The 288,358-nt window shown below is 40.1% G+C and overlaps 2 protein-coding genes and 1 long non-coding RNA gene across 3 annotated transcripts; 1 reads left to right on the top strand and 2 right to left on the bottom strand.

Moving 5' to 3' along the window:
• Window positions 1-6,894: 6,894 nt before the first annotated feature.
• Window positions 6,895-16,274, bottom strand: LOC132824247 (uncharacterized). Its single transcript, XR_009645651.1, has 2 exons — window positions 16,216-16,274; window positions 6,895-8,609 (listed from the first exon to the last, which is right to left on the bottom strand). It is a non-coding gene; the product is annotated as an uncharacterized LOC132824247 (long non-coding RNA).
• A 46,177-nt stretch (window positions 16,275-62,451) lies between these two features.
• On the top strand, window positions 62,452-191,192 carry LOC132824314 (coiled-coil domain-containing protein 73-like). Its single transcript, XM_060838660.1, has 19 exons — window positions 62,452-62,502; window positions 70,128-70,286; window positions 90,603-90,674; window positions 101,122-101,193; window positions 107,690-107,725; window positions 108,326-108,400; window positions 110,305-110,343; window positions 112,366-112,501; window positions 117,038-117,117; window positions 126,448-126,576; window positions 127,823-127,882; window positions 131,049-131,195; window positions 133,732-133,836; window positions 155,536-155,646; window positions 163,725-163,865; window positions 169,185-169,404; window positions 176,978-178,552; window positions 183,585-183,715; window positions 190,863-191,192. The coding sequence occupies exons 1-19, from the start codon at window positions 62,452-62,454 to the stop codon at window positions 191,190-191,192; spliced, it is 3,669 nt and encodes a 1,222-aa protein (XP_060694643.1).
• A 178-nt stretch (window positions 191,193-191,370) lies between these two features.
• On the bottom strand, window positions 191,371-247,240 carry eif3m (eukaryotic translation initiation factor 3, subunit M). Its single transcript, XM_060838569.1, has 11 exons — window positions 247,149-247,240; window positions 239,726-239,858; window positions 239,389-239,527; window positions 235,632-235,755; window positions 235,116-235,210; window positions 208,640-208,723; window positions 207,535-207,634; window positions 203,745-203,826; window positions 195,904-196,047; window positions 192,465-192,525; window positions 191,371-191,599 (listed from the first exon to the last, which is right to left on the bottom strand). The coding sequence occupies exons 1-11, from the start codon at window positions 247,188-247,190 to the stop codon at window positions 191,479-191,481; spliced, it is 1,125 nt and encodes a 374-aa protein (XP_060694552.1). The 5' UTR covers window positions 247,191-247,240; the 3' UTR covers window positions 191,371-191,478.
• Between the last annotated feature and the right edge of the window lie 41,118 nt (window positions 247,241-288,358).

The following is a 288,358-nucleotide window of genomic DNA, read 5'->3' as shown; positions in this document are numbered from 1 at the left end:
CTTCAGAAATGGGGAATACAGAGCTAGAGGAGGGGAGGAGTCAGAGATAGACCAGTTGAACTTGAGGGTGGGGTGGAAATTGGAAATGAACTTTTCTAATTCTGGATGAAAGAGGGAATTTATATCATCAATTTATTAGAGAAAGAGTTATAGGATAGGGTGGAATAGAACTGGAACAAGGAATGTTCCATGTACCCTACAAAGAGATAGGCATAACTAGAGCCCATGCGGGTACCCGTGGCCACCCCTCTGACCTCAAGAAAATGAGAGGAGTTAAAAGAGAAGTTGTTCAAGGGGAGGATGAGCTCACCCAAGCAGAGGAGGGTGGTAGTGGTGGTGGATGGGGATAGTTCAGACCTTTGCTCCAGGAAGAAGCGGAGAGCCCTGAGACCATCCTGGTGGGGGATGGAGGTATAAAGGGATTGCATGTCCATGTTAAACAGGAGGAGGTTGGAGCCTGCAAACTGGAAATTCTGAAACTGGCGTAAAGTTAGAGAGGAATTACGAATGTAAGTGAGCAGGGACTGGACTGGGGAGAAAAGACCGAGTCAAGTTAGGATACCTTATCAAATAATCTGTCATTACACACACCATTGTTAGCCACTAACAATCTTTCATTAACAACTATTCACACTTCCAGTCAGATCATGATCAATCCTTTGTCTGTCCAACTGTCTTCTCTCTCTTTGGGCTCTGTCCCTACCTATCGTAACTCTGATTGCTCTCCATAAATGCTGCCGGACCAATTGAAATCATGTATTCCTCTCTCACAAAGAAGTTAATTGGAAAGCTGTGCCTAATTCTGGTGGGATTGCCTTTTAATGACCATGCATGATATGCAGTTACAGACAAAAATACTTCTTCACACTTGCCATTGGCAAGTTCATCTTGCCGTGAATTATCCAACAACTTAAAAATGTTCCACGCTATAAACAAACACATAGATCTAGATGCCATATCAACCCCTCAGAAAATGAACAGGAAATGACATCACTACAAACCCCAGGAACCCCATCCAGGAGAAAGATATAAATAGAAAGCAGGAGACAACAGCTTCACTTCACTTGGAGGTTGCCGCTGATGATGTTACCTAGCCAGGTAATGAAACATCTGGATATCAAACCTACAGCTCAGCGAGCAAACCTACACCCTAAACTGTTCCACCCTGGCACCGGGAACTTGATTTTTGCAATCCAGATAAGTAACAGCACCACCTGCCAAACATTTCACTCCCAAGAGCAGAACATGATTCCACCTAGGATTCCACTTTCACATGGTTGATGAAAATATGGAAAAACTCTCCTCCATAAGATTATGCAAGTTGCAAAAATTGGATGCTTCAAAATTGAGATTGAGAAGTTTTCTTTAGGTTTGAATATTGAGTGATATTCAGAAAGGACACATTGTCAGAACAGAATTGAGGAGGTGAATAGCCTATTTGTGTGTTTATGTTCCTCATGGTTTTAATTCTCAGTTTAACGACTATAAAAGGAGATAGTTTTCACTAACATGCTTTGTTTTTAAGAAGGCTTAAAGTCATATTTTTATTAATAGTATCTGATAGTTTAAAAGCAGAGATCTGATTCGTTATTGTGATATTTAAATTTTATTTTACATTTTGGACCAGTTTAATTCCTAAAATAGCTCATTAATATTTAATTGAAATAATATGTAGCGAAGCATTTCCACAATATTTTCTCCAATTATCATGTTGTCAAAAATGTAATTTCAGCTCAGTTGGCAATATAAGGTTTTTGGTTTAAATCTCAATCAGAACCAGGAATACAAAGAACAATGCTGAATGAAGACATTCAGTACGGCTGGAGATGCTGTCTCAGGTGAGATGTAAAATTAAGTCTCCAAATTCTTGTTCGGTGAATGCAAAAGATCCCACGTTGCTGTTTCAAAGAAAAGCAGGGAATATCTTTGGTGTCCAGACCAATATCTACACCTCGATCAATATTACTCAAAAAACAGATTATTATCATTATCACATTGCTGCTTGCGGGAGTTTGCAATCCAGATAAGTAACAGCACCACCTGCCAAACATTTCACTCCCAAGAGCAGAACATGATTCCACCTAGGATTCCACTTTCACATGGAACTGACTGCAGCCATTCCAATATTGTAATAATGATTACACTTCAAAAATACTAAATTGGCTTTAAATCACTTTGAGACATCCAATCATTGTGAAAATTATTATATAAATGCAAGTCTTTCTTTTTAATTACACTTTCTTTCATATGAACACTTTCTTTTATAAATCCCAAGTATAAATGTATGATGGAAATTGCCTTCTTTACGTACTACATATCTTGATGATTAGATTAGATAAGGTTCTCCACAGTGTGGAAACAGGCCCTTCAGGCCAACCAGTCCTCTGAAGAGTAACCCACCCAGACCTATTTCCCTCTGACTAATGCATCTAACACTATGGGCAATTTAGCATTGCCAATTCACCTGACCTGCACATCTTTGGACTGTGGGAAGAAACCTGAGCTAACCCACACAGACACAGGGAGAATGTGCAAACAACACACAGTCATCCAAGGCTGGAATTGAACCTGGGACCCTCGTGCTGTGAGGCAGCAGTGCTAACCATTGAGCCACCTTGATGACTACGATTGCAGTTAAAACATCGAACAAATTAATTTCATTTCCCACAATGTGATTGTAGCAACTACAATTTGCAAATACCTAATATATTTATAATACAATATCTGTAGACACTTCTGCCAGTTTGGAAAGCACAAAGTGGAGGCAAGTAGGGCTGGAGAAATTTATAGCTTACCAGTTAGAAAGTAACACATTTGGAGAAGCAAAGGATGTGCCAGAACATAAAAGAATTGCATTACAACTCGAGTGGTGAATCTTTGTAAGTTTCTGACCTAGAGGCTGTGAAGGCTAACCCAAGAAGATCTGGGATTAAAAGCCCAACGCTGACTATTGTCAATTGTCATAAAATCAATTTCAGTCACTAATATCCTTTAGGGAAGGAAATCTTCCATGTTTATTTAGTCTGGCCTCCCTGTGTTAGCAATGTGTTTGACTCTTAACGGCCCTCTGGCCTAGCAAGCCAATCAATTTTTAAAATTATTAAAAAGTCTCCAAAAACTAATTAAACTAGATGGACCAGATCACACTGACCTAGGCAGTGGAAAAGGCAATGATACATACAGTCCTACAGAATCGTCCTTGCTTTGCTATTGCCAGACAAATCAAGCAGCAGCAAATGTGTTGCTGGTCAAAGCACAGCAGGCCAGGCAGCATCTCAGGAATAGAGAATTCGACGTTTCGAGCATAAGCCCTTCATCAGGAATAAGAGAGAGAGAGAGCCAAGCAGGCTAAGATAAAGGGTAGGGAGGAGGGACTAGGGGGAGGGGCGATGGAGGTGGGATAGGTGGAAGGAGGTCAAGGTGAGGGTGATAGGCCGGAGTGGGGTGGGGGCGGAGAGGTCAGGAAGAGGATTGCAGGTTAGGAGGGCGGTGCTGAGTTGAGGGAACCGACTGAGACAAGGTGGGGGGAGGGGAAATGAGGAAACTGGAGAAATCTGAATTCATACCTTGTGGTTGAAGGGTTCCCAGGCGGAAGATGAGGCGCTCCTCCTCCAGCCGTCGTGTTGTTGTGTTCTGCCGGTGGAGGAGTCCAAGGACCTGCATGTCCTCGGTGGAGTGGGAGGGAGAGTTAAAGTGTTGAGCCACGGGGTGATTGGGTTGGTTGGTTCGGGCGGCCCGGAGGTGTTCTCTGAAGCGTTCCGCAAGTAAGCGGCCTGTCTCCCCAATATAGAGGAGGCCACATCGGGTGCAGCGGATGCAATAGATGATGTGTGTGGAGGTACAGGTGAACTTGTGGCGGATATGGAAGGATCCCTTGGGGCCTTGGAGGGAAGTGAGTGTGGAGGTGTGGGCGCAAGTTTTACATTTCCTGCGGTTGCAGGGGAAGGTGCCGGGGGTGGAGGTTGGGTTGGTGGGGGGTGTGGATCTGACGAGGGAGTCACGAAGGGAGTGGTCCTTGCGGAACGCTGATAGGGGAGGGGAGGGAAATATATCCTTGGTGGTGGGGTCCGTTTGGAGGTGGCGGAAATGGCGGCGGATGATACGTTGTATGCGGAGGTTGGTGGGGTGGTAGGTGAGAACCAGTGGGGTTCTGTCTTGGTGGCGGTTGGAGGAGCGGGGCTCAAGGGCGGAGGAGCGGGAAGTGGAGGAGATGCGGTGGAGGGCATCGTCGATCACGTCTGGGGGGAATCTGCGGTCCTTGAAGAAGGAGGCCATCTGGGCTGTGCAGTGTTGGAATTGGTCCCCCTGGGAGCAGATGCGGCGGAGACGAAGGAATTGGGAGTATGGGATGGCATTTTTACAGGGGGCAGGGTGGGAGGAGGTGTAGTCCAGGTAGCTGTGGGAGTCAGTCGGTTTATAATAGATGTCTGTGTTGAGTCGGTCGCCCGAGATAGAAATGGAGAGGTCTAGGAAGGGGAGGGAGGAGTCTGAGATGGTCCAGGTGAATTTCAGGTCGGGATGGAAGGTGTTAGTAAAGTTGATGAACTGTTCAACCTCCTCGTGGGAGCACGAGGCAGCGCCGATACAGTCATCGATGTAGCGGAGGAAAAGGTGGGGGGTGGTGCCAGTGTAGTTGCGGAAGATGGACTGTTCCACATATCCTACGAAGAGGCAGGCATAGCTGGGGCCCATGCGGGTGCCCATGGCAACTCCTTTAGTTTGGAGGAAGTGGGAGGATTGAAAAGAGAAGTTATTCAGGGTGAGGACCAGTTCAGTCAGTCGAAGGAGGGTGTCAGTGGAAGGGTACTGGTTGGTGCGGCGGGAAAGGAAGAAGCGGAGGGCTTTGAGTCCTTCGTGATGGGGGATGGAGGTGTACAGGGACTGGATGTCCATAGTGAAAATAAGGCGTTGGGGACCGGGGAAGCGAAAATCCTGGAGGAGGTGGAGGGCGTGGGTGGTGTCCCGAACGTAGGTGGGGAGTTCTTGGACTAAAGGGGACAGGACCGTGTCGAGGTATTGGGAGATGAGTTTGGTGGGGCAGGAGCAGGCTGAGACAATGGGTCGGCCGGGGCAGGCAGGTTTGTGGATTTTGGGCAGGAGGTAGAAACGGGCGGTGCGGGGTTGTGGGACTATGAGGTTGGAGGCGGTGGATGGGAGATCCCCTGAGGTGATGAGGTCCTGGATGGTCTGGGAGATGATGGTTTGGTGGTGGGAGGTGGGGTCGTGGTCAAGGGGGCGATAAGAGGAGGCGTCCGTGAGCTGGCGTTTGGCTTCAGCGGTATACAGGTCAGTGCGCCATACAACCACCGCGCCTCCCTTGTCTGCGGGTTTGATGGTGAGGTTGGGATTGGAGCGGAGTGGAGTGGAGTGGTAGAAGCAAATTACTGCCGATGCTGGAATCTGAAACCAAAAGGGAAAAATCTCAGCAGGTCTGGTAGCATCTGTAAGGAGAGAAAAGAGCTGATGTTTTAAGTCTAACTGACCCTTTGGATGTAGAAGTTTGCTTTTCAGACTGGAATGCAATGGTGTTCAAAACGCATTGATTCTGGGTTCTCTTTTGTTTGCCATTTACTTAACTGATTTGGATGAGAATATAGAAAGCATGGTTAGTAAGTTTGCGGAAACACCAAAATTAGTGGCATAGACAGTGAAGAACATGTTCTAAGATTTCAAATGGGTCAGTGGGCTGAAAAATAGCAGATGGAGTTCAATTTGGGATAAATGTATTTTGGTCCAACAAACAAGGACCTTGGGTAGTATTGCAGAAGAGTGACCCAGGGGCTTAATTACATAATTCTGTGAATTCTCAGTCACATATCGACTGGGTGGTTAAAAAGACATTTAGTACGCTGTCTTCATTGCTCAGTCCTTTGAGTATATGAGTTGGGAAGTCATGTTGAGGTTGTACAGGACATTGGTCATGCCTATTCTGGATAGGAAGGATATTCTTAAATTAGAGGATTCAGAAAAGATTTAATAGGATATTGCTGGGAATGGAGGGTTTGAATGAGAAAAATAGGCCAGGACTTTTTTCATTGGAGTGTAGGGAGTTGAGGGGTGGCCTTAAAGAGGTTTATAAAATACTGAGGAGCATAGAAAAAGTGAATAGCAAAGGTCTTTTCCTGAGTGTGGGAGAGTTCAAAACTAGGGGGGCATATTTTTAAGGTGAAAGGAAAAAGTTTTAAAAAGGACATGAGGGAAAATCCTTTTACACGAAGAGTGGTTTGTGTGTCCAAGTAAACAACATCTACTGCTCTCCCCACCTTTTGATAACTTCCTCAAAAACATTTTGTGAAACACGGCTTTCCTCGCACAAAACCATGCTAAGTATCCCTGACCAAATTTTGCCTCTCTAAATGTTTATAAATTCATTATCTTGTACAGTGATTTTGCTTAAAACTTTATGGTGTGACTATTTTAGTTTAAAACCTGAAATTGAAATTTCTTTGCAAAAATTAATAATCTCCACTATGATCATACCATTTTGAAACATACATGGAACCTTCCAGTACCATACAATAAGAAATTATCTTTTATCTTAAATAGGTTTGGTCAGTTAAGTACTGACTGGCAAGAGAATCTCTGAATTTCTTGGTGTTTCTTAGGACAAAGTCTGATGAAAAAGCATATTCTTTGAGCTAATGTGTGCATATACAATTAACACTAACTGGCAGTGAGAGAACAGACATTTTAAGAGTGAAATTTCTTTAAGATTTTTTAGTTTTTGTGGAAGGTGGAGAAAGGAGAAGACAAATTCTATGGTAATATAAATTAACTGACTTGTATGCAGAAATGCTTTTCTCCCATTGATTACAAAACTATAATTAGCATTGTTTGTTAGAATGCATAAGTAAGATGCTTAGAAGTCTATCAGACAAGTGCACACTTGCTCTGTTGCAAAGTTGAACTTGTTTAATTCTTAATTTACATAACACAGCTTTAACATGACAATAAAAATTGTGAAGTTTTAATCCCAATGGTATCAAGAAGCACCTTTTGGAATTACTTGCATAGAAAACAGCTCTGCAGCAATATTTAAAAAGACTAAGGTACATTAATACATTTCACTAAAGTGTTTTTATGTCCCTTCAATGGAACTGAACAGAGGCTTTTACAAAATTGGAGCACAGAATGCCATCATTGACACTGAAGGGCAGTGAGAAGGTTAATTGTAAGCAATACAGAGAATGTTATTCTTATGAAAGAACATCTTGCTGTTTCTCTGTCCATACATCCTGCCATTTTCTATTTTAATTAGAGAATATCCTGATGTATAAGCAAAAAAAAAGTAAACTTTATCCACTAAGGCAGACATGTTTACCAAATTGATCAAAGTCATCACAATGACATCTGTGCATGCAATGCTTCAACAAGATTAAAAAAAAAACTTTAATACATTTCTGGCATTATTCTGAAGTTCACTGTTTAACATAATCCCTGGTTCATAAGTGAGAAAAATAAACAGCATGCATGATATTATTTTATGAGATAACATACAAACTGCTTTTCATACATAATTGAAAACACTTTTCAAGCAAAGCATGCAGAATAGTTAAAATGTTAAAATTCTTGTTATTCATATACTGAAATTATTTTCCATGACCTCTACAAAAGATTTTAAAGATTGCATAAAGATCCAGGAATGTTTTTTGGAGCACAGACCCTTTGAAAACATAGCAGAACTTTTTATTATAACATCACAAGATATAAAAATTAAAAAAAAAACAAATGTCTCAAGGTGATTACATGCGCTTCACCTGTGATGGCCATTTTTTTCTCTACAAGATCAGAAACAGTCAGTCACACTCAGTAAATCAAAACCAATTATTTGACCTCAATATAAAAATGATACACTATGGTGCAATCCTCAGTTTTGAAAATATGCAAGCAGCAAAAGAAATGCTGTTTAATTTGACTAAAAACCTCATACATTGCAGCTGGCGAGTGTAACAGTGCAAATCTTTTGGAGATTCTTAAGGTTATAGTTGTTTACAACTCCTTTTAAGGCTTAAAGTATCAGTAGAGAATATCCACAATGTTCTTCTTTGGTGAAGGTTTGATCCCAACATAGTGTTAGATCACAATTTGAAAATATAAGCATTAAGCAGCATTAACTGAAATCCAAATATTATTCCAAAAATGGCTCCTCCAACTTGATATTGATACATCATGCAATTTACTATCTGGAAGATTCCAATAACTGCTCCTAGGATAATCCCTGGCATCAGATTCTTCCATTTTTTGATCCATCCTAAAAGGCCTTCTGCATTATTCGCTTCCTGTTTCTCCAAACCCTTAATTATTAAAGAACTGAACTTCAATTTTAATGGGCATGAGCATAGATTTCTGGATGCTTTTAAGATTAGACAGCAGAGTTTTCGACCCAGAAAACTGAAGATGAAACTGATAGGAACAGAAATAATGAAGAATCCAGCCCACCAACACACCCACCAGCCATACCAAAAACCCAGCCAGTGGCCACAATTCTCTTCCACAGATGGTTCTTCTTCAACAACAGGTGTTGGAGATGTCTTCTGGTTAGGAATCATCAAAAAAACAGGCTCAGTTTTTGCGGCCATTATTTCTGCAAGCTGTGCTTAAGGCTTCATCTGCATAAAAATTACAGTAAAAATCTCAATACATCTTTCTGCTTGATGCTGAATACTAGTCACAAACATGGATTCTCTGCAAATGATTATGGATGAAAGAAGTTGCTGATTTAGAGGAAATGCTCCTGAGAAATTATTTACAATTATATCTAGTATCAACACATCACAAGACATATCAGACACTGGCTGAGTCAACTCTGAATTTTATCACTTCTGGGACAGAATAAGCATAGGTGACTTGCCTGTCAAGGTTCACACATTACTCTCATTTGTGTGTTATGACACAGGGTAAACCCCTCTGCTAATTTAAAGCTGACACACTAAAAAGAGTGCCGTAATTTGTGAAAACTCGAGAGGCAAAGAACTATCCCAAAAGTCATCATTTAAAGTAAAATTTTTGAAGTCTAACAGAGTTAACTAACAGCTATTTACAACTCATTTATCTAAACTTATCTTTTACCTACCCCCCTACAATACTGGTCCAATAAACCCCCCCCGATTAAGATTTAAAGAAAAATTCAAATTTCAAAACCAGCCAGCTGTTGAATCTTCTCTTGGTGTCTTCCTCTATGGATTTGCTCTCCAGTCAGAGGTGATCTTTTTCCTGTGCAAACTCCTTCTCTAGACAGGTACACCTCAGAGAGTTCTTACTAGCAGCCTACATTTGTTGATCTTTTGTCCTCCAATTGTTCAAATTTTTTTTAAAGTTTTATACCCCAAAGCATCGGATCATTTCATTGGTGTTAATAGTGTCAAAATACTAAATTCAAACTTGATTGGAGTTTCGTATCTTAGAGCATAATTTAAACTGATTGGCCGAATTTGAATGTGTTTTTGTCTCCAGGAAACCCAGTTATTCTAGCTGTTCAACTAAATGCTACAATGTTACCATGTTCAGAACACTTGGTGCTGTATCAGATAGTTCTGCTAGCTTTTAACTCTCTTAAAGGTATTGTACCCCTTACATATTCATAACATATGTTTCAGTGACCCATTCAGAAAATTTTAGTGATTCCTAAGAGAGGTTGGCTATCCTTAGAATTAGAAACATAGGAATAGGAGTAGGTCATTTAGCCTCTTGAGCTGTTACAGTTTTTCAAAGATATCACGACTGATCTGTGACCCAAATCCATATTCCCACCATTGTTCAATATTTCTTAATAGCTTTGCTTCACAAAAATCTGTCAAATAATAGATTCAAAATTAACAACTGATCAAATACGGAAGGGAGCTTCAAATTCTACTTGCAGTGGAGTGTGAATTTCCCTACCTCTAAGCCAGAAGGCCAGATTCAAGACCCACCAGCTCCAGAAGTGTGTCATGATATCTCTGAGCAGGTTGATTAGGAAAATATAAAATTCCACTTGTCTTTGTGTGCAAGAGAGTTTCCTGTCTGCAATACTGCTCTCTGTCTCTTCCTGACCTGTAACCATTTACCACCATACTACTCTGTCTGGCTGAGCTCATTCTTTCTTTGAGCAATTTCTCATTTAACCCCTCTCACTTTCTTCAGAACGAAGGTGTGGCCATGGATACCTGCATGGGCTCCAGTTTTGCATGTCTCTTTGTAGGGTGACATTCCTTGTTCCAATCCTACTCCTCAAGTCCCTCCGCACAACTCTTTATTCTGTTACATCGATGACATCATTGGTGCTACCTTCCTCTCTCATGCTCCCTCCCGACCTGGAATCGGACAAATTTATCAATTTCGCTTTGAAGTTCCACTCTGCTCTAACTTTCAGCTGGACCATCTCTGACTCTTCCCTTCCTTTCCTCGACACCTGTTTTGATTTCTGGGGGTAGGCTGGCCACCACTACAAACCCACGGTCTCCCACAGTTATCTGGACTATACATCCTCACATCCTGCTTCCTCTAAGGACTCCATTCTGTTCTCCTAGTTTCTCTGTGTCCATTGCATCTATTCTGATGCTGCCACCTTCCACAGGGGGTCTCAGAAATGTCCATCTTTCTCAGAGGATTCCCACCATCATATATGATATGACCCTTAACTGCATTAGACCCTTTTTCTGGAGTTCCACACTCACAACCTCTCTTTCCTCCCACAACACCGATACACCCTCCCTTCTCCTCATTTTCCACTCCACCAGCATAATTTCGGCCACCTCTCCCTTGTCAGAATTCCAAAGGGACCATTCTCTCTGGGGAACCTTGGTTCACTCCTCTTCCACTCCCAACAATTCCTCACAACAACTTCCCATGCAATTGCAAAAGGTGTACCATCTACCCATTTACATCCTTCCTCTTCACTATTCAAGGCTCCTGACACACCTTCTTGGTAAAGGAGTAATTTACCTGCACTTCACTCAATTGACTGTAATAGATGCTCACAATATGGTTTCCTCTGCACTGGGAAGACAAAACACAAACTGGGTAACTATGTTGCGTTACTAGAATGACCCTTAGCTTCTGGTTGCCACCATGTACCCTGGCCACTCTAACAAGGCACAACGCAAGCTGGAAGAACAGTATCTCAATTTCCATGAGGGGATGCTGCAGCCTTCAGGGGTCTATCAAGTTCAATAATTTTAGGGCCTGAACACCTTGTTCCAAGCCTCCATACCCCAGGTCTTCTCATAACATGGGCTGCTTTCAGCACTGCCGATCCATTTTCACCTACAAATGGTGGCTATTATCAGCTTTTCTTTCTCCAATGTTTACCATTATACATCCTTTTGCCTGCCCAACAATTTTTCTCTCCCACTAAGCTCCACTCCCATCTGTTATGTGCTCCGTTCAATGTCTCCAAACCCTAACTTCAGCGCATATACTACTTCTTCTTAGCTTCCCTCAGTTCTGAAGAACTACTGAACGTGAAACATTAACTCTGCTTGCTCTCCACAGATGGTGCCGGACCTGCTTAGTTTCTCCAGCAATTTCTGTTTTTGCTTCAGATTTCCAGCATCCACAGTTCTTTATTTTACAACAATATTGCAATCCCTGGCTCTAACTTCAATACAAGTTCTCTAGTTCCAGACTCTCCAACCAACAAAAATCATTTCCCTTTACCTGTTCCATTAGTTCCTTTAATTATCTTGAAAACTTTGACCAAATATTGTTAAACCTACTAAATTCCAAAACAACCCTAGTTTGTGTAATCTCATCACTCAACGTGTCCAAGTATCATTGTGGTAAATCTTCACTGCACTCCCTTCAAAACTAATATTTGCTATCCACTCAAGAAAAGGTGACAACTGCTCAGTATTGTCTAACACGGATTTTGTACAGCCATACTTTGACTTCTAGAAGATGAGAATACAAAGGGCAGCATTCTATTATCTTTTTCATTACATTTTGTACACTCTTGTGACATTTGAATGATCCAACTATCTGAAACCCGAAGTATTTTTATTGTTTCTAGCTTTTCCCCATTTAGAAAGTAACCTGTTCTATCCTTTTCAAGGCCTAAGAGTTCACATCTGACTACACTGAAATCCATTTGCCATTGTTTTTCCTTATTCACTTAAGCTATAAATATCAATTTTGTGTTTTGCTATGCTGCTTACAGTTTTCCTATTATTAGAATACATGGTTATGTAGCAGCAGGGTGGAATGAATTGGATCACTCTTTCAGACAGCCATGAAGGTTTGGATGGCCTATTTTGATGCTGAAAATTCTAAAACAGCACACTAATGAAATTAATGTGACTATCTTGAGGTAAATGGGAAAGGAAATGGAATACGTTTACCTCAATCTGTAATAATAGACAACTCCCTCATTTCCAAAATTTAGGTCATTTGTTACACTGATTACAAAATCCTCTTACAAAAGTAAAGATTAAAAATGCATTACCCTCATATATTTACTCAGGCTCTCCAGGTGTTCACTTACAGCTTCAGTTACCTCCCTTTCTCTTGAAGACAGTCACTTGGTTCTGACATACGATTCCACAGATGATGACAACCTAGATATCTCACAGAGTATCCATTTTTAAATTCCCAACCGTGGTAAATGCAGACAGGCCAACTCACCAAAAAGGGCATTACAACCAAACTCAATCTCAGACAGAGAAAGTAGACCAGTGTACCCACCTATCTACTGTTGGAGATTAATTTAGCACTGACCATGAATTGAAACTGACTTTCTGGTATGTCTGATTCAGTGTCTTTATACAAACATGCAATGTATGAAAACAAACAATGAATTGCAAGTGTAAATTCAACTTGTATGGTATGACATGGCAGCTATTACTGAGTCACAGCTAGAAATTGATCAAGTCTAAAATATACTGAGTTCTCAGATTTATAGAAAGTTAAGAACAATGGTTCAGGTGAAGGGGTAACAATTAAGGATGAATCAATGAGAAGTATGCATGCAAGGGAGATGTTGTGGGTAGAATTGTGAAATACAACAGATTAGAACATGTCAAAAAGATGGTGAATTTCTTGACTATGCTTGGAATAGCTCTCTGGAACAACATCTTGGAACCTGCAAGGCAACTTCAGATTTTGTGATGAACAATAAATTAGATTGAATTACTAGCTTAACATTTCAAGAACATTTATTTAATAATGATAATATGACTGATTTCAGCATTCTCTTTTGGAGCTATTTTAAACTTTAAAGTCATACAGCATGGAAACTGACCCTTCTACCCAAATCATCCATGCTGAGCAGGTTTCCTCAATTGCACTAGCTCCATTTGGCAATAACCCTCTAAACGTTTCCTATCTGTCCAAATGTCTTTTAAATGTTGTAAGTGTACCCATCTCCATGTCTTCCTCCGGTTGCCTATACACACCACCCTCTGCGTGAAACACAGTGCTCTTCAGGCCCCTTTTAAAATTTTTCACCTCACCCTAAAACCTCTAGTTTTGGACTCCCCCACCCTGGAAAAAATCTTGGCTATCAACCTTGTCTACGCCCGTCATTATTTTATAAACCTCTATATGGTCACTCCTCAACCACCTACACTCCAGGGAAAACATTCCCAGCCTATCCAACCTCTCCTTGTGACTCAAACGTTCCAATCTCAGTAACATCCTTGTAAATCTTCTTTGCACCCTTTCCAGTTTAATAGCATCCTTCCTCTCACAGGGTGATCACAATTGTATGCAGTACTCCAAATGTGACTTTACCAACGTCTTGTACAGCTTTATCATGATATCCCAATTCCTGTACTCAATACTCTGACTGATGAAGGCAGTGTGGCAAATGCCTTCTTCACCATCCTGAGGTTAGTTAGGCCACTTTTGGAGTATTGTTTGCAATTCTGGTCTCCACACTATAGGAGCAATGTGGGGGCTTTGGAGATGGTACAGAAGAGGTTTGCTAGAATGTTGCTTGCATTGAAGTGTATTACCTACAAGGAGAGGTTGAATTACTTCACTTCAGCGTCAGAGATTAAGGGGTGATCTTTTAGAATTATGTAAACTTATGAGAGGAACACAGTGTAAATAATGGCAGTCCTTTTCCCAGGGAGAAATATCAAAGACTAAAGGGAGTAAATTTAAAGTGAGAGGGAGAAAACTAAAGGAGATATGCAAGGCAAGGGTTTTTTATACAAAGGTTGGTAGAGGGTGGAACGCACCACCAGGGAGGTGATAGAAATAGATATGATAGCCATGTTTAAGAGGCATTTAGGCATACATGAACAGGCAGGGAATAGAGGGATATGGAATATGTGCAGGCAGATGGGATGATAGAGTCATAGAGATATACATCATGGAAACAGTCCCTTTGGTTCAACTTGTCCATGCCAATAGATATCCGAAATAAATCTTGTCCCATTTGCCAGCATTTGGCTCATATTCCTCTGAACCCTTACTATTCACATACCCATCCAGGTGCCTTTTCATGTTGTAATTGTATCAGCCTCCTCTACTTTGTCTGGCAGGTCATTTCATACACCCATCACCCTCTGCCTGAAAAAGTTGTCCCTTATGTCCCTTTTAAATCTATCCCCTGTCACCTTTAACCTATACCCTCTAGTTTTGGATTCCTCCACCTTGGGAAAAATACCATGTCTATTTATCCTATCCATGCTCCTCAAGATTTTATAAACCCCTATAAGTTCATCCCTCAGCCTCCGATGCTCCAGGGAAAATAGGCCCAGTCTATTCAACCTCTCCCTTAGCTCAAATCTTCCAACCCTGGCAACATCCTTGCAAACCTTTTCTGAATCCTTTTCAAATTTCACAACTTCTTTCTGATAGGAAAGAGACCATAATTGCACGCAGTATTCCAATACTGGCCTAAGTTTAGAATGGTATCATGGTCAACGCAGACATGGTGGACCAATGGGCCTATTTCAGTACTTTACTGTTCTGCATTCTCCTATCCTGCAGATTTCTAACCAAACTCTCCTGGTATGGAAGTTTCACAAACTAAACTCTTTTGCTGAGATGATGTGGAGGTGCTGGTGCTGGACTCGGGTGGACAAAGTCAAAAATCAGACGAAACTGGGTTATAGTCCAATAGTTCAAGTAAACCTGTTGGACTATAACCCAGTGTCATGTGATTTTTGTCTTCTAAGTGAGAAACTAAACTTGTTGACATCAGGTAGATACCACAACTGTCCACAACCACAAAAAAGTCATATTTGGAGAGAATGGTATTTGTCCCCCTAACTATTCTGTTAGTTGCTAGTTCTACATTCCTTTTTACCACTATCATCTGAATGGTCTCCTGTATCACACTTGCTATCATTCAGTCTGCAGGCACAAAGTTACTCACCACTGCTCTACTCTTACCTCTCACCTTCTTTTCCCAATCACCAATTCCTCACCATAACACTTTCTGATACAAAATCTTGTCCAATTTCTGCTTCAGCATCAGGTAGGGTTTTATTAATATGTACCAATCATCCATGGGTACCTGCTGTGATTGTATAGTTCCCTGCATCTATATAAAGCAACTCTGAAGTGCTGCATTGTCAGAAATGTAATCTTTTGGACGAGACCTCCAAAGGAAGTTCATGATAAGGAATCAATGGTTTAGAGGATGTTCGAGAAAAAAAAATTCAAGAGGGTGGTAGAAATATGGAACATGCTGCCTGAGAGGGTGGTGGAGGAAGGTACTCTGACAACATTTAAGAAGCATCTGGAGAAGCACTTAAAATGCTCTGGCGCAGTTGGCTATGGACCAAGAGCCAGTAAATGGGATTAGCGTAGTTGGTAGCTGCTGGTCGGCACAGACATGGTGGGCCGAAGGGCCTGTTTCTATACCATATGGCACTATAACTTCCAAAAGAAGGCGCTCCATAAATGTAAATTCATTTCCTTTTCAGTTGGAACGTACTTTCTGTTTTCTCTCGCTAGAGGGCTCGCTGACGACTAAAAACATCAGTAAAAGCGGTTTCAGAGGCAATGATCATCACTTCTATCTCCTGACCAATACTAGACACCCACCCCGGGAACATCCGGGCTTTCAAGACTGGCCGCTCAACCGGCTAACATCCGGGCCTTCCATTGTCATAGCAGCAATGCTCAAGGTCATTTTGTCTGCCCGATCCAACCGATCAACAGCCATCGGCAGTCGGCAAACAGTTGGTGAAACATGCTGGATTTTGATATCCCTCTTTAATCCGTCCACCATTTCTATCTAGAACCTCGCCGGGCCCTGCTTGCCTGCCCCGATATACTCACCGTCGGCTCCGCGCCCTCACTGTTGTTTTTCGGTGGACGCGCGAGCACGTCTAGGCAACTGCGCAGACGCAGCAAGCGCCGAATTGCGAAATATTGATGGAATGAATTTTAAATTTACATAACCATGTAAACATAGGAAACATCACAACTAAAGAACCATACATCGGCAATCGTACAACAAAATAATTACAAACATTTGAACAACTATACAACTAAATAATCATGTCAACAGAGGCAAAAATAAACATTTTGACGTGTAATCCCCAACTCTAAACCAGGAGACCCAGGTTCAGGTCCTACCTGCTTAGGAGGTGTGTAGTAACAGCTGATCAAAAAATATCATAAAAACATGGACGATATGAGCAGGATGGGGCCATTTGGGCCCTTCGAGCCTGTCTGTCATTCACCATGAACATGGCTGATGATCCAACTCAATAGTCAAATCCTGCCTTCTCCCTTTGATCTCATTCAGCCCAAGTGCTATATCTAGCCATCTGTTGAATACATTCAATGTTTTGGCATCAAATACTTCCTGTGGTAATGAATTCCAGAGGCTCGTCATTCTTTTTGGTGCATAGACCATGTCCTAAATGGTCTATCCCAAATCCTCAGACTTGACCTCTGGGTCGGACACACCCACCATCAGGAACATCCTCCCTGCATCCATCCTGTCTAGTCCTGTTAGATTTTATAAGTGTCTATGAAATCCCCCCCTCATTCATCTGAACTCCAGTGAATACAATTCCAACCTAGTCAATCTCTCCTCATACATTAGTCCTGCGATCCCCAGAATTAGCCTGGTAAACTTTCGCTGCACTCTCTCAAAGTTTAGAGGCAGTGGCTGAAGACACTGTGGTACATCTGTAAGGCTGAGACTCATGTGGATAGCATGTCTAGAGAGGTGGTCACACCTCAGGCTGAAGGTACTGGAGGGAAAATGTGAATGGGTTACTAATAGGTAATCAAAGAGGTAGTGCAGGAGTACCTGGCATCCTGTTTATCAATCAGAATGCTGCTTTGGAAGCTGTGGAGGATTGTGGTACCTCAAGGGAGTGCAGTCTGGCACCACAAGCAGCCTGACTGCACAGGAGGGGTGGAAGAAGAAAGGAAGAGCAATTAGTAATAGGTGATTCAATAATTAGGGTAACAGACATATGTTTCTGCCGCTACAGATGACTCCAGGTTGGTGTGTTGCTTGCCTGATGGCAGGTTCATGAATGCCATTGAGCAACTGCAGGGCCTCATAAAGAGAGAGGGTATTACAGAGGTTGTGGTACACATTGGTACCAATGATATAGGTAGAAAGAGGTATGAGATCTTGCATTAAGAGTTCAGGGTGCTAGGCAGTAGATTCAGAAGGGCCCTGAAGGTTGTAATCTCAGGATTACATCTGACGCCACGTGCTAGTGAGAACAGAAATACGAACTAGAACAGATGATGCATGCCTCAACAGCTTGTGCAAAAGGGAGAGCTTTAGATTAACTAGGATTATTTCTGGGGAAGTTGAAACCTCTATAGGCTCTACAGGTGTACACCTTAATCAGAATGGGATTAACATCATTGTGGAGGGTTTTCCGGCACTGCAAGGAAAAGTTTAAACTAGTTTAGTAGGGGGTCACTGCATTACTGACACAGCATAAATTATAAAAGGAACCAAGGCAGAGTGAGTTCTGCCATGTGTGTCTCAAGGGAATAAGGCAAGGCTGTATGGTTTCTACTTAATGCAGGCATATGAGAGTCAGATAGACTAGTTAAGAGTGTGGATTGACATGTGGAATTATAATGTTATTGCCATCACACTGATGTGGTTGAAGGAGGGAGAACAATGGCAATTCAATATTCTGGAGTAAAGGATCTTCAGGCAGGGCAGGCGAAGGTGCAAAAGTGGAGGTGGTGTTGCAGTATCAGGGAGTGAGTTACTGCAGTAAGGAGGGATGATGTCTTGGAAAGGTTGTCAAATGAGGCTTTGTGGGTAGTTTAGGAATAAATGGGGCCAGTTACACTGTTAGGAGTGTATTATAGACCCTGAAACAGTCAGCGGGCAATTGAGGAGCAGGTGTGTAGTCAATTCACTAATGTGTGTAAAAATAAAAATAATAATAGTTATATTAGGAGATTTCAACTATCCCAATATTAATTGGGATAATCATATTATAAAGGGGTTAGAGGAGGCAAATTTCTTCATCTGTATTCAGGAAAGCTCTTTATATCAACATGTAGGTGATCCTACACAGGATGGTGCAGAGTTGGATCTAATTCTAGCAAAGCTGGACAGGTATTTGAGGTGACAATGAAGGAGCATTTTAGTGATAGCAAACAGAACACCATACATTGTAAGTTTGTTCTGCGAAAGGAGACAGATGGTATGCAAAAAAAGGGTTTTGAATTGAGGTAAGGTAAATTTGATTAAAATAAGGCAAGATCTGGCCAAAAAGATGGAACAGCCATGGAAGTGTAAATTATAGAACAGTGAGAGATGTTCAAAAAAGGTACTGGGAAGAGTACGGGCCCAACATGTTCCCTTTAAGATGAAATGTAGGAGTAACAAGCCCAAAGAACCCTCGCTATCTTGGAATTTTCATGCCTGAATAAAATGGAAAAGAAATGTATAATAGTTACAAAGGGAGAAAAATAATGGAGGCACCAGAGGAACGTAGAAAGTTTCTTGAGGATCTCAAGAAAGCAATAAGAAGAACAAAGGGGGACATGAGGAAACATTGATGGGCAAGATTAAGGAGAATTTCAAGATATTCTACAAATATATCAAAGCCAAGAGAATAACCAGGGAAAGAGTAGGGCGATTCAAGACCAAGGGGGAAATCAGTACATGATATATTGTTATGGGGTCTTGGGTGCACATGAAGGAGTTTGGGGATGGAAGATTGCATAGTAGGGCATGAGAGAGAGAGTCCAGTTATGCAGCAGTAGGGATAGGAGATTCAGTTTATTACTGAAAGATAGAAATGCCTGAAAACATTTGAGAAACCCCATGAAAACTTGGGTCTAGCACCAGAGAGGGTGTAGAAATATTGTTGGTGGAGTGGGATTGAGATGCAAGAGTCAGTGTTTGACAACTGTATACATAGAAGCATTAAATACCAGTTTTGTAGAAACTTACAATTAAATAAAAATGGTGTAATTGCCTAGCCTGCATGAACCAGATTCTTAAAGGACTTGACAGAGTAGATGCTGAGAGGTTATTTCCCCGATGGGAAAGTCCAGGACCAGAGACCATTATCTCAGCCCAACGGGTTGTGCATTTAAGAAAGGGGTGAGGAAACATTTCTTCTCTTGGAGGGTAGTAAATCTGTGGAATTCCTGTGGGATTTCCTGTTAGAACTCCTGATGCACACACCCACTTCTTCAGCTTCATCACCATCTGGACACAGCCTGCTTTCTCCTTTAGCATGGGTGGTGGAGGTCCCCAATGGAGAAGCTCTCAGTATGGGAGTCCTTCTGCTTTCCATTGTGGGTCTGGTGTGGAGGGTGTTGCATTCTGCAATCCTATACAATTGTAGACTGAGCTGCATCACTGGTTCCCAGTACTGATCATGTTCCATGTCTACATTGGTTCTGGGAGGTTATACAACCTCTTTAGTTTCTCAGGAATCTATTTTTAGATATTTGTTCACATCAGCCCCATGCTGTTGATCTTTTGGCATTCTGTGCAGTGGGGCTGTGGAGCATGTCAGATGAGTAATTTGGAAGCTTTCCTTCTTAGTTTGTTCCTGGGCCTAGCCAATATGGTTAATAATAGGTCCAGGTCAAAATTGCTAACATCTTTCCACCCTTTCGTGGCTATGTCCAAACCCAAGTGCCTTAGCCAGGAAGTTGTCTGATCATAGACCTGAGCCTGTTTAGAAACTTCAGGCACCAGTGAAGCTTGATTGTATTCTCTCCCCCTCAAATGAAAATCTTGATTTAGCAAGTGTTTTTAAAATAAGGTTTCAATATCCCTAAAAGGGCTGCTTTGTTTCTCTTTCATTTTTGATTAACTAATTCATATATTAAAGAGAGAACTGGACTCTTTCCCAGTGGGAAGCTGGCTTCTGAACAAGGAAAGGGCTTGAAAGAGAAAGGTGGAAACTCTTGTTTATTTTAAACTTTAGATATAAAATAAAGCTCTTGTAAATCTCAGAAAGTATTTTGCAACCAAATTTATCTTATGGATTTTGATCTGTTAAACAAGTGAGAATTCACTTGGCATATTGTGTATAGTTTTTGTCAAATTTCCTAAGGAAGGATTACAAAGACCACGTCTTTTGTGTGTTTTGAAATTGTGGACTGAAATGAGAAAAAAATTACTTTAAAACTGAGGAATGAAAGGTTGCTGTGTGGTTTGGAAACAAGTAACTTGATACTCTTTAGAAACACTATTTACAGAGCTTGGGTTACAGTGCTGGTTGCTGATAACGTGGAACAGATAGTATGTTGATTCTAAAACAAAAGGACAAAAATCTTGGAAAAAGAGTTGTGCCATTTAAGAGGGGATGAAGAGGAATTTATTCAAAGGGTGATGAATCTTTGGAACTAGACGAAAGTGAGGACTGCAGATGCTGGAGATTAGAGTCAAGAGTGTGGTGATGGAAAAGCACAGCAGATCAGGCAGCATCCGAGGAGTAGGAGATTCGACGTTTCGGGCAAAAGCCCTTCATCTGGAATCTTTGGAGTTCTCTTCCTCAGAGGTTAAGCAAATTCAATTGTTAATCAGGTTCAAGGGTGTCTGGAGAATAATGAGATGAAGAGATATGGAGATAGTATAGTAAAGTTGCATTGAGATGATCAGCCATGATCTAAAGTGGTGGCTCAGACTTGATCAGCTAAATGGTAGAAGGTTGTGTGTAAATGGAGATTCAATTGGCAATAAGAAGCAGATTGTTTTGTGGACTAATTACCATCTACTAATGATAAAAGTCTTCTGCCTGCCAGCAATTGTGTAATTGTTTCTCAGGTAGCTGAACAGCTTTGTGCTGTGAACAAGATGCACAGAAGCCCTCAGGTCACCACCAGATTAGGAGCTCTCTCCATATTCTCTGCAGTGAAAGCCACTTGTACCTGAAGAAAACCAGTTTATCTTTCCTTAAGCAGTTGTTGTAAGGTATGGCCTTTATTTGATAAATCAGAGACTTTTTTGTAAGTGAATCGGCTACAGTATGGCTCCTGCAAACCAGTGGAAGCATCCAAAGAAGATGACTGAGAGGCAGCATTTTGACTAGCGCAAAAGTCTTAAGTGCTATCTCAGCAACCCTTATGAACAGGAATTGCTGAACTGTTTTCCCAGTTTTCCCTTCTATTCATAACTTAGTTTTTTTCCTGTCTGTCTCTGTTTATGTGTGTAAGAGTGCGTTTATAAGGGGATTAGAGTTATATTTATGAGTTATATGTTGTTGATTCATAATTGTATACTTGTAATTAGAGACCAATTATTGTAAGTAACAGTGTTTTGGGTAGATAAGGGATATCTTCCCCATCAGTGGGGAGATATAGGGAGGCAAATGATGGATATCAAGCCTGCCTGTGGGGGAGTGGTGCTGTCAGGTCCTGGAGTGGAGAGTGGTGTCAGGTTTGCCAGGGATGTCAGTTCCAGGCAGTGGGCTAGAGGGAGTGTGGCTTCTTGATAGGGGTGGGCGCCAGGTCCTTGGAGGGCATGAGGTGTCACTCTTGGTGTCATATCACGGGCCATGTCGGGTCTGGCATTGGGGGAAGAACAGGATATCCTGTTAAGTTCCAGGATGGGGGGGCAGTAAGAGATCTGCTGAAGATATAATTGGGGTGATTAGAGAGTTGGCGGGTCAGTTCACCACTTGCCCAGGAATTAGACTAGTTTCTTCTACTCTTGTAATGTTTCCTTGGTAATTATTAACTTAATTGCAACAGCATCCTCAGTCTAATTCAAATGACTAATATTGGAAGGTTCCATGTGCAAGGACATCTTCAGTTTCCTGGGCAATTCCCTCAGAGCTTGCAACATAAGTGATTTTGCAGGGTCCAAATGCACAATTCCATTATTCCTTGTAGAAACGAATGTCTATCCATAGGAAAATCTGGCACATTAATTAAGGGATCATTGGTCAAGAACTTGGTGCATACATATGGGGAACAAGTGGTAGTTTGTGGGGTATGAACTAGAAATAAAATGCTGATTCGAGAAATATATGAGTGGACTGTGTTAACCAGCATTTTACCCACTACTATTTAACAACAGTTGGAATCATAGAATCCCCTAAAGTGTGGAAGTAGGCCATTCGGCCCATCGAGTCCTCAGCTGTCCCACTCAGACCCAGTCCCCTCCCCTGACCCTGTATTTCCCAGAGTCAATCCACTAACCTGCACATCCCTGGACACTATGGACAATTTAGCATAGCCATTCCACCAAACCTGTACATGCACTGTGGGAGGAAACTGGAGCACCTGGAGGAAACCCACGCAGGGAGAATGTGCAAACTCACACAGACAATTGCCCAAGGGTGGAATTGAACCCGGGTCTCTAGTGCTGTGAGGCAACAGTGCTTTCCACTGAGCCACCATGCCGTTCTAAGGCAATGGGCAATAAGTAAATGGGCAAAAACTTGGCAGATGGAGTATAGTATTAGAAATGTGAATTTGTTCACTTTGGAAAGAATAGAGGAGCAATGTATCACTTAAATAGAGATAGACTGCTTCTGATGACCTAAATAACATTCCTCCCTCAATAACATTACAAAGACAGATTAACTGGACATTCTGTGCAAATGCCATGTTTACTTGCAAAACACAGGTTCATTAATGTTTGGATTGTTCTGAAACTTCTGAGTATTGTGATAATATATTATGGCGCTCTTCCTAGATTACAACATTAACAAAAACATAGCTTGACTATCTGGTTATTCTCATTCAGGCCTATAAACCTGCGATAACTGAATTTCCCCAAGTCTTCATTTAATCATTCCAGCACGGGTGACTGTGCCTTCAGTTACCTGTGCCCAAAGCTCTGGAATTCTCTCTGTAAACCTCTTCATCTCTGTACTCCTTAAAACCTAACTCTTCAACAATCTTTTGGTCATCTTGTATCCTCATGTATCTCAGTGTAAAAAATATGTCAAAATTATCCTTTATTTTTCTGATATTACTAGGCATTGAATACAAGTTGTTCTTATAGCTTATAGTGCTTAGCTAACTCAAGATGACATTATCTCCTGAAATCATGTTTAAAAGTCTTGGTGATTTTTTTATTTTCATTTTATTCCATTTTCATGATTTGTTGCAAACAAGTGTTATGCTGCAAACAAAAATTACTTGCTGGGGAAACTCAGCAGGTCTGACAGCATCTGTGGAGAGAAAACAGAGTTAATATTTTGAGTCCAATGACCCTTTTTCATAAATATTGTTGTATACACAGTGCCAAGATACCCACATGTTGATATTTAATGATATCAATCACATGCTGTCAGCTGTGGCTCAGTGGTTTGCACCTTCATCCTTCAGGCAGAAGATGGTGCGTTCATAGTCTGATTTCAGAGACATTAGCACAAAAATCTATGCTGACAGTGCATGCAAAGATTACAATACCTTTCACACGGGATTTTAAGTAAGGCCTTATCTGCCTTATTAACTTGATGTACAAGATATCACATTTTTAAGGACAAACAGAAGAATTTATCTTAGCATTCTGGGCCATGATTTATCTTGAAACCAAAACTCAAAAATAAATAATCTGATTAATATCAGGTTGATATTTTGTATTAGAACTCTGTAAATTGCATCTTTCTGACATTAGAACTGTACTTTTATTTAAAAAATACATATTTGCTGCAAAACACTGAGAAATTCTGAAGTTGTGAAAGGCATTAATAAATAGAGGTCTTATTGACATTAACCAATTAATGACTATGGTCTATTTATTATATTTTGTCATAATTCAGTGCACTACCAGAAAACATCATGATCCATATATATAGCATTCAGTAAAGCTGTACATGATGATGTTTTGTAGTCACATGATAGTATTTGAAGGAAACATATTTTCTATGACAATAATGGTATTGCTGTTCTCTCTACTGGCCATGCAGGAAATTGAATGACATTTACTGGTGAAAACATAAAACAAAAAATGGCAGCTAGCAATGGGCAGCAAATCTGAAAATGTAGCTGTTTATAATGTATGTCTGCTCGACATGAAAGATTTTGAAATTATTTATGCACAATTAAAATCAAACATTTTTTAAACTGATTAATGTTTTTGCTGTAAAAACTTGCATAAATAATGACCATCAAACTATTACTCATTAATGATGCAGAAAGTAAGTGTCTTTTCTAATCCACGCTATTGTCATACAGTAAACACCAAATAAAATTAAATATAGGTTCCAATCATTAAATCAGTTGAATGAAAATTTGAAGTATCACTGAAAATATTTATAAATTTTTAGGAATATATATAATATTATATATATAATACATGCTATATACTTTTCTTGATATATATCATGACCTAGGTTTGGTATATAGGACACAACTTCAAATGGCACAAAACTTGGAAGTACTGGAAGACATACACAGATTGGTGGAATGGCTGGACCAGCAGGAAATGACATTTTATGCAAAGAAGCACATTTTATTAGAAGAAAAAAAGTGATAGAAAATATGAAATTCAAAAGGAGATGTAAAAACAGAGTTTTGGCAAACCATGGACATTGAGAAACCTCAGTGAAGACACTTCTTGCAGAGAAGTGCTTTACTGCTTGATAGGTCATTGCAAACTTCTTATGCAACTTTACCTTCTGACTCTGTCAAGGTGAACAGCAGGAACTGCAACACTAACAATTGCTCTCAGAACAGGACTATCACAATCAACTATTTTCACAGTTCCATGTTTCTCCATAGTGCTGAAGAAATGCTCACCAAGGTCCAGTAGAAAGGATGTGAGACCCTGCCAACAGGATCTGCATGAAGGAGATTAGTTCTCTAGACTTGTCTGAGAACAAGTTGCTCAAATTCTTTCAGCAGATTCATGGTGACACCTGCAATCTTCTGGAATAAGACTTCTTCCAAATTAGTCAAGAAGGCACACATTGTCAAGGATTGACAAGATATATTTTAATGGAGGGTAATGTCTCAACATTTCCCTGTGCCTTTTGCCAATTTGCATACTCTCTACAAGGAGAAGCAGCAGTGACAAGAAAATATTTGTATTGGCTTATGTGGTGAAGAAGAAATGTAAGAAGGATGCACGTTTCAGAGAAGCATTATCAAATTTTATATAAGCTAATAGATTTCTCAAAATAACTGAAAATGCTAAAAGCTGCTTTTGCATAGACCAGCAAGTGCCATTGGACTGTGATTAAAAAAACACTACAGGCTTTGAGGCCTTGTGCAAAGCTGTTAATTCTTTCGGACCTTCAGGTGACCATCCTCCAAGGTGGACTTCGGGACAGGCAGCAGAGGAAAGTGGCCAAGCAGAGGCTGATAGCTAAGTTCGGTACTCATAGGGAAGGCCTCAAACCAGACCTTGGGTTCATGTCACATTACAGGTGATCACCGTTGCACCACACACACACACACCCTTAAAGACACACACACTCCCACACTCCCACATGCACCCCCTCACAGACTTAAGACACTCTGCACTCAGTACACACACACACTTTCTCACATTCACAACCCCCACCCCAGACAGACACACACACACAGACAAAGACCCACATGCACACATATATTTTGTGGGGTGAATTTGTACTTGCAGAGTTACATTGCACTTTGCTCAAAAACTGTATACATTCATGTAGAACTCTGAGCTCAAAAACTGCATGAATTTATGTAAAACTCTGTTATCTCACTTTCTAGATTGGAATCAATCTAAACATCAGGTCATGGACAGAGAACACAGGAGGCTAACACCTTCAACATATTGTCTAGCTATCACCATTGTTAACAGTTAACCCGAGAATGCAACTTTAAAAAAAAAGGTTTTGTGATTTACAAATGAAAGAAGTGAAACTATCACTGTATTCTAACAGATGAAAGGCTTAACAGACAATGAATTTTTCAATGTATAATTTCAGTTACATCACACTGCAAATTTTTGCTATAAATTCTGTGTTACGATCGAGCCCTCCACTATCACCTGATGAAGGAGCGTCGCTCCGAAAGCTAGTGTGCTTCCAATTAAACCTGTTGGACTATAACCTGGTGTTGTGTGATTTTTAACTTTGCTAATTCTTTCAGTTACATTGGGCCTAATTTTCTAGGGGCCTGTACAATGTGGGCTATGGTGAGAAATGTGGCAGAATTGTGTGAGAAATACAGCAATGTTTATTTAGATGCTGGAAGCAATTTGCTGCATTTTTTAATTGAATTCTGGGAGTTGTGGTGACATTCTCACGAGGGAACAGTCAGGTGCCTGTAAAGGTGCCTGGATTGTTGCTTGTTAATGAACCTATTAACTGTATATCTCACCTCAATAATATGTAGTTTCCTTTCCTAATACCTACTGTGAACAGACTAGAAACCAGGAATTCTCAACTCAGAGTGGGTACCTGGCAGTTCAACTTGCATCTTGCTCCAAAGGACCTCCATGTTGGACACCAGCACAAACATGTCAGGGAATACTCTGTGGGCCCCCAACTTCATGGACATTGGAAGACAACACGTGCCAACCTCCAAGAATCTCATGTCACATCTCTGATCACTTATAGTACACTTCTGCACATCAATGCTGCACCTCTGGTGCAAAAACAACTACCATTTGTCATGCTGCTGCAACGAGTCTTTGTGCTCAGGGACATGCACTCAGCTCATGGACCAGAATAGACTGCATTGCTAGCCGTTCACTTGCTCTCTTCGCAATTACTCACTTGCAGCCTACGTGGATGCTCACAACATCCCTCCCTTTCCTTGCTTTTTATGTTCTTTGCCCCTCAGCCATAGATACCAGTCACACAGTATCCCTGTATTTTATTGCCATTTACCACAGACAAAAAGCCAGAATTTTTTTTTTGGTTGTCAGCAGTTTTCAACAAGTGAAGGAACATAGCCTTTAATCAGGGAGTCATGGCACAGTAAGTCAATGGTAGCCACCAATACCAGATGCCTGTTTGGCATCCAGGTATTGCAGCTTCACTGAGTTGGGAGTTAATTTTTATGGTCCTGGGACTGCTCCTGCCATGCTGCTATGACTCTCCATTGAATCTGGGAGAATACCACCTATCTGCTGACTTCCTCCACTCCCTGCTTCCCCCACAACCTAGTCTTCAGACATAAATATCAATCTTTCCTAGCTGCTATCAGTCCTGATGAAAAATCACCAGATTGGAAACATTAATTTTGCTTCATTTTTAAAATCAGATGGTGCCAGACCTGCTTAGTTTCACCAGCAATTTCTGTTTTTGTCTTAACTGCTTCTTTTAAGTTCTGGTCCTGTGAACTATGAAGATCTTTTCTTTTGACACTCTCTCAAATGAGGTTATAAACATTTTCAGCTTTGAATAACCAATGCAGATTTCTTCCCAAACATTCCTGGTCTTTAATCCTTCACACTCATTCCTGGTGCCCATCTCTTTGTTTTGGAGGAGAAGAGGTTTCTATTTCTTTCCCCACCTCCTTTTTCCAGAGGTGATATTTGTTTTTTTTTGTTTTCTTTATTGTTCTTTGTGTGCGCTTGTTAAAAAGAAAGAAAAAAAAAGACCAGCACTCATAGAAGGGCATGGCTTGTCACTGGCCACCCTGGTGTTTCCTTTCTTCCTGGGAGTGGAAATTGAATAGAGATTTGTACACCTGTTGTCTTTCACTGTCTCACATGTGCACACATACAACATGGGTGCTGGGGAAAATATAAGCACTACCACAGGTAATGTGGTGGGAGGAAAAAAAAACACCAGCACTTATATGCCACTAGTTTAAAACCCAAGCTTTTTAAAAAAAACTTGAATTTTTCACCACATGTGGCATTGCCACATAACACAATGGAGGATATCTTTTATATAAAGACAGATCTTTGTCCCCACAAGAGCATTAAGCTGTTCACTCTTACCAACATTGTCATGGTTAGTTGCATTTTCAGCAGATAGATTAACGAGAACAAGATCATGTAGGTCATTCTGTCTTGTGGCTTTTTCACGACTTGCCACAGATCCCTGCATAGCAGCCATGTCACTTTAGATAGTCATGGGCATTGAAGTTCCCTTCTTAACATATATTTAGTGTCTTTTTAAAATTCATTTTGTGGGATGTGGTTGCTGCTGGCTGGTCAGCATTTCTTGCCCATCCCTAGTTGCCCTTGAGAAGGTGGTGGTGACCTGCCTTCTTGAACTGCATATCATCCGCCATCATTTCCGTCACCTCCAAACGGACCCCACCACCAGGGATATATTTCCCTCCCCTCCCCTATCAGCGTTCCGAAAAGACCACTCCCTCCGTGACTCCCTCGTCAGGTCCACACCCCCCACCAACCCAACCTCCACTCCCGGCACCTTCCCCTGCAACCGCAGGAAATGCAAAACTTGCACCCACACCTCCTCCCTTACCTCTCTCCAAGGCCCCAAGGGATCCTTCCATATCCGCCACAAATTCACCTGCACCTCCACACACATCATCTATTGCATCCACTGCACCCGATGTGGCCTCCTCTATATTGGGGAGACGGGCCGCCTACTTGCGGAACGCTTCAGGGAACACCTCTGGGACGCCCGGACCAACCAACCCAACCACCCCGTGGCTCAACACTTTAACTCCCCCTCCCACTCCACCAAGGACATGCAGGTCCTTGGACTCCTCCATCGCCAGAACATAACAACACGACGGTTGGAGGAAGAGCGCCTCATCTTCCGGCTGGGAACCCTCCAACCACAAGGGATGAACTCAGATTTCTCCAGTTTCCTCATTTCCCCTCCCCCCACCTTGTCTCAGTCGATTCCCTCGAACTCAGCACCGCCCTCCTAACCTGCAATCTTCTTCCTGACCTCTCGCCCCCACCCCACTCCGGTCTATCACCGTCACCTTAACCTCCTTCCACCTATCACATCTCCATTGCCCCTCCCCCAAGTCCCTCCTCCCTACCTTTTATCTTAGCCTGCTGGACACACTTTCCTCATTCCTGATGAAGGGCTTATGCCCGAAATGTCGAATTTCCTGTTCCTTGGATGATGAATGTTACTTGCCACTTGTCAGCTCAAGCCAGGTTATTGCCCAGTTCTTATTGCATTTAAACATGGATTGCTTTAGTATCTGAGGAGTCGCAAGTGGTGCTGAACATTGTGCAAACATCGGCGAAGATCCCACTTCTGACCTTATGATGAGGGAAGATCATTGATGAAGCAACTGAAGCTGATTGGATCTAAGGACATTATTCTGACGAACACCTGCAAAGATGTCCTAGAGCTGAGATGACTAACATCAAACAACCACGACCATCTTCCTACCAGTGGAGAGTTTGCCCCCAGTTTTCCATTGTTTCCAGTTTTGCTAGGGCTCCTTGATGCCACACTAAGTCAAGTGCAGGCTGATGTCAAGTGCTATCACTCTCACCTCACCTCTGGGATTCAGCTCTTTTGTCCATGTTTGAACCAAGTTTGGATATACTGAGCAGGTCTGGGCAGCACTTGTGGAGAGATAAACAGAATTACCATTTTGAGTGTGTTATGTGCCTTCTTTAGATTGAAAGGTATTAGAAAATAGTTTTTTTTTTAAAAAAAGCTTTTAGTATGGGCAGAGGAGAAGCAAGAGGGCAGGTGATGTATTGGCACAGTGCAAAAGACAAAGAGGTTGTTAATTATTGAAAAAGAGGAAAAAAGAGTTGTAAAATGGGTATAAGTTAAGCTCAACACAAACTCAAGGAACAGTATATAATCTTTTGATTAAGCAAATTCATATCATAACTGCAGGTTCTATTTTTTTCCAGACAACAGCTATTGGTGATTCTACTTTTTTCAATTTGTCCTCACATTGACCTATCATTTACTTCTTTACTTGATCTATTATTATCTTTTGTCGTGCACCATCATAATATTGTCATTAGTGTCACCTGCCTTCCATTACCTCACATACATTCTCTTTTGTTTTCTCCTATTTTTTCCTGTCTCAGTAATTACTTTAAACCTATTACAACTCTTAGATTGTTCAGTTTTGATGAAATATTGATGTTCTGAAACATTAAGGTTATTACTTTCTCCAGGGATGCTACCAGACCTGTTGAGCATTTCCAATAATTTCTTCATATTTCTTTCCCTCAGATTTTCAGCAAGTGCCCATTTTTCTTTGGTATTAATTTATTGTCAGTGTTTATATTATAGCAATTTGTACACATATATTCATTTCCTGCCTGTCACATAACACATATATATTCTATGTTGTACTCCTCTATTATTCTTAATTACAGGCAAAGTCATTCTAGGCAAACATTTCTCAGCTCATATTAATTTTTCCACTAATCTCTTAAGAGAAGAAAACCTGCTTTTTGGAAACTACAGGGCCCTATCAATTTGGGAAGCAGATTTCTGCCATGTAACTTAAAATAATATCTTTAACAGTCATTTTTTTCATTCCTCGGGGATCTTTCCATTAACTTTTGGCTAAACAATACTTCAATTTTTCTTCAAATTCTCACAATCTGGATTACACAGTTCAAGCATGGGTTTCCGTAACTCTCACTTCAACATTTGGAATGCACCCTTTGTTTTCAAGAATCTGCTGCTATGGTTTCAAAGTGGAACCAAGCTGATTTTTTCCAGAACTTGCACCGCAACAAGGTTCACTGTCTAATTGCTGAACATTTCTTGCTTTGGTTTCCAGCCAAACAAACTTCCCGTGGCTTGTCTCCTAACCAACATTGTCTTCAACTGAATACCAGCTTCAACTTGCATGCTGCATCAAGGAACAATAAAACTAGCATTTATTCTAGGTGCACACCTATCATCTATTCTAGGTGCAGATCTGGCATTGTATCTCCTGAATCTCAAAGAGTTACCAAATACATAAGACCAAAACATGACAGTCTCTCAGCCACTTTCCAAATATCAATCAATCTTGTCTTTTGGCACGAACACAATTCAGAGTTAAATTCAAAACAAGGAATCTCATTAAGCTCTATCCATCTCCATAGTATTGAGATTCACATGGCCTGTTCCCAGGAGGAAATACAAATCAACTATATTTTAATTGCAAAACTTTCCTTAATTCTGTGAAACCACATGAATAACTGATAACATTTACTGGAATAGCTGCAGCCATTATGGTTACACTTCTTCAGCCAAATAAACTCACCAGCCATTTTATGACTCTCCCCTTTTTATTCTGTCCTTATCCAGTAAAAGCAAGTTATCTCTTGAATTGAAATTATGTAATATATAATGTATGTGCTTTGCTTGCCTAATATTTATCAGGAATTTTCCCCACTGAACTTAAAATTTCTACACTTCTAAAACATAAAAAGTATGGCATTAGGCAGATGTAACAACTTGCTGACCCATACAAAATTATGTCTTGTTACAGAAAATGATCCAGCTTGTTGTACTGCAATACTTCAGAATATATAACTTTTAATTACAACCAGAGCCTTCCACATATGACTTTGCTATCCAATACAAGATTTACTGCAGCAGCTAACTAGATTTACTTTAATTGAACCTTCCAGTTCTGGACCTTGAAGGAAAAGGGAAGGAAATGCATGGAAACACGACCACCATCAAATTTCCTTTTAAGTCACATACCATCCTTGCTCGGAACTATATTGCCATGACTTCATTATCAGTTGATGAAAATTCTGATGCACTCTGTGATAGCACTTTGGGTGTCCCTGTAATACGGGGACTGCAATGGCGAAAGAATCTAGCTCACCAGAGCTTTCGGATGTTGCCTGACCTGCTGTGCTTTTCCAGTACCACTCTGATCTAAATTCTGGTTTCCAGTATCTGCAGTCCTCACTTTTGCCTTCATTCCAACTCAGCCTTGCTGACCAGGTATCCCAACCCAATCTAGTCCCACCTGCCAGCACTTGGCCCATATCCCTCCAAACCCTTCCTATTCATATACCCATCCAAATGCCTTTTAAATTTGCAATTGCACTAGCCTCCACCACTTTCTCTGGCAGCTCATTCCATACATGTACCACACTCTGCATGAAAAAGTTGCCCCTTTGGTCTCTTTTATATCTTTACCCTCTCACCCTAAATCTATGCCCTCTAGTTCTGGACTACCCAAACCCAGGGAAAAGACTTTGTCTAGTTATCCTATCCATGCCCCTCATGATTTTGTAAACCTCTATAAGGTCACCCCCCAGCCTCTGATGCTCCAGGGAAAACAGCCCTAGCATATTCAACATCTCCCCATAGCTCAGATCCTCCAACTCTGGCAACATCCTTGTAAATCTTTTCTGAACCCTTTCAAGTTTCACAACATCTTTCTGATAGGAAGGAGACCAGAATTGCATGTAATACTCCAACAGTGACCTAACTAATGTCCTGTACAGCCGCAACATGACCTCCCAACTCCTGTACTCAATACTCTGACCAATAAAGAAAAATATACTAAACACCTTTTTCACTATCCTAGCTACCTGCGACTCCACTTTCAAGGATCTATGCACCTGCCCTCCAAGGTATCTTTGTTCAGCAACACTCCCAAGGACCTCACCATTAAGTATATAAATCCTGCTAAGACTTGCTTTCCCAAAATGCAGCACCTCACATTAATCAAAATTAAATTCCATCTGCTACTTCTCAACCCATTGGCCCATCTGATCAAGATCCCGTTGTAATCTGAGGGGACCTTCTTCGCTGTCCACTGCACCTCAAATTTTGCATCATCTGGAAACTTCCTAACTATATCTCTTATGTTCACATCCAAATCATTTATATAAATGATGAAAAGTAGTGGACCCAGCACCAATCCTTGTGGCACTCCCCTGGTCACAGGCCTCCAGTCTGAAAAACAACCCTCCACCACCACCCTCTATCTTCTACCTTTGAGCCAGTTCTGTATCCAAATGGCTAGTTCTCCCTGTATTCCACGAGATCTAACCTTGCTAACCAGTCTCCTATGGGGAACCTTGTTGAATGCCTTACTGAAGTCCATATAGATCACTTCCACCATTCTGCCCTCATCAATCCTCTTTGTTAATTCTTCAAAAAACTCAATCAAGTTTGTGAGACATGATTTCCCACGCACAAAGCCATGCTGACTTTCCCTAATCAATCCTTGCCTTTCCAAATACACGTATATCCTGTCCCTCAGGATTCCCTCCAACAACTTGCCCACCATCGATGTCAGGCTCACTGGTCTATAGTTCCCTGGCTTGTCCTTACCACCCTTCTGAAACAATGGCACCACGTTAGTCAACCTCTCCTCTTCTAGCACCTCACCTGTTACTATCGATGATACAAATATCTCAGCAAGAGGCCCAGCAATCACTTGCCTAGCTTCTCACAGAGTTCTAGAGTCCACCTGATCAGGTCCTGGGGATTTATGTGTTTCAAGCCATCCAGCACTGCCTCCTCTGTAATATCGACATTTTTCAAGATGTCACTATTTTCCTACATTGTATATCTTCCATGTCCTTTTCCATAGTAAATACTGATGCAAAATACTGATGCAAAATACTCATTTAGTATCTCCTCCATTTCTTGTGGCTCCACACGAAAGCCACCTTGCTGATCTTTGAGGGGCTCTATTCTCTCTCTAGTTACCCTTTTGTCTTAATGTATTTGCAAAACCCTTTGTATTCTCCTTAACTCTGTTTGCCAAAGCTATCTCACGTCCCCTTTTGCTGGACATCGGTGTGCATCTGGGAAAATGAAAATATAGTGAAATTCACAACAGATCTTGGAGCAACCTGTTGGGAGAGGTTACAGCTCAGAAACAGATAAGTGGATGTTTTAAGCGTGGCCTTAAAATAAGTCTGCAGTAGTGAGTAGAGTGGATTCTTCTTTGGTTATATGTTTTATTGAATTATGTCTCTTGATTAAACTTAAAATATAAGCCATAAGTGTTAATTTAACCTGGAGCAGAGTTTTGTAGAGGAATAAGACAGTGCAATTTTCTGGGTCTGTAGATTGAAAGAAGCAAAAATGGCCCTTCGTAGAGTGATATGCTCTTCTTGTCGGATGTGGGAGTTTAGGGAGAGTTTAGATCTGCAGTAAATGCCGTATCAGATCAAATGGATTGGTTGGAGAGGCAGTTAGAGGCAATGAGGAATTTACAAGAGCAAGAGGATGTGATGGATGGCAGTTATAGGAAGGGGGGAAAGTCTCAGATACAGTCACATAGATGGGTTAACTCCAGGAAAGGTAAGAGAGGTGGGCAGGTAGTGTAGGAGTCTTCTGTGGCTATCCCCATTTCAGAGCTGAAAATGTGTTGCTGGAAAAGTGCAGCAGGTCAGGCAGCATCCAAGGAACAGGAAATTCGACGTTTCGGGCATAAGCCCTTCTTCAGGAATTTCCAGCGCTTTTCCAGCAACACATTTTCAGCTCTGATCTCCAGCATCTGCAGACCTCACTTTCTCCTCGAACCTTTCATCCCCATTTCAACCAAATATACTGTTTCGGAAAATGTAGGGGGTGATGGATTCTCAGGGGAACGTAGCATGAACAGCCAAGTTTCTGATATTGAAACTGGCTCTAATGTAATGAGAGGTACGTCAGGTTCCAAGCCATCACTTGTCTGAGGTGCCTCTCTAGGCCGAGGTACAGGCAGATGTTTCTGAAAGCTCCCTACACGCCGCGCTGTCGCAGAGGCTCATGGGATGTGGTACCTTCCCGCCGCTCGACATGGACTGGCGACGACGACGGCGGCGACGACCGAGTGATTCAGGCAAGTGTGGAGAACAGTGCTTGAAACAGTTGTAGATGATCCATCAATTCTATCCCTTCGCCGTCGTGGCTTCTCTTCAGTCCACCATCTACTTGTAGTCCTCCGGTCATATATTTTGTACAGTTGGCCGTAAGATGGGATGTTATTAATTCTCCCGGACTGGCCTGGCTCCTTCGGAAGATGACTCACCTGTGCACTGTTGCTGCAAGTTAATTCCCAGGAAGAAAAATCTAGAAATAATTGATTGTATTCATACATTTCGGTCGTTTAAAAAAAATTGAGAAATCATGTTAAAAAGGTTGTTAGAGTAGCTGAGGGTCATGTGCAGAAATCTCCAGGATTACATGGAATCGGAGTTGGTAACTCGATGTAAGAGCTCCTCCGCCTCAACTGTTTGGTCTCTCCAAAAGATGAAGGCAGTAGGAGCCGATACAGGTCGAGAAGCCCGCAGCCCCATTTTTGTTCCGTTTCAAATGTCTGTACCTTGTCCCTGATATTCTAAGTTTGAAATCAAATTTTAAATAATACTTTGTTTTTGCAATTCTATATGTCGGCATGTTTCTGCCAATATTTTTCTTATTTGGAAATTGTAGCATTGAAGTGAACCATTTGAAACTAATTGGTTTGTATTGGTTTTAATGTTTCACTTAAAATACCTCTGAAACTACTTTATTTCACTGTATCAGTTTTTTCCTTCAACTCCTTTCTACTGCATAGTTATCTAACTTTCTCTTAATAAATGCATTTGTGATATTTATCTCAACTACTTCATTTAGTATCAGACTGTCAACAGTAAGTCTGAGTTCCCTTCCACAATGGACTCAAGTTTTATCATTTTATTTCCAGAGTCTTTAGCTTTTTTCCAGAAGCATCTTAGTTTTGAGTTAATTTGAAAGACTGCTTTTAATATAATAATCTGTGATCATAAAAGGTGCTATCTAATTACAATTTTTTTTATTTTCAGACTCTGAGCAGTGGGAGGATAAGTGAAGGTATGATCTTAAAAATACCCTTGTGAGTTAATTCTTAATGCCAACAAAGTGACACAGCTTCAAGGAAGTTCTAGAATGTTGATTAATGTCTGAAAACACACTAATAATGGAACAAAGATAGGAAGAAAGGGGACACTTTAAAAAGTACAGTGCGAGTACTGTAGTGCAGGGCAGGAAGAGGTTGGCTGGGATGAGGCCATACAGGGATTTATCAGAGGACAATGATTTTAAATTCATAGAGTTGGCAGAGGATCCAAATAATAAGGAAGTGTGCTGGATAGCAAAAATCTGTGTGTGAAGGGTGTAGAGATAGTGTGTTGTGGTATGTTAGTCTTTGTTGAAAAAGGTTTGACCAAAGATGTCTTGCTTCACTTGGGGAAAAAACAAAACTGGCAAAACTACAGCTGGAGTGTTATGTGCAGGTTTGACCCCGTTACCTAAGAATATAAATTCCATAGAGGAAATGCAGGAAATGTTCTCCAGACTAATTCCAGACTGTCTTATGATATCTTTAGGCTTATATTCTCTAAGAGTTTAGAAGACTGAGATGATCCCATTGAAATGTACAAAATTCTTAAAGGGCTAGACAATGTGGATGCAGGATGCTTCTGATGGTGAGTGAGTACATTATCACCGGGGACACAGGTCAGCATAAGGGGCAAGACATTTGGGACTGAGATGAAGAATTTCTTCAGCCTGAGAGTAGTGAATTTATAGAATTCTCTATCCTTGAGGATTGTGTTATTTGGTTATTGAGTAGGGTCAAGACACATCGATAGATTTCTAGATACTAATGGCGTCAAGGAACATGGAGATGTGGATATATGGTATTGGGGTAGATGATCAGCCAAGATCTAGAATGGCAAAGCATACTTCAGGGGACTGAATGGCATGTTCCGTTCTTATGTTTCTGGGGTACAGAATTAGCCACACAGAAATTGTAAGTGCAAAGTAAATTTAGTAAACTAGTTTTTCTTTAATTCTAGAGATCTGTGTATGACCAGTTCAGTAACATTACCACTGTTACCGGATTGCGAAGTGAAGAAGACACACCTGGTGGACTGTAATCCAAATGTTTTACAAAGGGGACTATATCTCCACTTTCCTAAACAATACATATGTCTATATCTTTTAAAATATTTTCATTAGGAAGATCTTGCCTGTGTCCTGATCAAATGTGAAAAGAGAGTTGGAGTTCAGAAGAGAGCATTGGAAATGATAGCGGATACATATGTCAGAAATGGGGTTTATAAATGAGTATAATTCCAATTTCATAGGAAATACAATGCTGCGGTGCCTGAATTTTGGAAGCTTTTTTGTTTGAAGCTTCAAAGGTCAACTTATTTGTAGTTATCTACCCGTGATGCTGTGGGGTGTATGAGATTGAAGGGAGGTTCTGTTCTCTTGCCTCTGGTTGGGAAAGGCAGCCTCAGGTAAAACAAAGCAGGCATGACTGGAGATTGCAGAAAAGATCAGCAGCATGAGTATAGTGTTTTACTCTGGACACAATGCTGCATGTGATTCAATGATCTGACCAGGCTAGGAAAGGTGAGTGCAGTGGCACACTCAAGTAAACACCCCCTCAATCTATCTTGCCCTGCCTCCTTCTGTGCATTATTTCTCAGGCCAGTATGCCTTTCAGGTACATTCAAGTCTCTGAAGGCATTTTCATACATTCTCATTGAAGTGGATGAAGATGGTCCTCCAACCACTTCAACTTTGACCGGTGCAGAAATAGAGACAATAGAAGTAGGCCAGGTTTCATCATACCTGGCTATTAACAATGTAACAGGGGTCTCCCAGCAACATGGTAGTCATGTTGTCAATTTAAATCATGTTCTTCATCCACCCTAGGTCCTAAAATCGTCTCTCAAGACATGGTTTTGAATAGAGGGACAAAGATTTCTTCGAGGAAGTCAATGTCACAAAACCCTCATGCACATTCATCAGATAAGATATGGCTACCTTGCTGGGGCTACTGTACATTGCTGATATGACCCTAAAAATGCTATCTCTTTTTTCTCTGGCTTGGAAAATATCATAAAATGCTGTAAGGTCCTCAAAGAACTTTGCTTTTAATGAATATCTTATACTTTGCTTTTAATGAATACTTAATGTACATTTGGTGAAGCACATATTACCTATATATAGCAACAGATGATGGCAGCAGGAACATCCTTGAAGAATCCCACGAAAATCATAACTCCAATCTCTGCTCAACTGGATGGAGAGACTAAAACTCCTGGACTGTCAATGAAGACAAGTATTCTGAACCTGTAGCCTTCTGTTGGCTGTTCCAGAGACACTGGATACGATTGGAAAGAGATTGTAGTAGTCCAGCTCTAAGATGAGTGCCATATTTTGGATCTTTGTGTTGATGTCTACTTCAGTCCCTCCCTAATGCTTAAATTGCTATCTTAAAGCAGTATTGGGACAAGCATTGCTTTTGCTATTCAGAGCCTCAGTGAAGTATTCCTGGCTAAGAAGGAAGTGTGAGTTGGTCTTACAAGTGAAAATGGAACAAGTGCATAAAAGAAGAGGCGCCTTTGGTCGAAGTGTTTACATTTCTGACTCCTATCAACCAGCCCCTCACCCCCAAAAAGCCCATGTCCAGCAGCCCTTAGGAGCAGGTGGGAAGTCTTTGGTGACTGATTAAACATTTCCAACCACCAAATTATATGAAACATGGCTAAAATAATTGGCCATTTACCATACATGCTATTATTTCAGTCCACTGGGTGGCAATGCAGCTTATGTTATGTGCTAGTTAAAATACAGCTTCAGTTTCAGTAAATACTGTCATACAGGAAGAATAAACATTACAATTTGCATCAAAAGCAGTTTATTTATATCAAATCTTCCTTGAAAAAGATTGTCAGTTAATACAACTTGCTTGTAATTAAAAGCAAAACATAGTGTTCTTTACTATTAAAGGCTGCTATGTTATGCCATGGTTGCAACTTGCCTCAAAATTAGAGGATAAATCCTATTTCATTCAGACAGTTATCCTAATTTTAGAAGACTATCCTCAATTTTATCATGTTATCAATGCTGGGAAAAGGGAGGAGTTTTTTTAGGTTCATTCTAATCCTCATTAGCAATTTACGTTCATCATTCTGCCCAACAGATGAGCGTTCTCCCACCTTACTGCATTGCTTGCTGTGCCACACACTTGTATTTTGTGTAGGGTTTGAATATAGTAAAAGACTCCAGGACACTTCAGGAGTTTTATCAAATAAATCTGACACCAAGCTATCAACGGAGATATTGGGACAGGTGACCTCCAAGAGAAGGTTTTAAGGAGCATTTCAGTATAGGAAAGAGACTGAGTGAATTTCAGAGCGTATAAGCTAGCCAGTGGAAGACCCAACTGCCAATGGTAGGGAAATAGGAATGCGGAAGAAGCCAAAATTGGTGGAACATAGACATCTTTGAGGAGCATGGGCTGGAGTAAAATAGAGTTGTTACTGAAAGATTAGAAGAAATTTCCACTTCTCAAATTTGCCTTTTGATTGATTTGTCATAATTTTAAATATTTTCCATTTTTTTTAACCAGTTTTAAGAAACAAAATCATTTTTTATGATAGTATTGGTAACCTTTTGTAATTTTATCGATTCCACTTGATGAGTGAAAATTATGAAGCCCCAGAATTATTAAAATAATGTATTGGGATCAGAGAATCCATTCACTGCATGCCAGTGACCTTGGTCTATTCATTGAATTGTGACTGAGCTTTCTTTCTTATTTACAGTTTCATTTTGTTCTCAGATGGAATCTGCCCTTCAAGACCAGATTACTTAGGCTAACTAGAGTCATACAAAGAATATTTGGAAGTCAGAAATATAATTGTAAATGCTAAAAATGTGTAATAAGTTTGCTACTATCTGAATAGGGATTACTGATGTATCATGTATTGAGCCCTTCACCAGACTGTTTGATTTGAGGATTACTGTTTGGTGCAACATTCATTATACAAAGTACTTCAAACATAGATGGCTATAAAAATATTTTCATTATTCTATTTTACACCTGTATGTGCATTATTTCTGAACTTAAGATCTTTCTCATTTCTCTTGCATCATATTTTTCTGAGGCTGGTTATCCTTTAAACCAAAGTCATTCTGTTTGCTTGATTTCTAACATTGGATCAGTAGCAGAATTGGGAAAGGTACAAGTCTATAGTGGTGTTTCTCATTAAGACCCATTAGCAAATCAAATTTATCAAGGAAGGTAGTTATGTCCATTTAGTACTCTTCCTGTTTTAGTATAAATAGTGTTAGAACTATTTCTTTTTGCAATTAAAGGTTGCATGAAATGCTTCCCCCTCAATCTGATAATGTGCAGAATTTTAAAATGGCCTTCCAAAAGTTACAAAGTTAAAAATCACACAACACCAGGTTATAGTCCAACAGGTTTAATTGTAAGCACACTAGCTTTCGGAGCGATGCTCCTTCATCAGGTCATCCTTCACCTGATGAAGGAGCATCGCTCCGAAAGCTAGTGTGCTTCCAATTAAACCTGTTTGACTATAACCTGGTGTTGTGTGATTTTTAACTTTGTATACCTCAGTCCAACACCGGCATCTCCAAATCATTCCAAAAGTTAGAGTTTGTAGTTACATAAATCCTATATAAATCTCAGTTCCAAAGGTCTTGGTATCGCCTAAGTATTTTTGAAGACTAATCATTATAGAAATGATAGAGTGTTTATTCTAAGGACTTGTTTTGGCCTCTCATCTCTATACCAGCTGCCCGTTAGAGAAACTAAGGTGCTCTCACTCACCCGTCTTTTCATTGTAGCTACTCGGTTTGTTCTTCGGTAGTTGATTATATAATTATCTCTTGATTCTCAGGCAGCACATTCCAGATCCTAAGTAAAGTAATAAAGTGACATTTGATTCTTTTACAACTTTTGGTTCTTTTGTTAAATGCCCTAAATCACTGATTCCTGGTACAGAAGTTTTATTTGAAATGGGAGGTGGGAGTGAATGGCTAATCAGCGCAGTCCTAATGCATTCTAACTTTGGAACCAAAGTTGGAAAGCAGATCTTGGTTTTATATAATGTAGGTCCTGGTAACTCATCCAGATATTACGAAAACTCGGTTGATATTAATGAGCTAGTTTGCTCAATAATGGCCAGTCTGCAATTTTTATAAAGAAACATGGGAATCATGCTGTAATGAATCACATCTATGATGTGGTGGACATAATACTTGGACAAAGTTTAAAAAAGATACACAACACCAGATTATAATCCAACAGGTTGATTTGAAAGCACTAGCTTTCGCAGCGCTGCTCCTTCAGGTCTGAAAGCTAGTGCTTTTAAATAAACCTGTTGGACTATAACCTGGCGTTGTCCGATTTTTAATTTTGTCCACCCCAGTCCAACACTGCTTCCTCCACATCATAATACATAGAGGCAGTTATGGTCACACCATTTAATGAATGGGACTCAAATAGACGGAAGACTTAGTAGCCCACATCCATTGGCACACCGATGCTATCAAATCAGCACAGTTATGTGAAGGATATGTGTCATTTTGAAAGTGATTATGGACCCAAAAGAGAGGGTTGAAAACATTACAGGTCCAACTGATAGTAAGCAAAGCACTTGAGATAGGCTAAACAGTAGTTGGAAAGCCCAGAGTATGAGAGCAGCAGAGGAGAGGAGGGAGGGTCAGAAAAGCAGCAAACTATATACCCTTAGCTTAGAGTGTAATACTAAAGATGCTACCTTGATATGTCAGAGAATTTGTGCTATAGGAGACTTCACATGTTTTCTAAATATGTTCCCTTTGTTGAAGAAGATCTCAGAACTTGCAGGACTAGTGGGCATGCTCTGCTAATAGCCACAACAAATTGTGGCTTTTAACTTGTTTGCCTCAGGCCAGAGGCACTTAGAACATGTGTGGCATCTCTCAATCAGCTGCATATTACTGCATCAAGTAAATAACAGATGTCTTCTTCAAAATTACCAGCCAGTGCATACAACACTGAATGGATGTGGAAGGATAAGTCAACAGAACCAGAACATTAGTATCCATTGCTAGACTTTCCCAGATGCAATGTCTTTACAAGTGCACATATGGGCCGTCAAGGCTCCTGCAGGCTAGCTAGTAGCCTTCACAGTGCCATAGCATTCTGTTTCCTCAAAATAAAACTTACATGTGACTCCTGTCACTGAATTCTACAGGTATGTGCTAGATTTTCTGGGACCAGTGTCATGGCTCACTGGTAGCAGACTGGTAATCAACCTTTTGAATTCCCTGAGTCACAAAAGTTAAAAGATTATATCAAAGTATGCAAACTTACACAATTTGTCTGTCTTTTTAGACCCAGATTGACAAAACATTGACAAGGTTTCTGCACATAACAATAATTATTGTTCATTATAAATAGTTGTTTATCTGTGTTAGAATCCACAAACTGTCACCTTTACTTTGAGTTAAAACTCTAACTCCCTCGTAAGACACATATACACAGATACAGACATAAAATAAAATTAGATTTTACAGATTGAAGAACAAGCTGAGGAGACAGTTCAGTGGTCCCTGTGCACTGTTCATTGAATGGAACCTTTTGGCTTGCTAGGACTCAATGCTTGGTGCTCTCATTGTCTTTTTCCTTTGTTTTCTGTTTTGTTTTCTTTCTCTCCATGTGATTTCACTTGCAGGAGGCTCAGAGTGACTGATTCATGACAGTCTCATTTGTTAATAACAATAGCAATTGATGAGGGGAAAATAAAATAACCTTCTTCAGGTGTTTTGTAATTGTGGTGACAAAATCAGCACTTTCCTTTCCAAAGTTCTGAAGGCCTCTGCTGTCTTGTACACAACACCGTTGGAGTCAGTCACAACTATGGCAGGTGGAAGACCTTTGCCATCAGCCACTGGTCATCACTCCGCTGACCAATCAATTGCTTGTTGCCAAATGAATCTCATTTCTGTACACTCCCTGGTGTCGGTTTGCATGCGTCTAATCTTCCTCCTCTGGTTCAACCAAAAATATGAACAACAGTTGGACCTAAGGGGCAACTTTTTTACGCAGAGGGTGGTGTATGTACGGAATGAGCTGCCAGACGAAGTGGTGGAGGCTGGTACAACTACAACATTTAAAAGGCATCTGGATGCGTATATGAATAGGAAGGGTTTAGAGGGATATGGGCTAAGTGCTGGCAGGAGGAACTATATTAGGTTGGGATATCTGGTCAGCATGGACAAGTTGGACTGAAGGGTCTGTTTCCATGCTGTACATTTCTATGACTGTGACTATAATCTAAATACCTTAAGGTCATAAGAAATGGGACCGGAAGAACCTGCACTGTCATTTGACTCTATAACTTACACTGTGCTTCGTAAGCTTAACTTTTTCTTTTTTTTAATATAATTTGGTCATTTCTAATCAACCACTAGTAGTCTGGAAGTTGCATAAACTTAGGCCCTGAACTGTTCTATATTCCTTTCTAGGAGAGAAAGTACACTGTGTTCTCATCTTAGTCAAGTCTCCTCCGAAACTACTCAGAAAATTTCCAGTCTTTGGATTTCTTACTAAAGTCAATTCCTGAATATTCTGAACCAAAAACAAGCCAATGGCTCTCAATATTTTAATGTGGTGTCATGAGCCTGGCATACACTGACAACCTTCCATTAACACTCGAGGAGACTCTGCTGTCTAGCATGTACTAGGTTAGTTCATGTATCTGGAAGGACTAATTGACCTAATTTTTAAAATACACATTCAAAGTAACCAATAGATAAATGACAATATTTTGAAATCCAAACTCTATAAATTTCTCTTTACCTTTTTTGCGCTGTGGACGAAGAAAAATGGGAAAGTGCTCCTGTTTCAATGCAATGTTGCCTTATTCAAGCAGTGGGAAATGATACTACCTGTCTGTTTAGAGGTATTTGATTGAAAAACTAATGAGAACCAGTTGTAGGGATTGAGTGCTTTGCAAAGTAACAACTTTATGGTTAGTTCCTGAGTAAGTGGCAACAACTTTATGTTAGGATTATACAGATGAAGCTTCTAACTTGCAAAGAGAAAGCATCTAAAGACCCCTCTCTTTCTACTTTGTGCGTGGAGAAGTAGCAAACAATCAAACCAACTGTTTTGGCACCATTTTCCTGTAGACTGCTGTCTGCAAATCCTCTTACTGAAAGGAAAAGGAGAAATACGTCCCTTCAGAAGGGGTGATATAGAGCTGGCTTGAAGGTAGAAGATAGAGGGTGGTGTTTTCAGATTGGAGGCCTGCACCCAGTGGTGTGCCACAAGGATCAGTCCTGGGTCCACTACTTTTTGTCATTTATATAAATGATTTGGATGTGAACATAGGGAGTATAGTTAGTAAGTTTGCAGATGACACCAAAATTGCAGGTGTAGTGGATACCAATGAATGTTATCTCAGAGTACAACAGGATCTTGATCAGATAGGCCAATGGGCTGAGAAGTGGCAGATGGAGTTTAATTTGGATAAATGCGAGGGGCTGCATTTTGGAAAAACAAATCTTAGCAGGACTTGCTGAAGAAAAAGTTCTTGGAGTGCAGGTTCATAGTTCCTTGAAAATGGAGTTGCAGGTAGTTAGGATAGTGAAGAAGGCGTTTGGTATGCTTTCCTTTATTGGACATCGCATTGAATATAGGAGTTGTTGCAGCTGTACAGGACATTGGTTAGATCGCTGTTGGAATATTGTGTGCAATTCTGGTCTCCTTCCTATAGGAACGATGTTGTGTAACTTGAAAGGGTTCAGAAAAGATTTACAAGGATGTTGCCAGGGTTGGAGGATTTGAGCTAAGAGAGAGGCTGATTTCCCTGGAGCTTCGGAGGCTGAGGGGTGATCTTATTATGGTTTATAAAATCATGAGGGGCATGGATAGGGTAAACAGACAAGATCTTTTCCTCGGGGTGGGGAAGTCTAGAGCTAGAGGACATAGGTTTGGGTAAGGGGGGAAAAATTTAAAAGGGACCTAAGGATCAGCTATTCCACACAGAGGGTGACGTGTATATGGAATGATCTACTGGAGAAAGCGGCGAAGGCTGGTACAATTCCAACATTTAAAAGGCATCTGGAAGGGTATACAAATAGGAAGGGTTTAGAGGGATATAGGCTAAATGATAGCAAATGGGATTAGATCAGGTTAGGATATCTGGTTGGCATGGACGAAATGGACCGAAGGGTCTGTTTCCGTTCTGTACATCTTTATGACTATGAATTATGAGCAAGTGAGTGAAAGACAGAATCGGAATACCACAATCTTGTCATTAGCCAAAAATCGGAGGAAAAACGCCTAATGAAAACAGCTCCTCATCTGTGATCAGAACTGATGTCAGGTCTATTTTCCCTTCCTCACCCATAATACTTTTGTTTTGTGTCTTTGTGTGTCTGTTTGTATGTGTATAGGAATTGTAAGAAAAGGGTAATGTTTGAGCAATAGTTATAACTTAGCAATTTGCCTCTTGCCATTGGATTCAAAACAGATTGATTACAATAAAGAATTGTTTTCTTGTGCATTTTTATATTAACTTGAACTAAGTGGTTCGATAAAATCTGTCAATTTGAAGGTTTAATCAAATTTTTACATTTTGTAACAACTCTGGGAATAGTGGCACTTTGATTTCAGATGCACTACTCCGTGGGTGGTGACAAGTCTTACAACTGACATTGCACACAAGAACTGTAGTTGGCATAACAAGTCACATAAATGAGTGAAAAAGCAGGCTTTTTATCAAACCCAATACAGTTGGTGTGGCAGTGAGAGTTGGAACCTGTTTTTTTTCCCTCAAAACAAAGTTTAAAGTAAAGTCAGGGAGGTAATAGTGTTTCTTCTGTAATTGGGGAGCCAATAGTATGCTTGCAGGTGGTCCTCCTTCTCTTCATCCATTGGTTGAGTCACTCCTTTTTCTTTCCAGGGGAACAAGCAGTCCTGGTCCCTTAGGTGCTGGTTAATAAAAACCTTTGCTGTACTAGTCAAAATTAAGGAGTCAGTTACAACTTTGAGTGAAATAAAGATGAATTTTAGTACTCAAAATCTTGAGTAAAGTAAAATGTAACATTGAATGCACACAAAACAGGCAAGGAGTTTAAAAAGGGGATAGTGCTTAGTCCAAGAAGAAACATAATGAATAAGCAGTTTAAAAAGTTCTGCGATGTCTTGAATTGCTAGATTTCAACTGAGATTATGATGTTTAATTGATTTCATAGAAATCTAGAATCTCTACAGCGTGGAGCACGCCATTTGGCCTATTGAATCCACAACGGCCATACAGCCTATTGAGTCCACACCGGCCCCATACTGACACCCCGAAGAGCATCCCACCTAGACCCCTCCTTCATCCTATCCCTGTAACCCCGCATTTCCCATGGCTAACACATGGCTAGCCTGCACATCCCTAATTAGTATGGGCAATTTAGCATGGCGAATCCACCTCACCTGCATGTCTTTAGACTGTGGGAGGAAACTGGAGTGCCTAGACATGGGCAGTTGTGTCCTCAGCATCGGTGCAGTTTGGAAATGTGAATACTATACGAATGAATATTCCTTAAATTTCCTTTATTGCTAGTGCTGCTTTTCGAAAGGCTTAGAGAGGGAGAGTATGCCTTCTGATTCTGTTGGTATGAATCTACTTTGCTGCACTGTTTCTGATCTATAGCTTTTTAAAAATACAGTTCACTTGTGGATTGCTAAAGCTGATTTTTCTTTTCAAGCTGGATAATCTGTAGTTGACTTTCATTCCAATATGTGCAGCTTCCAAAAAGGTGTGATTAAAAACAGGAGCTACAAAGTAAATTTCAATGCCTTTTCAGATATTTTTAATAAACTTACTCAAACATGTTTTGACATATCTTTGGAGGAGATAGGATATAAATCCTTCAGGCCTCTGACCCAGAGATATAAATAGTATACTGCTCCAAAAAGTGCCCTCAGCAGCCCTTTATAATAATTTCAGTTCAGGCATTTTTAAAATTGATATTGTTTGACGTTAGCTCAACCTGATCAGGTGACCAATGCAACCATCTTAAGTCAATTTTCCTCCTTTTTTAAAAATCATTTTAGTCCATGAAAGGTCCCAAATATTAAAATCAAAACTTTTTTTTGTAGAAGAAAAATTAGATTTCCACCTTTCTTCCTTTCTTAAAGAAAAGGTCAGCACAGCTTCTCCTCTGCTGTTATCAGACTTTTGAGTGGACCTCTTAAATTAAAGTTGATCTTTACCTGCACATTCTCTGTAGCTGTAACACTATATTCTGCATTCTGTTCCATTATCTTGATATGGGAGAAAGTGAGGACTGCAGATGCTGGAGATCAGAGCTGAAAATATGCTGAAAATGTGCAGCCTGACCTGCTGTGCTTTTCCAGCAACACATTTTCAGCTCATTATCCTGATGTACTTAGTATGGTATGATTTGCCCATATAGGATGCAAAACAATCATTTTCGTTGTATCACAGTACATGTGATAATAAATCAAACTAAATTTTTAATGAGGTGAATTTTAAGAAGGGACATTTCTCCGCTTTTGATTAAAATGTCTGTACATAGTCCAGTTAGACTGCAGAGGATCAAGACCAAGCATCACTGCTTTCTCAAGTACAGTTAGGAATGGACAATAAATGCTAGCCTTAGTCAATGCTCAAGACCCAAGATGTAACATATCTCTCACTTGATGAGAAATAGTGTTTTAACAACAGGATGTTTTCATGGCTAGCTGGACAGCACAGTGGTTATAAGCATTACTGGATAATCCTGTCTTTTCCCCTACTGCAGCAAAGAGGTCAGTTTAAAACCTTATTGTCACTTCAGCTGAGAGCAACCTATTGGCAAGGAATCAGATTAAGGGTCTTTATGTATTTTATCATTGCACTAAACTCTTCTAAACATAGCCATTAGAGAAGCTGAATATATTTTATTGTGCAGTGTTAATCGTACTTCACTTGCACATATTTGGTTATTGTGTATAAAGACTTGCAAGCTAATATCTTGATGAGAATAGTTTTGCTATTCAGATAGATATTTGCTGAATTTCTGGAAAAATATACTTCTTGTACACTTGCTGAAGTGCAGTACATATGTTGCTTGGGGCATTATTTTTGAAAGGTTATACGTATCTGGACTAATGTTTTAACACTTGTCCTACAGGCTTTTAACCACGTTGTTGGCAATAAAGCATGTCACTCATGACCTTTACATTTGGGCCCTACCCTTTATTTTCAGGTCATTATCTTAACCTTGTTTCAAGTAACCAATTACAAATCCTAAAGGTTTACTGCAGGTATTTTCCATCTCTTTACAATTTACAGAACAATTGTAACATTTTCTTAACTTTCCTAATACTGATCGAAATGTTCACCAATACTTTTACTTGTTGGCATAAGAACAATTTTAATTTTTTCAAATTTGTATCTCAGTTTGAGATATTAATTTCTTTCCAGTTTCATTGAAGCAATTTAAGCTTTGAATTCTGAAACTTGGAAGGAAATATAGAACTCCCTTCATATTTGCCATATTAAAAATCGTTTGAAGTCAGTCCCCTCTGAGTTAGGTACTTAGGCTGGAGCAACAATGGTAGAGTATTTAAATATAACTACTGTGGAAAAAAAATGTTCACAACTTGTACATATTGTTCTACCTTTCAAAAAGGAGCAAGATGTTCCAACTAATTCTTCATTTTTCAGTTTAGTTGTGCAATGAAATCAAATTCTGTTCTTGTAAGTGATGCTGCCAGAGACCTATGGTTAAGGTCGATTGAACTGTACTTGAGAAATGTGTTCCTGTTTTTCTTGCTATATGTCATAACAGTGTAGCATGTTATAAAGTGATATTAATCAGGAATAATTTTGCCAAAATAAGACCAAACATTTTCGTAAAGATTAGGAGAAACTCTCAGCAGGTTTTCGATCACGCCTCTTGAAACATGGAAGTGGCAACTGCATCAGGGAAAGTTAATTTCATTGTGGAATAATTCAGCATGTTCTCCTGTCTCTGGTATTAAGGCTCCCCATGGCATTTCCCCATCAATTTACTCTGAAATTAGTAACCTTTGTGTATTTCCGGCGAACTGACAGCCTTGCGTTCTGCATAACCTCTCTTGATACGATATAGGTTATCCATATTCTGTTACACCAGAAATAGGTGACGATTGCTGGGATTATTGAAAATATTGTATACAATAATTTTGAAAAGAATCAGAGTTATGTTATAAATTAGTTTTGAAGGGTAGTTCATAACTATGCGTACACTTGCTCTTTTTTATCTGCTGAATCGGTCCCCGCAGATCTCCGTGCTTCCGAGGTTGGCCTCAGACCTTTTTTCGTGATTGACTCCTTCGGTCAGATCGCGTAGTACATAGAAGAATTACATTGGAGCGGTATTCGTGTTTTTTGTTAATTATGGGAAGTCTGTGCCCTTACCATTGCCGTAATGAGGATTTGGTATACTTGCGAAGTTGGTGACTGCCTGTTTTTTCCCCCAGAGAAAAAAAACTTCGGTATATTAACATCAAATTGCATGATTTGTATGCTGTTGTGATTATTCTGTGAAAAAGCACATTTCAAGTCATTTATTCAGCAGAATCTCTGACGTGCTTTTATATTCATGAAAGCATAGTGATTTTGAGAATCACAGGTGTAAAATCATCCAGAAATGTCACTTTAGCGAAACAGTTTAAGCTAAACTGGATGGCATGGTTCCACAACGGTTAGTGCTGATGCCTCACAGTGCCACAGATCTGGGTTTGATTCCAGCCTTGATTGATTATCTATGTGGGCTCCCACTGGTGGTCTGGTTTTCTCCCATAGTCCAAAAAAAGTGCAGGCTAACGTGGAGTTGCGAGGCTAAGATGGGAAACATTTCAGAGGGTTGGTGCAAACTTGAGGGGTCAAATGGCCTCCATCTGCACTGTAGGCATTTAAAAATATGCAGCCTTGTTTATTGGGCGGCATGGTGGCTCAGTGTTTAGCACTGCTGCCTCACAGTGCCATGGGACCTGGATTTGATTTCACTCTTGGGTGTCTGTCTGTGTGGAGTTTTACATTCTCCCTGTGTCTGTGTGGGTTTCCTATGAGTGCTCTGGTTTCCTCCCACAGTCCAAAGATTCGCAGGTTAGGTGGAATGGCCATGCTAAATTTCCCAGTGTGTCCAGGTATGTGCAGGCTAGGTGGATTAGCCATGGGAAATGCAGGGTTACAGGAGTAGGTTAGGGGAGGCGGGTCTAGATGGGATGCTGTTTAGAGGATTGGTGTGGTTTTAATGGGCCAAATGGCTTGCTTCTGCTTTGTAGGGATTCTATAATTCTAAACAATTCAAAATAGTAACGGTTTTATTCGTGATAGATTGTAAATATATAATTTGTTAATTATAAATTATTAAATAAAAAATTATAATACTTAGAGTAGGTAAATGTCACACTGTCCTGATCCTTGGAAAGTAAGGGATTACGTATGTCGTTTACAGTTGCTTGCATGAATTCCAGTGACAAATGGGTTTTTGCAATGTGATTAAATGCATATTAGTGTTTGCCCAAGGCACTTGATTATTATCATCCTTATTTTCATTACATTGTTACTGTAAGACCATATAATTCATAAAGATAATACAGAAATCATTTTGTTGCTGCTGGAAATAATTCTGCTTTATGGATGATGTCCTTTTAATTTTTCCTTTCATGGATTATAAAATTGGTTAATATCCACTGAACTGAACCAGTGGAGAAGCAAATAAAGATGTTGGCCTTAGGTCACAGTGTCATTTGTGATACTGGCAAATTCCTACAGGCTCATTTATCCCTGTACATGATTGATAATGGTATGGGTTAAATGGAGAATGGTTTGCTTCCATTAAAGGATCATCTCTAGTGAAGACCTCCCACTTAAAAGTCAGGCATGGCAACATCTGTGATGAGAAGACAAGAGACTATCTACAGGTCAAATTAAATAACTTAAATAATTTAACTGGAATGACAGTGTAATTTGTCCATTCTGTGTTATTACCTTGACCCCTATCAGACTTGTAGGCCACCTTGCATCCCACCCCAGGGTGTTTAAGATATATTTTTTAAATAAATAAATGTTCAAGAGTAGGCATTTATGTCTTTCTGTGCTGTGAAAAGGGTATGAAGGAAATTTGAGTATTAAACAATTGTATTCCTTAAACTTTGGTTGAGAATAAATCTTTAAAGTTTTGGTATTTAAAAACAATGCTGTTTTCAATTTTATCATAATTTAGAATAAAAACATTCCAAAAGAGAAAGATAACAGTTTATTCATTTTGTTTGTGATACAACAACTGCTGCCTCACTTGATTTTGTCACTGTTTTCACATTTGACATTGCCTTTAAGTGATGGAATATCATATAGGTGCAATGTTTTGAAATCATGTGGGAATCATGTGGGAACACTGAGTCTGAAATTATTGAATTCACATCATCTCCCAGAACAGTCTGATACAGAGGAAGTGCTAAATGATTGGATGAACTAAAACATAGATTCTGTTTATTTAAGTAGATATAGGGATGACATAATAGAAGATCTGTGGTTTCTAGGCTAAACCTGGGCTAAATTATCCATTTTTGAGCCCACAGAATGCTTGTTGATTTAGTTCTGGATAAATTGTGGTGAATAGAGGGACACCTAAAAATGCGTCCTGAGGGTATCTTCCCTCTGTTATTCATCTGTAATTTAAAAATAATCTACATTATTCAATACAGAGTTAGCTACAAACCTTATAGTCAGGAATGCAGCTCTCTTGCTTCTAACCCCAGCACAGTGCAAGGATCAAGCTGCATTTTGGAGGCAAGTTTACTACTTGTGCATTTGGTTCAGGAAGCATGCTTGCATTCCCGTAATCAAAAATGTATTTCACCGAGAGTGCGCTGAGCCAATGGACATCTAACTGAAGCTTCAGAAGAAAATTGGCCAAAATTCCCTTCCTAACTACATTGACAGAGAATATAAATGACTGGGGCTGTGTTAGCTGGGTTTCTCTGACTGTGTTTTCACAGAATGGATTTAGAAAACCATGGAAACAGACTCTTCAGTCCAACTCGTCCATGCCAACCTATGTTCCCAAACCAGACTAGTCCCACCTGCTTGTATTTGACCCATATCCAAACCTTTCCTATTCATATATTTATTCAAATGTCTCTTAAATGTTTTAACTATAGCTGCATCCACCTTCTCCTCTGGCAGTTCATTCCACATACCACTCTTTGTAAAAAAAAAGTTGCTCCTTATGTCCTTTTTAAATCTTTCTCCTCTCACCTTGAAAATATTTTCCCTAGTTTTGAACTCTTTGACCCCAGGAAAAGACCCTTGTTATTCACCTTACCTATGCCCTTCATGAGTGCCAGTCTATGCAGCCTATCTTTTATAACTTAGCCCTTTCATTCTTGCAACATCCTGCTAAATCTTTTCTGCACACCCACTCTAATTTAATAGTATCCTTTCTGTAACAGAGCGACCAGAACTGCACTTAAGAGGCCTTACCAATGTCCTGTACAGCTTCAGCATGACATCCCAATTCGTATACTTAACGGTCTGAGCAAAGAAGGCAAACATGCTAAACACCTTCTTAACCACCCTGTCTATATGTGTTGCAAACTTCAAAGAATTATGTACCTGCACCCCTAGGTGTCTCTGTTTTACAGCACTACCCAGAGTGCTATCATTAATTGCATAATTGTTTATGTAAGTGACCAACAAAATTGGACACAGCACTGATTCCTATAGAACACCACTGGTCACAAGTCTTCAGACTGAAAAATAACCCTCCACTACTATTCTTTGTGTCCCTCTGTCGAGCCAATTTTGAATCCAATTGGCAAGCACTCCCTGAATCCCACGTAATCTAACTTTACTATTTAGCCTACCATGTAGAATCTTGTCACAGGATTTACTGTAGTCCATGTAAACGATATCTACTACTTCACCCTCATTAAACTTTTTGGTTACTTCCTCAAAATATTCAATCAAGTTTGTGAGACACGATTTTCCTTGCACAAAGCCATGCTGACTACTGTTGATCAGTCCTTGCCTCTCCAAATGCATGTAAATCCTGTCTTTCAGAATCGCCTTCAACAATTTACCCATCGCTAGCATCAGATTCACAGGCATCTCTTTACAGCCTTTCTTAAATAGAGTTAAATACAGTTCCTATAAACATAGAAAATAAGAGCAAGTGTAGGCCATTCAGTCCATCATGTTGCTTCTGCCATTTGACATGACCATGGCTGATCCTTTTATTTCAGTGCCATACTCCTATTCTCTGTACCCCATTATGCTTTTAGAATCTGGAAATTTATATATTCTTAATAAATAGGTGGTGACTTGACTTTCACTGCCTTGTATGATAGAGAATTCAATAGAGTCACCACCCTCTGAGTCAAGAAACTTCTACTCCCTCCTTAAAGTCCTGAGACTCTGATACTTTGTTCTAGACGTTTCAACAAGGGGAACATTATCCCTGCATCCTGTCCGGGCAGCTGTATCTGTAGATTTCAATTCACTACCCTTTTATTCTTGCAAAATCCAATTAATGTTGACCTTATTGATCCAATCTGTCCTTGTATGGTAAATCTGCCATCACAAGAATCAGCCTGGTGAACCTTTGGTTGTGGTCCATCTGTGGCAACTATATACTTGCTTGGGTAACGAGCCCACAAGTTGACACACTACTTGGCTCAGTGATGAGTACTGCTGCCTCATCACTGACCTAGGGACCTGGGTTCGATTCCCATCTTGGGCGACTGCCTGTATGGAGTTTGCACATTCTCCCCGTGTCAGCATGGATTTTCTGCGGGTGCTCTGGTTTCCTCCCACGGTCCAAAGATGTGTGTGTTTGGTGAATTGGCCATGCTAAATTGTCCATAGCGTTAGGTCCATTAGTCAGTGCTAAATATAGAGTAGGGGAATGGGTCTGGGTGGGTTACTCTTTGGAGGGTCGGTGTGGACTTGTTGGGCCGAAGGGCCCGTTTCCATACAGTAAGGAGTCCAATCTAACTCAAATGTAAATGCGGTCTCATTAAGCCCCTGTGCAGTTGCAGCAAGACATCCTTGCTCCGGTACTCAAATTCTCTAGCAATTAGGAGCAATGTACAATTTGCTGCACTTGCATGCTTGTTTTTAGTGACTGGTGTACAGGGAAAATAAGGTCCATTTTCCCATTTTCCTAGACTGTCGTCAATTAAGTAATACTCCGGCATTCTGAATAATTTCACAATTATCCATATTACACTGCATTTCCATATATTGGCCTATTCATTTAACTTGCATAAATTGCCTTCAAGCCTCTTTTTAATTCTTCCTCGCTTCTCACAATTCTTCCAGTTTTGTGTCATCAGCAAACTTTAAAATATTACATTTAGTTCCCTCATCCAAATTATTGATATAATATTTGGTGAATAGCTGGGGTATAATCATTGATCCCTTTGGTGCCCCACTAGTTATTGCTTTCCACTCCTAAAAGGACCCATGCCTGTGTATGACCTACACCCTCCCAATCCCATGTGCTTTAATTCTTGCATACTAACCTGTTACGTGAATTTTATTAAAAGCTTTCTGAAAATCCAAATGCACTACATCCACTGGTCTCCCTTCTTTATTCTACTACTTCTGTCTTCACAAAGTTTCAGTCAAACATGACTTACATTTTATAAATACATCTTAATTTTGTTTTATTTTCTAAGTGACCTGTTATTGCATACTTTATAATAGACTCCTGCATTTACCTGCCATTGCTGTCTGCCTAACTGGTCTGTAATTCTCCTGTTCTCTTTCTCTCCTTTTAAATAGTTGGGTTACATTTGTTACTGTAGTCTGTTGGCATTCTGTTCCAGAATCCATAGAAGTTTGGAAGATAGTAACCAACATCCCATTATATGCATGACTACCACATTTAGTACTCTGGGATGTAAATTATCAGATACTGAGGATTTATCACCTTTCAGTCCCATTAATTTCTTCACTGCTTTTATTAGTACAGAGTTCCTTCAATTTCCTGTTCCAAAAGACACTTGCTTTCCTAGCATTTTTGGGAAGTTATTTGTGTTTGCTGCGAAGCCAGAACTAAAGTATTTGTTTAATTGCTCTACCATTTCCTTGTTCTCCATGATCAGTTCTTCCATTCAGAATGTTAGCTATCTACATTTGTCTTCACTAACCTTTTTTTTGTTTACATACTTATTGAAACTCCAACAATCCATTTTTATGTTCCTTGCAAGTTTACTGTCATACCATATTTTTCTCCAGTTGTGATCCCTGTACAGTCTCAGGGAACTTTGACACATGAGTACACATCTCTCACTGATCATCTAAGTACAAATTCCTTTCTTGTAACTGTCAAAGCAGCTTTATATCCTCCACTTTCTGAAGAAGGTTGCCACAGCTGCTTCAGCCTCTCTCACTTCCTCCCATTCACTGGTGCTATACTTTTCACCCAGTCTCAATCTAACGTGTGTACACCCACCACTGTGAGTGTCTCTGTACTGGCAGAGGTTGTGCTTGAGTGCTGTGTCAATTAGATACTTTTGGTGATGCTGTTGTATAGTCATGGTCTTCCTTTCTCAGCTGACCTTGTGGGAGATACATGAAGGTGATTATGAGAATTCATTTATGACTGGGCTTTTGAGGTGACTCAGCTTCCAGTTATAGGTAAGTCTTTGGCATACTCTTGGAAGAGAAGAAATGAACTCTACCTTTTTGACTCACTAAACCGAATATTAGTATTGGTTCTGCAAGGTCCTCATCAGCATTAGGGATTTGAACCTTGCTGGAGGGTCATCGATTGCCATATGTTCAGGAGCATCATAGGCTGGATGATGTAGGGCCGGAGGTCTCCCTTCTAGGTGTCTGGTTACACTCATCTTTGCCAGAATGAAGAAGGTCATTAAACTCCTTGACATTTCACCCAGTCTCTCTATAATAAAGTCTGTGTTCACAATTTCTATGACATCCAGTTAGGCCTGCTTGTTTGGCTGGTTGACCTTTTGCCACCTTCTTGAAATAAATCTCCTCCTCATCTCTCTCTCTCAGCCTCTGGCAGCAATTCAAGGGTTCAGTGAAACATGAGACAGCCTGCATTAAGTTTACCTCTCCTGAGCTCCAATTGAGCTGAAACTTGCATACTGTATGATGCTTTTAAGTTGCGTCTGCAATTACAAATCCCATCATCAATTTGCACTTGACAGCGCTGATTGGCCAACAACCACGCAGCAAGGAAAATCACAGCTTGAGTCCTTCTAATTCAATGTTGGGACCATAAATAGCTGCAACATTTGGGTTCCCAACTCTGGAGGCAACATTCTGTCCGTGTGTTCTTTAATTTTCTCATAAGATGCGACCAGGAATTGTATCTTTTACCTCTGATATGTACATCCTTCCCTAATTAGGCTTCTAGATTAATAGTCTAGCAATATTACCAACAACTATCAGATCCTCTGAAATATAAAAATAAAATGCTGGGTTTCTGGAGATCATCTGTAGAGAAAAAAAACAGAGTTAGCAGAATTTGGTCAATTTCCAGGCTCATAAATTTAAGATGATTGGTAGGCAGGTTAGATGGACATGAGGATATTTTAGTTGGAAGCAAAATTGATTGATTAATTTTTCTAGTTTCAGATGAGAACAGGAAGCAACATTGGTACAGTCATTGAGGTCCCAGGATAAAAAACACTGTGGGAGGAGAGCCCCCAGTGCGACTTGTATAAGGTATGTTCCTCAAGTCCTACAAAACTGCTGGTGTGATCAATGCCCATTTGTTTCCCATAGGAATACTTTTTCTTTGAGTGAGACATTTTAAAGGAGAAATTGCTCAATGATTGAATAATCTCAACCAGGCGGAGAATCACACTGGTGCATGGAAACTGTGTTTGTGTCTCCATTTAAGGAAGTGGAGAGACATCAGTCTGTCCTGGTGAAGAATTGGTTTGCAGAAGGGTTGGATGCCTTTAATGAAGGGCTGGGAGTGAGGGCCAGGAAACTAGGAATTGTTGAAATGGTGTAAGGCATCAGAAGAACTGCAAATATAGATGGAAAGGGACAAGGGAGAAAAATAATCTAGATGGAAAAGACCAAAAATGCCTCAGAGGGGGCAGGAGCAGGCTCAAACTGGGACAATGAAGGGCAACCCTGTTGGAGGAGTTTGAGGAAAAATTAAAAGTAAGCTGTGTGGGTTTGGGCAACTAGGAAGTGGGAAGATGTGGAGAGAATATCTCCAGACGAAATGAGATTAATTACAGTCCTAGACATTCAGGTCACTTGATATTCAGTGGTGAGGTCAATATCCAGGGGTAGATGAGAAAAATGTCAATGGAACCTTGCTGTGTTGATGAAATTGAATGATATGTAAGTTATCTGCAGTGACCTAATTCAAAACTCAAGGAATTTTATACAGCTAGTGCATAGGGGACAGTCGATGCTGACTTCCATTACAAGGGAGTGATTAACACAAGTCTAAATGATTTTAACAGGCCCACATTTGTGTCATTGATATCCATCTCATTTTGTTATTGGATGAAGGTGGAACAGAACAAAAATCACTGCACTCTGGAATTAATTCACTGTTATATGGTAGCATTCCATAAATGCATGTGTTATAATGTAATGTTATGTTCCTGTAATTGTTCATTTCAGTGAGAATGGTGAAGCAGCTTCTTTTCCCCTGCCTCCTGTGGCACATCATTGTTTATTGCAGCTGAAATTTGCTTCAAACGTTGCTGTCTTTAAAAAAAATTCAAGATTATGGAGCAAGTACAGAGTTGCTTTAGCACAGTTACTAGTTCAGACATAAAGCAATGCTTAATTTACACATTTAATAATTTGGCTTGGCATGTCTGATTTTTCATCCACTGAAAGTGCTGAACCCTAGCTGGTATGCAGTCCCGTGCATACTGGCAGCTCACTGAAGTGTGAAGCTGAATCTCTATCAATCATAGAGCATCATACTCAGTCCGGTTTAATCCTTGCCTCACATTTGTATACTTTTTCAGCAATGGATCACTAGACAATGTTTAAGAGGGAGCCCCTGCTCGACCCTTCCCTTAGAACATAGCCCAATTGTGGCACTTATTTTGCACTGGCTGAGATCAACTAATTCAGCATAGACTGGACATTCAACTTTGGATCTTTTGATCTTTATGATTTAGCACATGAGATCCATTTACCACTGGAATGTCTGGATGGGCAATGATTTAAAATGCCCCAATGTGGAATAACCCATCACGTGAAATCTGCCACAAAAGTATGTTCAAATAGCAGAGAGATTTTATTTGTGTACATGTTCTATGTAGATTTATACTTTGTTCTTCACAAAGATAAAAAAAGTTTCTTATAAGAGTAATGTGTTGTTTTGCAAAGGTAAGATGAACACAACACAATCAACATATTTTCATGCAGATTTTATTAGCCTAGTTACTAAGTATTAAAGGGTGCTCCAATCAACCATATTATTCATCTAGCTAATACCTTCAATAATTTGTATGGCTCCTCATTAATTTTTGACTTTTGCTCCAATTTTGCCAATTCCATTAAGTCGACTATTTTCTCACGGTTATTTAATGTGTATGTAAGGCACACATCATCCAGCTCATTGGGTGTTTACTACTGTTGTGAGAGTTTGGAGCAGTAACATGAACAGTAAAATGAAAACAAGTTGTGCTTGTGAAGTGTTTCTTCTTTCAGTGGTCTTCAGAAGGTGTAGACTGAAGATAACAAAGAACATGTGAAGATCTTTAATGCAAGACATTATTTATATCGGAAAAAGCGAGGCATTGACCTAGGGCCTGAAATTGCAAGGCAGTGTTCACTAATATGAACAGTTTAGAAATAGCAACAATAATTTGGATTTGCCAATTTACAAATGGCATTGAAAGCTGAAAAACAGATTTACAGCGAGCATGCTTGAAACTTTTGATCACGTGGGACCAGTAGTGACCAATAGTTTTGCATTATTGAAATTTTTAGAATAACTTTTTGCTGGCTTGGAGCTAGAGGTTTTCAAAGAAATTAAACATCCCACATCAAGCAGCAATTAAACTGTGATTACCCTCAGCCTGTGTTTATGCATGATTAAATTCCTCCAAAGGGCAATACTATTTAAACCATTTTATTTCAACAATGCAATAGTACATTGTTTAATATTCCTACTATAAACTACCATATCATTTGACCCACTGTTATAATAAATAGAAGCAAACACATTTCTGTTGCTTCTGTCCAGTAATGGCTATCTGACTTTGGAATTTTAAAGAGGCAATGGGAATCTTGATCCATAGTCGCTCTTTTTTGAGAAAGCAAGCTGTATTTTGTGGCATGCACTCAGACACTTACCAGGCCAGCAGCAAGATTTGCCCTTGGATAAAGGACATCAGAGATTGAAGGCACTCCTGCCAAGAGCTTTGCAACTCTTCCATACTCTGCAGTGCTACTGGGGAGGTGGTTTCTGTTGCTTGTATTACATCCATTTGAGGTTGAGTATAATAGACCTGTCCCAGGCACAGGTCCTGGAGATCATAGGGAGCAGAGAGAGTTCAGAGTCAGCAGCAAAGACCTAGGTTAGCTCTCAGGATTCTCTGGAGTCAAATTTCACTAATTGTCATATAGAATTCAAACCCATAGCCCAGAACATTAGCTTGGGGCTACTAGACCAGTGAACTTTACCAATACAGTGGAAACTCGATTATCCGAATGAGATGAGTGGGCACTATTTCGTTCGGATAATTGATTATTCGGAAAATCAATTAAATGCCTTTCCTATGGGGCTCGGAGTTTTTAAAGTCTGCTCCCCGTTCAGGAGACTGCAGCAGCACAGCACGTGAAGCCCTGCCTCCAACACCGCCCCTCTGCCCCCTTCGTCCAGCACCACCCCCCAACCCAGTCCAAACCCACTCCCCGCCCCCAGCACAAAGTGCATGAGCGCCCGCCCGCCCCCAGAACCCCGTCCAACCTCGCCCCCCCCAACCTGGTCCAACCCCGCCCCCCCCAGCACAAAGCGCGCAAGCCCCCATACCCCCCTGGCCCCCCTCCGGAGCATCCAGACTGCACACCAACAACAAGACTGCTGCTGCTGCTGCCTTTGTGGGTTAAATCTCCAAACAGTGCGAGTGCGCGCGCACACAACCTTTTACGACAAATTTTTGACTGGTTCCTCGTTTTCCCTGCACAAGACAATGTTGGAAAGATTATTCCGGGGGGTGGGGGTGGGGGCTTTAGGGTACACCCTTCTGTAGAACTCCAGGGAATGTGTGGGGAGAGAGAGAGGGCGCGGGAACTCAGTCATTTGAAGACAGTGCCTGTTTAATCAGTGTAAACAAAAGATGCGATCAGTGTTGGAAACACGTCTTTGATGTAATGTTTCCATTGGGACCTAGAGATCTCCTTTTGATAATCTGATTTTCGGATAATTACTTTTCGAATAATTGAGTTCCCCTGTATACCACCAAACCCCATGACATACTTAAATGTTTTGAAGGAAGATGAATTCAAGACTTGTCCCACCCTCTGCCCTGCATTCAGTCTCTGGTTCAACCATCGAGTGCCTTTCACTCTGAGCCCACTTGGATTTGCTTCCATGTTTCCTGCATAATGAACCTCTTGTTCATCACTGGCTGTATACCAGTGGCAGCTAATTCAGTCCTTAAGTGAGCATCAATTGTCTTTTGCGACAAAATAAGAAAGTTGGCTTCCCATCATGGACTTAATATGAGATGCTGGTGGCATCCCCACTTCCTATCCTCCCTGCTTAAATATCACCTTCCTAGTAAATTTGCATTAGGAAAGTGTGCCACAGTTTGCCCTATGAGCTTAATTGCTTATTCTACTGACATACCCCAGACTATATTGATATGCCTTTTTGGAATTTCAGTGCCAGTTTCTTAGGAAACAACTAAGAAGTTCCCTCTGCCAGTAACAAAGAAATTCCCCTGAAGATTATTGCCATCATATGAGGCAAAGGGTGATGGTGGAAGGTTGTTTTTGTTATTGGAATATGATCAGCGGTGTACCACAGGGATCGGTGCTAGGAACCATGCTGTCTGTTATGTACATTAATGGCACAGATATAAATAGGAGGTCTAATTAAAAAATTTACAGAAGACACCAAAATTGATGATCGTGTTGATAGTGAAGAGAATGATCTCAGTCTACAGTCTGATGTTTATCGCTTAGTAAATTGGGTAAAGTAGTGACAGATGGAGTTTAAAGCAAAAGTAGAAATTGCTGGAAAAGTTCAGCAAGTCTGGCAGCACCAGCAGAGAGAAATCGGAGTTAATGTTTCAGGCTAAGAACTGGAGCTTAATCCTGATAAGTGTGAGGTGATGCATTTTGGGAAGCCTAATTAGGGAAGGATGTACACAATGAACAATAAGTTCCTAGATCGTACTGAGGAACAAGGAAGATTGGTGTACAAGTCCACAGATTCTGAAGGTGTCAGTACGATATTACGGTGGCTCAATGGTTAGCACTGCTGCCTCACAGTCCCAGGTACCTTGGTTCGATTCTCACCTCAGGTGACTGACTGACTGTGTGGAGTTTGTGCATTCTCCCGCATTTACATGGGTTTCCTCCAGGTGCTCTGGTTTCCTCCCACAATCCAAAGATGTGCAGGTCAGGTGAATTGGCCATGCTAAATTGCCCATAGTGTTAGGTGCATTAGTCAGGGGTAAATATAGGGTAGGAGAATGGGTCTGGGTTGGTTACTCTTCAGAGCTCGGTGTGAACTTGTTGGACTAAGGGCCTGTTTCCATACTGTCGGAAATCTAATCTAAACAGGTAAATATGCTGGTGAAGAATGCATATGGGATGGTCCCTTTGCCTGGGATGGAAACTCTCAGTTATGAGGTGAGATTAGATAGCCTGGCTTTGTTTTCTCCAGAGCAGAGGAGACTGAGGGGAGGATCTGATCAAGATATACAAAATTAAGAGAAGCATAGATAGGGTGGTTCATGAGAATCTTTCCCCATATTCAGATATGTGTAAGATCAAAGAGTATAAGTTTAAGGTGAAGAATAAATGGAGGATCTGAAGAAAGTTTTTTCAACCAAAATGGTAGTAGAAATATGGAAGACGCTACCTGAGAAAATGGTGGCTGCAGACATTCTTCAATATTTAAGACTAATATGGGCACCCAGGGCATAGTAGGCTGTGAACTAAATGCAGATAAATTGGTTCGTGCAGTTTGGTGTTTGTAGGTCAACATAGACATGATGGGCCAAAGGGCCAAAATTTCTGTATTATATGATTCTATGAGATGAGTAATCATTTTTTTATATTCTCTACTCACAGAGCAGAAACTTTATATCAGTGAAGTTTTTGTTGTATTCAAAGACAGCAAGACTTTCAAGTCTTGAATTCATCTTCTTTAAAAACATTTAAGTATGTAAATGGTGAGGATTTGAGGATGGTGGTATAGTGGTAAAGTTCACTGGTCTAGTAGCCCCAAGCTAATGTTCTGGGCTATGGGTTTGAATTACATATTACAAATGGCGAAATTTGATTCCAGTAAAATTCTGGAAAAGAAGGCTAGTCTAATGGTATGTGATAATAGTCAATTGTCATTTTAAGAAAAACTATCTGATTGGCCTATAGAGAAGGAAATCTGCCGGCTTACATGTGACTCCAGATCCACAGCAATGTAGTTGACACTTTACTGCGGCAATTTTGGAATGGACAATAAATGCTGGCATCTCTTGAGTGAAAAGACTTCTTACATGTAAAGGAGACAAAAGTGAGAACGTTTTGGAGGTAAGGGTTGTTGCGATTGAGCAAAATCTTCCTAGCTCTTCCCTGAATGACATAGCACCTGGTAATTCAGTTGGAAAAATGTAGGGAGATCACAAAAATGAGATTCTTGATGTTGGGGAAAAAATGTTTGATTCTACAGCCAAGATTTGAACACAGGACTTGTCAGCCAGTGACAAGAAACTTATTTCTATGCAGTTAGTACCTAATATTGTTTATTGATATTTAGTTTTCTACTTCCCATGTGCCAGATAAATACCAGATGGTGATAATTCCTGACACACAAGTCAGAGTGGATACCTGGTAGCTTTAGCTTGCTCCTCCAGGCCTCCATCTTGGACAGCAGTCATAAACATCATGGCACATTTTTGATTCACTTGCAACATAATTCTTCATTTTAGTGCCCTCCTTTGGATTGCACCAGTGCTTCACCATGTGATGCTGTTGCCAATTGACTTTGCATGAGGTCAAGAATCCATCTAATGGATTGGACCAGGGTGCATCTCTGAGCTTATGATTTGCTTTGCAAGGGCTAATTCACTTTGTGTCTACTTGGATACTTAGAGGGTCACTAGCATATCTTGCCTTGGTTTTTTGCACTTTGTCATTTAGAGCTTAAAAGCTTACAGTCCTTTCGTCTTACCATGTTCAAGATAGACTTGAAGCAAGGCAATTTTTCAAGGTTGTCAGTACTGATCAGTCAAGGTGAACATTTTGCAGGAAAACATTGTGCTATCAGTGTCACATGTACAGTGTGTGCCAGCAGTTTATGCAGCAAACACACTTCTATCAAATAACCATGTCTCAAAATCTAAGGGGAAATAGTCTTCCATTATGACAAGGCAAACTATGGTCATATGAGGGTCCTGCCATGGTTAGTCAAGGTAGTGTCCAGTCTCAGTCCAAGGGCTTGGATAGGGTCTGTCATCTGCTGAGGATCAGGGATACTGTAATATTACAATCCAGGGTGTATGCCACAAACAGTCATGGTCCACTGCAGCCAGTCTGGGATTTGCAGCTCACTTGAAATGGAAAGTGGCTTTGTCCAGACCCAAAATGGACAGTGTAAGTGTTTTTTCTGTCTGGGTGTGTGGTGACTTGTCTGTGCTATCATACCCTTAAAGGAGGAAGTGCATTAATTAGGCACTTTCACAGTATGAATTGAAAACATTCACGTTCATAGTTCCTTGAAAGTGGAGTCCCAGATAGATATGATAGTGAGGAAGGTGTTTGGCATGCTTATCTTTATTGGTCAGTACACTGAGAATAGGATTACAGCCTTTTTTGCTATAGGAAGGGTATTGTGAAACTTGAAAGGGTTCAGAAAAGATTTACAACGATGTTGCCAGCGTTGGAGGGTTTGAACTGTAGAGAAAGGCTGAATAAGCTGAGGCTATTTTCCCTGGAGGTTTGGATCCTGAAGGGTGACCTTATAGAGGTTTATAAAATCATGTGTGGCATGGATATGGTCTATAGCCAAGGTCTTTTCCCTGGGGTAGAGAAACTAGAGGGTATAGGTTTAAGTTGAGAGGGGAGAGATTTAAAAGGGACTTAAGAGGCAACCTTTATCACACAGCGGGTAGGGAATGAGCTGCCAGAGGAAGTGGTGGAGGCTGGTACAATTACAACATTTAAAAGGCATCTGGATGGGTATATGAATAGGAAAGATTTAGAGGGGTATGGGCTGAGTGCTGGCATGGGGCTAGGTTAATTTAGGATATCTGGTCGGCATGGATGAGTTGGACCGAAGGATCTGTTTTTATGCTGTACAGCTCTATGACTCGTGAAATGCATGCAGTGTCCAACTGTGGGATACAAATGCTGGTTTTAAGCAATCTTGACTGTGCCATTGGTCATTACAGATTGATTATAGTCACCTCTATGAAGATGAAATTATTGCAAGTGATCTTTAAAGTTTTGCCTGCCAACCATTATTCACAAAGACAATCCAAGATCTCATAGACTGCGAAAGGGCACTGTACCTTTTAAGAGAGTTAAAAGTTTCAGCACCAAGTGTTCTGTAAAAAGATACAATGTACCATGTATTCCAGCTACTGTGGTAGCTCGGGTAACTGCTTGCCTAGAAATGACTACACAGGTTCGAATTAGGCCAATCAATTTAAATTATACTCCAACAAATACCAAACTCGAATCAAGTTTGAATTTAGTGTATTGACATTCCTAAAAGCCAAAGACACGATCCAATGCTTTGGTGATATAAGACTGGGGAAAATTGAACATTTGGGAGGAGAACTGCCAAGCTACCAGCATGTAAAGACTGTCTGAAAAATAGCTCTCTTAAATATTACCTTTATTGATCAGTAACCTATGAAGCAGAATCCCCAAGAAGAAAGAAAAGACAATAGAAATTCAGAGAAAACTGAAAGCTGCCTGGTTTTGAGCTAAGAAGTTTTGTTTGGTAAATTGTAATCGGGAGTTTTATTGGATTAGTATCATAGAAACAAAGGTAAAAGATAGGTTAGGGAGGAGTTGTAAAGAGTTGTTAGTTACTTATTCTCTGTTATACTTTAAGAAATAAAGTTGTTAATTTTGACTTTAAGTAGTTCTTGGCCTCTCGAATTTTCACAGATTACTGCACAGAATAAATCTTTTCTGTGTTGCTGGTTTACAGTATGTAGGAGAGTTTACCTCGTGTTGTAACAGACACAAAGCTGGTTTCCTCTCACTTTGAACTGTTCATGGTATAGTGGTTAGTGAAAAATGTTATGAGATTGCAAAGAGATCTTGTTCAATTGGGTCAGTGGGCTGAGGCATGGCAGATGGAGTTTAATTTGGATAAATGTAATGTCTTGCATTTTGGTAGAACAAACAAGGGCAGGACTTGTACAATTAAAAATAAGGTCTTGGGTAGTGCTATGGAACAGGGCAACCTCGGGGTTCAAGTACAGATTGTTCTGCTATCACACGATTGATGAATTGGGCACACCATTTATAAAGCGAAAACTTTTACAATGTGAGTTAGTTGTAGCACGATTACATCACCAACACTTTAAACACTGTTTCTAAAGCATGATTTTTCTGTAATGCGAGGTTGCATAAGAACGCAACTATTGCATTATAGAAGAACTACTTGTACATAATTCTTTGAAATTTGTCTTATGTGTAGACAGGATGATTAAGAAAGCATTTAGCATAATTGCTTTCATTGTTCAGACCTTTGAGTATCGGAGTTGGGATGTACAAAGTTAAAAGTCACACAACACCATGTTATAGTCCAACAGGTTTAATTGGCAGCACTAGCTTTTGGAGCGCTACTCCTTCAGGTGGTTGTGGAGTATATGATCATAAGACACAGAATTTATAGCAAGAAGACCTGGATTGTTTGTTGAGTCTTCCATCTGTTAGAATGACCATGTTGGTTTCAGTTCTTTCATATGTAAATTGTAAAACTTTTTTAAAAGTTACATTCTCAAGTGAACTTTAGCAATTGGTGTCATGTTGGCCCAGGTAATTTATTGAAGGTGTGAGCTTCCCTGTGTAAGATTGTCTGTGCCACAATGGTCAGACTGATTCCAATCTAAAAAAACGGTCAGAATCAGTCTGACCATTGTGGCACAGACAGTCTCACACAGGGAAGTTCACACCTCAGTGCATTATCTGGGCCAATCAATTGTTAAAGTTCACTTGAGAATAAAACTACTTTAAAAAAGTTTTATGATCCAGGTATTTTTCAATATATATTGTCAGTTACATCACACTGTAAACTTTTGGTATAAATTCTGTGTCTTACAATCTTATACTCCCCAACCACCTAATGAAGGCGCAGCACTCCGAAAGCAAGTCCTTCCAATTAAATCTGTTGGACTATAACCTGGTGTTGTGTGATATTTAACTTTGTATATCCCAGTCCAACACTGGCATCTCCAAATCATGAGGAGTTGGAATGTTATGTTAAGGTTCTGTAGGATGTTGGTGAGGCTTCTTCTGGAGTACTGTGTCCAGTTCTGGTTGCCCTGTTATAAGAAGGCTATTATTAAGCTGGAGAGTGTTCTGTTTATTTTGGAATTATGGTCAACATAGGGTCTATTTCCATGCTGTATGACTCTTAAGTATTTCCTGACATGTTCTTATATGTCTCTTGGATAATGTATCAACTTGGGATGGCATGATAAGGTATCAGTAATCATGCAGTACTTGGAATATACTATTGTATTTGTGTGACATGGTTTGTACTGCATGTATCTGGATAAGTTCCCTCATACAATCATAGATGTGTACAGCATGGAAACAGCCCTTGCAGTTCAACTCGTCCAAGTAAACCAGTTATCTTAAGCTGATGTAGTCTCATTTGCTATCATTTGCCCATATCCCTCTAAACCCTTCCTACTCATGCACCCACCCAGTGTGTAAGTCATCTGGATCATCCGTACTGCATCTTAGAAGATTATACCAGGTAACCTGACAGCTTCCATGATGATTCTATCCTTGAGAACTCACATGTTCCTACTCTTTTGGTTAGAAAGTGCTGGATGCTTTATACAGATGATTACTGAGAAACGAGGGCTATTATGGCTGACAACTTGCAACCCCTTGACTGTGGTTAAGCATGAAAGAGCATTGCAGTGTTGGGTTTAACAAGCTAGATAGGACCTCAATGACATGTGGCTCCAATAGATGTGACCTGAGTGCAATGATCATCAATTTTCTGCAAATCTGTTGTTGCTTCAAGGGCAAATGGACCCTATGTGTTCCCAGAAGCAAATGCAGCTTTTCTTTGGATTTTCTTTTGTATTTTTTTTGTTGAAAAAATGTGAATGTTTTCAGTTTGTTGAAGGCTTTTCAGTTTGTGATACTTCCATATTGATCAGTGAGAAGATATCTTGCTATGCTGGGTATTTGGGAAAGAGCAGCAACCATTTAAACCAAGTAAAATTTATTGTCAGGTGCTGTGCTATTCCCCATTATCTCCACCATGAATATGTTCTTAACATTCTCAAAACTGTACCCTGTTTTGTAAATCATTCTCTCTCGTCCCCTACTGGCACATCTGCACATTCCCTCAAGATATCATCTTCTCCTCCAACTCAGAGGAAAAAGCTACAGATCCCCAGAGGAAGCTCTGGAACGGTGACCTTCTGCACCCTCTACCAGTTCAGGCACTTAAAACTTGTGGGAATTCAAGCTCAGGAGGGTGAACCTACATCTGGGCAAAATAATTTCAAAGTATTAGGGCTCCCTAGCCACAAATGCTCCCAGAGTCAACCAAGGCTACCAGACTCCAATGTAAGGCAGTGCACCCCAGCTCTGGCCACCAGGATTGCATATAGCCATAAAAGGAAGAAAGAAAGGAAGAAGGCCATGTTCTGAGGGTAGCCATGATGTGGAGATGCTGGGGTGGACGTCTAACTTTCTGAGGATATGTAGTTGCTACAAATGACACTTCATTGTAAGTACATCATCCTGTTTGTAAATATATAGTCAGTTCTTAACATCCGCTGCATGAACAAGTGTCATTTTAGCTGCAAATATAAGAATAAGGTGCAGAAGTTAACTATGGCTAGAGCCACATGTCGTAAACCTGTCTGAGTGATAGCTGTCCTTTCCGAAGAATCCATACTAGAATGAAACTTTGTCATAATTTGTTGGTGTGATGACTTCCAACTTCTGGTAAGTTAAATTTATTAAACCGCCTGAATCACATAGAAAGTTCAACACGTTAAGCTGCATTTGCAGTTGGAATTATACTGTGGATGCTGGCCTCAATAGCAACAAAGCAGTCATTGAAAGATCACTTCATGCAACCTAGATTCACAAAGAACTCCTTCCTGCTTTGCTTTGGCTGATGCTGCTAAATTGTAGAGTGCTGAAGATGCTCTTCTGTCTGATGAACATTTTCATGTTCTTAGCTGGGCTGAAAAATGTGTTGCTGGAAAAGTGCAGCAGGTCAGGCAGCATCCAAGGAGCAGGAGAATCGATGTTTTGGGCATAAGCCCTCATTCCTGAAGGACTTATGCCCGAAACGTCGATTCTCCTGCTCCTTGGATGCTGCCTGACCTGCTGTGCTTTTCCAGCAACACATTTTTCAGCTCTGATCTCCAGCATCTGCAGTCCTCAGTTTCTCCATGTTCTTAGCTGGTACAGTGTTGCCGTTGTTTTAAGTCCTCATCATCCATTGATGTCCTCGAGTTGTGTGGAGCAGAGATTCTGAGGATCAAGCAATGTCCTCTGTCTTGATGCTAGTAGTCCAAAGCCCCAGTCATGACCTGAATGGAAATCCTATGATTCTGAGTGGCCCCCAGTGGATAAGGTTGCAATGCAAGAGTGCTACTATAGCAGGATTTTTTTTAGATTAGATTAGATTCCCTACATTGTGGAAACAGGCCCTTCAGCTCAACAAGTCCACACCGACCTCCAAAGAGCAACTCACCCAGACCCATTCCCCTACATTTAGCCCTGCACCTAACACTATGGGCAATTTAGCATGGCCAATCCACCTAACCTGCACATCTTTGGACTCTGGGAGGAAACCGGAGCACCCGGAGGAAACCCACGCAGACATGGGGAGAATATGCAAACTCCACACAGACAGTTGCCTGCGCAGTAGGGCCCATCTTCACTTTGACTGAAGATTGGTGGTACTGGGCTTCCTTTTGCACGTTTCTTGTTCATTTATGTAGTAGCCCTGACTACAGTGATCACATAGACATCCACACATTCTGTGTCTGGATCCATTGGGCATTGTTCAAATGAGCCAATGTGGATCAGCTCATTCCTGATGAAGGGCTCTTGCCCGAAATGTCGATTCTCCTACTCCTCGGATGCTGCCTGACCTGCTGTGCTTTTTCCAGCACCACATTCTTGTCCCATATCAGAAACAAAACAGCTGCTTAGCAATGTGACCATTCAGTAATTGCAGCACACAGAAATGACATTTGAACAACTTCCTCCAAACACTGGGACATGGAGTCCTCTGATAAGGAAGTAATTGATTTGCCTTTATGTGGTAATCGCACATCATTATCCTCAAGCTCTCAAGTCTTTTACTTCCTTATGATGTGTGTTTTAAGATCTTTTAAAATTGTGTTTTATATTTAGCTTTATTTTTGTTTCCATTTTTGTGTAATAAAACTGCTGTTTCATTGTTAAGCAAATCTTAAATCTTGTGTGCCTATGTTTCAGTGAATGACCATTAATAACTTACTGAGACACACAGGAAGTCAGCATTCACCATAATTAAAAACTCTTCAAAAACTTTGCTTATCTCCTTAATTTCAAACTACACTTGTAAACAAAAATCAAGGTAGTTTTTCTTTGCACAGTTGTACTTCAGTTTATCACACGACATTACAAATAAGATTGAATTGAGTGACATAATGCCTTTTTGTATTAGATTCTGAACATTAGTCTGATTTATTGTTTAAAACTAACAGTAGGTAAAACTTTTCTTGTTGCACAGATGGATATCAAAACGAATCTAGTTTCCAATGACTCAAAGTCAGAACTATGTACTACATACGACTTTCAGAATTCTGATACTGCTGGACTTAGGTCTGTTCAACAACTAGAATTTAAAACTAGCCTTCTTGAAGCAGTGGAAGAACTTCGTTTTCGTCGTGTGAGTGAAATATCTTTGTTTTAGGAAATAATAATACTTTGTCTTTTGCTGTTTATTTCTTTAAGGCATACACTTACATACTAAGTGAAACTTGTTACTAATTTCCAGCTGTTGCTTAAAGTTCTTAATATTTGAAAGCAACTAATTTATGCAGTAGCAAATTGATAATGCAAATAAAACACTAAATTTGAATATCCTTTATTTGGCTATCACAGGATCTATGTGTGTGCATTTACATGTGGCATTGTTTTTTGGAAAAAGCCAAAAGTAGAATTAAGATCTTGTGCCCATTATTTTGAGTGTTATGTTCATTTAGCAATATATCTTCATATCATATCTATTGAGGTTTTATAGTTTCTTGTTTTATTATTGATGGAGGCTCATTGATGCCATTCTTGCTTTTGGGTCAGAGGGCTAAGATCAAACACCAATCCAGAGATTTGAGCATAAAATCTCGGCTGAAACTGCAGTGCTGTACTGCTGTAAGCGCTATTATTTGATTATGACATTAAAATCGAAGTATTGTCTGCCCACCCAGGTGGGTGTAAAAGAAATGAATGATGATTTATTGTCACTTGTACTCGACAATGAAAAATACAGTAAAATACAGTGAAAAGCTTCAACTATTACCACAATCCAGTGCTATTTGAATATTTTAATAAAATTAATAAAAAGATAAAATTGGAAGAAAGTCCATCTTCGTTCTGCACCTCCACCATGAGCCCTGAGCCAGCTGACCACTGACACCTGCACTGAACCCACCAGTGTCAGAGTCCTCACTGTTTAGGCGCCATCTATGGACCCATTTTGCTGACAGACATTGAAGTCAGCAGATGCTGGAGATCAGAGTTGAGAGTATATTGCTGGAAAAGCACAGCAGGTCAGTCAACATCCGAGCAGCAAGAAAAACGACATTTTGGATCGCAGCTCTTCATCATGAATGAGGCCTTGCTGATGGGCCGCTGATGTCATGTACCTGTGATAAACCCACACTTGCCCTGCAACCAGGGGACCCTGGCTCCTCTGCCGCCACCTTGCCAATACCTAAGACACACTGGCTCCAGGCCTATCACAACATGCTGCCACCATGCCAATAACCAGGAGTCCCCACTCCAGACCTATTGCAGCTAGGAGACCCTGGCTTCCCTGTTCTGGTCTCAACAAGATTCCCGCTTCGGCGACTCTTCTCCGTGATGTCACTTTTTCCGCTGCTGATGTAGCAGATGAAGTGAAAGAAAGAAGACGAAAAGAGTGAGGAAACAGCTGTCTGGAGCAGTTGGGCCCTGGAGTCTGAAGTCAAGAGCGTAGTGCTGGAAAAACACAGCAGCTCAGGCAGCATCCAAGGAGTGGGAGAAAAGACATTTCGGGCAAAAGCCCTTCATCAGGAATGAGGTTATGAGTTGAGTAGATGGAGAGATAAAGGGAGGGGGTGGGGCTGAGGGTAAGGTAGCTGAGAGTCCGATAGGTAGATGGAGGTGATGGTGATAGGCCACAGAGGAGGGTGGAGTGGATAGGTGGGAAGGCAGACGGACAGGTCATGAGGTTGGAACTGGGATGAAGTGGGGGAAGGGGAAATTGGTGAAATCCACATTGATGCCGTGTGGTTGGAAGATCTCACGGCAAAAGATGAGGCATTCTTTCTCCAGGCATTTCTCCACCCCACCAACCTCTGTATACAGCGTATCATCCGCCATCATTTCCGCCACCTCCAAACGGATCCCACCACCAGGGATATATTTCCCTTTCCTCCCCTATCAGCGTTCCGCAAAGACCACTCCCTTCGCGACTCCCTCGTCAGGTCCATACCCCCCACCAACCCAACCTCCACTCCCGGCACCTTCCCCTATAACCGCAGGAAATGCAAAACTTGCGCCCACACCTCCTCCCTTACTTCTCTCCAAGGCCCCAAGGGATCCTTCCACATCCGCCACAAATTCACCTGCACCTCCACACACATCATCTATTGCATCCGCTGCACCCGATGTGGCCTCCTCTATATTGGGGAGACGGGCCACCTACTTGCGGAACGCTTCAGGGAACACCTCTGGGACGCCCGGACCAACCAACCCAACCACCCCATGGCTCAACACTTTAACTCTCCCTCCCACTCCACCGAGGACATGCAGATCCTTGGACTCCTCCATCGCCAGAACATAACAACACGACGGTTGGAGGAAGAGCGCCTCATCTTCCGCCTGGGAACCCTCCAACCACAAGGGATGAACTCAGATTTCTCCAGTTTCCTCATTTCTCCTCCCCCCACCTTGTCTCAGTCGATTCCCTCAAACTCAGCACCGTCCTCCTAACCTGCAATCTTCTTCCTGACCTCTCCCCCCCCCCCCCCCCCCACTCCGGCCTATCACCCTCACCTTGACCTCCTTCCACCTATCACATCTCCATCGCCCCTCCCCCAAGTCCCTCCTCCCTACCTCTTATCTTAGCCTGCCTGGCACACTCTCCTCATTCCTGATGAAGGGCTTATGCCCGAAACGTCGAATTTCCTGTTCCTTGGATGCTGCCTAACCTGCTGTGCTTTAACAAGCAACACATTTTCAGCTTCAACAATTTTAGGCTTGAGCAACTTCTCCCATGTCCTTACTCCAATCCGCACATGCTTGGCTTTGTTATCACATGGGCTGCTACTGCAAACAATCCATTGTCAGCCACCAATTGTCCCCATTAACAACTATTTATTCTCCTAGGCTGACCTTTAATATTCCTTTATCTGTCCAACTGCTTTTTTTTCTCTATCTGGGCTTCATCTAATGCTATTGTTTACTTCTCTCTCCACACCCCACCCCATCTTTAGCAAATGTACACTGATCTTTCCTGCACTACAGTCAGTTCTGAAGAAGAGTCATTGGACCTGAAACATTAATTCTGCTTTCTCTCCACAGATGATGTTACAATAATTTCTAATTTCCAGCATGTTTTTTTCTTGTCACTTTTTTTTGGGGAGATGAATGATGTTGGCAAATTGCTGTGTATTGTTAGTAAATGTTGTGTTTCTGTAAAGTAAGCTTCGGCATTTGGCCGAATGAGCGCACACCAACCCTCCAAAGAGCATCCCACTCAGATCAACCTGTAACTCTGCATTTCCCATGGCTAATCCACCTAGCCTCCACCTAACCTGCACTTGTTTGAAGTGTGTGAGGAAACCCACGCAGACACTAGGAGAATGTGCAAACTCCACACAAGCAGTCCCCCCCGTGGGTGGTGTTGAACCCAGGACCCTGGCACCGTAAGGCAGCAGTGCTAACCACTGAGTTGAGGTAGATGTTGGTACTACAGATGCTGGAGATTAGAGTCAAGATTAGTGTGGTTCTGGAAAGGCACAGCATCTGAGGAGCTGGAAAATCGATATTTCGGGCAAAAGCCCTTCATCGGGAATCCTAATTAGATTAGATTAGATTCCCTACAGTGTGGAAACAGGTCCTTCGGCCCCACAAGTCTACATTGACCCTCCAAAGAGAAACCCACCCAGACCCATTTCTTTCTTGTCCGAAACATCGATTTTCCTCCCCTTGGATGCTGCCTGACCTGCTGTGCTTTTCCTAACCACTGGGCCACTATTCAGCCTGCGGTATAATAGTTGTTTTGTCATGTTGTGGCTGTAAGGTCATTGGTCTGGCCACTTTTAGAGTAATGCATTCAATTCAGCTGTAGGAAAAGCTTCAAAAAAGAGCTACAAGGATGTTGTCGGGATTGCAGGGTTTGAGCTATAAAGAGAGGTTAAAACCTTTGGGGCTTTTTTCTCTGGAGTGTCTGAGGCTGAGGGTTTGTAAAATCATAGGGGTATGGATAGGGTGAATAGACCAGGTCTTTTCTCTGTGGTAAGGGAGTCCAAAACTAGAGAACATAGGTTTAACGTGAAAGGAAAAAGATTTAAAAGAGACAGGTTTTCTTCTTTGGGATTGCTTATAGTCTGAGTAGTGACAATTACTTTTATTTCTTCCATTCTTCACTCTTTTCTCTCTTTATCCAGTCTCTTCCCACCTACTTAAATGACTCTTCTGATCCTCTAATGATTTTCTGGTTTTCTGGCCCTAATTGCTCCCATCCACACTAGACATTTTGTCTCCATACCATCATCCCCTGTAGGCCATAGAGTCATAGAGTTATACAGAACGGAAATAGACCCTTTGGTCCAACCCATCCATGACACAAATATCCTAAATTGATCTAGTCTCATTTGCTTGCATTTGCCTGTATCACTCTAAACCCTTCCTATTTGTTTACCCATTCAGATGCCTTCTAGATTATGTCATTGTACCTGCCTTCAACATGTTCTCTGGCAGCACCTTCTATTCATATACCACTCTCTGCATGAAAAAGTTGCCTCATAAGTCCCTTTTAATCTTTCCCCTCTCACCTTAAACTTATACCCTCCAGTTTTTGACTCATCTACCATGGGGAAAAGACCTTGTCTATTCACCTTATTCATGCCCCTCATGATTTTATAAGCCTCTGTAGGTCAACCCTCTGCCTCAGATGCTCTATTCCGACATTGAAGTTTCTGAACCTGCCTCAGATAGAGTTTGGTGGGGAGGAAAAGGCGGAGGTGCAACTCTGGGGATAGCAGCTACTCATGGGCTCGGGCTAATCCAGAGCAGGTGCCTCATACCCCTCTTGCTGGTCTGATAATTGGCCATGGAGCCAAAGCTGCTTGTCCTGACCTTACTTCCCCTTTGCAAGCTGAAGGTAGATATGGGACCTTGAATGGCAGTTAATTGACCACTTAAGGGCCCATAACAGGCCTTGCTTGCCTTGTGATATGGAGGACGTCATGAATTGGCAGAGACCTGGAGGGCTGGCTATTCTCTTTATTTTACAAACCAGCCTTCAAATATGTTGGTGGTAGGTGGGATATAACATGCATTCCCGGATTTTTGGTGCTAAGCGAATGGACTTGATGCGTGCTGTGCGATCTATGGTACTTGAAGGGAATAAAGGGAAGAAGTGGAATAGAATTAATTTAAATGGTTGATCAAAAATCTAGTGCAGAATAGAAGAATGGCCTCTTCTATACTATGTGGTTCTATGATGTTAGGTCACAAGCTACCAGTATTAAAACAGATAAGACAGATTGAAACAGACTTGGGTCTGTTCTCATTGGAAAGAGGAAGGCTAAGAGGGGATTTGATAGAGACATAGAGTAAAAAGTGAGGTCTGCAGATGCTGGAGATCAGAGCTGAAAATGTGTTGCTGGTTAAAGCACAGCAGATCAGGCAGCATCCAAGGAACAGGAAATTCGACGTTTCGGGCCGGAGCCCTTCATCCGGCCCGAAACGTCGAATTTCCTGTTCCTTGGATGCTGCCTGACCTGCTGTGCTTTAACCAGCAACACATTTTCAGATTTGATAGAGACATACAAGATGATCAGAGGATTAGATAGGGTAGACAGTGGAAGTCTTTTTCATGGTGGCGCCAGCTTGTACGAGGGGGCATAACTACAAATTGAGGGGTGATAGATTTAAGACAGATGTCAGAGGCAGGTTCTTTACTTAGAGAGTGGGAAGGGTGTAGATTGCCCTACCTGCAATGTAGTTAACTCAACCACATTAGGGAAATTTAAACAAAACTTGGATAAGCACTTGGATGATGGTGGGATAGTGTAGGGGACGAGCTGAGAATAGTTCACAGGTCAGCGCAACATCGAGGGCCGAAGAGCCTGTTCTGCACTGTATTGTTCTATGTTGTAAGATGCCTGCACATTTCAGATAGACCCTGGCAGCAGAAAGCATATTATTAACTGTGTGCAATAAATTGTGTTTGCATGGTTCATTGAGTTCAAAAAGGACTGCAGACCAGTTCAAAGTTGTAACCCTCATTAAAGTTGAGTGTAGTTGATCATGCTTGCAGGTGGCTCTACTTGTCAATGATAACAACATTGCACCTCTTGAGCAGACCCAGACTGATCTGTACTGGAGTGGGAACTTTATGTTGCTTCTTAAAATAAACCATTTAACTCTGTATAGTGCTTTCTTGACAGTGGCCCTAATTTGTGCATTATTCAAATAATCCCCTTAGATTTGCCTTCCTTTGAATCACAAACTTAAAAGTTTTCCTTCCTTTGTTTATATTCCTTATCGAGAGGTAAATTAATTTACTTTTCAGTCTCAATCACACTCATGATATAGATAATATCAGTCTAGGGTTTATTTATCATAGAACACCGGTCCTCTTAATTTCTGATGTGAAGCTTCAAGAAATAGACTGTATTCAATAATTAATCTGTGTCTAGCCTGCTCTTTGAGAAGAGCTTAACTCTTAATGAGAAATGGACTTAATGCTTAAAATGTAACCAAAGTGGTAAAAATTCTTGAATTATTTCATTTCTGTCTGTTGATAAAACACATTGAGGTACTTGCAAAAGCCTGGCCAATTCCACATAAGTCAGTTCCACTGTTGTAAATGAATTCATGTTGTATCAAGAGTTCCTTGAATGCCAAACTTAATGAAGTACAGACTTTTCTTATTACCTGGCCTCTAACTGGCATCTCCTGTGCTATTATCAGAAAGTTCTGTGAAGCTTTATTTTTGCTGAACAGCATCAAGAAAGTTTTACTTGGACCTGAATCGTTGACCTTGTAAAATACAGAGCAGAAATTGTTCATCATGAGTTAAGGATCAGTTATAATATCATACACAAAAGAGACCAGCATAAATTAAAGCAGTTTTATAGGATTTTGTCAACTTTCTTTCTCATAAAATATAGAAAAAGCATCTTAAAGAATGCTGTTATCGATATGATTTATATGTATTTTTTTCTGATGATCATGTTTTTACAACTGATGTTGTGTTGCCAAGAAATCATCTTAAGTTTACCCTTTGTTTCACCTTTTTTGCTGGGGCATTCTGTGATATCCCAATCAGAGTATCAAAACAGAGGAGTTTGTGAAGTATGGAAAGTATTTGGCTTAGACTCATGAGAAAGAGAAGATTGCTATTTTGTAGGAGGTAGATTGTAACCTTGTGGAAAACAGTAAAAGCATCAAACAAGAGTGTTTTTTTATAAAAAAAGCTTTCTCGACCTCAGCCAGCTACAGCCTGTCCCTAAATCTGTTCAAGGTCAAGAAGCAGAAAACCCTCCAACCAAAACATTCTATTTCGGAAATAACTTCTTGCAGCAAATAAAAATGTCCTGGCTGTATGAAGGAGTTAGAGAACATCACGAGCTTTTCATATGGTTTTCTCTTGGCATGAAGCACCTAAAATCTTTTCATGTGGTCAGAAACGTTCTCTGACCTAACTTCTTATGGGCATTTCTGTTAAAGAAAAATACTGCAGATGCTGGAAATCTGAAACAAACACAGAAAATGCTGGAGAAACTGAGCAGATCTGGAGAGAGAAACAGAGTTAACAGTTTGTGTTTGATTGGATCCCTGTTGGACTCAATATTAACCCTGTTTCTCTTTCCATCGATGTTGCCAGACCTGCTCAGTTTCTCCAGCATTTTCTACGTTTGTTTTGGGAATTTCTGTTCCTTGGACCATATTTGATCGCTGTTAAGTGAGGAGGATAAACCCATCCCTGATTTAATTTACATATAACATTACTTAAGTTGTGATACAGAATTTGGACTGGCGGCAATAATTTATGATATTATCCTTCAGCATAAGGAGCAAGCCAATTCGGACTGAAATGAGGAGGGATTTTTTTCCCTCATTGGGTAGTGAATCGTTGGAATTCTCAACTCTGCACAGCTGTGCAAGCTCCATCATTGAACATGTTCGAGGGAGATTGGTTAACTTTGGAATATGTGGTTGAGTTAGGTGATCAGCCACAGTCTGGAAAAGTGGAGCAGCTAAATAACCTAATCTTGCATTTATATTTCTAGCTGTATGTTTGTATGCTGATTTTCCTTGCTAAACAAAAGTACCAGAATTTTCCCAGTCCTTGAGTGGAGTGGGAAATTTGGGAGAATATGGCGAGAATGAAAAATGAGACTTTGACACCAAGTAGAAAATAATTTGCTCCTGGAGGTTTCAATGACCAGATGAAAATCCTTCTGGTCATTGACAAACTTATTGTCATGCTTTTGTTATCTCATTGTGAGCTAATCTTACCTCATTTCTATACAGTTTATGATTCTCTCAAGTACTGGTGAGAAACTGGATGCCACGGTTCCTGCCTTGAACATTTGAATGGTTACCGAGGATGAAGCCTCACTGGTTGTTTCTGTGGGTCTTTGTGCCCATTTTCATTTCTCAGCATCTTGTGGCAAGTTCTATGACTAGGATTGCCTCCACCCTTCATTCATGAAAGTTGGCATTGGCAAAATACCAGATTCACCAAGTCATTGTGGTTGATCTCCGACAGCTGGTACTTGCATTCTGGCTTCTCTACCTTCTCCCCATTGGTAGAGATTGTAGAAAAACATTGCCAGGGTGGGATGCATATTTGAGAATGCTGGCGGCCTTTCCTTGCAAGTGGGCCTGGTAGATAGATCCAGTGGATAGGAGGTTGGCCTTTGTGATTGTCCGGGCTGAGTTCACTACTCTCTGTAACTATCTCCGATCTTGAATGGTACAGTTGCCATACCAGGTGATAATACATCCAAAACAGAATACTCTCGATGGCACACCTGTAAAAGTTGGCGAGGGTATTCACTATCATACCAAATTTCCTTAACTGCCTGAGGAGAAGAAGAGACTTTGTTGGGCCTTTGTAATCAGTGCATCCACATGAAAGGTCCAAGAAAGCTTGTTGTGAATGATCACTACCTGGAGCTTGACACTCTCTGCTTGTTCCACCTCTGTGCTGTTAATATGTGGGCGGGGGGGGGGAGGGGGCATGAGTAACATCCCGCTGAAAGTCAGTAATGAGTTCCTTGGTTTTGCCTGCATTGAGAGCTAGGTTGTTCTCAGTGTAACATTTTTCCAGGTTTTCCACCTCTGTTTCATCGCCACCTGAGATTTGACAGTCTATGCCAGACAGAGAACAGCCAGGGAATTCCTAGAGGCATGGCATTCATCCACAAACTCCATTAACAGACACATCGACCTGGACCCCACATACAAACTACTACAGCTGAAACTGACACCCGGAAGCGGCAAGAACATCCATCAACAGACACATCGACCTGGACCCCACATACAAACTACTACAGCTGAAACTGACACCCGGAAGCGGCAAGAACAAACCACTATAAATACTGGAAGAAACATCAAAGCAGCGCTTCCACAGGAGGCTCCAATAGCACTGATGATGTTCCCTAGCCAGGGGACGAAACGTTTGTAGCGAAAACTTCCAGTTCGGCGAACAGAACCACAACAGACTATGGTGGTATTATCAGCATACTTGTAAATGGCATTAGTCTAGTATTTGGTGACGCAGTCATGACTATACAGTGAGTACAGTAGGAGGCTGAGAATGCACCCCTGGGGGGTTGCAGTATTGAGTGTTAGTGAGGATGAAATATTGTCCCCAGTCTTCACTGATTATGGGCTGTAGGTCAAGAAACTGAGGATCCAGTTTCAGAGAGTGGGGCTTAACCTGAGATCACTAAGTTTAGTAATCAGTTTCGAGGGGATAATAGTGTTGAAGGTTGAACTGTAGTCAATGAGTAGGATTCTTATGTAGCTGTTCTTGGTGTCAAGATGTTCTAGGGAGGAGTGAAGGGCAAGTGATATGGCACCTGATGTGGATCTGTTGGTCCGATAGGCAAATTGGAGTGGGTCAAGAGTCGTGGGGAGGCTGGAGTTGATTAATGTCATGACCATTCTTTCGAAGCACCATTGAGACGTGCTGCATGAGCCATCTTAGGCACAGGGATGATGTTGGCCCTCTTGAAACAGGCAGGCAGAGTGGCCTACTGCAGGGAGAGGTTGAAGATGTCCATGAAGACCTCTGCCAGTTGATCTGTGCATGTCCTGAGTGCACAGCCTGGTACTCTGTCTGGTCCCAATGCTTTCCTTGGATTCACATGAAGGAAAACTGATCTGACCTCTGTTGCAGTGACTGTTGGGTTAAGTTCGCTAGAACTTGTTGGAATAGGAGTTACCTTTGCTGAAATTCTGCTCAAAGTGAGCATAGAAGGCATTGAAACAATCTGGGAGGGATGTGTCATCGTCTGCTATCTTGCACTGTCTCTTTTTAGAACATGTAATGTCATTCAGTCCTTGCCATCGTCGCTGGTTGTCTTCTGAGTCTCTCGTTTGGATCGGTATTGGTCCTTGGCTGTCTTAATGGCTCTGTGAAGGTTATACTTGGATTCCTTACGTTTGATCTGAAGGCCTCACACCTGGTTTTTAGCAGGTTCTGTATGTCCTGATTCATCCAGGGTTTCCTGTTGGGGAACACTCAAGTTGACTTCCTCGGTATGCAGTCCTCCACATACTTGCTGATAAAGTCTGTGATGGTGGTGGCGTACTTGTCCAAGATACCTGAGGACTGTTTGAACATGGCCCAATCAGCTGATTCCAGACAGCGCAGGAGTTGATCCTCAGCCTGCTCTGACCAGCACCGGATCTGTATCTGTGAGGGGGTCTCTTACTTGAGCTTTTGCCTGTAAGCCAGACGAAGAAGCACGGCATTGTGGTTGGAGTTCCCGAAATGAGGGCAGGGGTTGGTGGAGCTGTAGGCATCTTTCACAGTGGTGTAGCAGTGATCTAAAATGTTCGGGCTCCTAGTGCGGCAGATAATGTTCTGGTAGTACCTGGGCAACAACTTCCTTAGATTGGCTTGATTGAAGTCACCAGTTCCAATAAACAGGGCCTCGGGATGTTCCATCTCCAGGGTGTTACTGGTGGAGTACAGCACAGAGAGTCATAGAGATGTACAGCATGGAAACGGACCCTTCGGTCCAACCTATCCATGCCGACCAGATATCCAAACCCAGTCTATTCCCACCTGCCGGCTCCCGGCCCATATCCTTCCAAACCCTTCCTATTCATATACCCATCCAAATGCCTTTTAAATGTTGCAATTGTACCAGCCTCCACCACATCCTCTGGCAGCTCATTCCACACACGTACCACCCTCTGCGTGAAAATGTTGCCCCTTAGGTCTCTTTTATATCTTTCCCCTCTCACCCTAAACCTATGCCTTCTAGTTCTGGACTCCCCAATCCCAGGGAAAAGACTGTCTATTTATCCTATCCATGCCTCTCATAATTTTGTAAACCCCTATAACGTCACCCCTCAGCCTCTGATGCTCCAAGGAAAACAGCCCCAGCCTGTTCAACCTCTCCCTATAGCTCAAACCCTCCAACCCTGGCAATATCCTTGCAAAACCCTTCTGAACCCTTTCAAGTTTCACAACTTCCAGAGCTTCCTCAATCTTTGCTTGTGGCAGTATGTACAAAGCATCTCAACCTTGCCTTGTTTCTTACCTGAGACAGAAAACCAGACTGTACTGAACATTAGAGGGACTAGACTTGTTGCAACATGGCACTGTGGTGTAACACTGACAGCATATGCCTGCAGCACACTGCATGTGCTTCAACCAAGTGACCATGCTTGCAAGCGATTAGTATAGCAGCGGTAAACTCCTGTGGTAGATAGAAGGAGTGGCATTTTATGGTGAGGGATTAAAGGTTTGGGGAGCAGTGGCTGCTCAGGGTTGCAATGTCCGTGCACCAGAAGTTCTTGGTGATAAAGAAAACCTCTCTACCTTTGTCTTGCTTTGGGACGCTGTATGGTCCATACGATGGATAGAAAAACCATCAGCTTGAAGTGTGTAGTTGGGAACGGATGGGTTGAGCCAGGTTTCTGTGAAGCAGAGTGTGCAGCAGTACCGCAGTTCACACTGGAAGCTGAGCCGTGATCTGAGTTCGTCCATCTTGTTCTCCAGAGATTGTACATTTGCTAGGAGTAAGCTAGGAAGGGGGATCTTGAAACCATGTAGTTCTCAGTCTTACTAGCAGGCCAGCACACGTACCCTGCTTACTAGCAGGTGTCTTACATTTGAGTGGTCTGGTGGAGTGGATTGTGACTGCTTTCAGTTAGGTGATCATTCCTCGGACCCGGTGAAGCAGGTAGGTTGCAGTTTAATTTTTGCAGAGGGTCTGCTTAGGACCCAGTGTAGCAGGTAACTTACTGTGTGGTTTTTTTTACCAGAGGGAGTTTGCTTAGGACCTAGTGTACAAAATATGTACAAAGTGACATGCACATACACATCTCATTCATCTACACAGGGTTCTCGGCATTCACACACTTTACCCATGCTTGGGTGCACACAGCATCTCAACCTTGCTTTGTTTCTTACCTGAGACAGAAAGCCAGGCAGTCTGTTACAGCTTTACTGAACATTGGAGAGGCTAGACTTGTTGCAGCATGGCACTGTGATATCGCACTGATGGCATATGCCTGCAGCACACTGCAAATGCTTCAATCAAGTGTCCACGCTTGCAAGTCTAAGGGGAGCAGTTCCTGGTTGAGTAAATGGGACAATGATCAGTCAGAGATTTCCATCACAATCAGGCTAGGGTATCATCTGATCTTAGTCCATGGGATTCACCTCATCAGTCCAGTAAATGTCAAGGGTGGAAATAGGGCGGAGGTTTATCAGGGGACAGACCATGCTGTATTGTAGTGATTAGAATCAAATATAAAGGTGGGACTGATACAAGTTGAGTTACGACCAGTTCTTGCAGGTTGCAAACTGTCGTCGTGTCACATGGGAAGGTGTGTGTGCGCGTGGTAATTGAGAGAAGATGTTGCACATATTCTTTCAGAGCACAGAGGTCTTTGACCTGCTTACTTTATTTTGTGTTCTTTCACTCTGGGGACACTGCCTTGGCCTGGATGACTATCTCCATTCAGACTGGCAGCTTTGAGTGCTGTGACCTCCTTTGGCAATCTTGTTTAATAATGGTCAAGCAGAAACCTTTGAATGCAGGTTCCTGGTTTGCATTGCTTGAACTAGCGTGCAGCTGGCGTTTAAATAAGGCACCTATGGAGGATCCTGGTTGTGGTGACCACCTCAAGATCAAACGGTTTTTCAAAGAGAGAGATTTTAAGCTGTATCTTAAAGGTAAATTAGAATTAGGTTTATTGTCACATGTACCCACAGGAATAGAGTGAAAAGTTTATAAGTTGCCACTGTACCATCCTAGGTACAATGGTGGCCGGGTACAGATTCTTAAGTACAAATTCTTAGGGAGAAAAATTAGAAAAATAAAGATATAAGATGTCCACTGTTACAGATCATAGGAATAAATTAGAAAACTAAGGAAATAAAAAGTTCAGAATAACAGTCCTTCCAACCCATGTCCACGCTGACATCTAGCCTCTCATCTGCACATGACCTTAATTCCAAACCATGCCGGGTTTCATCTTGAGGCTGGGAGACCACTCTGGAATCATTGCGAAGCCAGAAGTCCATGCTGAGGCTGTGCCACGCCGAAAGACCACTATGCAGAGCTGCTGAGAGACTGCCAGTGGGGCTATCAAGGGACTGTTGCACCGGGTCAGGAGATAGTTGTGCTAGGCTGAGAGGCCGCCATGCAGAGCCAAGAGATCAGCATGACAGGTCTGTGCTGAGGCCAATAGTTCAGGACATTGCTGAGAAGAAAGAAGGAAATAAAACACCAAAGAGAAGAAAAAGAAAAGAAACAGATGGAGCCAACGACCCTGGCTTCCGCCATCTTGGATCTGAAGAAACTGTTGGCAGAATGACTGGGTTTTTGAAAAGTTTCATTGTTTAGGGTTTAGATGTCTGAAGACATGACTGAATAGCATGTATCTGTGCCGTACTGTTCTGTAGTCTATGACCACTAGTTAAGGAGCAAAATAATTTGAGGTATGGAGTAGAGCTCAAGAATTCGAGGAATAGAGTTCCTGGAGAGTCACTGGAGTGAAGGAAGATACAAGAAGGAGGGATATGAAGAGAAAAGTTGTGGATGACAGGCCAATGAGAACGTAAAGAATAAGGGATTGGTGGACAGGTAGGCAATGACTTGCTGCCTGACATTTTACTTGCTCTCACTGCTGCCAGTTTGGATGATATAGAAGGCACCCAATGCAGTGCAAAAGGGGAGGAGCCAGTTTGCATGAAGTGAAAGTAGTTGAAGATTTGGTGACATGCTTTATTATAGGACTCTGGCTGAATTAAAAAGTAGATCGAAAATGGTTAAGTGGTTAGCTGGTAGCCAGCCAGTCAGTTTTGTGAAAGGGCAGCATGTAGTTTTTTTTAAACTGCTGTTGACCTTTTCTCCCTCCTCTTTCTGTTTTTGTAGTGACCACTAATTTTGCAGGATGACTGTGGGAACCTGCATCTACCAATCTGTTTCACCACAGAGCTGTCCTGTCCAACACTGACTATTTGTAGAAGTTGTTAATATTACAATTGCCTAAATATAATATGTGTACACCTTCAAGGACCAGGTTTCAATTTGCAACTAAGCTCAAATATTTGAATATCAGAACATAATATATCTGAGTGGCATTTTAGAGAAGTCTCTTATTTTCAGTGGAATTTGGTGGTTGAGAGTAGGAGTTGGGAAGTTTGTGCAAGCTTTGACCATTTCAACCCGAAATATTTGGGGCTTGCTTTTTTTGGCTAAGTATGAGTTGTGTGGGTTTTTGGAGAGATCTTACTAAATGAACCTTATTAGCTATCTACTCTGTCCTTATAGCGACCATCATGTCCGATTCTACCGCTCTCTTACCACCCGCCGGACCTAGAACAAGTTGCCACTGAGCAGATATCCACAGAAAAATTGGTATCCTTAACACCATGCCATCTTTAAAAGGATAAGCACTAACAATCTGAAGTTGCCATTTTCAGTCGAGGAAGTTTTCTGAAGATGTTGGAGAAGGATATGGCACCACGATTATCTGACGGGGATCTGGAGTTTCTGGTCAAGTGGGTTGTGCAAAGGAGAGGAGTCCTCTTCCGAAAGGACTTGCAGCAAACGTCATGCTGCCAGTTCCTGGCAGCCTATTCTGGATTTCATTTAGATGAGTGCTGTTTCTTGGGTGCAGAGGAATAGCCATAGTGCCATAAGAAGGTCAGCAATCTTTTCAGATGTGCCAGGGCAAGTGCTACACTCTCTACAGTGACACATACACAGATATGCACATCCACACCAGTGTCTTGCTGTCTCTGTGAACAGATTGGTGACTGTGATGGAGAACCAGGTCAAGAACGCAGTCGGCTGCAGAGTTTCATACACTTTCACTTCATGGCCTAGCCATTGGTCCTAAGGTCTGAAGGCATGGTGACAGGGGAACCTGGTCAGCACTTTAGGTGTTCCTTCTTCAAAAGGAAATAGAGTAGCAAGCAAGAGGCACTGATCCAGAGGGAAAACTATACACATGTCCATCTTAAGTATCCATAGGACTGACCATGATCCCATGAGTTTCAGAGATGTGGAACCCCTGAATGTGATCATCTTGATCGGATGCTTAACAGTGACTCATCTCCCAATTGATATCAAAGACTGCTCTTGACTTATTGTGCCAGGAACCGGATTAATGACTGTCTTCTTGGCTTTATTCCCCCAAGAAAAGCAAGGCTACTCTTGGATTATGTCCCGAGTTGATGTTTATTCATGCACAACATGAAGGATCAAGTGATGAGCACCCTACATTTGCAGTCCTCACTTTTTGCTGAAGTTATCAGGTACCCACAATGATTTTCATGTTGTGATTTCTCTGTCTAGTTTCTTTGGTCCATTTAGTAAGATAGGAAGCTGAATATTAGTGAGGCAAGTTGGGCTATTAACAAGGTTTAACAGGCAATAAACCCCTTTCATTAATAACTCACCATCACAGAATGAAAGATTTGCCTCGCCACTCAACAAATCCATAATGGATGGAGTAAGATGCTTCCAACATTGAGACAGTCCTTGCTGGAATTGTCCAATTGTGCCAAAATCCTCACTAACCCACTTTTCCCAGACTCTTTAAGGTTCTGTCCATTGAGTGAGAACTTGTTGCGGCTTGAAAATAATGAATTCTCATATTTCCTCTTTCTTTCTGGTGAGACCTGCCACTCAGGCACTTGACTGACCAATGATGCATTTTCTATTGGCATTGGGGACACTAGGGCCCGAAGTTCTGCCTGCTGAGAGCTGCTGGTCAATCAGGTGCCACTGGAGGAGGCATTGACTACTACTGGACTACCTGAAGCTATCGATTGAGAAGGGATACAGGCAGAGGTGATGGTGGAAATGGGGTTTGTGGGGAGGTAGGGGAGAGAGGTGTCAACTGCACGTTGGGAACTACGTGAAGATTTATTGGCATATTTATTGTAGGATTCTAACTAAAGATGTAAGTAATTAGGAGATCTTTTCTTTCAGCAGTACCCTTTTGTTTGGGAGCCAGTGAGGTCATTGAGATTTGCTTGCAAAGCTCTTCATGTGGTGGCCTTATCAATGTTGCGTTAACAATACCAGCAATGGGACGATGAGATTCTGAAGAGAATATTAATTAAATGAATTAATTAATGGGTTTCAATTAACTTGAAAGCATTCAGAAAAGGTTTAGAAAAATGTTGCCAGGGTGGGAAGGTTTGACTCATAAAGAGAGACTGAATAGACTGGGGCTATTTTCCGTGGAGCATCAGAGGGTGAGGAGTGACCTTTATAGGCCTTTATAAAATCATGAGGTGCATGGACAGGATAAATAGACAAGGTCTTTTCCCTGGGGTGGGGGAGTTCAGAACTAGAGGGCATAGGTTTAAGGTGAAAGATTTGAAAGGGACCTAAGGGGCAACTTTTTCACATAGAGAGTGGTGCGTGTATGGAATAAGCTGCCAGAGGAAGTGGTGGGGGCAAAAATACTGCAGATGCTGGAATCCAAAGTAGACAGACAGGAGGCTGGAAGAACACAGCAAGCCAGGCAGCATCAGGAGGCGGAGAAGTCGTTGTTTCAGGTGTAAGTCTTCTTTAGGACTGGTGGTACGTGTAGAGGGAGCTGCAGATAAAGGGAGTGGTGGGGACAGGGTGATAAAGTGGGGATAGGTGAAGACAGACTGAGGGTACAACCTGGTTGGTCAATGGGAGGAACGAATCCGGTAGGTGGCTGGGAAGAGTGGAAGGGACAGGGAGGGGCTGGGAAGGGAGTTAAGGGAAGGGAAGGGAGGTTTTTTAAAATTGGAGAATTCAGTGGTGAGTCCTCTAGGCTGTAGGATGCTCAGGCAGAAGATGAGATGTTGTTTTTCCAATTTGCGGTTTAGTTCATGCAATGGAGGAGGCCAAGGATGGTCATCTTGGAAAGAGAGTGGAAGGGGAATTAAAATGGGCTGTGACTGGGAAGTCTGGTTGGCTCCTACGGACCCTGCTGAGATGCTTGATTAACCATTCCCCAAGTTTACATTTGGTCTCCTTGATGTAGAGAAGACCACATCAGGAGCACCTGATGCAGTAAACTAGGTTGGAAGAGAGGCAGGTGAACCTCTGTCTCACCTAACAGGACTGTTTGGGGCCCTGGATCGAGTGAGGGGGTGGTGCACTGGCAGGTTTTGCATCTTTTCTGGTTACAGGGGAGGGTACCTGGGGTTCAGGGGGATTGGTGAGGAGAGTGGCACAAACCAAAGACTGTCAAAGAGAACAGTCCTTGTGGAAGAGGTGGGGATGAGAAGATGTTCTTGGTGGTGGGGCTTAGTTGGATTTGTTGGAAGTGTTTAAGGATGCTGCATTGAATGTGGAGGCTGGTGGGGTGGTAGGTGAAACAAGGAGGATCTCTGTCATTATTGTGTTTGAAGGGGAGGTTTAGAACAGTGGAATGGGAAATGGAGGTGGTGTGGTAGAGGCTGTCTGGATGACAGAGGGAGGAAAAAACCATGTTTGAAATAGGTGGTCATCTGGGATGCTTGGGAGTGGAATGTGGTGGAGGCGGAGGAGTTGGGAGACTGTGATGGAGTTCTTACAGGATATTGGATGGGAGGAGGTGTAGTCCAGGTAGTTTTGAGTGTCTGTGGGTTTGTAGTTCATGTCCATCTGGAGACTGTTGCTGGAGATGGAAAGGAGAGTCAGGTGTCCAAGATGGGCCAAGTGAAGTTGAGGGTGGAGTGGAAGTTGTGGGCGAAATCGATAAACTGGTTCAATTCAGCCTGGGTGCAGGACGCTGTGTCGATGCAGTCATTGATGTAACCGCAGAAGAGTTGGGGCACAGTGTCTGTGTAGCTATTGAAGAAGGACAGTTTGACATATCTGATAAAGAAGTAGGTGTAGCTGGAGCACATCTGAGTGCCCATAGCTACCCCTGGATTTGGAGGAAATGGGAGGAGTTAAAGGAAAAGTTATTAAGGGTGAGGACCAGTTCAGCGAGGTGGAGGAGGGTATTGGTGGAGGGGGACTGGATGGGAATGTTGGAGAGAAAGAAGCAGAGGGCCTGGAGGCCATCTTTGTGAATTATGGACGTTCATACTGAAGATAAAGCGCTAGGGACTGGGAAACTGAAGTTACTGAAGAGATGGAGGACGTGGTTGATGTCGCAGATGTAGATGGGAAGTGCCTGAACCAAGTGCATGAACCAAGGGGGAGAGGATTGAGTGGAGATATGAGGTGAGTTCGGTGGGGCAGGAGCTTGCTGAGACGATGGGTCTGCCGGCATAGTTGAGGTTGTGAATCCTGGGGAGCAGGTAGAACTGGGCAGTGCGGGGCTGCAGGACTGAGTGTGGAGGCAGTGGAAGGGAGATCACCAGAGGCAATGAGGGCACGTACAGTGCAAGTGATTTTGGCATGGTGGGATCGTGGGCAAGGTGAAGGTAGGACGTGGTGTCAGGAAGTGGTGGAGGCTGGTACAATTACAACATTTAAAAGACATCTGGATGGTGATATGAATAGAAACGGTTTAGAGGGACAGGGCCAAATACTAGCAAAATAGGGCTAGATTTATTTCGGATATCTGGTCGGTATGGATGAATTGGACTGAAGGATCTGTTTTGGAGCTGAGTATCGCTATGATTCTATGACTCTGATTGGAAGCAGAGAGGAAAAGCTGTCCATAGACCTTCTCATGATGGACCTCACCTTGGTGGAGGCAGGAATGTGGCAGGGTACTCTGCCATCTGATTAAACCTTCTCCTGTCAACAGCTGTGTAAGATTCCAACTAATGTTTAATGCAATTGTTCCACCAAATAATTGACAAATTGAAGATATGTTAAAGAAACAGTCAGCTTTCAATATGTTTAATTGTAGAAATTTTCAGAAATTACTCTTAAAATGTTTAAGATCTAGGATAAAACATTGATTAGGAAAAGAATTTGATGAGTACATTTTTTGTGTTTTAGTTGTATTGCTTTTCTGCACTTTACTGACCTCAAAGAATGTGGGCTATCTTTGTAACCCTGTAAGTTGTCTTTAAAAGATAAACAACCTACAGCATATCTCTCTGAAAATCCAAAAATGTCACATGGACAATTTATTTTTGTTATTACTGTGTGGATGAACATGTCAATCATTTTGCTTATACCAAGATCCTTTTTAAAAAAAAAGCAATCAGATGAATATGCAATTAACCTATTTTTGTCAACTTAATTGAGAGAAGAATATTAACCGCACTCAAGAACTCTGCCTTATTCTTTAAATTGTTCCATGGAATTTTTAAAGATCAACACAAGCAAGCAGATGTAATCTCAGTCACGGAGAGGCACCTGCAACTACAATTCTCCCTCAGTACTGCACTGGTGTCTGGTATATATCTCCAAAAGCAAAATCGGTCAGATGAAGAGTAAAGTACCTTTTACTTACTGAAGTTTGACAAAATTTATTCAACGGAGTAGAACAAGCAGAGTGAATTCAGGTTTTGTGTAATGTAGACAGTCTATTATCTTTGTCACATAGACAGAGTGATGAATTTTATTAGTTCTGCTGTTGTGCTATATGTGGCCACAAAAAGATGAAAAGAAATGTTGCTATTGAGTTATCTCTACAAAACTTGAACAAGGAGATGTGACCTTTCTTTGCATTTTTTTTATTCTGCACTTTGAAATGCTTAAGTGCTTTATCTTGTGTGTAATTTCCACTGTTATGGTAGCAGCACTCTCTAATGACATTGTATAAATAACACTGCACAAGATTGTACTCCTACCTCTAAATAAAAAATCAGAAGGTGCATGAGGTAATTTGCTTTATTTTCCCACCTTGGGGAAGCGGAGGAGGAATAATTACAGTTTTGTGTGATGTAGCTTTCAGTAAAAATTGTTTTCTTTATAATACCAGTGTTACAAACTTTATATTTTATTATCATCGTAAAAGGCTATATAGCACATAAGACATTATTACAGTCAGTTCAGATTATTGAATTACTTTGCGTGTTCATATAGCAGGTCAAACTAATGTTGACACAATCAAAATTTGAATTTTATTAGAATACTACTTAATACAAATTTATTGAAAAATACCATCTTTTATGTTTAAGGCTGCAGAAAGTCGATATGAAGATCAGATCAGAAACCTTGCGGTGGAAAAGCAAGAATTAGAGTGGCAAAAGGTAGTTTTTTTATCATCAGATAATATTGTTTCATATTAGGGCTCATCATGTAAAAACACGTTCATAAGAGGGAAGCTTCTTTGAGTACTATCAGTGAGGTGTTTTAAAAAAAGTGATATAGTTTATTTTGTTTTTAAAAATTTTTATGCTATAATAACTGCTTATCTCTCTAATTGTTTTCTCATGTTCTTTTCTGTAAACTGTATCCTTGTAAACTTGCAACTGTTTTTTTCAGAAAGCACATCTTGTACTAATGCTGTTTAGCTAGGAGCTGTACTATACTACTGTAAAGTAGAATCTGTTTTTGGAAATTTGCTGTCCATACTCCAGACCATTGATAAGTTTGTCTTGAGCAAACTTGTAACTGGAAGTCTTTCCTGATTGCTCACTTCCAGCATCATGACGGCTGGGCTGTCCTCAATACAGATTGTTAAAATTCTGTGGATTGGATTAGATAGTAGCCAGTATCTTATTAAAATGTTCTTTTTATACTATAGAAAATAGTTACATCAAAGTTACATCAGAGTCCACTCATTCTTTGTTGGCTGATTAGACTAGCCATCCATTCTAATCTCACTTTCTTGCACCTAATCTGTATTCTTTCAGGTTGTGATATTGCTGAATATTTGTAGCAAATGCTCTCAATAACACAAGAAAAAAAATAAATGTTGACTGTATCCTCACAGTTCTCCTTTGCACTTGTGACAGCTTTCCCCTTACCCCATTGCTTACAACTGCTTTCAGTAAGGTGAGGGCAAACCTAATTCACTCTCTGGAGACCTCTCCTGAATATGTGCATTATCCTCAGCTCTCAGTGAGTATTTGCTGGCTGCGTGGAGGTCTTGAAGAATGGGAATGTGGTTGTTCTTGGGGTCTAATATGTTTGATGGCCTGGGTGGTGTGCATCTTACTGTATGGGAGAGGTAGTTGAACTTATTGGATCTAATCCCTGAGTGTAAGTTAATAGTTGAGGAGAAAGTGAGGTCTGCAGATGCTGGAGATCAGAGCTGAAAATGTGTTGCTGGAAAAGCGCAGCAGGTCAGGCAGCATCCAAGGAACAGGAGATTCGACGTTTCGGGCATAAGCCTTTCCTGAAGAAGGGCTTATGCCCGAAACGTCGAATTCCTGTTCCTTGATATGCTGCCTGATCTGCTGCGCTTTTCCAGCAACACATTTTCAGCTGTAAGTTAATAGTTATTGTTTTCAGGGTAAATGAGAAACAGTTATGGTAGTTGCATGTTGAAAGTTGTTTGTGCTACAATGCAATTAGTTTGAAAATTGGAATGAGCAGGAAAGGCTTTGCACAAAATGACTAAATAAAGTGAAAATATCCAAAAAGGGTACTTAAGAAAAATGTTATGCTGTGAACGATGGTCATAACCGGAAAAAAGATTGTCAGTGAACAGAGGGACATGTAAATTAGGAACCCCTCGCCCTTCAAGCCTTTTCTGCCACTCATTAAGATCATGGCTGATCTGATTACTCTTGCCTCGCTCTGATAACTTTTTACCCTCTTGCTATCAAGAATCTACCAATTCCTGCTTTAAAAATATTTAATACTATGTATCCCCTTTTTTTGAGGAAAAATTCGAAATGTTCACTTTGAGTAAAAATATCTCCAGCTCTAACTTAAGTGGGTGACCGCTTATTCTTAAACAGTGACCCCTAGATATTTTCACAAAGCAAACATCCCTTCCACCCTATCAGGACCACTCAGGATTGAACATATTTTAATCAAGTCACCTCTTACTCGTCTGAACTGCTGTGTACACAGTCCGAGACTGTTCCTCATAAGACAGTCTGTCCGTTCATTTATTAGTTGAGTAAACATTATAAGAACTGCTTTGAACACATTTATGTTATTTCTTAATTTCGGAGATCAGTGTTGTTCACAGTAGTCCAGGCATGGCCTCACCATTGCCCAGTATAATTGAAGCACAACATTTGTACTTTTGTACTCAACTTCTTTTGCAATAAATGGTAGCATTCTTTTAGAACAAAGAAAAAAAGAACTGTACACCACAGGACTGGCCCTTCAGCCCACCACCTCTGCGTCAACACATGCTGCCTTTCTAAACTAAAAACCTTTTGCCTCTACGCAATCCATATCCCTTTATTCCCTGTTTATTCATATATCTGTTAAACGTTGCTATTGTATCCACCTCCCTCACCTCCTTTGATAGCACAATCCAGGCAATTACTGCCCACTGTAAAAAAAACTTGCCTTTCTCATCTTCTTTAAACTTATTTCCTTTTACCTTAAACCAATGTCCTCTAGTAATTGACATTTCCACCCTGGGAAAATGACTCTGACTGTCCATTCTATCCATGACTGTCACATTTTGTAAACTTCTATAAGGTTATCCCTCATCCATCAACATTTAAGTGAAAACGAACCAAGTTTGACCAATCTCTCCTCATAGCTAATATTGTGCAAACCAGACATCATCCTGGTAAATTGCTTATGTACCCTCTCCAAAGCCTCCACGTTCTTCTGGTACTGTGATGACCAAACATATGCACAATATTCAAAATGTGGCCAAACTAAAGTTCTACATAGCTGCAACATGACTTGCCAATTTTTATACTCTGTGCCCTGACCAGTGAAAGCAAATATGCTATAAGTCTTCTTGACTATCTTGTGTTGCCACTTTCTGGGAACTGTGAATCTGTATGCTTAGATCCATCTGTATGTTGATGCTACTAAGAGTTCCTCCATTTACTGTACACTTCCCTCCTATACTATACCTGCCAAAATGCATCACCTTGCATTTGTCCTAATTAAACTCCGTCTACCATTTTTCTGCCCAAGTCTCGCGTCTATTTATATTCTGTATCCTGTGGCAATCCTCCACATTTTCTGCAGTTCCTCCAATCTTTGTGTTATCTGCAAACTTACTACCTACAGAGCACCTACATTGGTCTCCAAATCATTGATGTATATATTTCAAACAACATTGATCCCTGCACAGGACACCACTGGTCCCAGATCTCTAGTCAGAGAAACACTCTTCCACCACTACTCTCTGTCTACTATATGTTATGGACCACGCCAAACCCCCTTAAAACATTTCAACAAGGTAGCCCAGACCCTAACTCTTCGAATAATTTTGCACATGTAAGGTGGATATTCCAGCAGCTGATCAAAACACTCTGTTTCAAACAAAGCAATTTATCAGAAAACCAAATTTACAATAGCATAAATATTTGAAAATCCAACTGACATAAAATCGCAACTTAACAAAGAGCTGTTACAAGTACCTGCAAAGTTCTATAAACACCCCTTGGCAAAAAGGTAAAATCAAACACTGGTTCTTACAGGAGAGAGATTACAGAGAGAGAGAGAATCAGCATGGAGCTGTTTTTTTGGGTCCAGCAGCTTCTCTGGTGAGTTCCCAGAGCAGAAAAAAACCCTGAACTGGGAGAACAGGCCACTCCCCTTTCACTGCACAAGCGTTTTAAAAACACACTTAAAAGCTTTCTCAAATAGATATTTCCAGATATATTGGAACCTCTGCCTTTATGATTCCTCTTAAAATAAAAACAAGGACAACAAAACCTTGTTAAAGGAGCATTGTCACATATGACTAAGCCAGCTCACCATAGATCCCATATGACTTCACCTTTTGTATCAGTCTGCCATGAGGGACCTTGTCAAAGGCAGTGCTAAAGCCCATACAGACATCTACGGCGCTGCTGTCATCAATCATCTTTGTCACTTCCTCAAAGAGCTCAATCAAGTTTGTGAGACATGACCTTCCCCACATAAAGCCATGCTGCTTGTCATTGTCAAGTCCATATTTTTCCAAACATGAGTAAAATCCTAACCTCAAGAATCTTCTCCAATAATTTCCCTCCATTGATATAAAAGTTACTGGCCTGTAATTTCCTGAACTATCTTTGTTGCCCTTAAGGAACAACTTTGGCTATTTTCTAGTCATCTGGGATCTCTCCAGTGACCTTAAGATTTTGTACAAGACTCCAGAAATTTCTTCATCTGTCACCCTCAGCATTCTGGGATAGATCCCAGGCATGTTCTGGGGACTTGCCTGCCTTAATGCTTTTTAAAACACCCAATATCTTTTATAGTATTGCCTCAGAATCTCAACGTACCTCTCTTGAGACTCACCATTCACTCTGTCCTTCTCCTTTGAGTTCTTTGATTGGAGCTGTTAATCTGTTTTAAACAGGGAGGCCTGGGTGACATAAAAGGATGAATGCCAGGGATATTAGGTCCCAGTGAGAGGCAGTGCCATTGCCAAAGACTGAGAATTTGTAAATGAAGGGTGATTGGTGATAGGATGCCTACCTCTGAAGAGTTATTTCACAAATTATTGATTAAGGATCTTGCCCATTTCTTCTGGCTCCACGCATCAATTTTGTCATTGAGTGGTCCTACCCTTTCCCTATCTACCCTCTTGTTCCTTAAATATGTATAAAATGCCTTGAAATTTAATCATTTTTGCTAAAGACATTTAGTGGTTCTTTTTAGCCATTTTAATTCCTTGTTTTGAGTTCTTTCCTGCTATCTTTGAATGCTGTGAGGGCTCTGTCTGTCTTCAGTTTCTTAATCTACATTTAACTGGAAAAATCAGTTGACCAAAGGTACTCTAAACAAGGAGTTCATAGAATATTTTTAGTATAATTTCTAAAAACATCAGACAAAATATATAATGAAACCACACTTGGAGTATTGTGTACAATTTTGGTCCCCTGTAGTTGCATTGGTGGCGGTTCAGAGGAGATTCACCAGATTGATTCCAGAGATATGGAGTTGGTCTTATGAAGAGAGATTGACCAGTTTATCCCTATAATCTCTGGAGTGCAGTGGATGTTGTGACATTGAGTAAATTTGAGGAGATATATTTTTAAATTAGTGATGACTCTGATATGAGATCAGCCATGATTGTGTCAAATGGTGGAGCAGGCTTGAGGAGTTGAATTGCCTCCTACAATTTTGGTCCCCTGTAGTTGCATTGAAGGCAGTTCAGAGGATGTTTACCAGATTGATTCCAGAGATGAGAGATTAGTCTTATGAAGAGAGATTGAGCAGTTTAGCCCTATACTCTCTGGAGTTTAGAAGAGTGAGAGGAGATCTATGTGAGATACCTAAGATGCTAAAGGAGATTGACAAACTTTTTTTATTCTTTCATTGGATGTGGGTGTTGCTGGTTGGGCAATCATTAATTGCCTATCCCTGGCTCCTTTGAGAACCTGGTGGTGAACTCCTTTTTGAACTGTTGTAATCCATGTCCTGTAGGTAAACCCACCAGGCCATTAGGGAGTAAATACAGAAAGACTGTTTCCTCATGTGGGGCAAAATAAAACAAGAGATCATAGTTTTATGATGATGTCTAGCAGATTTAAAATAGAGATGAGGAGAAATTACTTCTTGCAAAGGGTTGTGAATCTGTGCAGTTTATTACCCCAGAATGCAGTTGGTGGTGTGACATTTAGTAATTTAAGGAGGAATTAGATTTTTAATTAGTGATGACTTAAGGGTCGTGGACAGCAGGCAGGAAAGTGGAATTGATTCCGCGTTGAGATCAGCCATGATCATGTCAAATGGTTGAGCAGGCTTGACGAGCTGAACAACCTGCTCCTGCTTTTCATTCTTGAGTTCGAAGTGACATCCTGCCTTAATCATTTTTCATCTCTACCCGATCTGCTTCTATATCCTGGTTTCCTGAATTTGGGTTATCCTTCTCTATTGTAGTAATACCAAGCTTCCTGTTCTTCTAAATGTCATGAATCGTTCAATATTTAGATCCCAGTCTATGTCATCCTATAGCCATGTCTTGTGTATCAGCTCTCAAATTATGCTTATGTATTTCTATTTATGCTGTTTTGGATGCTATATGCGTTCATATACAAAACTTTTAGTTTTGTCCTTTTAAGATTTTTGTCACCTCTAGCTTACCTGTAGATTTACTCTAGATTAGTACACTGTCCTTTTCAGTCATGATCTGTTTGTCATTTCCCATATTGATACCTTGCTCTTTACCCTTGTTCTAATCTTTGACTTGCCACACCTTCCCAAATTTGATTCATTGCTCTCACTTTTTATTTTGAAACCCCATCTATTTATTTAATGATGTGTCTCACAAGAATACAATCCAGCTGTTGATCATGTCAAAGGTATAGCCTCCATTTTTCCCTAGTACTGGGTGGCCTGTGCCTCATGAACCAGAATTCACTTCTGCACCAGTCTTTGAGCCATGTTTTCATTTGTTTGATACAGAGATTATCACTTTAAGATACTGAATTTGGTACCTCACACCTCGTAGTGATTATTATGATTATACAGAACCTCTTTCCTTGTCCTGCCTATATGTTATTGGTATGTACATAGACCACAACAATTGGATCCTCCCCATTTCTCTGTTATTTCCTCTCCAGTCTTGAGCAGATGTCTAAATCCTGGGAGTGGGCTGGCAACACATCTTTCTGGGTTCTCACTCTTTGCTGCAAAGAACAGTGTCAATCTCTTGTACTGTATGGTGCTTCCTACTATGAATACATTCTTTTTCTTCCTCCCCTACTTGAATAGCTTTTTGAACTGCAGTGCTATTGCCAGTTAGTTCATGCACCTTGCAGGCCCCCACTTGCATCTAAGCAAAGTGAAAAAAACCTCAAAACTGTTGTGACAGTTACAAAAACTGACTCTTTTCCACTCCATGCCTCCGTGTTCCTTATTTGCCTCAGCTAGAGCCCTGCTCAGCAGTTCCTGACCACTGATCAAATCAGAAGATTATACCCTAAGGTATGTGGTCACCTCTTGGAACCAACAATCCTGGTAATGTAACCCCTCCTTGAAGCATCATAGCATCTATAGATCATTCTCTGGTTTGTTGATTCTGAGCTAACGCTCTTTGAACTGCAAATATTGCACATATGTTTGCCCCAATCATACTAGTATGCAGGACATCCTGCATATTGCAGTGTGATATATCACCTATCTTGCCATCCTTAATGTATTTTTTATTTAATTATATAATTATTTTCTTTTTAATGTATTTCTTGACCCTGCCTCAGTTCCTGTACTGTTTTAAACCTCAGGAATAGGTTAGACATTAAATATTTGCCAGATACTCACTTAAAGCTAGCTAGCTTCCTTTTAAGAGTGAGAACCAGTTCCTGCAGGGTGAAAAGGTAAAAGAGCAATTCCTGTTTGACCCTTCACTTAACTCCTTTACCCACTCATTAAAAATTACCTTTAAAACTGATTACCGTTTGTTAATTCAAAGTATTAGTTGATATTTCAGAAATACGTACAGAAATTGTTTGAAAAGAGAATAAAACTAGGCATACAAAATGGAATTGATATATTTATGTATGAATTCTTCAGAATGTATTTTATTCATTTGATTTCCGTGTATTCTGGTGAGATGTGGTGAGGGTTGTGCACATTGCACTCTTAATGATTTGTGGAACCATTCGGAAAAGTGTTCACAGCAAACAGCTCTAATTTGCACAAATAAGATTCATTATCCTATTAAACTTAGACTTGCAGGCTTCTGTTCTTTAAAAAAATCTGTATATTCACCTGTGTGACTTCAAAAATTTTTCTTTCAAATTCTTAACTGTTATGCAATATTGCCCCTTCACTGCCTTTCCTCGAATGGCTAAAGTCTTGGGTTCAGAACTCAGTCACGAAATGAGGCATTACAAGTACAACTCCATCTCTGACCACTGTACACAATGTGATGACCATAGCCATGTTTTGGTACCAGACTGTCCAATCTCATGTGGCTATATGCTACTTGCCTCTAAGAAGTTGGACATGGACTGCTTGGGGGTCACGTAATTATGAGGACATCACAGACCTATTATTAATTATTAGCTGCTTCATTGATGACCTTTCTCTCTATCATAAGGTCAGAAGTGGGAATGTTTGTCAATGATTGCACAATATTCGACACCATTCATGACACTCAGATATTGAAGCAGTAAATGCAGCAAATGGGCCTACCAGTGGCAAGTGGTATTCATGCTAAACAAATGCCAGGCAATGATCATCTCCAATAAGAGAGAATCTAACCGCTAACATTCAATGCCTTTGACATCAATGAATTCCCTGCTGTCAACATTCTGGGGTTACCATTGACCAGAAACTCACCAGAAAAATACACCGTCTTTAAAAGCAGGTCAGAGGCTAGGAATACTATGCAAATAACTCACCTCCTGACTCCCCAAAGCCTGTCTACCATGTACAAGTGAACGTCAGGACTGTGATAGAATACTCAACTCTTGCCTGGATAAGTGCAGCTCCGACAAAACTCAAGCTTGACATGACCCAGGAGAAAGAAGTCAGCTTGATTGTCAACATCCATCCACTTATTCCGCCACTGACATTCAGTAGCAGCAGCAGTGTGTACTGTTTATAAGATTTACTGCAGAAATTTGCCACAGTTCCTTAGAATGCACCATGACTAGATCTAGAAGGATAAGGCCAGCAGATACATGAAAATGCCACCATCTGCAAGTTCCCCTCTAAGCTGTTCACTGTCCTGACTTGGAAATATAATACCATTCCTTCAGTGTTACTCAGTCGAAATCCTGGAACTCTCTCCCTAATGGCATTGTGGGAACATGGGCTGCAGTGTTTCAAGAACTCAGCTTACCACCTCCTTTTCAAGGGCAAGTAGAGACCGACAATAAAAGCTGGTCAGCCCAGGTACTATGAGTACATTTAAAAAAAAAATGTTGAATTAGCTTTATGATTTGCTTTTAAATTCTTGTGTCTATATAAAAACATCGTATAATCTCTTGACAGATGAGCTATAATTTAATTGTGACCTTCATGGTGTCAACTAAGAGTCATTTGATAGTATACTCACCTCTCTGTTAAAAGACATTAGATTCAAATCTTACTCGAGGATGTTCAGCTTCAACATCAAGGATAACACTCAGTTGAGGGAATACTGCACATTCAGAGGTGCTGTTTTTGGATCAGATATTAAACTAAGATATACTCAGACAGCTAAAGATTCCTTGGCATCAATTTGAAGAATTGGGGAGTTATTCCTCAGTGTCTGCCCAACGTTTACCCCTCACATAACAGCACAAAAACCGATCACCTGTTTGTCATTGCATTGCCATTAGTGGAAATGTGATGTGCACAAATTGGCTGCTTTTTCTAACAGTAAAATAATGACAGTACTTTAAAGTACTTCATTGGCTATGAAGCCATGTGAGGAAACTGATGATTTATCAAGTACATGCAACGATGTCTTTCTTTTAGTATTTGTTATCTGGATCTCTTTGATATGATCCTATGTTAAGGGAAAATTTAGGTATGACATGAGTTAATCTAAAACAACATGAAGTTCCAGCTGGTATTAGAATGAGGTAGAGAGTTTCAGCTAACCGCATAAGCAATAATCATATAAATCATTTAAGATTCATTTTTCGTTTATTCTTATGCAAGAAAGTAGTAAGATTAAAAAAAAACAGTTAAACTGATCAGTTAAACGTGCTCATGCTGATGTAGCAGGGTTTCTTTGAAAATGCAACGTGGCTGAACCAGCACTAACCCTGAAACCTTCTTTGAAAATAGAATGTGAGGATGAACCCATACCACTAAGAAAGATAAAGGAATGGGTTTCAGTCAAGGATGGGAATGAAGCATACGCTTCGGAGAGGAGTTAGGATGGCACATGGAAAGATACAGAGTGGTAACAGGGTTCTTGGTACTTTTGGAATGTTTAAAAAAAAACAAGATAATTAAAACAAAACATTTCTGGAATTTGAGAAACATGCTATCTACACGATTTATATCTGATGAATCATCATTGGGTTGGAGTGCTATCTCAGAACCTTGAATAGATTGTGCCAAAGTTGGTTCAATAAATGAACTAGTACTGTGAGACTCTGGAGGTTATTTTGTTCAATAATCTACCACACAGTCTAAATTTGGTGCAGTTGTAGTATTTAGCCAGAAAGTCCAGGTTCAAGACCCACCTGCCACAGAAGTATGTCATAATATGTTCGAACAGGTAGATATATTTGATATGTAGGTCACCATTATCTTCCCAGCCAATATGCTGATCTAGACTGACACCTATATCCAGTGAAAGAATTTAAGAAATCAATAATTAATAATTGCTGATAGTTATGACTGACAGTTAGGTCCAAATATTGCAATCTATGTTTAGCCAGTGTATAACTGAAGTGAAAACAGAAGTTGTTGGCAAAACTCAGCAGATCTGGCAGCATCTGTGGGAAGAAAGTAGAGGTAGCATTCCTGATGAAGAGTCACTGGACTTGAAAGATTAACTCTGCTTTCTTGCAACAGACAGTGCTAGACCAGCATTTTCTGTTTTTGTTTCAGATCTCCAGCATCTGAAGTTCTTCAATTAATAAAATAAAGTGTTTGTTTGCTTCATTTATTGACCTGTAATTTGTAATATGCAATATGGTTCACTGATATTTATTTGCAAAACAGGAGTCATTGCAGCATCAGTGCAATGTGTTGTCTAGTCAACATGAAGAAGCTATGGCTGTCCTAAAAAAGCAGGTACCGTTTTTTTATGATTGCAAAAACATTTTGTTTCACAATGAGATTTTACAAACAGATTTAATAATGATTTTATGATCATGAAAATCTAATTTTGTAAAAACTAACTACGCTGTTGAAAATGAACAATCATCTGTAATATGGGGTATAATTAATGTATGAGAACTTGTATTTTTTTTTGCCATCGCCTCATACTGAGAGACATTAACAAATCCACCAGTGATGGTGTAAGATGGAGCAATTCGTTGCAATGCATGTAAAATAATTTCAAAGGTAACTGATTGTAGCTGCGTAAACTAAGTGCATTACATTAGACTTAAATGCATTTGCCATACTTCAGGATTAAAATACTTAATGTCCATTCTGGACAACATTTATATATACCTTAAGTGAATCAATATAATTTAAGCAGGTAAAGTGCCAGAACTGCTGCATCATAGCACTAGGGACCTGGGTTCGATTCCAGCCTGGGCGTCTGTCTGTGTGGACTTTGCACATTTCTTCCATGTCTGTGTGGGTTTCCTCCCACAGTCCAAAGATGAGCAGGTTAGGTGAATTGGTCATGCTAAATTGCCCATAGTGTTCAGGAATGTGCGGATTAGGTGCATTAGTCAGGGGAACTGTAGTGTAATAGGGTAGGGGAATGGGTTTGGGTGGAAACTCTTCGGAGGTTCTTTGTGGACTTGTTGGGTCAAATGGCCTATTTTCACATTGTAGGCATTCTATTCTGTTCTGTTCTAACAGCATAGGATTTCCTGTGTCATGTGATTATACTAAAAAGTAATATTTTTAAGGTTCTAGCTAATGTATCAAAATATTGATAGAACTGCAGCTTCTTTGTTAAAGGAGGGGAAGTTGAAGCTTTTCATCTTGTACTCATCAGATCTAGCATGAAGATACAGACTTGGGGAGAAAAAGAGAACCATTTTATATAGCATGAGAAGAGGGTGCTGATTGGTTAAGCCATTATTGGCATGAAGACGTAGTATGAATTGTTAACTTTCAATTGTAATGCTTAGACCAGGTAGATAGATTCTGATTGGTCTGGGCATTATTATGGGGATGTAACATAATGACCCCTTTTTCAAAAAAGGTGCAATTGTATATACAAATTATTTTCATCAAAGAAAACAGCAGACTTAATATTTAAAATAAAACAGAAACATTCTGCTCTGTTCTGATGAAGGATAACTGGACTTAAACATAAACTCTATTTTTCTCTCCACTTATGCTGCCAGACCTCCTGAGTTCCCCAACACGCTTTTAGTTTTAGATCTCCAGCAATGTAGTTCTTCGTTTTATTTTATCCTTAGTATTTATATATTTAGCTTCTAGCACATACACATGCATCACACTGAGAACCTGACTGATGATCTAAAATTGTTTTCCAGTGTAATTCTTAGTATAGTCCGCATTATTTAATCAATGATTTCCAATAGCAGAATCACACTGAATGGTGGATACACTTTACTGAGGCTTGCTAGCATGAGATGATTGAGCATGTGCTGGAAGAGCTCAGCAGTTCAGGCAGGTGAAATAGGTGGATAGGTGGAAAAGCAGATAGGCAGGTCGGACAAGGCGGGACAAGTCACGGGGACAGTGCTGAGGTGGAAGTTTGGAACTAGGGTGAGGTGGGGGAAGAGGAAAAGAGGAAACTGTTGAAGTCCACATTGATGCCATGGGGTTGAAGTGTTCTGAGGCGGAAGATGAGGCGGTCTTCCTCCAGATGTCTGGTGGTGAGGGACCTCCATGTCTACGGCAGAGTGGGAGGGGGAGTTGAAATGTTGGGCCACGGGGCAGTGTGGTTGATTGGTGCGGGTGTCCCGGAGATGTTCCCTAAAGCACTCTGCTAGGAGGCGCCCAGTCTTCCCAATGTAGAGGAGACCGCATCGGGAACAACGGATACAATAAATGATATTAGTGGATGTGCAGGTAAAACTTTGATGAATTTGGAAGGCTCCTTTAGGGCCTTGGATAGAGGTGAGGAAGGAGGTATGGGTGCAGGTTTTACAGTTCCTGCGGTGGCAGGGGCAAGGTGCCAGGATGGGAGGGTGGGTTGTAGGGGGGCGTGGACTTGACCAGGTAGTCACGGAAGGAACGGTCTTTGCGGAAGGCGGAAAGGGGTGAGGAGGGTAATATATCCCTGGTGGTGGAGTCTTTTTGAGGTGGCGGAAATGTCAGCGGATGATTTGGTTTATGTGAAGGTTGGTAGGGTGGAAGGTGAGCACGAGGGGCATTCTGTCCTTGTTACGGTTGGAGGGGTGGGGTCTGAGGGCGGAGGTGCGGGATGTGGGCGAGACACATTGGAGGGCATCTTTAACCACGTGGGAAGGGAAATTGCGGTCTCTAAAGAAGGAGGCCATCTGGTGTGTTCTGTGGTGGAACTGGTCCTCCTGGGAGCAAATACGGCGGAGGTGGAGGAATTGGGAATACGGGATGGCATTTTTGCAAGAGGTAGGGTGGGAAGAGGTGTAATCCAGATAGCTGTGGGAGTTGGTGGGTTTGTAAAAAATGTCAGTGTCAAATCGGCCGTCATTAATGGAGATGGAGAGGTCCAGGAAGGGGAGGGAGGTGTCAGAGATGATCCAGGTAAATTTAAGGTCAGAGTGGAATGTGTTGGTGAAGTTGATGAATTGCACAATCTCCTTGCGGGAGCACGAGGTGGCGCCAATGTAGCAGAGGAAGAGGTGGGGAGAGGTGCCGGTGTAATTACGGAAGATCAACTGTTCTCCTCCATGACCTATCACCTTCATCTCCTCCTCCACTCATCTATTGTACCCTATGCTACTTTCTATCCACCCCTACCCTTCTCTAGCTTATCTCTCCACGCTTCAGGCTCTCTGCCTTTATTCCTGATGAAGGGCTTTTGCCCGAAACGTCGATTTCGCTGCTCCTAGGATGCTGCCTGAACTGCTGTGCTCTTGCAGCACCACTAATCCAGAATCTGGTTTCCAGCATCTGCAGTCATTGTTTTTACCTCCTATGTAACATTGTTCATTTGTATATGGTGAGATGCTGGAGATCAGAGTCAAAACATGTGGCGCTGGTAAAGCACAGCAGGTCAAACAGTGTCTGAGGAGCAGGAGAGTCGACATTACGGGTATAAGCCCTTCATCATTACTGATGAAGGACTTACGCTGGAAACGTTGACTCTCCTGCTCCACGGATGCCGCCTGACCTGCTGTGCTTTTCCAGCGCCACACTTCTTGGCTATTTCCAGCAGCACTCAGGAAACTTAAAATAAAGTGGCCCATTTGATTGACACCCCATCCACAAAGCATTCACTCTCTTCATCACTAATGCTGAATAGCAGCAGTGTGTACCATTTAGAAGATGCACTGGAGAAATTCACCAATGTCTCTGAGACAGCATCTTCAAACCCTTGGCCGCTACCATCTAGAAGGACAAAGGCACATGGGAACACCACAATGTACAAGTTCCCTCCAAGTTACTTACCATCCTGATTTGAAAGAATATCACCTTCAGTTCCTTCAGTCTTGCTGGGTCAAAATACTGGACCTCTTTTCCTAATGGATGTACCTACACAAATGGTTGCAGTTATTCAAGAAAACAGTTCATCACCACTTTCTCAAGGGGACCTAACGATGAAAATAAAAGCTTGCTGTGCTTGTGTCTCACACATCTCATGAGTGTATGAAAAAGCACAATGCAGGTCCATTACAATCAGTCCAGGAATAGCGGTATATCAATCCGTTATATATATCATAGTTCGTTTCTTGTGCCTGGTGTGTCTTGGAAGAAATTCAACCTCTTCACTTGGTAAAAGCATCGACGCTGCAGCATCCACTGTGTCCCTCTAAGATTCCAAGGTTTCTTCAACAATGGATGGAGGAGAAGAACTTGCCTGTTCTGAGAGGCATGGTATGTTTTGTTCCTGCCCTGTTTGCAAATTTGCAGCTTTCATGTGGTCCACATATTTGTTCAGGATTGACTCACTCACCTAAACTCTGAGTGTCAAGAGACCTGACCTTGTTCCAATCATGCCTCTTACCCATACAGGGCCAGTTCCATAGTTTCAACACCAGACTTCATTCCCTGAAATAAATTTCTCTCTTGCTTAGCAGAGCCTTGTTCTGGCATTGGTGTTCCTGATGCCATTTCGAACCAGAAAGGTTTCGGTTCTGGTTGTGATGGCCCTTCTGTTTTCCCCATCACCACCAACTGTTTTAGTTTTGCCAGGACTGGATATTTTTGTGTCCACAGTCTGATTTTGTTAGTGGGGTCTGGAAGGATGTCCAGAAAGTTTAAAACCAGAATGGAGTCTTGAAGTGATGGGGAGCAGAGGGTCTGTCAGTGGGGTCCAGCTAAAGGTATCCGTATTTGCTTCTTGACCTGCCGAGCAGTGTTCCAGCTTGTAAATTGTATGTATTTAGAATGAGAGCCCACTGCTGAATTCAACCTGAAGCTATGGGCGGCATGGCCTTGTCCTCTTTGAGTAGCCCTAGCACGGATTTATAGTCTGTTAATATTGTAAATTTACTTCCATAAAGATTTTGTGGAACTTTCTCACATCAAAAATGACTACCAAACCTTCTTCTCTATTTGGGCACACAGTCTGGGAAACATACGTTCTTGGTCATTTATTTTCATTGGACCACCTGTGAAGCAACACAATCCTGATAGTGCACAGGGAGGCATCGCGTGTTAGCACCAGATCTCGTTTGGAATTATTGTATGCCAACACCTTTAGACAATGATAGCTACTTCTTTGCTTCCTGAAAGGCTGCATCTTGGTTACGAGACCATTTCCAAGACCCTTTTTCAATGGCAGATGTAAGAGTGCCAGGATGGAGGCCAGGTTACATATGAAGTTCCCATAATAATTCACCAATTGGGTTACTCGTCGGAGGGTCGGTGTGGACTGGTTGGGCTGAGGGCCTGTTTCCACACTAAGGAATCTAATCTAATCTACCTAGTGTGTTGTCATAGAGTTCAGTTCTTGAACCTCAACTGTTTATAATTTGTATAAATGATCTAAATGCAGGAACAGAGTGTAACATAGCAAGGTTCATGGATAATACATATAATGCATATTTTGTTCATGAATTTGCTGTAAGGCAATTGACGAATTGGGGATACTGTTCGTAAAGTGCAAATTTTTAAAACACTGGTTGGCTTTAACACTATTACATCACCAACACTTTAAGCGCTGTTTCTAAAGCACAATTTTTCTGTAATGGTGGGTTGCACAAGAACACAGTCATTACGTTATAGAAGAACTACCTGTACTAAAATAAGTTAGAAAACAGGTAGTGATGAGGAGCTGAAGAGTTTAAGGATTGATATTGATAGGCTATGAGAATGGGCCAGAAGCTGGCAGATGGAGTTTAACGGGGATAACTGTGAGGTTGTGCCATTTTGGCCAGAAAACTAAAAGAGCAAGTTATTTTTTAAATGGGAAATAGATTAAAAGTTCATCAGTGCAGATGGATTTGTGCATCTTAGTACATGAATCACAAAGTGCAAAGGCAGAGTATGCAGGTGCAGCATGTAATAAGAAAGGCAAATGGAATCCTGGTATTTATTGCCAAATGACTGGATTATAAAAGCAGTGTTGTTACAATTAAATAAAGTGTTGGTGAGACCATACCTGGGACATAGTGTCCAGTTTTGGTTTCTTTACTTGAGGAAGGATGTGGTTGCACTGGATGTAGTTCAGAGAAGAATCACGAAGTTGATTCCAGGGGATAAAAGGGCTGTCATACAATGAGCAATTGAATAGCTTGGCTTGTACTCGCAGGAGCTTAGAAGAATGATCTGGTTGAGGTATATAAAGTGCTAACGGGAACTGATAAGTTGGACTTAAATGGATGTTCCTTCTTGTTGGACAGTCTTGATCAAGAGGTCATAGATATAGAGTGAGAGGAGGTAGGTTCAAAACTGAGATGAGGAGCAACTACATCTCTGAGTATTGTGAATTTGGAATTCCCTGCTCCAGAGAGCAGTGGAGGCGGGATCAATCAACAGATTCAAGAAAGAAATATGTTTCTGATGCAGAGAGGGATAAAAGGCCATAGGAGCAGGCAAGAAAGTGGAGTTGAGACCAGGGTAAAATCAGTCATGATCATGTTAAATGGCAGAGAGGGCTCAAAGGGCTAAATTGTCTACTCCCACTCCTAATCCCTGTGTTCCTATCTTCCTAAGTAAATGTCGAGAGCTCATGGAGAGAAATCTCCATAAACCTGTCAAAATTGACTGTTGATTTAAATTTTAGTAAAATTTAGCCCTCACTCTATCAGGTGTCTACTCCCTAAGCTTTTGTGTGGATGGAAACAAATTAAAATAAGAGTCCTGAAAAGAAATGTAGTAAACAAAATCCCTTAATTTTCAATTTCAGGAATCAAATCTATTTTCTCACATATTGCCCATGAACTGTAAGAGTAAAATGCTGTCATGTGAAAAATGGTTATGATGTGGGCTTGTTTCATGTTTATTTTATCATACCTTGATATTGACTGGATTTGTTTCCTTATAGTTTCAGACAAGAATTAATGCAGTGGAAGAGGAGAAGGTACTACTTATTATTAAGAATACTAAAACGCATAGTAAAAGCTGTATAAGAGACCATTTTGCACGTAAATGTTTATTATGTCTTTTGTTTCGATTACTGTTGTAATTATTATTTCAGTTCTGTGATAGTTTTAGATATAACTAGTATCACAACATTAATTGTCCATATCTTAATTTTATTAGGACACTTAGGTGAAATTGTTACTATCAGTGATTTTACAAAAATGCTTATCAAAACAAACCTTAATGAAAATAGAGTATCCTAACATAGCTTTTTCACAGCAAATACAGTCTATTCCTTCATAATAATGACGCATTCCAGGTTTCCACAAAATTGATGGCTCATTACTAATAAATAACAGAAAGTACCTTCTTCTCAAATTAGCTTTCAGTTATATTTATGAACACAGTATTTATAAAGGATATAACTGTATCTTCAAACAAAAATCATGACATATTTAAGGAGATAAATGTCAATTTTGTTCAGTTCTAAAATAAGTGAGGTTATTCCTTTTATTTTGTGTATATTAATCATGCTAATCTCTATTTAGAAGTCTGAACATGCACTGGATAATTGTGATAATTATACTGTTCTTTGTAGGGCAAGTTCCAGATTAGCCTGGAATCGAAAGAAAGAGAAATCAGTGGATTGAAGGAAGAATTGAAAGGACTGCAGGTAAATAATCAACATAGATCAGTATTTTATATAATGTGGTCAGTGAAATGTTAAATAGAAATGTGCACAGCCTGATCTAACCTGGTTTCATAATTTCTATAGTTGAATTAACTACATAACATTGATCATGGAAGTTGGTCATCTTTTTTCAATAAACTTGTAAATTTATTTAATATTTGAAGGAAATCCTGTTATTTTATGCCCTATAAACTAAAATTGTTAATATCGGTATTGTTAAACCAGTAGCTATTTCTGTATATTTTAATCATAAACTTGTAATTTGCTAATACGGAACTGATTTACAATTAAGAAAACGATAGTAAGCCAGAGGTTTATTTTTATTATGGACTTATTACAAAGATGCTCATATCCAATATATGGGATTAAACGACACCATCGTGCAGCAGATTTTCAATAAAGAGTGTAGAATACATTGTAAATTTATGCCATAGTCTTGAAAGCACTTGTGACTTATTACTGTCTAAACAGATTGAACATAGCTTGGATGGATTAATTGCAACATATCATAGTAACTGTTTTCTAAATTATTGGGTGAGTATGTAAATTAACAGATTATTAGTCATGCTTTTATATTTCATACTTACATTAAAATAAATCCTGATTTACACACAATATAGTAGCCATAGCTACTGCATTAATACGACACAGATTGATAAAGAAACAAAAATCTTAGACATATTTACTTATAGGTTTTTTTTCATGGGACTAGATTCACTCTGAATAAAATTCTAATTCTTTTAAGTACATTAAGTGTAGGAAAAGTGCTTTTGTAAATATATTACCTGGGTAATTCGACAGCTGATTTTCAAAAGAGCAGTATCCAAAATAAAGTCAATGACTGGAACATCTGCAATAACTCTTGAATGGGGTGCTGCTGACCTCGTAAACGCAGGCAAATATCATACTGTGTTATCTATATAGGTCTCACTGTCATTTAATGTAAAAAAATTCCATTATCTCACTTAGAGAAGGCCAAGAGTTCTTTTGATTGCTCTACAGTACCTATGTGTCATGTCCAGCAGAGCATGTTAAATCCTATACATCACCTATGCTATGTCACAGATTGAACAAGCCAAACAAATCCTTGTAGCTACAGCGCAAAAGGTCAGACATGAGGAGGCATTTTGTTGGTTTTGATAGCTCACCCTAGATTAACTAGATGATTAAAACAAGTAAAAGGTGACACAAATAACAAACTACTCTCTTTATGCAGGAATTTTAATTAGGTCTGAGTATGGAAAATATAAAATGGAATACTGAAGCTGTAAATATAAAGTGTTTTGTGATATGTTGCAGTGAAGAAAACATTACAATTCAATTCAGAAAACAAAGCAGGCTGAGGCATTTTAAACTGAAATAATCTTCAAAAGGATCTTACGTGACAGAACTGCAAGGCTATTGAAGATTCTGTTACAACCGCTTTGTGTCTGATAGTAGAAAGCCAGAAAGTATAAATAATATTTAGAATATTTATTTACAATGATGCTTTATAAAAATAAAATTAGAAACAGAGTGATGGAAATGAATCCAAATAATGAATAGGCTTACTCATTTGTCTTCCTTCATTTAAAAATGCAATAGTAGTATATTTGGCAGGAACAAGTGAAGTTTTCTCGCAGGCACATTAAATAACAGTCATCATATTGAAGCCCAACAGACCTGGAAGGTCAATGTTGTTTTCATGCATTGCTATATTGATGTTGATGTGTTGATTATCTTATTTATCACTTTTTAAAAAGATTTTGAGAGAAATAAGAAAATTATGATTGCACATGTTTTTCAAGTGATCCTATAGGGAAGGAGTTGAAAATCATTCTTCTTTGTTTCAGACTGTCTTTATTTTTATCTTTAAAGTTATTTACAGTTGATATATTCCATCGTAGGTTTCCAAGTACAGCCTAGAAAAAAAACTAAGTGAACTGGTAAGGACTTATTTTGCTTTCCAGTCCGTTGTTGGGAAAAATAGGTAATGCAGCAATATTGGCCCGTGGAAGGATGGGCCAGCATTAATAAAATTGACTTCTTGAGCATTGCAGGCAAGATTGAATGTCAGGCATCACACTGTTAAATTTGTTTTAGAAAGTAGTTGCTAGTAAAACATCTGTAAATCTGTGTACTGCAATCTACACTATTGAAATATTACATTGTAAGAGTTTTAATTTACCAGGAATGGTATAATAGCTAAACTTTTACTGCATGTTGCATATACTCTCATCTCCCTCATCCACAGTTTGAAATTGCTCAAATATTTTTAAACAGTTTCAGTGTTATGATCCTTTCTTCACTGAAAGCATTCTCTCGAAATTATTTGTTTGTCACTAAGACTCCTGCACATTTAACTTTTTTTCTTGTATGACATTTTTAGTGGTGACACTGTGGTTCAGTGGTTAGCACTACTACCTCACAGTGCCAGTGCTCCTCCAAATCTAGCCCTTTCTGAATTACCAGTTTTATTCCTCCACCATTTGTAGCATATCTAGCGCTCCCTCGGGCCCTGAGCACTGGAATTTTTTTCCCGAAATCTTTCCGTCATTCTTTACTTGTTTAAGGTCCTCAAAACCTTCCTGGCATGTTTTGGGCCACCAGCTCTAATCTTTTTATAATATCAGTGTTAGACTTTGTTTTATATTTTCCCCTGTGAAGCTCATTGTGATGCTTTATCATGTTAAAAGATCCAAAAGCAATTACAAAAGATTGCAATATGGGTGTATGGACCAAACACCAGTTCGACTGCAGTGGTTCAAGAAGAAGGCTAACCGCCACCTTTATTTGGAAGGGTAATAAGGGATGAGTACAAATATTGTCCTTGTCAGCAATGCTGACAACTGATGAGAAAAAAAGGCCAAATTTGTCATATGCAAAGACAAGTTTAAAAAAAAAGACATTGTACTGAAATCCGTAATGATTGTACAGATGGGCCAGGTTCCATATATTTGCAGATGATGCTGAACTTTATGTTTCCTCTTTTTTTACCCCAGGCTGTATTATCACTGTAGGTAAAAACAAGGACTGCAGATGCTGGAAACCAGAGTCTAGATTAGAGTGGTGCTGGAAAAGCACAGCAAGTCAGGCAGCATCCGAGGAGCAGGAAAATCAAAGCTTCGGGCAAAAGTCCTTTATTCCTGACCTGCTGTGCTTTTCCAGCATCACTCTAATCTAGATTCCTGATGAAGGGCTCTGGCCCGAAACGTCGAATTTCCTGTTCCTTGGATGCTACCTGACCTGCTGTGCTTTAACCAGCAACACATTTTCAGCTCTCACTCTAATCTAGACTCTGTATTGTCACTGTATCCTATCTAGCAATAAGTTTTGAGAAGACGAGAATTTCCTTCAGCTTGAAGAAGGCAAAGCTAAAATCATTCCCTTTTGCTCCCTGTGCACCTAACCTCATAATTAACCTCTTAACTGAGAGTAAATGAGTAGGTGTGAAAGTTTGACGTGGTAGTCGATATGTGCCATTTTATTTCCACCATGCTAAGACTGTCTTCTTCCTTCATGCAAGTGGTTAGAATCTGGAATACGCTGCCTGAACGGTTGGTAGAGTGAACTGAATCATGGATTTTGGAAAGGAAGTGCATATTTACTTAATGGGAGAAATAACATCAGTGCTGCTGGGAAAGTGCTTGGATGTCAGGCTAACTAAATTATTACTGCAGGGAGCTAGCATGTAGTCGATGAAATGAATGGTCTCGTCCTGTACTATAATCATTCTGATTCGATGAAAACATTGTCCCATCTTTACCCGAATAATTGGAAATGTTTTGCTGAGTTTTGAACCCACTGCCCTCTGTCCCAAACATGTTTTGCAGTCCTTCAAACGCCTCTAAGATCTCACCCCATTACAGCTCAGCTTAGTGACACTTCTACTCGTATGAAATATCTGTACTACTTTAATAATGAATTAGAAACAGTGTTTGTGTATGTTTTTTATCCTTGTTATTCAGGAACAAAAGGTGCAGTTGCAGACTGTTGCGAAGGATAATCAGCTCAGTCAACTGAGTGAAGTGGAGAAACGTTTTGCAGCTATAAGTCGTCAGTGTGGGTTGGTCAAACAGGCTCATGAGAAGCTAGAACAGAATGGTGAGTATAACTTGCAAACCAACATCATAACTCAATTCGTGAAATAAAAATAAAATGCCATTGTTAAGGTCAGACTGTAAAAAGTTTGGAATAAGAAAAGGCAATTCAGCTAATCTGGAACACTTAAGGGTGAAATTTCCGACGATGCACAGTGTGTTAAATGGAAGTTAAATTATTTCCATTTTTTTCTAGTATGGCATCAAGAAACTTCAGTATTATTCTCCACTTGGAGGTTAGGCCACATTCATGTGCTCTAAAAATAATAAGCAAATGAGTGAACAAGAGGCATTGAACAAATATTTTATGTCTCTTCAGAGTGCAAGATACAAGTTTCAAACTCAAAACTGGTCTACCAGAAATGATATGGTTCATCAGCAGCAATCACAATCTATAACCTCATAGCTTGACTTGCTCCCCACTCCACCATAACCATCCTGACAGAGAATAAACCCTGATTGAATGATGAATGTGGGAGGGGTTGCCAAGATCCGTACCAGACATACCTGAAAGTGAGGTGACAATTTTGTGAAGCTATATTCACATGCCAAGTAGCATAAGCAGTATGTGTTAGGTAAAATTAGAATTAGTTTTATTGTCACACATACACAGAGGGTGGTACCTGTATGGAATGAGCTGCCAGAGGAAGTGGTGGAGGCTGGTGCAATTACAACATTTAAAAGGCAACTTAATGGGTATATGAATAGGAAAGGTTTAGAGAGATATTGGCCAATTGCTGGCAAATGGGACTAAATTAATTTTGGATATCTGGTCAGCGTGAATGAGTTGGACCGAAGAGTCTGTTTCCATGCTGTACATCTCTGTGACTCTATGTACTCAAATGAGCATAGTGAAAAATGTACAAGTTGCCACTAACAGTGCTATCTTAGATACAACGGTAACCTAGGTACAAATTCTTAAGTACAAGTTCCTTGGGGGAAAAAAAATAGAAAATTAAAGAAATAGAAGTCCAGCATTACAGATTATAGAAATAAATTAGAAAAAATAAAGAAATAAAAGCACGAAGCAATCCCACAACTAACAGATCAGACCTGATCCCTGCAATCCTACCATGGCATGTCTCTGCTTAGCCTGTCCCAGGATAGATGTGTTGTCCCAGTCGAAGTGATGGTTTTTTTCATCCACGTGTGGGGCTATAAGGGAGAGGGGGTCGTGTCTTTTTGTGGCTAGCTGGTGTTCATGTATCCTGGTGGCTAACTTTCTTCCTGTTTGTCCTACGTAGTGTTTGTGGCAGTCCTTGCATGGAATTTTATAGATGACGTTGGTTTTGTCCATGGGTTGTACTGGGTCTTTTAAGTTTGTTAGCCTGGGACAGGCTAAGCAGAGACATGCCAGAGAATTCCTAGAGGCCTGGCACTCCAACCACAATGCAATAAACAAGCACGTAGATGTAGATGCCATCTATCAACCCCTCAGAAAACGAACAGGAAATGACATCACCACAAACCCCAGGAACCCCATCCAGGAGAAAGACATAAATAGAAAGCAGGAGATAACAGCTTCGCTTCACTTGGAGGTCGCCACTGATGATGTTACCTAGCCAGTAATGAAACGTCTGGATATCAAACCTACAGCTCAGCGAGCAAACCTAAACGCATTAACGCTAAAGTAGTAAAACAGAAAGACCTCTGGGTTCAGGTACATAATCAACATTTGTGTCACAAGTAGATAGGATGTTTAAGAAAGTGTTCAGCATGCTTGCCTTCATTGCCCAGACCTTTTGGGTACAGGAGTTGTAACATCATGTTGAGGTTGTAGAGAACATTGGTAAGGCCTTTTCTGTGATATTGTGTTCAGTACTGGTTACCTTGCTATAGGAAGGATATTATTAAATTGGAGAGGGGTCAGAAAAGATTTACCAGCCTGTTGCCAAGAATGGAGAATTTGAGTTATAAATATAGGGTGGATAGGCTGGAGCATTTTTTACTGGAGCATAGGAGGTTGAGGGGTGACCTTAAGAGAGTTTTATAAAATCATGAGGACCATAGATAAGGCGAATAGCAAGGGTTTTCTCTAGGCTGAGGTAGTTCAAAACAAGGGGCCATGTTTTTAAGGTGAGAGGAGACATTTTAAAAAGGCCATGAGGGGCAATCTTTTTATGCAGAAAATGGTTAATGTGTAGAATGAACTGCCAGAGGAAGTGGTAGATGCACGTACATTTACAACATGCAAAATTTTCAATAAATACATGAAATAGGAAGGGGTACAGGCCAAATGCTGGCAAATAGGACTAGATCTGGTTGGTGCGGACAAGTTTGACCAAGGATGGATGTGTTTCTGTGCTGTATCACTGTATGAGTCTATCTGGAGTATTCTGCTAAATCACCTATGGTTGTGTGGTAATGTTTAAGACCATAAGACAGGTGAACACCTAAATGAAAGGTTTGGGTGAGAAACTGTGGAAGCTCAGTATTGATGAAGCAGAACACCTCTGAAACAGAATTAATCACAAGCGATGTTAAAATTGTCACCCGCGGACCTCATCTTTAAAATAATGAAGATCTCATAGGCTGCATAAGGGCACAAAAGTGAATTCCTCTCAACTTTAACTGTAAGTATTTATCAACCTGTTTTTATATGCAGCGCTGCCTTTCTTAGATGATATGTGAGACACACATACAAGGTATTAGTATTCATGTAACACTTGCAAGCTCCTACTGCACTTGTGTGACATAAATTGTGCTGCATTCATGAGACTACAGCCAGTTCTAATATAACGTGATAATTCTGTTCTCATGCGATTTCACTTTATAAGAAAATTGTGCAACAGCTGCACCATTTAAGTTAATGGGGCTGGAATCATGTTACAGCCAATATTGTGTTCCACAAGGTTTGTGTTCTACAAATAATGGTCTGAATTCTTTAATAGTGTTAACGCCAATTCGTGTTGAAAAAATGAGCATTATGGCAGAAGCGACTGTATGGTCTCCTTTGTCAAATGTCCATGTAGGGACATCCTGTGACCCTCTTGTTGGAGTCTTCCATGTGCTACTATGTTGATAACAATCCTAAACAGTCAAGGGCAGATGGCATACAGTCATGGTTACTGGGAGACAACCACGGCTAATCATTCCATTTTGCAACCCCTGTCAAAGGACAGGCATAAATACACGGTTGCTCATTCATCAATCAGGGTTGTGGTGAAGCAGATGGTAGATATGCTGAAGACGAGGTTTTTTGATGCTTTGATCAGTCTGGTGGGGGATGGCCTTGCAATATTTTCCAGACAAAGTGTGTCATATATTCTTTATTTTCTGTGCTCTGCACAACTGTAAGAGGTAAAAAGAGGATGTGATGGATGCTAAAGAGCTAGGAGAGTGACACTGGTCTTCCTAGGAGGAGGGTAAGGACTTTGAGCAAGAGATACATCACCACTTGCATGATAGAGATCCATCTTCAGCTACAGCAATCCAAACAGGACTTAATTGATATGTGGTTCTTACAAAAGTGAGCTAGTTGGAGTGATCACTCATTGCTTGTAAACTTATTGCTGCTCAAAAGGCAAACATTCCAAGAAATAAATGTAGCCTTTTCCTTTTCTTTGATTTGGTATTGCTGAATAGAAATGTACATTCTCAGCCTTTTCGAAGGCTTTCCAGTATGAGATAGTCCCACACTGAACAACGAGAAAGTGTTGAGCTACTCTGATCAATAAGGGAAGACTAAGCCTATGCTAGATGGAGACTATTACCGAGTACACCTTCTGGCTTTCAAAACAGCACTGGTGCCAAGAGGTCCCAACAGTGCCTTTCCAGTTCTGACAAGAGGGAAGGTGGGAAGAACATGAAAGATGTGGAGCGTAACTAATAAGATGACTTATGGAGAAAAATGTGAAAAAGCTCATGAGGGCTGACTGAGAGAAAACCTCCATGAAACTCATCAAAATTGACATGGCCAGTTTCTGATAAAATTCAGTCCTGTATCTCATGACTCAACTAATGACCTTGTAATGATCCTGTCACTTGTAACAACTCGAGGCTTATATTTCAAAATAGTAATATAAAATGGAGATGTGGGAAGAGTGAGGGGCTAGAAAGCCAGCTTAGCATTCAGATTAACATTGACAGCACAAAGTTCAATCTTGCCTCTAGCCAAGACTGACTGGGGGCCTGCCTTCACACCATGCTCATAAACCGATCACGGCTTTTATGCATGTTTCAACAAATTATTAAAGGCCAGCTTTCAAGCAGAAAACTCAAAAGGAAGAGGATATTTATTGTCATGAACACAAGTCTGTGAATTTTCTGCAGGGGATGTTTTAAACTTAAGATCAAGTTGAAGAATGGGTTAGTATAATCAAATTATATTTTTTCTGGATGCAATTTAGATTGTTCTGCAATAAAATATCAAATTATTGAGCTTTTAACTGTTTAATGAACGTGTGTCATGAAAATGATATATTTACAGGTCAACTATTCACACAAAATTATATTTAAAAGTGTGGACTATCTTTTAGACTATATAGTTCAAACATTTTGTTTAAAGTGATTTTTAGAAGACTTTTTTTATGTTGTATAGTGGATGAAGCAACAAGATTGAACAAAAAGCTAATTACAGTGAATAAACATCAGGAGAATATGATACATAATCTGAAACAGGTACTTTGGAAACCTCAAATAACGCAACTCCTTTTGAAGTTTTGAAATGCATTAGAATGAAAATTCCTGCAGTGTGTTTTAAATGTCTATTGTGGAGATTTCTTCTATTCAGTAACACTGATGTTGAAAATTCTAATTATTTTAGAATGTGGCTATGAATTTGGAACAAATAACTATCAGATGAAATCTTTACAAGTAATTTAAGATGTGTACACATAATGATTGAGAATATTTTTACTGTAGCAATAGCATTCTTGAACTAAAGGCAGTGACAGTTACTCCTTTCTGAGTAAGAAATGTTGCTGCAATTATAAAACTGAATTGTGGTTTTGTATATATTCCTTCAGCTTTCTATGAACTTTCTTTCTTTGGTTTCTTTACTCTGTAACTTATTTTCTTCTTTTTGCTTTAAGTCTCCTTGTTCACTATTTGAAATGTTCTGTCATTTGGTCTCTGATACTGCTATAAATTAGCCAGTGATTGGCATGGCATAGGAATATGCATTATCTTCTATGAAGAATCACTATAGAGGACCTGCACCCCTTTCACTTTGGTGCAGTGTGTCAGTATAGTAATCCATCAAGCCACTACACATGTATATCTTTAATATATTTTGACTGTTGCACAAGTTCCGAAGGATTTTCATAATAGCAAATAGTGTTAATTAACCTAGATTTAATTGTTTGATGTTCCTTACAGTTGCTTTATATACTGTAGTTGTCCGTGAATCTGGTACTGATATTTCCAAGGGTGTTTCACAATAATTTCGGATGCTGATCATTATTACAGTAGCTCTTTGCTGAATCAAGAATGTAACATCAGCTGAACATTCAGAAAACACAATGGTTAAAGTAGCATCTCTGGAGAGGATGGACAAGTTTTAAGTTTTGGTGCAACACTTCCATCATTGATAAGGTAGAAATTGGAGATTCATTTAAATAGAATGGACTGGTGGCAAAGGAAGGAACAGAGGAAATATAACTGTAGAATGGCCTGAGGTCTGCGACAAAGAAAAAGGATGGTTAGGTGGTTGACACAGCTAGATGATGGGAAGAGAGAGGACTGGCTTTTTCAAAAACTCATGGGATTCTTTGTGATTTCCACAAAAAATTCTCAATTGAATGAATTTACATGAAGTTTTCAAAATATTATGATCCTCATAGAAGATTCATAACTAAAATAGCTGGATTTATCGAATGACCCCCAAATAAATTACAACAAAATTTGTTCTTGTTACTTCCAATTTAATAAAAATCAGAATCAGCATAAAGCACATATGTATTAATAAACAATTTTTCAAATAAAAAGATAAATTTCACTTTAAATTGAATTGGTACCAAAAAAGTATACCTAATGCAACCACAAACACTTGCAACACCCATTACATACATTTGACACTACGTAATTACATCATTCCACTTCATGTGGAACTTCATTCACATAGTAGGTCATAAATACTATTCAGCACCAGGTTTCACTTTGCATTTTGTGGATCCAGTTATCTGTGAATCCTTTCTTGCTCACATTACAATAGTCCTGATGGTGTAGTGATCCTTTATAGCTGATCAGTCAGTAATGTCTGTGTTCAAGGTTTGACTTTTTCTGGGAAAATATCAGCTCATTGACATTTCCGCGTTATTTACATAGCTTTCCAAACTTTAGACTTTTTTTAATACAACTCACGTGTTGCCTTCAAGAGCATCTGTTTTCATTATTGCCAAACAGAAAATCTGACCTCTTCTGATGGTAATTTATTGCTTATTATCACAAGAATTCTGTGTTCCTCTTCCAGTCTCTGTCAACTTTCTCTTTTTGAATCTATCCATGCACTGATCAACTTCGCCTTCCTGATTCTGTACTTGTAGCTCTTCTTTTTGTCAACTTTATGACATATTTGTTAACTTCCTTCTCTGTTGGTACTGACGCTGTGTCCAGAGTCATCAAATTATGAAGGGAAACTATCAGAGTGAATGAAGGTAAATTATTTCCATTGATTGAGGCATCCAGGAAGGTGAGCATGACTGAAAAGTAGAGGCAAGCATTTAAGGAGTGGAGTTAGGATAGACTTTTGCACACACAATTTCATATAATTCTGAATTCTTTTGCAAATAGCAAAAGCTTAGTAGACATTGGTTAGCCAAAAGGAGTTTGGTCCCAAGTCTATCATATTATCATCTTATGGTGTTGCAAGGTGCTGAATGCACTACTTCTGTGTTCCTATAATGAAATGACATGGAGCAGTAGATGAGAATTGTATTCAGAAAATCTTTTTTTTAATGTGGCTGATATGCTCGGGAAGTAGGATTATCAATTGAAACTGAAATAGGAGAAACTCTTAAAGCAGCATGTTACTGCTAAGTGTCTTTAAAACTTAGAGAAATTAAATACCATGCTGTTTTTATATTGAAATATGTTGCTGTAGACAAAATTGTAGAAGCACCTTTCCTGTCATCTTTAACTTGATCTGTTAAATGTCTCCTTGCATAAAGAACAAAGAAGAACAAAGAAAATTTACAGCCCAGGTGCAGGCCCTTCGGCCGTCCAAGCTTGAGCCGATCCAAATCCACTGTCTAAACCTGCCGCCCATTTCCTAAGTATCTGTATCCCTCTGCTTCCCACCTACTCATTTATCTGTCCAGATGCATCTTAAATGAATCTATCATGCCTACCTCTACCACCTTTGCTGGCAACACTTCCAGGCATCCACCATCCTCTGTGCAAAGTATTTGCCGCGTGTATCCCCCTTAAACTTCCCACCTCTCAACTTGAAAGCGTGACCTCTCATTATTGAATCCTTCACCCTTGGAGAAAAGCTTATCTCTATCTACCCTGTCTATACCTTTCATGATTTTGTGGACCTCAATCAGGTCCCGCCTCAATCTCCATTTTTCTAATGAAAACAAACCTAATCTACTCAACCACTCTTCATCGTTAGCACCTTCCATACCAGGCAACATCCTCATAAACCTTCTGTGCACCCTGTCCAAAGCGTCAACATCCTTTTAGTAATGTGGCGACCAGATGTGTACACAGTATTCTTACTGCAGCCAAACCAATGTCTTGTACAATTTTAACATGACTTGCCAGCTCTTATACTCAATACCTGTCCAATGAAGGCAAGCATACCATATGCCTTCTTGACCACTCTATCCACCTGTGCAGCAACCTTCAGGGTACAATGGACCTGCACTCCCAGATCTCTCTGCTCATCAACTTTTCCCAAGGCTCTTCCGTTTACTGTATAATTCACTCTCGAATTAGACTTCCCAAAATGCATCACCTCACATTTGCCTGGATTGAACTCCATCTGCCACTTCTCCACCCAACTATCTGTATTCTCCTGTATTCTTTCACAGTCCCCTATGCTTTCTGCTACTCCACCAATCTTCGTGTCAGCTGCAAATTTGCTGATCATACCAACAGTGCCCTCTTCCAGATCATTTATGTTATCAACACTCTAGTTCAATTCTGTTCTCTTTCAAGAAGTTTTGTTTCTTTGGTCAAAACTGAGGAACAAAGTTTACCTAAATTGGCCCTGTTTGTGACAGGTTGCTCTAATATCAGTGCATGCTAAATAATACCTATAAAAATAGAAATAGTTTCATGTGTTGAATTGATTTTGTTAGGTGATTTTCTTCCCCCAATCCCTACTTTAAATAACAAACCAGTACTTTTCAATGCTATAATTGATTTGGCATTATTTAACACTTGAAGCAAAGTACTATTTAATTCCAATAAATCTATGTAAGAAACTGTTTGTTTTAATATGAATGTGAAGGGGATGGTTTCAATTTGTGGAACAATTTAGGGTTCATCTAGTTATTAAAAATAAATGATTGTTTAAAACAGCGATGAGCTTTTTTTCTTATGCAGGATTGTGGGTCTCTGGAATTTTCTTTCTCAAAATGTGGTGGACGTGAACCTTGGAATATTTTTCAGGCAGAGGTGGATACATTTTTGATAAGCAAGGGAGTGTAAGGTTTTGGTGTATGCATGAATGTGGAGTTCAGGTGACAATTGGATCAGCAATGATCTTACTAAATGGCAGAGAAGGCTTTTGGGAAGGGGGAGAATCTGCTCCTAACTCGTATATTTGTATGTAAGTTTGTTTTTAAATGTAGCTAAACATTAGTATTTTATGTTGTGAGACACCAGTAACAATGGGAAATAATGAAATTTTTGTTCTGGGCTTTATAATTACCCTACTGGTCAATATTCATACATCATAATTATTCTTTATTAGATTGTATTTTATAGTTATGTCTGTTCACATTGATTTATTAAGATTATTATAAAATTCTGTTATGCTATGTGGTGATCTTCAGAGATTTATATGGATATGTGAATCTATCAGTGATAGAATCTAAATAGTTAGCTGGCAATTTGCTATAATTATAGTAATATTTTTGAGAGATTTAACAGCTATTAAATGATTCTGTCACGTTTTTAAAAATACTGATTTATACTCTTTGCTTAATAGTAGTATTTAGGTTTGATCGTTAACTCTAAATGGTGTTCACTTAAAAGCCTAGAAATTACAGTTGGTGATATTAGTGGATAAAACCCTAATGTGTTCATATAAAATTGCTTTCGCTGCTATTCTAGTGGAGGCTTCAACCAATTTGAAATAAGCAATAAAATTGCCTTCTTTAAAATCGTAAACAAAGGAGATATCAAACAAAGTCTAATAAATTCAAAATGACAAAACCTCACAAATATGAGCAAGTTTTTAACAGTTAGAGAGAAGAGTTACTAATTTTTGACTGCTTATACATTTGAGTTGGGCTCCATTCTGATCAGACCCTGTAATGTAGTTGCACTGAACGTATCCTGACGTTCTACATTAAAGAACATCTCGATTTTAAAACTCTCATCTTTGATTTTGAATCCCTCTCTAACCTTGGTTTTCTCTCTCTCTGTCTGTGTGTGTGTCTCTCTCTGTCTGTCTGTCTGTCTGTCTCTCCCTGGCACTGTGAGATAGTGCCACCCATATTTGGCATTGAGATCAAATTGTACTCATGGCTGGAATCTTTCTGATCCTCGGAGGTGGAAGGAAACAATTGTGAGAGAGACCAAAATTCTGAGTTCCCAACTTTGGAATAAACTTCTGGAAATAAATTCTCCAACATTAAAAAGGGGGTTGATTTTCCTGACTTGGGAAACATACCTGCATATATTGCTTATCAATGAAGCCAAATTTATCCAAATTAAATATCCCATCTTAAACAAGTTCTACCCAATTGAGATATGCGTGCATTCAGAATGCTGACTATATATTTTTATTGTAAAAGTGTATTCTCTTCATACTGTAGTATTTTTATACGCAGGTACTAAAGCAATTCTTTATTGTCCTTGCACATAAAGGAATGCAAACATCGTTATTTTACACTCTCTGCAGTTACAAAACCAAAAGCATTTCCTACTCATGCAGGACCATATTATATATATTCTGAGGCAAAGAGAGGGTCTAATAACTGAAAGAGCTTAGATGATGGTCTGTCTCTACTGCACCTTGACTGCAGTTGCCCCAAGCTTTAGTGCATCCCTCAGTTTGTAGTCCTGGAGCTTGGAAAGCCCCAGTCTGCAACACACAGTCAAGGTCAACTGAAAGACCAACATATTTTAGGCAGACCAAAGTGTCTTTCACCAAATTGATGGTCTTCCATGCGCAATATTTATCTTGATGTGCATTCTGGGGAACAGATGGTAGAGGACAGAGTTCCAAGTCACAAAATTACCAGCGACAAATCTCAACAAAAACCACTGCATCTCTCTCCAGTCCTTCTTTGTAAAGGCACATTCCAGAAGAAGATGTGTGACAGTCTCCTCCTGCAGCTGCTTCAAGAGCAGTGTATGCTGGCGGAGAGTGTAGATCTCACAGGTTGTGCCCTTCTCACCACCAGCCAAGATATGACATGTGTTTGTTGGAAAGTTCTGTCAAAGAGGCATTTTGCCAAAAGTCTGCTCAGGGGACCACTTAAAAGTATCAGCCTCTCCTTTCACTCACAGTCTCAAGGATGATATGTGCTGACTACTGCCTGATGGACTTATGGCCAAAGGTGTTTTTCTTTGCAAATTTTCTCACAATAGACAGGTGTTATGAAACAGTCCAACTATTTGATGTTCCATGGTAATTTCTGTTTCTTTGAGTGAACCACTAGCTATCTGGTGATATGGTGAGTAAGGGAAATGGGATGGTAGGTTGGGGGAAATGGGATGGTAAGTTTGTCATGACGAAGCAAGGTGATAATAATTGTGTTCCTGCCTCGCTGAACAGAAGCTGGCTGTCATGTCTGGATGGTGCATTCATACCCAGATAATAAGTAATGAATCCTTGCACACAAATATTTAACTGCATGAAGTTGTCCTCTGCTTATCCAGAAGATAGGTCTTATCATGTTTGGGGTGCTGAATGACTAGAATGTCGGGAGGACAGATGCGAGGAAGAGCTTTGCAGGGGGACAAAACAGCAGGTTTGGAAGCCAAACCTCAAAGAAATTATTATATGAATCAGTGCATTGCATTCACAGATCTCCTGAAGCTGACAATTCTATGGCACAGATAAATTTGTCCTTCTCTCCATTGTGCAGCTGAGGAGAAACCATCTCAGGGAGGAGAAAGTGAGGATTGCAAATGCATCTTCATCCTGATGAAGGGCTTATGCCTGAAACGTTGGTGCTTCTGCTCCTTGGATGCTGCCCGACTGGCTGTGCTTTTCCAGGAACAATCTCAGAAAGATGCAGAAACAGCAACATCAAGTGCAGAAAACTGAGCAGACTGCAGAGACACAAGATCCAAACAATCAGGTGTCAAGGCAGTGATCAGACTTGGGCCAGAAATAGAATCTACAGGAGATGCTACAGCCACATTCAACTGACAGATAATGCAGAAAGTACCTTAAGCTGTGTCCTACATATGCTAGTTACTGGATGAGCACCTGTGATTGCAAAGACTGGAAGTAGTCTCATGCTGGTTGCCTTGATGGTCAATGTGGTCCTGAACTTGCTTACAAGTAGCTTATACTCGAGATCTACTGAAACCTTTGTGGAATCTCCCAGTCAGTGACTCACAAGTACACATCAAGGGTAACTGATGCTCTATTTTGAAATATTCAGGCATTTGCAAGGTTTTCTTGGATGGTCCTCTTGAATGCCAAGAGCCAGACAACCATGGCAGGGTTTGCTGCCATAGCAGGTTTTCCACAGATGAGGTGCAAACGAGTTAATCTGATTTGAAATCAGAGCACCCTGGAAGCAATCAGCTGTGTTTGTCAAAAGAACTTAACGTAAAGGTCATCAGTGAATTCTATCTCTCAACCTCTGTACCCTTCCCCCCTTTAAAATACAGTCTTACAAAATGAAGAACTATCAGATGGTTACTACTAATAATAAGATGCTGAGCAGAACAGACATTTTATAAAAATAATTTCAAGATTAATATTATGTATCTTATGTAAACATTCTGTGTGACTACTACTTTTACAAAGAAAAAATATTCTAATCTAAAAAGCTACTGCATGAGCATGAGTGTGTGTGATGAGAGGATGCTGACATTTATTTGGGAGATTTTATCTGTAGATGTAGTTCTCCCAAATATAAATGTGAGTTTTGAAATCACAGTCTACTTTCAATGTAATATTTTGAAATCTGTAAGCTAGCATTTAAAAAAAAATAGCTGCAATCATGTTGTCATGATGTGGCTGTACTAGATATTTTTGAGACCACTTTTAGAATTCTGATACTCTTCTAAAGAAAGGATGTCGTTAATCTTGAGAGGGTGCAGAAAATGTTCAGATGGCTGTTGCCAAGACCAGAGGATTTGAGTTATAGGGAGAGGCTGAATAGGCCAGGGTTGTTTTCCCTGGAGTATCAGAGGCTGAGGGCTGACCGTATAGAGGTTTATAAAATTCACCCTATTCCTTAGGGTGGTGAAATCCAAAAGTTGAAGGCATTGGTTTAAGGTAAGAGGGAAAAATTTAAAACTGATCTAAGACGCAATATTTTCATGCAGAAGGTGGTCCGTGTGTGGAATGAGCTGCCAGAGGAAGTGGTGGAGGCTGGTATATTTACAACATTTAAAATGCTCTGGATGGGTATATAAATAGGAAGAGTTTAGAGTGATATGGGCCAAATGCGGCAAATGGGACTAGATCAGATTGGGATGTCTGGTCAGCATGGACGAATTGGACTGAAGAGTCTGTTTCTGTGCTGCATGACATTTCTGCTCTGACATTGATTACTCAATAGTGACATCCAGACGACCCATTATCTTCCACATGCAGTTGTAATTAGAATCCTCTCAGAAGAATAATAGAAAAATCCTTTACTTTGACTCTGTATGTTCTGATTTCCTGTTTATTTCCTTGAGAAAGATTCAGATGTATTATTTAGGTAAAACAAATGAGATTTAGGACATTTTGTTTAAAATGTGAGAACACTGAAATGCACAGTCCCCACAGAGGGTGCTGTTGTACAAGTGTCCATTTTAATTTTTGTTACAGAGAATAGGTGGACAAATTGAGATAGAATACAAACTGATATGATCTCAAAATGCTCAAAGACCTGCATAATCACTTCAGGTTTCTAGTTCCTGTACTTTCAGTGTTGCCCGCTGAATTCATGCAAATTAATTGGAAGTTTTATTAATGTTTCTATGTGTACATTTTATATATGTAGACTATAATTGTAAGATTTAGATGTAAAACTACTACAATGCATGTGCAATTACCATGTAATATTAAACCTGCTGGTACCATTAATTGATTTAGTCCAGAGCAGTTCAACAATTGTGATATGATAGATGGAATTCCAGTTTTTCAGACAACAGTTAAACAGACCAAACATTTGCCAGATAATAGTATTACTGTGCTGAATGCTTAGATCAATATGATGGCATCGTCAAGAATCCTTGATACTATCGGAGAGCCACATTCATAACCTCTGCCGTTTGCCTGAGTAAATGTCAATGTGCTCAAGGAGCGAAGGATATAAAGCAGACTACCCTGTACCAGAAAGGGAGGGGGTGGGGGAGAAAAGGGCAGAATATTTATGACTTAAAGTTCCATGAATTGCCATTAATTGAGATCAAAGCGCACAGCTTTTATTTTTTACACCCATCAGTTCAAACAGTGGAGTAAATTAATGATTTAAATATATACCATTCTTGTGCAACTAAAAGTGAAGCTGTTGAAAGGCTTTGGCTTGTAATAGTCAGCTGCCACGGTTTGCTGTTTTGACATTGCAGAGTTATTTAGATTTTTATTTGAAGAAACGGCAATTTCAAAGTGAATGATATTTAAACGACCTAATGTACACTTTTGTCTCTGTTCAGGAACTGGAGAAAGTAACTGCAAATTTGATAAGATCCAAGGTCACTTCTCAGTGCAAATTGGGAGAAGAAAACATCCATGTTACAGAACAGCAACAGCAGCTAGAAGAACTGAAGGAGAAACTGCAGATGGTGTCATATAAATTTAAAATTCAGTCGTCATTTATTCCTAAATTGGAATTAAACAGATACAAATGCACATTATTTCACAATGACTTTCTTCTTACTATTTGTTAATGTAGAATCATAGAATACCTACAGTGTGGAAGGAGGCCATTTGGCCCATCAGGTCCACACTGCCTCTCTGAAGAGCATCCTACTCAGACCCAAACAGACACTGGAAGAATGTGCAAACTCCACACAGATAGTCACCGAGGGTGGAATTGAGCCCGGGTCCCTGAGGCTAATCACTGAGTCATTGTGAACAGATTATAAAAATTATTAGCAAAATTTTTCAATGTGGACTAATATAAACCAAGTGATATTAAATTTCTTATTTTACATCAATGAAAAATAAATTCAGGAGTGAAGTCAATTGATTTGCTATCAATCATCCCATACTATCACAAAATCAAAGTTATACTTAATAAGTTACACTTAGGAAAATTAATTTCTCCATATTCTAATGTTAACCTTCTGTACATTTAAGTGATGCTGTGCTGGGGAAATATTAATGCATAATATTGCTAAAAAGGAAAGTGAAAATAATGTTTCAGAATTGTCTTCAGCTCCATGTTTTAAAGTGCCAGTTATGTACTTACATCATTTTGAAATAACTACTATGGCTAAAAGAAGTAATGAACTGTTTTGATCTTGATCCTGCAAGGTTCTTCTGAAGCCACAAGAACAGGAACAGTGGAATGTGAAAGTTATCAAGAGGGGTATTATAAACCTCCTAGTGGTTGACTGATTGAAGACGAGTGTTCTATATACTTCCCAGTTGCTCATGCTAACCTGGGTGGAATAGGCAAATGACTTGGCCTATATAGGTGGACAAAGATACATATATTTGTAATGCTGAACAAAGTAACCTGTTCTCTTTATGAGTCCGTGATGCATCCAATCCTCAAAGGGAGGGCAATTTCTTAGACCTACTTGGAATCTTGTGATTTTAGATGACTTTATTTTCACATCCTCTTGGTGAAATTATGCTTAGCTTCCATTTTTTAAGTTATATCTACGATTAGGAAGATCAGTCCATATCTTGTTGCTTTGTGATGAACTTCTTCACATCTTTGCCTCAAACATGTTAAAATATTAATTTTCCACTTAGGTTTGATATGATGACTTTAATTTTCTAATTACAACATAGGTGCAGTTGTATGCAGTTTTGTGAATGATTGTGTAATATTTTTGTACTTGTGTTTTATTTTTAAAGAAAACAGAATTAAACAAGAGGATATCTAGAGATGCACTGATTTTTCAAGAAGGAAAAAAGGTTGGCTTAAAATAATTTAATACTTCCCCTATAAGCTGAAATGTCCATATTAATGGACTGAAATCTTCACTTTTTTTTCCATTTTTAAGCCTGTTACGGTTCATAGAATATTTCCTTGTCTGCCCATTTATTTCAGTTTCCAACTCATTTGTTGATCCCTCATTTTGACAAAATGTGTTATTTTATTGACAACATTCCTAATTATTTCAACAAATAAAAACAAAGGAATGAGCACTTCTAAAATCTACAGCCAACAACTCTGGTTGTAGAATTTTAGCAAGTGCTCATTCCTTTGTTTTTATTTGTTGCAATGGCAGGTACCCATCTCATCATTGGAGCAGGCTGTACCTGAGGGCTGTTTGTTTGCTTTCTTAGCACTCACTCACTCTGCGCCCACTTACAATATCTCTGCCTTTCCATATCTTTTTGTAATTTGCTTCCTCATTCAAAATTTAAAGGCTCTCAGTACTTCTGTGTTGCCTTGGCATTTAATGCAGACATGAAGCAGCTTGTTATGATTGTCGGTAGTGATCATACAAGGTTGTGGACATGTTGCTGGTCAATACCAGGCTACATCAAGTACTGCGTGTGCCGGCAGCTTACTCTATTTGTACTTCAGCCAAATGACTGTGTCAAGGTCTGATGGGAGTAATCCTTAACCAAATCACGAAGGACTGTCATCAGACAGGGGATCCCACTCTGTCAGAGGTATTGGTTTGATCTCTGTCTAGAGATTTGGAATGATAGGCAGGCTACTTGGGGTGGTCAGGTTCAGGGATTCATTACAGACTGGCGAGTGGGTTATGGTGAGTGCTGCAGTGCAAGCACTCTGAGCATTGGTGTAAGTCAGTCAGCGAGATGAACAGAGAACAGTCAATTGTCTGGTTAATCATCCAGAGGCTTTGACCATGCTTCATTCTGGTGTCTGCTCACAAGACGTTAACAGGGGCACCTGCGGTGGTAGGAAAACTGGGAAAGTCAATTGTGAATTAAACCTGAGTTATCAGGAAACCCTCTTGAGCACAATCTCTGATTCTCTTGAATCTAATTCTCTGATTATCTTGTTATGTCTCACTTAAGTCACCTCTCAGCCTTCTTCTCTCTAACAAAAACAGCCTCAAGTCCTTCAACTTTTCCTCATAAGACCTTTCCTCCATACCAGGCAACATCCTCGTAAATCTCCTCTGAACCCTCTTCAAAGCTTCCACATCCTGATAATGCGGTGACCAGAAATGTATGCAATACTCCAAGTGTAGCCACACCAGAGTTTTGTGACCTCATGGCTCCGAAACTCAATCCCTCTACCAATAAAAGCTAACACACTGTATGCCTTCTTAACAAAAAAGTTACTTCTTTTAAAATTTGTACACACATGAAGAAAAACAAACCAAAACAAATAATGAGTTGAGGGAACAAAGTATAATAGTCAGAGGAATGTAGTTCTGAATTATCAGTCCAAAATCTCAAATTTAGACTTTTCCTCTCTTCAGTAATACCTCAATGTTATTTATGCAGTAATGATCAGTCCTGAATTTACCATTTGCTTGATTGGATCTAGATGTCTTTTTTCTCCTGTAGGATTTGGTATCTCTCCTTCAGCAACTGAAATATAGTATTTTCCTGTTCTTTTAACAAAGCATTGGAGAGGACAGTTTTGCAGAGCAGTGGAAAATATATATATATATATATATATAAGAGAGAGAGAGAGAGAGGTATGAATGCTGCAAACTTAAGGGGGGGGTTCTTCTGTCTTAAGTTTTTATGTAAGTTTAACGCAAACACTCATAGTCTGGGTTAAATACCAACCAGTGGAAGCATTTTACCATCTGAGCTCCGTGAAGCCATAACAACTGGTGCTAATTGAAAAACCTGTCTCTGAGCAGAATTGTCCTGAACACAGTTAGGTGATTTCGACTTGTTTGGACTTTTCCCTCACTTCTCTAAACCGGCAACATTGTATGTGCAATTCATAATATGCTTTAGTAACTTGATTTTAAAACCGTAAATAGTTTCTTACACAGCTTCCTTGGGTTTAAAGCAGTATTTTTCTCCAGTTCAAACAAAAAGTGCTCTTGACACAATAGAAGTAGAAAATTGCTTCGGCGACACCCAGAGAGGCAGGGTAAATGTGTTTTTTCTATCTGACCATACACCTCTATTTGTGAGCAATGTGAAGCCCTTCAAGGGCCATTCGACTTATCAAGCACTTTCACAGTACAGCTTGAAGATTTTTCTTTGTTATACAGCACAGAAAGACCCTTCTGTCCACCATTGCCAACCAAACTTAAGTAGGTTGCCTGCTTTTTGTAACCATAGTCGGACATTACATGCACAATACTATGTGGGAATGCCAGTCCTGGTTACAAGCAATCTTGACCATCTCATTATAGATTGATCATCATCATCTCTGTGTAATAGAAGTAATCAAAGGTCATCTTAAAAGATCGCAAAGTTCACAATGTCTGCACAAAGACGCAGAGTTTAGTTGCACTCACGTTGAGCTGTAGGGATGTGCCAACATGCTCTTGTATGCAATGGTGTCTTTCTTGGATGATGTGGGAATGGAGGAACAGCTCCATATAAAGAAGTCGCAGTTGAAGTGCAGTAGGCCTGGAGCATATTGTCCTCTCTACCATTTAATCCACATGAACGAAGCATGTTTCCCCTGCAAACCTCAGATGTCCTGGGATACCGTCATAAAGTTATGCTATCTGCTTATTTGAAACTTGTGATCTGAAGAGGAGATGAACATCATATCCCAGTGGTCATCAAGTTGACAACTGTATTTATATGCAACTGGATCTTCCAAGAATCCACTGGGGTCCTGTATGGGATGTCTCAATCCTCAACCCTTAAATGTATCAAGCTGTTATCGATACAATTTGTGCCAGGTTACATTGCTTCGTTTAGTTTCCCCTGTGATCTTGAGGAGTAGGGCTGTTTCAGCAGTCAGCTTTGCCAACATGGCTATCTCCAGAGTGCTACAAGCAGCACATATATTACATTGAGGGACCATATCATACTGCAACAGCCTTCACCAACAGAAATGGCTTCCATTCTATCAATGCACATGTCATCTGTGATCAATGGTAACAAATTTTTGAAGTACTCTGGAACCTGCCATGATGACTGTATCTTGTGATAGGGGTCCTGTTTTGTTTCACAGGCCAGATGTCCAATTGGAACGGTTACTGAGAGACAAGGGTTATCTTCTGCAATCATGGCTGATGATTATGCTGTGCAACTCTCAACTGAGGCAGAGTATAGATGTATTGCAGTCCATTCTTCCACTGGTGTCATTGTGGGCAATAAGGTAGTCCTGCTGAGGATGAAATTCCTAAGCTGGAATTGGTCTGGGGGCATTGTCTGGAGGATACTGTAGAGTGTGCCCCATAATCCTAATGTGCTATGGTATGTAGAAATGGAGCAGGCAAAGAGAAGACCTGATGGATACTGAAGAGTTGAGCAGGAAGAACATCACTGTATCAGCATGATAGAGCAATGCAGCATCAGGTGTAACAACCTAGGTAATATGTTTTGAAAGTTGGTTCCAATTGAGTTGGGTACAACTATCATTCTTTGACTCTTAACTTGTTATTGATTTAAGCATGTAGTGCTTGTTTGTTCCCAGAGGCATTGATAATTTTTTTTGTTAGTTTTTGCCTTGCTTTTACCATTCATTAACCAGCAAGTCATGCTGCCACATTGAACAGTGGCAAGGCATTATGCTATGCTGGGTGTGAGGTAAAGGTTAGCAATCCCTTACACAGGTGCTAACACAATGTGGCGCTAAGGATAGATAGCCTGTGTCGCTTGATTCTTATAACTACAGATACAATTTGCATTGTTCAGATAGGCAACAACGTAAAACAGCAACACATTTACGAATGTGAGTTTGTATTTACAATGAAGTATTATCCATGCCACTTATTTCCCTCAGAAAGTTTTATTTTTTATTGCTGTTACACAGTGTCTTCTGTGGCAGCACTTGACCTGGTGCACAACTGGGCTTTAAGTATGGTTTAAAAAAAACAAAGAACTATGAATGCGGAAAACTGAAACAAATACAGAAATTGCTGGAGAAACTCAGCAAGTGTGGCTGCATCAGCGGAGAGGAAGCAGAGGTAATATTTGGGTCTACTGACCTTTCTTTCTGCTCAAGAAATAATTTTCATTTCATCTAGTTTATCTTAACTTTAACATCAGTATTATATCTCCTGTTAACATTTTCTGTTTCACGGATCACAGCTCCTATTGTCTGTTCACAGAACAAATATCTTGCATCCTGGAACAATTCTAAAAAATCCACACTGCATCACTTCAAAAGCATTGGCATTCTTTCTTAAAGTGTGGTAAATGGAGCTAGTCAGAATGCACCATTTGAGTCTAACCAGTGAACTTATATAAGTTTGCCATATATAGTCGTACACTGTTATACTTATGAAGGCAAAGCTGTTGTATAATGTTTCTTTCCAACATGCCAACTTGTCCTGCCACCTTCAAGAATTTATGTCTGTGAACCCCCCACCACCACCCCCATTCTATTTTGTACCCACTTTAAAATTTTGCCATTTAGTTTATATTGTCTTCTCTCATATTCCTTCTTAATTAATGCCTATTTGAATGTTCAGAGAAAAGAAGAAAATTCTCCCAGTGTTGTGGCCAAAATTCCTCCATCATCTATTACTGTAAAAAGTAAATGCATATTTCATCCCATTGTTATTTGTTTGGTTTTGATATTAGAATATGGCTACCATATCTATTATACAAAATAGCTTTTGTATTCCAGAACATTTTTTGTCAAATGTTGCTGTCAATACAAATCTTTCTTTGATATATGAAAGTGAAGTTTTACTGAAAGCAGTAAAGTTGTGGCTGACTTACCAGCAGTAAGTTCAATTATTCTTTTCATTGTGTGAGTTGTGACACAAGTGGGAGTCCAGTTGTACCAGCATGGGAGCTGCCAGCAACAATCAGGTCAGGACAGCTCAGGAGAGTTGGATTAACTGAGATGTGGCAGCATCTTCTGCACCAGCCTTCGACTACTCCCCAATCTACTCCCCTTGTCTTCTACCCCGACTCTGTTCCCCATACCGGTTCACTACTGCTTCTATTTAAATTTCAACATGTACTTCATTTTTTAAACTAACTTGCATATAACAACTGAGAGTAATAAACTGGCTGGGCAGAACTAAAGATTGAACAGTCCTTAGTTTTTTTTTCATTGTGGAATAACTTTCATAAACTACTTATAATCAGCAACATGCTTCTATTTTTAAGTAACATTGGAATAAAACTCTTATGACTTTCTACCAGTCTTGCGCAGGTATTTGTTCACATCTAATTTTTCATATATGCAGAAAACAATTTAGAAGCGCTATGAATCTCCTATTTTCAATTTTGTTGTGATTTTATCCATGATTTAGGATTTCTTGCATTTAAGTTGTGCATGATCAATGAGTTTATTTTGTAACTTCTTAAACTATTGAGTTGTAATTTGAAATGTGGTCAGTAAAGGGGAGTCAGATGGTAACAGGCTATTCTTTAGGATTCAGATAATATTCAAATTGTTGCAGATAATAAAGATCGTTTGAATTCATGCATTTTATTGCTACTTGAACAGTCTTCTACTAGAAGCAGTAGCTTCCACCAAAGTACTAAGTGTTTGAAAATATTAGGCAATAGTGAATGCATTTATGGATCTAACAGTGAGTAAGTATGAATAAAATGCAGGATACACAAATCCAAGATTGCTTGTTTCTAAAGTATTTTTGTTTTACTTTGGAATTCTTAGTTATATTTTTCAAAATATTTTATAAAATAACATTTAGAATTATTTGTTTCCATAGGAAGTATTGAAATTACTTAATCAAACTCAACAGCTGCTTCAGCGTCAGGAACTGGCACTCGACAGAACTGAAAAAGAGTTAAAAGTTTATGGAGAGAAGCATCAGGTCAGAATGTTTATAGTGTGTTATTTCTATTGATACCACATGTTGTGAAGTTTTCCAACAGTGCTTTATGATTAATGGCCCATGGGTGTTGAACACAAGAGCTAGACTATTTTAAAATGTTTTGGTGCATCTCCAATTCGTCTCCTCCCTTTTTACAGTAATCAGTGCCACAAAGCATAATTTTGAGCTAAACCTATCTTCATCTGACTTATCACCTGTCTGGTCATTAATTTCAATCATTCAGTGCATAATTTGTTTCTTTGTATTCTTGTTTTTAAAAGACCACTTACACTTATAGTTTAATTAAACTATTATGCCCAGCATACCCATCATCTTCGTATTAAGAGTAAGTGATATTTACTTTTAAGTCCATTCATTTGAATGTGTGAATTGGGAATCAGGTTAAATCAGGCTGTCAGTAGACATTTGGTCAGGGTTGCTGGTGGGAGTTGGGTTGTGGCTACCAGTAGGAGTTTAGCTGAAACAAGGCTGTCAGCAGAAATTGCATCTATTTCTAAGCTTCCTTTCTATTATTCTCTATGTATACTTTCCTTATCTTTCTTAGGCTGATGGGCTGCACTGCTTATTTTGGATGTGGGAGTTGATTGGTTATCAAGCAAGTAGGGTCTGCAGTTTTGGCTATTTGAAGTAGGAAATAACATGATGAAGAAAATAAATTTACTCTCTTAGAATAAATGTTCTTTATATAGAATAGATTTATTTGTGTATTCAGTACTTGTGCAGGTTATTGATCAAGCTGATGCAGCTTCTCTCTTTGTGTCTCACAGTCAGTTATTAAATATACAGCAAATGTAGCAATGTTTAAAAGACCTAATAGATGCAATGTTTGAGTGATATGCAAAGGATATAAAGTCAGATGGATCAGTAATAACAAATAAAAACACGACCAGTTCTCTGGTTTTTTTGAAAAAAAAGCTCTGGATCATTTAATATCTTGACTTCACATAATTATGGGTTAAACAGGATGAAATGAGTTCTGAAGAAAGGTCACTGGACTTAAAATGTTAACTCTGTTTTCTGTTCATGTGTTGCCAGATCTGCTGAATTTTTCCAGCAATTTCTGTTTGCTTCAGTAAGAAATGAACATCTGTTTTAGCAAAGCCATATGTCAAAATGAAACTTGAAAAATGATCTACTTGGAAAAGAAGGAATCAGTGGAGTGGGACGAACTGTGGCTCGTTCACTGATGGGCACAGTAGGTAAATGGTCTCCTGTGTTATGAGGTTTATGTTGGATGATAAGAACTTAGGAATAGTATTAGACCATTTAGCCCCCTATAGTAGATCACCTTGATGTTATCAGTCACCAGCAATCTATCATTTTCTATCTTGCTTGTGCTCAACAAATGAACTTCCACATCCTCTGGATAAGGAATTCTGAAAACTCACCACCATCTGAAATTCCTCCCCATTTCAGTCTTTTGGCTCTCTTTACTTTGAGATTATGTCTCCTGAAACTACCAAAGAGCAACATATTATCTACATTCATCTGCCACACATTGCAAGAATTTTGTAACTTTAAATTAAATTACCTATCATTTCTCAAAGCATTTTTCTTAATTTCTCTTAATATGTCAATCCAGCCATCCTGTGAATTTGTTTGGTGAAAGTGAGCCTCTGAACTCACTCTATGGCAAGTATATCCTTCTTAGATAAAGAGATCAAACTGTACACAATACTCCAGAGGGAGTCTCACCAAGGCTTCATGGATTTGCTGCAAAATGTCTTTATTTTTGTACTTGAATCCCCTTGTAGTGAATGTCAGTGTACCATTTGCTTTCCTTATTGATTTGTTTGCCATATGAAAAGCAGTAGAAGACTCTGGGTCACAATGTGTTTAGAAGGATGAGGAGGGATCTGTTTGAAACTTAGAGAATATTGTGAGGCCTGGATAGAGTGGACAGCAAGAAGATGTTTCATTATTAGGAGAGACAAGTATCAGAGGGCACATCCTCAGAATGAAGGGATGTCTTTTAGAACTGAGCTAGAGGTTGATGAGTCTGTGGAACTCATTTCCACAGAAGGCTCAAATGGCCAAATCATTGAATGTATTTAAGACAGAGATGTGTTTTTTATGAGTAAGAGGATCAAAGGTTATGGGGAGAAGATAGGAGAATGAGGTTGAGAATCATATCAGCCTTGATTAAATGAGAGAGTGGATTTGATGGGCTGAATGGCCTAATTCTGTTTCTATATCTTATGATAATTACACCTCTATGGTAGCATTTAGTCACTTATAAACAAGGACATGCAGGTCCACAAGACTGACCATGGCAACCCTGTGACTAATTTGGATGGATAGCCAGGACTAATGACAGACAAGACGCTTGATTGATATCTGTGGAGCTTCCTGACAGACTTACCATTACCCCCTGGACTGGTTGTACTGGACCTACTGACTGCTTTAAATGGCTGACTGATTGTATCTAAGCCCTAGATTGATATCAGACAATGCCCTTTGCTTACTTTACCAGAACCTCCTGACTGACTGCTGTTCCTCTTGACCTTACTGAGGATAACTTCTCTTAGATTTTAAGACTCAGCCACTCAATTGAGGCACATGCAGCTTCTGGCAAAAAGTGTGCAGTATGCCTACCCTCCTTGATTGATCACTGCTGACCACCTTGACAAGCTTCCTGTCTTTTTACATGTAAGACTGTTGGCTCAGCTGGAAGGAGTAGTTTTATGATGATGCTTTCATTAACTAATGAGGTCTTAATCTTCTTGAACTTTACATCCTCAGTATCAGATTGTGCCATTGATTATTTGCCATTGTTGCCAAAGTGAAATGTTATTCCAGATTTTTTTTTTGTTCACATATTTAATAGGTAGGATTTTTAAGTGACTTGACAGTTCCCTTTGGCAGGTCCTCATTACACTTTTGACAGGCTTTCTTGACAGTTCTCTTGACAGTTGATTCTGACAGGTCCATTTATAGTTCCAATGAGCATGACAGTTAATGAGTTTATCCATTTATTTTATGTACATTTACACCTTTTAGCAATTCCATATGGCACCTGACCTTACCCAAAGGTGGCCTAGGACCATGTCCAGAGGGTACGTTACATCTCCAAAAGCTATCCAAAGAAATTTGCAAAGTTCAAACTTGCTTTTACTTTGCAAACTTCAGGTCTCACTCTCTGAGGCTACCAAAATACAACTTGATTTATTTCTGTCATGTACCGAGATACAGTGAAAAGTATTGTTTTGCATGCTAATCAGACAAATCATACCTTACATAAGTACATCAGGGTAATAGAACATAATGCAGAATATAGTGTTGCAGATACAGAGAAGGTATGGAGAAAGATCATCTCTAATGTATGAGATGTCCATTTATAAGTTTGATAACAGTGGGGAAGAAGCTGTTCTTAAATCTGTTGCTACGTCTTTTGAAAATTGTATATCTCCTGCTCAATGGAAGAGGTTTAAAGAAAGTATAACTGGGAAAGAATGTATCTTTGATTATGTTGGCTGCTTTCCTGAGGCAGCAGGAAGTGTCATGGAGTCAGTCGATGGAAGGCTGGTTCACAAATCCTTATAATTTCTTACAGTCTTAGGTAGACCAGTTGCCAATACCAAGCTAGGATGCACCAAGTTAAGATGCTTTTTTCTATGGTGCATTCATAAAATTTGGTAAGAGTGATTGTGGACATGCCAAATTAGCTTAGCCTTCTGAGGAAGTTGGTGTTCTTTTTTGACTGCGGTGGACCAGGATAGATTGTTCTGAGGAACTTGAAGCTCTCGACCACCTCCACCTCAGCATCATTGATACAGACAGAGGCATGCACTCCACTCTACTTCCTGAAGTTGATGACCAATTCCTTTGTTTTGCTGACATTGACGGAGAGATTATCTTCTTTACACCATGTCACTAAGTTGACCTGTACTCTGACTTGTCGTCGTTTGAGATCCAACCCACTGCAATGGTGTCATCAGCAAATTTGTAAATGGAGTTAGAGCTGAATTTAGCCGCACATTCAGTGAGTGTATAAGGAGTATAATAAGGTGTAGTGGTTCTGTTTGCCGAGCTGGAAGTTTTTGTTGCAAACGTTTCGTCCCCTGGCTAGGAGACATCATCAGTGCTCTGGAGCCTCCTGCGAAGCGCTTCTTTGATGTTTCTTCCGGCATTTATAGTGGTCTGTCCTTGCCGCTTCCGGGTGTCAGTTTCAGCTGTCCGCTGTAGTGATTGGTATATTGGGTCCAGGTCGATGTATCTGTTGATGGAGTTTGTGGATGAATGCCATGCCTCTAGGAATTCCCTGGCTGTTCTCTGTCTGGCTTGACCTATGATAGTAGTGTTTTCCCAGTCGAATTCATGTTGCTTGTTGTCTGAGTGTGTGGCTACTAGGGATAGCTGGTCGTGTCGTTTCGTGGCTAGTTGGTGTTCATGTATGCGGATTGTTAGCTGTCTTCCTGTTTGTCCTATATAGTGTTTTGTGCAGTCCTTGCATGGTATTTTATAAACTACATTAGTTTTGCTCATGTTGGGTATTGGCTCCTTTGTTCTAGTAAGTTGTTGTCTGAGCGTGGCTGTTGGTTTGTGTGCCGTTATGAGTCCTAGGGGTCGCAGTAGTCTGGCTGTCAGTTCTGAAACGCTCCTGATGTATGGTAGTGTGGCTAGTCCTTTTGGTTGTGGCATGTCCTCGTTCCGTGGTCTATCTCTTAGGCATCTGTTGATAAAGTTGAGCGGGTATCCGTTTTTGGCGAATACATTGTATAGGTATTCCTCTTCCTCTTTTCGCAGTTCTGGTGTACTGCAGTGTGTTGTAGCTCTTTTGAACAGTGTCCTGATGCAGCTTCGTTTGTGTGTGTTGGGGTGGTTACTTTCATAGTTTAGGACTTGGTCTGTGTGTGTTGTTTTCCTGTGTACCCTTGTGGTGAATTCTCCATTCGGTGTTCTCTGTACTATCACGTCTAGGAATGGGAGTTGGCTATCCTTTTCTACTTCTCTCGTGAATCGGATGCCTGTGAGTGTGGCGTTGATGATCCGGTGTGTTTTTTCTATTTCCGTGTTTTTGATGATCACGAAAGTGTCATCGACATATCTGACCCAGAGTTTGGGTTGAATTTGTGGTAGGGCTGTTTGTTCTAACCTTTGCATAACTGCCTCTGCTATGAGTCCCGAGATTGGTGATCCCATGGGTGTTCCGTTGATTTGTTCGTATATCTGATTGTTGAATGTAAAGTGTGTAGTGAGGCATAAGTCCAGTAGTTTAAGTATGCCGTCTTTGTTGATAGGTTCCGCCTCCTGTTTTCTGTTATGTATGTCCAGTAGGTTGGCTATTGTTTCTCTGGCTAGGGTTTTGTCAATCGAAGTGAACAGTGCCGTCACGTCGAATGAGATCATGGTTTCTTCTTTGTCTATGTGTGTATTCCTGATGGCGTCCAAGAATTCCTGTGTTGATTGTATGGAGTGTTTGGATCCGCTGACCAGGTGTTTCCAACTGAAACACCTGGTCAGCGGATCCAAACACTCCATACAATCAACACAGGAATTCTTGGACGCCATCAGGAATACACACATAGACAAAGAAGAAACCATGATCTCATTCGACGTGACGGCACTGTTCACTTCGATTGACAAAACCCTAGCCAGAGAAACAATAGCCAACCTACTGGACATACATAACAGAAAACAGGAGGCGGAACCTATCAACAAAGACGGCATACTTAAACTACTGGACTTATGCCTCACTACACACTTTACATTCAACAATCAGATATACGAACAAATCAACGGAACACCCATGGGATCACCAATCTCGGGACTCATAGCAGAGGCAGTTATGCAAAGGTTAGAACAAACAGCCCTACCACAAATTCAACCCAAACTCTGGGTCAGATATGTCGATGACACTTTCGTGATCATCAAAAACACGGAAATAGAAAAAACACACCGGATCATCAACGCCACACTCACAGGCATCCGATTCACGAGAGAAGTAGAAAAGGATAGCCAACTCCCATTCCTAGACGTGATAGTACAGAGAACACCGAACGGAGAATTCACCACAAGGGTACACAGGAAAACAACACACACAGACCAAGTCCTAAACTATGAAAGTAACCACCCCAACACACACAAACGAAGCTGCATCAGGACACTGTTCAAAAGAGCTACAACACACTGCAGTACACCAGAACTGCGAAAAGAGGAAGAGGAATACCTATACAATGTATTCGCCAAAAACGGATACCCGCTCAACTTTATCAACAGATGCCTAAGAGATAGACCACGGAACGAGGACATGCCACAACCAAAAGGACTAGCCACACTACCATACATCAGGAGCGTTTCAGAACTGACAGCCAGACTACTGCGACCCCTAGGACTCATAACGGCACACAAACCAACAGCCACGCTCAGACAACAACTCACTAGAACAAAGGAGCCAATACCCAACATGAGCAAAACTAATGTAGTTTATAAAATACCATGCAAGGACTGCACAAAACACTATATAGGACAAACAGGAAGACAGCTAACAATCCGCATACATGAACACCAACTAGCCACGAAACGACACGACCAGCTATCCCTAGTAGCCACACACTCAGACAACAAGCAACATGAATTCGACTGGGAAAACACTACTATCATAGGTCAAGCCAGACAGAGAACAGCCAGGGAATTCCTAGAGGCATGGCATTCATCCACAAACTCCATCAACAGATACATCGACCTGGACCCAATATACCAATCACTACAGCGGACAGCTGAAACTGACACCCGGAAGCGGCAAGGACAGACCACTATAAATGCCGGAAGAAACATCAAAGAAGCGCTTTGCAGGAGGCTCCAAAGCACTGATGATGTCTCCTAGCCAGGGGACGAAACGTTTGCAACAAAAACTTCCAGCTCGGCGAACAGAACCACTACAACAAGCACCCGAGCTACAAATCTTCGCACAAACTTTGAGTATAATAAGGGGCTGAGGAGGGCACCGGTGTTGAGGATTATTTAGGTGGAGGTGTTGTCACTTATCCTTACTGATTCTGGTCTGTTGTTCAGGAAGTTGAGGATCAGTTGCAGAAGAAGAGCCCTAGGTTTCTGAGTTTGGAGATGAGTTTGATTGGAATTAAGGTGTTGACTGCAGAGTTAAGTCAATAAGTAGGAATCATATGTAGGTGTTCTTGTTGTCCAGATGTTTCAGGGATGCTTGTAGGACCAGCGAACTAGTATCTGCCCTGGACCTATTATGATGGTAAATGAATTGTAGTGGATCAAAACAATTTGGAATCTGGCGTTGATGTGTGCCATTACTAACCTCTCAAAGCACTTCATAATGATGGATGTCAGAGCAATTAGGTGGTAGTAATTAAGGCCTCATTTTTCTTTGGCACCTGGTTAATAGTGGTCTTCTTGAAGCAGTTGGGAACCTGTGGGAGAGTGCTCGTCAAGCTGGGAAGTTGATTTGCTGACGTTTCATCCCCTGTCTAGGTGATGTCTTCAGTGCTTTGTAGCCTCCTGTGCAGTGCTGTTGTTCGCTGTCGTCCAGAATTTATTTGGCTCTGTCTGCTGATTCTGGTTGCTGGTTCTGTTTGTTTGCTGTAGTGGCTGGTATATTGGGTCTAGGCCAATGTGCTTGTTGATGGAATCTGTGGCTGAATGCCAAACTTCTAGAAATTCTCTGTGTGTTTGGTTGGTTGCTGTAGTAATTCACAACCTGATTGGTGTGTCTGGCTTTCCTGTACACCTTTTTTGGTGCATTCTAGATTCTGTGTTCTTTGTAACATCACATCCAGGAATGGGAGTTGATTGTTGGTTTCCTCCTCTCTCATAAATCTGATCCATGTATGATGTAGATAATCTGTTATGTGTTCTCAATTTCTGTTCTCTTAATGATAACGAAAGTATCTGATCCAGAGTTTGAGTTGGATTTGTGTTAGGGCTGTTTGTTCCAATCTTTGCATCACTGCTTCTATGAGCCCAGAAATGGATGAGCCCATAAGCGTTCCATTGGTCTGTTCATATATTTAGTTGTTGAATGTGAAGCACAGGTCTAGTAGTTTGAACATGCAGTCCTTGTTGAAAGCTCCCTGTCATGTTGTGTGTACTCCAAAGCACTGAAGATGTCACCTAGACAGGGGACAAAACTGGTGCAAATCAACTTCCCAGCTCAGTGAACATACCCACAGCTATGATAACCGGCACCCAAGCTACAAATCTTTATACAAACCTTGTAGTAAGGAGAGGTTAAAGATGTTTGCAAATACTCTCGCCAGCTGCTCTTCGCAGAATCTGAGTGCACAGCTGTGAACCCTGTCGAGGCTAATCGCTTTGCTTGGGTTCACTGTCATGAAGACTGATCTGATGTCTGCAGCAATGACTGTGGGTACTAATGCAGCTGAGGCTGTTGGGGCGGATGACATCATTAGAATTACCTTCAAAACGAGCATAGAATGCTTAAACTCATTGGGTAAAGATGCATTGTTGTCAGTCACAAATGAGTGGAGGAAACTTCTGATTTAAGTAATTAGCTGCTTATGAGAAATGTGAACCACTGCCATTCCTGCCCCCAGTAATTAAGGAAAGTGCCATATTCATGTGTGAGATTTATGATTTTGAGGTCCTCTGTTGAGTTGCGTATCTTAACGTTCATTTTTGAGTTGGAACTAATTCTAACTTGCCAATAAAGTCATTTATAGGAGCTGTTGATTTTAAATGTCCTGGTGTATCCCCTTTATCTTGCAACATTAATAATGATGTGGAGGAGCTGGTGTTGGACTGGGTTAAGTTAAAAATCACACAACTCCAGTTTATAGTCCAACAGGTTTATTTGGAAGCACTAGATTATAACCTGATGTTGTGTGATTTTTAACATTAATGATGGAAGTAGTAGGATAACGGATGGGAAAATGGTGCAGGAAAGCAAAGGATATGCTGGCGTAAAGAAATGGCTCTCGAAACTTTATTGTGGTTTGGCTATCTCAATACAGACATGTCTTCTCAGATCGAAAGATTTGTCATAAAGACTTTATACAAGAACAAAATGAGTCATACAATTATTGGAAAAAATCCAGCTTTAAAGGGGACCACAATTTTCATCTAGTATAGGTTTTAGTAGTTCTTTGATGTGCAGCTGTGGGTTTTTTAACAAAACAAAGTAAAAATGTTTGTGTCTTGTAGATTAAAAGGAAAAAATAATTCAAATTGATACTTTTAATTGGAAACAGTGCTTTCTTTTTTATGGCTTTTTTTTGTGACATTACTTCAAAAATGAGTTGTAAGAGAATGTTTACATTCCTTTGTTGACTTGGTATTGATAATAGGTGGACTGATTGAGAGAAAGCATGATCACATTTATCTATACTTGCTCTCTGTGAAGTATCTGAAAGCAGTCACAATGCCAGTAGTTTTATCTGGCAGATTTTTTTGTGAAGAACTGAGAAGAAAATAAAGGACAGACCTTTCTTTCATGTCCTTATGATGTTTCAAAATCAATATGGTGTAGTTGTTATTATAATGGATAACATATACTATATGCAAAGCCACAGAAAATGTTGGAAATGCTCAGCAAATCTGAAAGCGTTGCTGGAGAGAGTAATTAAACTAACATTTCAGGCCAATTACCTGTCATCAGTTTTACCAAATCTGTCCTCAAATATGTGCTCCTCATCCTTTAACCTACCATTGGCAACTACACATTCAGACATTTAGGTCTTAAGCTCTACATTCACCTCCAGGTCTGCCTGCTTCTCCAACTCTGCCTTTCCCTTCCTAACTCTTCCTGAGAATCTACCTTTTTCACTAAGCTTTTTGTCACTCCATAGAAAATCTTCTTTGTCTTCTCTGTTGTTTTCTGACTTGTTACACTCGTGTGTTGAGTATTTTTTCCTATATCAAAGGTATGATAGAGTTGCAAGTTTTGTGCCTTCATCTTGTTTTTGTACAAATGTGTAAACTTTCTCCTTTTGACAGTCTTTTCTGACCAGAATTTCTGTTAAAGATTTGATAAAGTTTCAGAAAAAAGTTTGAGGTAGTAAATATTCTACCTCAGTGAAAGATCGGGTATTAAGAATGAGTGGGGGAAAATCCACGAGGATACTACTCTGGAACTAGAAGTTATCTATTTGAAGAATAGTGAGGATGTTATCATACTCTGACAATGTATTTATTAATAAATTGTAACTGCACACCTAACTTGTAAATGCTTATTTCCAATCCATGTTTAAAAAAAGTGGATATGATTAAAAAGTACAGTTTGCCATAATTTTCAATGTGTATAGTTCTAGTGAAGGCACTAGAGATGATTGGTTTAATAATCCTTAATTCACTATGAATTATAAAGTATCCTAACTTTTCGAAGTTTCAAATTAGTAAATGTACCTTGTTTTTCCCAAACAGGCAATGGAAAGAAAGAAAAATGTTTGATTTAAAGTTTCTTGAAAACTGTTAACTAACACAAAATTGACTTCAGATTGTCCTTTTATCTGTAGTTTGGGAGGAATTCTCAAATCTGATTCATTTTCAATTATCTGCTTGATAGAATTCCATATTTTGGTTATTTTTCCTGTGAATCATCTAAAAAGCAATAAAAGCATTGAAGTAACTCTGAGCACATATTAATGCAAACAATGCTTTATGCTCTGTTGTGTAGTTAAAACTTTGTTTACATTTGAGAAGGTCCCTATCATTCTATTAAGATTTACAGATAGATTAATTGGACTTTCACCACAGTCCTTTAAATCAGCTTTTTCTACTTTAAAAATTATTATAAGTATGTATTTTCATCAGTGCCTAAGAAAGTTAAGATTTATACATTTTAACAAAATAATTTGTAAAACCAAGTGTCCATGAGATGAGATTAACTAAGCCCAGAAATGTCAAAATGTGCGCTGGCAAGTAAAATGAAATAAAGTAGATTATTGAGAAGTGGATTTCAAGTTGTATATTTGCATATGTGTCAGTTGAAATTATGAACATGGTGTAATCACATTCTTGAGCTTTATGAAATGACAAAATGAATTTTACTTGAGAAATTACAAAGCTACCACTGAATACTGAACACAACATGTACCATTCACAAAAGAATATAATGTTACATTATCACTTTTGTGTTAATGCAATCTTATCAACAACAGCAAGGTTGCATGGACCCAACTTCAGAGCACATAGATCTAAGGACAGCCTATTGGATGTGGAGTTGGTTAACAGGTAAGAGTCTCAGTGTAGGGATAATAAGGCGCATCTTCCAAATTCATAATGGTATAATAGAAGACAAGATGGCGTTTAAAATAAAACGGGTTGCCAATCCATGTACTTAAAACCTGTCTCCCATATAGAGGATGTGGTTAAGGCATCAAAATGCCCAGCCACCCAGGCTTATTGGGAACCTTAAGTGGGATAATTACCTGCCATTTCTGGGCCTCATTCTGCCTGCACCACAATTGTTTGACATACACAGTAAGGTGAGACTGCACTGGCTGCCTTTAGGTAAGAAATAAAATAAGGTCAGGATCCCTCCTTTGGGCTGTGCTTTTTGCTGAGTGAGAACATCTCTCCCCCCCCCCCCCCCCCCCCACAGTAATCACAGAATTGTTACGGTGCCGAAGGAAGCCATTTGGCCCATTGTTATTTGGTGCCATTTTCCTGCCTTTTCTACATACCCCAGTATTTCTAACCAAATAATCAAACAATGCCCCTTGAATATATCATTTGAACCTGTCTCCACACCACTTCCGGGCAGTGCAGTCTATTCCTGAAGCACTCGTTGTTTCGTGAAAATGATTTTTCTTACCTTGCCCTTACATCGTTTCCACATCACTTTAATTTATGCCGTATAGTTCTTTTTCTTTTACAAGCAAGAACAGCTTTTTCCTATCTATTCTGTTCAGTTTACTTACGATTTTGAAAACGTGTATCAAATCTCCTGTCAGCCACCGCCTCTGCAAGAAGAACAGTTCCAACTTCAATCTGTTCTCATAACTAAACTTTCTCATTCCTGGAACCGTTCTTGTAAATCGTTTCTGTGCTTTCTCCAATGAATTCACATTCTTCATGTCATGTGACACTCCCAACTGTAAGCAATACTCCAGCTAAGGTCTACAGGTATCTTGTATAAGTTTAACATCACCTCCTTGCTCTTCCACTCTCCGGCCCGGATAATAAAGCTGAGAACACTTATGCTTTATTAACTGCTCTCTCCACCTCCCCCGGGTCCAGGGAAGACTGAACGATTATGGCCAATGTACCTGCAATTTCTACCCTCAATTCCTTCAAAATGGATTCATGTCATTTGGTCCAGTGCCTCGTCAACTCTCAATCTATGCCAATAACCTATCCAAAACGTCTTCCTCCTTAATTTTATGGTGAAAAGTGTTTCCTCTTCTGTCACCATAGCCTGGACAGTATCCTCTTCTTTTGCAAAGACATGCAAAACATTTATTTAAAACTCCAGCTATGGCTCCTACCTCCACATGTGCATCCCTTTTTTGGTGTCTGGCCCTTGTCTTCCTTTAGCCACTTTCTTACTGTTTCTATGCCAATAGAAGGATTTGGGATTTCCCTTTATGTTAGCTGCAATTTTTTTTATTGTTCCTCTTTGGTTGTCTTATTTGCCTTTTCACCTTCTCCCTAAGCATTCATTGTTCCTGTTAGTCTTCAAGATGATATTCCCACTGTGTCCCACCCCTTGCTTCTCTGTCCTTGATACACCACTGGCTTGAGGGGTCATCTGTGTCTGCCAACCAAATGACATCATCACTCCTTCCTCACACCATTTTAATGGACCATAGTAGTGGCAAGCTTACTATGCTAAGTCACGTTGATAGGGACATGAGACATTGAATAGACAGTGGCACTTAACCTGACAGTGTACAAAAGATCATTCACCTGCTTGCAACACTGGATCGTCATATGTCTGATTGCCATAAGTGCTGACTGCAAATCTCATCTCCGCTCATGTAGCCTTTGTCACTTGTGATGACCTCCTATTATTAATTCATGGAAGAGGACAGCCTGCACTCATGGCCACCCTGCAACAGAATATTCTTCCTTCTGCCCAATGCCAGACATCTCAAGGGTGTGGTGGGAGTCATGATGTGAGTTCTGGGTTACAGGATTAGAATATTCTGCTTGCCTGCTACTAAATGGAGTTTTTAACCATGCATGAATATGCAACAGGCTTAAAACAATGTAATTGAATGGGTAAACCTGCCCCAACCTTGAGGGGAAGTCTCTCCTGCTTTTCAAACCCACCTGAAAACAACCTCAGAAATGCAAATTCCAATGAATATTTCAGGTTGTGACCATTCACCAGGGAAGGATATTTAAACATATGATGGGATGTGCCACGGTTTTATCAAAAGGTACATAATTTTTTGAAATTAGTATCACAGGTAGGCAGACTGGTTGAGAAGATGTTTAGCATGCTTGCCTTCATTGTTCAGACCTTTGAGTATAGGAGTTGGGACGTCATGTTGAGGTTGTACTGGATGTGAATTAGGCCACTTCTGGAGTACTGCGTGCAGTTCTAGTTGCCCTGTTATAGGAAGGATATTATTAAATTGGAGAGGTTTCAGAAAAGATTCACCAGGATGTTGCCCGGAATGGAGGGTTTAAGTTCAAAATTAGGGTGGATAGGCTAGAACCTCTTTCGCTGGATCCTAGGCGATTGAAGGGTGCCCTTGTAAAGGTTTATAAAGTAACAAAGAAAGTGGCATGGGTATGTTCTCTATGATGATGAACTTCTAAATTTACGGAACATATTTTTAAGGTGGAGAGGAGAAAGTTTTAAAATGGAACTGAGGAGCAACGTTTTTACACAAAAAGTGGTTTGTGTGTGGAATGAACTACCAGAGGAAGTGGTGAATAGAACATAGAACATTACAGCACAGTACAGTCCCTTTGGCTCTCGATGTTGCACCAACCTGTGGAACCAATCTGAAGCCCAGCTATCCTATACTATTCCATCCTTGTCCACATGCATATCCAATGCCCATTTAAATGCCCTTAAAGTTGGGGAGTCTAATACTGTTGCAGGCAGTGCGTTCTACTCTATGAGTGAAGAAACTACCTCTGATATCTATCCTTTATCTATCACCCGTTAATTTAAAGTTATGTCCCCTTGTGCTAGCCATCACCATTCAAGGAAAAAGGCTCTCACTGCCCACCCTATCTAACCCTCTAATTAACGTATATATCTCAATTAAGCCACCTCTCAACCTTCTTCTCTCTAATGGAAATAGCCTCAAGCCCCTCAGCCTTTCCTTGTAAGACCTTCCCTCCATAGCAGGCGATATCCTAGTAAAACTCCTCTGAACCTTTTTCAAAGCTTCCACATCCTTTCTATGATGCGGTGACCAGAACTGTATGCAATACTCCAAATGTGGCAGCACCAGAGCTTTGTACAGTGGCAGCATGATCTCATGGTTCCAAAACTCAATCCCTCTACCAATAAAAGCTAACACACCATATGCTTTCTTAATAACCCTATCAACCTGGGTGGCAATTTTCAAGGATCTATGTACCTGGACACTGAGATCTCTCTGCTCATCTACACCACCAAGAATCTTACCATTAACCCAGTACTCTGCATTCCTGTTACTCCTTCCAAAGTGAATCACCTCACACTTTTCCTCATTAAACTCCATTTGCCACCTCTCAGCCCAGCTCTGCAGCTTATCTATCTCTCTCTCTAACCTACAACATCCTTCGTCACTATCTACACCTCTATTGACCGTAGTGTCATCTGCAAATTTATTGACCCATCCTTCTATGCCCTCAACAGGTCATTTATAAAAATGACAAACAACTGGACCCAAAACAGATCCTTGTGATACCCCACTAGTAACTGAACTCCAGGATGAACATTTTCCATCAACTATCACTCTCTGCCTTCTTGCAGCTAGCCAATTTCTGATTCAAACCGCTAAATCACCCTTAATCCTATGCCTCTGTATTTTGTGCAATAGCCCACTGTGGGGAACCTTATCAAATGCCTTGCAGAATTCCATATACACCACATCACCCGCTTTACCATCCACCTGTTTGGTCATCTCAAAGAACTCAATAAGGTTTGTGAGGCACGACCTTCCCTTCGCAAAACCATGTTGACTATCCCTAATCAACTTATTCCTTTCCAGATGATTATAAATCCCATCTCTTATAACCCTTTCCAACACTTTACTCACAACTGAAACAAAGCTCACAGGCCTATAATTTCCAGGGTTGTCTCTACTCCCCGTCTTGAACAAGAGAACAACATTTGCTATCCTCCAATCTTCTGGTGCTATTCCTGTAGACAATGATGTGATACAGATCAAAGCTAAAGGCTTGGCAATCTCCTTCCTGGCTTCCCAGAGAATCCAGAATTGCTAACACCTCGTCCTTTTGCATCTCAATCCCATCTAGTCTAGTAGCCTGTATCTCCGTATTTTCCCCAACCACACTGTCTTTTTCTGGTGTGAATACTGATTAAAAGTATTCATTTAGCATTTCCCGTATCTCCTCTGACTTCACACATAACTTCTCATTACTATGCTTGATTGGCCCTAATCTTACTCTAGTCATTCTTTTATTCCTGATGTACCTACAGATGCAGGTACAGTTACAACATTTAAAACTCATTTGGATAAATGCATGTATAGGAAGGGTTTCGAGGGATATGGGCAAATGCAGGCAAGTGTGACTAGCTTAGTTTGGGAACGTGGTCGGTGTCGACTAGTTGGACCGAAGTTTCTGTTTCCATGCTGTCTGACTCTAGGATGAAAAAGTTAAATTATGATTAGGCATATGTTCGCTTGAATGTAGAATGTAGAAGATTAAGTGATGATCTAATTGAAGTATTTAAATCATTAAAGTGTTGATTAGAGTAGACGGAAAGAAACTCCAGCTAAGGTAACATAACCTTCAAATTTGAGCTAGGTTTTTTGGGGATGATGTCAGAAAACAGTCTATATAAAGAGTATTGTAAAGTTGGCATAAACTCCCCCAGAAGGCTATTGAAAAATATCAAAACTATGATTGTTAGATTTTTCGTTAAAGAAGTTATTAGCAATTATAGAATTAAGGCAGGTAGATGGAGTAAAGAGACAAATCAGCCATCATCTAATTACTTGACAGAGCCCCAAAGTGATGGAATGAGTTATTGGCAGTGATCTCAATTGTAGCAAAAACTGGTGCACTGACACTCAATTTAGGTTCCACGAGCACCAGTCTGGTCTGGATCATTATTGCCTTGTTGTAAATGTGGACAAAGAACTGAATTCTAGAGACAAAATAAGTATTTCTTTCTGTTTTGGGATCTAGGAGATCTGTTTAGTGTGGTGGAGGAAAACCACTTGCAATCTAACTGGAAAAATTTCTTGTTTTGCGCAAGAGATAATTTATTGCATGATGCAAATAAAAACAGAAAACTCTGGAGAAAAATACCCAAAAAACTGCGAATGTTGGAAATCAAAAACAAAAACAAAAATTGCTGAAAAAATTCAGCAGGTCTGGCATCATCTGTGGAAAGAAAGCAGAGTTAATGTTTCATGTCCAGTGTCCTTTCCTCAGTATTGTTCTGAAGAAGGATCGCTGGACCCAAAACGTTAACTCTGCTTTCTCTCCACAAACTCTGGAAAAACTAGCAGGTCCAGCAGCATCTGTGGAAAGAAAGAAATAAAGTCAAAATTTTGAGTCTGATATGGCACCTCTTCAGAAATTTTACTCCTTGTGAGATCCAAAACTGTTCTGCCCACAAGTGCTTATGATGTCATAATACTTACGGCACTGCTCAATATTGATTCTTTCAGAATCCAAATTCAACAAGTGTAGCTCAACAACACTTAAGACATTCGATGCTTAAGCATATCTGTCCTTTTTTAAAAGAGACATTGCAGCAAAGTTCACTGGTTGAGTGTGCGATGCTGTGATAAAATTGTAATGGCAATTTTCTTTTCAGGGTGGTTGGTGGTTTTGGTGGCACCAATTTAATGCTCACTCTTGTGGTGAGTTTAGCAGCAAGGGTCATTTAATCAGATAAGAGTGTGGCAGATAGGGAATCTGAGTCCTTTTTACCAACTACCCTGCTTAAGTCTGTTTCAGTAGAGTCTGTGGGCAGCTATTCTGTCCTGCTGTCTAGTGAGGCAAGTGGGCAGTTGATGTCCTAATTGCTCGTATTTTGCTGTGGGCAGGGGATTCACATTTCGGAGACCCTGAAAGCAGACCCTGTCATTGTGGGGCAAGGTTTCATTGTACAAAATGCCTGATTGAATGACCCAACTGCAGTGTTATTGCTGTATGAGTAGAGTATGTTAACGAGTCCAAGGACCAAGATGGCACCCCATAACAACAGCCATGAGGATTCGCATGCTTAACATAGAAGTTGTGCATATTCTGTAGTTGCAGGGCAACTTATCAGTTACTTGTCTGTTACTTAAATCTGCTTGAAATTTCAAATAAATTGAAACTACAATACTTAGCAATCCAAAATGTGAGTTATAATTCTACACTAAAGAAGTCAACACAAGAATATGACACTGATAATGGGAGGGATTGGGAGTGGATGCTTATAACCAACTCCTGACTTTGCTGTCAAACCTTCTCCTCCTTCATCTCTCACCACATGACCCCCTTCTATGATAACTAGGTTCCAGAGCCTCTGATTACCTTATCAAATATATCCTTGGCACTGATGGTTAGCAAAGTTCCGTCCTCTTGTTGGTAATTAAATCATGAATGTTTAGGAGAAGAGGTTGTCATTGCTTAGGAGATATTATTGACTCCATATGCTTCTAATAAGTATTCATCTTTGTTACCCTGGATTTTTTGATGATCTTTGTAGCTTAACCCCAAGAGCAATAAGGAACGAGGATATCACTTGCCACCCTTTGCAAGTTTGTTAACAAGGTTCTAAGTGATAGATGAGTGCATTTGAGAGGTGACATGTTGCTGACTGAATCTTTGGACTGCAAGGTGTTCTTTGGACTGCAGATTTCATCAGAAGAACCTGAACAAATCTGTAGGAGCAAATGTTCCTATTAACAGGATGATGCTTCCAACAACCTCTTTCATTACCATTACCAAGACACTCACGATCAGTACTAGGGAGGTTAAAGAGAAACAACTGAATTTGGTGATACCATCAAGAAGTGATGCCAAGCTGAGTTGACTTTAGTCTTTTAAGCATCCATTGGAGGAGTGTTCTTTAGAGGATATTTTTGTGATACAATTATCCTTCAACAGTGTTTACTATGGAGAAGGATATGGAAGATGGAGAACGTGGGGATATAAATAGCAACATTTTGAAAAATGTCAGTATTATACATGAAGAGGTACTGGATGCATAAAGGTGAATATGAAGGGCTTTTGCCTGAAATGTCTGCTGCTCCTCAGATGCTGCCTGACCTGCTGTGCTTTTCCAGCACCACACTCTCGACTCTCATATCCAGCATCTGCAGTCCTCACTTTCGCCTGATCATTTGTACCCTAAAACTCTGTGGGAAGCTAGGGCTGCAGACATATTTGTATCGTCGATAACCACAGGTGAGATATGGGAAGACCGGAGGTTGGCTAACATGGTGCCACTATTTAAGAAAGCTGGTAAAGAGAAGCCGGGGAGATGTCGACCAGTGGTGGGCATCAATGGTGGGCAAGTTGTTGGATGGAATCCTGAGGGACAGCATTTACATGTATTTGATTGGGGATAGTCAACATAGCTTTGTGCGTGGGAAATCATATATCAGTAACTTGATTGAGTTTTTTGAAGAAGTAACGAAGAGAATTGATGAGGGCAGAATGGTGCATGTGGTCTATATTGACTTAAGTAAGGCATTCAACAAGGTTCCTCATGATAGACTAGTTAGCAAGGTTAGATCACATGAAATACAGGAAGAAAAAGCCATTTGGATACAGAACTGGCTCAAAGGTAGAAGACAGAGGGTTGTAGTGGATGGTTGCTTTCAGAATGGAGGCCCGTGACCAGCCGTGTGCCACAATGTTCAGTGCTGGGTCCACTGTTATTCGTCATATATATAAATGATTTGGATGTCAACATAGGAGGTATGATCAGATTACACCAAAATTGGAGGTGTAGTGGACAGTGAAGAACGTTACCTCAGAGTACAACAGAACCTCAACCAGATGGACCTATGGGCTGACAAGGGGCAGATGGATTAGTGGGGTGCTGAAAAAGAACAGCAGGTCAGACAGCATCCGAGAAGCAGGAAAAAATCGACAAACGCCCTTCATCAGGAATGAAGCTGGCATCCTGGGGGGTGGAGAGCTAAGTGGGAAGGGGGTGGGGCTGGGGAGAAGGTAGATGAGAGTGCAATAGGTGGATCGAGGTGGAGATGAAGGTGATAGGTCAGAGAGGAGGGTGGAGCGGATAGGTGGGAAGGAAGATTGACAGGTGGGACAGGTCATGAGGATGTTGCTGAGCTGGAAGGTTAGAACTGGGGTAAGGTGGGGGAGGGGAAATGAGGAAACTGGTGAAGTCCACATTGATGCCATGGGGTTGAAGGGTCCCGAGTCCTCATCTTCCACCTCTTTTTCACAATAGAGAATCATAGTCGTAAACATGTACTACATGGAAACACACCCTTCGTTCCAACTCGTCTATGCCGACCAGATATCCTAAATAAATCTAATCCCATTTGCCAGCATTTGGCCGATACCCCTCTAAACCCTTCCTATTTACATACCCATCCAGATGCATTTTTAATATTGTAATTGTACCAGCCTCCACAAATTCCTCCGGCAGCTCATTCCATACACCCACCACCTTCTGTGTGAAAGCATTGCTCTTCAGATCCCTTTGAAATCTTTCCTCTCTCACCTTAAACCTATGACCTAAATTTTGGATTCCCCCAACACAGGAAAAAGAACTTGATTATTCTGCCTAGATATACAAGGACTATTCATTTAAAGCACCAGTGAGTGCTTTAGACACCTGAAGTGTGCATTTTGATAGAGTGAGAAATGTGAAAATTTCTGGCATACTGTTATGCCAGACTCCCAATTGCATTCAATCTGGGACTTCAAATTCTAGTGGGTTGGCCTTGTTGTGGAATAAATCCTCTTCCCTTGCTCCTTCTAACCTTGGAGTGTTTGAGGTTTCCTTTTGAAGTACTAATCTCTAATGCTCTCTACAGATGTCAATGACTGAAAAGTGACACGACTTCTATGTGATATGTTAAAAAAATTCCAAACTTTCAGTAATCAAAAAGGGAATCAGTTACTTTTTTCGGATGTCCACTTCAAAGGGAACAAGTGTGATGGGTTTCTTCAGGGTCTTGCAAGATGACAAGATCATCCAATCCAGTTGGATTCCTGGTCTATGAATTTAGTTAAAGTTAGAGCTAGAGCAAGCAAGGGATGGTCTCTGCCAAGCTTGTGTTTGTGGAGTGAATGCCCAGGAATTTCATGACTGTGTCATTCAGGCAGTAATCTACTGTCTTTCCTTATTCCTCGAGTATATAAACGATTAAGTAACAATTATGAAATTTAATTATGAAAGATTTTGAAAATAAATTGCAAGCGTGTAGGACAAAAATATAAAGCATAACCTGTAATTAACCTATCATGGCCCTCTCCCAATATCACATCTCCCCAAAAAAAGACAAAAGTAGCAACAAAAGATTGGAATAAAGCTAAGGTTCTTGTAAAGTTGATATGTAAAAGAAGAAAAATATTAAGGCTAAAATTAAAATTAGGTAAAATAGCTTTGACAGAGAATAAACATTTCCAAGGGTCAACTTGTCTCTAAGTAAATTAAAGAATGAAAGATCATTCACCTTGGAGCAAAGTCTAAAGTGGACAAATCAGAAATAAATGATTGTTGACTGTGGATATTTGGATGGAATTGAAAAAATGCTGTAAGAATGGCACATTGACACCTTCTACTAATATTTTTCAAATGTAGATATTAAGGGACAGGAGACAGCGAGTAGAGCTAAGTAGGCATTTTCAAGTTTGCAGGTGGTAACTAGTGGATTGCCACAATGTTCCGTGTGGAGGCCTCAGCTGTTTATAATCTACATTCTTACTGAGACCTGCTTTACCCAACATTCAGCTCAGAGGCCAGGATCTGACATGCAATGTATGAGTAAAAAAAAGTTGCAATTTTAATGGATATGTTAAATAGATTGAAAAGGACTTTTTATACTTGTTAATGTATTTAATCAAACAATATAAATTGTTAACTTCAATGGCAAAAATATATCTGAATTTATTGTAAAAATAACAAATGTACAGGTTTACCTTCTAACTCATTGCTTAAATGCAGATAAACCACTTAAAAATTGCAGTGCTTTTGCATTATTTATAATTTTTACTTGAAAGATAAGCAGCATTCAGTCAACTTTTAATTTTTTGCTCATGGTACATTAGATTAGTCCAAAGTTTATCTTGTATCACTCAGCTCAGTGTCTTATATTGCTTAGCCTAGCAGATTAGAAGTTGTTCACTGAAACAGCAAGTTATGGCAAATGTGCTTATTATATCTATTAATGCCTCGGTTTTATGAAAAGGCCATCTTTTTCCCCCCTCCATGTACTCCTCCAGGTTTCTATGAGCCGAGTCAGATGTACATTTCTTAAATTCAGTGTGAAATTCATTGATGACATGGCAAACCCTTATCTTTATTGGAGCACGAATCTTAGAAGCAACATAAGAACAGTGTATTAGAAAGAGATCATAGAAGGCTAAGAATGTCATATTAATTTTCTGGGGCAATTAATTTTATGGCAGATTCTGGAAAGGGATAATGAGCTACTCCGTCAGAAGGCAAAAGGAAATGAAGATAGATTTCAGATTCTTGAGAGGGAAAATGAAAAGTCTGCAGCTCGCTGGAAAAAGGAGGTAACAGGAATTAAAATAATATAACATTTGTATGTAGATTTTATTATTCTGTTAGTTAGCAGTTCAATTAATTGCAAAATTGTTTAAATATAATGTAAAATTATAATAATATTAAAGAAATCTCTGTGGTTCTTCTTATAGCTATTTACGGTGTCAAAGAACTCCATGCCAAAGTTTCATTACAGTAACACAGATATGATTACCGAAGGGCATTTTTGTTCTTAATAAATCAATCATCATGTCACCTTAGTTCTGCCTCCATCTCAATTAGCTGCAAATTTACTCTACACAGAAAGAAGGGAAGAATTTTTATCATACCTGAAGCAGATTGTTCTAGTCATCCATTGCTAGATCTATTTCAATTATGAGGAGAAAGTGAGGACTGCAGATGCTGGAGATCAGAGCTGAAAATGTGTTGCTGGAAAAGCGCAGCAGGTCAGGCAGCATCCAAGGAGCAGGAGAATCGACGTTTCAGGCATAAGGGCTTATGCCCAAAACGTCGATTCTCCTGCTCCTTGGATGCTACCTGACCTGCTGCGCTTTTCCAGCAACACATTTTCAGCTATTGGCAAGCATAACTTTTCTTCGATCCCCTCAGCTAAAACTATCTGTTATTTCAACATCATATTGGACAACAAGGACACCCCCCCAGGCTTTTTAAAAATAAAATCCATCTTTTTTTTTAAACCATTCCACCCTCATCTCAATCATAACTGCATGGTGCTCCAGAACTCCCTTATTTCAATAAAAGAGACCGCCCATGCACTTGTCTGTGCTTCATCATTGAGACCCCAAACTTTTTGTTTTCTGCCATCTTCCCTGTAGGTGGCCTGGGAGGGGAATTGTCACAGAGAGCTGGAACACAGATAATTGAGGGAGCCTCATTCAGGCCTGGCAAGTAATTTTTCAAGTTGCGTGTAATTTATAACTAATTGATCTACTACCTAAAAGACCCTGGCTCAGGTAACAGTGAGTTGGTGGGGGTGAGGGCAGAGTAGGATGTAATCTTCCCATGGGAATGGCCCTGCCTCCAGCAGGTCCCAACGTAGGTGACAAAGTATATGGCGGCCTGCTTAGGTGGTGTGTCTCACTCAGTTCCATGTGTCTTTTTACATTAAAATTATTGTCACTAGACCTCAAAAGTAAATTGATCTTGATCCTCTCCCATCATCAGATGGCCTTCTCTATAATCCCCCTGCCAAGTACTAATGATATCAGGGAATATTTAGGTAATGTGGAGAATATAGCATAGAAGTGGATAGTCAGCCATGATCTAGAAGGGTACAGCAGGCTTAAAAGGTTGCATAACCTGTGCTTCTATAGTCCTCTTTTCCTAACTCCTGCACTGACCCTTGATCATTTTGTTGAGTCACAGTTTTGTGCCTTTGGATAGTTCTGGTCTTACCTGTCAAATGTAGTCCATGTAATTTCAACAACATTTTCTCTTCATTATCGGGTTTCTCCTCAGTGTCATCTTCTTTCTCTAAATGCTGTTTCTCTATGACCTCAACAGCATTCACACATTCATTAAGAATGCCTCTCCATCATTTCTCTTGACACTTTTCAACTGACTCTAAGCTGCAAAACTACTTGTCCTGGTTGAGCCATAACCTTTTACTGAATTGTAAGCAAGTAAAACAATGGGCACTTAGGATGGGTGTCTGGCAGAAACAACAAGTGAGCTTTCATCCTCATCAGTGCTTTTGTGTGGTTTCCAATTATCTTGAGTATCCCTAGCATTGAATGAAGACCTTGCTGTGTCAGGACTGTGTGGAAGTTGGTATGAACAGTCATGCCCATATTAAAAAATCATATGAACAGGTATCTTCCACATCCACAAAATGAGGTTTGCAACATCAGGACTGTCATGGACAACTATATCAATGATAGATCTGGATGTCACACCATTATCAAAGCTTAGGAATTCTGGCACTGACTTTGATGCTCTGAGTGATACACAGTGGCCCAGCTCAAAAACAAAATGGTGGTTACACTTTCTTCTAAAGGCTAAATTGAAGGAAGAGCACCAATTCCATGGGGATAAAAAAAAAGGCAGCGACATCAGTAGTACTGCTGTAGAAAATTAAGTGTCAAAGGCAAAGAAGGACCTGCCTCATGTTCAACCTAAAGATGCTCGAAGAATAGGAACAACAGAATGTCCTAAGTGCCTGGTCTGCCCATAAATCCATGCAAGGAGACTTTGGGTTTTGCTGTACCAGGGAGCATCAAGACTCAATCGACAAGAATGATGAAGAGATCCATGTGTTATGAACTGGAAACACTTTCTTTCAGAGAAAATTCAGTAATATGAACAGATGAAACAGTTTATAAGATTAATATTTCAAATTTAAATGTAATCCTCTGGAGGTTAGTTGCATATTTTAGAAACTTATGTTAGGATCCAGGTATTTTTATTTCTATGTCTAACTTGTACTTTCTGCCCAGTACAGTTTTGGTAGTTCTCAGTTCTGAAGAAGAGTCAAAATGGATTCAAAATTTTAACTCTGTTTCTCTCTCCATAAATATGATCAGATCTGAGTTTCTTCAATATTTTAATTTTTGGTAGTTTTGTACCTGTTTGCCTGTCATGGATCTTTTCCATTAACTTCTAATAATTCTTCCTCATTGGTGCTGGATGAAAATGAAGCAATACAATACAAAAATCTTGCTTTGTCACTTGGCACTTAATGATCATTGTCTTGATCATGCATTTGATGCGTTTTCCTAGAAACGTGAGATACATAGTATGGTTATGTTGTAGTATGGGCCACTCCTCACTCAAAACACATGTCTTGAAATTATTTGCCAGTTTACTGTAGTCTGTTGTCAGACATCATCTGACCTAGAACTGTTGTTGCTGTTGTTGACATGCCCCACATGCGTTCACAGTCATTGAATATCCTTCATCATCATGGCAAATACTGTCTTATGCATTCAGTGTCCCTAGTGTAACAATGCTTTTGGTATTAGGGACATGCCCTTGAAAATGACTTGTCATGATATACCAAGTTTATCTATATATGGTCAAAATGAACAAATCTTAATGCCATAATACCATCAGGACATCCCTGGATAATAATCTTCTGGAATTCTTGTAGTTGCTTATTTTCAGCAGTTGCCGAATGCAAATGTTCATCTTGGTTCTGGCCAAAGTGTAAGAGCTAAACCTTGAGAATATCTTCAAGTTTGTAGTCAGTAGCTTCAATGTGTTGATTAAAGGAGCAAATTTTGGTCTTTGTGGGTTGAATAATTTGCTGCCTTGCCAGACATAATTATCCAGGTACCTGGTTGATATCTTGCTTCAAAGTCATATAGAGTCATAGAAATGTACAGCAAGGAAGCAGACCCTTCGGTCCAACTCCTCCATGCCGACCAGATAACCTAACCTAATCTTGTCCCATTTGCCAGCACTTGGCCCATATCCCACTAAACCCTTCCTAAACATATAGCGAAAGTGAGGACTGAAGATGCCGGAAATTAAAGTCAAGATTAGAGTGGTGCTGGAAAAGCACAGCAGGTCAGGCAGCATTGGAACAGGACAATCAATGTTTCGGGCAGGAGCCCTTCATCAGGAAGGAGGTTGGAAACCTCTGGAGAGATAAATGGGAGGGGGTGGGACTGGAGAGAAGGTAGGTGAGAGTGCAGTGGGTGGATAGAGGAAGGGGTAAAGGTGATAGATTGGAGAGGAGGGTGGAGCGGATAGGTGCTAAGGAAGATTGATAAGTGGACCGGTCATGAGGATGATGCTGAGCTGGAAGTTTGGAACTGGGGTAAGGTGGGGGGAGGGAAAATGAAGAAACTGGTGAAGTCCACATTGATGCCCTGGGGTTGAAGGGTTCTGAAGTAGAAGATAAGGTGTTCTTCAGGAGTCGGGTAGTGAGGGAGTGGCGGTGGAGGAGGCCCAGGACCTGCATGTCCTTGGCAGAGGATACCCATCCAGATGCCTTTTAAATGCTGTAATTGTACTAGCTTCCACCACTTCTGGCAGCTCCTTCCATATCCATGCTACCCTTTTGTGAAAAAGTTGCCCTTTAGGTCTCTTTTATACCTTTCGTCTCCCACCCTAAACCTATGTCCTCTAGTTCTGAACTCCCCCAGCCCAAGGAAAAGACCTTGGCTATCCTATCCATGTCCCTTATGATTTTATAAACCTCAATAAGGTCACCCCTCAGTCTCTGATGCTCCAGGGAAAACAGCCCTAGCCTATTCAGCCTCTCCCTTTAGCTCAGATCCTCCAACCCTGGCAACATTCCTATAAATCTTTTCTGAACCCTTTCAAGTTTCCCGACTCAGGCGACAGACTGTGTGGAGTTTGCACGTTCTCCCCGTGTCTGCGTGGGTTTCCTCCGGGTGCTCCGGTTTCCTCCCACAGTCCAAAGATGTGCGGGTCAGGTGAATTGGCCATGCTAAATTGCCCATAGTGTTAGGTAAGAGGTAAATGTAGGGGTATGGGTGGGTTGCGCTTCGGCGGGTCGGTGTGGACGTGTTGGGCCGAAGGGCCTGTTTCCACACTGTAAGTCTAATCTAATCTAAAAAAAAACATCCTTCCAATAGGAAGATCAGAGTTACACAAAATATTCCAAAAGTAGCCTAACCAATATCCTGTACAGCTCCAACTTGACCTCTCAACTCCTATGTAAAAACAATGACTGCAGATGCTGTAAACCAGATTTTGGATTAGTGGTGCTGGAAGAGCACAGCAGTTCAGGAAACATCTGAGGAGCAGCAAAATCGACGTTTCGGGCAAAAGCCCTTCATCAGGAATAAAGGCAACTCTATTGCTCTAACCAATAAAGGAAAGCATACCAAATGCCTTCTTCACAATCCTATCTACCTGCGACTGTACTTTCAAGAAATTATGAATCTGCACTCCAAGATCTCTTTGTTGAGCAACACTCCCTAGGATCTTACTATTAAGTGTATAAATCCTGCTCTAATTCAGTTTTCCAAAATGCAGCATCTCACATTTATCTAAATTAACTTCCATCTGCCACTTCTCAGCCCATTGCCCATCTGACTAAGATCCTGTTGTATTCTGAGGTAAACTTCTTCTGTATTTTAGGATGCACATTGGTAATATGTTGGAAATGGCTCCCATGCCAATTTTAGCTTTGTGTGTGGTCCTGCCTTTTTAAGAGATATTAAATGTTGTAAAAACGTCTGATCACTTACACCATCAACATGGTGTGAAGTAAATAATATGAAAAGCTTGGTAATCTGAAATTTGACTTTCCCTTGGTTGACTTGGAGCCTCATTGATGTACTTGCATTTATACACTTGTAACACTCGCCTTGATACTAGTTTTGCATTGTTGTACCATCTTGCTTGTCACTTGTGTTTTGTTTTGGAACCTGGCTTGGCTTTTGGTATCAGATTTCCTGCGTGTGTGCTCAATGTGTCTTGGAGTTCTATATATGCTTTACAGATATCCAGGAAAGCTGGACAGTTTTTGGTAGTTGTGACAAACTGCAGCTGTTACAAATTTTGTTTCTTTGTTGAGTGTTGCTGACTAAAGCAATAGTGTTTGCTGCATTAATTGTTGTCGGCCTGCACTATGGGGTCACACTTGTGTTCATCCTCAAGTAATGCATTGTTAGTTTGCCCTTTTCTTTGTCCAAAAGATCCTTCCTAATGGCTTTATTTAATGTGGTGATGATGACTGACTCAACGAGCCTTTTGAACACTTCCTCTTTGGAAACGTCCCATTCATAGCATTTTCTGACAACCAAGTCAATAGATTCTTGAAGTTGCTGTCTATATGATGTGAGTTAGATTCTGTTAGTCCTGAAGTTTGTTATTATCTTGGGTTGATCTTCAAGAACCTTCCAAATCTTTTTTGGATCTTCCCTATTGCTCATGAAGTGAATGGATGTAGATTTTCTGTGAAGACTCTCCACCTTGCCAATAACAAATAAGATCTTTAGAGCTGTCTTATTAGGATTATTTGTTACTGGTCTGCAAAATAGAACTGCGTGCATTGTTTGAAATAGTTGTAATTCAGTGTAGGTGTCACTGGATTTTCAAATCACAATGAGGTTTCTCCTGTCTATAATTCCACTTTAACAATTTTAGACTGCAGAGCTGTACCTTAATGACCATTTAGATTAAATCTGTTTTTTAAAAATGTGGACTTTTCATCTGCTTTTCTGAGAAGATGTTACTGATGTTTTGATTGTCAAGAGCTTAGCATTCTAGCTTCCACCTTCTGTATTGCACTACACTTGCTTTGTATACAAGCTCAAAAGTCCGTTACAACCCTTCTCTGGCAGTTTTAGAATGCTTTTATCTTGGCACAGCATATTCCATTTAGAAAGAAATTAGCTCTGTTTTCTTGGAGATTAATGTCACATCTACACTTGTCTGTACTTGCAGGAACTGATGCTGCTGACAAATGAGAAATTCTTCTTTTGGCTGAATTATTTTGTCAAAAGCTGTAGTCTGTTTGGTCTTCAACTGGTTTGCCAACTATCTGCACACAGCTGCGACCATGGTGTGAGTTTACTTCCAATAAGATGGTTTACTTTGATGTAGCTTGCATCATTAGATCAGATTAGATTACAATGTGGAAACAGGCCCTTCGGCCCAACAAGTCCACACTGACCCTTCGAAGAGCAACCCAGACCTATTCCCCTACATGGCCAATTCACCTAACATGCACATTTTTGTACTGTGGGAGGAAACTGGAGCACCAGGTGGAAACCCACGCAGAATGTGCAAACTCCACACAGACAGTTGCCTGAGGCGGGAATTGAACCCAGGTCTCTGGCGCTGTGAGGCAGCAGTGCTAACCACTGTACCACCGTGCCGTCCCAGCTGTAACAGCATAAATTGGATGTGGATATCATATTGAAGAATCCCACAGACATTCATTTAAAGTTACTTTTGTGTACAGACGTTATATTTTGTATGTCTGGGCTAGCATTAAGCTAATAGTTTACAGCAGAAGAAACAAATTCCAATAATTTTAATGCTTCAAGTGACCCAAGGAAAGATTGAGTATGAGATCTTTATGCCCCCAGGTTACATGCTGTGACGATGTCATTAGTGTGTCTCTTAAAAGTACATTGGTGGACCATTACAACAGTGCCTCTGTTGTCATTTTTCCTAATACGATGAACCACCCATTCTAAGCAAATATTCAGGCATGTGTTTTTAGATGATGCCATAGAACATTATGGGATACAAACCAATAAAAAAGTCTTCATATTCGTGATTATTGGATAATTCACTGTTTTCTTACAGGAACCTTGGCGGAATGGAGAGGAGATTGGTGAGCCATTCCATTGTAACTTTAAAAAGTTACAGGCTCATTTAATCATAACAACTTGGAATAATTTTCATTGAACTGGAAATAGATACACAACTGAGAATTGACCAGCATTGAACATTAAACAGAACTGTATACAAAATTGATTAACATTGTGTTTGCCAAATATATATAATATTTTATAAGGAAATATGTAATAGTGAATATTTCATTCTTTTAATGCTCAGTGTGAATGACCGAGGTTACCACGTTGTCGTCTCTGTTTTAATGAGTATGTTGTGTGGCATTTACTTATTGATTGCATGAACAATAAACTATACTTTTAATAAAATCTTAAGATAATTTGAGGCATGTTACAAAGCATATGCAGGTTAAGAAATTCATAATATAATTCACATATTTTATCAAAAACACCAATATTAATACTTCATCACAAAAAATGTGATACATAATCATATTATTGTGGTATGAAAGAACTTTATATGGAATGCATGTCAAACATGAAGGTGAAGTTTTATGTCTCACCATTTTTAGTGAGCCAAATTTTCCGTGTATTTGCAGTACACCATAAATGAGAATTATAGAGTCTCACACTTGCATTAATACTGTTCTTGAACACGTCTTAGCAGGTCTGGTGAAGTGGCTTTGACTGCTGATTTTCCTTCACTTGTGGGAATATGTTTACGTGATAAATGCATAGTCATGATTGAAACCCACAGTTTTCTATCAGTACTAAGTTTGCATTCTGATGAAGTTAAAGTTACATTTCACAATGTAAGTAGTGTAGAAATCTGTGATTTTTGTTTTCAGGAGACTCGATTAAATGAAGAAAATCTCAGAATAAAATCTGAGTTAGAATCATTTAAAAAAACTCATGCCGAATGTCAAGAGATTCAAAGTAAGATATCTATGCAGAATGTACAACAAGAACAGCAAATATACAGATTGCAGGCAAGTGTTTTTTGGTTTGAAGGCACCAGAATAAAATCTTGTGGCATTTAAAGAACAATAGGTTTCTATATATTTTATGTTGGTCTGTAAATATTATTTGGGTAATTGTGATATTAAACAGATACTATAAAGACATAAGAAAAAGGTTGTGATTACTTGACTTGTAATCTACATTTTCTTTATGTTCATATACTATACCATTTTTGTAGAAGAGAGATGTGTTCTTAAATTATTTGCTTGGTGCATGAACAAGCGAGGAGGCAAGGCCTTATTAGCAATGGACCTGCATCTTGACCATGTACCTATTATTGTATAAATATTAATGTGTTTTATAATGAAAACTTCCATTAATAACCACAGACATTAAAATTATTCACTTCTACAGAAGGGTCACTCAATCTGAAATGTTAACTCTTGATTTCTCTCTAAATAGTGTTAAGGAAAATCCAAATATTTTTGCAAATACATTAAGGACAAAAAAAAGATAACTAGGGAGAGGATAGGGCCCCTCAAAGATCAGTAAGGGAGCCTTTGTTGGAGCTGCAGGAGATGGGGGAGATACTAAATGAGTATTGTGCACTAGTATTTACAGTGGAAAAGGACATGGAAGGTATTGAATGTGGGGAAATAGATGGTGACATCTTGAAAAATATCCATATTACAAAGGAAGGTGTACTGGATGTCTTGAAACGCATAAAAGTGGATATGTCCCCAGGACCTGATCAGGTATATCCTAGAACTCTGTGAGAAACTAGGGAATTGCTTGCTGGGCCTCTTATTGAGATATCTGTTAAATCGAGGTCACAGGTGAGGTGCCGGAAGACTGGAGGTTGGCTAATGTGGTGCCACTATTTAAGAAAGGTGGTAAGGACAAGCCAGGAAACTATAGACCAATGAGCCTGACATCGTTGGTGGGGAAGTTGTTTGAGGGAATCCTGAAGGACAGGATGTACATGTATTTGGAAAGGCAAGGATTGATTCGGGATAGTCAGCATGGCTTTGTGCATGGGAAGTCCTGTCTCACAAACCTGATTGAGGTTTTTGAAGAAGTCACAAGGAGGACTGATGAGGGCAGAACGGTAGACGTAATCTATATGGACTTCAGTAAGGCGTTTGACAAGGTTCCCCAGAGGACACTGGAGAGTAAGGTTAGATCTCACAGAATACAGGGAGAACTCTCCATTTGAATACAGAACTGGCTCAAAGGTAGAAGACAGAGGGTGGTGGTGGAGGGTTGTTTTTCAGACTGGAAGCCTGTGACCAGTGGAGTGCCACAAGGATCGGTTCTGGGTCTACTACTTTTTGTCATTTCTATACATAATTTGGATGTGAGCATAAAAGGTGTAGTTAGTAAGTTTGTTCAAAGTTTGGGAGAAGATTTATAGCTCGGGTGCGCATTGATGTGGTTCTGTTTGCCAAGCTGGGAGTTTGTGTTGCAAATGTTTAGTCCCCTGTCTAGGTGACATCCTCAGTTCTTGGGACCCTCCTGTGAAGCGCTTCTGTGATGTTTCTTCCGGCATTTATAGTGGCTTGTCTCTGCCGCTTCCGGTTGTCAGTTCTTGCTGTCCGCTGCAGTGGCCGGTATATTGGGTCCAAGTCGATGGTTATGTCCAGTTTGTGGATGACACCAAAACTGGAGGTGTAGTGGACAGCGAAGAAAATTACCTCAGATTACAACAAGATCTTGATCAGATGGGCCAATGGGCTGAGGAATGGCAGATGGAGTTTATTTTAGATAAATGTGAGGTGCTGCATTTTGGGAAAACAAATCTTTAGCAGATCTTATACACTTAATGGTAAGGTCCTAGGGAGTGTTGCTGAACAAAGTGCAGGTTCATAGTTCCTTGAAAGTAGAGTCAGTGGTAGATAGGATAGTGAAGAAGGTGTTTGGTATGCTTTCCTTTATTTGTCAGAGTATTGAGTACAGGAATTGGGAGATCATGTTGTGGCTGTACAGGACATTAGTTAGATAAAAACAAGGACTGCAGATGCTGGAAACGAGAGTCTAGATTAGAGTTGTACTGGAAAAGCACAGCAGGTCAAGCAGCATCTGAGGAGCAGGAAAATCGACGTTTCAGGCAAAAGCCCTTCATCTTTTGCCCAAAACCTCGATTTTCCTGCTCCTCGGATGCTGCCTGACCTGCTGTGCTTTTCCAGCACCCCTCTAACCAGGACATTGGTTAGGCCACTTTTGGAATATTGTGTGCAATTCTGGTCTACTTCCTATCAGAAGGATGTTGTGAAACTTGAAAGGGTTCAGAAAAGGTTTACAAGGATGTTGCCAGGGTTGGAGGATTTGAACTATAGGAGAGGGTGAATAGGCAACAGCTGTTTTCCCTGGAGTGACGGAGGCTGAGGGGTGACCTTATATAGGTTTATAAAATCATGTGTAGCATGGATAGGGTAAATAGACAAGGTCTTTACACTGGGGTGTGGGAGTCCAGAACTAGAGGGCATAGCTTTAGGGTAAGAGGGGAAAGTTTTTATAATAAGAGACCTAAGGGGCAACATTTTCACGCAGAGGGTGGTGCATATGTGGAATGGTCTGCCAGAGGAAGTGGTGGAGGCTGGTACAATTGCAACATTTTAAAGGCACTTGGATGGGCATCTGAATAAGAAGCGTTTGGAGGGATATGGTCCGGGTGCTGGCAGGTAGGAGTAGATTGGGTTGGGATATCTGGTTGGCATGGACGAGTTGGACCGAAGGGTCTGTTTCAGTGCTGTTCATCTCTGTGACTCTGTGCCAGGTCTGCTGAGCTTTTTCAGCAATTACTGTTTTTGTTTCTGATTTCAAGCATCCACAGTTCTTTTCAGTTTTTATCAATATTGTTAAACTAATTTAGCAAGTTCAGTGCTGTGAAGAATAAGAGAAAATTTCTTGTTCCCAATTTGAGCCATATACCTTAGGATAGTTTGATTTTGAAGCGGCTAGCCTCGAGGGAAGGATTTAAAATTGATATTATTTGACCTGCCTGTGCCTGTGAAAGCCTGGCTCAGACCTTGATGGGCCTTATGATCCATTTAAGCCTATCCCTGTGTACATCCTTAGGATTCCTTGCACTGTGTTGCTTATGCTTTGCTGAATGTAGGAGAGCAGTCACATTGATACATGCTATTTTTGAAAAGTTGCCATGTTAGGAGAGGGTAAAACATTTTCAGGTGAATGTTACTGAAAATTGGCTTAATGCAATTTTTGCAGAGTTTCATCGAGGGTTTCATTCTGTGAGCCCTAGCAAGTTTTTCTTAAGTTACCTTAACAAACTTGCCTTGTTAACTTTGCAGCATGCTCCTATGCTGCCTGCTTGTTATATTCTTCCACTTGCTACAGGTGCAAGTACTATTCACTGTTAACTCCTCCTAGGATTTCTTGAGCTGGTACCATTTTGAAAGCCCATCTGTGCATGTGGTCAAGCAGCTGCGCTGAATAAGTTATTTGCCCCAGACCTGTCAAGACACAGGGTAATTGGTGTTCTGCTATGCTGATTGGCAACTTGTAGACATGCTGGATGGAGGGTGCATGTGGTTGCTGCCCTTGGAACATACCCTGAGATGTTAGTGACAGATAGACAGCTCGAGGAGCAAACAGTGTGCTGGAGTTGCACTGACCTCACCATGTGCTTCCTTTGTCTGTTCTTCTCCCTTTTAAAACTGCTGTTGTTTTGACTTTTTTTCCCCAAAGTTCCAAAACAATGCAACAGCATATAAAACAGTAATTGCTGCTCCTGGAATTCGAGGAAATCACCTCCAACACCTGAACTACCTCAATAAAAGAGCAGCTGTTACAGCCAGAAATTTTTCCCGTTCGCCATCTTGGATTACCCAGAATCCTTTGTCCTATACCGTAAGAACTTATGAACAGTTGGGAAAATAGGAAACTGCATATTAATCTGGCATGAAACTATCTCTCTCACTACTATATGATGCAAATATATCTCACTGCTTGTAAGTGAGAATCTCATCTCACTTTTCCAACAGTTGTGTTGTAAACTGGGGCCTGCTCTTGCTGGCAGGAAGATACTCACTACTAATCTCTTGATTCTCCCAACTTTCTTATCAATACCCAGTTTCAGGATTGGGAGGCTCCATGCAACATATCTGTTTTTGAAAAAGGATGTGAAGAAAGGTCACTGGACTCTAAGTGTTAACTCTGTTGTCGCTTCACAGATGCTGCCAGACCTGCAGAGTTTCTTGAGCAATATCTGTTTTTGTCTGTTTTTAGATCTTCAGCATGCATAATTCTTTGTTTTGTTGTGTGTCTTTCCCTTTTTTGATCAACCTGGACTCAACTTCTGTGTATATCTCTTGATTTTGGATGTAGGTTTGCTCGCTGAGCTGAAAGGTTTATTTCCACTTGTTTCGTTGCCCTACTAGGTAACATCTTCAGTGGGCCTCACGTGAAGCAATGCTGAAAATTCCTGCTTTCTATTAATATGTTTGGGTTTCTTTAGATTGGCGATGTCATTCCTGTGGTGATGTTATTTCCTGTGGTGATAAGAAATAACACACCACAGGAAATAACATCACCACAGGAAATGACATTTCCAACCCAAAGAAACCCAAACATATAAATAGAAAGCAGGAATTTTCAGCATTGCTTCGCGTGAGGCCCACTGAAGATGTTACCTAGTAGGGCAACGAAACAAGTGGAAATAAACCTTTCAGCTCAGCGAGCAAACCTACATCCAAAACCTCAACCTGAGCTACAAATCTTCTCAAAACTCGCTAATCCCTTGATTTTTCAAATATATAGAGGTAAAAACAATGACCGCAGATGCTGGAAACCAGATTCTGGATTAGTGGTGCTGGAAGAGCATAGCAGTTCAGGCAGCATCCAAAGTGCAGCGAAATCATTTTTCAAATATATGTTTAGCTTCTCCAAGGTTCATTGTAAGCTGGAAACGTACATGTTACTCAAGTTTAACTTGCTCTAAGACACTGTCCTGGTTAATATTTACCCATTAACCAACATTATTAAAATATATGAACTGATTAATAATTGTGGAATCTTGCGGTTTGAAAATTGACTGTCATGTTTCCTGCAGTGACAGTACAGTGCGATGGGTTGTAAATCTTGCTATAAAATGCAAGTTTGTTCTTTGTTTATAAATCCACAACCTCTGATTCTAAGGCCTAAGAAATTACTGAGCCAAGACTGAGACTTAACAAAATGCAAATAGATTGCAATAAAAATTGATAACATATACAAAAACAAAAATGTTTCATTTTAAGTTAGATTATAAATTGGCAATTGAAGTTTTTGTTCCATGTGAATCTAATCCAGTGTTTAAAACTGCCTGTTCATAACTTTTTTCCTACTAGAATAAGTTAAAACATTTTGAACAGCATTCAGAACAGGAAATGGCAGGAGAGCAGACTTGCGTTAGTGAAGCCTTAATGGTTAATGACAATAAGATTAAACAAGCAGGAATGCATAGCACAATAGAAGAAAAAATAAAAGACGAGTCCAATGAGAGAGACAACATTAATCAAGAGATTAGCATTCACAGTGAAGATGGGATGATTAATACAGATAACATAGGTAGGTATATTTTAAACAAAATAGTTACATGAGGAATCTTCCAAATAATCCTGTTTGTACTTTTCTGAAAACTGTATCTCATTTAATATCAGCACAGCTTCTAACTTGGTCAAACTGTAATGTTTGGAATATTGCACAAAGAAGTTAATTGTTTTTTCTGAATTAATATGCACTGTTGAAGTAACTCTAACTGACCCTGATTCTTAGAATTGAAACTGAAGACATCTGCCCTTGTACAGAACAGTTCAGTTTATTCTGAAATATTGGTGACATTATTTTTATAGAAGAAAGTGAGGACTGCAGATGCTGGAGATCAGAGCTGAAAATGTGTTGCTGGAAAAGCGCAGCAGGTCAGGCAGCATCTCTCCTGCTCCTTGGATGCTGCCTGATCTGCTGCGCTTTTCCAGCAACACATTTTCAGACATTATTTTTATGTATTTCAGAGAATCTAGAATATATTTGATACAAATTGAATACAGTTGAGAAGTGTTATAGAAAGGATGTTAACTTCAAAGCTTTTACTATTTTGCCAGCAGGTTCCCAGTGGTACTGATTCAAGGCATATCAGAACATATACTGTTATACACCATATATTTTGTAAAAGAACTAGCGATATATAATAAGCTTTTTTTAAAACAAGTAATGCATTCCTATGATCTGTAATACACTGCCTAAAGGCATTAGAAACAGATTCAGTAATAATTTTTGAACGGTAATTGGATAAATGTATGAAAAGAAAATGGGCATTGGAGAAAAAGGAAGGAGAATGGGACTCAATGCACCTTCAAAGAGCTTGCAAGAGAATGATGGGCCAAATGGCTGTTGTCTGTGTTGTTTCATGCAAATATTTCACATAATCGGCATTATGTTATCTAAGTATTGATTTACTGTTGTTAAATCAAACAAATTGCATTTTATTACTGCATTATGTTAGTGATGGAGTTGTTATTGCCTGTGGCTAATGTTATGTGCATATCTCCATGTACAGTGGAAATCAGTTGCATTGATCATTATTATTTAGTTTAACTGAAGTAAAGCCCAGAAAATGAAGACTGGCTAAAGGAAAGGGCTTCTAGTTGTTCAGTTGCAGGAACATCTTGAAGCAGTACTGGGCAGTTGAAGGAAATCATGTGTTAGTAGACTAGGGAGGATCATTCTAGAATTGGGAGCAACAGGATAAGGGGTTTGATGGGTATGATACCTAGTGACATTGGAGCTCTGGGACAGATATTCATGATGGTTGGGACTACTGTGAAGATGTATTTTTAGTCTAGCAGTAGAGGGTCCAACTATGATATAATTAAACATCTCCTTGGTGGCATAGAACTATTGAATGCAATAATAGTACAAGTGTTCTGGCTCATTATCATTCCTCAATCAAAATCAATAAAAATCTGGAATTAGGCACAATGGTCACCTTGTATTATTCTGTGGTTTTGCTAAACAGATTACCTGGTCATTATCACTTTTGTTGTTTAGAGAGCATGCTGTACACAAGTTGGGTATTCCTTCACAAATTCTTAATTTGCTATAAAACCATGTTCTGAGATAGTGAATGATGCAATATAATTACACAGCTCTGAATTTGGAATAAAGCATTGGATCAGCAATCACAAGATTTGACAGTATTGTGTGGATATGGTACCATTTGGAGGGAGGTTGCTATATTTGAGTGTTCTGGGGGATGTGGGTGTAAAAGAAATGTGAGGAAAATTGATGGCTGTGAGAATGTTCCTGCCTGTTGGGAAAATGTGAAACACTGCTGGCAGTGGGAGAATGGGGATGCTGCCCATGAAAGAACAGGAAAGCCGACTACAGACTTAGGAAAGATGAGGACATTTAATTTTGAGAGAAAGGCTGCTAGACTAGATGGGATTGAGGTGCATAAGAAGGTGGTGTTAGCAATTCTGGAAAGTGTAAAAATAAATAAGTCCCCTAGGCCGATGGGATTTATCCTAGGATTCTCTGGGAAGTCAGGGAGGAGATTGCCGAGCTTTTGGCTTTGATCTTTATGTCGTCATTGTCTACAGAGAAATAGTGCTAGAAGACTGGAGGATAACAAATGTTGTTCCCTTGTTCAAGAATGGGAGTAGAGACAATCCTGGTAATTATAGACCAGTGATCCTTACTTCGGTTGTAGGTAAAGGGTTATAACAGAGAGGATTTATAATCCTCTCGAGAGGAATAAGTTGGTTAGGGATAGTCAACGTGGTTTTGTGAAAAGTAGGTCATGCCTCACAAACCTTATTGAGTTCTTTGAGAAGGTGACCAAACAGGTGGATGAGGGTAAAGCGGTTGATGTGGTTTATGTGGATTTCAATAAGGCATTTGATAAGGTTCTCCACAGTCAGCTTTGCACAAAATAGGAAGGCATGGGATTGAGGGTAATTTAGTGGTTTGGATCAGACATTGGCTACTTGAAAGAAAATGGAGGGTGGTGGTTGATGGAAAATATTCATTCAGGAGTTCAGTTACTAGTGGGCTATCACAAGGATCTGTTTTGGGTCCACTGTTTGTCATTTTTATAAATGACCTGGATGAGGGCTTGAAAGGATGGGTTAGTAAATTTGCAGTTGATGCTAAAGTCAGTAGAGTTGTGGATAGTGACGAAGGATGTTATGGGTTACAGAGAGACATAGATAAGCTGCAGAGCTGGACTGAGAGGTGGCAAATGAAGTTTAATGCGGAAATGTATTTGGTGATTCATCTTGGAAGGAGTAACAGGAATGCAGACTACTGAGCTAATGGTAAGATTCTTGGTATTATAGATGAGCAGAGAGATCTTGGAGAGATCAGGTACATAGATCCTTGAAAGTTGTAACCCAGGTTGATAGGGTTGTTAAGAAGGCATACAGTGTGTTAGCTTTTATTAGTAGAGGGATTGGGTTTCTGAACCATGCGATCATGCTGCAACTGTACAAAGCTCTGGTGTGGCCACATTTGGAATATTGCGTACAGTTCTGGTCATCACATTATAGAAAGGATGTGAAAGCTTTGGAAAAGGTTCAGAGGAGATTTACTAGGATGTCACCTGCTATGGAGGGAAGGTCTTACAAGGAAAGGCTGAGGGACTTGAGGGTATTTCCATTAGAGAGAAGAAGGTTGAGAGGTGACTTAATTGAGATATATAAGATAATTAGAGGGTTAGATAGGGTGGGCAGTGAGAGCCTTTTTTCTCAGATGGAGATGGCCAGTATGAGGGGGCAGAGCTTTAAATTGAGGGGTGATAGATAATAGGACAGATGTCAGAGGTAGTTTCTTTACTCAGAGTAGTAGGAGCATGGAATGCATTGCCTGCAACAGTAGTAGACTCACCAACTTTAAGGGCATTTAAATGGTCATTGGATAGGCATATGGATGAGAATGGAACAGTGTCGGTTAGATGGGCTTCATATTGGTTCCATAGGTCAACGCAACATTGAGGGCCGAAGGGCCTGTACTGTGCTGTAATGTTCTATTTTCAGTTGCTGGCTGTGCAAGAATATTGGAGATTGCTGAGTGAGAAAGAATTATCAGACGGTTTGGGAAAAATACGGAGATTGCTGACGGGGCAGAGATTGGAGAGTACTGGCTGTATGAAAATGTGAGAGATTCCGATCTGTAGACAACCACGAATGATTCTTGCTTATGGGCAATCAGGATGAGTGTGGGAGAGGGCATTACTGACTGTGAGAAAATAGGGAAGTTGCTGGCTGTGAGAGAATGGCAGGAAGGTGGTGGAATTCCGGGCTGTGAAAGCTAGTGTAATTGTTATTGTTAGCTGCACCATGATACCTCCATACACAATGGCAATTGGTGAAGCTGTCCACAAACGTGAGTGCATCATTTATAAATATAGGCAAGTGAGATAGAATCCTCCTGCAGATGATTTGCTCATGTTTTCACTGGAGTTTATAACAGTGAAGGTTGATTTGATTAAAATTTATAACATCCTTAATGGTCTTGAAAAAGTAAACGTGAAAAGGATGTTCTGTATTCTGAATCCCGACTAAGGGACACTTTTAAAATGAGGGGTCATCCTTTTAGGACAGCGATGACGACAAATTTTTTTTCTCTGTGGATTATCTGATTTTGGAATGCTCATCCTTAAAAGTTAGTGGTATGTTTGACTGTTTTTAAATCAAAGGTCATCAGAATCTTTTTAGGCAATATTAATTGGGGAAATGGGGCAACAAACAGATCAACCATGATTTTGCTAAAAGGAGCTAGCTTGAAGGGCTGAATGGCCTACTTCTCTTAATTTGTATGTTCATTAATGGCATATAGATTCATGGAATGTCGGAAAGTAAGTTCTGCAGTTCTACATGATCCAGCCCCATCCTCAGGCAGACCAAGACAAAAACTCCCAAGGACAGAAGAATTAGCAACAGGAGGAGTCCCAGTAAGAACATGATTAATCTGACAGTGACAAAGAAGTCTGTCCATGATGCGTTGCTCATGACAGTCTAAAAATTCATTTCTAACTCTGCCTTGAATATATACAATAGCTCTGCCTATACTATCTACTCATGACAGAATTCCACCGACTAATATCCTGTGAGAAATAGATTCCTAATTTCAGTATTAAATAAAACACTGATTTTTAAAAACTGTGGCCCCTACTTCTAGACCATCACCCCACAAGGAGAAATATCCTTTCAGCAGCCACCATATCATGTCCCCTCAGAACCTTCTTTGTTTCAATAGGATCACTTTGCATTCTTTGAAATTCTAATGTGAATAAGTCTAAGCTACATAGCGTTTCATCATAAACTAAATCTTTGATCCTAGGAATCTGTTGAGTGAGCTTGCTCTGCACTGCCTGTAATGGAGTTATATCCTTTCTCACAGATTGGGAGACCAATACTGTACTCAGTACTCCAGACGCAGTTAAAGCATGTTCCTACACAACTGTATTAGCAGTTCCCTACTTTTAAATTTGGTTCTCTTTCCTAATCACTTGCTGCATCTGCATACTGAGTTTCTGTCACATGTGCACCAAGACATCTATAAAGTTCCGTAATGAAAAGCTCTGCAGTCTTTCTCCATCGAAATAGTATGCTGCTTTGCTGTTCTTCCTACCAAAATGGAAATTTTTCTCTCATTCAACTCCACCTGCCCATTTTTTAAAAACTTACGCACTGAGCCCATCTAAATCCCTCGGTAGCCTGAACAATTTGATTTCGTATTGTCTCAGTGTCATCAGCAAATTTATCTACCATACATTCAGTCCCTTTATCCAATTTTTTCACGTAGACTGTAAATAGTTGAGTACTCTGCCTCTGACATTCCACTAGTTACAGCTTGCCAACTTTAAAATAATCATTTTATCTGTTTCCTGAAGCTAACCAATCCTCGATCACCATCCCTTAAACCATGAGTTCTTATTTTGTCTAACAACCCTATATGTCACCTAATTGAATGTTATGTAGAAATCCAAGTACAAAATGTTTACAGGTTCTTCTTTATCCACCTTGTTACTTTCCTCAGCAAACTTTAATAAACTAACAAAACAAGAGGCCACCCCATCTTATTTTTGTTCCCCACATTCAACATATACTGAGGGTAGCTCAATGCTAAAATTGATAGCCCTCCACTATATGAAAATAGATATTATCGAGCTTATTAAAATGTTATCCTGCCCATGCCAGAATATGTTCAGTGCAAGCAGATGGGTGGAAATGGGCAACCCATTTTAATTTTACAAGGTTCTAGAGGTCAGAAAAAGAAAAGCATTAACCCCCAACCTTCTTCTCATGCAGGCTTTAAGACTGACACTTCTAGCCCCCTAATGCACACCTAACATCACCAAATCCTTCCTACCCAATGTCCCTTACCTACCTGAGTTTGGGGTTCTGTTGGACTTTCATCCTGGTATTGGTTATAGCCCGAGTAGGACTTGGGACTACTGACCTCTGGCTCTACTGTTCCAATTGGAGTTGCCAGCCTGTCAGATTGGCTGGAATCTCCAGCAGGAGTTGCATCCACCCACTGAGGTGTGAAAATCCACTAAAGTAGACCACTACAGTATGCTATGGCTTGCGGGGCAGGCTTGTTAAAAGGTTTTTGGCTAACTGCTGACTTTTCTTCCAATTGTGCGGTATCAAGCCATTTTAGATTTCTGTCTATATTTTTCTTTCTCAAAACCATATTGATGGTGCCTGTTTATATTATGATTTTCTAAGTATCCTGCTTTAATTTCTTAATAGTGGATTCTAATACTTTCCTATGACAAATGTTAGGCTGCCTGGCCTATTGTTACATCCTTCTTGCCTCTCACCTTTCTTGAACATTTGCAAATTTTCAATTCATTGGATCCTTTCCCAAATTGAGGCAATTTTGGAAAATCACAACTCATGCGTTTCTATCTCTGCAACCACTTATTTTAAGACACTAGGGTATGGCAGTCAGAGGCTTTACTAGTCTTTAGTTCTAATAGTTTCTGTAGTTCTTTCTTCCTAGCGATTGTGATAGACACAAATACCTATTTAATATTTCCTTGTCTTCAATTGTATGTTTCCTGGTCTCACCCTCTCAGGAACTAATACACATCAGTTTCTTATTTCCTTTCTAAATACTTATAGAAACTCATATTGTCTATCTTATATCCAGCTTGCTTTCTCTCATTTTTAATTTCTTACTTTTTCTGAATCATTCTTTGGTTTCTAAAATCTAACCAATCTCTGACCTTTCACTAACATTGTATGTTCTTTCAATTTCATGATGTCTTTAATTGACCACATAATTGAAAATGGTCTGCAATGTCTCTTCAAATATCTGCTACTGCTTCTCTTCTGTCATACCTTTCAAACTGTCTTCCCAATTGGCAGTAATTATCTCTGTCTTCCTACACTAGTAATTGCCTTTACTTAGGTTTATTTCAGACTAAGACTTAGACCCATACATTGCCCCCACAAACTAAACGTGAAACTCCGAAAGTCAAAGCCGAGATACAAGCCGAAAGCTCATTTCTTATGCCTCTCAAAAGACTGTTTGTTACTCATCACCACATTTGCAGCAATTAGCTAAATATCACATTTAAGTCATTGACTCTTCCAACGCTGAACAGTTGCACACAATATATTGACTACCAAGGATGTCCTGCAAAATGTATAATTCTGTACGTAACGTGTGACCAAGATTCAGTGGCTTTCTGTTGGAAGTTTCAACATTTATATAAAACTTTTAATGGGTTTTCTTAAAAATAAATTTCTATTCGGCAAAAAAGAAATTTAGTACATCAAGCAAAGAAACAGGTTAAGAGCAACATACAGCGACCAGGATAGCTATACAGTTTTGAGGTTCGGAGTAGTGAGGAAATGGAAATATTTATGAAAACGTTGAGAAACAGACTATAGTTCATAATGATTGCTCTTATTTGTTGCAATGTTATGGGACATTAATATACAATAATGCATTGTGTGCTATATGGGTGGCTGTTATAAAATAATGTACTCACTAACTTACCTAAATCAAAGTCATTAGAGATCCACTAATTTAAACATCACTACTTAAACCTGCCTGGAATAAATAGAGAAACTTAAGGAATTGAAATGTGTGCTTTCAAGGTTAATCTTGTATTTTATCATTACAGTTACAAACAGTAATATATGGTCACCAGATACTGTCAAGACAGCTGCAGAAATGCCAGAAAAAGCAACCGATAATGGAGCTGTGTTTGTGAATGAAAGACAGTACACCATTGTATCAACTCTGACCATTAATGCTGGTGAGCCCAATGACACCCAACAGGGTGAAACAGGAAACACTTGCACTGAAGCTGAATTTGCGAGTGCAAAAATCAATTTGCAGTGCACTTCTGTCTGTTTGGCAGAAGTCCCAATGAAAGGAGGAAAGAAGCTCCCAGACAGTGCTGATGCATTAGGTGTCTGCAGTGCAGATATCGGTCAGCAGACAGACTCCATTACACACAAAGTCGATGGAGGCAGAACTGAAGCAGTTTATAATATGAATGATAAGACGAAAACTACACAATGTGACAAAGGTGTCTTTATAAATGAATCACCGAGGACTGAAGCCAAAGCAGCTGCTTGCACCACTGAGATTATAATGAAGGAAGGTGATGCAAATGAAGTACGAGAGGATACAATCCAATCTCAGCAAAGTAGTTTTGACCTTGTATCCCACCCAGTACTTGATGAAACTAAAAATGAGCAGAAATCCAGTTTACAACAGCAGCATGAACATAGCCAAGCAAATATTCTGATGCAAGAAAACTGTGCAAACAACAACATCGTTGAATTTTGTCAATTCCATAAACCCTGCAGTAAATCAGATGTCAGTCCCATAAAACTGCCCACTGACCACTGCATTCCATCAATTGCATCCTGTAAAATTAACAGTAGTGTTGATGTTGACAGTAAACCCCAGTCAGATGTTTCAGTTAAAGTAGGGAATCTTGGGTCTAACAACCATGAGGAAGATATTATCAAGGAAATCAGTAGTAATGAACAAAACAATCTTGTTAGGACTGATGATCAGCAGAAAGAACCGCATAATCTGGAAACTATGATTTCTGACAGTGAAGCAAATCAAGATATTCAGGCAATTGTGTCCAATGCTGAAGCTTTGGGAAACCAGAAACAATTGCTGGGTAACTTCACACAAAGTGACAACTGTTTAATTATGACAAATATCCATTCACCAAACTTCATATGTAATGCTGACCATAGTATGGTTTTAGCTCCTGTCTCCCAAAGTACAGAGGAAACTAATGGCAATGCAAATGGTTTTGAATCCACTGCGGAAAGTCAGCAAACAGCAGCTACTAAAATGGATTTGCATGCTGAAGTACTAGAAACAAGAACTACTTCCAAGATAACAGAAAATAAATTAAAGCCCAGCTTTACAAGTGCTTCAATTAACATGGTTGCAAACATTGCTTTAGATGACAAGAATAAAACATCAACTTCTGACATAAAATGCACAAGCACCAAGGCACCAAGTCAAAGTGGCTGGAAACTTTGTGAACTGCCTTTTTTAGATTCTGGGAAAGAAAAGGATATGTCAAATAAAGCCTCAACATCACTCTCAGTTTCATTACTGAGAGACAAGTTGGAGGCTCCTGATGTAAGCGGAAGAATCCCTTCAGCATTTACTTTTCCAAAACAAATCGGTGAAATAAGTTTGAGAAATTCTAGTGCAACAGGTAATATCTTCTTTTGGCATATCCAGTGGTAAAAATGAATGATGAATGGGGTATGATAGCATAGCAGTAATATTACTAGACTAGAAATCCAGGTGCAAGAGAACTGTGGGATTCTTTTCCTTCAGTTCTCTACCCAAAGGCAAATCCAACGCAAAGCACTACAGCCTCCACCAAGGAGGCAGACTCTGAATTTAGCTCAACTTGAAGGCAATCAAAATCCCATGTTGTTGGAATCAACCTAATTTATAGTGAGTGTCCAGCCAATGGGATCCATGCTGTGGTTGCACGCGTTTGTCCAGATCTAGCTGCAATTCATAGAGGCTCCAATTTTCTTTCCAACACTAGAGAATTTTTATTTGATGTTGTGGTTCTGTTTGCCGAGCTGGGAGTTTTTGTTGCAAACGTTTCGTCCCCTTTCTAGGTGACATCCTCAGTGCTTGGGAGCCTCCTGTGAAGCGCTTCTGTGATGTTTCCTCCGGCATTTATAGTGGCTTGTCTCTGACGCTTCCGGTTGTCAGTTGCTGTCCGCTGCAGTGGCCGGTATATTGGGTCCAGGTCGATGTGTTTGTTGATAGAATCTGTGGATGAGTGCCATGCCTCTAGGAATTCCCTGGCTGTTCTCTGTTTGGATTGCCCTATAATAGTAGTGTTGTCCCAGTCGAATTCATGTTGTTTGTCATCTGTGTGTGTGGCTACTAAGGATAGCTGGTCGTGTCGTTTTTGTGGCTAGTTGGTGTTCATGGATGCGGGTTGTTAGCTGTCTTCCTGTTTGTCCTATTTAGTGTTTTGTGCATGAGCAAAACCAACGTAGTGTACAAAATCCCATGCAAGGACTGCACAAAACACTACATAGGACAAACAGGAAGACAGCTAACAACCTGCATCCATGAACACCAGCTAACCTTAGTAGCCACACACGCAGATGACAAACAACATGAATTAGACTGGGACAACACTACTATTATAGGGCAAGCCAAACAGAGAACAGCCAGGGAATTCCTAGAGGCATGGCACTCATCCACAGATTCTATCAACAAACACATCGACCTGGACCCAATATACCGGCCACTGCAGCGGACAGCAACTGACAACCGGAAGCGTCAGAGACAAGCCACTATAAATGCCGGAGGAAACATCACAGAAGCGCTTCACAGGAGGCTCCCAAGCACTGAGGATGTCACCTAGAAAGGGGACAAAACGTTTGCAACAAAAACTCCCAGCTCGGCGAACAGAACCACAACAACGAGCACCCGAGCTACAAATCTTCTCCCAAACTTTGAATTTTTATTTGAATTAAATAACTTCATGGTCTCTATTACTGTTTTATCAGACTTTTGGAAAAACAGAACATAGAAGAGTATAGCACAGCAACAGGCCCTCATGTCTGTGCTGTTGTCACTCTAAACTAAACCCATCTGCCTGCACATGGTCTGTATCCGTTTATTCCCTGCCAATTCATGTGTCTGTCTAAATGCATTTTAAACTTTGCTAATGTATCTGCTTCTTCCACTTTACAAACAAAAACAAAAATTGCTGGAAAAGCTCTGCAGATCTGACTGCATCTGTGGAGAGAAATCAAAAGAATTAATGTTTTGAGTCGAGTGACCGTTCCTCAGAACGGGTAATTGTACCACTGCCCAAACAGTGCGATCCAGGCGCCTACCATCCTCTGTGTAAAAACATGTTCCTTACACATCTCCCTTAAACATTTTTCCTCTCACCTAAAAGTTGAGTATTGCACCCCAGGAAAAAGATTGATTATCCAGCCTATCCATGCTTCTCATAATTTTGTATGCTTCTATCAGGTTGCCCTCAGTCTCTGATACTCTAGCGAAAGCCATCCAAGTTTGGCCATTCTCTCTTTATAGCTAATATACTCCAATCCAGGGAACATCCTGGTATATGTCTTTTGCATCTCTTCAAAGCCTCTGCATCTTTTCTGTATTGTGGAAACCAGAACCGCACACAACACTCCAAAAATGTGGCCTAACTAAAGTCTTTTATTGCTTTACCATAACTTGCCATTTTTATGTATGTATACTCAGTGCCCCAGCCGATGTAGGCAAGCATGCCTTATATCTTCTTTACAACAAAATCCTGCCTTCCCATTGAGCATACCTTCCAATGTGTTGTGTGGCACTACCACTGTGCTAAACAGGATAGATTTGAACCCATCGAGTAACTCAAGATTATGTATCATAGCGGCACTATGGGCCATCAACAGCATTGTACCCCAGCACAACCTGCAACTTCATGGTCTGGCATATCCCCACTCAATCATTGCCATCAAACCAGGGTATCAACCTTGGGTCAATGGAGAGTGCAGGAGGCATACCAGGCATACCTAAAAATAAGCTGTCAATGTGGTGAGGCTAGCAAACAGAAAGCATGCCAAACAGCATAAGCAGCAAATGATAGATAGAGCTAAGTCATCACACAACCATTGGATTTGTCCTGCCACATCCAGTTGTGAATGGAGCTGGACAATTAAACAACTTACTGGAGGAGGAGACTCCACAAATATCCCCATCCTCAATGTTGGAAGAGCTCAACACATTAGGGCAAAAGATCAGGCTGAAGCATTTGCAGCAATCTGTAAAATGCCAAAGGAATGATCCATCGTGGCCTCCTTCAGTGGTCCACCATCATAGATGCCAATCTTCAGCCAATTAATTTCACTCCACATAATTTCAAGAAACGTTTGGAGACACTGGATAGTGCAAAGGCTATGAATCCTGACAACATTCCAACAATAGCACTGAGGACTGTGCTCCAGAACATGTCATTTCCCTAGCCTAGTTCTTCCATTTACAAAATCCCTTGACATTACCATCACTGAATCCCCCATTATCAACATTCTGAGGGTCACTATTGACCAGAAAGTCAAGTGGACTTACCATATAAATACAGCGGCAACAGGGGCAGGTTAGAGGCTAGGAATACTACTGTGAGTAACTTACCTCCTGACTCTCCAAAACCTATTCATCATCTGCAAGGCTTAAGTCAGGTGTGATAAAGGAATAGTTCACACTTGCCTGGATGGGTGCACCTTCAACAACACTCAAGCTTGACACCATCCAGGACAAAGCAGCCTGACTGATTGGTATCAAATTCACATTGAGTCATAGAGATGTATGACACAGAAGCAGACCCCTCTGTCCAACTCATCCATGCCGACCAGATATCCTAACCTAATCTAGTCTCAATTTCCAGCACTTGGCCCATGTACCTTTAAACCCTTCCTATTCATATACCCATCCAGATGCCTTTTAAATGTTGTAATTGTACCAGCCTCCACCATTTCCTCTGGCAGCTCATTCCATACATGCACCACCCTCTGTGTGAAAAGGTTGCCCCTTAGATCCCTTTTTAAATTCTCCCCTCCCACCCCAGGGAAAAGACCTTGTCTATTTACCCTATCCATGCCCTTTATGATTTTATAAACCGCAATAAGGTCCCTTTCTCAGCCTCTGATGGTCCAGGGTAAACAGCCCTAGCCTCTTCAGCCTCTCCCTATAACTCAAATCCTACAATCCTGGCAACATCCTTCTAAATCTTTTCTGAACCCTTTCAAGTTTCACAACATCCTTCAGATAGAAGCGAGACCAGAATTGATCACAATATACCGAAAGAGGCCTAACCAATGACTTGTACAGCAGTAACATGACTTCCCAACTCTTACACTCTATTGCTCTGACCAATAAAGGAAGGCATACCAAACATCGCTTTCACTATCCTACCTACCTGCGACTCCACTTTCAAGGAACTATGAACCTGTGCTCCAAGGTTTTTTTTTGTTCAACAGCACTCCCCAGGACTTTACCATTAAGTGTATACGCGCTGCTGATTTGCAAACATCCACTCCCTCCATCACACACTCAGTAGCAGCAGTGTGTACTATCTGCAAGATCCATTGCAGAAATTCACCAAAGATCCTCAGACTGCATCTTCCAAACTCATGACCACTTCCACCGAGAAGGATAAGGGCATCAGATACCATCTGCAAATTCCATGCCAAGCCACTTAGCATCCTGACTTGGAAATATATCATCATTCCTTGACTTGCTGGATCAAAATCCTAGAATTCCCTCCCTGAGGGTATTGTAGGTTAATTCATAGCAGGGAGACGATAGAGTTTCAAGAATGCAGCTCAACACCACCTTCTCAGGATCAATTAGGGACATGCAATTACTGCTGGCCATCCCACAAGTGAACAAAAAAGTGCTTCTGAATCTAGATGACCCAGGGTAAAGCCATGGTAAATCAGGTCACAAATGCACGTGTATATGTAGAAAACCAGTGATTGAATCTTAAAGTTAAAATAAATTACAAAACTGTTGCATTTCACTCTTAAAATTTTATGATAATGGTGATTCCTTTTAATAGATTTTTGGCTTATAATTCACCCCAATTATTCTAGTATCCTCTGTAGAACTTTTGAAGTAAGCATCCAGTTCCAAATACATGTGTCTTTCTCCCAGCCTGGCTTATTCACAAAGACCCAAGATGTATTGGTCACATGGGATTTTCCATCACAGACCAATCAAAGGTGAATTACAGTCTCTGAAGATTAATTTATCAAAGCCTATGAGATTAAGTGCAGACACGGACATGAACTCTATGAGTATATTTTTCTTTACCTCTGACAGGAAGCCATCCGTGCTAGAAATAGCTGAAATACTTCTTCAGAAACAAAAAAAAACCAGTAAAATGCAGAATTTTAATTTAGAAATTAGTATTTGTCCTTTCCTAGTAATTGCCATTAGTCAAGTATGCTAAAGGAAACATACTTTTTGAAGGCATATTTCAAACGATTTTACTGTACTCCATGGCACAATAAGATCAAAGCCTATATTAGAATAGGAAATTGTCCAGTGAATGGATGAACAGTGAAGTATCTCTGATTAAATTTGAATAATTCTCAAGGTCAGATAGGAAACTAGAAGTTCAATGACTTCAAAATTAGCATCTGGGGATTTTCAAAGTTTAGCACATTGAGTGTATTTGTAACCATTTCCTCTCTGTCACTCAGATTCTCCCAGTACTAAAAGGCTAAATGACACTTTTAATACCTCCAGTATTCCTCTTTACCCCAAGAGAAATTCTGGTGAGTGGAATACAACAGCACAGACACTTGCTGATTTTTCACAGCCTGCAGATCAGGTAAGTGGAAACATTGTTCCAAATCTTTGGTGAGATAATTTGAGAAGAATGTACCATTTTATATGCAAACATGCAATTAAAACAGATGGATTTCAAAAAATATTGGGAAGCACATTGGCACTATATTTTACAAATGAAGTTGATCTAGACAGAAATAGAACATAGGGAGAAAATATGCATACTGTACACACCAAAGGCAGAAAAGGAGGAAATGGTATGCAGTCTATCCTGTACAAAGTATAAATTGCCAAGAAAAGTATAATTTTAAAAAGATGTTTAAAAACCCAAGATAACACCTCAAAGTGGCATAGCAGGAGAGCATAGTTTCAATATACTGTAACAATATATAATGAAGAATTAATTTCATGAAATATCCATCCATTACATTTCAAAGTTTCAAATTTATTAAAAAATAGTACTTGTTTCCAGTTGATTGGGCAAACCTTAGGCAACTTGACATAGATGTTAACTAGGCCTAATGCTTTTAAAGAATGAGCCAATGATATTGGGCTTCTTACAAATGCAATAAAGCATTGTAATCTGCCAACATAAAACAGTGCATGCTTGAACTTAATTATGAGCAACACGATGGGAAATCCATTTTACGAGAACAATTGAATACCTGACTGCAAAATAGATCAAGAATCACATCATATAAATGTTTTAACAACCCTTGAAGAAGCCCTGAAAAACCTGGCTCCTTGTGAGGTGTATCCTATTAGATCTAGCTATGCCACTAACATGTCTTAGAGCAATGCTAAGCATAACGAATGATTGAGAGTTGTAAAATCTCAGGAAAGATCATCTACAGATACCGGTGTAACTGTTCACAGCATTTCTATGACAAATGACTCTTGATTAAATCATCAACCTTTGAACTTTGGCAATTTGTTAATGAAGCTTCAGATTAGTGGACATTGAAGCAAAGGTCTGTACTAATGACATGGAGAAATTTTAAATAGTGAACCTATTATTAGTCATTCATTGTGATACTGAGGTGATTGTGAAGGAATGGTCAATCTCACTTATTTTAAAGCTTACAAATCCAGACCAGGATGTGTTTACAACTTGTGGTGAAGGAGTTGTGTCATGTGCATATTTAGGATATAGTAATCTTACTTTCTATTCCTAGTGTTTGCTGTTTTGCAACAATGGTTATGTCACAAAAGTACTTAATTGGCTATGGATTATCCTGAGGTGTAAAAAATGTTATATAAATTATTTATTTTATTTTTGAAATTGGAACAAGACTAGAGATTGAATCATCTTAGAAATCAGCTAAATATAATTCTTGGTATTTTCTTGTGGTATCTTTCCAAACTTATCTCATTAACTTTGTATCACATCCCGTGGCACTCTGCTTGTCATATTCTCCCACTTGCTGCAGGCAGACATACGGACCAATGGCAGGACTTTAAAGCCCAGTTGGGCACCCAGTGACAGTACCCAGCCGCCTTGCAGTTTGTTTTACTTGCCTAAGGCATGTTGGACGGAGAGTAATTGACATCCTGCTTTACAGACAGAGACTTGGGTTGCCTGCAGTCACTCTCCATGGAGCATGCACTCAGATGTTAGTGATTGATGTATGGCTGGAAGAACAAGCAGCAAACTGGAGTTGAACTGACTTTCATGTTGGAACTTATCACTCTATTTTCTATCATGTGTGAGAATAGAAAACAGCATATTAATTTGGTGATATGATGCCATAATGAGGATGCAAACACACACAAACAGGCCTTTCAGTGCTCACAAGCAAGAATCTCATTTCACTGTTTTACACGAGATTAAAAAATGGGATTTTTTTTTTACTCTGGCTGGAAGCTGCTGATTGCAGACTTGGTGTGATTCTGCCAACTTTTTGTATAACCATATTAGATGTGATCTTGTTTAATGTACATTTTCAGCTTTCAAACATCATTCTAAGGATAAGGGATTGCAAAAGATTGCATTTATGAATGAAATAGATGCTCCAAAGAATTGTCATTGAGGTACAGGTGCAGTCGCATTAGGACATTTGACATTAGTATGGTGAAGATCAAAATGACTAAAGATGCCTTCCTCTTTAATGATGAAAACTGTAACAAGCATAATTTTTGGGGAAGTTGATTATATACTGGGGGAAAAAAAGCAACACTTATAGTCTCTAAAAGACAAATGGTAGATACTTGTAATTTCTGTGCAAGGTTCACCAAGTTCCTTAAACAGCACCTTTCCTAATCACTACCATTTAAAAGGACAAGGCAGCAGTTACATGTAAACATGAACATCTGCAGATTCCTATCCAAGCCACTCATTGTTTTCATTTGTAAATATACTGCTGTTTCTGGACTATTGCTGGGTTAGAATCCTGTAACTCGTTCCCCAGCAGCATTGTGGGTGTACCTACATCAAATGGACTGCAAGAAGACATCACCTTCTCAATGGCATTTAGGGATGTAATAAATGCTGGCTGAGCCAGCAAGGCCCATATCCCATGAGTGAATGAAATAAATTCCACAATATGGGCGGTTAGCACTGCTACCTCATAGCACCAGAGACCTGGGTTTGATTCCGGGCAACTGTGTGTGGAGTTTGTACACCTGCGTTTGCATGGGTTTCCTCTTGTAGTCCAAAGATGTGCAGATTTTGTGAATTGGCTATGCTAAAATGCCTATAATGTTCAATTATGTGTGGATTATTAGTCAGGGGTAAATGTACAGTAATAGGGTAAGTTACTCCTTGGAGGGTCAGTGTGGACTTGTTGGGCCAAATGGCCTGTTTCCACACTGCAGGGGTTCTATAGTGTATATCCATCAATTACATGGGACTTTGTTTGGTATGATTTAAGATTAATTCTGAAGATAATCATTTATTTATAGTCATTTATTTCCAGATTCCATGTGTATTTTTTATGTTTGACTCATTTTTCTTGTTATGTGATCCTTGCATGCACAACTGACAAGTTGCATCAAATTCATCTATTGATTCCTGATGAAGGGCTTATGCCCGAAACATCGAATTTCCTATTCCTTGGATGCTGCCTAACCTGCTGTGCTTTAACCAGCAACACATTTTCAACTGTGATCTCCAGCATCTGCAGACCTCACTTTTTACTCAAATTCATCATGTCCCCACTAATTCAATAACAGTAACATTTTGAAAGCTGAACAGTTTGAAAGATTAGTTTGCAATTTAATGTATCATATGTATATTATTATAATGAACATGTAAAAAACCAGAACCAAAAAAAACCCTGACCAGATATAATGTAGAATACACAAAATATTTATCCAAAATGTAATACGATATACTGTACATTTTTGTATACTGTATTGATGCTACAGTGTTGAAAATATTTAAAATCATGTTTAACCTTCCATTCCCCCTCTGAATTCTCATTATGTTCATATATGTGGGTAAGATACTTCAACATTAATCCTCCCCCCAACCCTTTCTAGTTTCCGTTTTTATCCTCACATACAGTGAAATGTACATCCAGTAATGGGTAGTTTTATATTAGTATTGCATTTCTTTTGTGGTGTCTGCAGTGAGTTTTTCTATTCACAATGTCCTGCACTGTTTATTTATTATTCTCCATTATCATCAGAGAGTTCTTATTATTTCCTTTTAAATCTGCATTGGCCATTTTGCCTCTCTATGGCAGTGCCTCCTCCACTTTCATAAAAATTCTGAATGTTTTACTGTCTGTGTATAATTCAGGCCATCGGAGACTGCATGCTTTATTTAATTCACTTCCGTTGTAATTCTATCATTGACCTTACCTAGGTTAAAATAATAAAATAAGATCTTCCTACAAAACCTGTTACAAAAATGTAACTCTAATCTCAACTTGAACATTAACATTCTTCGGTTCAAACCTGTGTCGGCTCTCTGAAAGAACAATTCTGTTACGTTCACATTGCCTTGCACAATCTTACTTCGGTAAAAATGCAATTCCCTTTTGTAAGATTCTATTTAATCTGGCTTCACCATTGCTTCAAGTAATACACTTCAAATTAAAACAGTTTGATAAGACATCTCCACCTGCATTTTTTGCCAATGAGTTTGAATCCCTGTCTGGTTGCCAACCCTCCTTACTGTGCAAGTTTCTTCCCTGAATCTGTAGTTTTCTTTTCACATTCTTCACTAGTCAACTGCTTTCCCACTAAATCTTTGAAGCAGAAATGCAACATTTTTAACTTGGGTATAATTTACCAAATAATTCAAAATCATTTTTCTCATATACTGAGTAGAATGGCACACAATCTTACACTAAACAGAATAAAGAATTCAGTTCACAGCAATAGACCTCGTAAATTCTTATATTTTAAATGCATTCTTATGATGAGTAACCAAAAGCTGGAAGCAGTGGTGAGCTACCCTGAACAATCACAGTCCTTGCAGTAGTGTTGCCACATTGCTGTTAGGTTGGAGATCCAGAAGCTTGATCCTTTACTGATAAAGGAATTGTTATACATATTAAATCTTGTTGGTGTGTGACCTGGAGGCAAACCAGATGTGATGGTACTGTTGTGAACTGTAGCTCTTTGTCTTTCTAGTTGGTGAAAGTTATGGATTTACGAATTGCTTCAGTACATTCTATAGTAACCATGGTCTGCTAATGGTGGATTGCTTCATTGACATACTCCCAGGATGAGCCTGGTTAAAACTTATATTGTAATGTTGGAGACTCAGCATACTTCATTAAACACTATTCTTCTAATTTCTCATGCTTCTACTTTAAACCACACAAAAAAAAATTAGCTGATTCCCTGACCCTTTCTAAATTCTACTAGTCTAACCTCCATTTAATTGTTTAAATTACAAAATTTCCATTTTTCCCTCTAAGACTGTAAAACTATTGTCTATGTTCTCCATTCTCACTGCATATCCCACCCTTTCTTTCCATGCTCCTTCCTTCCTTATACATGCAAGTATGGAATACAGTCAGCTCTTTCTTTCCTCATTGCTGTTTTCATAGCTGTCCAAGGAGAAGTGCAGTGAGCAGCTAACCCCAGTTCATATTCTCTCCTTGAAGAAAACATATAATATTATGACTATGTTCAGGTACTTGGCAGTTACTGCAACTGCACTTTGGCATCAAGTTACTCTATCTGAATCTGTAAGGTGAATTGTTACATTTGACTAGTTGCTTAAAACCTTGCTTTATTCATGCAGGTTCAGAGGAAATTTGAGGCATATGTTTTTGCAATGGATGAACTTTTACAAGCTCATTATGATCTTACATCAAGTTAAAACATTTTGTCCATGCTCCAGATCATGTCTCTAATGTGTATCTCTTGTGCTTTAATTACCCTAGTCATATCAGCTTACTTCATATATACAATTCAAGATTTTGGAAGATCTTCATTGTAACTATATTTCTGTAACATTATTGTGGTGTTTGGGGCTTGAGTGGTTTTCTTTCCATTGTTTATGGTTTCAGATTTAATACTTGCCTGTGAAGATTTATTGCAATTTAGTAGTGGTATCCCAAAACTGTTGATAGTTTGGCAAAAGTATTTATGGGTTATAAGCACCCAACAAAAACTGGGAAGGTCAACCTTGGAGTTGCTTGTTGGAACAACCATTTTTTAAAGCATTGTGTCAAGTTATTTTGAAGTAAGTAATTTGCAGGTTCTAATGTATAAATTGTTTATAAAAAATCAACTAGAACTTAAGGAAGTAATTTGCTTTGCCTTTCATTGTGTTTAATCATACCCCTTGTTTTATATGGCATTGGCAATAATTGTTCATAGACCATTGGTGATCTTTGAAATTCAACGGGACTGCAGACTCCAATTAATATTCCAGTCTAATGAGCTGGGAAACAGACATATTGTGTACAGTGGAACCTTTGTCAATTGGTGTTAAGGTTAATTTTGTCAAATTCATCATTGGAGGTAACACATGACTTAGTTTTTAGGATTGTGAGCAGACACTAGATCAAAGAGATATCTACAACTAGGAGGTATTGTGGGAGTTCTAGGACAGGTATTCGTTGTGTTTGGAACTCTTGGACAATATATCTGCATCTGTTGGATGGGCTACATAGGATAATAATCCTTGGTAATAAGGAATTATTAGCTGTGAGAACAGTAGAAGGCCAGCCCCAGAGATGTGTCCAATAGTTAGTTACTCCTCAAGTCAATATCAATAAGGAACTGGCACAGAGAGACCATCACATGCATCATTCTGTACCATAATGCTCACAGGGATTTTCTTTGAGTTCTTTTTTTCAACAGTTTGTTAAATAACCGTTCACCACTTTGCAGAAAGATGTCTTTCTAGAATCATTATTAGTTTGCTGTATTAGTGTAAAAGGCATGTTAAAATATTTAACTTATATTCAAAACAATTATCCTATACTGTATAAAATATAGTAGAACACTAAAATCCATAATAGACTGGACAATAGAAAAGTTCCTCTGACATGTAGTTAACATAATATTTTGGTCACCTGTGATAAATGCTCATTTTTGTTAATCCATTCTCAAGAAATAGATATGACCAATTCTAATTTTAGACTCAATTACAATACAATGAACCAACAAATGGCATTTAATTGTCCTGAGAAATCAGTCAGTCTGCCTAGGTTAAAATTTAGACAAAATTTGGCAGTTAAATGACAATTATGTTGATAGCTCCTTTCACCAGAGTTCACTTGCCAACCATTCCTCTCAAATGTTGGTTTTTCCCTTGAATTGGTATTCTTGCTGATTGTTTTGACGAGTACAAGATGAAAATCTTCTTCAAATTAATACAAACCAATTGAATTATGAGCTGCAATTACTCCTGACCCTTTGCCACTATTGCAATTGGGTTGAAAACATTGTTTGAAATAGTTCAAGTTATCATAACCCATATTATGAAAAGACAGTAAATTTTATTCATTTATTATTGCCTCTTCACTGCCATATATGAATTTTGTCAAACCCAAGACAGTGTGATTCTTGATCTAGAGATGGGATTGATGTTCCTGAATCATTGTTTAGAAATCTGAATTTTAAATTCTGATGACTGTATAACTACTTATTGGGGCCTTCAAGCAGTAAAGTATGCTGGATTTCCATCTACAATCTATGTAGAAGTAAAAAATCGAAGATGATTCACAAGACTGTCACAAAGACTGATGAGTTTTATTACAATACATATCTGTTATATTTAGGAAAAACTATGTTCATCCTCCAGAGAAGGTTCCACGATTCCTTTTTCATCCGCTTCAATGAAACATCAGAGACAGTTTACAGAAACATCTTCTATTTCTTGTTCCCAATCATACTTTCATCCCCGATCACCAGAGATTAAGCCACCAGAGGTTTCTACGTCTAACACTATGTCTGCCACTCCAGAGTTACTGTTCGAGGAGGAAGCAGATTCTCAGTATGCCATCATCAAAGGACAGATTAACAAAATCGAAAGGTTTCTTAGTCTGGACCGGCTCAAGCACACACGGAAAAGGAAAGCTGAATGCGTAATCAAGATAACACCAACTTAATGCCTATTCTGTTTGTATGCAGGTATAACTTCTGGGAGCCATTTTTCTGTGTTAATGAACAGATACGTTATGGTTTAAAACTTATGGTGCAATTTAGAATTTTTTCAGTTTTACAAAACATTTACTGTGCTGCTTGACAAATAAAGAAAAACAGTTAATTAGATTGCTGAAACTCAAATTATTCCATAGATCTTTATTCAAATAGCAGTTTTGTTTTTAAAACAAATCTTAATTCTGACAATGATCTTAAAAATGAATTGATTGGCAAGTCCCTTCATTTTAGACTTTATGTGGTGGAAATGCTGAGGAGGCTATTCCGCACCTGGTTCAAGTTCTGTTTCCAGGAGTTAAGACTGTCATACAACTGCTGCCACTGTTGTTTTCCAAAGGTTCTGTGTGTAGAGTGACTAATGAGAAAGGAAAAAAATGTACAATGAAGGTTAGAGTGTAAAGTCTATCTCAAAGTGTTTTGCTCAGTTTATGTTGTCGTGCATAAGTACTCATAATTTTCACTCACACTGAAAAGTCAATAAAAACAAAAAGAAACTCAACAGATCTGGTGGCATAAGTGGAAAGAGAAGCAGAGTTGATATTGAATATACTAAAAACACATGCTGAGATCCTCCAATGCTTTGTTTTTAAATTCAGATCTCCACAACATCCACATCATTTAAGCCAAATAGGTACTTTGCTTTGACATCTCACTACAGGAATCAACAATGATCCAGCTCAGTATTGATGACAGTGTACTTACCTGGTGGACATGAAAGATTTAACTATACCTATTTAAGAAAAGGTCTCTAAACTCTTGGTCAATATTGTTCCATTGATCAACGATTTACTTCTCATTCACCATTGTAATTTATTCTTGTTTTGCATTCAACTGCTATTACATTTTCATCCACAAACTAATTCAAAGTAACTGTCTAAAACTTATTCTTTGAGACTATGTATAAATATTCAGAACAATTGAAATTTCATAGATGAGCACTGCATATATCTTCAGAATTTGAGTTAGATTTTAGCTGTAATTACATGAAGGCATTTGAATCTGTCAACAAAAAGCTGCTAGTTCTTTTCATACAGATAACACCTTAAACAAGTTATTCTCTTATTGGAATGAAGATAAAAATATGAGACCTTCAATAACTAAGGACTAAGAGAGCTGATAGGCAGTTTATCCAAACCATTATCACACAGCAGTGACTAGACATAACCAAATACATTCAACAATTTTTTTTCACTCTCTGGTTCAATTAAAATAGACCTTACCTTACAACTACTTTGCGTTGTGTTTGATCAATTTTGCAGTATACCATCTTTGTACGAACAGCTGAAAAATTAATTTTCCCCAAATGTTTAGAATTCAAAATATTTAAAATTAACTTCTGAAAATACTCTTGCATTCGCCTTCATAATACAGCTGAAATTTTCAATGTATTAAACATGATATGCAGTGACTCAAATTTAACCAAAATTCAACTAGATGGGGGATATTGTATCTTTAAAAAAAACTAGAAAAATCTTAAATTCTAATGGGGACATAAATTTATGTCAAAATCAAAGCTAGTGAATATGGTATGAAGCAGAAACAAGGTCTGTTAACCGTGTTAAAATAAATCATTTTGTACGTGACTAAGATAAATTCTTATCCGAGGACTGTGACTCACTGCTCTGATAAAATTGCTCATGCTCACAAAAGGAGGATTTAAATGGGGAGCATACTTCCATAGCAGTGAGAGATACAGCACTACATACTTGTAGGTTTTAAAGTATCTTTCAATGTCAGAATTTTCATCAAGAATGTTTTCCACAAGTAGAAAGAGATATCCAATTGAATTCTTTACAAAATTTGCTAAGAATTACTCAAACTGACAAATTTAAAAAATATAATTAATTAATTGGACTTGAAAGGTGATAAAGTGGGTTTCTTTTATTCATTAAACATTCCATTAAATGTTTATTACATTTATGTTTAAGTTCTGAATTACTTTTGTAGCTCAAAAACAAGCTTGCATTGCTTTCCAAGGATATATGTTACACATCACAATTTAATTTGGATTCCTTAAAGTTTTTTTTTGGAAACAAGGCATTCACCAAAACAGAGGTGTATGAATAAGAAAACATCTTGACATTGAGGGAAAGAATTTTGCAAAATCCCATGTCAACTTGTTGAAAGCAATATCCTATCTATTTGTGCAACCGCATCTCTACCAAAATACATCCTGTATTTATAATACCATATAAAATGGACAATTAAAACCACAGGCTGTCTACTCACACAAAAAGACAAATTATTTTAAGCACAGGATACTTGTCTGAAACACAAGGTTAAGACAGTCAAATGGTGCATTAATATATCCTTTGTTTTTTCTTTTAACATGTTCACTGCCATCAATTTAACAGTAACAGGGATCGTTTGATGTCTGGCTAGTTTGCTTAATTGCAATGAAATGATTTACTGGAGTATTATAATTTTGAACCAAAATTGGGAATTGTTTTAAAAGTTGCAGACTCAAACATTTTTTTTCCCTTTTCAGATATCTAATGTTAGCAAGTAAAATTTTTTAAACATAATACAACTCTTCTAGTTTTGGCATGCTGCTGTGATCTTTGAAGACTTGAGCAGATATTTATTTTGTTCTGATAATCGTCAAAACTGTCCAGTTTAGATACATTTCTGCAGACATCCATAGAATGTTACAGTGCAGTATAGGCCCTTCGGCCCTCTATGTTACGCCAACCTGTAACATTAATCTGATGCCCATTTAACATACACTGTTCCATTATTATCCACATATTTGTCCAATGCCCATTTAAATGCCATTAACGTCTGCAAGCCTACTACTATTGCAGGCAGGCTGTTCCACACCTAGGAGTAAAGCAGCTACCCCCTGATATCTGTCCTAAATCTATCACTTCTCAATTTAAAGCCATGTCCTCTCGTGTTAGCCTTCACCATCCAAGGAAAAAGGTCCTCATGGTCATCCACCCTATCCTAATGCTCTGATTATCTTACTTGTTTCGATTAAGTCACCTCTCAACCGTCTTCTCTCCAACGAAAACAGCCTTTCCTCGTAAGATCTTCCTTCCATGCGAGGCAACATCGTAGTAAATCTTCTCTGAACCCTTTCAAAAACCTCCACATCCTTCCAATAATCCAGAACTGTACACAATACTCCAGGTGCAGTCTTACCAGTGTCTTGTGCAGTTGATGCATGACCTTGTGGCTCCGAAACAACCCCCTACCAATATACGCCAACACACCATATGCCTTCTTAACCACCCTATCAACCTGGGTGGCAACTTCAAGGGATTTATGCACCTGGACAGAGATCTCTTTTTATCTACATTGCCAAGGATTTTCGCATTAGGCCAGTACTCTGCATGCCGAATATGTCTTCTGAAATGAACTACCTCATACTTTTCCGCATTAAACTCCATTTGGCACTCTCAGCCCAGCTCTGCATCTTATCTTTGTCCCTCTGTAACCCATAACATCCTTCAGTACTATCCACAACTCTGCTGACCTTAGTGTCATCTGCAAGTTTACGAACCCATCAAGATCATTTATAAAAATGAAAAACAGCAGTGGCCCCAAAAAAGATCCTTGCGGCACAACACTAGTAACTGAGCTGCAGGGTAAACACTTCCCATCAACCACTACCCTCTGACTTCTTTCAGCTAGCCAATTTTTGATCCAAACTACTAAATCACCTTCAATTCCGAAACTCCATATTTTGTGCAATAGCCGTGTGGAACCTTATCAAATGCCTTAATGAAATTCATATACACCACATCAACCGCTTTATCTTCATCCATCTGTTTTGTCACCTTCTCAAAGAACTCAATGTGGTTAGTGAGGCACAACCTACCCTTTACAAAACAGTGTTGACTATCCCTAATCAAATTATTCTTTCCAGAGGATTATAAACCCTATCTCTTACAACCTTTTCCAACACCTTACCCACAACCGAAGTAAGGCTCAAATGGCCTATAATTACCAATGTTGTCCCGACTCCCTTCCTAAATAAGGGAACAACATTTGCTATCCTCCAGTCTTCTTGCACTACTCCTGTGGACAATGATGACAAAGATCAAAGCCAAAGGTTCTGCAATCTCCTCCCTGGCTTCCCAGAGAATTAGAGGATAAATCCCACCTGACTCGGAGGTCTTATCTATTAGCATATTTTCCAAAATTGCTAAAACGTCTCTTTAACAACCGTACTCCCATCTAATCTAATAGTCTGTATCTCTTTATTCTAACTAACACTGCCCCTTTCCAATGTGAATACTGATGAAAAGTATTCATTAAGCGCTTCCCCTTTGTCCTCAGATTCCACACACAACCTCCCATTACTATCTTTGATTGGCACTAATCTTATTCTAGTCATTCTTTTATTCCTGATATACCTATAAAAGGCCTTATGGTTCCACATTTCAAGTGTGTCCATCTCTTGCAGTTTCCTTCCCCATCCTATGCATCCTAAATCTTGCCTAATCGCATCATAATTGCCTTTCCACCCAGTTACACCTCTTTCCACATTTTATTAGCAAGCAGCTGCACCAAATACCAAGGGTAACAAAACTAGAGTCCAAAGGAAAGATAGCAGTGTGTTACATTCAACATCCCTAAATTATTGTGCTTTGTTCACGTTAAATGAGACATTTTTATTTGTAAACTACGATGAAATCTGTTCATTTTACTTACCATCTATAATGAATGCTTCAACATCATCTTCAGCAATCTGAAGTTCCTGTTGAAGAGTATCAAAAGAAATCTCCTTGTTGTCCACTGCCATTCCCATCAAAGTTAGCAGTCTCATCTTTGCTGTGTTCTGTTCATGAGAAAGTCCTGTAACCAATGCAATTAGTTAAGGTGTGTAACCAGCATTTCATTGTTACACTTTTGGGGGATTTTTAGTATGCACTATTTCCAATGTGGATGAGTTTAGTGGATAGTTTTGAGCCATATTAAGTGTTGTTATTTAAACAAAATTTGACTAAACCTTGCATGTAATAAAGCAAACATCAGGCCAACAATTACACCCAGAATAGCACTAATTCAAATTTAAAGGTTTATAAGGATTTACTGAACTACATTATACATGCAAGATTGGTACAAAATCAATAAATGCACAATAAGGCAATAGAAAATGAAATGATTAGGGACTAAAGTCCAAACATTTCTTCATAGAATTGCAAGCAAATCTTGAATAGTGTTAGAGCTAGCACTCAAATTTTAATTAACTTTGCCTCATCAAACAATGCAGTAATGGCAACACAAGTGAAAAACATAATTCACTGGAATGAGGTACACTAGGGCAAAACTACAGCTAATAGGGCTTAATAGAAAATTACACAAAATCAATTAGTACATACTCTTAATTAACAAATGCAAATGAAATACTGATGAACTTTAAGCAGGGTGGTTGTGAAAAGACTAGGTTTATTGAAAGGCTACATGTGTTAGGGCAAAGCAGTTGACAAAAGAAACTGGCCAATCTTGTCAACATCAATAAAAGGCAAATTATGACTTCAGGAATCATGCCACCTGTTGGAGACTGCATGAAAACTTCATCTTGTAATGCATTAGTGATCCATAAATGTCATGCTGTCCTTTTGTTATATATTGAGTGTAAATATTGTACAATGCTAATTAATTCAGAACAGTAAATCTCAAGTTATATTTAATCAGAGCAAGGCAACAAGAATTAAAAGAGTATGTATCATCAGGACTAACCTGAGCTTTCCCTTCATTTAACCCCTTGCTGTCTCGATAGCAGTAAACTCCCTAATAAACATTTGTAGGAAACTACAGCAATGTTTTAATACAAGTTAATCAAGAAAAGCAATTACCTATAATGGGATTTGTATCAGGCAAAGACGCTCATAAGTTTATTTGTCAATCAGGTGTTTCTCACAGTATGTTCACTGTGGAAATAAAACTCAATGTATAACAGCAGTTCAAGCATACATCTGCTGCTATCTGTATTGCTACTTAGCTGTTTCTAATTCACTCTGTTTATACAAAAGCATACAGCTTTAAAAAAGGACTGCGGATGTTTGCTGAGTGAGAAGACAATATGTAGTATAGGTCGTTCTGTTATAACACACATTTCATCTTCGCAAATTTGCTGTAACATGATTGACAAATTGGGGATGCTGTTTCTATAGCACAAACTTATTAAACATGTTGGCTGTGACACTATTTCAGCACTAACACTTTAAGGGCTTTTTCCAAAGCGTGATTTTTCTATAATACGGAATAGCACAAGAACACAACCATCGCATTATAGAAGAACTGACTGTACGTGTGGTTTTGCTGATAAGTACATGGCTAAACTGCAGCCCAATAATCAGCCCATTAAATGTGTCTCTTCTTTGGCAGTCCCATAGGGATCAAGGTTGATTTGCTTCCACTGAGATTCAATAGGATTTAAAACAATGTGCTATCTTCAGACTCTGCCACGTGCAGCCTAGAGTGCTAAAAGAGCTTGGTCTAGAGATCCACTCAAATGTTCTACTCATAGGTTAAAAAGCTAGTGGCATAAGGTACTGATTTGTAAGTCAGGGCTTTAGGTAATTTGAACCATGAGCTACGATGCCAGACCTGTGCACAATTTTGCTTTGTATGTTTCCCCACCTGCAGTTAAATATATTTAAATCAGTACTTTCAGGCAACCCTGGAAAGAGTGAGAGAACATCCCACATGGGGAAACACCATTTGAAGTTCAGTGCACCAGCCCTCGCCACTCATTCTCCTGTGAGAAAGCAGTACTTTGACTGGCAAGTTAAATTCAACTTCTGTAACCAATGAGATATAAGCATGAATCACCAACAATTTATAGACTCGGAGCAAAGAGAGCAATGCATGAAGTAATGTGCAGGTGCACAGAAATATGGTCACATTGAAAATAGTTTGGGAAGCACCAGGTGTTGAGGGTTCAATTAAGTTAAGTTGAGATAACTGCATGCAACTTTGAATGTGTACACAAAGGCACTTCTAAAAGAGTATATTGCTTAAGTGTTGATGCTCAATTTTATTCTGGACTTTTGTGTCAGCCCACATTTTCAAATCAATGGATTTTGAAATGTGCACTTGCATCACAGAAAGAGGAGACTCCAAACCTAAAATCAATTGAGTAGCTACAAAAAAAATCAAGTAGCTCCCAAAAAAATTAAGATACACATTTTTTTCAAGGAATCCTAAAAATAATTCTAGTTCCTAACCAATATTCTTAAAATCTTCTCACAAAACATAGTTTACTTTCTGGCAGACTAATTTCCAAGCGTGACCTGTGTAAAGAGATAGTAGATACCAAGCTTTAAAAGCATCTAATTTTCTGCCAAATAGATTTACTTATTACTGCTATGTCAAAATCCTAATACAGCAATAAAGTATTCTGCATCACTAAGCAATTTCTGCATTTGTTAAACCTTGCCATCAAAAAATAAATGCAATATGAAAATCACATCTTAATACAAATAAGATACTCAAAATCATTACACCTTTTAAACAGTCAATTACACAGCACTGTGGGAGTGCTGAAGTGTTAATTACCACTCCTTCCTGCTGGGCGTAAATAAGGAGACTGCTGACACCAACACTCCCCACCTTAAGCAATGAAGCAGATTATCTAGTTCATGAAGGAGACAATGATGAAACTTGAACAGCTTTCTGTAGCTATGCACTAAGCTCATCTTTTCTACATTCCCATTACTATTGCTCTAGAAGTTATATGTATGTTTAATCAGATTCCTCTCAAGTATTGCTCTTGGTGATAAGCGGTTGTAAACACTTTTTGTAAATAAACAGAAACTGTAGAGTCAGCACATTAAATGCTGCAATTGATGCTTTTAAAAGGTCAGAAGGCTAATGCTAAAAACAATGATCCCCAAACTGCTGTATAATGAGAATGTGCAGGTCAAGGGACACTGATGGGTATAATTTCACCTCGCAAACAAAGTGACCTCTTAACAAAGACTGATCCTAATGACCAATGGATATCAGTACTGGTAGTCTATCTCCTTGAAAGTTCTCAACTCTCTTTCTTTATCTAAAACCAATGTGAAAGTTTTCAAGTGATATTTAAAAATACAGCAGTGAATTGATACAGGTGATGTGCTAAAAAATCTGAACCATCCAGACAAGCAATGACATAAAACCACAAATTTATGCATTATGCCACAACATGCAGCATTACCAGAGTAGCAATATACCACGTCACATCAAACTTAAAGATCCAATAAAACTTCACAATCATGAACACGAGAAACACTCAAGTCTGCTCTACCATACAACATAATCACAGTTGATTATCTACTTTCATTCCACTTTGCCACCCTATCGCTTGATTCTCTTCATATCCAAAAATCTATCCATCTGCACTGTGAATATACTCAAACAGGAGCATTCACCGGCCTCTAGGTAGAAAATTCCAAGAAGAAATTTCTTCTCATCCTCCTCCTACTAAATGACTGAATTCTCACCTTAGATTGGAAAATCATGTCTAGGGTCAAGGATACAATTGCTCATTCCACTACCCAAAATTACTTTAAGCACTTGTTCCAAGGCATCTTCTGATTTCAAGCCAACTATTTCGGGTAGAGTGCAAGTGACTAACATCTCCACTTTTAAACAGATAAACACGGCACTATGGGACTGAAGGTGGACAAATCATCCAGAGTTTGTGACCTGCATTTAATAGTCTTAAATCAAATGGCTGCAAAGATAATGGAGGAATTGGTCAAGTTATTCCAAAACCCATTGAGTTCTAGGGGGGTAGAACAGATTGAAAACCTATTAATGTGACAACCCTCTTCAAGAAGGGAGGGAGATAGAAAGCAGGAAACTATAGGCTAGTTGGCCTAACTTGTCAAGCACGGTGGCTCAGTGGTTAGCACTGCTGCCTTGCAGGACCAAGGACCCGGGTTCGATTCCACCTCAGGCGACTGTGCAAACTCCACACAGACATTCTCCCAGTGTCTATGTGGGTTTCCTCCGGGTGCTCCAGTTTCCTCCCACAATCCCAAGATGTGCAGATGTGGTGATTTGGCCATGCTAAATTACCCATAGTGATAGGTGCATTAGTAGGGAGTAGGGTAATGGGTCTGGGTGGATTACTCTTCGGAGGGTCAGTGTGGACTTGTTGGGCCGGAGGGCCTGTTTCCACACTGTAGGGAATCTAATTAGGAAATTCTACAGTCCATTATTAAGGATGAAATAGCAAGATATTTAGAAAAGCTTAATACAGTCAACATGGTTTTGTGAAAGAAATTATGTTTGACAAATTTGCTAGAATTCTTTGAGGACAGAACGTTCAGAGGCGATAAAGGGAAACTATTAGATGTAGATTTGTATTTGTAGAAGGATTCAAGTCAGGCTATTGCACAAGATTAGAGCTCTTTGGTATTGGTGGTAATGTGTAAGAATAGGTAATAAATTGGTTGGCAAAGAGAATTCAAAGTCAGGATTAATGGGTCTTTATCAGGTTGGAAAAACGTAATTGATGGAGTGCCACAAGGATCACACCTTGGAACTCATCATGAGTACAATGTATCTAAATTTTCTGATGATACAAAAATAGGCGTGAGAGCACATTCTAATGAGGATATATGGAATCTGCAAAGCCGATACAGATAGGTCCGGTGAGTGAGCAAAAACCAGCAGAGTTTAATGTAGGGAAGTGCGAAATCATACACTTTTGGTAGGATGAATAAAAATATAGATTATTACTGAAATGTAGAGACACCACAAAAAGTGTACAGTACAGAGGGATCTTGATGATCTTGTGGATGAAGCACAAAAGGTTAGCTTCCAGGTACAGCAAGTAATTATGGAGACAAAAGGAACTTTGTCTTTTATTACTATAGGTTTGGAGTTTAAAAATAAAGAACTCTTAATGTACAAGATGTTGCTGAGGCACTGTGGGAAACTCTACATTGTTTTTTTAAGAAAAGATATACTGCAGCATTGGAGGTAGTTCAAAACAGATTAACTTAGCTGATTCCTGGGATAAAGGAGTTGACTCAACACGATGAACTAAAGAGGTTAGACCATCATTCATGAGAGTTTAGAAGAATTGTAACATCCAGTATTCGGAGGGGGGCGGGGGGCATAACATTGGTAGATGTCGGGATAATGTTTTCACCAGTGGGAGAAACTCAAACTAGAGGACATAGTTATAAAGGATGAAGACACTCATTTAAAATGGAGAACATAAAAGGAATTTCTTCTCCCAGAAGGTAATCAAGGTCTGAAATTCTCTATTCTAGAGTTGAAGAGGCTAAATCCCAAATTATTTGAAGAACTCATGATTACGTTTTGGAGTTATTATGGAACCAAGGGCGATGATGAGCAAAAAGAGAGGAGTCAACGCCTGGGGCAAATCAGCCATGCCCTTGAAATTTGAAAGGGGATGCTTGAGGGACTGCTAGGAGCAGGAGTGAGCCAATTTCTTATGTTTTTGTGGAGTTCCTTGTTCTTTTTGCTCAACACTTTCCAAAAACAGAAAGATTAGGAATCACAAACCAAACTCAAGCCATGCTGTTTCACAAGAACAAGGCAATGAGAACAGTGTTAGATCAGTATAAAGGTTTTTTTCTTCATCTTTGGAAAATTATTTCTTTCATAAGTAGCTACTGTACAAAAGCAGCAATTTAGGTTTCACTTTATAAACTCTAATGCATTAGTTTAATGCCAAAAATTTTTTAAAAAGCCATTTTTAAAGTACTAATCCATAGTCAATTGTTTTTAATACATTTGAGCAACTAAGGCAGTAGGCCAGTGTTTGAGAAGATTTAATAACTTATTGTTGAGCATGCATTTCTAACCTCTATTTGCCATCTCACACCCTTTCAATGACAACTTGCACTCAAGCCTAAGCAGACTTAGGGGTAATTGGAAAGACTCCTTCAGTGCTGTTCTGTGATCAACTGCTGTGTGTACTGAAGTACAACCATGGTGAATCTTCCATACTGGAGCTGAACTAAATTGCTTAATTGAGATCCAATGAATTTTTGACAAAAACGAGGAAGCCGAGAATTCAAATCTGGCATTGCATTTCTGCATACCTTGTACTCTAGTGGTTACATTATTGTCAGATGCCTGATTATGTCTATAGAATATCAAAGACAAATCATACCATCTCAATTTGAGAATTGAATTTCAGTCTGAAAAAAATTCAGAAATTAGAGTCAAGTACAAGTGAACATGAAGCTGGATTATTGTGAAAATTTAGTAAAATGCCACTTTCATGGCTTCAATATATCTCAAAGCTGTTTACAATCAATAGAGTGTATTTTTGAAGTATAGTACTTATTGTACAAAACCTATCATCCTTAACCAGTCACTCTTAAGTATACATGACTCCTGAACCAGAAAGTTGACTCAACTTTCTTCTGAAATGATCCAAGCAAGCATGCCAGCCAGCTACATTAAATTTCATATAGCAGTTTCTCAGTATTCTCAGGCAACTAAGGATAGGGCAAATATAATTCAATATTTGTCACGTTATTAAACTCCATATGGCACAGATACAGCTATGGTATTTTGGGAGGGGCCTGCAGATGTTGACCAATCAACAGTGATGCAACAAGACAGGATGGTGTGGGGGTTGTAAAGTAATTTGTAGGTCAAACTCCTGAGAGTGGTCATCAACAACAAGCTTTCTTAGACTCTTCATGTGAATGCCCTGGTTACAAAGACCCAACAACATCTCTGCCTCCTCAGGCAGCTCAGAAAATTTGGCATGACGGCGAATATCTCTGCCAACTTTTATAGGTACACTACAGAGTGCATTCTGTCTGGATGCATCACTACCTGGTATTGTAACTACAATTCTAGTTCAGAGACTGTTATAAGAGTGGTGAACTTGGCCCGGACAATCACAAAGGTCAACCTCCCATCTATAGAATCCATCTACCAGGCTCGCTGCCAAGGAAAGGTCGCCAGCATTCTCAAAGATCCATCCCACCCGGCAATGCTTTTCTACCTCGACCATCAGGGAGATTGTACAGAAGCCTGAGCATGCACCAGCCAGTTTCAAAACCAGTTCAACCCTACTGTTCTTAGAATACTGAATGGACTTTCAAACTCTTAGCAATTGCCTGTACCTGTGTTTTGGCTTTTGCCATTATTTACCTATTATTTACTTATCTGTGCTATTTAACAATGTGATCTGCCTGTGTTGCTCGCAAGACAAGTTTTGCACTGTGCCTCAGTATGCGTGACAATAAATTAAGTTCAAATTCAGGTAGTAGTATTTTCATGCATATGCTGCCTTTGTCCTTCTAGATGGTACATGACACAGGTTCGGAAGGTGATGCCAAAGAAACCTTGGCAAGTTGCTGCGGAGCATTATCTAGATGGTATGTTTTGCTATCCTAGCATTGATGATGGAGGGTATTTATGTTTAAAGATTTTGAAATGCAAGATTTCAGCGAAGTAATCCCCTTCCTGAAGGATCTAGTGATGAAAATAAAATGCATCTTTTTAACTACAATACTGTCTTTAAATTCTTGCTATAATTTGAAGGAATGAAATCTCACCTAGTGAATCGATGAAGTCTTTGTTATTCTGGTAGAATTTGACATATGCTGCTAATTTTCCACTGACAAAAATTGTCAAAAGCTATTGAAAGGGAACAGATATATCAGGTTAATATAAATTCTACTGTGAAGGTACAAAATACAATACGTCAGACACACAATTAAAATGCTTTATTTATTCACAGTGAAGACTGCGCAAACTATTCAAACCAGAAGATACTTTGGAAAAGAAAAGTTTCTTGTGGCTGCTGAGAACTGTATGTATCAACTCTGTATTGTTTCCAATCACTACCACATTACTTTCATCCCTTTTGAATGGCATCCTGCTTTCAGCCAAAGTTTAGGGTTGAGGTTCCTCTATCGTTACATCCTGGATCTATATATCAGCTATACCTGTGGTCACACTCCCTTTTATCTCAGACTGACACAAAGTTCTACTCAACCCAAGTGGTACGACTACCTCCTAAAACAAAATGCCCAGTTAATATCCCTCCTGTATCATGCCCTGCAATATCTGCCACTCAGATTCAAAAGTTTCTTGAGCTGCAGAAATGTGCCCAGAGTTGGTTCCAGAATCACAATCCTTTTTCACAAACTTCCACATATTGAAGTCACAGCAATTGTCCTTTCAAACCTTTTTAAGTACTTATCTGTTCTGATACCAATTTAAAGTAATAACATGGATAAATTTTCTAGCTTAGAGCCAAAGCACTCACCACCTAATAATATGAAAGGATCAAAAATAAGTACTTTTTTTAAAAACCTCCTTCCCCCTTTAAACCAAATTTTCATTTGCGAATTTCTAATTTTAGCACTTGTTCATCAATCTCTGTGCAGTGAGAGGCAGTATTTACTTAGAAACACATATACTCATAACTCAAAACAGCATTTGACATCACTACTCTCAAAGACATTTGGTAGCAAATGGTACGAAAATATGTTCTACAATTTTCAGAATGGCAATCTGTACAACCACTATTTTGTGGAAATTAGTAAATTTAGAGCTGTCCATTCATATTACAGTATTGTGACCAAGTCCATAACATAGGACTTCATTGCTCAGTTCTTTGGGTATGAGGTAGGAAGTCACATTAAGGGTGTACAAGACATTAGTGAAGCCTCTTCTGGAGTACTGTGTCCAGCTCTGGTTGCCCTGTTATCTGAAGGATATTATTAAGCTGGAGAGGGTTCAGAAAAGATTTAACAGGATGTTATCAGGTATGGAAAGTTTGAGTTATAAAAAAAGGCTGGATAGGCTGGGACTTTTTCATGGATGATTAGGAGGTTTATAAAACATGAGGGGTATAGACAGGTTTAGTGGTAGGTGTCTTTTCCCTGGATGGGGGAATTTCAAGACTAGAAGGTAATTTTTTTTTTAAAAGGTGAAAGGAGGGAGATTTTAAAAAGACATCGTTATGGACCAGGCCAGACCCCCTCAAAACATTGCAAGAAAGTTGCCAAGACCCTAATTTTGCTGTTTTTTTTTAAAAAACACATGTAATGCGGATATTCCAGGAGAGATGCAGCTGGTCAAACCACTTAGTTTTAAACAAAACAGAATTGCTTCTCAAGATTATTGAATGAAACACAAAGAAAAGAGAACAGAATACTGAATAATGTAACCTCTCTGAAAACTCAACAGATCATCCCAACTTGATGCTGTTCCAAATACTTGGACAATCCCATAAACATCCCTTGGCAGTAAAGGTAAAATCTAATATAGGCTCTTACAGGAGAGATGTCAGATAAAGAGGAGGATAAGCATGGACCTGCTTCTTTTGGTCCAGCAACTTTAAAACACTACTGCTTTCAGTAAATAGCCAGACTAAACCAGAAAAAAATCTGAGCTGGGAGAACTGGCTACTCCCCTTTCATTGTACAAGTGTTTGTTTTTGGGGGCGGCAAGGTGGCACAGTGGTTAGCACTGCTGCCTCACAGCGCCAGAGACCCGGGTTCAATTCTCGCCTCAAGCTACTGACTGTGTGGAGTTTGCGCGTTCTCCCCGTGACTGCATGGGTTTCCTCTGGGTGCTCCGGTTTCCTCCCACAGTCCAAAAATGTGCAGGTCAGGTGAATTGGCCATGCTAAATTGCCCGTAGTGTTAGGGGCAGGGGTAAACGTAGGGGAATAGGTCTGGGTGGGTTACGCTTCGGCGGGTCGGTATGGACTTGTTGGGCTGAAGTCCTGTTTCCACACTGTAAATAATCTAATCTAATCTAAACTTGAGGCAGCATCTGTTAACTATAATCAAATTGGCCCTAAAACCCTTCAAATGTAGACTTTTTGGAGTCTGTGTCTTTTACGACCTCTCTGAAACAAAAAGCCAAGGACAACATTTCCTTGTTAACGGAGTAGAATCATCACAACATGGACATTTTTTTCTTACTTAGAGGGTTGTGTGCACATGGAATGAACTTCCATGCTGTACAACTCTATTACTCTATGTGATAGATGCAGGCACTGTTACGTTTAAAAGACACTTAGATAAGTACATGAATAGGAAAGGTTTGGAGGGATATAGGCCAGAAGCAGGCAGGTGGACTAGTTTAGTTTGGGATTATGTTCAGCATAGACTAAGTGGACTGAAGGGTCTGATTCCATGCTATATGACTCTTTGAATCTCTGAGAAACTCCCTCCCTACTATACACCATTGTGCCACTATCTTCACTGGATCTTTCCTACCTATGGCTCAAATGGTGGTCTTTCAACTATGGTTCCAATAGTACAACCTTATCAGCCCACTGCTTGTCCGAGAGACAGCTCTCCCAATTTTGGCACTAGCTTCTAGATATTTGTAAGGGAAAACTTATCAGGGTTGACAGGTTGAGTCTGACTCAAGCTATAGACAACTCAAACTATAGAGAAAGATAATTTAAAGTACTGCATTAAAAAAAACAAATTCAGTAATGTGAGGGAATAGAATAACGGCCCAGTAACCTTGACTCTAATGCTCCCATAGTTATAACAGAAAGATCAAAGGGAATTTTGGGATCCATCCAGTAGTTGCAATTGCACTTGACAGGGCATTATATAAAACTTTACTAGTCTAAATTATAACATGAGCAATTTAAGAAACACTACATTAATCTTAAATCAAAGCACCTCCATGAATACCTCATTACTAAGGAAAATTACTCTTCTCTTCTAAAATGCATCTGAAGTAACAACCTTTAATATCAAATGGGTTTTCATAGATGGGATGACTTCAGTTCTCATATTATGGCTACATAGAAAAGAGCACAAGATAGAATGTAGTTTGACCTAGCTCTTGTACCTCGTAGAACCAGAACTCCTCAGGAACAGTGGTGATGTTCCTATCTCTGAGCCCAAAAACCAGACTTCAAGTCCCACTTGGATTGGTAGTATGTAGAAACATCTCTGAAGACATTAATTTAAAAGGACTGTTTTAAAGTTCCCCTTGTTCCAGAGGTGTGCAGTAACATCTCTGAACAGGTTGATTAAAAAATAAGTTAAATTACACTCAAAAATAAACTTCCATGGGCTCTTGTGGTGCAGTTGAATGTCCCTACTGTAGAGCCAGTGTTCAAGTCCCACCTGCTCCAGAGATGTCCAATAATATCTCAGCAAGTCGATGAGAAAAACATACACATAAAAAAATAGAATCACACGCCATTTACAAGCAAGATGTACAGCCGGACCTGTACCCCTCATTTTGTAACTTGTAAGAGTCAAATAATACAAAATACAAAAATCTCCTTAAACTAGTACATGAATGAATGCACATCCTGGTTTTAATATGTAACCAATCTGCAATGGTTAGACTACTCACATCATGAATAAGCTCTCCTTCCAGAAATCGAACAGGTTTCAAAGCAAGTAGATGGTCAAAAAGAAATGTGTTTTGATCCTTCAGTGCTCTTACAATGCACCTATCAGAGAGAAATTCAACAAAATATTTGTTGTTTCTGCTGCAAAATTCTCCACTGAGCTGCAGGAGTGGCAGATGATGTTAATTTAGATAAATGTGAGATTTTGCATTTTGGTAAAACAAACAAAGGACATATACATGGTTGGGACTTGGGTAGTGTTGTGGAACAGAGAGGTCTAGGGGTTCAGGTACATAATTCTTTGAAGTTTGCATCACAGGTAGAGAGGGTGGTTAAGAAGCCATTCAGCACGCTTGCCTTAATTGCTCAAACCTTTGAGTATAGGAATTAGGATATCATACTGAGGGTGTACTGGACATTGGTAAGGTCTCTTCTGGAGTATTGTGTGCAGCTCTGGTCGCTTGTTATGGAAAGGATATTATTAAATTGAAGATGGTTCAGAAAAGGTTTACCAGGATGTTACCGGGAACGGAGGGTTTGAGTTATAAAAATAGGCCAGGACTTTTCTTCACTGTAACACAGGAGGTTGAGGGGATGAACTTTGAGGTTTAAAACGTCATGAGGGGCATAGGTAAGGTGAAGCAAAGGTCTTTTCCCTCAGTGGGGGAGTTCAAAACATAGGAGGCATTTTTTTTTTAAGCGAGAGGAGAAAGTCTAAACAAGGACACGAGGGGCAACTTTTTTTTAAAAACAGCAAGTGATTAGTGTGTGGAACGAACTGCCAGAGGAAGTAGTGGATGCAGCTAATTATAATGTTTATAAGTCACTTGGATAAGTACATGAATAGGAAAGGTTTAGAGGAATATGTACAAAATGCAGGCAGGTGGGAATAGCTTAGTTTGAGAACATGGTTAGCAATGGATTAGTTGGATAGAAGGATCTGTTTCCGTGTTGTCAATATTATGACTACAATCATTTGATAACTTGCAGCACACAATTTGGTAGCATTTGAGAATATTTATCACATAAATCAAAGTTACTTGAAAGGGAAATATTTCAGTAACTTAGATGGTGCAGACTGGAAAAACAAAATTAAAATGACTTTACCTGTGAGCATCAACTCTTGCCTGTGAGGCATTATCTTCTGTATAGCTGCCAAGCAATTCCACCATAATTTTAGCTGCAGAATCACTGTCAAAAAGTTTTAACAATTCAGTACATAAACCAGATATAAAAAGGAATTAAAGCATAATCATTTAAAAAATCCAAGGTTGGGTTTGCATTCAAGATTGAGTGATGTTCTAATACTTATCATGAGGTTTAAAATTATTCAAAAAAGTAGGCATAGAAATGGTATTCCTTTGGCGGGGGGTTGGAAATGGTTAGTACCCAGAACAAGGGGACACAATCCTCAAAGCTGGAACTAGTTGATTCAGTGGTGAAATCAGAAGACGGATCACAGAATCCCTGTGGAAAAGGCTATTTGGACCAACAGGTCCAAACCAACCCTCCGAAAAGTGCCCCACTCAGAACCATTTCCCTACCCTATCGGTCTACATTTCCCATGACTGATGCACCTGACCTACACATACCTGAACACTGGGCAATTTAGCTTGTCCAATTCACCTAAGCTGCACGTCTTTGGTTTAAGGGAGGAAAGCAGAGCACCCAGAGGAGAACATGCAAACTCCACCTGAGGCTGGAATGGAACCTGGGTCCCTGGCGCTGTGAGGCAGCAGTGCTAACTACTGACCACTGAGCCAACATGCCACTCATATTTATAAAAAGATAGTGGATATATGGAACAGTCTCCCTCGAGAGAGTCTGGATGCTAGGTCAATTGAAACTTCCAAGATGGAGGTTTTGGTATAGGGCAGGAAAACAGAACCAAGGATGAAATTACTTATCTGACCATTTAAATATTGCTGAACAGGTTATAATCAAATCTCTGGTAGTACCATTTAAATCAGAAAATATGAAACCGTACAAGGTTACAATAGTTGTTCAGTTATATAAAAGTTTGAGTCAAGTTAAATAAAGAGAGAGAAATTCTGTTAATAATTTTTAATCTAACACTCATCTGAACAGATGCAAGAACAATAAATTTCAAAGCAAACAATAATTTATGTGTCATGAGAAATCACATTCTGATCAGTTGGCAGCGGACTCAAGTTGGTTAAGGCACGATCATGGAAATGTATGAATCCCAAGAACTGTACTTTGCAATTAAATAAAACCTGTGAGCATTTCAAAAGCCTAATTTCTATTAAATAAATACTGTCTTCAGTTGCAGATAGGGCAATTTAGAAGTTGCAGAAATTGTAGTATTACTGTTTTTAAGAGAGTTGTTTTATGTTTTATTTTGAAATTCAATGAGAAATGCAAAAGGCAGAAAAAATTAATGAAATTCAGATTTTCATTATTAAAACTTAGCTGCTTTAAAATATAGCATATCTTCATACCAAATTAAGAATCTATTATGATCTATTGTGGAATCTGAACAGATTGCTTGGAATTCTTATGACAATAATCTATTCGAATTCACTGAAAATCATTTTCCTATTAACTCACTATAATAAATTGCTTGGTCATTATAAGTCTGTAAGTTAGCTCGCTGAACTTGAAGGTTTGATTTCAGACGTTTCATCACCATATGAGGTAACATCATCAGTCAGAGTCTCTGGTGAAGAGCTGGAGCTCTGTCCCACCATTCTATTTATAAGTCTTTGTTTCTTAAGGTGGGTGATGTCATTTTTGGTGTTTTTTTCAAGGGAAGGTAGATAGGACCTAAGTTGATGTGTTTATGGATGGGGTTCTGGTTAGAATGCCATGCCTCTAAGAATTCTAGACCTGACCACACAGCTGTTAAACAGAATCTCATCCTTTCTAACAGGACTTTAAAAATCAGGAGAATTAAACAGGACAGACTTCCAAAACATTTTGCCAGAGCAGCGAGGAGAGAAGGAGTGGTGAAGCAAGGGCTGCAGGGAAGGGTGAGTTTTCCCGCATTAAAAGGGACTTACCTCAGGAGTCAGGTTTCCATTTGCTGAGAGGTGTGAGGGAGGAGCGAAGGACTTCTGGGAAGTTGTATTTGTGTGGTTGCGTTACCCGAAACACCACTCGGGTAGTGTCTCCCACCCATCCTCCTCCTCTAACCAAAAAAAAGGACCTGTGCGCCAGATTGGTAAGGTAATGAGTTTTTTTTATTCCTTATTTTTTCAACAGTCTCTTTGGGAATTTAGAATAGTGGGAATGGAGATTAGGGCTGTTGAAAGTTCCTTCTGCAGAATGTGGGAGGTAAGGGTCACCACTAGTATTCCTGCTGACTACATCTGCGGGAAGTGCACCCAACTCCAGCTCCTCGAAAACCACGTTAGGGAACTGGAGCCGGATGAACTTCGGATCATTCGGGAGGCAGAGGCTGTTATTGAGAGGAGTTACAGGGAGGTAGTCACTCCCAAGTTTCAACAAAAAGGCAAATGGGTTACCAGTCAGGGGACTGGAAGGGAACCGGCAGGCAGTGCAGGGATCCCCTGTGGCCATTCCCCTCAACAATAAGTATACCGTTTTGGATACTGTTGCAGGGGGACGACTTACCAGGGGAAAGCAGTGGAGTACAGGGCTCCGGCAGAGTCTGTCCCTGCTGCTCAGAAGGGTAAGGGAAAGAGGAGCAGAGCAGTAGTCATTAGGGACTCCATAGTTAGGAGGACAGATAGAAAGTTCTGTGAGGACGAGAGAGTCTCACGGTTGGTGTGTTGCCTCTCAGGTGCCAGGGTTCGTAATGTCTCTGATCGTGTTTTTGGGATCATTAAGGGGGAGCGGGAGCAGCCCCAAGTCATGGTCCACATAGATACCAAAGACATAGGTAGGAGAAATGGGGATTTAAGGCAGAAATTCAGGGAGCTAGGATGAAAGCTTAGAGCTGGGATGAACAGAGTTGTTGTCTCTGGTTTGTTGCCCGTGCCACGTGCTAGTGAGACAAGGAATAGGGAGAGAGAGGAGTTGAACACGTGGCTACAGGGATGGTGCAGGAGGGAGGGTTTTGGATTCTTGGATAATTGGGGCTCTTTCTGGGGTAGGTGGGACCTCTACAAGCAGGATGGTCTTCATCTGAACCAGAGAGGTATCAATATCCTGGGGGAGGGGGGGGAAATTCGCTAAGGCTATTGGGGGGGGTTTAAATTAATCCAGCAGGGGGATGGGAACCAAAATTATAGTTCGAGTATAGAAAAGGTTGAGAGTAGGGAGGTCCAAAATCGTTTCAGAGACGCAAGATGGCACCGGCGAGCAAGAAGTTGGTTTGAAGTGTGTCTACTTCAACGCCAGGAGCATCTGGAATAAGGTGGTGAACTTGCAGCATGGGTTGGTACCTGGGATTTCAATGTTGTAGCCATTTCGGAGACATGGGTAGAGCAGGGAGAGGAATGGTTGTTGCAGGTTCCAGGATTTAGATATTTCAGTAAGAACAGAGAAGATGGTAAAAGAGGGGAAGGTGTGGCATTGTTGATCAAGGACAGTATAACAGTTGCAGAAAGGATGTCTGGGGACTCATCAACTGAGGTTGTATGGGCTGAAGTTAGAAAAAGGAAAGGAGAGGTCACCCTGTTGGGAGTTTTCTATAGGCCTCCAAATAGTTAATAGTTTCAGAGATGTAGAGGAAAGGATAGCAAAGATGATTCTCGATAGGAGCGAGAGAGACAGGGTAGTTGTCATGGGGGACTTCAACTTTCCAAATATTGACTGGGAACACTATAGTACGAGTACTATAGATGGATTAATTTTTGTCCAGTGTGTGCAGGAGGGCTTCCTGACAGTATGTAGACAGGTCAACAAGGGGCGAAGCCACATTAGATTTAGTACTGGGTAATGAGCCCGGCCAGGTGTTAGACTTGGAAGTAGGTGAGCACTTTGGTGATAGCGATCACAATTCTGTTATGTTTACTTTAGTGATAGAAAGGGATAGGTGTATATCACTTGTCAAGAGTTACAGCTGGGGAAAAGGCAATTACGATGCGATTAGGCAAGATTTAGGAAGCATAGGATGGGGAAGGAAACTGCAGGGGATAGGCACATTAGAAATATGAAGCTTATTCAAGGAAAAGCTCCTGTGTGTCCTAGATAAGTATGTACCTGTCAGGCAGGGAGGGAGTCGTGGTTTACGAAGGAAGTTCAATCTCTGGTCAAGAGGAAGAAGGCGGCTTATGTTAGGATGAGATGTGAAGGCTCAGTTAGGGCGCTTGAGGGTTACAAGGAAAGACCTAAAGAGAGAGCTCAGAAGAGCCAGGAGGAGACACGAGAAGTCATTGGCGGATAGGATCGGGTTAACCCTAAGGCTTTCTATAGGTATTTAAGGAATAAAAGAATGACAAGAGTAAGATTAGGGCCAATCAAGGATAGTAGTGGGAAGTTGTGTGTGGAGTCAGAGGAGATAGGGGAAGCTTTAAATGAATATTTTTCGACAGTATTCACTCTAGAAAATGACAGTGTTGTCGAGGAGCTTACTGAGATACAGACTACTAGACTAGGTATGATTGAGGTTCACAAGGAAAAGGTATTAGAAATCCTGAAGAGTGTGAAAATAGATAAGTCCCCTGGGCCGGATGGAATTTATCCTAGGATCCTTTGGGAAGCCAGGGAGGAGATTGCCGAGCCTTTGGCATAGAGTCATAGAGATGTACAGCATGGAAACAGACCCTTCGATCCAACCTGTCCATGCCGACCAGATATCCCATGCCAATCTAGTCCCACCTGCCAGCACCCGGCCCATATCCTTTCAAACCCTTCCTATTCATATATCCATCCAAATGCCTCTTAAATGTTGCAATTGTACTAGCCTCTGGCAGCTCATTCCATACATGTACACAAATTCAAATAGCAAAGGCGGTAACTGTGCAGGTTCTCTCTCTCTTTCTCTCTCTCCTGCACTGTCCTCACCATGTGCTTTCTTTGTCTGCTCTTCTCCCTTTTAAAACTTGTTTTTTTTTCCCAAAGTTCCAAAACAATGCAACAGCAGATAAAACAGTAATTGCTGCTCCTGGAATTCGAGGAAATCACCTCCAACACCTAAAATACCTCAAAAAAGGAGCAGCTCTTACAGCCAGAAATTTTTCCCACCCTCCATCTTGGATTACCCAGAATCCTTCTCATTGATCTTTAAATCGTCATTGTCTACAGGAATACTGCCAGAAGACTGGAGGATAGCAAATGTGGTTCCCCTGTTCAAGAAGGGGAGTAGAGACAATCCTAGTATTTATAGACCAGTGAGCCATACGTCAGTTGTTGGTAAAGTGTTAGAAAAGGTTATAAGAGATAGGATTTATAATCATCTAGAAAAGAATAATTTGATTAGGGATAGTCGACACGGTTTTGCCTCACAAACCTTATTGAGTTCTTTGAGAAGGTGACCAAACAGGTAGATGAGAGTAAACCGGTTAATGTGATGTATATGGATTTCAGCAAGGTGCTCAATAAGGTTCCCCACAGTAGGCTATTGTACAAAATGCAGAGGAATGGGATTGTGAGAGATATAGCAGTTTGGATCAGTAATTGGCTTGCTGAAAGAAGACAGAGGGTGGTGGTTGATGGGAAATGTTCATCCTGGAGTCCAGTTACCAGTGGTGTACCGCAAGGGTCAGTGTTGAGTCCACTGCTGTTCGTCATTTTTATAAACGACCTGCATGAGGACTTGGAAGGGTGGGTTAGTAAATTTGTAGATGACACTAAGGTCGGTGGAGTTGCGGATAGTGACAAAGGATGTTGTAGGTTACAAAGAGACATAAATAAGCTGCAGAGCTGGGCTGAAAGGTGGCAAATGGAGTTTAATGCGGACAAGTGTGAGGTGATTCACTTTCGTCAGAGTAACTGGAATGCAAAGTACTCGGCTAATGGTAAGATTCTTGGTAGTGTAGATGAGCAGAGATATCTCGGTGTCCAGGTACACAGATCCTTGAAAGTTGCCACCCAGGTTGACAGGGCTGTTAAGAAGGCATACAGTGTTTTGGCCTTTATTAATAGAGGGATCGAGTTCCGGAACCATGAGATTACATACAGCTGTACAAAGCTCTGGTGCGGCCGCACCTGGAGTATTGTGTACTGTTCTGGTCGTCGCATTATGAGGAGGATGTGGAAGCTTTGGAAAGGGTGCAGAGGAGATTTACTAAGATGTTGCCTGGTATGGAGGGAAGGTCTTACGAGGAAAGGCTGAGGGACTTGAGGCTGTTTTCATTAGAAAGAAGGTTGAGAGGTGATTTAATAGAGACATATAATGAGACGGTTAGATAGGATGGATAGGGAAAGCCTTTTTCCAAGAATGGTGATGGCACGAGGGGACACATCTTTAAGTGAGGGGAGATAGGTATAAGACAGATGTCAGAGGTAGTTTCTTTACTCAGAGAGTAGCAAGGGTATGGAATGCTTTGCCTGCAACAGTAGTAGATTCGCCAACTTTAAGTACATTTAAGTCGTCATTGGACAAGCATATGGACGCACATGGAATAGTGTAGGTTAAATGGGCTTCAGATTGTTATGACAGGTCGGTGCAACATCGAGGGTCGAAGAGCCTGTACTGCGCTGTAATGTTCTATGAATCCAGATAGATCCAACACACCAGGCTTCAAGAGATTACCAGAAATACACAAATCAGGTGCCCCCCTCAGACCCATAGTCTCCCTACCTGGCACACCAAAATACAGACTAGCCAAAGAACTTCACCAAAAATTAAAACACCTAATTGAAAATTCATGCCACTCCATTCACTCCACTCAAGAATTCCTGAACACCAAAGACACCAAGATAGAAGAGGACAAAATAATGGTCTCATTTGATGTTGCATCCCTTATCACAGCAAGTAACATTGACCTGGCCAAAGGAACACTGGCATCACTACTAGGAAAACCAGGACCACAAACAACAGACAGCACCAACTTCACCAGCAAAGACAACATCCTCAAGCTAGTGGACCTGTGCCTCACTTCACATTCAATAACAAAACCTACAAACAAGTCAATGGAACACGTATGAGATCACCAATATCAGGACTCATAGTGGAAGCAGTAATGCAGAGACTTAAACAAGCTACCCTCCCATCTATCCAACCCAAACTTTTGATCCACTACATAGGTGACACCTTCGTCATCACAAAACCGAACAAGTTGGAGGAAACGGTAGCTCAGTGGTTCGCAGTGCCAGGGACCCGGGTTCGATTCCAGCCTCTGACGACTGTCTGTGTGGAGTTTGCACATTCTCCCAGTCTCTTCGTGGGTTTCCTCCGGGTGCTCCAGTTTCCTCCCACAGTCCAAAGATGGGCAGGTCAAGTGAACTGGCCATTCTAAATCGCCCATAGTGTCAGGTGCATTAGTCAGAGGAAAATGGGTCTGGGTGGGTTACTCGTCGGAGGGTTGGTGTGGGCTTGTTGGGCCGAAGGCCCCTGTATCCATGCTGTAAGGGATCTAATCTAATCTAAACATAGAACACCATCAATAATACCCTGACAGGCATAGAATTCACAAAAGTAGAGGAGAACGACAACAGACTCCCATTCCTAGACGTGACAGTTGAACGTACAGTTAACGGAGAGCTTCAAACCAGTCTCTACAGAAAAACAACACACAGACCAAATAATTAACTTCAGAAACAATCATCCCAACACCCACAAACGGAGCTGCATTAAGACGTTATTTTAACAAGCTACATCACACTGCAGCACCCACATACTACAAAAAACAGAAGAAAAATATCTGTACAATGTTTTCGAGAAAAACGGGTACCCAATAAACACAATCTATCGATTCCTCAGAAACAAACCCAAATAGATGCAATGCAACCAAAAACTAAAGCCACATTACTCTACATCAAAGACATACTTCCAGACTACTCAGACCCATTGGCATCATGGTAGCCCACAAACCTACCCCAACACTTAAACAGCGACTAATGAACCTAAAGGATCCATTAGATACCACCAGCAAAACAAATGTAATTTACAAAAAAACACATCGGACAAATTAGCAGGAAACTCGCCAGTTTCCATATATACAGACAAAGAAGGACACCAATTTGACTGGGACGACACAAACATCCTAGGACAGGCAAAACAAAGACATCCATTAGAATTCGTAAGAGGCATGGCATTTTAACCACAACTCCAATAAGCATATCGACTTCGATCCTATCTACCGTCCCTTGAAAAAAAAAGAACCAGAAATGACATCACGCACCATAAGAAACCAACACTGATAAATAGAGAGGCAGGACATACCACCTGCACTTCACCAGAGAATCTCACGAATGATGTTACCTAGTATGGTGACAAAACGTCTGAAAACAAACCTTTAAGCTCAAGCTCAGCGAGCTAACTGACAGACTTATCATCAACCTGAGCTACAAATCTTCTCAAAAATTGCTAACTTGGTTATTATTGTCAATGTAGTGGCCCCTTGTTATCCTTATAACTTTGACCCAACTGCATCAAGCCCAGTTACATTTGATAGTGATTTACATGTAATTCAGACTTCGCGACCTTTACCAAAAAGAGGGAAATTTTTCTTTTAAAGTTATGATGATGCGCAATGCCTGCCTGAAAAAAACGAAGGCAAAAGCAGATTCAAATGGTTAATGCCAAAGGTAAAATTAGATGTACACTTCAAAAGGCAAAACTTGCAGAGCTTTGGCGAGGCAGAAGAATTACAGAGGTAAACAAATTGAATAGTAATTCCAAAAAGCCAGCACAAGCATAATGGATTTGAGTGGCCACCTCTGCTGTATTACTGTTTCAATTCCATTGCTGATTCCCACATTCCTGGCATTTTGCAGTATCATGCAATTTTACACTTGCTCAATATTCATGTTCAGGACATAGGAGAAGGCCATTCTACCCCAAGTCTGTTCCACCATTCAGTAATGGCTGATCTGCTACCTAACTCCACATTCCAGTCACTTTATAAGGATCTCTAGATAGCAGAACACCTTCATCTACTTCAATGACCTTCCTTTCATAAGATCAGAGGTTCATGGTCAACTGCAGTTTCCGCTTGTGTCTCAAATACTGATGCAGTCTGTCTCTACGTATAACATGATATGGCAACATTCAAGCTTGGGCTGGTAGCTGGTAAGTGCCTTTTGTGCCTTGCAATGTTTATTTCAAAGAGATGCACTAAGCCTCTCCTTGACATTTAATGACAATATCATTGCTGTGTCATCCTGAGCGACACCATTAACCAAAAACTGAACCGCACCTATCAAATACATACCCTATGGAGACAAGCAACGGTCTAGGCTGGGAACTTCTCTCAGAAATAGCTCACCTCAACTTCTTAAAGCTACCTATACAGGTGTGAAACAGGAGTGTGATGAAATACTTGTCTAGAAAAGTTTAGTTTCAGTAACTCAAAAAACTCAATACCAACTCTTGACCATGTTCCAATCTACTTTCTTAAATTATTTACCTCCCTCTATTAATGGCCAGGGGAACAGACAGAAATCATGGACCACGATGCTGCTCCTGTCTTAGCCCCCAATCAGAGCACAGTGCCTACTGCAGTACTGTCTCTTCCCTTACATAAAAATTTACAGCATCCATCTCAATCTCAGCAATGATGCCACCCAGGAATGCTAATTGCTTATTATTTAATAGAGCAACATATGGTTTGTGTTTTCTGCCCCAGTATAAAAATAAACTGTGACAATTTCTCAAGCCCAAGTAGCAGCCAAGGAAGGAAGCCAAGCCATGAACCACATACACTGCAGAAGTAGTGTGTACTATCTACAATATGCACTACAGCATTCACCAAAACCTCTCGGCTTTTTACAATCCATAACCTTGACTATCTTGAGAAATAGGGAGAACCACCGTATGCAAGATTTCACACACCCTATATCCCACTTCATCCTGAATTAGAACTGAACTGCCACCCCTTTACAGACACCTAGTCAAATTCTAGAACTTCCACAACAACAGCACTGTATGGACTGTAGTGGCTTAAATCCATGTGCCACTGTATGGCATTCATTTTAATCAATCTTGCAACATTGCTCTTCCATATACTGAGGAACCTTGATTATCCAGCATTCAATTAACCGAATTTCAGATTATCCAAACATAATCGCAAGGCTCCGATGCTTGGCTAACTACGTTATCCAGCATTCAATTAATTGAATGAAGTACTTCCCGCCCGTGTCCTTTGGATAATTGAGGTTCCTTTGTATACTGTTGGGCAGTTTGCATTATTGGGAAGCCTGGTTATCTAGGTTTCTATATGTAACTAATACTGCAGTGTTAATCCAGTACGCTTGTTCTTTGCCTGCGTAGAATATAATTGTCTTTAATTTCATATGTTAACTTGACTGCACTGGTTAAGAACAAAATCTCTTAAGATGCAGAACTCCAAAAGGTTAGAGTGAAGTTATGCCACAACTGTCATATGCACTGACTTCAAACCCTATTATTATTCACTATTATTCAATAATATTTCATGCTTACATATTAAAGCCCCTGTACACATACAACCAGGTTAACAAGTCACAGGCAAGGTTGAGAGCTAGAAATACTGTTGTATTAAAAAAAATTCTTTAAAAACAGCATGGAACTGTGAAATCTACAAACAACAAGGGAAAATCATTTTGCAAACAAAGTTTAAATCTTCATCTTAAGCATTGATTACTGTATAGCTGACAAGAATCAAATTGTAATAAAAATCAGACTTAACGAGTATTGTTGAAACTCCAAACCATACATGGCAAACTCAAGCCTGACAAAGTTAAACTCTAATTTGCTTCATATTCATCATGCTCTAAAAAGGGAACGGAGTCAGTTGGTAAACGACACAAAGCAATAACACTTTTATCTTTTAAAATTAGTTCTATTGATTTAGATAGTCATGGCACTAGAAAATTGGATCAAAAGTCCTTTAAGTGCATGAATGGTTTGTTCATTTCAGTGCACACACTTGTAATCTTGCCTCATTATTCATTTGGCAAAACATCTGTAAGTACGCAGAAGTTCAGCCTTTAAAAACACAAGAAATAAGGCCGCTTTCCTGTGTACTTTTAAGACTTGCTCTGAGTCACTTCCTAGGACATGCAGCTAATTCATACTTCATTGTGACATTCAAGTGGTTTAACATTTCCTTTCAAAGCAAGTTAATACGATTTGCAGCTGCTTGGCAAAAGGGAAGAAAAGTGGCGCTTCTGTTCAATAGAATGGAAGTACAGATTTATCTCCTTCTGCTAAAACCAGTACATCAATGCATCAAATTTGTTGCGATCTAGGGTTGCCATTTTGGAGTGCCTTCTCAGGAAACTAGATCCAAATGTCCTGGAGTCTGACATGGTAGACAATAACAAACTACAGAAGGCATAAATTGCATTCTATGTTACCCAGCTGGAGTTTAAGATGTTGGTTTAAGTATGCAGATCAAAAGATTAAAACCATCAAAACTACAAAGTGGAAAAAAAAACGAATTGCATACATCAAGTTTTATAGGATGTAACAACATCCCTGAGACACTGAACAAAATCAAAATGAGAAAATTACAAAGTAATTTTAAATTTGCAAGTGTTGTGACACTTCTGAATAAAATATAACTGCAATTGGATTTTTTAAAAAAACGCTATTGTATGACCCTTGTTTTAGCAAGACGTCTCACCATAGTGCCTGCAATGATTCTTTTACCAGATCTCCCACTTTCCTGCTCTTTCCCTGATATTAAAACACATGCTTCAAAATTAGTGATTTGCTACCTTTATAAGCTGAAGGGGATCATTAGGAGTTGGCAGAAAGAACAAATTCAAATACCATAGTCTTGAAAGACTGGACATTAACGGAGCAAATGTCTTGCCAAGTTTGTCAGAATATTCTTACATTCAAAAATTAGGAGAAAAAGGTGCATTAATGAGAAAAACCAAGGTTAACTGACAGCAGTAACATTGAATATTTGCAAATTAATTAGAAAGAGGAAATTAAGTGCTGTAGAGCATCACCACCCAAGCACCAACCCCAGAGACACAGAGACGAAAAGACAAAATCACTCAGTTGAAAAGAAGTATTTCTTGAGAAAAAAGTTGAACTTGGCTCAACAGATGGCTGGTTGAGACCCAAAACAGCACAAAACTACCTAAGTTTGCGATCAGAGCCAGAGAAAGCACTTCTCGTAGGAAATTTATCAAAAATTCACTCTGCATGCAAAAGAAAACACTGATTCACCTTATGATTTGGAAGTATTCCTAGCACAATTACACCTTGCATTAAGCAATAGTCAAATTTTAATCTTTTGTTGTTGTACCAATTTATCAAATTGTAATCGGCAGACATACTGGTTATTTTAAGACATATGCTGGTCTTATCAGCTGCATGTGGATAGCACTACTATTTAAGAACATAGTAACAGGAATAAGCCTTTCGACCCTGTGAATCTTGAGATCACATCTGATCTGTTCCATTGAATTTGAAAATACAGGCAGATTTGGAGTTATGTAGTGCCTTCCATGATCACTGAAACAACAAAGTCGAGACAGCGCGAGCCAGGGACCAGCCAGGGAGATAAGTTTGAATAAAAAATACTTATCTCGTGAATCAGCAGAGCAAAGGCTGAACAGGAGCAGAAGCAGACACAGGGACTGCTGGGAAAGTGAACTAATATATTCAGGGAGTGGCTAAACCCAGGACATGATACATGTAGCGTCTCCCACCTGTCGTCCTCCTCTAACCCAAAAAGACTATCTGGAGGGTTGGTCAGGTAAGGTTGTATTTTTAAAAATTTATTTGGCAACCTAGAGCAGACGGGCTGGAAGCTAGAGCAGTTGCATGTTCCTCTTGCAGGATGTCGGAGGTAATGGCCACCATAAGTACCCTTGCTGACTTCACTAGCAAGTGCACTTAACTCCAGCTCTTCACAGACCGCGTAAGGGAAATGGAACTGGATGAACTTCGATTCATTCGGGAGGCTGAGAGGGTGATAGAGAGGGGCTATATGGAGGTAGATATACCTAAGTTACGGGATAAAGGTAGCTCCCTGTCAGGAGAGGGAAAGGGAATAAGTAGTCAGTGCAGGGATCCCCTGTGGCTGTTCTTCCCAACAATAAGTATACCGCTTTAATTATTGTTTGGGGGGTGGGGGGGGGGGGGGGGGGGGGGGGGGAAGGAAACAACCTACCAGGGGAAAGCCACACCGGCCAGTTCTTTGCACTGAGCCTGGCTCTGTGGCTCAGAAGGGAAAGGGGAAGGATATGAGAGCAATAGTGATTGGAGATTCAATGGTTAGAGGAATAGATAGGAGATTTTGCGGTCGAGAACGAGACTCCTGGATGATATGCCGCTTCTTGGGTGCCAGGGTCAGGGATGTCTCGAAACGAGCCTACAGGGAGGATGAGCTGCCAGAAATTGTGGTACACATTGGTATCAGTTGCATAGTTGGGAAAAGGGATGAGGACCTGAAATATAGGGAATTAGGCTGGAAGCTAAAAGGCAGGACAAGCAGAGTAGTAATCTCAGGATTGCTACTGGTGCCATGGGCTAGTGAGGCCAGGAACAGAGAGTGAGCACAACTGAGCACGTGGCTGCAGAGCTGGTATAGCCGCTATATCCAACATGTGGATTACTGGGATACCTTCTAGCGAAGATGGGACCTGTATAAAGAGGACCTGCCAATCAGTGACAGCTGCAGCAAGAGAGGTCGTCGAGAAGGGTTTGTCTACTGAGTTAGTATGGGTGGAATTCAGAAACAAGAAAAAAGTAGTCACTTTATTGAGAGTTTTCTATAGGTCCCTCAACAGCAATAGGGACACGGAGGCAGATTTTGGAAAGATGCAGAACTAACAGTTGTTGTTATGGGTGACTTCAACTTCCCTAACATTACACAGAATCCCTACAGTGTGCAAACAGGCCACTTGGGCCAAAGATTTCACACCAACCCTCTGAACAGTAACCCACCCAGACTTATTCCCCTACCCTATTACTCTATATTTCCTCTGGCTAATGCACCTAACCCTGAACACTATGGGCAATTCAGCATGACCAATTCACCTAACCTGCACATCTTTGGACTGTGGAAGGAAAACAGAGCACCAGAGGAAACCCACACAAACGGGGGAGAATGTGCAAACTCCATAGTCACCCAAGGCTGGAATCAAACTCAGGTCCCTGGTGCTGTAATGCAGCAGTGCTAACCACTGAGCCACCATTCCATTGATTTGAACCTCCTTAAGGCAAATAGTTTGATTGGAGAAGACTTTTGTCAAGTGTGCCCAAGGAGGATTCCTGACTCACTATGTAGATAGACCAACTACACATTTTCAACTAGAGGGAAGGCCATATTGGATTTGGTGCTCAGCAACAAACTATACCAGAAGTCAGAGCTCTCAGTGGCAGAGCATTTCTATGATAGTGATCACAACTCCCTGACCTTTACTATAGTCATGGAAAGGGATTGGAGCAGGCCGTATGGGTAAGTATTTAACTGGGAGGGGAATTACAGTGCTTTAGGCTGGAACTGTGGAGCATAAAATGGGAACAGATATGCTCAGGGAAGTGCACAACAGAAACATGGAGATTGTTCAGGGAGCACTTGCTGTGAGTGCTAGATAAGTTTGTCCCACTGAGGCAAGGAAGGGATGGTTGAGTGAAGGAACCTTGGATGGCAAAAGATGTGGAACATCTAGTCAAGAGGAAGAAGGAAGCTTACTTAAGATTGTCTGATCCTTGCTTCCTCAGAGCTCTAGAGGGTTACAAGCTAGCCAGGCAGAAACTGAAGAACTAGAAAGGGGCATGAAAAAGCTTTAGCTGTTAGGATTATGGAAAACCCAAAGGCCTTCTACACTTATGTGAAGAACAAGAGGATGGCCAGAGTGAGGGTAGGGCCAATCAGGGATAATGAAGGGAACTTGTGCCTGAAGTCAGGGAAGGTAGGGGAGATCTTTAATGAATAGTTTGCTTCAGTATTCACGAGTGAAACGGACCTTGTCATTTGTGAGAGCAGCGTGAAATAAGCTGATGTGCTTGAACATGTTGATGTTGGGAGGAGCCTGTGCTGGAAAATTTGAAAAACATGAGGATAGATAAGTCCCCTGGGCCAGACGGGATACACCCGAGGTTACTATGGGAAGCAAGGGAAGAAAATACTGTGTCTTGTGCCTTTGGTGATGATCTTTGTGTCCTCACTGTCCACTGGAGTGGTACCAGATGTTTGGAGGGTGGCAAAGGTTATTCCCTTGTTCAAGAAAGGGAATAGGGATAACCTTAGGAATTACAGACCAATCAGGCTTACGGCAGTAGTGGGCAAATTATTGGAGAGGATTCTGAGAGACAGAATTCATAATTATTTGGAAAAACATAGCTTGACTGGAGATAGCACGGCTTTGAGAGAGACAAGTCATGCCACATAAGCCTTTTGAATTCTTCGAGGATGTGACAAAATACATTGATGAAAGTAGAGCAGTGGATGTGGTCTTCATGAATTTTAGTAAGGTATTTATAAGGTTCCCCATGGTAAGCTCAGTCAGAAAGTAAGAAGGCATGGTATATAGGGAAATTTAGCTGTCTGGATAAAGAATTGGCTGGCCCATAGAAGAGAGAGGGTGGTAGTGGGTGGAAAGTGTTCAGCCTAGAGATTGGTGACCAGTGGTGTTCTACAGGGATCTGTTCTGGGACCTCCGCTCTTTGTGACTTTTATAAATGCTTTGGATAAGGAAGTAGAAGGGTGGAATGGTAAGTTTGCCGATGACACAGAGGTTGGTGGTGTTGTGGATAGGGTGGAGGGCTGTTGCAGGTTGCAACTGGATATTGACAGGATGCAGGGCTCGGCTGAGAAGGGGCAGATGGAGTTCAACCTAGAAAAGTGTGAAGTGATTCACTTTGGAAGGTCAAATTTGAATGTAGATTACAGGGTTGAAGGCAGGATTCTTGGCAATGTGAAGGAACAGAGGGATCTTGGTGGTCCCAAATCCATAGCTCCCTCAAAATTGCCACCCAAGTTGATAGCTGAAAATGTATTGCTGGTCAAAGCACAGCAGGCCAGGCAGCATCTCAGGAATAGGGAATTCGACGTTTCGAGCATAAGCCCTTCATCAGGAAATGATGCTCGAAACGTCGAATTCCCTATTCCTGAGATGCTGCCTGGCCTGCTGTGCTTTGACCAGCAACACATTTTCAGCTGTGATCTCCAGCATCTGCAGACCTCATTTTTTACACCCAAGTTGATAGGGTTGTTAAGGAGATGTACAATATATCGGCTTTCATTATCACAGTAGTTCAAGTTTAAAAGCCACAAGGTTATGCTGCAGCTCTATAAAACCCTGGTTATACCATACTTATAATATTGTGTTCAGTTCTGGTTGCTTCATTATAGGAAGGATGTGGAAGCTCTCGAGAGGGTGCAGAAGAGATTTATCAGGATGCTGCATGGACTGGAGGGAAGGTCTTATGAAGAAAGGTTGAGGGAGCTAGGGCTTTTCTCATTGGAGTAAAGACAGGTGACAGGTGACATGACTGAGTTGTACAAAGATGATGAGAGACATAGCCAGAGAAGTTTTCCCAGGGCAAAAATGGCTATCACAAGGGGGCATAATTTTAAGATGATTGGAGGAAGATTTAGGGGAGATGTCAGAGGTAGGTTCTTTACACAGAATAGTGGAAGTGTAGAATGCACTGCCAGCTGTGGTAGTAAAGTCAGATACCTTAGGGACATTTAAGCAACAGTTGGATAAGCACATGGATGATCGTAAAATGAAGGGAATGTAGGTTAGTTGGATTTCAGAGTAGGATAAAAGGTCAGCACAACATCAAGGCCAAAAGGCCCGAATTGTGCTGTCCTGTTCTACGTTCTATTACAGCACTTTTGAAGTATTGTAATACAGAAAATGCAGTGGCCAACCAGGTCCCACATCTGAATGCAGGAATGACGAGCTTCCGTGATGATGACTTGACTTATTAACCAGGACACAAGGGATAACCACCCAGCTCTCCTCCAAAATAGTGTCAGGAGTTACATCTGCATTAGAGGGTAGAGGAAGCATTGTTTTAATGCGTCTTCTGAAAGATGAGTTTTCAGACACTACAAAGTGGTATGCTGGTTTTGACTTTGTGCTCAAGCCCCAGAGTAGGTCTTCAAATTCAAAAGCTGCTGACTCAACAGAAAATGTGCTACCAACTGAGCCAATTTGATTTGGCTGCCCTCAACACTGTTAAACAAACAAATACTATCACTTGCAATTTTTTAAAAAATCCATAAACCTTAAACTTCCATATTGTTTGAGGGGGGAAAGATTTCCACTTTCTTGTGTTTAATGCAATACTTCCTGATATCACCCCTAAATGGCCAAGCTCTAATGCGTGTCCCCTTGTTCAGGAAGAACTGCTGCTCTTTTAATAAGGCACTAAGCTTCTATGCAATCGACAAGATGATAGTCTAGATTGTATTTGAACCAAGCAACACATCTTGGGCACAAGATGACAGCGATAAGCTGCTCAAGCATTGTTCTTATTTCAACCCTTTGATGTGCAAGTTCTGCATCTCAGCACTTGCAGTGTCACTCCCTATGTGGAACAAATATATTCAAAAAATAGTAATAAGGAACATTTAAACATTTACAGACTTTTCACTTATGCTTGGTACAGAATATCTGAAGCAGCTCAAGAGCCAGTGGTGATTGTGCTACGATTAAGTATAGGACTTTTCTTGAGAAATCAAATAAAGCAACTCGTTAAAAGATTAAACTGATGGAATTCAGATATACTTCACAGCTTTACTACCCATAAAAAAATTGACTGAGAAAACCAGCTTTGAGTTTCTGCAATTAATTTCTTCTCATCAAGTGATTCTATTCATTACAAAATGTGAAGTCACGATAAAAGCTGTCTCACGTTAGCATCACAATCATTATTGAAAAACCCATCTAGTTCACTAATGCCCTTCACAGCAGGAAATGAGTTGCCTCAATGAGTTACAACAGTCAAGAAGCCTGACACCATTCAGCACAAAGCAATCCAGCACCATACCTACAAACATTAACTCCCTCCATTAATGATGCTCAGTAAGTGTCTCCCATTGAGGAGATGCAGTGCAGAAATTACCCAAGATCCTCAGATAGTAGATTCCTAATTCAAGATCACTACCATATAGAAGGGCAGGGGGCAGATGAACAGGAATACCACCAATTGCAAATTCCATCGATCAGTCTTAAGTGGAAATACATTTCCATTCGTTCAATGATGCTGCGTCCAAATTCTGGAACACCCTCCAAAATGGCAATGTGGGTCTACCTTCACCAATTGGACTGCAATATTTCAAGGCAGCAGCACTCCACCACCTTCTCAGGGACAAGGGTTGGGCAATAAATACTGGCCCAGCCAGTGGTAGCCACTTCCCCGAATGAAAAAAAATTCTTAGCCAGTCTAAGTTTAAATATCACCCCAGACCAATTAAAACGTTGCTGATTCTTAGGTGCCTTCTAAAACAGCCTAACAAGCTACCAAATTGTATGATATCACTTGCATCAAATAAACCATAAATGAATGGACCAAAACTACATTAACCCAATAACCTTACAAATCAGTCCTCACTATCTGGGAAAACTGGGAAGATACTCCAGAGTCCAATCCTGACATGGTCCTACTAACCAAATCCTATCTTATACAAACCATGAATATTAGAAGAAACACACTTCAGTATGCCTTACACCGTCAGCAGGACAGAACCAGCAGAGGTACCATCACAATGATATATTTAACAGGGTGCAACCCTAGGAGTACTGAATATTGACTCCAAATCCCATGAAATTCATAACATCAGGTCAAATCTAAATTAGGAAAACAAAATCTTCTTCTGGTTGTTACAAATCACCTTCTTTCAGTTGATAATCCATTTTCTGTCATGTTGTAAAGCACTTGCAAGAAGGTAGTAAGAATGTACACCAGGGAGGAAGGTTAATGTCAGTAGCTCCAATCGTGAAAGTCCTGACGACATATCTGCCAGTCTGGGCCTGCAGCAAAAATCTACTTCATCGTGTTCTCATCCAAAGATACATATGTCCATTACAATCCGGGTAGGAGTGGCCGCTGCACATCCTTTAGAGATCAAAGCTTGTCTTCACACTGAGGACATCCATCTTGGGTTGTGAAGCACTTCCATCATGCTAAATGGGATAGATTCAAACCAAATTGTGTTGTTCTAAGTTGACATTCAGGAGATCCTGTGGTCCATCAATAGTAGAATTGTTTTCAACCACATGTATAACTTTATTGCCCAGAATATCTGTTGCTCTACAAACACATCAAGCCAGGGAATCAATCTTCATCCGATGAGGTATGTATGCAAGCAGCAGCAACAAACATACCTAAAAAAAAGTTCCAACCGAGTGAACCTACAACACAGGACTACGTGCATGTGAGACAGCAGAAAGAGATCAGCATTCCCCCAACTAACGGATCAGATTCAATCCAATCATTAATGAGGTGGACTGTTAAATAACTATCTGAAAGTGGTGCTCCACAAACAATCCTCAATGATTGAGCCCAGTATATAAATGAAAAAGACTGAAGCATTTGCAATAACTCTTCAACCAAGGTCTGGGTGGGATTCTCTTCAGAGGGTCAATGTGGACTCAATGGGCCAAATGGCCTGCCTCCACACTGTAAAGATTCTATGAAGTCAATTATTTCAGCCCCACGGAACTCCTCAGGACACATTTTTAAATTAACATAGAGACATTACGACACAGGTCTGGAGGAGGCGGATTTTGAACCCAGGCTTACCTAGCTCAGAGATTGGAACGCTTCTGGGTGGTATTCTAAACCCAATCATGATCATTGCTTCATCAAAGACTTCTCTCCATCATAAGGAAGAAAGTAAGGGCACTCTCTAATGACTTCACTGTGTCCTGTACCACTAACAGTGCTTCAGATACTGAAGCAGATGTTACACAACATTCAAACTGGAGCTGATAACCATACCCAGCAACTTATTAACAAAAGAGCATCTAACCATCTCATGACATTCAAAAGCATTCATAAACTTATCGCCGAAATCCTAAGGATCACCACTGTCTAAAAACTTACTTGAATCAATATAAATACTGTAACTAAACAGCAAGTTAGAGGCTTGGGATCCTGTGACAAGTAACTCACAACTTCCCAAAGATTGCCCATCATCTCCAAAACACAGGTAAGGAATAACAATGATTCTCACTTCCTATGTGTGTGTAGCTCCAATAACATTCTAAAAATCCAACACTATCCTGGAAAAACCCATAATCTTCACCACATAGAAGTACAAGGACAGCAGATACAAGGCAACAGCACCATCTGCAAGTTCTTTAAAGAAAGATGACTTTATAAACTCTATTACCATTTCTTTCTCATTGCTGGGTCAAAGTTGTGAAACTCTCTCTGTAACAAGTGTTTTTCCAGCAAACAGACAACAGCAGTTAAAGGCAACAGGAGTGCAACATCAACATTCAGGATGGTCAATAAATAATGGGGGTTGCCAACAATATTTGCACCCCCAACAGCAAATTTACAAAATGTTTTCCATATTAATGCAACCAAGGAAAGAAATATTAATATGTAGATATTAAAAAGTGTTTTTGTCCTCAATCTATTCACACAGATACGATGGAGGCAGTGAACTCTGGGGTTTTTAGTAAGCTCTGACTAAGTGGGCAAGAAATTGCACAGAAAATGTCACATTGTGCTGCAAACCTCTCACACCATACCACTCTAACATTGTGGTTGTTGCATTTGTTGATTTGGACCATTACACACTCTGTTAATCTTATACAACACACAAAAAGGGACTGTTTCATTTGAGGACTAATCAACCCCATCTGTAATGCAGAAATTCAATCTTCCAAATAATAAAAAGCTGTATGGAAGAACTCGGAGGGAGAGTGCAGCCTCCATAACTAACTTGGTTAATTAGTTACCCTTTTTTATTTCTCTCTCCCAATCTCATTTCAACTCATTGTTTCACTGGCACAGTGTGTTTGGTTTTAATGTATAGTTCAGTATACAAATTGAATTAAACTAAATAGACCTCTTCTGAAAATTAATGGGCGGAAGGGTAAAATTTATGAAAATCATGAAAAGTTTGACAACAAATTGATTGTGAATTGACAGCAATTGGATATGAAAGTCAGGAGTAGCATTAGATAAATAAAGGGAGAAATTAGAATACTTTATCACAAGAACATACATATATAGCAGAAATTGGATAAACATTTTGCACAGTTCAGTGAAAGGACAGGGAAATTATGGAGGTCACTCTAACTTACTAACCAATGCACACACATCAGTCCATTGGATTGGTCAACCTGCAGCAATTTCGATGTTTGACAATATTGGTCATAACTGCATGAAACAGTTAGGCAGATGTATAATAAATACTGACTTAGGAGCAGTTCATTTGATGCGTGGACCTTCAGTTGGCTAGCCTGCAATTTTCTGTCACTTAACTAGTATAAACCTATACCTATGAGAACTTAGATGCCAACAGAAACTGAAGAATTAAACACAAATTATAACACAAAATATATCTATATATTTGTTGAATGGCATGATATTTGTAACTATTTTAAACTCACTGAAGGAGCACAGTAAGTCCGACAGACTTTAGATCATCCAATGAAAGACAGACATGCACACTCTTCTGTCAAATAAAAATCATTGCATTTCTTCCTATTTAATCTTTATGGGTACTCTATATTTTGAATTCTTATTTTTAAGAATTCTGGTGTGCTCTGTCTCAACTATTTATACTTTTACTCACGTGAAGCGCAGCTGCAGTTCAATGCTCATCTGTGAAAGGTTTTAGGATTGCAGATAAATGGCTAAGTAACTCTAAAGATTAACATTTCAAAAACCTGTTCAATTTGAACCAAGTATTACAACAGTCCTAAGGGGAAGGGTATTTTCAATTTTCACTTGTGCTTTGTTTTTTAAAAAAATTTTTTGTCTCTGCTGGCATCTCTATTCTCTTAATTCCAATATGTATATGGTGAAGGTGGGAGTCAGAAATAGTGAGAAATTGTTGGATTTGTATTAGGGGCCTCGCAGAAGAGGCCTTCCAGTTCAGAAAGATGTCAAGAAAATGAATTTTAAAAATGTCAATTGACAGCCAGTTTTTTCTGGAGAGGGGGAGTATCACAGAATTCCACTACCCTTACGTGAAGAAGTGCTTCTTGACATCACCACTGAACACCTCAGCTCTAAGTAAGAGCAAAGTCTGTGCAGGAAACTGCAAAGTTAGGGGCGAGGAATTTTAAGAATAACATCAGTAGAGATAAGACAACTATTTCCAAGGGAAAGTAAAACAGCAGTTGCAATTCCAGGATTCAACTGGCAAGTGACAATTATGACATCCAGACAGTGAGCCAGAAGTTGCAAAAGGAAATATATGACGAAGTGTTTTAATTGTTTCCTGCCAATGGTTGTACATAGCAACAGATTCGCTTAATATTAGTGTCCTTTATGGAGGTTGCTTTGTCCAAAATAAGGTAAATTGAGCAGAACCTTCACCCAAATTACACATATCAACATACTTAGAGTCAAAGAGATGTACAGCATAGAAACAGACCCTTCGGGCCAACCCGTCCACGCCGACCAGATATCCCAACCCAATCTAGTCCCACCTGCCAGCACCAGGCCCATATCCCTCCAAACGTTTCCTATCCATATACCCATCCAAATGCCTCTTAAATGTTACAGTTGTACCAGCCTCCACCACATCCTCTGGCAGCTCATACCATACACATACCACCCTGTGTGTGTAAAAGTTGCCCCTTAGGTCTCTTTTATATCTTTCCCCTCTCACTCTAAACCTATGCCCCCTAGTTCTGGACTCCCCAACCCCAGGGTAATGACTTGGCCTATTTATCCTATCCATGCCCCTCAATTTTGTAAACCTCCAAAAGGTCACCCCTCAGCCTCTGACACTCCAGGAAAAACAGCCCCAGCCTGTTCAGCCTCTCCCTGTAGCTCAGATCCTCCAACCCTGGCAACATCCTTGTAAATCTTTTCTGAACTCTTTCAAGTTTCACAACATCTTTCCGATAGGAAGGAAATCAGAACTGCACACAATATTCCAACAGTGGCCTAACCAATGTCCTGTACAGCCACAACATGACCTCCCAACTCCTGTACTCAATGCTTTGACCAATAAAGGAATGCATACCAAATGCCTTCTGCATTATCCTATCTACCTACGACTCCACTTTCAAGGAGCTATGAACCTGTACTCCAAGGTCCCTTTGTTCAGCAACACTCCCTAGGACCTTACCATTAAGTGTATAAGTCATGCTAAGATTTGCTTTCCCAAAATACAGCACCTCGCATTTATCTGAACTAAACCCGAACTGCCACATCTCAGCCCAATGGCCCATCTGGTCCAGATCCTGTTGTACTCTGAGGTAACCCTCTTCGCTGTCCACTACACCTCCAATTTTGGTGTCATCTGCAAACTTACTAACTGCACCTCTTATGCTCGCATGCAAATCATTTATGTAAATGACAAAAGGTAGAGGGCCCAGCACCGATCCTTGTGACACTGGTCACAGGCCTCCAGTCTGAAAAACAACCCTCCACCACCACCCTCTGTCTTCTACCTTTGAGCCAGTTCTGTATCCAAATGTCTAGTCCTCCCTGTATTCCATGAGATCTAACCATGCTAATGAGTCTCCCATGGGGAACCTTGTCGAAAGCCTTACTGAAGTCCATATAGATCACATCTACTGCTCTGCCCTCAATCATCTCTGTTACTTCTTCAAAAAGCTCAATCAAGTTTGTGAGACATGACTTCCCACGCACAAAGCCACGTTGACTATCTCTAACCAGGCCTTGACTTTCCAAATACATGTACATCCTATCCCTCAGGATTCCCTCCAACAACTTGCCCATCACCAAGGTCAGGCTCACTGGTCTATAGTTCCCTGGCTTGTCTTTACCGCCCACCCTTCTTAAACAGCGGCACTACGTTTGCCAACCTCCAGTCTTCCGGCACCTCACCTGTGACTATCAATGATACAAATATTTCAGCAAGAGGCCCAGCAATCACTTCTCTAGCTTCCTATAGAGTTCTCAGGTACACCTGATCAGGTCCTGGGGATTTATCCACTTTTAACTGTTTCAAGACATCCAGCACTTCCTCCTCTGTAATCTGGACATTTTGCAAGATGTCACCATCTATTTCCCTACAGTCTATATCTTCCATATCCTTTTCCACAGTAAATACTGATGCAAAATATTCATTTACTATCTCCCCCATTTTCTGCGGCTCCACACAAAGGCCACCTTGCTGATCTTTGAGGTGCCCTATTCTCTCCCGAGTTACCCTTTTGTCCTTAATATATTTGTAAAAACCCTTTGGCAAATAGCTTTAGATTCTCCTTAATTCTATCTCATGTCCCCATTTTGCCCTCCTGATTTCCTTCTTAAGTATATTCCTACTTTCTTTTTACTCTTCTAAGGATTCACTCGATCTATCCTGTCTATACCTGACATATGCTTCCTTCTTTTTCTTAACCAAACCCTCAATTTCTTTAGTCATACAGCATTCCCTATACCTACCAGCCTTCCCTTTCACCCTGACAGGAATATACTTTCTCTGGATTCTTGTTATCTCATTTCTGAAGGCTTCCCATTTTCCAGCCGTCCCTTTACCGGCGAACAACTGCCTCCAATCAGCTTTTGAAAGTTCTTGCCTAATACCATCAAAATTGGCCTTTCTCCAATTTAGAACTTCAACCTTTAGATCTGGTCTATCCTTTTCCATCACTATTTTAAAACAAATAGAATTATGGTCATTGACTCCAAAGTGCTCCCCCACTGACACCTCAGTCACCTGCCCTGCCTTATTTCCCTAGAGTAGGTCAAGTTTTGCACCTTCTCTAGTAGGTACATCCACATACTGAATCAGAAAATTGTCTTGTACACACTTAACAAATTCCTCTCCATCTAAACCCTGACTATTTGACTCACTTCTGTTCTCAGCTGTACCCGTCTCAGATTGAACTCTTTCCTCACTATCTCTGTGGGTCCCATCCCCCCACCCTACTAGTTTAAATCCTCCCAAGCAAATTTCCCTGCCAGTATATTAGTCCCCTTCCAATTTAGGTGCAATCCGTCCTTCTTGTACAGGTCCCTTCTACCCCAAAAGAGATTCCAATGATCCAAAAATGTGAATCCTTCTCCCATACACCAGCTCCTCAGCCATGCATTCATCTGCTCTATCCTCCTATTCCTGCCCTCACTAGCTCGTAGCACCGGGAGTAATCTAGATATTACGACCAATGAGGACCTCCTTTTTAAATTTCTGCCTATGTCTCTGTAATCTCCCTCCAGAGTCTCAACCTTTTCCCTTCCAATGTCGTTGGTTCCAATGTGGACAACGACCTCGTGCTGGCCCCTCTCCCCCGTGAGAACATTCTGCATCCTCTCTGAGACTTCCTTGATCCTGGCACCAGGGAAACAACACACCATATACTTGTATAACGATATTTAAAATAAGTAGTTACTGAGAAAGTACTTTTCATCATTTTATACATTTCACTGATTTAACAGATAACACAAAAATGAATCATGGAGATTATTAAGTCATAAGACTTTTCGACTTGTTAGAAGAACCTAACATGGATTGCTGATATTCAATTTCCATCATCTGATTTTAATAGCAGAGAATGGCTTTTAAAAATGACACATAATAACATAAATGGTTTCTAAAAATACCTGACCATCGATTGAGGCAAACCCAGGGAGCCCATATGTAATAAATTAAAACACAATCTACAATGATTGCCATTTTATCTATAAACTGAAATATAACTGAACAGTATCAAGAAATCCTGCATTTCCTGTTTAATTCAAGCTTTTATTATAAGATGTATGTATTGGACAAAGTACTATCTTCAACTGTCAATTGAGAAAGATAATCAAGCAGATTCAGAAATACACAAATGGACCTAGATGAACAACTGCTCTGAGCAGTGGACAATGAAAAATAAATAGGAACTGATACCAACAAGGCAACAAGCCCCTCTCTTTTGCAACCTCCAAATCAGTGTCCAGTAAAATGTAACTTGAGATAATAACCATTCACAGAGAACAAGATCTCCGAACTTTGCCACTGCTGCAGAATATGAGTAAATAATTGAATAACTGAATTCAGGTTTAAAATCTAATAGTTCAAAAACTAAGGTCTTTGAAACTATGCAGCTTTATTACTCCCTGTCCGTATCAGATATTCTCCCTTTTAATAGTCCAACTCCTGTGTTTATGCATGTTTGTTATCACATTCATTTTTCTGGGTTTTGGGGAACAAAATTCCCCTTTCTTACTCTTTATATCTGATCTAGTTAACCAAGTAATTGAAGTCTAAAAATACAGCTGCACTCTAAAATCCAGAAAACCATTTATTGTTTGTGACTGACGGCGTCAAAATAGGAGCCAATCACGGCCTCTTATTTGTGGTACAACATGATTGATAGAGAAAACTGCTCCATAGCATGACTTAATGTACCCACATAATGCAAAAGTCTCAAGGTTAGAAAACATTGTACTGCACTGTCTTCTGTAATTAATTTATTTTTCTTGACTAAATCCAAATACCTTTTTTTGCAGTCCACCAGGGCTTCATAAAGCAATCGGAGTACATGATGTTTCTTGTCTACACTGAGGTTCCAGTCTGATATCCATTTACGAACCTACATGAAAATCATTAACAAAATGACTGATTTTTGCCAATGCATTCATTGTAGAGATGTAATGGCAGCCAGCGAGAAATTTCAACATCTGATATTATTGATACACAACCAACATACCAAAAGTAAGTTTGTGTGAAAGTAAGTCATCCATATGTTCCTCCTTAAACAATACTTTCTGCCTCAGTATAAACATCAATGTTGAAAATGCCTCCTTCAAAACCAGCCACAAGAGATTCCTCCAGTAGCAGAAAACACCAGTGCTGCAAAGTGCATGCATCTGGTTTAGCATATTCAGTGAAATATCATGGTGAATACTCTGCCTCCAAAAATATTGGGAATGGTCTGAAAGAATTTTCTCCACGTTACCTTGCTCACCAGCAAATGGCACTAATGACAAGCATATGTAAAGCGAGTGACTCACCTGATCAAGATCAGAAGGAATATACTGAATAGCATTACAGGATGATGCCACCTTGATGAGACTACAGTATACAATGTATCTCGCAGGAGCATTCTCCTCCATTCCATGAAAAAGATTACGTAGCCTAATTAGAAAAAGACCAACATTTACATCACATAGCAATAAATATGAAACAGCATTTTAAAACTGGATCATGATTACTTGTAATAACTTTTTGAAAGAAATATTCAATCTTTTCAGAAAGTGAACAATTTCCCAAGTTGTTTCAGCATCGAGCACATCTATGTCACAATGTGTCAGGTGATGTAGAAAAAAGTCTTTTTCCAGTCTCAGCCAAGGAAGAGTACAAGAGTAGTATTATCACTGGACTATTAACCCAGAAACTCAGTTGATATTCTGGGGATCCAGGTTCAAAATCCACTGAGGCAGGTGGCAGAATTTGAAATCAATAAACAAATCTGGAAACAAGAATCTACTGATGACCATCAAATCATTATCGATTGTTGGAAAAAACCAACACAGTTCACTAATGTCCTTCATGGTAGGAAATCTGTCATTCTCACCTGGTCTGAGCTGACTCTCTACTGCCCTCTGAATTAGCCTAGCAAGCCATTCAGTTGTGTCAACTGCTATGAAGTATCAAAGAAAATGAAGTCAGTTGGGTGATCTGGCACCAGAAAAGATAACAGCAGAAACTGCTGTTATCTTTTCTGGTGCCAGGTAGCCCAACAGTCCTGTTGACCCTAAAATGTCCTCCTCACTAACATTCTGGATCTAATCCCAAAATTGGGAGAGCTGTTTCAGACTAATCAAGCAACAGCCTAACATAGTCACAGTATCATACTTGGAGAAAGTGAGGACTGCAGATGCCAGAGAACCAGAGTTGAAAAATGTGGTGCTGGAAAAACACAGCAGGCCAGGATTGAGCCGTTCCTGAAGTGCTTATGCCCGAAACGTCGATTATCCTGCTCCTCGGATGCTGCCTGGCCTGCTGTGTTTTTCCAGCACCACATTTTTCAACAGTAGCATACTTGCAGACAATGCCCCAGATTTCTGGATATGTCCAGTTCACTGGAAGGACAGATCCAGCAGATGTAACAGCACAGTGCTCACAGTTGGGAGTTGCCCTGGGAGTCCCCAAGATTTACTGCAGACCCCATGATGTCGCTAAGTTTCAGGTTAACCATGGGCATGATAATCACCTGCTCATTCCTACATATTTTAGATCAGAGTGGTGCAGGGAAAAGCACAACAGGTCAGGCAGCATCTGAGGAGCAGGAAATTAAGGGCACAAAATGTACTCTGGTTAGGGGATTTCAATGTCCAACATCAACAGTGGCAAGGCAGCAGCATTAATCCAGCTGGTCAGGTCCTCAAGGACATAGCTGCTAGACTGGGTCTGCAGCAGCCGGTGAGAGGACCAACAAGAGGGAAAAACATACTCCACCTCACTTTTTCCAATCTGTCGGCTGCAGATGCATCTGTCCATTTCAGTATTGATAACAGTGACCACCGCACAGTTCTTGTGGAGACAAAATCCCATCTTTACATTGAGCAAAACCTCCATCGTGTTGTGAATCACTATCACTGTGCAAAATGTGACAGACTTTGAACAGATCTAACAACGCAGGACAGGGCATCCATGAGACACTGTGGGCCACTGACAGCAGAATTATATTTCAGCACAATCTGTAAACTCATGACTTGGCATGATCCCCACTCAACCATTGCCATCAGGTCAGGGGATCAACCCTGGTTCAATGGAGAGTGCAGGAAGGTATGCCTGGAGCAGCAACAGGTAAACCTAAAAATGAGGTGTCAACCTGGTGAAACTATCAAGCAGGATTACTTGCCTGCCAAACTGTGTAAGCAGAAAATGTAAACAAAGTTAAACAATCCCACAATTGTATGAGATCCAAGTTCTGCAGTTCTGCCACATCCAAATCGGGAATGGTGATGGCCAATTAAACAACTCACAGGAGATGACGGCTCTCCAAATATCCCCATCCTCCATGATGGAAGAGTCAAAGGCAAAAAGATAAGGCTGACGCATTTCCAGTAATCTTCAGCAGAAAGTGCTGAGTGGATGGTCCACTGCAGCCTCCTCCAGTGGTCCCCAGCATTGCAGATACCAGTCTTCAGCTAATTCAATTCACTCCACATGGTATCACATAAAGATTGAAGGCACCGGATACCACAAAGGCTAAGGGCCTGGACAACATTCTGGAAATAGTATTGAAGATTTTTGTTCCAGAACTTGCCACTCCCCTAGCCAAGTTCTTCCAGTACAGTTTTAACATTGGTATCTACCTGAAATTTGCCTAGGCGTGTCCTGTACATAAAAAGCAGAACATGTTTAACTCAGCCAATTACCACCCATCAGTCTACTCTCGATCATCAGGAAAGGTGTCATCAACAGTGCTAGCAACTAGCACCTGCTCATGTAATAACCTGGTGAGTGACACCAATGTGCGTTCCACCAAGGGCACTCAGGTCCTGAACATGAAAAAACCAGCTGAATTCCAGAGGTGAGGTGAGAGTGACAGCTTTTCGATCAGGGCCACATTCGACGGAGTGAAGTATCAAAGACATGTAACAAAATTGGAATCAATGGGTACTGGGGCAAACACACCTCTCAATGGCGTCACAATCACTGAACATCCTGTGTCCCCACACTATCAACTTCCTCAGGGTTATCATTGACCAGACACTCAAACCACAAGCAGTCGCTACAAGAGGAGATTAGATGCCAGCAACACTACGGTCAGGAACGCTCCTCCTGACCATCCAAAGTGTGCCTATCATCTCCAAGACACAAGTCAGGAGTGTGATGGAATACTCTCCACTTGTCTTGATGGTTGCATCTGCAACAGCACTCAAGAAGGTTGACACCATCCAGGACAAAGCAGCCCACTTGATTGGACCATATCTACAAATATCCACTCCACCACCAATGTTGTTCAGTTGCAACAGTGTGTCCTATCTACAACATGCAGTGCAGAAATTCACCAAACATCCTTAGGCAGCAACGTCCAAACCCACAACCACTTTTATGTAAAAGGACAAGGGTAGGTGATATGGGAGCACCTCCAACTACAAGCTCCCTTCCAAGCCACTCAACATCCTGACTTGAAAATATATCGCCATTCCTTCACTGTTGCTGGGTCAAAATCCTGGAATTCCCCCCTGAATGTTATTGTGGATCAATCCTATCAGATGCATTGCAGTGATTCTTAAAGACAGCTTACCACCACTTTCTCAAAGGCAACCAGGAACAAAAATAAGGGCTGGCCAGGCAGTGACGCTCACTGCGAGTTTTGAGAAGATTTGTAGCTCAGGTTGAGGTTCTGGATGTAGGTTTGCAGAAGGTTCATTTTCAGACATTTCGTCACCATACTAGGTAACATATTCAGTGAGCCTCCAGACGAAGCACCACTGATATTTCCTACTTTCTATTTATATGTTTGAGTTTCCTTGGGTTGGTGATGTAATTTCCTATGGTGAAGTAATTTCCTGTTCTTTTTCTCAGGGGGTGGTAAATGGGGTCCAAGTCAATGTGTTTGTTGATAGAGTTTCGATTGGAATTCCATGCTTCTAGGAATTCTCATGCGTGTGTTCCTTATTCAAGGATGACAAATGTTGGGAAATAACTCAGGCAAGACAAAGACTAACATCTTCTGAAGTTAGGTGAAGGAATTTGGCTATAGGGTAAGCCTTTTATTGGAATTATTGAACTCAAGGCAAATGGTATACTTACAACTGCAGTCGGAGAGATGATCGCTCACCATCACACGCTTTCAGCAGTTTCTCACATAAGTTTTCAGTCAGTGCTTCCTGCTTTTCAGTCTCCAGAATAAGGAGAAGAGACACAATGCTGTTCATTACGCTCTCCACATCTGCATAAAGAAGTAAAAAATATTAGACAGGGTACCAAAAACCTCAATGGACCTGACTGTCAGGTAAGCATAATGCTTCAGCCTATCTCAATGTTTCATCAATGCCCTTTGAAGAAATCATTGCTCAGAATCAAGGTCCTTAAACAGAAATAACAATAACATTTAAAGTCAGCAAGATGATAAGTGAGTAAAACAAACCTTTGTCATCTTCTTTAAAGCAGATATCACAAACTTCGATTATGTGTGCCAAATCAACGTGTAGTCCACCTTCAGAGTTTTCTTCAGAAATTTCAGCTCCTTTTGACTTCAGGTAGGATCGAAGCTCAGAGGCCTGGGAACAATTTATAGAGGCTTTGAATTTATTTTCAGAAACCCACAACCTCCTCATATCTTACATTGTGAAAGTAAGGAAACTTCTCTCAGAATTAGCGAGGGTGTCTGATGTACCTGTAACCAACTGGCTCTGTAATCACAAATCTGAACTAACCTCAGCATCAGCAACTGACATGTCATTAAGTTAATTAGACACTAAAATACACAAATTAACAGTCTCGCAGGGAGTTTGTTTTTTTTAATTAAAAAGCAGTGCAGGGATTGGAGTCTCTCTCCTTTGCAAAAGGTCAAAGCACCAGTGATATTGCAAAGAGAAGAGAAATTGGAACACCAAGGTCACAAAGATATTACAGTATTCGTAGCTGCAAATGATCCACACCCCCAACCAATCACAGTCTCAGATTACAGCATAACTCCACCAGGACACACTAAGATCTTTAAACTGGATAATCTTGATTTCACACTGGACACTATTGCTTTTTAAATTTTGTGTCAGAGTTTGTGCGCGCAATTGATATTGTCTTTGTTTTTGTCAGGACCAACAAATAATAAAATTGCTCTTCCTTTCACTCAAGAAAACATTTAATTGGCTCCTTATTTGGTGAACTGCTATCTATAGTTTGAATGTTAAAGTTTAGTTGCGTGATATATTATTATTAAATCTTTGTTGTGATTAATTGAGAATATGTTTTAACAATATTTTGACAAAATACACAAGCAATTCAACCAGCAATGTGGAAATTTTACAATGAGAAAAGACCCATCGTTGCTCACTCAAGATGCTGCAATTTATTTGAAGCAATAAGATGGGAGGTCCTTTAACATTCATAAAAATATTTAGCACAACTGGATTCAGACGTCAAAGTTATCCAGAGCTCAAAAAATTCAAGATTCAATTTTAATTCAATGAGTGAGTGGGCTTTGAGCAATCTAAAAATCAGGTATTCATACGCTGAACATCCACAACTGGCTCTTCAAAACAATGAAGCCTCAGTTTATGTCCAAAATTACAAAAAGACATTACTCTGGAGGCCATCCTATGGTTTTAGTTAAGTCACAAGCATGTCAAAGAATGAAAAAATTTAATTGCAGTTAAATATCTAATTTAATTTTTACTATGTGGGTTTTCTTGATAAATACTGGAATACAAGATGGCACAGATTTCAGTGTATTAACAAAAGTAGGAATGGAAGCATGAGGAAAAATCTTTATATACAGCAAACAGTTAAAACTTGAAATAAGCAGCCCGAGTGTGGTCAAGGCAGAATCAAGGGATTCAAGACAAGGATTTTTACTACATTATTCCAAATGATCTCATCTTGTTAAAATTATTTTGGGTCTGGAAACCTTGCATCATCCCTCCGTTTGATTTCCTTTCCTGCAAATCAATCTATCCACAACTTTATATTTTCTCAAGATATTATTAATTCCAGCTTGTTTGTGATAAATAGTAGAAATGACCGTCACATTCCTAATAAGCAAGGCTTTCGCACACTACCTTTGCTTCTGCTTAGGAAATGAAAGTCCTATCTGTATTCAAGCCATATTTCCACCAAACAGAACCCCTCATTTTATACACTGAGCAAAATAACCATTTCCCCTGAAACCACAGTGTTATGAAGTATACAAGACTATTCATCATGTCATGGTCTCCAACAGTTGGTAAATTTGGGAACTATAAAAGGGGTAGGGAGCATTTCCTGGAGAAGCTTACAAAGAAAGGAGCTCTCTCTTTCAATTAAAAAGTGTTAGCTGTAAATCCTGCAAGTTTCAAGTATTAGGGTTCCTAGTTGTTTTGCAGCTGAATCTGAAATCTAGTTTGAAGATCTTTCATCGCTCTGCAACAAACAGCAATCAGATCTCACTGAAAGCAAATGAAAGGAATGGAGAAATGTCAACTTGTTCTATCTTCTATATTCAAACCGTTGCTCCCTCTTTGCCTATTGTCCACCACCACCAACCCCAACCCCCCTCCCTCCCAACCACCATGATCCCTTCACAGAACTGTATAATCATGTATGACCTGTGTTATGTTCAACAAGAAATTATTTAATTCTGTACAGTAGCTCAGTTGATAGCCAGTTTGGCCCTGTATTTGAAGCATAAGTTCAGTTCTAATAAGGATTTAATTTTTTGATTTACTGGAGAAACCAAAAGAAAGTCTCTTCCATTCTAGAGTAATAAGGAGAAACAAATTGACTATATTGTTGATTATCAAGACACTTACATTTTTAGTAAGGCTCAGACTAGTAGGGCTTGGTTTCCAGCAAATTTCTCCTGTCAGAATCACCACAGTTTGGAAGCAAAGACGCAAAAAATTGGGCTCAACCTTAGACAGTGCTCAGAGTTATTAGTCCTTTCCCATTATAATACTCTAAAATCCTGGAAGTACCTGCAGCATACCAATGCCTTCACAGAAAAATGTTAGAAAGCTTAATTTTATACCCGTACAAGAAATGATCCTAAAATGGCACGGTGGCTCAGTGATTAGCAGTGGTGCCTCTCAGCACCAGGAATCCAGGTTTGATTCCAACCCTGGGAGATTGCTTGGAATTTGCACATTCTCCCCATATCTGTGTGTCTTTCCTCTGAGTGCTCCAATTTCCTCCCAAGTCCAAAGATGTACAGGTTACATGAACTGGCCTTGCTAAATTGCCCCCTAGTATCCAAGGGCGTGCGGGCGAGGTGGATTAGCTATGGTAAATGCAGAGTTTGGGAATAAGTGGGGAGCTGGACCTGGATTGGAGCTCTTCAGTGGGTCAGCGTAGACTTGCTTGCTGAATGGTCTTTACACACTGTGGGGATTCTGATTCTAAAACCTTGTGCAACCTCAATTTGTTTTCTTTAATCATATGATGCCAACTTGTGGTTTCTGACAGATATAGCTTGGATCTACCAAACTAACATCAGATGTGACCTTATGATTAGAGAATACTTGACGAACAACACTAAAAATGCTAAAGATTAGATTGAATCAATTTAAGAACATTATGTGATTCACATACATCACAGAAACAGACCATCACTGACTGAAAGTTACATATATTCTTATGGCCTAGTTGTATTATCGCGGGACTATTAATCCAGAAATCTGGGTAATGTCTTAGGGACCCAAGTTCAAATACAGCAGATGGTGGAATGTGAATTAAAAAAATCTAAGATTAAGAGTCTAACGATGACCATGAACCTGTTGCAAATTGTCAAAAAAACCCATTTGGTTCTCTAATGCCCTAGATGGAAGGAAATTTGTCATCCTTACCCTCGTCTGCATGTGACTCTAAATCCACAGCAATGTGGTTGACTCTCAACTCCCCTCTGGGCATTAAGGACACAATAAATACTGGCCTGGCTAGCAATATCCACATATCATGAATAAGAAACGCATACATGTGGTGCAGTCCTCTACAGGAAAATAGACAAACATGTTCAGTCATTGCACCTTTTTAAATTAAAAGCATGGAGTACAAGAGTTTTAGATTAGATTCAATTCCCTTAGTATGGAAACAGGCCCTTCGGCCCAACAAGTCCACACCGAACCTCCGAAGAGTAACCCACCCAGACCCATTTCCCTTTGACTAATGCACCTAACACTATGGGCAATTTAGCATGGCCAATTCACCTGACCTGCACATTTTTGAACTTTAGGAGGAAACCGGAGCACCCAGAAGAAACCCATATAGACACGGGGAGAATGTGCAAACTCCACACAGACAGTCGCCCAAGGCAGGAATTGAACCCAGATCCCTGGCGCTGTGAGGCAGCAGTGCTAACTACTGAGCCACTGTACCACCCCAGTTTTGGTACGTTCTCCATGGCAAAGATTTTAATCACTTCCCAACTAATCAACATCCAGATGCAGAATAAAGTGAAATTTGAAATTTGGCGTTCTTCCGTTCCAATGAATACATGATGAATAGCTTCAAAAACATGTCTCTTTTTATCAGTAATAAAAGTTCTGTACTGCTAACTTTCATTATAGTTAAACTTTTGGTGAAATGAAATCCATTAAGCAGTGCCAAATCAATTAATGTGAATTATTGGTAAAATATTTTTCTTTCGTTTCAAAATAGTGACACCTACGATTCACATTTCATACTCAGTGTATAAATTACTCAAATTTTTTTTGATTCTGGAGGACTCAAGAGTTGGCTTATGCACCAGCATCGACTGTTGTATCAAGATCATTAATTGTAGTACTAACACCTGAAGATCATTATTGTACACCTTTCTCCAAACTGTAAATCAACTTTCACACAGTTACATGTTATTCATGTGCGATTTCCTTTCATTCCATGGTCTTTAACTTTTCTGGCAATATTATCATACTACAATCATATTTCTTTATTATCATCTGTTACCTCATCTTTCAGCTCAATAACATAGTTAAACATGAGACAGCTTTTAAAAATTCCTTTCCTAATTAAGCTATACTTATCTAAGTTTCGGTTAATTCTGTCCTAGATTCTGCGGAGTGGACTCGATGGGCCGAATGGCCTTACTTCCACTCCAATGTCTTATGGTCTTATTATCTCCAAAATCTTTCCCATCACACCATGTTAATCAAACTGGCCTATAATTGATGGCTCATGCTTGCATAGTTTTTTGAACAGGTATGTAACATTTTCAATTTTCTAATCCTCTGCATTCATCCCTGTATCTAAGGAACATCGAAAAATTATAGCCAACGCTTCTTCAATTTCGACTCTTACTTCCCTTAGCATTCTAAGATATGTCCTGTCCAATTTTGGTGACTTAATTTCAAGTTAGGTCACCCAATATATCAATTCTTTCACTATGACTTTGGCATCATCATTGCCCTCGATAAAGATAGATGCTCATCCAGCACAACAACCTCCACAGACTACTTAATCCCTAACTGATGCTGCCCTTTCTCTGATAAATCTTTTACTATTTATGTGCTCTTAGAAGAATTTTAGATCACCTTTTATATTAGCTGCCATTCCCTTCTCATATGCATCTTCGTCTCATTTACATTTTTCCACTTTTCTGCTGAACCTTCTATGTTCAATCCATTTCTTAATAGTAATAGCAACCTAATATTTGTCATACGCACTCATTTTTCTTATTCTTCCTAATTTTTGTTATCCACTGTGTTCTGGTGTTAGTTGCCCTAAGTTTCCACTCCATGGGAACGTATCTCCATGATAATAAGCTCTTTCAAAAAATGTTGCCCATTGTTTTAGCTTTGCCTGCTAATATGCGATCCCAATTTACTTGCAACAGACTTATTCATACCACCCTGAATTAGCCCCTACACTTTTTATTCTGGATTGCTCCTTGTACGTTTCAACCTTATGATATAGTGATCACTCTTTCCCAAAAGGCCCACAAATTGACACTTCATTCACTGAAGCCACTTCATTCCTCGGAGCAACATCGTGGTATTTTAGGATAATTAAAGTCCCCCATTATTATTGTAGCTTTTGTACCTCTGAAAGTTTGCTTGAGATCCTTTGGCCTATAGGATACACCACTTAAAGTAATGGTATCACTATTGCTTAACTCCAACCAAACAGATCTAATGTTTTACCATTTCAGGACAGCCTTTATCTTTACATGACTGTAATAATCTTCTTGATAATTAAAGTCACCCCTTCTCCTTTCTTTTCTCCTTTGTGTTTACTGAACCATTTGTATTCATGAATAGTTAGTATCCTCGTGATTTCAGCCAGGTCTTTATTATGGCATTATATTCTTAAGTGGCTATCTCCACCTCATTTATCACGTTGTGTGCATTTACACATGTGCTTAGTAAATCGAGTTTAACAATAAAATACTGTAGATGCCAGAAATCTGAAACAAAATGTTTTATAAACTCAGCAAGTCTAGTAGCATATGTGGAGAGAGAAACGGATTTATTTTTCAAGTTCAGTATAATTGTTTTTCAGAGCTCCTCTGAAGTTACGAAGTCATACTAGACTCAAAATGGTAACTGTTTCTCTGTCCATAGATGCTGCCAGACTTGAGTTTCTCCAGTAAATGTAATTTAGACCTATTAAATAATTTTTTGTAGGATATTACCTTGTTCTAGTGCTATATGTTCCTCATAATTCTTCATGAAACTTGTTTATCCTTAGGCTGCATCCTGGTTACTAATTCCCTGCCAAATTGCTTTAAACGCTTCCCAAGAGCATTAACAAATAACAATGGCATTGCTTTCAGTTTTGTCCTGAACAAGTCTCACCTCCACTAGAAATGATGCTAATTCCACAGGAGTCTAGAGCTCTCCCTCCTGTAACATGAATTAATCTGCTTTACTCTATTTCTATACTTACAAATTAGCACTTGGGGTAATCCAAAGATTGCTACCTTTGACAACCTCCTTACTAACTCTAAAATGTACCTGAAAGATCTAATTCTTATTTCTTCCTTTGCCATTGATGGGAAAATGGACCTGGACCTCGAGATGTTCACACTCCCCACTCTAAGTGCTCCAAAGGCATTCCAGTCGCATCTTTGACCCTGGCAATAGTACATTCTTGATGCAAATCTGCGACTACAGAATCATTTTACATAGAGTCATAGAAATGTACAGCATGAAAACAGACTCTTTGGTCCAACCCATCCATGCTGACCAGATATCCCAACCCAATCTAGTCTCACCTGCCAGCAATCGGCCCATATCCCTCCAAACCCTTACTACTCATATACCCATCCAAATGCCTTTTAAATGTTGCAATTGTACCAGCCTCCACCACTTCCTCTGGCAGCTCATTCCACACATGTGCCACACTCTGTGAAAACATTGCCCCTTAGGTCTCTTTTATATCTTTCCCCTCATCCTAAACCTATGCCCTCTAGTTCTGGACTCAACCCCAGGGAAGAGACCATGCTAGTCTAGCTAAAGACAAACAGTTTATCCAATATGGCAAAGTAAAGCAAGTAGGAGGAAGGCCACATTCTAAAGGCTCAAGATAGCACAGCTCATCTCAGTGAAAGTTATCAATCAAATTGTACTGTATACTGAATGCAAGTGTATGTCCACGATTATAAAATCGCCACTGGTTCTAAAGCTCTTGGGGACATCCGGAGGTCGTGACAGGCGCCACAAAAACGCATATCTCCTTCACATAGAATACAACAGGGTTCAGTTTCCAAGCAGTGCTGCAGCAGCCGGCCTCTGCTCCTACCCCAGGCCCACGAGGCTCCTAGTCCAGAACACGGGGGTGTGGACGGAGGGAGATGGGACCGGCTGCGTCGAACGAGACCGATCGGCCGGCTGCTCTCATACTGCTCACTCAGATATCACCCGGGGCCGCCCGCTCACCTGGTCCTCCTCGGTAATGTCGATAAAAGCCGGCACACTCATGGCTCCCACTCCAACGGCCTCTCCGCCTGCCAACGGGGGACCACTTCCGGCGCGATCGCGTCACTTCCTGCAAGACGTCCCGGAGAGGAGCCGTCACTCTCCTTCAGGGAGCCGGCTTTTCTGAATCACGTGATACACAGAAAGTAACAGTGTAACAATGGGAGTGTATGGGAGAGATGCGATGTATTTCGACAAGGGATAGGCAATGCTGACAGTCACCAGAAACTGAACCATTTTTAACCTAAAATAAAACAAAGGCCTGCTGATATAGAAAGTCTGAACCAAATAAAAAACCAGAAATTGTTGGAGAAAGCTTATGTGTTCCTCAGTCACGCGCAGAGTCATTTCTGTCTTTCTTATTCGGTGTCAGTAACAGCTCAGGAAATACTTCTCGAAGGCAGAAGAGTTAGGTTTATCAGGATCAAAAACAAGTTGCTGGAAAAGCTCAGCAGGTCTGGCAGCATCTGTGCAGAGAAATCAGAGCTAACGATTCATAGCATCTGCAAGTTCGTTCGGTTTTTATTTATTTCACTCCAGAGATGACACCACACGCGCAAAAATAAAAACCTAGGCTAATAATTCTTAGTGGGGTTGCCAGCGGTCCCGGATTTTCTGGAACCAAACTCTGAGAATTTGGCCTCAAGAGTGGCTCAGTGATTAGCACTGCTGCTTCACAGCGCAAGGGTCCTGGGTTTGATCCGACCCTTCGGGTGACTGGAGTTTTAACGTTCTCCTCGTGTATGGGTTTGTTCCCGCAGTCTGAAGAGGTACATGTTAGGTGGATTGCCCATGGAAAATGCAGGCTTACAAGATTTGGGTGGGTCTGGATAGGATGCTGCCCGGAAGGTTGGGGTGGACTTAATGGTTTCAGTTTGTAGGGATCCCATGAAACCCTGCAGTGGGCCTAAATTTCTGCGTTTCTCTTTTGGGCCTTTTAATCAGCTCTGGCGTGCAGGCACCTGTAGGGATTTGGGGGAATCTACGGTTATAGCATCAGAATCCAGATGGTCACACTGTTCGTATACCCGGTTAGCAGAATGCCACAACTGGCTTAAATGCAGCACTCTGTTAGTATCTACCATGTAATGTTGTCTATGAGTTTTAGTGCTGACGTGATGCAAGGAATGTAGTTTGAACAAATAACTGTAGTTCAAATTGGATATTCCTTTGGCTGATCTCAATAGACAGAGGACTGACCATAATCAATCAGCCTGTGCCTGCAAAACTCGGTATAATCTCCTGTATTAGATACGATATCTGTTTTGATAACAATGCTAAACAATCCTGACTGTGCTAAGAATTCTTGTTAAACCAATTTAAGATTAATAGTCAGACTTGCAATGTGAAATACTTATGTATGCTAGAAGTTATAGATATTTGTGAAGAGAGAGAATATGTCCATGCATTGTGCCTAGCAAAACCTTTGGAGTCAGCATTTCTTAGTGCATTCCTCATGGCAATGTCTTGACCAATCAGAGTCAACTTGCCGAGTTTAAATTTAAACCAAAGCTTGGCAGTAACCTATTCCTGATTCTCCATGACAGCACCTCAGAGCCAACTTACCAACCAATAGTCCCTCTCTTTTCATGCAGTGTAAATATGCTATTCTTGCAATTCTCTCCTAATAAATGCAACAAAACATTTTCTTTTCCAAAATTACATAGATATAATCCATGCAATTTTCTGTCTGGTTTTGTGCTTTGTATTGTTCAATAACCACTTTCAATAGAATCAAAAAGTGCTTTTAATATGATATAAATACTGAGACATTCATACAGCCTCCAGCAATTCAATGATGAAACATTCAATTTTAAAACTTACCGAGAACTGAGGAAACATACTGAACGGAGGTCAATGGGTTTTATTTGCAGTCTCAGCACATACATTTTTTTGGAAAGCAATAGCTTTACTTCATAATAATAAGAATAGTGTATCTTTAAGGCATATAACAAATTCAAATCCTTCCACAGAGAGAAAAGCAAAATTGATGGCAAGCAAAATAAGGAGGTACTAGGAATAAGCAATCAAAAAGCTTCACTAACGAGGTATGTTTTAGGCAAAATCTTGAACGTGTGGAAGGATGTAGAGAGGCAGAAGCGTATAAGGAGATAATCACAGTGTACAGGTCCCAAACAGCTGAAGTCATGGCCTGCAGTGGCATTCTGCCTTTCTGCCAGCCCGTTCCATACTTGAAATTAAAATCTACATTAGATTTTGGTAACTAATCACATTGCTGTATGGAGAATCTTCATTCATTCATTCATTCATTCCTGTGTTCATTGACTGCTGCATTTCCAAATAATGTAATAGATGACCTGGCATAAATAATTTATTGGCTGTGAAGCACATGGGAACTTTCTGAGGTTGTGAAATATTTTATATAAATTTAAGCTCCGTGTTTTCAATCCTACATATAAAATTGGATAGAATATACTGATCATAAACAGGGCCATCAACTTAACAAATCTGTTACCTCTTTCTTATTTCACAATCCCATAATGTTCTATTCCATGCCATTATCCAACTTCACTTTAAATGCAGTTATATGTTTGCCTCAACTACACGTGTAGTGAGTTCTACATTCTCACCAATCTCTCGCTAAAGAAGTTTCTTCTGATATTTTTTAAAAATTGGATTTATTAGTGTCCATGTCTTATATTTATGGCTTTTAATTTTGGACTACTCCAAAGCAGAGGGAATTAGATATAGTTCTTAGAATCATAGAATTCCCTACAGTGCAGAAAGAGGCCTCTTGGCCCACCAAGTCTGCACCAACCCTCTGACAGGCATCCCAGCCAGACCCACCCTGTCTGCTTAACCTTACATGGCTAATCCACATAAGGGCTAAAGTTTGAGAAGTATCAACCCAGGTAATAACTTGGAAAATCCTTAGCACTGTAGTTATCAATTCAGGTATTGTTGGAACACATAGAATACAATCACACAACTGTTATAGTTCAGAGGAAGACCATTCAGCCCATCATGGCTCTGTATGGGCATTTCTCTTTTTGCCATTCTCTCAACTTCTCCCTGTAAACCTGAACATTATTATTTTTTGAATGCCTCAATTATAGAACTTTCATGCCTGGTCAAACCTAGACTGAATGCCACAGTTGAAGATGAATCAGTGTTTTACACATTCTTTTAATCATAATTTCTTATTTTATTCCCCCATTTCTGATGGATTAGATGATACCTAATATAAACCCGCTATTTGAAAAAGAAGGTCGGGAGAAAACAAAAAATTACAAACCAGTTAGCCTGACATTGATAATAGAGATAATGCTAGAGTCCATTATAAAAGAGCTGAAAATGTGTTGCTGGTTAAAGCACAGCAGGTCAGGCAGCATCCAAGGAACAGGAAATTTGACGTTTCGGGCCCGAAACGTCGAATTTCCTGTTCCTTGGATGCTGCCTGACCTGCTGTGCTTTAACCAGCAACACATTTTCAGCTCTGATCTCCAGCATCTGCAGACCTCACTTTTTACTCCATTATAAAAGATTAAATAGCAGAGTATTTGGAAAACAGCATTTATAGAGCTGGCATAGATATATGAAAGGGAAATCATGTTTGACAAATCTATTGGAAATTTTTGGGGATGTACCTTGTAGAATTGATAAGGGGAACCAGTGGATATGGTCTACTTGGGTTTTGAGAAGGTTTTCAGAAAGGTCCCACATGAAAGATTAGCATGAGTAAAATTAAAATCCACGGGATTGGACGTCATGTACTGAACTGGATTGCAACTGGTTAAATAGTAGGAATACACATATCGTTTTCTCAGTGGCAGCCAGTGACTAGTGGGGTTACTGCAGAGATCAATACTGGGACCCCAGCTATTCACAAAATATATTTAGATGAAGGATCGATATATAATATCTCTTAGTTTTCAAACAATACAATGGTGGATTGGGAGTGAAATACGAGGATGATGAAGAGATGTTTCATTGTGATTTGGGTAAGTTGAATGAGTGGGCATATACATGTGGATAAATGTGAGGTTATCCATTTTGGTAACAAAAATAGGAAGGCAGATTATTATCAGGATGTGAATAGTTTGGAAAAGGATGGGGTGAAATGAGCCCTGGGTGTCCTTGTACATCAGTTGCTGAAAGTAAGCAGGCAGGTGCAGCAGGCAGTAAAGTTGGCCTTCACAATGAGAAGACTCAAATACAGGAGCAGGGATATCTTGCTGCAATTGTACAGGGTTTGGTAAGACCATACCTGGAGTATTGTCTGCTCTTTTGGCCTCCTTATCTGAGGAGCAATGTTCTGGATATGGAGGGAGTGTAACAAAGGTTTACCTGACTGATTCCTGGGCTGGTAGGACTGATATATGAAAATAAATTGGATCAGTTAAGACTATATTCACTGGAATTTCAAAGAATGAAGGGAGTCTCATTGGAACTTATAAAATTCCAACATGACAAGGCAGGGTAAAAACAGGAAGAATCTTTCCGATGACCAGGGAGGCCAGAACTAGGAGTCACAGTCTAAGAGGTAGGCCATTTAGGACTGAGATGAGCAGAAATTTCTTCACCCAGAGAATGGTGAAACTGTGCAATTCACTGCCACAGAAAGCAACTGTGCCCAAAACTTTTAATGCTTGCAAAGAGTTAGCTATAGTTCTTAGGGCTAAAGGGAGCAAGGGGATTGGGAAATTATCATTCAGGATCAGATTGAATGGCAGAGCAGGTTTGAAGGGCCAAATTCTAGATTAGAGTGGTGCTGGAAAAGCACAGCAGTTCAGGCAGCATCCGAGGAGCAATAAAATCAATGTTTCAGGCAAAAGCCCTTCATCAGGAATACAGGCAGAGTGCCTGAAGGGTGGAAAGATAAATGAGAGGAGGGTGGGGGTGGGGAGAAAGTAGCATAGAGTATAATAGGTGAATGGGGGTGGGGATGGAGGTGATACGTCAGAGAGGAGGGTGTAGTGAATAGATGGAAAGGAAGATAGGCAGGTAGGACAGGTCATGGGGACAGTGCTGAGCTGGACGTTTGGAACTGGGGTGAGGTGGGGGAAGGGGAAATGAGGAAACTGGTGAAATCCACATTGATGCCCTGGGGTTGAAGTGTTCCGAGGCGGAAGATGAGGTGTTCTTCTTCCAGGCATCGGGTGGTGAGGGACCGGCAGTGAAGGAGGCCCAGGACCTCCATGTCCTCAGCTGAGTGGGAGGGGGAGTTGAAATGTTGGGCCACAGAGCCTGCCTTGAAGGGCCAAATGGCTTCCTGCTCCTATTTTCTGTGTTTATACTTCATAGCTCCACTGAAAGCCAAGATCATCTAAATTATATTAATTGTCCTTCCAGTAAAAAATGAGGTCTGCAGATGCTGGAGATCACAGCTGCAAATGTGTTGCTGGTCAAAGCACAGCAGGCCAGGCAGCATCTCAGGAATAGAGAATTCGACATTTCGAGCATAAGTCCTTCCAACCTGTCTTGCTACGTTAAACTAAGTTGTGATAATGCCCCAGGCAGATTAGCAGGCTGCTGGCATGGAAAATACCTTGTTTATGATAAATCTTGATAGCATTGCTTCTTTGAGTTCTTACATTTCAATCTTTTAGGAAAGGCATCTATATGAAGAACACAGCCTCTCTCTTCAAATATGTTATAGGTTTATAGCCTAGCACTATCACAGACAGTACAAAGTGAATCATATCAAAAAACAAAACCTCCTCTTAGCCTTCCTGAATGAATTTATTGAAAATTGGAGCATGTTCCTAATGAAAATGAGATGACGTAGTCTGTGTTTGTATTACACTTCCTAAAAATTCTAAAACATCCCATTAACGTTTGATATTAATATTTATCTCCATATAATGAACATAGTTATATTGCCACATGTAACCCTTCATCATGAACATATATTATACTTAACTTTTTTCATATGTATTATACTGATAAAATCTTAAACTTTCCTCTTATCACCTTCTTCTATTTCACGGTTATCTGATCTTTCAAATATCACTTCCCTGTTTAATGTGTCTTTATAAGCTGACCTTTCCAAAGGGATGACAATTCTCCCCCTTCTTTTCCCTAACCTCTAGCAGATGACCTCTCACAGTGGATTTATTATTCACAATTAGGACCATCAATGCTTTCAATCTCTAGCTGAGATCTTGTACACTTTGCCAAATTGGGCTACAGCTTTCTGAGTTGCTGTGTTAAACATCTAAAAACCTGAACAGGAAATACTGGAAGCATACAGCATTTCGCATGATACCTGAATGGAGAAAAGGCAGCTTAACAATCCGCATGTAATCACACTGCAAGAACCACCAAGTTAACCCGCGTTGAGGAGGCAGGTGGTGAAGGGGCAAGCACGGGATCCGGTATCAGCTCTTACACCTCTGGAGGTATGCCCAGAGGCAAAAGATGGTGCCCGAGGAACAGTGACCTTGATATTGGTTGGATTCAGTGCAGGGGGCGGCTCTCTTTAAGCAATACCTTTTTATTGCTTAAGTTATTTTTAAACTGTTCAAAATAGCACCAAAATCATGTGGGAGCTTTTCACTGTATTTTATTGTATTTTTCACTGTAAAGTACATGTGACAATAAAATCATTCATTCATTCATTACAATAGTCTGGAGCATCATCAGTACAAGGACTACAGGGTTCTAGATAGAAAGAATCCTTGATTTCCTTTTGTCTTTACTCTCTCTCTCTATCTCTAACTGCTTCCAGTCCTAAAACCTTCCTTAAATCTTTATCTCCTCCAATATTGACGTCTCACACATCCCTGATTTTCACCACTTTGACAATCAATGCTGCCTAGATCCAAAACTATTCCTTCCCTAAACCATTCCATTTCTCTGAACTGGAAAGCTCATTTAATTAGGTGAGTTCCTGAATGCTGCCATCACCACTGGAAATATGGGGAAGGGGCATGGTCAACTTTCCCACTATGTCACTAATAGACAATAGACAATAGAATGTAGGTGCAGGAGTAGGCCATTCGGCCCTTCGAGCCAGCACAGTCATTCATTATGATCATGGCTGATCATCCACAATCAGTATCCTGTTCCTGCCTTATCCCCATAACCCTTGATTCCATTATCTTTAAGAGCTCTATCCATCTCTTTCTTGAAAGTATCCAGAGACTTGGCCTCCACTGCCTTCTGGGGCACAGCAATTCCCTACATCCTCCACTCTCTGGGTGAAGAATATTCTCCTCAACTCTGTTCTAAATGGCCTATATCTTATTTTAAACTGTCCTAATATAGGCTGTTCAATAGCAGAGACCCCCACTTAAGGGTCTCATCCTGCTACAAGTATTATTAAGCCAGCTGCAGACACCTTTCTTTGATATAGGATGTGGACTAGGCCAGTATTTATTGCCCATACCCACTTGCCCTTGAGAAGTTGGTGGTGAGATGCCTTCTTGGACTCCTCTAAACTTTGGGATGTAAGAATATCCACAGTGCTGTTCAGAAAGGAATTCCAAGATCTTGACACAATGACAGTCAAGAAACAGTCCTATGTCGGAATGGTATGTGACATGGAGGGGAACTTGTGTGTATTGTGTTCCCATACGTCAGTTTCCCCTAAACCTTCTAGGTAAAAGTAGTCGCAGGTTTAGAAGATGCTGTCGAAGGAGCCTTGGTGAATTGCTGCAATGAGACTTGCAGATGGTACACGCTGTGGTTCAGTGTGCATCTGTGGTAAAGAGAGTGCTTACTGAAGATGCAGGATGGTGTGCAAATCAAGCAAGCTGCTCAATCCTCAAGGGCCTTCAATCAGAAGTATTCAATAGCTGATTGAGAACCACCTCCTTGTCCTTGCTACTGATCCAACTCCCTGTAATCCTATGATGCTAAATTCATCCCTCCCAAAATTACATATTTGTAACCTGGTGACACTGCAATCCTGGGGCTCTAGAACTCCCCCTTATGGCATGCACTCTATTGTGACACTGGTGAGCTGCTGGCTTCTGACTGGTTTTCTGCACCGTGCAGGTGAGAAGTCCAATCCTGGACTCTTGATTCTAAGGGAAGACTTGCTGATAGCCTCAGCACTAGCTGATTGGCTTGTGGTTGGGTAGACTTTTCCGAGGAAAGACGGTGTGGTTCTCTCAGTCGCCTGCCAGCTGTAAGTGAGACCTTCAGCCACTTAGCAAGATTCTACTCAACATCTCTGTTTGTGGTTCCATGTCAAGTGTTGCTGCAAAGACCCTTGGGATATTTTAGTCCATAATGCATCTATATAAATCTAATTTGTTGTTGTTTAAAGCACTGCCTTCACAAACCTCCACCTCCCCTGGGTTATCAAGGCAAGAGCAATAAATGTAGCCTAGCCAGAAGTGCCCCGATCCTAAAGCCAAATTTTAAAAATGCAATGAATAACATCAGCAAATAACACGTCAACAGACCTTTGGGAGACTTATTTGTTCATGCTCTGAAAAAGGGGGCCAGCCAACTTCAATGTCTTTGCTAAAAATGCAATAAGTGGAATGCCACATAAATGTATCAAAACACTTGACTAACTCAAACACAATGTGAACTCTGGTGAGTTAATTTTTTTAAAGTAGCACATTGGTTAAAAATATGACATCAAATTCTGTTAGTCTCTACTTCAACAGTAATGATGTCTCCTTGTATTATGTTCAAAGTTATAGCATTTGCATTAACGTAGCTACCCAGCATGCGCTGATATGTTACTTATGTACTGATGGACAAGTTACTATGTGAAGTAAACATAAATTCTATTTTGGTTAACTTCTGCTCAGAAAGGGGAAGCGTACTTTGCCAAATAATCCTTTGCACTTCAAATCATCTATCGTTAGTAAATTGTGCCAGGAAATCTTCTTAAAGTACTGTTAAAATTTCCTCTGGAAGATTGAATATAGTCCAACCTGTCAAGTGTCTACACACAGTTTAAATAACGTATAACAGCTGTTGAAAATGGTTTGAGAAAAGTATTGAGTATTATTACTTTTGCATTGTGAAAGCACTATTTAGTAACATCACCACAAAAGAATCCAAGCACTGCATTTTCAGAAATACCAGCTAGGTAATTCCTCGGTTGGTTACTTGGATCTGAGCTCCTCTGTTTGTGTAGTTTATACAAGTTTATATTGAATCATCTGTCATCATCCCATATCCATTCTCTCTCAATGTCACCTCACAGTACTGAACATCACCCAAGCCTGGTAATGGGCATATTTGATCCCAAGCTACTTATCAAACTGATAGTTTAAAATTTCCTGTGCAGAGTAGGGTTGCCAACTCTGGGCATATTCCTGGAGCTAACCACATAACCCTGAATAAGGCCCACCTTCTTCAAACTGCATCCAAGGAGCAGGAGAATCGACGTTTCGGGCATGAGCCCTTCTTCAGGAATGCCTGAAGAAGGGCTCATGCCCGAAACATCGATTCTCCTGCTCCTTGGATGCTGCCTGACCTCTGTGCTTTTCCAGCACCGCATTTTCAGCTCTGATCTCCAGCATCCGCAGTCCTCACTTTCTCCACCTTGTTCAAAGACATTCAGTGCATAATTGAGGAACTGGCATCGGGAAAGGGACTCAATCCCAACCATTGCAGCTGACATCTCTGATAACCCCCACCTGCGATCCTGATCACGTGAATCTGCTCCTGATGTCATTCACCTGTGCCTGGATCCATCCATGATCCTTGGCCTCAGGTGAGATTAGATTAGATTAGATTAGATTACTTACAGTGTGGAAACAGGCCCTTCGGCCCAACAAGTCCACACCAACCCTCTGAAGGGCAACCCACCCAGACCCATTCCCCTACATTTACCCTTCACCTAACACTATGGGCAATTTAGCATGGCCAATTTATCTACAAGGGTGCTGAACAAAGATGATGAATGACCTCAAAAGGAAATTGGATGGTCACTTAATGAAAAAGTCTACAGGATTAATGTTGGTCATCACTCTGTCCATCTTACCAGATGGAAAGCACTGAAACAAGTAGGTGAGTGCCATTCTAGCAGCAGCCACTGCCTCCAGGGTCCTTGATCCCAGGGAAGGTGCACTCTGGCCTATAAAGTGTCTGATCACTCTCAATTCAATTGGTCTTCCCGAAGAGATGGCATGGGGTTCCAATCGGTTCCTCAGCTGGTGTGTGAGACCCCAATTGAGTAAGTAGCCTTCAGTCCTTAACTAAGTTTGAGTTCACTCATATTTCCTCTTGGTTCATATGTAAATCAAAGTGCACTCAGGTGGAAGACCTTGAAAAGGTTTTCCTATATGAGTAGTGATACATAAGTACAAGTTGCCGCTCCCTACAGGAGTAGGTCAGATGTCTGTCCAACATAATAGCATTTTACAAAAATACCAAAGTTTGCTATAAGTCAACTGGCCTTACAAAGTTGAAAATGTGAACACTTCATGATTAAATTTCTAATTTTTAAATAACTAGTTTTAAGAAAGGCCTGAATTTATATAACATCTTTCACAACCTCAGGACGGTCCATAATATGTAAAGTACTTTTGAAGTGCAACATAGCAATTAAATTATATGTAACAAGGTTTCCCAAACATCAACAAAGTAATTAATAAAATCATCATATTATTAATAATTCATAAAATCATCTGTTTGTACATATTGGCCAAAGGATTAATGTTGAACTCCCCTGCTTTGCTTGAATAGTGCCAAAGAATCTTTCTTCACAGAAAGCAACTGAGGCCTTGATTTACAAAGCAACTAAAAGATGATGTTTCTGACAGTGCAGCACTTCCTACATACTACATTGGGAGTGCCAACTTCTATCCTGTACTCAAGCTTCTGAACTGGGATTCAAACCAACAGTCTATCGATTCAGAGGCAAGAAAGCACTACCCAATTGTCCATGGCTGATGCTTAAAAGATTAAAAAAAAGATAATCCCAAAATGGTTGTTAAAGGAAGATGTCCAAAATTTGAATGTCAGTATGTAAACTGAGTTAGAAACAAAAAAACTAATGGTTAATTGTTAGAATGAATTGCATTGAAGCCAAAATATAAACATTGACATGTATTTCAATTCCCACTTATATGCACACACCGATTTAAATTATACTAACAATGGGTATAAATTCTCTTTATCCATAAATACGTGTTTTACCATCAGGAAATACAAGGGAGATGTTATTGTAGCCTAATTCAGATTGAATATCTCTGTGATCACAGCAGGTAACCATCTCCAGAAATGCACATAGGAGGAATGCAGCTAGGCAAACATGCATCATTTCTGATTGTGGATTCTTTTGTAATTCAAGTCGTATCATGTGAGAAATTTTATATCTTATATGTCTTTTCACAGGAAATGGGACAGCTCCATGATTAGGTGAGCATCAACAATTAATTAATTCTTTTACCTACTAACAGTTTTAAGTTTAAGTTTATGCTATAATCTTAAATATTGTTGTGTCTCTTCAAATATTGTGATACTGGGTGACCATCCTTCTCCAGAACATCAGCCGAATGAGTTCTGACTCTGCTCATGGCAGCCCAATTTCCCTTAGGGCTCTAAAACAGACATTGAGCTCATGTAAGCACTTAGATCTTGTTTTAGACAGTTATCCCAAATGTTTGAATGGCATATTTTGTATGTATCCCTGGGATACTAGGCAATAACCTTGTAAAAATAATAATTGTTTCAGTGCTTTCCATCTGGTAAGATGGACAGAGTGATGACCAACATTAGTCCTGCAGACTTTTTCATTAAGTAACCATCTAGTTTCCTTTTGAGGTCATTCATCATCTTTGTTCAGCACCCTTGTAGGTATGAATTCCAGATCATTAACACTTGCTGAAGAATAAAAGATTTTTCTCACATCTTCCCTGAGCTTCTTACTCAAAATCTTAAATCTGTCCATCCAAAGTATTATCATCTGATGGGAAAAGCTGTTTTTGGGATACCTTATCTAAACTGCAATAGTTTTATACACTCTCCATCAAATCTTCTTTCTATATTGCTTGCTTCAAGAAAAACAGGGCCAGGTTATAGTTAAAATCCCTCATTCCTTGAACATTTCTGGTAATGCTGGCTCTTAAAGAGATTCATGTTTTTCCTACAAGAAGAATTGTTTTTGTCCATATATAAATATCTATCAATATCACTGTAGCTTTCATATTTTTGAATGATAGTTAACCAAGTATGTGTATGCTTTATAAAGATTAATAACTGGAATTGCTACTGGACTCTCAGTGGTGTTTCACATTAGGATAGAATGCTCATTTTATACCAGTCATGTTTCATTCTATCATTTTAATGATTTCACTTTCAATCATCATTTTAGATACCAAATTGTCAGGTTTTAGAACAATTAAATCTGGTTCTATTGAGCCCTCTATCAGAATAGATTCAACATAACACATCTGTACTTTCTGACTGTTTATTCACTATTAGATTTAGAAATACTTTACAAACCCAACATTACTTATCTAGAAATGGAACTGTTATTATATGTGTAAAACAATTTAAATTATGAAATTATTTTAGCCTTAACTTTGATTTTTAATTATTTTTCATGACCAAACTGTATTTAAAGTTGGATTATCCCACAAGATTGCTTCAACAATATGCTGCATTGTACAGCCAGTAAAATGAAAGTGGGTTTTTGTTTTGTATATTTTTATAACCTGCTTCATTCTGTTTCATCTGATTTGTTTTATCCTCAATTTCACCATTAATGAGAAAGATGAGTGGCTAAACATAAGCACATTGGGGTGGTGAGGTTTGAATTTCAGTGAGAGAATCAACTTTTTCTATGACTCAAAAACCAAACCATTGAGGAATACCTGAGTTTATGCTTTCGATCTGATCTCCCCAATTCGGTTGAATGAAAGTGCATTGGCAATAACAAATACTAACATTAGAATATTTTTGTTCCTCAAACTCGGCTTGGCATATCCTGGCATGATGCTTTCTTCGTAGTGTAGAATTAATATTACAAATATTCCTTTTAGGCTGACTTATCCACTACTTCGGCATCTAACATTGGTCCAATTGCCTTCACTGTCTATCTTAAATTCCTGTGACTAAAATCCAAAAAGGCTCAAGCATCATCAGGCCTGAATGTTAGTCAAATTGCAGTTTAAGCAGCAGATAGTGAAGAAGGCGTTTGGTATGCTTTCATTTATTGGTTAGAGTATTGAGTACAGGAATTGGGAGGTTATGTGCAGCTGTACAGGACATTGGTTAGGCCACTGTTGGAATATTGCATGCAATTCTGGTCTCCTTCCGATCAGAAAAGATATACAAGGATGTTGCCAGGGTTGGAGGATTTGAGCTATAGGGAGAGGCTGCATAGGCTAGGGCTGTTTTCCCTGGAGCATCGGAGGCTGAGGGGTGATCTTATAGAGGTTTACAAAATTATGAGGGGCATGGATAGGGTAAATAGGCAAAGTCTTTTCCCTGGGGTCGGGGAGTCCAGAACTAGAGGGCATAGGTTTAGGGTGAGAGGGGAAAGATATAGAAGAGACCTATAGGGCAACGTTTTCACACAGTGGGTGGTACATGTATGGAATGAGCTGCCAGAGGAAGTTGTGGAGGCTGGTACAATTGCAACATTTAAGAGGCATTTGGATGGGTATATGAATAGGAAAGGTTTGGAGGGATATGGGCCAGGTGCTGGCAAGTGGGACCAGATTGGGTTGGGATATCTGGTCGGCATGGACGAGTTGGACTGAAGGGTCTGTTTCCATGCTGTACATCTCTATGACTCTATATGCAACTATGTCCCTCTACCCAATTTTGTAATACTGTAAGTGCTTCCTATGTAATATTGTCAAAGTGTGATTACACCTTTCTGCCAGTAGTGGCAATAGACAGCTGCAGATTTTCCTCACCAAGTGCCAAAAAACCTCTGCTACAATGAACACTATTCTCCTAGCAAATTCTGTATGCTTCGTCAAAGCAGAGAAATAAGCAAAAATAAATGCCTTAAAGGATGTGATTGAATTATGTCTGGATACCCAGGTCTAACTCTACCTCAAACAAAAGCATAAATTGTTTATGAAACTCAGTGGGTCTGACAGCATAGAGGCATAGAGTCATGGAGATGTACAGCATGGAAACAGACCCTTCGGTCCAACCTGTCCATGTCGACCAGATATCCCAACCCAATCTGGTCCCACCTGTCAGCGCTCGGCCCATATCCCTCCAAACCCTTCCTATTCATATACCCATCCAAATGCCTCTTAAATGTTGCAATTGTACCAGCCTCCACCACATCCTCTGGCAGCTCATTCCATACACGTACCATCCTCTGCGTGAAAAAGTTGCCCCTGAGGTCTCTTTTATATCTTGCCCCTCTCACCCTAAACCTATGCCCTCTAGTTCTGGACTCCCCGACCCCAGGGAAAAGACTTTGCCTATTTATTCTATCCATGCCCCTCGTAATTTTGTAAACCTTCAAAAGTCACCCCTCAGCATTCGACGCTCCAAGGAAAACAACCCCAGCCTGTTCAGCCTCTCCCTGTAGCTCAGATCCTCCAACCCTGGCAACATCCTTGTAAATCTTTTCTGAACCTTTCAAGTTTCACAACATCTTTCCGATAGGGAGGAGACCAGAATTGCACACAATATTCCAACAGTGGCCTAACCAATGTCCTGTATGGCCACAACATGACCTCCCAACTTCTGTACTCATTACTCTGACCAATAAAGGAACGCATACCAAATGCCTTCTTCACTATCCTATCTACCTGCAACTCCACTTTCAAGGAGCTATGAACCTGCACTCCAAGGTCTCTTTGTTCAGCAACACTCCCTAGGACCTTACCATTAAGTGTCTAAGTCCTTTCAAGATTTGCTTTCCCAAAATGCAGCACCTCGCATTTACCTGAATTAAACTCCATCTGCCACTTCTCAGCCCATTGGCCCATCTGGTCCAGATCCTGTTGTAATCTGAGGTAACCCTCTTCGCTGTCCACTACACCTCCAATTTTGGTGTTATCTGCAAACTTACTAACTATACCTTCTATGTTCGTATCCAAATCATTTATATAAATGACGAAAAGTAGTGGACCCAACACCAATCCTTGTGGCACTCCAATGGTGGGATCTGTGGGAAGAAAGCGCAGTTAACATTTCGAGTCCAGTGACTCTTCATCAGAACCCTGACTCTACCTGTCTTCCTATCCTTTTACATAAAGGCTCTCATTGTGTGTAGTGCTAAAGAAACCTACCTAGTATACGGACATGTTTTCATTAGTGCACTTTCTTAATGCAAACTAAGTAATTTCTCTACCTTACCTAATTATAAGAATGTAAATTATTGTAATCTTAGTGGTGTAAGTTCCTAATTTTTTTCACTTCACTCATCAGAGGCTGTTCATGACCAACTTAAGATAACCTTCCAATTGCTGAAATATACTGTTTAATCTGGCTGTTCTTTTTTTGGCTAATTGCAAGTTGCATCAAGCTTTTTGGAGAGATTTTTGCCATGAGCCTTAGCAAGATTTGTTGCTGTACCTTACCAAATTTGCCTCATCATCTTCCTACCTTGCCCCGATGGTATCCCTTTCATTTCATTATAGCCCTGTCATACCATCTGCTATTTCTGGACAACTTGCCACTATGAAATACTCAGGAATTGATTGACATTTCTGATCCTAATGCCATCTTTAAAGGCCTTTGAACGCCTAGACAAACACTAACAGTCTGAAGCTGACTGCATGGTCTCTGACATTTTCCCTGAATATGGCAGACAAAGTAAATATGGCATCCTGTTTTGCAAGCAGGGCCCTCTGTAGGATGAGGTTGTGCAAAGGTGGAATGTCCTCTTCCCCCAGGCCCTGCAGAGGAGGCCACCACTCCAGACTCTGTCAACACTGGGTCAGTACAATCTCAGTCGTCACGAGGAATGCACAATAATGTAGGACAAAAGTCAATGTCCTTCTCCACTCTGCCAGCATAAGTGCCACTATCTTCTCTTCAATACCTCACGCTCATTCTTTCTCTGCTACATTACGCATCACACACCAATGTTCATGGGTTACGGCTGTCACTATTTCTAGTAACATCTTCCATCATTCGCTTTCACTGACCTCCAACCTTCAACACCACTAACCCTGTGTGACCTCTATGCTGCATAAACACTCGCTTAAACACTCCTCACCTACACCAAAAATAACAGTTGTGCCACCTACCTTACGTTAGGCCTACCTCTCACTTATTCCATGAGGAACACAGCCCACAGTAGACAGAAAGAGACAAGAGAGATAGTTGGCACCTTATGAGGAGATTATCCAGACTCTGATCTCTCTGAGCTGCTGACTGACTGTGTCCAGGTCCCTGGCTGAATGCTATTGGAGGCTGCTGTTGTCTTACTGTTAAGAGACCCCTGGCCCTTAACAAAGCAAAGGCTATCTCCATTGACTTGACTGAGGACTGCTGACAAAGATGACAATCTTCCTGGCTTTATGTCTAGACTAAATGGCATGAGACTACTTTGTGGTTTTGTGAGTCTGGTATCTGTGGCTGAGGGGCAGAAGCACATAAAGGCCAGGGATGCTGCAAGTATCCGCCTTGAATCAGAGTGAGTGACTCGTACAACAGTAAGTAAACAGGTCAGACATGCAGCCTTGTCTAATCCATGAATTGGGTGTCATCCCTATATGCACAGTGTTTTTCAGCAGCTTTACAATTATGATTGTCAGTGCAGCCCAAGGGGTAGCATTATAAAGCAGCAACTAACTGTAAGAGAATCAGAGATGTGCCATGATGGTACTTAGCGGATGTCGCATGTCAAACTTTAATGTCTATGGGGTCTATGTGGCTAGTGCCAATGGATCATGCTCTAACATACTGATGCCTGATGTTGAACATGAAGTTTGTTTGGAGCAAACAATGATCTGATATCATGGGTACCCACTCTGACTTCCATGTCAAGAATTCTCAATGACTAGCTCGTTCAATGTATTTGCTACAATGGCAAACTGAATATTAACTGAGGTGAGTTGTGCCATTAATAGAGTCATAGAGATGTGCAGTATGGAAACAGACCCTTCAGTCCAACTCACCCATGCCAGCCAGACATCCTAAATGAATGTAGTCCCATTTGACAACATTTGGCCCATATCCCTCCAAACCCTTCCTATTTATATAGCCATCCAGATGCCTTGTAAATGTTGTAATTTCTAATAGGATGTTTCAGAAGCTGTAAACCTCTCCCTTAACTGACAACTCACTGCTGCTTAATGAGAAACTCACCTTGCTGCTTGGCAGGTACATATAACATACAGCAAGTTGCTCCTGACGTCAGGATAAACCTTGTGCAATTCTTCCACAAATTCTGCTCAGGCCCCGAATAGATTCTACCTGTTGTTAATCTACAAATTCCATCTGCAAAGCTCAAGCCTGCCACAAATTGCTTGATGAATGCAGCCTCAGCAACACTACTCAATACTCCAGGACAAAGCAACCAGCTTAATTGGCATCCCATACACCTCTTTTATTCCCCTAGCCATTATGTTCAGTGACAACAATGTGCACTATCTATAAGACACATTGCAGCAACATGTTACGGCTGCTTGAACAGCACCTTCCAAATATGTGACCTCTATCACCTTGAAGGACCATAGCAGGAGTCATATTCGACCACCTCCAAGGTTCACCTCCATGCCACACACTATCCTGGCATGGTACTATGTAGCTGTTCCTTGACTGTTACTGCATGAAGATTCTGGAACTGCCCTCCTAAGAGTACTAAGTGTATACCTTTATGACTTGAACTGCAATGGTTCAAGAAAGTGGCTTGCAATTGCTTGCTCTACAGCAAGCAAGAATGAATAATAAATGTTGACATTGTTAGTAATAGTTACACCCCAAGGAAAGAAATTATAAATCTTTCAAATGGAGCCACCAGCTTCATTAATCATTGCACATAATTTTCAATTTCTGGTGATGAATATTTTGTTTTTGTCTATATATATAAATATCTATATTTTTCTTCCTTAAAGAGTCTCAAATCTTTATTTACTATGAAGATTATATGATTTTACAAGAGAGAACATTTTTGAATGATGACATAAGAAGATGAAGCACTACTTTATGAGCTGATACACTCAAAGCGGTTTTCAACCCATGTTTGGATGGTGAGTCACGTGGCTTGAATGCTACTCCCACGGTTGGTGCCATGGAACCTATCGAAGTTGGCAGCATTGCTTTAATCTGCAAGTCTGTTATGGTTCTGTGCTGTGTTAAAGGGCAAGCCAGTTTTTTTTTTAGTGATGAATACGACATCAATTATGAGCAGGGTGCTAACCCACTTCACTTGTGTTCTAACCAGGCATAGATGTGGGGCTCACTTTCACTTACAATAGATCTGTTTAATCTTTAAGCAGTGTCAAAGTCACTTTACCTGGCAATGGGTTTGACCAGTAACAGATACATTAATACACGTTACACTGGGAAAGGGAGGAATGTGGTGGAGGTGCTGATTTTCTGACAGAAAAAAGGAGTAACTGTGAAATCTGAAGAACTGGCAACCAATGCATTTGGCAGTTTAACATGTTTTAATTTATTGGTACTGTATTTTAAAAGGATTGATAGCGCTTGCGCCAAACACAGTATGGTGTAGATTAATAACAAAAATCAATAACAAAAGGTATCTTTATTTAAAATTCCACAGCATTAGATTTAGTAAATAATGTGTGAATATTGAAAATCAAAAGCAAAATTAAAGGAGTTTAATTAAAGAATGAAATAAGTTCTCCTTACCCATTTAAAGAAAACAGTTTAGCAGGTTTGCAATGTAGAGCAACAACTAGAATTGCAATAGTGATTAAAATGACTAAAGACAAAACTAAAACCAGATTAGGCTCTAAGGATAATTGAAGAGCATTTCTGCTGGGATTTTTGCAACAGATTTGCAAACATATAAACAACCGATTTATACAGACATGCATGAGTTTGTTTCGGAAACTTAAATAGGACAGTAGGTTAAATGACATGCTTGTATTGATGAAAGAGTTTCAAACAAGGGGTAAGTTTGCCACAGGAAATACATATATCATGCTTTTACATCAAAGATCTGAACAAGGGCAGTGACCTCATCTCTGAAATCTTAACTCAGGAATTTTAGTCCAGCCTGAACAATGGAGGAAATTAGCCAGCTAATAAAATCATGGCGTCATTTATATTTAGCAAGTTGAAAAACTGCATATTGCCATATGTCATTCTCTTTGATATCAACTTACCATGTAATGAAGGAATTCAAAAGTAATGTTTTTTTATATATATTGCCAACTGGTGAATCATGATGAGGAGAAGCATTCACTTCCATCCTCTACAAGTTCAAAGTTTCTTTCTTTGTATTTGATTTATGCCACTCCTGGATTTAAGATGAATAGGTCAAGGGGGAAGTCCATTTCTAGTCAAGCAGTGATGAGATTTTAATTATTCAAATGCCAAAGTAACAATTGCCTAACAATAGTTAGTAAATGATATATTGTACAGAAGTGCAAATCCAAGTGAAGATTGCTGTCATTGAAGTTGTGCAAAGTGGATACAGCCATCTAGCAGTTATGCTCACATATGGACAGTGAATCATTATTTTGCTGTTTGTTTGAATACGGAAATTCAGTAGCAACCAAAAACCTCAACAATCAAGAACTTATAAAGTTTTCAAATTATTCTATAAAATATATTTCTTTTTCTCATTCCAGGGATGTAGATGTTACCAATAAGGCTAGATTCCATTGCCCACCCCAATTGCCCTTGAGGTTGCCTATGAGAGATTGGGGTGGAACACCTTCCTGAGCTTCTGCAGTTGAATAAACTCGAACAGTGTTATTAGATGAAAATATTTAGTTATGTACTTTCTCCTTTTATTACAGTTTCCTTTTAAAATCAATACTTGCCTTCCAGTTAATGATTCTAAGAAATGATAATCAGAGCATTTTCTATACTTCAGAATAAATATTAGATATAAAGCATTAATCTAAGTATTAAGGATATTTGAATAGGATAAAAGATGATCTGCAGATTCATGTCTGAAATTGGGCTCAAATTGGCCATTTGTTTTGCTTGTGTTTCATAGAACCTATTGCATGTTGGAAATGTGTGGCTTATTGCATTAAGTTGTTACAAGCTTTAAGAGAGAATTGGTTACATGTGGTTTTTGCATCCCATTTAAAATTGACATTACCAACTATTGAGAACAGTGATCAAGTCATTCTATTCCAGTCAGCCAGGCGCTAACAGATAGAACTGAAGCCAGTCATTACTCACTTACAAGCTTCTATATGCGAACACATTTCATGTGCATTACTGTGATCTGTAAGTCTGCAGCTTTGTTCTGCTTTTTATCGGCACACAAGCCAAACCTCAGTTAATGCCCACAACCTGAGTGCACATACAGCAAGGTCCCAAAGCCAACAATGAGTTTAATGATCAGGTAATCTGCTTTTTTAGTGTTGTTAGTTGAAGGATAGATGTACAGGCAGAACTATCCCTTGTACTTATCAAAAGAATGATGCCGTGAGCTCTTTTACAGTTACCAATGTGAGCTATTATCTGATATGACAATATCTCTAAGTGGTTTTTGACTACAGAGCAGAAACCTATTATGAAGGTGTGGGGTGGGAGAGAGGGGTGGATGACTTGAGTTCCTTCCCATTTCCAAACTTGGAACGAAAGTCCCCAACCAGCCGACAGGGTAGGCAAAGTCAAGTAGAACCTGTAAATGATGCACACGGGTCTGATTCATGCTGTATACCTCAAAATGGATCTCCAGCATGACCAGTGTATTCATTTCTATGTATTAATGTTTAATTATTAGCATAAATTAAATATTAGTAACAATCCCTTTGGGCCAGAATCCTTCAGCCATTGTGCATTGTGGGTGGACTAATGTAACAAATGGTGGACAATCATCTCTCAGTGGGCTATCAGATTAGCTGGCACCTGGATACTGAGGTCTAGCACAGCCATGACTGCAACCAGTCTGAAGAACAAGTCCCATGGATCGTAGACCCAGGTAAGTAAAGGGAATCAGATAAGGAGACTGAGATTTTGAGAGTGGGGGATTTGGAGGGAAAGGTGTTAAAGTCTGTGTTGTGTGGACAGAGGGGAGAATACTGATGTTATCTTCTTGGGTGAGATGCTCCTAATGCACACAAAGCATGACCTGAAGATTGTACCCACCTTCCTTCCCACACTTGTTAAAAACATGAATGGAACAGGTAGCCTACTCTTGCTCATCTGTCCATGCCAACAGTATCACGTAACATTGCGATCAACTGAACTTTCAACAATCTCAACTGACCCTAAACTATTTCTTACATGTGGTGTTAGGGCTGGTGAGTCCAGCAATGACCTACCCTCCATATCACCAAAAAGACTAAGACAATGAACTGCTTTGAATGTGGTTTTGGATCCCAATTTCTTTTTTTTCCAAAAAGCTTTCATTCCTGCAATCCTTCTTTATATTAAAGGGCTCTTATGCTGTTGTGGTAGTGTGCCTGCCTCTGAGCCAGGAGATTTGGGTTCAATTCCTGTCTATATCAGAGGTGTGTAATAACCTGATGACTAGAATTTAGGTTGATTTTATTAAAAAAAAGGAGTGATTTCAAGAGTAGTTGGGAGGTTTCTGGGCAGATACTTGGACCATTCCTGAAGAAGGGCTTATGCCCGAAACGTCGATTCTCCTGCTCCTTGGATGCTGCCTGACCTGCTGCGCTTTTCCAACAACACATTTTTCAGCTCTGATCTCCAGCATCTGCAGTCCTCACTTTCTCCTAGATACTTGGACCCTGCCCATTTAAGTGCTCCCCTCCCCCCAGTGAAAACCCTACAGGGTCTCATAATATCCAGCCCTATAATTAGGAACTCTGTACCTTCTGGTTCAAAGTTATACTTGCTGATCCATGGCTGGCACTTTTATTCTGAGCGAAATCAGTTGTATGTTTGGAAAGTTTCATAACGACAGTTGATTTCATAGAATCATAGAATCCCTGTAGTGTGGAAGCAGGCCATTCAGCCCATCAAATAGGTTAATTGTTGCAATTCATAAAATCACCAAATTATTTTAGGTACATGGAGACTATTCAGCTCAACAATGCCAGTCCTGCACAGGAGGAATTCTTCCAGCCCTACGTTCTTTCCCAATAGCCCTGAAACTTTCTTCCCTTTGAGTATATACTCAAGTCCCTTTTGAATCTACAATTGCTCTCATCACACTCAGGTGGTAAAGTCCAGATCATAACCAACTGTGTAAAAAAATGTCCTCATGTCACTTTTAGTGCTTTTTGCCAATTTGTCTAAACTAATTTATATTCATCAATTGAAAATTCACATAATTTGTATTTCAACATTTTCCTTTCTTTGTTTCTAGGTTTGCTTTAGACCAGTTCTCTAAGACCACAGGCATTGCTGGCATAGCCAACATTTATTACTCATTCCTAGGTGCCCTAAGGTAACTGAGTTGCTTGCTCAGTAACCTCAGAATCAACAATATTAGTGTGAGATTGAAGTCATATTGACATCAGATAAGGATAAGGACAACAAGTTTCTTTCCTTAAAGGACAATCTGACGGTTTCATGGAAACTTTTAGTGGTACCAATCTTTTCCTGAATGTATCCTAAATTCTCAAGCTTGGGATTAGAACTCCTATTCTCTGAAGTTGTTAGTCCAGTAACATAACCAATATGTTATGATGTACACAATCTGAAACTAGATTCGCTAAAAGGAACAGTACATCTCTTATGTCACTAATTCATTTAAACAATTAAAAAGAGAATTGAGACAACTTTAAGAGGGCAGTGATATGGGATTTGCACTACACTCAAAGGCAAATCTCTTGATTCATTTGTTGATGCTTCACCCTGAGCCACTTTCTTTACAGATTTGGATGCTGATGGTTACTATTGCCCTTGACTCTCAGGAGTAGTGCAAGGACATAGCTCCTGAGTTTATCTCAGCGGGAGCAGGAATTGAATCCATGCTGTTGATGTTATTTTGAACTCCAAACTAACCATTGAGCCACAGACCAAGCCAACCCTAAGAGGGGCACAGATGCAGCTAAAAGAAGAAATATTTGTCAATGTGGGAACATACAATGAACACTCACGTAGCTGATACAAACACGACCTGTTATTCAGTACTGGTTGCCACATTTAAAATAATATGCGATTCCTGTTACAGTGTTTATTATTCTAATAGAGGTTGACATTTTATTGTAAGATTTAAAAGAGAGTTTTATAACCTACTTTGCTTTCAAAGGACATGTAACATTTGATCAAAAGAGTTGTAAAATTTAGAAGGAGCTATGGATTTATGTGATACTGTGTCAATAAAGGCCCAGAGCCCCTTTGTGGATCTGTGCAGGGCTGAGCAAATCCATTCCTATAGCATTATCTTGTTCTCATTCATCCCAAACTTTTTTTTTCCCCAAGCCTTAATGTTTTCATAAGTGATTAAATCACATTAAGTCTGGCCAATGAAGCAAACATTGTCTACTTTCATTGCACCAAGTTACTTTATATTATATCAGGATGTTTTAAAGCAATATTTGGTAGGGTTATTTTTCCCTTGCTGAGGCATGTCACAGATACAAATATTGAAATTTTAATTTGTTTTATAGATTTGTAAATTATCCCTGTGTAGTTTAACTAAGAAAAGGCATGCAGTTTCTCATTATGTTAAGACCCCCTACTTATTCAAAGGCTGCCTTCTCAAATTGGGCGTTATCCAGTGATATTCTATTTTAACAAGGCTCAGGATTCTATAAATTAAGACAATTTGATTCCTCGTGCCACACTCCAATGGTTACTGATTCATAGGCCTCCATGGAATGAACACAAGTACCAGAGTTTTCCAGCCTCTGAAATGTGAGTCTACTCTCTTATCATAGATTATGTCCAATATAAATTATGTTGTCTTTACTTAAAACAAAGAATTTCTATGACAGTTAGTAGGGACAGTCGGTGCCTCGCATTCGCTTAGATTAGCTTCTCCAGATGTGCTTTATGCAGCCTCTGAGTCACTGCAGATTAAATACAGTCTTGCCTATGACACCCAAAGACACTCATATTAATTATTACTGCAGTGGAACTAGTAAGAATAATAGGTGGGATGAAATATTAACAGACTTTTGTTTTGATGATCCACCAGAGCAACACTGAGATTTTGGGATCAAGAAGCCACCTATTAACAGCAGCTGTGTGGTGTCAGCTGTAACTCAGTGGGCAGTACATCCACTTCTAAGTTAGTAGGTTATGTGTTCAATACCCTCTCTAGAGACTCAGGGTAGGAGTCTCCTTGCAGAATTTGGAACCTGATGTCAGGGTCAACTAGGGGTCAGAAGTCTTCCTTAGGTAGGAAGCAGTCATTTAGCTGTGATTTTTTCCCAGTGCCGATCATTAATTCCCAGAGAGCAGGCGAGCTAGTTTAAGACAGCAGGTGGGGTCTCAAGGCTGGAGGGCCAATAGCAGGCCTTCTAGCTCCTAAAAAGCAGCAGTAGCCTTCCTTTTCAATGGGGCACCTCCAATATGAGGGAACCTCTCTCTAACCTTTTCAAGGGCGGCACGGTGGCACAGTGGTTAGCACTGCTGCCTCACAGCGCCTGAGACCCGGGTTCAATTCCCGACTCAGGCGACAGACTGTGTGGAGTTTGCACGTTCTCCCTGTGTCTGCGTGGGTTTCCTCCGGGTGCTCTGGTTTCCTGTCACATTCCAAAGATGTGCGGGCCAGGTGAACTGGCCATGCTAAATTGCCCGTAGTGTTAGGTAAAGGGTAAATGTAGGGGTATGGGTGGGTTGCGCTTCAGCGGGTCGGTGTGGACTTGTTGGGCCAAAGGGCCTGTTTCCACACTGTAAGTAATCTGATCTAATCTGAAATGTTTAATATTAAAATTGTCTATTCATCTGCATCATTGTTGTGGAGTGAGAACCCTCTATAGCTGAAAGCAGGAAGGCTGGGAAGATCACAGAGCCTGCCTAAAGCACTAGCCTCTGTCCATTCTCCTCCTAGTGAGGATAAGTCTAGGCAATGACAGTTCCTTGATGACAGACCTGGAGGAGGTCTGGAAAGTTCTAGTCAGCTTTGGCCACTAAGCCTTTATATGGCTTTTAACAAGCTCAGTTGATTACCTGGCACTTGTGGGCAGTTAGCGCTGTATTCCCTCCCATCCCATCTCAGAGAAAATGGACTAGGAGTAAAATGATGCTGAAGATCTGCCATGTCAGCTAGCTGGATGAAATTGCATAGCTTTTTCATACCTTCATCCCTCATTAGTGCCTAAACTTTCAGCCCAAGGTCAAGGCTCTCTCCCCAGCGCAGAACCGAAAGGGTGATGCATAATTGGAGGTGCTCTATTTTAGATGATACATTAAACTGATGCCCCTTATTTCCTCAGGTAGATGAGAAAGACTACAGGCTTAGGGAAGAGGTAAGAAAGTGTCCTGGCAGTGGTGATGGTGGTGGGAGAGATATGGTAGGGAGAGATGGTTGGGGGATGAGTGGGATGGGGGTGTTGAATGTTGAGAAGGGATTTGATTGCAAGGGAAAAGACAAAAGGAGGGAGGACCTGGGAGGGGGAGTGGCTGAGAGGCAAATGACAGGAAGCAAAGTTGGGGCAAGTGAGGGGAAGTGGTAGGGATATAGGGAAAGAAAAGGATCAAGAAGAGAATAACAAGAAAGAGCAGATGAAGGGAGATGGTTGGGAAGAAATGAAACATTAATCTGGACATGAAAAAAAATACCTTGGTCAATGGTTGATGTCTTGGTCATCAATTCTGGACTGTCTGCTCCAGGTTGCAAGTCTTGATAAAGGTTATGGAGATCGTGTGCTGCCCATCCCTTTTGCACCTAGTTTGGTTGTAGAAGTTGAAGGGAGAGTAGCTTCAGAGTGAGAAACAACACAATGAGACGTGGACCAATGAGAAGTTGTAAGGGAGGGGGAGTCTGCAGACTCTACTGCATGAAATCTGATGTCGGGAATTAAACAGGGGGAGTAGTCTGCTGTGGCAGAAATGAGTTTTTGATGATGTTAGAGAATCTTATTGATGTGAAGCACCCTCCTTTGCTTCGATGTTGACCCACAAAAAAACAGGTCTAGGTGCTCCCAGGATGGAGTGTCAGATGTTAGGAACAAAACATATATGTCTGCTAGTCTCCATCCCTGCTGCAGAGCCTGGCCTCCTATTCACTTCAGCTAGCCTGGCCATCAGTCAAAGACTATATTCTACTAGTGGTTGGTGTGTAACAGCCAGCCCAAATAAAAGATCCAATGTTCAGAAATCTACCACCCCCTCAAAATGAAGTTCAGGACATTGACTTTCAGAACCTTCTATGGATAAACTTAGTGGTGGCAGACTAACAGAGCACACTGCTATTATCACCCGGGAACTTGGACAACATGATATGATATTGATGTGCTGAGTGAATGCAACGGTCAGGAGAAGTCCAGCTCAAAGAACAAGGTGATGGATACGCTTTCTCCCAAAAGTTAACCCAGAGCAAAAATGCTGATGTAGGAGAGTTGCTTCATCATGACAAATTATCTCGTTAACCATCTGAGCAAGGCCCCTTGCTGAGGAGACTGAAGTCTCATGACCCATTGTTTCACTCTAAGCTAGGAGTAATATACCACAATCATCAAAGCAAACATCCCAATCCTAAAGCAATAGATGGCATCAAAGAGGAATTCTACTCCAGCCTTGATCAGTCATTGTCTTGAACCGCAAAGCGAAACAAGCTAATTATCCGAGGTGATATCAAAGGTAGCGTTGGGAGGGACGTAAACCTCCAGAAAAGTGTGATTGGCAAGGAAGGTATAAGCAATGTACTCTACCTAGCAAAATGCCTAGAACATAGTCTAGGAAAAGCAAACACTTTATTTCTATAAATACAAGACCTCATGACAAAAGCCTCATTTAAGACTTTGGCAACTGTTGAACATATTGTCCGAGTGAGGCACCACCTGATGTCTAGCATCACCATGACTGGAGCTGACAACTGCTGGACTGACAATTGCCTACTCCAGCCTGCTACTTCCATCAGCCTGTCCTTAAAATGGCAGCAGCAACAGCAGAAACACTGCTCGAGCAGTAAGTAAAGTCACCATAGTACTAGAGGACAACAAAGCAGCTCTCTCATTAGAGTGAAATGACTAGTGGTGGTTTAACCTGAGGGCTTCCATGCCTCAGATAAGGGCCAAAGTTGAGAGGGTGGTGCCTTCATGGAGAGATTAGCTTCTTTGTGAAATGAATCCACATTTTTTCATCATTCAGCACTGCACCCAACTGTCCAGCCAACCAAGCTAATCCAGCCCCAATCATGATATTTCTATGAGAAACCAAGAATATCCTCCCTGTTTACAATGAATTTAAGGACAGACCAGGCACTGTAGACATCCAGAATTTCTCATTCACTGACCATCACTACCACCAACATCGTCTCCCCAACCCCCCACTCGCTGGTTTGATGAGAATATTCAGGAGATCCAAGAGATACGAAATTGCAATACCACAACATTCCTAAACTGGAAGCACCACTAAAATTTGAAGAAAAGGGAATAGGTCTAGAGACAAATTAAGGAAGAGTTCCAACAAAAAAAAGCTTGTGACCTAAAGGACAGGTGGTAGGTGGAAAATAAAACAACTTGCTGACAGCTATGACATATGTGGATTCTTCAGTTCAGTCAAGACTATGGCTCAAGTGCACAAGGACCACCCCACTTGAAGGTAAAGAATAGAGTGGCCCTCACTAAGCTCAAAGAGGCAGCCAACACTCATTGGGAGGAGTGCTTTGAGGATGTCCTCAATCGAGACTCAATCTTTGACATGAGTTCTTTGACATCATCTTGCAGTATGGTATTTACCAACATTTTGCAAAAAAACCAGCCTGCCATGAGGTTAAAAAGGCCATTCAACAGCTGAAAGCCATGAAGACCACAAACGTAGTTGGAACTCCCCCCAAAATACTGACATGAATTCTTGAGCTCATTTTCCTCATTTGCAAGGTAGCAAATGTCCCAGGAAACCTCTGAGATGCTGTAATTATGACTCTTTTATCATTTAATTTGGTGTCACATTAAAGAAAACAATCTGAGCTTGTCCAGCCTGTCATCATAAGCAAAATGCTCCATCGCAGGCAACAGCACAGTTAAGAAGGCATATAAGGCACTTGCTCTCTCAGTTGTGACATAGATTATAAAAGTAGTGAGATCATATTGGAACTGCACAGAACTTTGGTTTGGGATGGAACATTTCAGCCATGAAGATAGGCTGGATAGTTCAGATTGTTTTTGTTGGAACAGAGAAGATTGAGGGGAAACCTGATAGAGCTATATAAGATTACGAGGGACATGGACAGGATGAATGGAAAACAGCTTTTCCCCTCAGTTGAAGAGTCAATAACAAGAAGGCATAATTTTAAAGTAAAAGGCAGGACGTTTTTGAGTGGATTTGAGGAAGATCTTTTTACACCAGATGCTGATGGGGGTCTGGAATAGAATTCCTGGGAGAGTGGTTGAGGCAGGAAACCTCTAAACCTTGAAAACATTCTTGGATAAGCACTTGAAGTAATATAACGTTCAAGGTTATGGGTCTAATGTGGAAAAATGGGTCCAACGTGGGTATTTATGCAATCAGACTTAATAAGCCAAAGGGCCTCTTCTATACTGTCCGACTGTATGATTCTAATACAAACACAATACGTTTACTAACCTCCTTCTGTGCTGCACAATTCTATGATTCTACACACAATACGACTGTTCTGCGCTTGAGAGGAAGGAGGGAGGGAGCAGAGGAGAATACTTGTGCATTGAAGCCTAATGTCAAATCAGCAATCTAAATTTGGTTTCAATCAAGTAGATCAAAGAACCAGCAGCTGCAATCGAATGTAAGCCCAGAGAGGATACTTCAAAATGGAGATGTTCTCTCATCAAATTAATCAAAAATGGCTTTTTCAGTCAGTCCACCATGATGGGCTGGGAAGGCAAGAAGCAAGGAGGAGAGTACAAAGGGATGCTTTCAACACAATTCTCCGATGTTGGGCCAGATAGCAAAGACAGTAATACGATTGATGCAGAACACCTGAGCTTCAATTTTCTGAGAAAATGCAACAATTGATAGTCATGGATTTTGATATTTGGTTAATGTTCTTCATTCAAGTTGTTTAATGGAGCTTTCAGTGCAAGCATTCATAAATCCTACCTAAAAAAAACCTTTAATATGGAAAGTTTCACATTTGGGAACTATTACCAATATTCCATGGCAATACATCTTTGGGAATTATCTGAAAGGTTTGGATTTCACTCTCGACAGCCCAGTACAATGAGATTGAAGCACAGGCTTGAACATTCACATTTGTTTATTTTTTACCCTTCTCATTGGAAAGACCTTGATTGGTAAGAGTAAAGTTACCATCATGCTACTCTTTCTTTGGAGAAAAAGAAAACTGGTGGTGGTTTAACCTGAGGGTTGTCACATCTCAGGTGAGAGAGGAGGTTGAGATAGAGAGTCCTTTATGGTAACCTCAGCCAGTGCATGAATTGAACCCACACATTATCATCACAAATGAGTGAACACACACTCTTGTTGAAGGCCAGATCAAAGAAAATATTAAGAAGATTTTTTTTTAATAAGTGAGGGAAGCATAGGAAACCACCTCAGCTGTTCTTCCCTTGTTAAAGATATCTTGAAGAAGATAAGTTAGTTTTGCCTAAGGTCATGGCAAAAATGATGGCAGATTCGCGTTAAAAATCTGTGTTAAATATTTCCACATAAGCTGCAATGTTGCAACTGGCCAGAGGAGGTGGCTGATGTTACAATGCAAAGAAAGGGATCTGTGGTAACAGGTGCCATTAATGCAGGCTCATGGTTAGGAGACTCTGACCAGCAGAAATGAGAGAATTGAAGTACACACGCAAATTAAAAAAACCAAGCATGCTTGCTTATATAAGGGAATCAATTATTTTTGGAGAATATTTCAGGTGGTTCGTTAATGCCTGAAACCCCCAGACACAGACTGAGGCATATATTTGGATTTTAAAACATGTATTAAAAAACTACTGGTAAGAGGATCCTGTGATACAATGGCAGTACATCAACGTCTAATTTGGATGGGTTTGGATTTAATACCGCTTACCACATAGGTATAAAGTAGACTGATTGAAATAGAAACTATTGTAACCTGTGATGCATGATGAACTATTTACAGCAACTACTAGAATTGGTCAAGCACTGGATGAGAGGAATGCTCTATGGACATAGTAAATATTAATGAGGTGAATTTCGGATGTTTTTCACCGTGAGGTTGAAACATTTTAAATCGAGGTTAGGGGCTGAGTCTTAACCGTATTTTAGGAAGTGTCACTTTAGGCAAGTTTCAGAAAATTTCATCCTGCACGTCCTCGTGAGTTTTCTCAAGGTACCATCCCAAACTCACCTCATTAACTAGTTACTATATCCCAGGGCATTCCTTTCATCCAATACTAAACCAATTCTACAGTTGCTTAGCTGGAACTATTTTATCACTGCCAAGATATCCCAATACTTACTGGCATCCCTGGTGACAATGTTGTGTTTAAAAGGCCACTGCGCACTCTGTTAAGAACTAGCATTCTAAAGTTTCCTGTAAAATTCCACACCTTCTCTGAGGGCACACCAAATAAGGGCATATTGGTACCTTGTTTTGTCAACAGGGACCTCGAGGTGCTGGTGGTCCCAGAGAACTAGTAGGGGAGACCATGTCAAAAGATCCTGCCAGCCTGATCTGAATTCACTTTGTGGGTCAATGCTGTCTCCATGGGTTGGAGAAATGCCCACCTATGCAAGAAGGAGGTGGATGACACCCTGTGCTTTGCCAGGATAGATGCAATCTTCTCTCTGCCACTTCACACTCACTCTGCTGCTACATCCATCTGCCACAGAGGCTCAGGCTTATACTGTTTTCACTGTTGCATGCAACATCTTTCCTCACCCTCTCACCCATCTCAAAGCTCTCCACGTTACTAATCCTGCATATATTTGTATTGTACATGGGGTAAACCCTCCTGCTCAATTTAACCCAGCAACACAAAAACATCCTGTGCAGTAATATGTGAAAATTCAACAGACCAAGAACTTTTTAAAGTAAAAATTAACAACTTTATTTCATAAAGTATAACAGAGAATGATTAACTAACAATTATTTATAACTTCTTCCTCTAACCTATCTATTAACTTCTCTTCTATAATACTAGTCCAGTAAAACTCCGATTAAGATTTACAAAACAAAACTTCTTGTCTCAAAACCAGGCAACTTTTGGTTCTTCTCTGCATTCCTGTCTTGTTTTCTTCTTCTTGGGGATTCAGCTTCATATGTTACTGATCAATAAAGGTACCTTGAAGAAAGCTATTTTTCTGGCAGTATCTACATGCTGGCTTGGCAGTTCACCTCCCAATTGTTCAATTTTCCCCGCTCTTATACCACCAAAGCATCGGATTGTGTCATTGGTTTTTAAGATTGTCACTATACTAAATTCAAACGTAATTGGAGGTTGGTAGTTTAGGATATAATTTAAACTGATTGGCTGAATTTAAATTTTTTTTGTCTCCAGGCAACCAGCTAATTGAATTGTTCAACCAAATGTTACATTATATCTTTTTTCAGAACACTTGGTAATGTCAGGTAGTTCTAATCGCTTTTAACTTTCTTAAAGGTACAGTACACCCACATCTTCATGTCATCTGTGCACTGCCTACTCACTCACTCACTTGGAACGCACCCATCTGCATCAGCACTGACAGTTATGTCACCCACTTTCATACAACACAGTTTAGACAGACAGAGAGGGGTGAGTGTGGCATTGGTGTGACACAATAGTACTGGAAGTGACATTGATTGAAAATCCACTGCCTCATCTCTCCAGATTTCCGTTGTAAAAGAACATCCTAGAAACAGGTGAGAAACCATCTCCGCTCCAGTGGTAAGGTGTTAACTGTGGTTCAGTGGGAGTGCTCTTACCTCTGAGTCAAGTCTGAATATTGAGACATTGACAATACTCCAGACTGACACTGTCATGCAGTGCTAAGAAGAGACAAGAGCAAAGTCTTTCTGTTCAAGATGGCAGCGTCGGCACCGTGTTTAGTGTTCAGGTTCCTGAGCCCATCTGCTATCAGCTGCTGGCATCCTTTTCTCCCTCTCCTTTTTCTCTTTTCTTCTTTTTCTTTCCTTTCTTCATCATCGAGACAGAGCGTGGTCAGCAAGATGGCAGCTACAGCTTTGGCAGCGTGGATTTGGACTCCTGGCAGCACTGGTGGTGCCCGGAGCCCAGGCTTCTGGCTGTGGTACACCTGGAGCCTGGGCTCTTGGCATAGTGTGTCAGCTGTGGTGGTAGCATTGCCCAGAGCAGGGACACCTTGGTGTTGTTGTTGCTGTGCCTGGAGTGGGCCCAGAACACCTTTGAATTCTGTTTAAGTAATTTCTTTTTATCCTTTCTGTCACTCAAAATTATGCCGGATTGTGGCAATGAAGCACTTTTCACTGTATCAGGTATGGGAGCATCTGGTTGTCCCCATGGGTGGGTTGGTGATTCCCACATAAAACCAGGTCTAGGCATCTCAGTGTCTCCTGGAAATGCACACAAGCCTACACTTCATCACTTTTACCAAGAACTGCAAGGTGATAGGGAAACAAGGGACCTTGACTTAACTCAGGTATCCTCTTCCTCACAAGGGGACAGGGCGGTGCCAGTAGCCAACTGGCCAAAGGAAGTAAAGCACACAGCACCCCAGAAATCTCCCCGCAGGACACTTTGAAAGTGATTGAGCCTTTCAGCTCCACTTTGTCTGCCACCCTCAGCCTTTATAACGTCAAGTCAAGGAGGGTGCATATGCTTCTGGCAGGACATGCACAGCATGTCTGGGCCCTCCAGGCAAACATGCCTTCAGTGTCACCAGACCAAAGTTCCAAGGTCAACAGACTGCAGTTTAGATCAGGTTCTCTCCACCTCAGCTGCCAACCTTGAGACAGCACTGAGACAGAGGGAGGAAAGAAAGGTAAGGGTGTACTGAAGGCACAAGTGACATGTTACTGTGAATAAGTTCTCACAGCTTTAAATAATATGTTTACTTTTCACCATCCGCTGTGATGGTGAGTCTCTATCTAGCAACAACTTCAAACCGAAGGTAACAGCATTTAACTATCCTTTGTGTTACACAAGGTTATGAGGTCCAAGGTATGAAGTGAGCAGCTCCTGAACCAGGTGCAAGCAATGGGTAAATAGCTGTTAATTACTACTTTAGGCTTTATCTTTACAACTGGACAAATGTTGTTTATACGTAACAGGCATTATATTCTTTCGTTATCTTGCATGATATGGTCAGGAGTGCTTGGGGCAAGAAGTTGGACTCATATAATAGGCTAATGCCTCAGACTCACAAGGAAATAAGTGTTCATAAGTATGCTTCGGTTTCAGTGTAATGGTGTAGTGTAATAATATTTTCCTTTGAAGAGCCCCACACTGCTCAAACTTGTAGCTCGCTCTCTCTTTCTCATAGAATGAAGCACTTACCCTGCCCATTCTGAAGGCTGTGGAGAGTGTATCACTGAAATTGATAAACTTTTAAGATATTAATGCGAATGGATAGAAAACAGGAAGATGACATTGAAATGGAGGATCTGTTATGATCATATTGAATGGTGGAGCAGGTTTGAAGGGCTAAATGGTTTACTCCTGCTCCTAACTTCTATTTTGCAATATTAATGAGACAAGATAACAAAATAACCAGAATGCAAATTAATGATTATTCCTTCTAATAGGCCCCTCATCCAATATGAGGAAAATCTCAATTCGATGCCAGAACATAGTGTGACTTGTTGCTCTCAATGTTGAGAAAGGCCTCGCTTGACTTCTCATGTAATTCTCTCAAAGTTCTCACCATAGCCCATGTTGTCAAGGCCTGATACAATTATGCCCTAGATTTCTTTTTCAGTGGCAGTTACCACTGATGGAATAACATTATCAAGTTATTGCATTTGTTTACCAATTTGGTTAAATGAGATGCTAATCAACTTATGGACATGTTGATGTCCTTTTATTATAATGGTGCTACATATGGTTATTAAAATGCAATTTAAGTTAGAAACCTGTAGGAAGAAGAAGATGAGGAATTAAAACTAAAGAAAGAATTCACATATATGTTGTATTTTTCATGGCCTTAGGCATTTTAAGGCCAGTGAAATACTTTCTGAAATGTAATGCTTAGCTTCACTGCATGAAACAGCAGTCAATTTGTGCACAACATGGTGTTACAAACAGAAACATGGGAACACCAAATTTTTTTTAGTGCTTTTGGTTGCAGGATAATTCTTGGCTAGGACATGAGGCAGACCTTTACTGCTGTTGTTCGAAATAGTACCTTAGGATCTGTATTTCACATCTCTTTTGAAAATCAGTTCTTTCAACAGTGTAGCTCTCCCTCACTCAGTACCACACTGGAGTGCCTAACATAGATTTCACATTCTAGGTTTCTGGAGGTGAACATAAGCCCAGGACCTTCTGAGTCATAATGCAAAAATTTTATTTTAGGGCTGCAGTTGAGGTGTTGGAGAAATGTGGAGTAGGTAGTGAGACAGAATGCAGTGGACCAAATGAGCTCCTTATGAGCTGAAATATTTACTACACTATGTAATTACATTTAGAATTATTGATACAAGTTTTTTTTTATAACTTAGAGATTAAAATCAAAGAATGATTTAATTCTGAATGACTGCGTAATAGTAAGGGAACTCTTTCGTGTTTGGTATATGAGAACAACAATTTTTCTGGGGGTTGTCACAGTTGTTCATAACAATAAGAATGGAAGGAAAGATGAACTCAGACCAGTAGGGGTCAGTAACAACAACAACTTCTATTTACATAAATAGCAGTAAATAACCTCCCAGGGCACTTCACAGGAGCGTTATCAAACAAAAAATCTGATTTTGAACTTTGTAGGAAGAATTAGGTCAGATGATCAAAAGCTTGGTCAAGAGGTTAGGTTTTAAGGAGCAAATTAAAGAAGAAGTGAGATATGCAGAGGGTTAAGGAGGGAATTCCAAAGGTTAGAGCTCAGGCAGCTGCAGACAAGAATCACAGTAATAATGCAGTTAAACAAGAGGTGCACAGCAACACTTAAAGTTCAGACCAAAAATTGCTTGACAGAACAGTCAGTCTATCAGTCTTGCCTATTGGAGTGGCAAGCTAAAGCTTGGACTCTATATTTATGGTAGAGAGGAAGACCCACACATTCACCTTACAGCTATAGAACTATGATAAAGATGAGATACTGTATCAAAATTTACTAATAGAAGTGTATAAAATTGTCAAGTCTGGCTGGACAAAATTCTGGACGTGCTATTATTTGACTTCCTGCTGTTGATGGCCCCTTTCCCACACTTTGCACCATCGGTGGCCTAAAATGTTTATCTTCATGTTGCCTCACCTTCCCATATCAAAGTAAAAGGATTTGTCAATGCAAATTCAGGACTGTTTCCTTTCCCCACTCCTCAGTTTTATAGTGAACAAATAAAAGTTCAATTTTTTAAAAAGACATTATATTTAAAATTGTTTCAATTATTTTTTTTCCTTGGCGGTGCTTGAAGCAATTGGCAGTTGGCCCACATATAATGCTGTTCCTTCAGTGTCGTTGGGTTAATATCCTGGAATTCTCTCCCTAATGACATTGTGTGTGTACCTTTACAAAATGGACTGCAGCAATTCAAGAAGGCAGCTATTACCACCGTCTTTCGGGCTGTTATGGATGGGTAATAAATGCTGACTCAGCTGGCGATATCCATATCTTATGAATGAATTTTTAAAATTCCTGTTGACTCTAGGCAACTCCGGTAAGTTATAATTCCTATCAGGAACAAAAAGGAAGATACAATAAACTCTTGGGAAGAATGAATGGCTGCAAAGGATGGGATTCACAAAAGAAAAGGTGAACTTTGAAAGGGAAAGTGTGGCTGCTCACTAATGTAGTTGAAGCACACATAACAACAGCAACACAGGACCAGGCAAATACTGGCCTTGACCTGTACATAAACATCCACAGACATTATCCTGCTGTCAAAAGGCACTGTGGTTTGGTGGTACAGTTTACTTGCTGTCTGTACTCACAAAGTTTCAACAAGTTACAGTGGTGTTTTGGTTGAGATCGGGGTTTTGCTCAAATTTATTTGTACATCACCAGACAAAGGATCTGCTTTAAGCCACTGCAATTGAATAACATTTTAAAATGTGAATTAATGTCAAAAAGTTAAAAGTACTTCTTGGTAACTTGGTGCAATTAGACTGACAGTGAGTTTATTAGGTTAAAAACAATAACTGCAAATGCTGGAAACCTGATTCTGGATTAGTGGTGCTGGAAGAGCACAGCAGTTCAGGCAGCATCCAAGAGCAGTGAAATCGACGTTTAGGACAAAAGCCCTTCATCAGGAATAAAGGCAGAGAGCCTGAAGTGTGGAGAGATAAGCTAGAGGAGGGTGGGGGTGGGGAAAAAGTAGCATAGAGTACAATAGGTGAGTGGGGGACGGGATGAAGGTGATAGGTCAGGGAGGAGAGGGTGGAGGCGATAGGTGGAAAAGGAGATAGGCAGGTAGGACAAGTCCAGACAAGTCATGGGGACAGTGCTGAGCTGGAAGTTTGGAACTAAGGTGAGGTGGGGGAAGGGGAAATGAGGAAGTCCACACTGATGTCCTGGGGTTGAAGTGTTCCGAGGCGGAAGATGAGGCATTCTTCCTCCAGGCGTCTGGTGGTGAGGGAACGGCGGTGAAGGAGGCCCAGGACCTCCACGTCCTTGGCAGAGTGGGAGGGGGAGTTGAAATGTTGGGCCACGGGGCGGTGTGGTTGATTGGTATGGGTGTCCCGGAGATGTTCCCTGAAGCGCTCTGCTAGGAGGCGTCCAGTCTCCCCAATGTAGAAGAGACCGCATCGGGAGCAACGGATACAATAAATGATATGAGTGGATGTGCAGGTAAAACTTTGCTGGATGGGGAAGGCTCCTTTAGGGCCTTGGATAGAGGTGAGGGAGGAGGTGTGGGTGCAGGTTTTACAGTTCCTGCAGTGGCAGGGGAAGGTGCCAGGATGGGAGGGTGGGTTGTAGGGGGGGCGTGGACGGTAGTCATGGAGGGAAAACATTGGCATTTTAATCACATTTTAAATTGAAGGTTGATTCATTGAAAATGACTGAAAATCAAAATATTTTCTGGTTAGATAGAAGTGGTCAGTTTCTAAATAAAGAAGACATTCAAAGATTTTCAATATCAGTCTGTCACTGTCCTAGCGTTCTTAATGCTACCCCACTCAAGCCTATCAAACAAGCAAAATTTATAGAAACTCTCAATAAAGCTGAATTGATACTGGTGAGGTGCCAATTTAGCTCAGCTTTTCATGCAATATTTTTAAAGTTAACCCAAAATATAGAGTAAACTCAAACTTCTTTGATATTCTGTGCCATTTATACGATCAGGGAAATTGCATCAAAAGTATCAGTATAACTGAGTGGAAACTCCCTTATCATCTTAATGTTAATGTACCATCTTCTGTTGCCTGAATGGGTGGCAACACATCCATTTATTGTTTACTGCAGCTCCAATAGCTGCTGGTCATATTTATATTGGCTAAAAATATGTTTCTGCATCAGTGCTAAAGGAAAACCTGAGGCTTATAATTATTACTCCCACACAACACACACTCCATCTTTATTTTATGCTTCATATTTTAAAAAGGAAGTCTTGCATTTATACAGAGCATGTCACATCATCAGGATGTCCCAAAATGCTTTACAGCCATTAAGATACTTTTGAAGTGCACTTTCTATTATAAAGTGAGGAAACACAGCAACCAATTTGAGCACAGCAAGGTCACCCAAACAGGATGGAGATAACAAACAATCTGCATTAGTGAGGTTGGCTGAGGGATAAATATTGGCCCAGGAAAACAGGGGAGACATTCCCTGCTATTCTTGGAATTTATGCATTGGGATCTTTTAGTGCTTCACCTAGAAGTCAGCAATTCTGAAAGTGTATCTCCCTTTCAGAATTTCTCTAGAACTGCCAGTCTGTACTATGTAATCATGTATTTGGTCTCCCAATGAGTTGTATTTTGCTTGTGTGATAGTGAGATGGTGACACCTCTTACTGTTCAGGTTCTTGAGCTGAAACATTAACTGTGTTTCTCTTTGTACAGATGTTGCCTGACTGATGAGGATTTTCAACATCTTTTCAAGTTGCACTACTGTTTTCTTCGAATGATGCACAATCATTAGCAGCTGTGAGGTTACCAGCTTTTGAAACAGAGATAACATTACAGCAAGGGACAAGCATTACACCACGGCATATGCCATAGTAGCAATTCACAATATTTGAAATGTTTCCAAGAGATGCGATGAGATGCTATGTAAATTCAAGTCTTTCCTATTCTGACCAAAGAATGGTAACTTTTCAAAGGGATTATTGTAGAAATTCTGTCAGTTTTCAATGAGTTGTTAGTAATATGGATCTGGGAGTCTTATTTATTCATAGATGCTGTCAGACAGATGTACACTTCCAACAAATTGATAAATGTAGTGATCTTGACTCCCTTTATGCTGTTTGGGTCTTCTTAGATGGGAGAGGAGGAGGAAGAGCAGGAAGATGAGGAGGAGGATGAAGAGATGAGGAGGTGGGAAATGAAATTAATAAAAATAAAGTATGAAATTACATGTGAAATGAAAAGGCATTTAAAATGTTAGCTTCATAGACCATCCAATTATCAATAATAATGGTGATAACCTCTTGTTGTTCTGTATACTTGTTTGAGTATAACGATTATGATTGTGTTTCAATGAATATTCCTCTGATTGTACGGACCGTTCTTTCTCATTTTCTGTTACTATTGGAGCCTTGAGCTAACATAAGGAAAATAGCTTGCTTACTGGTGACTGTTTTATTCCCAGACTCAAATCTTACGCTCTAAACCAAATAGATTCCTTGTTTTCTTTTTGGTAATTTTATTATATCATAAAGAAAGAAACAAAGAATTGGATTTACATAATACTTTTCATAGCCAGTGTATATCCCAGAGTAGTTTATAGAAGAGCAGTTTCTTTTGAAGTGGAGCTATTGTAATAATGTACCAAGTATGGAAGTGAATTTATGCGCAGCAAAATCCCACAAACAGTAACAGAATAATGACCAAATGACTGTTTACTCAGAGTCCTAGAGATTTACAGCGTAGAAAGAGGACTTTTGGCCTCTAGATCAGAGAGTGTAGTGAAGGATGCAATAGCGCAGTATTTAGAAATACATATAATGATCAGGCAGAGCCACATTAGGCTACTTAATATTGGACTATTGGATTAGTGCTGGGGCCTTAATTTAGTGAATCTTGTTAATGACTTGGATGAGGAAAGTGAATGTACTATAGGAAGTTTGCCGATGACACAAAAATAATTGGAAGTCAAATGGTGAGGATGACACAAAAGGTCTTCAGAGAGTTATGGAAGAGTAAAGTGAGTGGGCAAAAACCTGGCAGATGGAATATAATGGGAGAATGTTTGAGGTGATGCACTTTGGCAGGAAGAACAGAGGAGCTGAATATTACATGGAGATGGCAGAAAGCTACAAAGAGAGAGATTTAGGAGTCTTTGAGCATGAATCACTAAAAGCTAGCATCCACAACTATCAGGTAACAGGGAAGGCAAATGGAATGTTAATTTTATTTCAAGGTGAATACAGTGTAAATGTTTAATGTATAAATAGAATATAAGGTGACCTTATTTGAAATATACAAGATTCTTATGGGACTTGACAGTATAGATATGGAGGGGTTGATTGTCTTTTGGGAGGGTCTATGACCAGAAGGCATAATTGTAGAACAAGAGGTTGTACATTTAAAACAGAGATGTTAAGGAATTTCTTCCTCTAGAGGGAGGTAAAAGTGTAAAATTCTTTACCAGTGAGGGCTGTAGAAGTTAGGTTATTAAGTATATCCAGGGCTTAGATGAGCAGAATTTTAATCAGTAATGGAATCAAGTGTTATAGGGAAAAGGCAGGAAAATGGAATTGAAAATTGGCCATGTTCTCATCGAACAATGGAGCAGACATGGTGCTAATTTGCGTACATCTGCTCTTACATCTTATGGTCTAATGGCATTACAGCCTTTCCTGTCTGTCACAAGCCACTTATTCTAATCTAATTTTCTAATATCTGACTGTAGCCCTGTGTGCTGTGGCTCTTCAAGTGACCACCTAAATAATCCTTGAATGTGATGGTCTGGTCTCTACAAATCCTCCAGGCTGTGAGTTCCAGAACCCACCACCTTCTAAGTGAAAAATCCTTTCTTAAATCTCCTTTAAGTCTTCTGTCATTTACTTTAAATCTTTTGTCCTATAGTTATTGATTCTTCTAATAAAGGAAAAGATTCTTGTCTACCTCATCATTTTGGAGGCTTAGGTCAGGTCCTGCCTCAGACATATGTGCTGCAAGGAAAATAACTAATGCCTCTCTCTTCATAGCTGAAACGTTTCCCCTACCCCAGGCAACATCCTGATGAATCTCTAACATAACCTCTCTATTGCAATCAATTATTGCAATCTCTATTATTCCTAGACTGCGATGACCTGAATTGCATACAATATTCAGCTGCGACCTAATTGTCTTCTTTCTTGATGATGGTCACATTTAAAATATCTCTGAGATCTCCCCAAGTGCTTTCTTCCATCCAGACAAGGGTGATGAGGTTGTGAATTGATGTCAAGATTGTCTCTCTGCAGTATTTTTATATGTTAATTGGGATTCCATTTATTCTGGAGGCCTTGTTGCTTTCTAACTATTGAATGGCATTTATGAACTCACGGCAAGTTGGAGGTGTGCTGAGATGATGATGGGTATTTGTGCTGTGGGATGGTGTTAAGGGCACTTGAGTTGAAAGCTATCTTGGTTGAGGAGATCTGTAAAATGATGACACCCTCTCAGTCTTTAATGAGTGACTCCTTTTTTTTGTAATTTAAAATCTTGCATACTCTTCTATTCAATGCCTCAACTATTGAAGGTTAAAAGTCACACAATACCAGGTTATAGTGCAACAGGTTTATGGGAAATCACAAGCTTTCGGAGCACTGCTCTTTTGTCAGGCGAAGTGAAGAGAGCAATCAGACACAGAAGTTTTAATCAGAGAGATCAAAAGATAATACAAATAGTGTAAGTGGAGTGTTGACAGGCCGAATAATAGGTCTCTGCAGGTGATCAAGAGTGTTA

This window comes from Hemiscyllium ocellatum, chromosome 18 (genome assembly GCF_020745735.1).
Source record: "Hemiscyllium ocellatum isolate sHemOce1 chromosome 18, sHemOce1.pat.X.cur, whole genome shotgun sequence".
NCBI classification, from domain to species: domain Eukaryota; kingdom Metazoa; phylum Chordata; class Chondrichthyes; order Orectolobiformes; family Hemiscylliidae; genus Hemiscyllium; species Hemiscyllium ocellatum.
Note: the sequence above shows the minus strand (reverse complement) of the source record. Positions and strands in the feature narration are given on the sequence as shown.

Bases quoted from the DNA above. Each gene is read 5' to 3' on its own strand.
- eif3m (XM_060838569.1), bottom strand. From the start codon at position 247,190: ATGAGTGTGCCGGCTTTTATCGACATTACCGAGGAGGACCAG. The intron at 239,859-247,148 runs GTGAGCGGGCGG...AATTGTTCCCAG, and splicing joins ACATTACCGAGGAGGACCAG to GCCTCTGAGCTTCGATCCTA. The intron at 203,827-207,534 runs GTGAGTAGTCTA...CCCTTTCAATAG, and splicing joins AAGGAGAGCTTATTCATGAT to CTTTTGACAATTTTTGTCAG.
- LOC132824314 (XM_060838660.1), top strand. From the start codon at position 62,452: ATGGCGAAATTTGATTCCAGTAAAATTCTGGAAAAGAAGGCTAGTCTA. The intron at 133,837-155,535 runs GTCAGAATGTTT...ATTTTATGGCAG, and splicing joins TTTATGGAGAGAAGCATCAG to ATTCTGGAAAGGGATAATGA. The intron at 178,553-183,584 runs GTAATATCTTCT...TCTGTCACTCAG, and splicing joins GAGAAATTCTAGTGCAACAG to ATTCTCCCAGTACTAAAAGG.